Source organism: Mauremys mutica, chromosome 25, assembly GCF_020497125.1.
Source record: "Mauremys mutica isolate MM-2020 ecotype Southern chromosome 25, ASM2049712v1, whole genome shotgun sequence".
Taxonomy (NCBI): Eukaryota; Metazoa; Chordata; order Testudines; family Geoemydidae; genus Mauremys; species Mauremys mutica.
In genome coordinates, this window is record NC_059096.1 from 16,056,331 (window position 1) to 16,263,870 (window position 207,540).

General features: G+C 50.4%; 1 protein-coding gene across 1 annotated transcript; it reads right to left on the reverse strand.

Moving 5' to 3' along the window:
- Positions 1-3,772: 3,772 nt before the first annotated feature.
- LOC123356399 (sodium channel protein type 4 subunit alpha-like) lies at positions 3,773-142,057 on the reverse strand. The gene is made up of 25 exons (XM_044999638.1): positions 141,794-142,057; positions 130,054-130,172; positions 113,116-113,205; positions 112,201-112,329; positions 110,057-110,148; positions 100,261-100,545; positions 98,620-98,683; positions 82,021-82,162; positions 80,570-80,782; positions 76,632-76,796; positions 73,689-73,812; positions 71,381-71,619; positions 64,575-64,748; positions 63,564-63,920; positions 49,490-49,918; positions 32,928-33,057; positions 30,711-30,865; positions 27,649-27,822; positions 24,043-24,165; positions 22,478-22,756; positions 21,280-21,333; positions 19,252-19,389; positions 17,548-17,652; positions 6,633-6,903; positions 3,773-4,968 (listed from the first exon to the last, which is right to left on the reverse strand). Exons 1-25 carry the CDS (start codon positions 142,055-142,057, stop codon positions 3,773-3,775), a joined length of 5,511 nt encoding a protein of 1,836 aa, XP_044855573.1.
- Between the last annotated feature and the right edge of the window lie 65,483 nt (positions 142,058-207,540).

A 207,540-nucleotide genomic window follows, 5' to 3' on the forward strand; every position in this document is an offset into this window, starting at 1 on the left:
CAGTGCTTGTTTCCCGGGCCCAAAATCGGCGTTCGATGGATAGAATCTGCCCCATTACCATCAGGATCTCCAAAGTGCAGGGGCCCGCGGTTTGAGAGAATTCTGTGTCCACGTCCTCATCACTGTCATCGCCGCGCTGCCGTATCCGCCTCCACCTCGCCTCGGTTTGAAGGTCCTGGATCACCATATACTGCACGAGAGTGCGCAAGGTGTTTAAAACATCCACGATTGCAGTATTGAGCTGAGCAGGGTCCATGCTTGCTGTGTTATGGCGTCTGCACAGTTCACCCAGGAAAAAAGGCGCGAAACGGTTGTCTGCTGCTTTCAGGGAGGGAGGGGTGAGGCTGTACCCAGAACCACCCGTGGCAATGATTTTTTCCCCATCAGCCACTGGGAACTCAACCCAGAATTCCAAGGGGCGGGGGAGGCTGCGGGAACTATGGGATAGCTACGGAATAGCTACCCACAGTGCAACGCTCCAGAAATCGACGCTAGCCTCGGACCGTGGACGCACACCACCGAATTAATGTGCTTAGTGTGGCCGCGTGCACTTGATTTTATACAATCTGTTTTACTAAACCGGTTTCTGTAAATTCGGAATAATCCCGTAGTGTAGACGTACCCTCAGAGGAAGAGCCCACAGGGCCAGGGCAGCAAATTATATGGGTCCGTGGTGCCCGTGCTCCAAGAATATTCAGAGCCCGGGACCCAGCTCTACCAATGTTTGGGGCTGGGTCTCTCCTCCATCCCCAGCTGCCTTCTCCTAGAGCATCTCCCGGCCCCACCTGCTGCCCCCAGGTGATTTAAAAGGATCCTGGGGCCCCTGCCACCACCACCGGCAGTGCAGCAGGGCTAAAGCGGCCTCCTGCCCGCCCTCGCTCCGCATGGCACGCCACTCCCGGAAGCAGCTGGCACGTCCCTGCAGCCCCTGGGGGTGGGGTGTCTCCGCACGCCGCCCCCGCCCCAATTCTGCCATTGGAACTGCAGCCAATGGGAGTTGTGGGGGCGGTGCCTGCGGGCAGTGACTCATGCAGACCCCTGTCCCCGTCTAGAAGCCGCTGCCAGAGTGGTGTGTGGGTCCCTTTCGGGAGCTGCACCCCCTCATCCCCTGCTGCACCCCAACCCCCTGCCCCAGCCCAGAGCCTGCACCCAAACTCCCTCCCAGAGCCTTAGGCATGGGGGGGGGAGGGGGGACTTGGAGCGTTCTGGCACCACCAAAAATGACACAAACCTGCCGCTCCTGCGCAGGACCCTGCCTTAGGAGAAATCACCCTTTTTCTCCTGGAAGAGCCCTTGGGGAAGTCACTGGGGACAATGACCCAGACAAGGCTGGTCAGGAAGAACAACGACTGTTCATTAACAGCAGGTCTCTCCGTGGGCAGCTGCCTCCCAGCCTAGTTGCTGCTGTCTGTGGGTGGAATTGCAGCCCAGGTTAACACTGATTGGCTCCAACAGGCCGGGATTTCCCCCTGCTTGGTTCCTGAATTGCAGTCACAACATCCAGCAGGAAGGAGACTCGAGGGGAAGGAAGAACAGTTCTATCAGCACAGAAATCATGCAGGGCCAAATCCCTGCCAGCCTCCAGAGGGGCTTTCTGCTTCTGCCTGGGGGGACCGAGGGACGCAGGTCTGCCTCGTTCCATGCCACGATGCCCTGGCAGAGTCACTCGACAGCTGCTGCACCAGCAGCCACACAGCCCTGTGCAGGGGACCTGTGTGCAGGGCCCTTGTGCTCAGGGAATCTTCAGGCTATGTCCCTGGCTCCCCCCGACCTCCCCCAGTCCACCCACCCTGGTGCTCCAGAGGGGCTGGCTCTCCACCACCTTCCACCCTCGGCAGCAGCACCATTCCCTTTGCTCTCAGGCTGTGCGCGCCCACGCTGGCGGGGAGGGGAGGGCAGGAGTCACGGCTTGAGCCTGCACCAATGGAAGCTTTTGCCATTGGCTTCAGTAAGGGCAAGTTCAAGTGAAACAGCTCCAGCCCAACGCGTGCGTAACCTTGAGCCTGCGAGCAGTCCCATTGGAACCCACTGGGCGACTCCCAGGCTTAAAGCTAAGCACGGGCTGGGGCGTGTTTTGTGGGAGCAGGGGAATGCACCGAGACCCATGCTGAGTGTGCCATGCTGCCCCCATGCTCACTGCCTGCCAGGGAGTTGCTAGGAGCTTGGCCTGAGCTGGGGCTGCAAGATCAGGCCCCCACTTTCACAGGAATCTGGAAAACAAATCTCTAGAGAGGGGCCCAGCTGCCCAGGGCTGGCTAGACCCAAGGCCCTTCGTGATGGCCACTGGTGATGCTCAGTGACCCTTTGGCACCTCTAACACTTCATCTGAAAAGGAAACTGAACAGAAGAGCGTGACTCCATTAGCCAAAGCTGAGCAGGTTACAGCTTACATTACGCAGCGCGACTATTGCTCTAGTTCATAGCTCGACACTGGACGGTGCGGCTCTGAGCAAATCCACAGACTGCTCAAGACAAAGGATTCAGAGTCAAAACTAATCAGTTAGGAAGGCCTGTTTTGAAACTCTGCCCCATCTGTTTCCACAGCAGAAAGTCCAACTCCACACTAAAGAGACGTGATAGAAAAGTCTCCCCGCCCAGTCAGAGGACACTGTGTATGGGAGGAGGAGTTGGCAATAAGATTTAGAAACGGGAAACAGTATTCCTAAAGTGACTTTTTGCTTTCCTGTTTTAGGCTTTGCACATACGTTTTGCCCTGATATGTACTATCCTCCCAGAGGACTGTTAATTCATAAGGTGGGAGGAAGGTATTAATCACCAAGAAAGCACAAGGTTTTCCACGAGTAGATATCAATTCTGTAAATGTACCTGATCAAGCAATTCATTATAAATATTCCAGTGCAACCAAACGGTTTTATCACCTGATCTGGCTCCACATGGCAGCCCGTGACCTGATGGGAACAAAGATTTCCTGCTCCAGGAGATGGGCAGTAGTTAAGATTTGGTGAAGCTGGACTAGAGATATTTCTGTAGAGAGAAGTGGGACTATTTGGGAACTAGTCCCCAGATGCCATATTTTGGTAGCTATTTTCCTTTCACATAATCTAGTTCCTAGACTAAATGGGAACCCAGAAAAGCAGCGTGGCAATAACTAGTTGACGTTCCTACTGTTCCGAGCTGAATGCTTTCTGCTGTAGATGAGTGTTCTGAAAAACTTTACAAGCTGCATTTAACCCTGAGAATATAGCTGCAGATTTTTTTACTATGCAAACAAATCTTTAAGACATAATTGCACATTTACTGTATATAACAAAAATCCATAACGCCTATTCAAATATTCAAAAGAAAGGTGCTACTTTTAAGACATTGGAGATTTTTGTTCACAAAACCTTATCTTTTCTGCAATTATTTTTAATATTATTTCACTTGGCTCGTCTCTCTCCTCTAATTCATTGCACTTCGGGAACAATAACTGGGCAAACACCTCAAGTGTGAAATAATATTAAGAAATAATTTTGAAAATAAAAGGAGAGCCATACCCAGTCGTTAACTTCTGAAACACATCGCTACCATGGTTATATCATTTTAAAACCTACAATGTTTCTCTTTCACCAGCAATAGAGAGATTTCACATTTACCTCAGAAGAAAAATACTCAACGCTGTAATGAATATGAGGTTCTGTTAAAAAGTTAAGATGGGTCTGAAATACAGTAATATGGCGTTAGCTGTCTATAGAGAGGGATATGGGTGCGTTCTTGCAGAAGAGATACAAATGGAGTCTTTGCAGGATAGGAAGATGAAACGTGCTTTCTGTTATACTAATGACTCTTTCACCTCTCGCTCCCCATCCTGTTTTTTCGCCTCACTAGGGGCAGCTTGAGTCTCTGGGCTTGGAACTGGTGCTGCAAGAGCCAGGCCTGGGGCCGTTTCCAGGTGTGTATCACTGTTCCCATAAATCTCGTTCATTTTGTCTGCAATTAGTCCTTCTTTTTCCGGTGTTCCCTCTGCAAAGACGCCCTCCTCCTGACTATGCCTGTACAGATAAGACGCTTGTTTCATCGACCGCTTTAGTAAATACCTTCGGAAGGCTCTTTGGATTTTTATGGCACAGACTTCTTCGTGCTTCCTTTTCAAAGTCGTAATGATGGGTTCATAGGAAACTTTGGATGGGTTGGCAGCCATGAATTTCTCCTCCATTGTGGCTTTCAAGCCGTCCATTTCTCCTGAGTCACCCAGCACTTCTTTAGTCAGCGCAAAGAGAATATCCAGACAGTGGATTTTATCTCCAACAACCATCGGTAAATCCATGGTGATTAATTTAATCTTGTTTGGTTTGGCAATCTTGAGTGGCTCTTGCAAGGTGTCTACAAAATCTGACATCACGCTGTACGCGATAAACTGGGTGGCATCTGGATCAAACTTCTCCCATGTTTCATAGAACATTTCAAAGTCATCTTCGCAGAGTGGTTCGCTGCTCTCCTCTGTAGCCACGTTGAAGTTCTCCAAGATGATGGCGATGTACATGTTCACAACGACCAGAAAGGAGATGATGATGTAGGTGCAGAAAAAGCAGATGCCAATAGACGGGTTGCCGCAGTCTCCTTTTACTGAACTTCCGGGATTTTCCAAGTCAGGGTCGCAGTCCGGTGGGCCACTGTTCAGGATAGGGTTGAGGAGACCATTCCACCCAGCAGATGTCGTGATCTGAAACAAACAGATGATGCTGTTCCCAAACGTCTCGAAATTGAAGATGTCATCGATCCCAGACTCCTTCTTGACATAGGCAAAGTTGGACATCCCGAAGATGGAGTAGATGAACATCACCAAGAACAGCAGGAGGCCGATGTTGAACAAAGCAGGGAGAGACATCATTAAAGCAAACAAGAGAGTCCGGATTCCTTTTGCTCCTCGGATCAGCCGCAGAACACGCCCAATTCTTGCCAACCTGATCACCCTGAAGAGGGTGGGGGACACAAAGTACTGCTCTATGATGTCGGCAAGGCCAATACCTGAAAAGGGGTGCAAAGAAAGTATGCATGGCTCACTCCATGAACTGAAATAGTGAAGCAATGGGTAACCTGCTCTGCGTCTACGTGCACCCTCTGTGCTGGAGAGCTGAGGAGGTGAATGCATGATTAGCAGAGGACCATAACCTCACATGGGCTGGAAAAGGCCTCAGGAAAGTTCCCTAGCCAGTGCTGCTGCATAATGCTGTGTTCCCTGCGATTTGCCATCCAGCCACCATCTAAGAATCCACCATGTCCCATTGCTACTTGCCCCATTGCCTGATGTGTTTCATGGTTGAAAGGTTTTGCTCACTGCTCAGTCTAACCCTTGCTCTTTGCTGTTGCCCTCTGGCACGTCTCTCTTGCTAAATGTGACAATCATGCTTTAGACCCTATTCTTCCACACAGGGAGAACAGGGACAGGCTGGAGAGCAAAGACAGTGCAGCAGTTAGCGCAGTAGCACTGAATTTGAGGCATTCTGGCTTCGAATCCCAGCTGTGCCACAGACGTCCTGTGTGATCTTGGCCTCATCTGCCTGTCTGTAACAGGGAGAATTGCCCTGTGCCCCAGGGGTGTTCTGAGGATACAGTGGGAACAGGTGGCCCTTATTATTTTGAATGTATGAGTTTATCTAAAACAGCCTTGTAGTGCACATGCAAAGCTTAAAATGTACCAACTCGTCACTAATGAGACACGCCCTCCCAGAAACAACGAGCCCCCCTGAGCCCTTGCTGCACCCCAGTCCATGCTAGAGGGGTGTGCTGTACACTTCCTCCTGCAGGCTGAAAGCGGGGAGCAAGGGAGCCCTCTGCGAGGTGCCTGGGGTTGCAGACAGACCTGAGCCCCTTGGAGAAGGGGAGGTCTGCCCATGTAGGATCCCTTTATGCGTGGAACCTGGGGAGTTGCTTTCGGTGAGAACGTGGGGTAGGATTTGTGGGAAGCACTTTAGGGTGCACGCTCAGGGAAGGTTTTAGTGAGCACACAGGAAGGAGTTTTTTAGGGTGAGCACCTGGGGAGCAGGACCAGGTTAAGGCGTAAGCACAATGGGCCCCTGCACTTGGAGTCATGTGAATCTCAGCTTTAATATATATAAATAATCATGTTTCTAGCTCTCCTGGTTGTGAAGAAAGTCTTGAAAACAGGCGCTGAGCATGACAATGCAGAGACAGCTGTCTGAGTCTGCAGACAGCCTGAGACAGTTGCTCTAAAAGGGGTGAAATGTCCCATGCATCCCTATGGGCTGTTAACTCTGAAACCCACTGCCACCCTCCCACCTCTTCTGGGGTGACTGATGTTGGTAGGGTCCCCCCACACCGAGTCCTCTATCTGAGGAGGGAGGCAGGGTGGAGATGTGTCCTCCCTCCTATGGGGTGGATTTCTGCCCATCTGAACAGTGCTCAGGAGAGGCCCAGTCTGTCCAAAGAGGAATGGTGATGGGTTTCTCAAAGTGGCTCATAGAGGGTGTCCACTCCTACCACCACTCCAGCAGGCACAGGAACAGTGGCAGAGCTCGGGCTCCAAGGCAGGGCCATGGGTCTCCCAGGTAGGGAGGTGCCACCATATCCATATTTCCCATCTAGACATTTCTTCTCTATCTTGGTTGCTACAGAACCCACTTGGCGGCTTGCCTGAGTCAATGGAAATGCAGCTGGCGGCCAGCGCTTACCTCCGATGGAGAGGATGACCACCACAAAGTCGAAGATATTCCAGCCAATGGTGAAGTAGTAATAGCGCAAGGCGAACATTTTGAGCAAGCACTCGCCCGTGAAGATGATGATGAAAATCATGTTGATATTGTAAAGGATGTTGATTTTGGTTGGGCTTTGGTCATCTGTTTCAGCCATCATGGTCACCATGTTAAGACAAATCAGGACCATGATGATGATGTCAAAAGCTTGCTTTGTCACACAGTCAAACACCAGCCCCTGACATTTGTTCTTTAATACATGGAACGAGGGTGAAGATGAAGGCAGAAGGACAAGCCAGGAGGTGGAATGGACAGACAGGGCACAGCAGAGAATGAAGACAAAAACGGAAAGAGAAAGAGAGAAACAGTGTTTAGAAGAGGACAGAGACCCATCTGTCTTATCCCTTGTGCAGTGTGGGCCCAGAGCCTCCCATGAGAGTTAGGCACCTAAATATCTTTGAGGATCTGGGCCGTGCTGCCTGGAATGCTGTGGGCCCCTCACCTGCTGCTGAGGTCAGTGGGTGTTGCAAGATGGAGCCTAGCTGGCACATGTCTCATATGTTACGATGTAATAATGACATGTCTCCCAAGCACCAGGCTCAATGACTGGGCCTCCCCGCGATGGATCATTATTGAACCCTAATTAATGCCAGCTGCATATCATGGCAAAAATGGGAAAGGTCATTACTGAGTTTTGGGGAGGGAATGTCTTTTATTGGACCAAGTTGTGTGGTGAAAGAGAGAAGCTTTCGAGCTACAGAGCTGGGACACTCTCCGGACCTTTCCCAGGCTCTGTGTGGCTCCGAAAGCTTGTTACAAGCTGGTCCACTAAAAGACAATCCCTCCCCTACCTTGTCTCTCTAATATCCTGGGACTGACATGGCTACAGCAGCACTGCAAACAGCATTTGAGTTGTACTTGTTCAAAAAAGTCAAAGTCACAATCGTCTAATTATTAACCACCCCCATTTTCTATTCTAGGACCGTTAACAGCTGCCAGGAATAGGGAAAAGCTGAGGATTTTCATAAGAGCTGGGTCAGACCTACGGTCCATCTAGCCCAGTATCCTGTCTTCAAGAGCAACCACTAAAGAGCTTCAGGGGGAGTGCACAGAACAGGCCAATTTTTGAGAGATCCACTCCTTGTCTTCCCCTCCTAGCTTCTGCCACTCAGAGGTTTAGGGAGACCCAGGGCATGGGGTTGCATCCCTGGCCATCTTGGCTAATAGCCATTGATGTACCTATCCTCCATGAACTAATTAATTCTTGTTTGAAACCAGTTATACTCTTGGCCTTCACAACATCGCCTGGCAATGAGTTCCACAGGTTAATTGTACAATGTGGTGAAAAAGTACTTCCTCTTGTTTGTATTAAACCTGCTGCTTATTAATTTTATCGGGAGACCCCTGGTGTTTGTATTGTGGGAAAAGTAATTAACACTTCTCTCTTCCTTTTTGCTACACCAGTCATCATTTTATAGACCTCTGTCATATCCCCCCTTAATTGTCTCTTTTCTAAGCTGAATAGCCCAAATCTTTTTAATCTCTCCTCGTATGGTAGCTAGGCCAGACCCTTGATTACCTTTGTTGCCCTTCTCTGAACTTTTTCCAGTTCCATTATATCCTTTTTGAAATGGGGCGACCAGCACCGCACGCAGTATTCAAGGGCTGGATTTAGATAGTGGCATTGTGATATTTTTGTCTTGGTTTCTATTCCTTTCCTAACGGTTCCTAACATTCTGGTAGCTTTTTTAACTGCTGCTGCACACTGAGCAGATCTTTTCAGAGAACTCTGCAGTGACTCCAAGATCTCTTTCTTGAGTGGTAACAGCTAATTTAGACCAGTGGTTCTCAATGAGGGGCCCGGGGCCAGGTTTCAGGGGGTCCACCAAGCAGGGCTGGCATTAGACTTGCTGGGGTCTAGGGCAGAAAGCTGAAGCCCCACCTCCTGGGGCTGAAGCCAAAGCCTGAGCAATTAAGCTCTGCAGGGCCCTCTATGGCACGGGGCCCCAGGCAATTGCCCTGCTTGCTGCCCCCTGTCGGAGAAAATGGGGTTGTTATACAGTTTTGGTCACAAAGCACAATACATCATACTTAGTACATAAGTGGTGGTTTTAACATATACACAGCTATCATTAACTTGAAAAAGTAGGTGTCCTGTCAGGATAGTTCCTTGTCCTCTACCCTTCCAGCAAACGTTATCATGAACAGTGACAACTTCCCCTGGCTTCAGTTTATAGATACACTGAGCTGTGGTGGTTCTAACGGCCAAAATGTCCATTGACTCCCTATTCTTATCCAAAATGTCAGGTGTTATTCTAGGGACACTGACTATAAATCAGTTAGGTATATCAGGTGGTCTAATTTCCCAGATGTCTCGGTAAATAATTCAGTCCCACATTCATCCTCCGCATGGACCCATCAGGATTCGGTATATGGGAGCCCACACACCCCTAACCGGTCCAAATGCTTGGAAGGAGCACTGTAAATGTTCACACTTCCACCCAGAAAGTGTCCAAGTATGTCTCCCTGACCACAGATCAGATGGTTCCTGATGTGTCTGTAAGGGCAGTGGGCCAAGTCTGGTCTAGATCCCACTGCAATGCCTTCCCAGCCTCAGTGATATTCAATACCATCTCTGTCAGTAACTTCTTGGTCATAGAACTAAGGGTGGAAATGACATGTAACTCACCAACTCCAGCCTGTACTTGGGTTAGTTGAGCTCCAGAAATAAGGCTAGTTGCCTTTTCTAGTTGGCCCAATTTCTCATCATGTTCTTGGCTTTTAAGAATACTCCAAATGGCTGCTGCACTATTGGCCCCAGCCCACAGGGATCTGGTTAATTCCCCCTTCTTCCAGAGGAAATAACCCAAGCTCTCTGTGTTGTGCTAATCTAATGGCAGCCCCTTGTGAGCAATTTTGGTATGTAAAAGTGATCTGGAAACTGGATAAGGGCCATGTCATTTAAAATCCAATTAGGGAGGGCAATACATGCTGAAGGATTTATCCAAAACACAGGGCGCAGCCTGTAGAATAAACCCCAAAATCCAATCAATACCACATTCCCAAGCAGGGGTCCCACAGATTTCTTCCTGCCAGTGTATAATTCTTTGTTTCTTCACCAGGGTCAGTTCTTAATGTCCTTTTTGGTCAGGAATTCCTGGACTTTGGCAATGTCAGTGGAGTGAGTGTTTCTTCTTCTTTCCCAAAACAGTTGTGGTTCAGCATTCTACAGGGGAGAGGTTGCCAGCACATCACCCTGTAATGGTTTTGCTTTTTCTAGAAAAGTTTAAAGGCACAGTAGATCTGTCAGTGGACAAGGGAGAGGTTAACGAGCACTTCACCTTGTCCTTTTTCCCTGCTGTCCAGAAAGCACAGTAGAACTAGAAGAAGGAATACGCTGATCATCAGTAGAAGTGTCCTCCCGAGGTGGAGGGGTCTTTTTTCAGTGAGATGCATGGGTCCAGGCAGGTAGTCCTTGACACTTCACAGGAGTGTTGGTGGTTAACAGGACTTGGAAAGGGCCTTTCCAGCGTGGAGCCAAAGCAGTCTTTCGTTGATGGATCTTTATGTAGACCCAGTCTCCTGGTTCCAACGAGTGGCAAGGTTGCACAGGATCCTTCGGTAATGCTTCCTTCACCTGTGTATAAAAAGACTTAACACATTTCATTAGTGCCTGACAATACTTAAGCATTATGTCATCTATCAAATGAATGTCCATCTGAGCTAGGGTTAGTGGGGGTGCAGCTGGTAGTCGCACTGGGCGTCCTGTCAACATTTCATGAGGGCTGAGTCCAGTCTTTCGATTGGGAATGGCTCTCATACCCATCAGTGCCAAAGAAAGGGCATCTGGCCACTTTAAGTTTGTCTCAGCACAAATCTTGGCCAGTTTATTTTTTAAAATCCCGTTCTGGCGTTCCACTGTCCCAGCAGACTGTGGGTGGTGAGGGCAGTGAAGGTTGTGCTGGATCTGCAAAGCTGCACATAACTCCTTTACAATCTGTCCAGTAAAATGAGTTCCACAATCACTGTTGATACTCACAGGGATGCCAAAACGTGGTACAAAATCTTTAAGCAGAAGTTTCACAACAGTCCTGGCATCTGCTTTCCTGCAGGGAAAAGCTTCAACCCAATTGGTAAATACATCAACTAAAACTAATACATATTCATAACCACAACATTTAGACATTTGAATACAATCAATCTGAATATTTACAAAAGGTCCCCAAGGAGGAGGGTGGGCTGCCCACTTAGCTTTAACAGCTTTACCAATGTTGTGCTGTTGACAAATCACACAGTGTTGACAGTAGGAATGTGCTACAGAAGGGAAACTGGGTACACACCAATCTCGGTTAACTGCAGCAACCATCCCCCCTTTTCCTGGTTGTCAGCCAAGTCTTAGCTGTGAGCGGTGTCCTTGACTGGGGCCAGCGCCTTATCCTTAGACTGAGCATGTTAGCTATTCTTTTTTCTTCAGTTAATTCATTTTGTTCTTTTTTCTTCCCTTCTTGGCTTCTTTTAACCTACAAAGGAAACTTCCACTCTTCACTCATACACCTTTTTCCATACCATGAACACATAAATATTGCTGTTATACAGTACTTTAGTCTTATTATTCAATGTATGCCACATATACCCTTTTACTAAAATAACTTTATTACAGAGCTTCGGAGCAACAAGCCAGGACAAGCACACCCACTTTGAGGAGTTCACTCAATATAACCTCTAGTCCAATAGCTTCCCACCATCCCCAGCCCTCTGGCTAGAAATCTGAGGTAGCCAGAAGGATCCCATGTACGATATGGGGAGTGGGTTAACTTTTCATGTCCTTGCTTCCAAAGACTGTTAATATGCAAATTTTAACAACAATTTTCAATTAACAATCTGGCCAATGAAGTTTCTTTTTCCTATTTAAGGAAATGTATTAGACTTTAGTATATCACATTTTCCTGATGTATCCAAACACTTTGTATTCTAAGTGGAACAAAACAAGTATCTGCATTCCAATCCAACCCTTCCGCTTGATTTCAAACCAGACCATCCCATGAAAATATTAAACACAACAATTCTGGCCACGAGACAAACACCACAAGACAGGACATAGAACACAAAACATAATTCCTATTGTGCCAGTAAATGCATGGTACATTAAATGCTGTTCAGCTGGCATCAGTTTTCTTTGATTATCTGAAAGACAAAAAAACAGATGTCTACTCCTTCTGGGCAGTCAATCATTGCTTAAAATATACAAATACCCTTGTTGATTTCAGGCAAAACAGAGGAATTACCCCATATTTTCTTGTATTTGTTTCATAGGCAGCCCAGGTTTCAGTGGCTTCTACCTTATCAGTTAGATAATTTGCATTAATACAGTTGCTTTCTGGCTTGCTTCTGGATCCAAAGCTATTCACAACTTAAAGATTCTTACCTTAAAAGGGACATAATTAACTTTACCAGAATTTTGATGACTTTTTTTCTTCTAACTCCTGCTTTCAAACACTGAAAGAAAAGCACTTCTTATAGTGCCCCTTAGAGCCTCATAGGGTTTCAGTTACGTAGCACTGTGTACATTCTTTAGCTAATTTAATGAAATTGTTTATAGCCAAATGATTGCAATCTAAGAATTCCTTTGCCTGAATCTATTTACAAACATTTCAAAGACACCAAGAACCTTCCTCTTTAGCATTTTTACAAAGCTCAGCTGCTGTTCCCTGCAGCAACTACAGAGTTAACGCTTCACTCTCCCTTAAATCACTTGCTTAAATCACTTATCAATTCAAATCACCATTCCAAATATTCTCTTGGGTATTTGAAATCCCCATGCTTATACTTACTTACTTCTTCCTTCCACTACATCCTCAAAATTTTCCAACCTGTTTTCCAATCTCTCTGTCTGTTGCCTGCCCGCTTGGGCCCGATCCTGCTTTTCTGGCTGAACCGTCCCTTCCATGGGCACTGGTTTGTTCCACTACCAGTTTAGCTAGGAGGGTGGGCTTCTCAACTAGCCCCCACCCTTCCTGGTCTCTTCTCTTAAACATTCTTACTCACAAGGCTATTCGAATCCTACCTCATGAGGCTTGCCACCTGGGCAAAACGCATGGCCCATTGGCGTTTAACTATTCAATTTCCTCTTGTGGCAAACACACTGCTGTTACGGCATATGCTGAGCACAAATGGTTAAATTTTAACAAGTCCCTGAAGGACCGATACTTGCTTAGCCAGGGCTTCCTTTTCTAACTGGAAGTCCTGTCTCAAGGCCTGCAACTTGCCCTGGGCACAGGTTTGAGTTACTGCCTGGTTCATGATCTATGCTCTTAATTGCTCAATTCCAGTTATCAAGTACACATCTTTTCCCTTTTCTCCAACTACTCTATTGCCCAGTCCTGCTATGACTGGGGGTAGATCCACCTGCCACCCTTCCCGGTCAACCAGGGTGGAGAGAGGAATGCTAAACCCCTCTCCAGTTCTCAGACTTACTGCGGCTGAGAGTGGGCACACCTTTAATCATGTAATCCTCAACATATAACACCAACAGTACCAAACAAAGCAAACATAAAATAACAAGGGTAAAATAAATAGATGGTGTAAATTCTGCAGGGCTTCCCCATTCTCAATTGCTCACCAAACTGTGACAAATTTCTGTTACTAATCTCTCTCATGTCAGGTGATCAGGCTGACACTGCAGGACATTGGGGGAAGATAAAGAAAATACACCATATAACCGAATTTTAAAGCTTAATTAAAAATAATAAAACAACAATGGAGAGTGTTGGGAACGCTCCCACATCACTCAGGAAAAACATGAATGCCCCAAGCCCTAAGCCACTTTAATACTCACACATGTCCAGACTGGCCACGTCTGTGTATAATGTTCAGAGAAGGGGAATAGGTGGACGGGAGATTATCCTGTATACAGCTTGTCCAGAATTTCCAACATGCTTCCGCTCTTGGGAGGGCTGTTCTTTTACACCGTGTAATCTCCTGCGGTGTCTCTTTCAGAGATTCCAGTCCAGGTCAGCTGCCTGTGGCTTCTCCAGTGTCACCAAGCCACACCAGCTCCAGGGTCACAAAGGCACTGTTGGATCTCACTGGACAGTTAAGCTTTGCAAATGTAATCTCAGTTCTGTAACTTGTATTGCCTTTGGTTTGCCTCTGTCTATATTTTTCCCACAGCCAGCTAGGGCCGAAAGCAGTTTTTCTTTGCACTTAGCATAGTCTGCGTTGATTCTTGACCTTGAACGCAGAGCAACTTTCTCTTTATCTCTAAGCCAAGCTGAATTTCAAATTAACCCGTTCCTAGACAAATTGCTCACACTGTGTCAAAGGCTTTTTGGTGATTAAAAGCTCCTCTGAGATGTATGATCTTATCTAGATTGAAGGTACCTTCTAGTGGGCATTGTTTAGATGGATTTTCACGCGTGTAAAGATTCCAATTCTCTAAATACCTGCAGGGTTTAGGACCATAATGTACGTACATGTAATATGCTGGGGTACCCTTAGGGGGTGAGGTGGAATGTTTAGACTGTCCCTCCCCCATTTTCCACTTACACACACAGGGAGGGTGCCCTGTCCGCGCTAGCGGCTCATAAACTAAGGATCTCTCCCTACAGGGTACTCAAACGGGAGAGACTAACGAGGATGACCACGACTCTCCTACACCTCCCTTCAGCAAAGAGCGTCGGCTAGTCTCTGGGAGACGGCGCCGCTTACTCTGATTGCGTCCAGTGAGATGATCAGACTGTCAGTAGCCCACACAGAAAGGAAAGGGGAGGGAAGATGGGTTCACATGCTCCTAGACCCAGGTAGCTTCCTTGCCGGACGATGCCAGGCCGAGTCAGCCCACCGTGGGTCGGATCTCCTAAAGATCCCCTAGTTACCGGGCTTGCGTTAGAGTAGTCCTGGTCACGAGCTTTCGCTTCACAGGGTACTCTGGGCATCTTCTGGTAACAGTCACTCACACTGGTATACACACACACACACCAAGGCCATTATTTCCTATTACCACGATACATCTTTACCTGGTCCGGACCCAATACCATGAGGAGGTATGACAACCCCTCTTGAGGCGGTTAAAAACCCCTCAGCACCGGTGCATACCTAATGCATTTACCTATGCATTACCTTATGCATTTACCTTATTGGCCAACTCAGCAGTTCCCAGTACTGCTACAAACTAACCTTGTTGGGGCCTTTCCCCAATACCAATCTGCATCTGATCTTGCTGCACAGTCAGTAAGTACAGATGGCGTGAGCCCAACAGAGACAGACGTCCTCACGGACAGTCCTCCTCCGATACCCCAATAGAGAGTTCAAAAGGTCTCATACCTCTCATGTGGCGCCATGGGGTTCGAAGGGGAACGATCCGTAGTAGCCGTCTGTGGGTCCGTGGGCGTTGCCATCCCAGACGAGCCCCCAAATTGTCGGAGAAAAACTCAGTTCTCGCTTTTTCTTTTGGGTACAGCAAAATCAAATACTTTATTATTTCTCTAGTAATTACAATGGAGGGAGAGAGTGCCATAGGACACAGGGTCGCCCCAGTCCCGGACAGGTCCCTCAACTGGTAAACAATTACAGCAAGCCTTTATACCTTTATTACAGACAATAACTAGCAATAATACAGACAAAGAAAAAGCAACAACTGCATTTTGTTTATACATAAGCCATCCTGCTATCTTATTTTTCTCACTCCTAGAAGACACCAGTCTGCATATTTGGTTATCAGTTGCAAGGTCGTAATAACTTTTTACACAGTTTCTTTCCCTCTTGCCTCACACCATCCTCGCTTCTGCAAGTCTCACGTCATTAGGGTTACAGTGTGGCCTGACTCTTGCTAACTGACTGACATGCATTAAGATCCCCTTCAAATCCTTGTTAATTCTTTCCCTACTTCCACACCCCTAAGGCCGACCCTGGCTTTTATATGCAGAAAAAACAGTTGTTGTGGCCCAGGTGGGCTGTGGAGTTCTTATAGCACGTTGGGGGCGCCTCAAAAAGAAAAAGCTTGAGAACCCCTGATTTACACCCCATCATTAGAAGCACTTGACTATCCTCGGCACCTTTGAAAACCTGAACCTGAATGCTTGGCAGAGCCAAATGTGCAGCAATTGCTGGGGAGGTAAAAGACCAGAGGTGAAATGCTGCTCCCAGGGAAATCAATGGGAGTTTTGCCTTTGGCTTCAATGTGGCCAGGATTTCACCCCAGGCCCATGTCTGAGCAAACCCTGAGCATCATGGAGTTTGCCACAAAACTCATTGGCCATTATGAACATCGAGCTGTAACACTGACACATTTCTGGGAGTGTGACATGAGGCTCAGCAGAAAGGAAAATAGATGCACTACGAGAAACAGCAGTTCGAAGATGGAGCAGTGACAGAATTGTGTTTGCTACAGAACAGCTGCGTGCCATTTAGAAGTTTTAAGGAAAGGAAAACTTAAAGAAATCCAAATGAGCAAGTGATTTATAAAGCTGAAGTAGAAACAGCTAACAGGAAAAGGGGACTTGGGAGGTGGTGTCACAGGAATAACAATCTCTCACACTGCCCTTTTCATCAAGAGATCTCAGCGAGCTTTCCAAAGCACATCAGTATTATTATCCCTATTTTACCACTGGGGAAACTGAGGCACAAGCAGGTGAAGTGACTTGTCCAAGATCACCCAGCAGGTCAGGGTCAGAAATGGAATGAGAACTGGGTCTCCTGAGCCCTGGTGTCTGCTCTAGCCACTAGGCCACGCTGCCTCTTCCCCTCACAGAGCTGATGGGCTCAGCCAGATTCAAAATTCAAAGGTGGTGGCATTTTTAAAACCGCTGCCCCTCTCACCATTCCAACCACCAAGGGGCTGTGCTCGTGGTCCCATCAGGGGCCTTCTGTCCTAGCTGCATTTGAAATGGTTGGGAACAGCTAACGTGCTCAGCACGCGCTCTCAGCACGTCCTGGCTCGGCCTCCAGAACAGCATGGACTAAACTGGCTTTATCTGCTTTGCGGGTTTTGAGCCTTCTGGGGGGAAGCTGCCTGCTCCCCAACAAGTGCTCCCCTTGGCTGCCCAGAGAGGTCACCACATGCCTTCCCCTGTCTCCTGGGCTGGGGGAGCTGCCTCTCCCCCACTAGCCATTGCCCTCCATTATCACTGTCCTGCCTCCCCTCCATACCTTTCTTCCTCCCTTTTGCCTAGGAACCGCGGGCAGGGGGATGGAATCACCTGGGCTGGACGGTAATCAGGACACGGGGCGAACACTCGGTGCTTGTGAAAAGGGCGATGGGACAAGAGGTGGGCAGGATGTTGGGGCATGTCTCAGCCAAGAGACAGCAGCAGAAGGACTCTAGTACCATGGGGGGCCATGGAGGAATCCCCCACCTAGTTTCCTGGGAGGTTTCCTCTCCACAGGGCTGATTCTGGGAGATGCTAAGTGCCTCCCCCCCACACACACAATGCACTGAGCACACTCAGCTCCCAGCGAGGAAGTCAGTCCTCTGCGCTTCTCAGGGTCAGGCACTCGGCAAGTGCTCAAGCAAGTACTCAGGGGTACCTGGGCAAGTACTCAGGGTCAGGTCCTGGCCCCTTGGGGGTGAGCCCTCAGTTAGAGGCAGTTCTTCTGAAGTCGGAGCAGGAGTCCATAACAAAAAGAAACCAGTCTATGGTTCATTAAATCCTCCACTAGTACTGTATGGCTGAAGGGCTTGGTTTCTCAGGGCTGCCTCTCTGAAACTCCATCCTGGCTGCTTGTTGCCAGATGTAAAAGCATAGGAGCTCTTTGTGGAGCGGAAACAGTGATCCGAGGTGCATCACAAAACCTGATTCCCCCACTGGACACCTGGCCCTGGCTCATGCTTGTTGGCACCCTTTGTGTTTCTAAACACCCCTCCCACTAGCCCTCAAATGCTTTTAACATGCCATACGTGGGGCCTGGGGATTGGCTTCTGGGGCTTCTTTGATCCAAGCTTTTTCATGGCGTTGTAGTATTTCTTCTGCTCCTCCGTCATGAAGATGTCCTTCCCTCCAAAGTATAAAAGGAATCGCCATTATTAGACTTGGATACATTTTGGTTTTTAACAAGCATCTGCACCAGCTTCCAGTAACACTGGGAGGAATTTGCTGCTCCTGGCAAGTCTTGGGGCTTGGCTACACTACAAAATTAAGTCGACTTAAGTTGAAGTACAGCCACCGCAGTAATTAAAGCAGCGGTTTATGTCCACACTATGCTCCTTCTGTCAGCGATGCATGTCCTCCCCAGAAGTGCTTTTACTGACTGAAGGGAGGCATTGCGGGGCACTGACAGCTGGAGTCTCCCTGCCTCAGCTGTCAGCCAGGCACATGACTCACAGTTGCCCCCACCCTGGTGCTGACAGCCAACAGGCGATGTAAGTAACGCAGTCTCTACACGGACACTGCATTGCCCTGACCACATTAATCTAAGCACTACACCTCTCACAGGGGTGGAGTTATTAGGCTGGGGTAATGGGTGACATATCTCTGGAAGTACCGTTGTAGTGTAGACACTGACACAGTGAGGTCCATGTTAGCTGCCTTATACCAACCTAACTCTGTAGTGTAGACCAGGCCTTGCTCTGCTGGGGGCAGCTTCTCCTCGGGCTCAGACTCCCTGTCCTCTGGCTTTTAGAGTCTTTTCTGCCCTGCTTTTCTTTACTCCACCCAGGAATGGAGCCTGATTTAACTGCAGCCATGCTTTAGCCAGAGCTACCCACAGTGGCTCATGTCTCTTTCCTTGGAGGATCCCACCAGCTTAACAAACACTGCTGGCTCCTGAATCCCAGCTGCCCTGGTGCTTCCCAGCCCATCTGGAGTTCCCCGTAATCCTCTAGGTCTTTTCCTAATGGAAGCAGCTCAGTGTCATCACCCGACCCCTACCTCCCCACCCCACATTTCCCCAAGGGGGGCAGGGGTTGCCCATGGGTCCCACCCCTGGAATCTGGGGTTCACTCTGAGACCAACTGGAGTGCAGGCGATCCCTGGGTGCTATGGCACTGTCCTCCTAGGGGCTCTGTGCCTCCACAACACCCCTGAGTGCCCAGTCCCAGGCCCCTGGCCCCCAGCGACCCCAGAAGAGCACGGAGGGCCAGGCCTGGCAATGCTGATGCTTCTGGGGTCCAAATCGCATAGAAAAGACCCTCCCTCCCTGCACCTTCTTTGGTTTTTCTGACTACTTTCCAGGCCCCCTTTACACACCGTAAATGAGAAACCCCCAGGCACAAAGCCCAGGATGTGACTTCTCAGGTTCCCATAGGGAGCTCATTTAGCATCCCCAGTGATGGGGAAGAGTGGGCGCTGGCACGACAGGGAACTGCCCAGGGGATTCTCCGCTCATGCACAGCAGCGCCTCTGCTCCTAGGCTGGGTCTGCTCCTGCGTCTGACCTCCCACTGTGACCCACGCCCCCGGTCTGCGCCCTCGCCCAGGAGCTGCAATTCACCGCCCGCACAGAGCGCTCCTTCCTGGCCTGCTCCTGAAGCTCTGTGCTAGGAATGACTGCGGGGCAGTGCTCTGGGTTGTGCAGGAGGCCAGACTAACTGATCCCAATGGCCCCGTCCGGATCTCCAGGGTTACGGGAATGCCAGGAGCCCAGGCGGGCCAGGAGAAACTTATCTTTTTCTTTTGCTGGTTGAAGTTGTCGATAATGACGCCAATGAAGAGGTTGAGGGTGAAGAAGGCGCCGAAGATGATGAAGATGACGAAGTAGATGTACATGTAGAGGTTGGTCTCATACAGCGGCTGTTCTTCGATCTGAGTGAGGAGAAGGGGACGCGTGAGTGGCAGGGCACAGCCCACTCCCTCCCCCCGGGCATGGGGTCACTGCTGCACTGCAGGGGACTGGGAATGCTGACAACCCAGCCTCCCCCCCGCCGACACTGGGGCCCTGGCACAAAGAACAAAGAACGCACCCTGCTCTCCTCTTCCCCCAAGGCCCTGCCCCCTGGCCAAGCTGGAAGCTGCAGCCGGCCTGTGGTAAGAGCTGCCCAGGAGCCTGGGCCGCTCTGGGGAGCTCCGGTCCCTCCACCTGCCCTGGAGACGCTCTGAAAAGCTCTGTGCCGCAGAACGTCAGTCTGCCCCCGGCTGCAGATGTCATGAGGGAAGGTCAAGAGCAGCTCCCGGGACGGGGGGACTGGAGGGCTTGGCTATGGGAAAGAAGTGGGGGCATAGGGTGGGGGGACAAAGCTTCTGTCATAAACATATGGCTAAGGGTAGCATAAAATCCCTCCGTTACCTGTAAAGGGTTAAGAAGCTCAAATAACCTGGTTGGCACCTGACCAGAAGGACCAATGAGGGGAGAAGATACTTTCAAATTGGTGGGGGAAGGATTTGTTTTGTCTCTCTGTGTGTTCTCTCCATGTGAACGAGGAACCAGGGCAGGGAAAATACATCTCCTAAAGCCACACCTGAACTAAGCATCTAAGGCTATGTCTACACTACCTGCCGATCCGGATCGGCGGGTAGCGATCAATCTATCGGGAACTGATTTATCACATGTAGTGTAGACCCGATAAATCGATCCCCGATCGCTCTCCCGTCGACTGCTGAACTCCAGCTCAGTGAGAGGTGGAAGCCGATGGGGGAGTCGACGGGGGAGTCGACGGGGGAGCCGCGGCAATTGACCCCGTGCCGTGAGGACGCGAGGTAAGTTGAACTAAGATACGTCAACCCCAGTGTAGACCAGGCCTAAGATTACAAATTGTAAGTAATAGGAAGGAAATGCGTTAGATTATCTTTTGTTTTAGCTTGTGAATTTTCCCTAGGCTAAGAGGGAAGTTTATTCCTGTTTTTTTTGTAATTTTAAAGTTTTGCCTAGAGGGGAATCCTCTGTGTTTTGAATCTGATTACCCTGTAAAATTACCTTCCATCCTGATTTTACAGAAGTGCTTCTTTTACTTTTTCTTTATAATAAAGTTCTGCTTTTAAGAACCTGATTGGTTTTTAGTGTCCTAAAAACCCAAGGGCTGGTCTGTGCCCACTTTTTTAACCTATTTGGTTGGTATATTATTCTCAAGCCTCCCCAGGAAAGGGGGTGAAGGAGTTTGGGGGGCTATATTGGGGAAACAGAAACTCCAAGTGGTTCTTTTCCTAAATCTTTGTCTAACTCACTTGGTGGTGATAGTGATACTGTTCCAAGGACAAAGACGAATTTGTGCCTTGGGGAAGTTTTTAACCTAAGCTGGTAGAGATAAGCTTAGGGGGTCTTTCATGGGGGTCCCCACATCTGTACCCTAGAGTTCAGAGTGGGGAGGGAACCCTGACAGCTTCTGTCTCAGAAAAGATGGGGAGATCTGATAGTTTGGGGTCAGCTTGGAGCACTTTGGAGGGGGCTGGTTTCTGGGGGGCACTGGCAAGACAAAGGGGGAGGGTGGCGCCTGCAGAATGTGTGATCAATGAAACATCAGGCTGTGTCCTGTTCCCACGGTTCACTGCTCAGCTATGGGACAGGGTGAGAGCTCCACCCCTCCCTTCCCAGCTCCTCTGCCCCTCACCAGCCTGCCAGTGCCAGGGGGCAGAGCACAAAGTGCCCCTCAAAGCCCTAAGCCAGCCCCAGGGCCATGCTGAAGCATGCAGGGCAGGGCTCCTTGTCCCAGCATGCCCTGTGAAACCGGGTGTGTCGCTTCTCGCTCTGTGTCACCTCACCTCGCGGGAGTCCACGGCCGCATACATGATGTCCATCCAGCCTTTGAAGGTGGCCTGCCGGGACAGCACAGAGCAGTGGAGTCAGGCCCCAGGGGAGCTCAGCACTTTGGCTGCTGAACATCTGGCCCCTGGGCTGTGGAATAACCAGGCTTAAATTCCTGCCCTAACTCAGGCAGAGCAAAGGGCTCCCGCATCCCTCAGAAGTGCGCTAGGGTCTATCACAGCCTCTACCGCTTGGACCCAAGATTCCAGCCGAGATGCGAGGAGCCTCCCCAATGAATGGGTCGCTGAAACCGAGACATGTCCAGGGGAAGTTCCCCCTTCGACAAATCGGCATTTGGACAAAAAAACCTCATGTCAAAAAATTCCCAACCAAACCCCCCACCCACACTCCATTCGGGGGGAGAAGCTACACTGATCCCTGGAGATGGCGCTTTACGTGTGTCTGGGGAGCCCGGAAAACTGCAGTGTCAGGCAATGAGGCAGGCTGGTGTCAACCACTGAGCTGGGCCAGGAGCTGCCTCAAGCTCCAGCTTTGCTAACCAGAAGTCTAGCTGACTCCTCGGCTTCCCAGTTAGCTTCCAGGCTGCATTTGTACAACACACAGCTAACTGATCACTGCCTAGCTGTTAACCTGTAGCACCTGATCCTGAGTCTCTGGCAATCAGGTGGTTGGACCATTCACTGCACCAGGAGCTGGAGCGGGCTTGGTGTTTGTGACTGAACAAAAGAGGGTGCATGTCTCGTTTCCTGCATTAGGTGGCATGACACCGCTGCAGGGGAAGCTGAGCACCAGACTGGTGATCAGCTAGGGCTGCACTGACCTGCACTGATCAGCTAGGTGCCAATCTGACCTGGAGAGGGTGACCTTGGGCAAGTCCCTTCCCCTTTCTGTGCCTCAGTTTCCCCCACCCCCTTCTGTAAAATGGGGCTAATCATTGGGTCCTGTCTATTTTTCCTGTAAGCTCTTTGGGACAGGGACGGTCACTCACTCTGCACTAGCACAGCAGAGCCCTGGTCTTGGTCAAAACTCTAGATGCTCCTGTCAGGTACATCATGATAAAATAGAGCCCAGCAACCTGATGCCTAGGGACTGCAGGGGAGCCTCTCACTCGGCATCTGACAGCTGCTCTGGCTGGGGGCTGTGCTAGCCTGGGGTTACCCCAGGCCAAGAGCTGCCGCGCGGCGGAGTACTTACCACCTGCAGCAGGGACAGGTAGCCCAAGCCCACGTTGTCGAAGTTGACCTTGACGTTTACCCAGCGCACCTGGTTGGTGTGGAGCAGCGCCAGGCAGTCGCTTTTGTTGTTCACCTCGCTGATGTCAAAGAGCTCGTCCGTAGTGGTGTTGATGCACCGGTAGTATTTCCCCGCAAACAGGTTCACCCCCATGATGCTGAATATCAGCCAGAAGATCAAGCAGACCAGCAGGACATTCATAATGGAGGGGATGGCACCCAGCAGGGCGTTGACCACCACCTGCAATGGGAGGGGAGAGAGGGGCTGGGCTGGCCTGCGGGAAACAACTCGGGACCTGGCGAGTGGCAGTTCTGTGGCTGGATGCTAGCTCTGCTGTTCGGATGGAATTACAGGTACCCCACACCTGGGAGCAGATGCGTCTCCTCAAAGCCACCTGGACAGGTTATTGTGCTGCAGGTACAGTTACCTGGAGTTCCTGTGTGAGGCACACCCCCCCACGGCCAGATTTGAGTCTCCCCACTCCACATAGCCGAGGAGCACACGGGATGCACCGCCCGGGAGAGATGGGACCTCGTCTAGCTAGAATGGGATTGTCAGGGACTGTCTACACTGCAGTCAGAGGTGTGATTGCAGCATGTGTAGACATACCCACGCTGGCTCTGATGTAGCTAGATCACTGAGTGCCAATACCAGGAAAGTCAAAGTAGCACGGGCGGTGGCACAGGTTAGTACCTTGGCCTCCTGGGCCTGCCGCTCCTCTTCCATTTCGAAGCTCTAGGCCGGCACTGTGGAGGAGAGAGGAGCGGGCAGCGGGCCAGGCACGGGCCAGATGTGGTGCAATCAAGGGCTGCACTTTGAGGGCATTAAAGTCCCTCATTGGAGCAACTGGGCTTCAAAGAGTGAGGCCCAGAGGAGAACATCTACCCAGCGGGCTGTGTTACCTCCAGGCACCACCAACGCCAGCGGGAGAGCGAGTCCGAGTCTACTGAATACAATTTGGGGGCCTGGCCTCTCTGTGCCCACCCCGTCCTTCCCTCAGCTCTGTGCAGGCAGCCACAAGCCAGGCAGGAAGTCCTGTCCCCTGCCCTCTGTGAGCACTTCGCACTCCCCATTGCTGGGTCTGTAAGGGAGCCAGTGTTGCCCACTCATTGCGAGTCTCAGGATAGTTGAGGATCTTGTTAAAGTCCCAGCTCCTGGAATCTGGTGATTTCATGAGCATTCTCGGCGTTCAGTAAAGAAGCAATGAGTCTGGCCCTTGTGATTGCAGAGAAAAGCTTCAACACGTGACCCCAAAAGACCAGCAAAGGAACTTGCCAAAGTTACTAGTTTTAGAATCTCATGATTTTAGGCCGATCTCCAATTTCCGAAGGCTGCGCTTTGGCAATGCGGGGCAGCCATTTCCTCTGCAAAGCCCTTTCTAGAAGCACCAGGGCACAGCTGGCTCTGTGTCCAACACATTGGTTCCCTCGGCCCTCACACCAAGAAGTACCTAGCGGTTCTCGGTCTACCAGGTGCCAACGACTCAGTCAGTCACACCTAGCCAGGAGACCTGGCGAAGGACCTACCCTCATGCCTTCGAATCTTGACAGAGCCCGCAGTGGTCGCAAAGCCCTCAGAGTCCTCAGCGATTTGATGGCGCCCAGTTCGGAATAGCCCAGCCAGTTTGCTGTCAAGCTGATAATGGAAACCTTGGGAGAAACCCAGAGCCGTTAGCAGCGGCGCTGATAGACCACAGGCAGCTCCAGAGGGGATGGCAACCTGCATAGGCGCCGACGTCCTCTGTTCCCAGGGGGGTGCTCGACCCCTGCTCTGCCCCAGGCCCCGCCCCCACTCCACCCTTCTCCCAAATCCCCACCCCGCCTCTTCCCACCCCTGCTTTTCCCCAGGCCCCGCCCCCACTCCACTCCTCCCCCCAAGCTCCCACCCCACGTCTTCTGCTCCCTCCCCCGCCTCTTCCTGCCCCTGCTCCTTCCCTACCCCCCCGCACCTCCTGCATGCCACTGAACAGCTGATTGGGGGGGCGGAGGTGCTGGCAGGGAGGGGGAGGAGCTGATCGGCGGGGCCGCTGGCAGGTGGGAGGTGCTGGGGCGGGGAGGAAGGGCTTTTTTTCCATGGGTGTTCCTGTGCCTGCAGGGCCTGTGCCTCATTGCCCATCCCTGATGGACATTCCCCAGCAGGAGGGTTGGCGCTCAGAGGCTCAGCCCACTGATTACGGTGTGAACTGGGGTTCAGGGGACCCTGCTTCTTTGCACATGTCCTGGGTGACCGTGGGCCAGTCCCTTGGGGGCGAGCTGCACAGCCTGGGCCCCATAGGTGGTGCATGACTCCTGTGTTGGGGGAGGCTGGGTGTGAGCGCTGGAAGCTCCCAAGAAGTGGGGGAGGCCACTGGCACCTGGACCATGGCCCCAGCTCCTGCTCCGCCCTGAGCCCCTCCCACCCCACCTCTTCCCCTGAGGCCCCGTCCCCACCCCGCCTCTTCCCCCAGGCCACTCCCACTCCGCCTCTTCCCCGGGGCCCTGCCCCCACTCCGCCTCTTCCCCCAGGCCCCGCCCCCACCCTGCCTCTTCCCCTGAGGCTCTGCCCCCACCCCGCCTCTTCCCCCAGGCCCCTCCCCCACTCCGCCTCTTCCCCGGGGCCCCGTCCCCACCCCGCCTCTTCCCCGGGGCCCCTCCCCCACTCAGCCTCTTCCCCGGGGCCCCGTCCCCACTCCGCCTCTTCCCCCAGGCCCTGCCCCCACTCCGCCTCTTCCCCTGAGGCCCCGTCCCCACTCCGCCTCTTCCCCCCGGCCCTGCCCCCACTCTGCCTCTTCCCCTGAGGCCCCGTCCCCACTCCGCCTCTTCCCCCAGGCCCCTCCCCCACCCCGCCTCTTCCCCTGAGTCCCCGTCCCCACCCTGCCTCTTCCCCAGGGCCCCGTCCCCACCCCGCCTCTTCCCCGGGGCCCCGTCCCCACTCCGCCTCTTCCCCTAGGCCCCTCCCCCACTCCGCCTCTTCCCCTGAGGCCCTGCCCCACTCAGCCTCTTCCCCGGGGCCCCTCCCACTCCACCTCTTCCCCCAGGCCCCGTCCCCACTCAGCCTCTTCCCCGGGGCCCCGTCCCCACTCCGCCTCTTCCCCTGAGGCCCTGCCCCACTCAGCCTCTTCCCCAGGGCCCCGTCCCCACCCCGCCTCTTCTCCAGGGCCCCGTCCCCACCCCGCCTCTTCCCCGGGGCCCCGTCCCCACTCAGCCTCTTCCCCGGGGCCCCGTCCCCACCCCGCCTCTTCTCCAGGGCCCCGTCCCCACCCCGCCTCTTCTCCAGGGCCCCGTCCCCACTCAGCCTCTTCCCCGGGGCCCCGTCCCCACCCCGCCTCTTCTCCAGGGCCCCGTCCCCACCCCGCCTCTTCCCCCAGGCCCCTCCCACTCCGCCTCTTCCCCCAGGCCCCTCCCACCCCGCCTCTTCCCCTGAGGCCCCTCCCACTCCACCTCTTCCCCTGAGGCTCCCCCACGTGCTGCTTGCTCCTCTCCTTTCCTGAGCTCCCCCCTCCCCCACTGCTCGCTCTCTCCTCTCTGCCCCCACCCACTGCTCATGTCTCACTGCCCCCTCCCCAAGGCCCTGCCCCTCGTGTCTCTCTGCCTCCTCCCCTAGAGAGGCATAAGCGGTGGGCAGGGGGTGTAGGGGGAGAGGCAGAGCAGGGGCCGGAAGAGGGGCGAGGCCTCGGGCAGAGTGCAGGCAGGGCCACGGTCCGGGCACCAGTGGTGCCCCCATGTCTCGGGAGCTTCACAGGCGGTGGGCCCACAGCTGCCATTTCTTGCCCCATTTGGGGAGACCGAGCCCCTCCTACCCACTGCCCATGCCAGGCAACGAGCCTCTGAGCTGGGGCCGACAGACCCAGGCTTGCTCTGCCGTGCTACAAGCTCTGTAGATGCCACGGCCCAGGGTCTGGCACCTCGGGAGGGCTTCACACTCCAAGCCCTGGCCTCAGCTGCAGCTTCAGTGCTGGGCTTTGTGGGGAAGAAAGGGGGCCAGTGCTAGGTTTGGGGGGAGAAGGGGGGCCAGGGCTGGGGAGGGGGAGAAGGGGGGTCAGTGCTGGCGATGCAAGGGGGGGTCAGTTCTGGGTTTGGGGGAAAGGGGGTCAGTGCTGGGGTAGGGAGGAGAAGGGGGGTCAGTGCTGGGGTTGGGGATAGAAGGGGGTCAGTGCTGGGTTTGGGGGAGCAGGGGGGTCAGTGCTGGATTTGGGGGGAGAAGAGGGGTCAGTGCTGGGGTTGGGGATAGAAGGGGGTCAGTTCTGGGTTTTGGGGGAGAAGGGGGGTCAGTGCTGAGGTAGGGAGAAGGGGGTCAGTGCTGGGGTTAGTGGGGAGAAGGGGGGTCAGTGCTGGGGTTTGGGGGGAGAAGAGGTGGTCAGTGCTGGGATTTGGGGGAGAAGGGGGGTCAGTGCTGGGGTTGGGGATAGAAGGGGGTCAGTGCTGGGTTTGGGGGAGAAGGGGGGTCAGTGCTGGATTTGGGGGGAGAAGAGGGGTCAGTGCTGGGGTTGGGGATAGAAGGGGGTCAGTTCTGGGTTTGGGGGAGAAGGGGGGTCAGTGCTGAGGTAGGGAGGAGAAGGGGGTCAGTGCTGGGGTTTGGGGGGAGAAGAGGGGGTCAGTGCTGGGGTTTGGGGGAGAAGGGGGGTCAGTGCTGGGGTTTGGGGGGAGAAGGGGGGTCAGTGCTGGGGTTTGGGGGTTCAAGAGGATCAGTGTTGAGGTAAAAAGGGGTTCAGTGTTGTGAGTGTCACTCTTAGAGTGGAAAGGCCTTTTCGAATGGGATGGTTTTCAGTGCTCACTCTGCATTTGCCTGCTCTCTGGACGCCTGTCCCACAGCCAGGTCCCCAAACACGGATCTGGGCCATGTCAGAGCACTATGTGCTGGAGCCACATTGGAACACTGCACCCTGGAACGCTGCTGGGAGCACCCCATCAAGCCCAGTCCCCCATCCCACTCAGCGTGGGAGCAGCCTGGGCTGTGGCCTCTTTTAGAGCCTGCATGGAGCAGAGATTCTGCATTCTCAGACTCAAATGGCCCTTGACCCAGAGATGCTACATTTCCCGTGCCCCAGAGCTACCCCTTTGCCCTTTGCTGCAGAAATATCTGCTGATTGCTAATGTAAAGCTCCAAAGCATGGAGATGCTCTTTCCTGCTCCATTGCTCGAGCAGCAACTTACATCCACGATGAGAAAATCGAGCCAGCACCAGGCGTTGGTGAAATACACCTTGAAACCATAGGCCACCCACTTGAGTAGCATCTCGAGGACAAACACGTAGGAGAAGATCTTGTCAGCGTGCTCCAGGATCGTGCGGATCACCTTCCGCTGCTCAATGTAGATGTCTTCAAAAGCCTAGAAGAGGCGCAGAGCTAGATGAGTTGGGCTTCCGTGAGATGGGCTCCCAGCAGAGGAATTCACGGCTACAGTGGGACAGGAGAGCAGCAGCCGGACTGAGGCCTTTCTCCTTTTGCTACATTTAAAGGGCTCTGATGGTTTTAAAGGGCAAAAATTTCTAAAGCACTTCAGTGACTTAGGAGCCAAAAGCCCATTTTAAAAAGTACAGACACTTAGTGCCAGATTTTGAAAGGTAGTTGGGCACCCAAAGATGCCAATGAAATCAATGGGAGATAGGCACAGAGGGCATTTGAAAATCCCACTGTGTGCCTAGTTGCATCTTTAGGCACCTAAATACCTCTGAAATTCTGAGCCCTTGGAGCCTATGTCCATTGACAGTGGCACTCCTAAGTGCCTAAATCACTTCTGAAAATTGGACATGGGCCCCTAAGTCACTTAGACACATAAGAAAATGTTACCCCCAGAGTTGCAGGGAGGAAAGTCTCAGGAATGCAAACAAGGACTGATTTTTGTAGCCCAGGTGTATTCACTCCAAATATTTAAAGGGAACCAAAACCAAGCTGATCCATGACTTATTGTCTGACCAACTTCAAAACCAGCACTCAAGCACTAGGATAGCAAAGCAACCAGCTGCTAATGCTAAACCAATCAATACAATAATCTTTTCTGATGGGTGTCCCCTGACAGCCAGGGCCACAGAGCTGATGAAAAGTGATAAAACCATCCCTGTAAAATCAAGCCACCATTACGAAAAAGTTCTTCGGCAATGTTGAAGAGTGGGTGGTATTTGCCAAGGGAGAATGGGCTATATGCCCTGCAGCCCAGCCACCCGAGCAGACCCACAGTCATCTAAGACATGCTAGGGGGACGGAGCTGCAAAAGCTGTGATTTGTCTCTGACACCATCTTTCAAAGAGCAGAGCCCTGGGGCAGTGGAGAGGAAGGGTGTCTCCTGGAGCTTTGGGAGTCCCTAGGAATGGCCAATTTTGGGGCCATTCGAGGCTTTTATAATCTAGGTTGCAAATCTTTGGGGATTACAGAAATCCCTTCCAAATAGGAACAAATTAAATGAAGTTTCCCGGAGTGTGCGGGAGTTGTGAGCAATCTCATTTATTCATCTAAATGAATCATTAATATTGAACATAAGAATGGCCACATTGGGTCAGACCAAAGGTCCATCTAGCCCAGTGTCCTGTCTTCCAACAGCGGCCAATGCCAGGTGCCCCAGAGGGAATGAACAGAACAGGTCATCATCAAGTAATCCATCCCCTGTCGCCCATTCCCAGCTTCTGGCAAACAGAGGCTAGGGACACTCCCTGCCCATCCTGGCTAATAGCTATTGATGGACCTGTCCTCCATTAACTTCTCTAGTTCTTTTTTGAACCCTGTTATAGTCTTTGCCTTCACAACATCCTCTGGCAAAGAGTTCCACAGGTTGACTGTGCATTGTGTGAAAAAATACTTCCTTTTGTTTGTTTTAAACCTGCTGCTTATTCATTTCATTTGGTGACCCCTAGTTCTTGTGTTATGAGAAGGAGTAAATGACACTTTCTTATTTACTTTCTCCACATCAGTCATGATTTTATAGACCTCAATCATATCTCCCCTTAGTATCCTCTTTTCGAAGCTGAAAAGTCCCAGTCTTATTAATCTCTCCTCATACAACAGCCGTTCCATACCCTTAATAATTTTTGTTGCCCTTTTCTGAACCTTTTCCAAGTCCAATATATCTTTTTTTGAGATGGGGCAACCACATCTGCACGCAGTATTCAAGATGTGGACATACCATGGATTTATATAAAGGCAATATGATATTTTCTGTCTTATTATCTATCCCTTTCTTAATGATTCCCAACATTCTGTTCACTTTTTTGACTGCCGCTGCGCATTGAGTGGAGGTTTTCAGAGAACTATCCACAATGACTCTAAGATCTCTCTCTTGAGTGGTAACAATTAATTTAGACCCCATCATTGTATATGTATAGTTGGAATTATGTTTTCCAATGTGCATCACTTTTTGCATTTATTAACATTGAATTTCATCTGCCATTTTGTTGCCCAGTTACCCAGTTTTGTGAGATCCTTTTGTAGCTATTCACAGTCTGCTTGGGACTTAACTATCTAGAATAAATTTTTATCATCTGCAAATTTTGCCACCTCACTGTTTACCCCTTTTTCCAGATCATTTATGAATATGTTGAATAGGACTGGGCCCAGTATAGACCGCTGGGGGACACCACTATTTACCTCTCTGCATTCTAAAAACTGACCTACCCTTTGTTCCCTACCTTTTAACCAGTTACTGCTCTATGAGAGAACCTTCCCTCTTATCCTATGACAGCTTACTTTGCTTGGGAGCCTTTGGTGAGGGACCTTGTCAAAGGCTTTCTGAAAATCTAAGTACACTATATCTACTGGATCCTCTTTGTCCACATGCTTGTTGACTCCCTCAAATAATTCTAGTAGATTGGTGAGGCATGATTTCCCTTTACAAAAACCATGTTGACTCTTCCCCAACAGGTTGTGTTCATCTGTGTGTCTGATAATTTTGTTCTTTACTATAGTTTCAACCAGTTTGCCCATTACTGAAGTCAGTCTTACTGGCCTGATGGCATTTTACTGTTCAACATTAAGTATTTTGCCACTGATCAAAGCAAAACATCTCCAGTTGTGGTGCTTAGCCCACAGCCCCAAACTGCCTCCCCGACCTGGCCAGGTGCCCAAAGCACTGGATGCTGATCCTTTAGCTTCATATCCAATTCACCTCCTTTTAGGGAGTATCTGGTGCTGCCACAAAGCCTGCACCAGACTTTCGGTCCCACAATCCAGGGGGCTCGGTGCAGGGCACATGGGGGATTTGGCGCGGGACCGAAACCTGTGACTCACCAGCGCTCCACTACTGAGGAGGATCATGAAGATGATAAAGGTCTCGAACCAGTTGTGCTCGACAATCTTGAAACAGGTTTTCCGAAGGTTCCACCAGATCTTCCCCTTGTTGGTTGTGATGTCGACGTAGAGGAAAGGAAAGCGCCGCACGCAGGCTGGGACGGGGGGGAGCAGAGAGGCACCTGTTAGCTCCTGAGCCACGGCATGGCACACGCAGACGCAGGGCCAGCACCCTCTCTGGGGAGCTGCAGGTGGCAGAGTCGTCTTCCGGTGCAGCGAGCCAGCCAGGTGCTGCTCTGCCAGACTGCCAGGCCTGGGTGGCCACACACCAGGGCAAGCTGGGCCTGGCAGGGCAGAGCCGGTCCAGCCTGGAGACAGGTGAATTTGACACATCTGCCAGGAACCTGCCCAGCGGGATGGACTAGGCCAGGGTGTAAAGCTGCTCACCTGGGTCAGGATGCTGTGGCATTGCCGCCTGCCCTCGCCTGGGGGCGCACCTCCTCTGGGGCATACGGCCCAAAACCATACATCCCATCACCCCCCTGCTGCCCCCCTACCCCGGCCCTCTTGGCTGCTCCTCTGACCTCTGCCCTACACCAGCCCCCACCCTCCACCCCTCATCTGCACCAGCCCCCTTGACCCCTCCCCTGCACTAGCCCCCCCGCCCCTCCCCTACACCGGTCCCCACCCCCACCCCTCCCCTGCATCAGCCCCTCTGACCCCCTCCCCTGCACTAGCCCCCTGCCCCTCCCCTACACCGGTCCCCACCCCCACCCCTCCCCTGCATCAGCCCCTCTGACCCCTCCCCTGCAGTAGCGCCCCGCCCCTCCCCTACACCGGTCCCCACCCCCACCCCTCCCCTGCATCAGCCCCTCTGACCCCTCCCCTGCACTAGCCCCCCGCCCCTCCCCTACACCGGTCCCCACCCCCACCCCTCCCCTGCATCAGCCCCTCTGACCCCCTCCCCTGCACTAGCCCCCCGCCCCTCCCCTACACCAGTCCCTACCCCCACCCCTCCCCTGCATCAGCCCCTCTGACCCCTCCCCTGCACTAGCCCCCCGCCCCTCCCCTACACCGGTCCCCACCCCCACCCCTCCCCTGCATCAGCCCCTCTGACCCCCTCCCCTGCACTAGCCCCCCGCCCCTCCCCTACACCGGTCCCCACCCCCACCCCTCCCCTGCATCAGCCCCTCTGACCCCCTCCCCTGCACTAGCGCCCCGCCCCTCCCCTACACCAGTCTCCACCCCCACCCCTCCCCTGCATCAGCCCCTCTGACCCCCTCCCCTGCACTAGCCCCCCGCCCCTCCCCTACACCGGTCCCCACCCCCACCCCTCCCCTGCATCAGCCCCTCTGACCCCTCCTCTACCTGCCCCCGCCCCTCCCTAGCACCAGTTCTTTCCTCACTCCACTCCCTCTCCTGCCTCTCCTTTCTGCTCCTTAACACCAGCCCCTCCTTTTCTTCCCTCTTTCTTTCTCTGTCCCCAACAACAGCCCCTCTCCCCCTCCTCCCCCGCTTCCCCTTTGCCTTTCCCCCTCCAGGCCTTGCCTGCCCAAACCTGGTCCATGTACAATTCCTGACCTGCTGCAGGGCCCCTGCCTCCCACCACCAGCCCTGGCTAGCGCTGGCCATGCTGCACCCTCCACCCCTGGGAAAACTCTCAATGGAGGGGGCTGGCACCCTTTGCGCCGGCGCCTGTCTCAGCCTGGGAAGCATTGTGCTTGTGAGTTCTGGGGTGGGATCTGGTGTGGTGCTGCCATGAGTTTGGGGTGGGATTCCTTGAGGGGGGGTGGGATCTCAGGGGGGGTGGGATCCCTGGGGGGCTGTGTGAATTTGGGATGGGATCCCATGGGTGTTGGGACCCCAGGGCATTGAGAGCCCATGGAGCTCTGTGAGTTTGGGGTGGGAGCTGACCATGCTGGACCTTTCTCTGCTACGCCCATGATGAACGATTTGTTCCCCAGGTAGGTGCTTATCGACAGGGATCGAGTGACCCCTGACCTGTCCCTTTGTTAAGCTAACTAGACTGAGCTCCTGGAGTCTGTCACTGCCGAGCTAGTTCTCTACCCATGGCCCATTCTCTGTTGGTTTCAGGGCAGCTGTGCTGCGTTTTGCAGGCACACCTGGTGCTCTGGGATCATACCAGGACGGGGTAACCCTCCACCCTCCTGCTCCCCCGGTGCCTCTCTCCACAGGGTCACTGCGTGGCTCCCTTACCCTCAGTGAAGCACTCCTCAGGCCCCTGGCCCTCAGCAGCCTCGTCTGCAGCCTCCTCCGCCTCCACCTCTAGCGCCTTGTAATCCACAGTGCTGCACATGGATGATGTGCTGCCGCTGGACAGCGGCTTCTGTGGAGAGCAGGGACGGAGACAGACTCAGCCCAGGGCTCCAGCAGGCACCAGGGACAGAGTCACAAATAGGAGACACCCCAAATGCTGGGAGTGGCTAATGCACCAGTAACAAACGGCTTCACACTTTGGAGACCAAATGCTTCCAGGGAGCAATAGAGGCCTCATCTTGGGCATGGATGGGTGTGGTTACAGCACAGGTTGGGCAGGGCTGGATTAGTGCAATTCTGAGAGACGTAGTTAAAGCCAACCTAAGCCCTTAGGTTGACAATGGAAGAACTCCTCCCTTGACCTTGCTACTGTCTCTCAAGGAGGTGGATAACTACAGCGATGGCCAAACCCCTTCTGTCTCCATAGCAAGTGGCTACACTATAGTAGCGAAGCTGCCGCAGCGCTGCTGTAGCACTTGTAGTCTAGACATACCACAATTCTATGCCCAGGCATGGCAGGTGGGCGGTGAGAAGCCCTGGCAGGGTGCACCCTGGGGTCTTGCCTCCCCAAGGCAGGGCTTGGGGAGTGGATCTGGGTGAGTGGGCTGCACCAGTGGCTCTCCATCTTTCCAGACTATTGCACCTCTTTCAGGAGTCTGATCTGTATGGTGTACCCCCAAGTTTCACCTCACTTCAAAACTATCTGCTTACAAAATGAGACATAAAAATACAAGTGTCGCAGCACACTATTACTGAAATATTGCTGACTTTCTCCTTTTTACCATGCAATTATAAAAGCGATTGGAATATAAATATTGCACTTACATGTCAGTGTATAGTATATAGAGCGGTATAAATACATCATTGTCTGTATGAATTTTAGTTTGTACTGATTTTGCTAGTGCTTTTCATGTTGTAAAACTAGGCAAATATATAGATAAGTTAATGTACCCTCTGGAAGACCTCTGTGTACCCCCAGGGATAAATGTACCCCTGGTTGAGAACCACTGAGCTGCACTACGCCCAGGGGGATCAGGGAGTGGGGGTGATTGAAACTTTTGGAAACAGGAGTTTGTTAGTCCAAAAATGGCAATTTTGAAAATGAATATTTTCACCAAAAATTGCCATCTTAAATAAAAAGTTCTTGGTGAATTTTCTCAGGATGTTTTTATTCACTTTTGTTTTTAATCAACAACATGATGGATGTGGATACTGATGTCTGCAAATGATTTTTATGTTTTGGATAAAAATTGCAATACAAATTTCTTGCAAAAAATGTGGAAACCCACAAAACTGCTGGGAACTCTGCAAAACAAAAACCACCATGAAAGACCCTCTCTGTTGCCCCCGCAGGCAGCTACAGGATCAGACTTTTTCAGTTTAAATCAAAGTGGCCATCCACTTCTGCTTCAGGTGAGATGTTACAAGTAAGAATCAGGAAGCCAGAAGCTGCAGAATCAAAGGAAGGAAGCAGCACAATTCCTGGTGTGGCTTGCATCAGAGAGCTTGTCCCAGCAATGGTGGTGCAGGGGGAGAGCCGTGTCACAGCCTATGGGTGTGCTGATCATATGGAGAGAGCTCACCCCTGCAAAGGCGTTGCCACTTTTGATGAGCTGTGTTTCTCGAGCATTTCCCAAGTTCCCAAACGCTAGCTGGTTGGGAATTTTCTAGAGAAACATTATTTTCATTGGAAAAATGGTGATTTGACAAAAGCTAAACTGTTGGTGAGAAAGGGCCAGTTTGGCTGAATCTCCCATTTAAAATTTTTTTTTTGAAAAAACAAACAAATGTTTGGAAGTGTCAAAATGTCATGTTTTGATAATTTCGAGTCAAAAACCTTGGTTTCCCAGTTTTAAAAAGTTGTCTGCTTGCAATTTTAGTTAATTTACACTAAAAAAAGGTGAAAAAAGTAAAAAAAATGGAAACATTCGAAATGAGCGAATGACACATTTCATTTGACCTTGTCCAGATTCTTTTTGGGATGATCCATGTGCAAAATTTGTCAAGATTCTGCTTTTTGTTCCAATTCAGAACAGAAACACTTCCAAAAGCTCACAAGATCTTGCAAGACGGAAAAGCCATTTCCCACCCAGCTCTATCCAAAATCTCTGAATGCTTCTCATTGCCCTGGTCCTGTCCCTGGGCTACCAACCCCACTGAAATCCCCGACAAATGCCCTTTGTTATAATTAGACCAGCAGAAACCTGGGCTCCCGGAATCCTGTTTATCTCAAATATTTCTGGCTCCACTTACTCTGAAGAGCTTTTAGGACAAAGTTCACTCCAGTGCAAAACCTGGATTCCAAATAGTTTTCACCCAGTAGAACTGACTCTGAATCTTGCCTTGGCTGGGCTCCCAGAAAGCACTCTGCAACCTCCAGTGGGTTAGCTAAGAAGAGAAAAATCTTAGCAAATCTCCAGGGATCCTCCTATTTTTATCTGTCTTTCCTGCTTCAATAGCCAGTTTTATCCAATGTGCTGAGCGGCCATGTGGTAGGTAGAGACACATCTACAGACCTGTACATTCTACACAGCAACAAGTGACCCCATGATAAGGACCTGATATGAAGGGGTATCTTGTGTGCAATTGGCATGTGCACGGTAGGGCTAATCTCCCCCAAGGTCACTAGCAAGTGTCAGGGCATTCAATCAATCACAGATGAGACAGAGATTCTGGAGCCAAGGGGCGCAGGTGGCAACTTATGGCCCCAAAAGTTTCAGCCATCGCTCATACTGGGCATTGTATCCACCGGGGGTGAGATACGCCAGCTGCTCTGCGTTGATTCACTGGACACTGCAGCCGACAAGGTAGCCAGTAGCCAGCCGATTTGGCCATGTTGCCCTGTGGAGCTAACATGTCCCAGTTTCTCACTGGAGTTCAGAAAGTGTGGGAAAGGAAGGAAGCAGAGGAGGATCAGAAGCGCTAGAACAGAGCTAAGCTCACCCATGCTCCCACATATGAGGGCCACACATGAGCCATTTGCCACAGGAGCTAGCCCGGCCAAGGTACACGGTAAGGTAAACAAATTGTTCCAAATGCCTGTGAAGGGATCCAGAAAGGCAAAGGAGACGCATGAGCCAGGCTGGTGAGACTGACAACAGATGCCTCCATCCCAGCCATTGCTCCAGCCAATGCTTGGAACAGCTTCTGAATGTGGGTCACTGGAATACCCCAGCTGCTCCAAACACAAGTAGAAAAAATTCCCTTCCAGCAGCCCCCAGCGCTTCCCACTCTCCGCACTTTGCCGCCAGTAGGCAGAACCCCACATGGAGAGCTGTGGTTGGCATCACATACATGGCTTCAGAGAACGCTCGGTATTGTTCTGTTCTTCCCTTCCCTATCCCCGTCGCTGGAATTCATTTTGGCTATGACCATGTCCTCTGAACTCCCCCAGTGCCTCCTGGGAGGTGTAGTACCTATGCAGACTAGCACAGAACGGAATGCTTCTTGCCCCTGTTCACTTAGGTGAGCCAGGCTCCCTGGCTCGACTTTATCTCCCTTGATGCACTACAGTCATGTGACTCCCAAGAGGCACTGCGACCATTCAAACAAATGGAAGGCTGTAGTGCATCATGGGTGGTGTAGCCTTCCCCATAGAGGAGAATGGGAGCATGAGGTATCTGAACTATACCTCCCATGAGTCACCTGCATATTTTGTTACCTTGTTGTTTATTTCCTCTCTAGACTGCTAAAGAAAATGCTACAAAGACCCCATGGGAGAGCTGCCCCAGCACACTGACCCTTTCTTTAGGACCTTCTGGTCAGCTTTCAGTCCCCTGTTTGAATGGATTTTTCAAGGCAGATCCTGTGGACGCAGTATCCAATGCTTCTCCTATACTCATGTATACTTACATCACAGTTACTATCAAAAGTGTAATCAATGTATAATGCAGAATTGATGATAAGAGAGGCAACAGCCACTCCATAACTAAGGCTCCTGCAAGGTTCCCCTGTTTAGTCCCTATGATAACTTTGCCTTGGAACATGAATTTGCCTTGGAAAGTACCATATTTACTGTGAAGGCAAAGAAGAATGTTTCTGCAAAGTTTGAGAAGAATCTGTCAAGCATTTTTGAGTAACAGCCCATTTTTGAGTAACAGCCCGCCACTGAATTACCGCCGAAGCGGGACCCGCCGCCGAAGTGCAGCTGGGTCTTTGGCGGTAATTCGGCAGCAGGGGGCCCTTCCGCTCCGGGACCCGCTGCCAAAGTGCCCCGAAGACCCGCTGCAGGGGCCCCCTGCTGCCAAATTACCGCCAAAGACCCGGCTGCACTTTGGCGGCGGGTCCCGCTTCGGTGGTAATTCGGCGGTGGGGGGCCCCCACCGCGGTCTTCGGGGGACTTTGGCAGCGGGTCCCGGAGCAGAAGGACCCCCCACTGCCGAATTACCGCCGAAGCGGGGGTCCCCCGCCGCCGAAGAACCCAGACCCCCGGAATCCTCTGGGCGGCCCTGATTTCAAGGGTGAATAACCTCCAGCTTTAGGAGGGAAGTAGCCATCCAGGGCACAGCCAGAGAAATAATGACTCAAACTGGGCGACTGAGTTTCTTAGAAGCAGTAGGAGAATCTGTTCCTTGTGTGGAGAAACAGGGAGAAAAGCTTAGTAGCGGATCACACCCATTCCTCGTAATTCCGCCACAGGGAGTTCCCAGCAGCTACCCAAGGCTGGGGCAGAGTGAGCAGCCCAGAGAGCATGCAGGCCTGGTGCACAAGTCAAAGCTAGGTCAGTGTAACCAGGGAAAAATCCACACTCCTGAGCGCAGTAGCTATGGTGACCGAACCCCAGTGGAGACGCAGCTATGGAAGAACACTTCCGGCTCCCTTCCTACCATCACTCGGGGAGGTGGAGGGGAAACCAGTGATGGAAAAACCCCTTCTATGCTACTGAGCCTTTAGGTCACATGTGGGTCATGTGAAGTCCAGCTTTTCTGTGCAATCACAAGGGCTAGAAACATACTTCTTTAAAAACGTGAAAGCAGAGACTCTCACCTAACCACCTGACTCCAGGAGCTGGCACTTTAAGACATAAAATATTATGGGACTCCTGATAAAAATTGTGACGGTTGGCAACACTGAGTGCTGGAGGCAGAATGCCTCTTGGCGTTCCCATGTGCACACTGCTACGTCCCTTGTAGAGGCGCGTATGCCCCTCTCCTGCTTGGCTGCTCAGCTCCGCTGCTCTGTCCCACCTCTGGGGCTCCGTGTCCGCCTAAAGCAGCCTCAGTGCGGGGTCTGCAGTTCTCCCCAGCCCTTACACAAGCCACAGAAGGTGGGACAGATGTTCCCTTGCTCCTGCCCTCTTCTGCTCTCCAGACCCTGCTCCCACAGATGCACTCGGCAGACTCTAGTGGCAGTGATGAAATCCATGATGCGTCTGCCCCTGAGAACGCCTGCAGGAGAAGCAGGTGTGCACCATGGGTGTGGGCACCATGGGTGTTGTGAACTGTCTCCAATCAATTTCTCCTGCTGTCACAAGTACTATTTGAAACAGGTCATGAAGAGCCGGCTGGGGGCAGGAACCTGGCACTGGGGTTGGGGTGGGGAGGCAGGAGCAGAGAAGCAGCCCAAGGCACCTGCTCGGTGTCCCAGGCACAGGGCCTGGCAGTGAGCACTGGTCTGACAAGAGAGAAAGGAGGAGCCAGCGGTTAAGGTGTCTGCCTGGGGCTAAATCCCTGCTCCACAACAGAGCCTGGGGCAGATCACTGAGACTCTGTGTACAATAACGGCCTGCCCCACCTGGCAGGGGGTGGGGGGGTAAAGGCATTAGAAGGCTGTGGGGTGCTAAGACCCCCTTGGCAAAGACGGGGCTGTAGACATACTGGGCACAGGGCCTGGGGAGAGCTTTCTGGAGGGTCCTGTGCAGTGGGTGTGAAGTGCTGCTCATTTCTGTGGTGGAGGCAGATTGAGTGCAGGTGGGAAGTTATTTCTGTGCATGACATTCCTCCCTTCCCCAACCAGCCACACCCGCAGCGGATTAAAGTCCACGTGCGCTAGGCAGGGGCCCTGGGCCTGGTGTCCCAGGATGGGGTCAGAATCTCAGTTTTCATTTCAAAGGAAAACTTGAACCTCAGCCCCAAGTGGAACTGCTCTGGGGACGGCTTCCTGAGTCTGCAGACAGCCTGAAGCAGTAGCTCTGAGAGGGGGGAACAGCCCTGTGCATCTCCATGGCGTGTTACACTCAGGCCCCCTGCTTATACCAGCCCAGTGTGTGTGTGTTTTGGGGGGAGGGAACCCACTGCCTCTCCACAATGGCCCTGCTGGGATAGTATCAGCAGGGCCTCATCCGCTTGGGTGGGTGAGGGCTGAGTCCTCCCTCCTCTGGGACAGCTCCCAGTCCGCCTGAGATCCGGGACACTGGGAATGGTGGGAGGTCTTGGCTGGCCCAAAGAGGAGTAGCGGTGAGACCCATGCTGGCCTATGGCTCTTCTCTGTGTGTGTTTGGGGTGAGACCGTCACTTTCCACCCCCGCCCCAAGCAAGGAAGAGACCATGAAGTGTGGGTGAGGGGCACAGAGCTTCTATCGGAGCTGCTGCCTCGTGCAGTGCCCCAGACTCCGCTCCACTCCCCCCCACACATTTGCCCATCCATCCTGCACATGGGGGGGTGGGGGGCCCTGTGTCTGTCAGGAAGCAGAGCCTGGGCTGGGATTTGCGGTGGCCCAGGGAGCAGCAGAGGAGACACTCTGGGGTGGTGTGTCTGGGGAGGGGCTAGGAGAAGCCACAGGGGGCATGGATCCTCCAGCACTGGTTGCAGAGTCCCTCGTAGGGACAGGCTCAGAGCGGCTCTGACAGAGCCAGGCCAGTGGGAAGGGATGTGTGGGGGCAATATGGGAAGTAGTGGGGATGGGAGGGCAGGGGCAGCACCAGGGGCATGGGCTGCAGGGACTCAGACTTCCCCAGCCCCAGAGTCACTCCCAAACCTACTGACTCCCACTGCACCTCCAGCCCCCCAGCCCCAGAGAGCTCCCCAAATCACAGAGACCCTAAGCCCCAGAGAGCCCCCAAACCTCACTGCTATTTCACCCCCAGAGAGACCTCCAAACCCACTGAATCTCACTGCACCTGTATCCCCAGAGACCCCCCAGCCCCACTGAATCTCACTGCACCTGTATCCCCAGAGACCCCCCAGCCCCACTGAATCTCACTGCACCTGTATCCCCAGAGACCCCCCAGCCCCACTGAATCTCACTGCACCTGTATCCCCAGAGACCCCCCAGCCCCACTGAATCTCACTGCAGCTGTATCCCCAGAGACCCCCCCCAGCCCCACTGAATCTCACTGCAGCTGTATCCCCGGAGACCCCCCCCCAGCCCCACTGAATCTCACTGCAGCTGTATCCCCAGAGACCCCCCAGCCCCACTGAATCTCACTGCAGCTGTATCCCCAGAGACCCCCCCAACCCCACTGAATCTCACTGTAGCTGTATCCCCAGAGACCCCCCCCAACCCCACTGAATCTCACTGCAGCTGTATCCCCAGAGACCCCCCCAACCCCACTGAATCTCACTGTAGCTGTATCCCCAGAGACCCCCCCAGCCCCACTGAATCTCACTGTAGCTGTATCCCCAGAGACCCCCCCAGCCCCACTGAATCTCACTGCAGCTGTATCCCCAGAGACCCCCCCAGCCCCACTGAATTTCACTGCACCTGTATCCCCAGAGACCCCCCAGCCCCACTGAATCTCACTGCACCCCCATTTCCACATCCCCCTCAACTCACAGGATGTATTTTATTGCAATGATTGGAATGAGGCCTGCAGCCTCTGTTAAAACACACATGTGCCAATGGCTTCCTGAGTGGAAGGTTGAAGGTGCTGATGTGATGTGACGTGTTTATCAAAGAACTTGTGAATTGTCTGTATCAAGTGTGTGAAAATGTAAATTGGCCGGGTTATGACGGACATTAAGCACTAGAGCCGGAGCAAGGGGGATAGTGATCCCCTGAAGAGGATTCCTTACAGAAATGGCCAGTGACTGCCACTGCCCAGCTCCTGTGGGCGGAACTTAGCCCCATCCTTTACCCTACTCCTGCCCCAGCTTGACATGTTCAAGGGGGGAGCAGCTCTGTGTGGCCCTTCCTGCCTCCATCCCCCCCAGGTTCATTCGCTTGGCATCAGACGCTGGAAGGAAACAAGCCCCAGCGTCCAGCCAGTTACAAGAGATTCCAATTCTCCAGGTGAAATCCTGGCCTCAGTGAAGTCAATGGCAAAGCTACCAGTGACTTCAGGGGGGGCTTCATCTCTGGGCCGGTGTCTGTAGGACTCTTGGCACGGCCCAAGCGTCTCAGAAAGGCTAGCAGGAATATGGGGATCTCCCTGCTGGGTATGGCGTGTGGCTGCCAATGACAGAATCACCCAGTGGAGCATCCCTCTTTCATGGGTCTCACACGTGCCAGGGACACGCGGCAACAGCTGCACACCTGGAGCATGTCATTGCCCAGAGACTCGCCTCCCAACTCTGCAGCAGCGAACAGTCGAGGAGCAGGCTGCAAGTGAGAGACTCAGAGGAAGCGTCTCTGGTATCTGCTCCTGGGGAGCTCTTTGCACCCAGCTCCTGGCTGTGCCTACAGGATCAGCACCATGTGTAGTGCTGGCTGCAGAAACTTCATCGGAACTACAGTCCATGCAGGGGCTGTGCAAGGATATTTTGCCCCCTAGGCGAAACTTCCAGCCACTGGACCAGTAAGTGCCAAGACTGATCCAAGGGCTTGTCTACACAGCACGTTACAGCCCAGGGTGTGAATCTACAGCACACCAGTTTGCTATGCAGTGATGTCCCACGTGGATATTGCTACATGGCAGTGAATGTCCCAGAAGCCGGAGCGGCTGCAGCAGTTGCCAGGGGACGTTACTGAGCAGCAAGCTGGTGTGCTGTCGATTCCGACCCTGGCTTGCTGCACTGGACCTTCCCGAGGAGCCAAGCCCCATGTGGGATGTGGATAATGCTACAGAGAAGCAACAACTGCACACAAACAAATGAGCACAGCCAAGGAACTGGACAGTGATTTCGAACGTGAGCTGAAATCAAACAAAACATTTTGCTCAACCTGAAGCAATTTTTTTCAGACATTTCAGAATTGCCAGTGAACTGGAAAATCCATGATTCACTCACCTGCACATCTCACAGCTCCGGCATAGCCAATGGAAGCCCTTCAGAGGTCTGATACAGGTGTGAAAATTCGATTGACCTAGCTATATTGCTCAGGGCTATGAATTGTGGTTAGGCTGACATTGGCATCCGATGAAGTGAGTTTTAGCCCACGAAAGCTTATGCTCAAATACATTTGTTAGTCTCTAAGGTGCCACAAGTACTCCTCATTCTTTATAACCACCACTGTAGATGCAGCTAGATGGGCAGAAGAATTCTTCTGTCAACCTAGCTACTGCCTCTCGGAGGTGGATTACCAACCCCTCCTGTCAACGTAGGAAGCAGCTGCACTGTGGCATGGCAGCACTGCAGCAGTGTCTCTGTAGTGTAGCCATACCCTGAGTCCAGGGCCGGCTCCAGACCCCAGCGCGCCAAGCAGGCGCGTGGGGCGGCATTTCGTGGCAGGGCGGCATTTGGCTCCGGCGGACCTTCCGCAGTCATGCCTGCGGGAGGTCCATCGGAGCCCCGGGACCAGCGGACCTGCCGCAGACATGACTGCGGAGGGTCCCCTCTTCCTGCGGCTCCGCTTGAGCTCCCGCAGGCATGACTGCGGCGGATGCGCTGGTCCCGTGGCTCGGACGGAGCTCCCGCAGGCACGCCTGCGGATGCTCTATCGGAGCCGCGGGACCACGGGACCGTCCGCAGGCACTTCTGCCCCGGCCACGGGACCGGAGAAGGGCAGTGCGGCGCGCTGCCCTGCTTGGGGCGGCGTAATTTCTAGAGCCACCCCTGCCTGAGTCTCCAGACTGCATATGTTGTAGCTGTTCACTGTCTTGACTGGCAAACCGCTCCATAACACTGATCAGTCCAGTAGCTTTTCTCCCTGCACTACAGATATGGTGGCCCAAATTCAGTGCTCCATGAAAGCAGTCCTTGTTATGATCTGACAGACTGGTATTTTTTGTTCAGCCAATCAAGTTTGTTTACATTTCCAGGAGATAATGCTGCCCACTTCTTGTTTACCATGTCACCTGAAAGTGAGAACAGGCATTCGCATGGCACTTTTGTAGACGATGTCACAAGATATTCACGTGCCAGATGCGCTAAAGATTCACATGTACCTTCATATTTCAACCATCATTCCAGAGGACATGCATCCATGCTGATGATGGGTTCTGCTCGATAACAATCCAAAGCAGTGCAAATCAATGCATGTTCATTTTCATCATCTGAGTCAGATGGCACCAGCAGAGGGTTGATTTTCTTATTTGGTGGTTTGGGTTCTGTAGTTTTTGCATCAGAGTGTTGCTCGTTTAAGACTTTTGAAAGCGTGCTCCACATCTCGTCCCTCTCAGTTTTTGGAAGGCACTTCAGATTCTTAAACCTTGGTTCAAGTGCTGTAGCTATCTTTAGAAATCTCACATTGGTACCTTCCTTGTGTTTTGTCAAATCTGCCATGGAAGTGTTCTTACAACGAACAACATGTCTTGGGTCATCATCCGAGACTGCTATAAAATGAAATATATGGCAGAATACAGGTAAAACAGCAGGAGACATACAATTCTCCCCCAAGGACTTGAGTCACAAATTTAATTGATGCATTATTTTTTAACGAGCATCATCAGCATGGAAGCATATCCTCTGGAATGGTGGTTGAAGCATAAAGGGGCATACGAATGTTTAGCATATTTGGTATGTAAATACCTTGCAATACTGGCTATAAAAGTGCCATGTGAACGCCTGTTCTCACTTTCAAGTGACATTGTGAATAAGAGGCGGGCAGCATTATCTCCCATAAATGTAAACAAATTCATTTGTCTTAGTGATTGGCAGAACAAGAAGAAGAACTGAGTGGACTTTTAGGCTCTAAAGTTTTACATTGTTTTGTTTTTGAGTGCAGTTATGTAACAAAAAAAATCTACATTTGTAAGTTGCACTTTCACGATAAAGAGATTGCACTACAGTACTTGTATGAGGTGAATTGAAAAATATCATTTCTTTTGTTTATCATGTTTACAGTGAAAATATTTGTAATCAGTAATAATAATATAAAGTGAGCACTGTACACTTTGTATTCTGTGTTTTAACTGAAATCAATAGTTTTGAAAATGTAGAAAAACATCCAACAATATTTAATACATTTCAGTTGTAGTCTATTGTTTAACAGTGTGATTAAAACTGCGATGAATTGTGATTAATTATTTTAATCACAATTAATTTTTTGAGTGAATTGCATGAGTTAACTGTGATTAATCAACAGCCCTAATAATTTCCCCTGGGCTTGTTTATTAGACTCATTTTCATGCAGGCTCAAATCTTATAGGGTTTTTTCCTTTCGTGTCTCTCCATTGTTATATTACTGCAGCCCACGTGATTCCCAACGTCTTACTCGCTGTCAGTGCCTTCTACGGCATTAGCCAGCAACACAGACATCAGAAACCTTGTGAGTTTTAGCTCTAAGATGCTTCGTCTCAGGCCCCCGCTGCCCCCATGCCATGGGAGCCTGGCTGCAGCTGATCCTTTCTAAGGTATTAACAGTGGATCCAATTTTAGTGGCGTCAGCAAATTTCATCACCTTCCCCCAAGTCATTTATAATCGAATTGGAAAGCTACAGCCCTGGCACTGACTCTGTGGCTGCCCACTGGTATCTGCTGATATCAACAACGACCTGATGTCCTTTCAACCAGGTAGTTTTGGGGTTTATATCCCTGTACTCCACAGCAGCAGGGGTTCTCTGTGTATTAGTTAAATCACACTGTTTACAGGGTGCCATAAGTATTAACATGAGGAACAAATATTTAATAACAGGCTCTTCAGTCTAGCAGAGGAAGGTCTAACACGACCGCATGGCTGAAAGTTGAGGCTAGACAGATTCAGACTGGAGATAAAGTGTATGTTTTTAACAGGGAGGGTAATTAACCATTGGAGCTATTTACCAAGGGTCATGGTGGATTCTCCATCACTGACAATATTTAAATCAAGATGGGACGTTTTTACTAAAAGACCTTCTCTAGTTCAAAGAACAGTTATTTCAGGGAAGTTCTCCAGCTGTGTCGTACAGGAGGCCAGACTGTATAATCACCATGGCCCCTTCTATGAATTTCCATTTGTAACTCATCTCCTCAGCAAGTCCCACTGGGCTGCAGTTCATAAGAGATCCAGAGTCTGACTTGGGCGATGGGGGTTCCTGGGTTTGTGTGAGCCAGGAGCTCACATAGGAAAAAGGTTTGAAGTCTAAGAGGGTGTAAGTGTCAAGGAGTCCAGGAGGAATGACCCAGCATGTGAAAGGGGCCCAGAAGGGATTAGGATGAGAAGTGATGGGGAAAGGAAAGAAGGGAACATGTGGATCATCCCCAAGGGGTGGAAGCCCCCCGTACTGCAACATTAAAAAGAAGCCGGCACGAAGCCAGGGGGAACTGACTGTGCCCTTGGTTCTCACAGCTCCTGTAGGAGCCATGTTGCCAGGGGGTCCATGCAGCCCCACATCGCAGAGAGGCGAGTAGCACAAAGGGCTGGGGAGGGCAGGGCAAGAAATTGTTGGAGGCTGGATGAGCACTGAATGAGGCAGGGTCTAGTGGAAAAACCAGTCTGTGATCATGTAATTAACGAGTGTCTCATGGTGTCTTCACACAAGAGGGATGAATGAAAGTAGCACAAGCAGCCTTAATTCTGCCATTTACTAATTTCTGAGAGCTTGACACTGCAACCTGAATTGCATTGTTAACATAGGGTGTTTGTGTTTTAATGTCATTTCCTACGTTTTTAAAAAAGTCAATGGAATAAACAGAAATTCCACCATGCAGAACCAGGCTGTCGCCAGTACAAGTAGCCATCCAGCACTCAAGCTAATGGGCTGACCGGTAGCAGCAGGCGGCTTGCAGGGGGATGAGACACATGCTTTGTCAGTGGGTTTCACAACTACTGGCTGACACCAGAGGACTGTTGGGACTCAGGAATGTTGGGTTTGAGTCCAGGTTCTGGAGAGGAGTGCGCTCTAGTGGTTACAGACCTTTCCACCCTTGCTCCCTGCCCTTGCCTCCTCATCTGCTCCTAGTCCTGCTCCTAGCCCCCATTCCTTATCCCTCTGCCTTAAAGAAAAGCGACTTCTTCCTTCACCTCCATGATGCCGAGGCACCAGCTGGAGCAGTAACTTGAAGAGCACTGAGAGATGGTCTGCCTTCCTTCTCTCAGTTTCAGTGGATCAGCAGCTTCCAGCAGCCTGGAGGATCAATTGCACATAAAGTCCTGCTAAGCCCCTGCAGCTCTAGAATGGAGCATGGTCAGTCACTTGGGGGTGGGGGGTGGCACATGTGCAGTTAGGGTGACCAGATGTCCCAATTTTAGTGCAATCCCGTTCATACCAAGGAGGCGTGGGGGCTGGAGCATGCTCAATGTGGACGGAATATTTAGAAAATGTAGCTGCCAAACTCTAAGAAACCATTGGTGAATATGTGCTTACTGTATTTGCCAGGGGCTTATCATTTGGCTGATTTTCATCGGGATGGCAAAAGGTACCTCACTGACCTTAGGGCAACTTCCCTGACCAAATTTCAAGTCCTTGCTTCAAAGCACAGGGGCCCTGGACCTTCTCAATGAAACAGTTGTAAGGATTTTTTAACATGGACAAACCAATCTATTAGTCCCTAATCTTATTCTTGGAAATGGCTGAACAGTTTTTTGCTGAACTGTTCCAGAATAACTCCTCCTGAGGCATATGACCAGCATGGAAAACTTTAGCCAGAAAGGTCACATTTTGGAGCAGTTAGAAGCAACTGAAAATAGGGTCTTACGGAGAGTGTCAAGCAACTTCAACTGTAGGTGGCACTACCAACTTCTCTTCTAATGAGAGTCATGTGGCCAAATCCCAGTTCATTGCCTATCACATGGACAACTTCTCCCTTGGTGTTTTAGGGCTGAGAAAAGAGGAAATTATCCCTATGAACAGCAATTGGGGGAAAAATAAGGCCAAAAGTTTTGAGTCTGGTGCTTAAAGTTAAGCACCTAAAGAAGTGGCCAGGTTCTCAGAGGAGGAGCCCCAGCAGTGGCCACTGACTCCAACGAGGCCAAGAGTGGAAGGTGGTGAGTAAAAGCCACAGTCAGTGAGCTCTCTTCCTTGTCACATCCCACGGAGCCATCCAGAGGCAGCATTGCCTTTGTGGTGAATGGAGTTAAGAGGTAGATGGGTACGGAGGAGTGTGCCCCTAGAGAGGACAATAGCTGAGAGCTGTCATATCCCAGCAGTTCTCTGCTGCTGCTGCTGTAGAGTGTGCAACCTCTACAGGACATTTTTTTCCACCTGATTGTACCTAAAAAGGGGAACGACCTGCTAAACTGGCCCCATCCCAAAACAGGATGTCGGGATAAACCTTCCTTCCACTCACCACTGTCTCTCATCCTTCCGACTTCTACTGCCGTGGGTTTGACCCAAGTACCAGTGGACTCCCAGTTGCAGACACACTGGCATAAACAGATGATCTAATCAGACATGCAGAATACTGTTCAATTGTATTGCTATGTTCCTATGCTGCACTCATCCCTGCGGGATCTGGGATCATGCAACACTAGAGCCGTGGCTTTCATAGCTCAGCTCATTTTCCCACAGGGAGATGGAACAAATGAAAGAAGAAGGAGACAACAAGGGAGCAGATGTTTCCATGTGGTTTTAGTTCAGGACTTTAACCACTGCAGAGACATATCCTCTCTGCTCCAATCCCCACCCCAGACAGTAGAACTGGAGGCAGCCAGCTGTTACCATCACAAAGAATGTTCCTTTGGCCAGAAATGGCTCATACTCAGGGCTGCACAGCGCTGTCAGTTAGAGGTGAGATTTTTTGCTGATATGATTGTGCTGGTAAAAGCTCTCTTGTAGATGCAGTTATCCGGGGATAATGGTGCTTATACCAGGATAGCTTAGGACAGATCAATACTACACAGTTTTGGTGTCATAGCTATGTTGGTTAGAAGTGTGAAAAAATCACCCCCAACAGACAGGGCAAACCCCCACATTTAGATGCAACTTACCCCTACAAAGCAGAGTTGTTTGCCAGTGCAGTGCCTGGCATTCAGGGGAGAGGTTTAACTAGATCCACGGTTAGAGCTCAACTGACAACGCCACTGTCGAGCAGACTAGCCCCCACTCCAGTTCCTCAGCTTCCATCCATACCCCGGCCTGAGCACTTCTACACCAGTATCACGGCATCTACACGAGAGGTGGGGCTTTGCTGCTTTCTCTAGGCTGGTATAGTTAAAGCAGCAACATTTGTAAGTGTAGCCGAGGCCACAGATTCACATACCAAGTGACTTTGATAGAGAGAGTTTCAGCCAAATGGTGACTAGCCATTGTTGAGTATACCAGTGGGACAAAGGTCCTGGCCAAATGCTCCTCTTCCATCTGCTTATCTGAGTGGAGGAGGGGGCCCAGTTGGGGGCTGGCGAGTGCGGGGGAGGCAGGGCGGGTGCACGGATGTTTCGCGCCCTAGGCAAAACTCCCTCCTTGCACACACACCCCGAGCCCTGTGGCAGCTCTCGGCCCCCCCTCAGCCCTAAGGCACCCCACCTGCGGCAGATCACTCCCCCCTCCACCCTGAGGCACACCCCCCCATGGCAGCTCCCCCCCTCCGCCCTGAGGAGCCCCCCTGCGGCAGCTCCCCCCAGCCCGGGGAGCCGTGTGGCAGCTCCCCGCCCCAGCTCACCTCTGCTCCACCTCCTCCCCGAGCACGCCGTCGCCGCTCCACTTCTCCCGCCTCCCAGGCTTTTGGCGCCAATCAGCCGTTTGGCGCCGCAAGCCTGGGAGGGAGAGAAGCAGAGCGGGGTGGGGTGCTCAGGGGAGGAGGTGGAGCAGAGGTGAGCTGGAGCGGGGAGCGGTTCCCCTGCGTGCCGCGCCCCCCCTTGCTTGCTGCAGGCAACCCTCCCCGCGCCCCCCTGCCCCAGGTCCCTCCACCTAAATGACAACGACGACCGGGGCGGCCGAAGATCCAGCCGCCGCGGTCGCCACCGAAGGACCCGAAATGCCGCCCCCCAAATGCTAGTGCCAGTCGCCTAATGGGTTGCACCAGCCCTGGGGGAGGTTTGCTTTGAAGTCTGCAGCATGATTCCTCCCTCCCCCACCTCCCCATGGTTGCCACTTTATGCTCAAAATGCAGGAAGAGTGAAGAGTTGCCTGGGGCAACTGCAATGATCTAGCAAACCTAGTGCATCTGCCCCATTGTCTGCAGCACAGACCAGCCGATTCCACTGACATCCCAGGTTGGGCAGCTAAATGTGCCTGCAATTCCCACCGGGCTTGTCGCTGCAGCCCCAGAAACCAGTCCTGTGACATGCAATGCAAATCCCACCCCAGTCCCCTCTCTGCCTTGAATGGGAGTGCTGGCCCATTACCATTCATGAGGTGGCTGGCTACAGCAAAGACTGATATGCCTACCTTGGTGTCTTCTGTGTCTGACTGAGTGCTCGTTTCTTCATCGTAGAGGTCGGACTCCTCAGAGGCAATTGGCACTTGGACAGTCAGGCTGGGGTTGTTAATGAAATTCATGTGGTCCAGCTCATCCACAAACAACTGCTCTTTCCCAGACACTCCATCTATATACTCCGACTTGGAATCCTGGCCTGAATCCATGTGGTTCAGCACATAGTTGTCTTTCTTATTGTCCTCTTCTTCCTCGGCTGGCTCTCTCTTCTCCTTCCACCGCAAGTGAAGTAGCATGAGGACAGTTCTCTTTACAAAGTCAATCGCCCTGGTGATCCTGCCAATAGCAATCTGCAAATTGTTCATCTCGCCATCATCCTCAGAAGCCGCAAGGCTATCGGCGCTGAAGGAGCTCAGCAGCAAAGCTAAGAAAAGGTTCAGGACCTGGAGGGAGCAAAAGCAAACACCAGGTTGAGTGTCAGACATGAGCACAGTCCTAGGATCTAGGTCAGGCGGGGATCTCAATATTTGCTATGGGGTGGACCACGCCTTACTAAGACAAAATCTCATCTGGACACCACCCTCCCGTTTGTGACTGTGTGTACCTGACCCTCCCATCCCTCTGACAGCAATTGCTTCCCTCTGGAGGAGTCGCAGGAGGAAAGTGCGGATCCATTTGTAAGGGAAGGTCTTCACTGCTTGGTTGACCCAGGTGATCAACACCCAGGTCTGAGCACCCGGTGAGCCTTGCCCAGGAGTGAGCGTCTCTGCTGCAAAGTGAGGTGCCTTTCCTTGGCTGAGGCACCCTGGAGTCTTTCCCATGCAGGTGTGCTCATTGTGGGAGAACTTGTCCATCCTGGGGGAGGGGGGAATTGTGAGAAGATAGCGCACTGGTTTCCCCTGTGTCCTCACCGCAAAGCGGGTGGGTTCCAGCTTGAGTTAAAGCAGAGCCCAGGTTAACTGCGCTGTGCAGATATAGCTTCAGTGTCTTTAATGCAACACAGTGTGGTGTTGCTTCTGTAAAAAGGTCTGTCACCCCATTGCCTCCTGGTGTTCTGTGCTGCTATTTCGTCTCCATCCCCGTCTTTTCTGCCCCCAATATCCTCTGCCTGGTCTGTTCCCAGAGCTGGCCCACTAGGCTTGGTGCCCTTCTTCCCATATTCCCCTGGAGATGCTGCCCAGCTGCCTCATCCCTTCCTCCCCTGCTGGTGGCCCCCTTTTCTCCATCTCAGTTCCATCTGCCCTTCCAGCCCCACAGGCTCTTCTCTGCAGTGAAGAGCCTGGAGAGCTGTAGAAGCAACTGGAGATGAAGGGAGAAGAACCAGCCCCATGTGACCAGACAGCTCTCCACAGACCACTGGCTCCATGTGTAACACCAACAGACCCCGGTCATCATTGGGCAGGACTGAACTGGGGGCCCCTGGAGCTTAGTGCATGAGCCTCTACAGCATGAGCTAAAAGGCAACTGCCTCTTAGCTAAGGCTGCAGAGCAAACTCATTAATCTCTCTAAGTCAGGGGTCCCCAACGCGGTGCCCGCGGGCGCCATAGCACCCACAGGGGCATCTTAATGCGCCTGCGTCCTGGCCCCCGGGAGAGCACTTGCCGAAATGCTGCAGCGGCATTTCGGCGGGGATGCCTCTCGATGATGACGCTTGTCGCCGACAAGTGACATCATCGAGAGGCGTCCCCACCGAATTTCAGCAGCGACGCCTCTCGATGATGCCGCTTGCCATCGACAAGTGATGTCATAGAGAGGCGTTGCTCCCGAATTTCGGTGGGGACGCCTCTCGATGACGTCTCTTGTCGACGGCAAGTGACATCATCGAGAGGTGTCGCCGCCGAAATGCCGCATTTCGAAATTCGGCGGCATTTCGGCAGTTGCTCCACCGCTGCAGTGGTCCTTCAGCTGGCACCCGCCAGCCAAAAAGTTTGGGGACCACTGCTCTAAGTGATCTTGGTGCCACCAGATGGGATAGAACACCACACCCAGGAGATGTGTGGGTTACACTGGCACCACACTTTGGCTCCCTCCTTAGCCAGCAGAAGTAACATAGGCCCTGAGTCAACCAGGCACCTAAGCATGTGTCTGACATTCAGTATGTGAATGGTTCGCTACTTTACTAGAACTATTCACAGAGTTGTAGCAGGGTCACCAACTCTCAAGATTTTATTGTGATTCTTATGGTATTTGGTGGTTTTTTTGTAAATCCCCAGCTCCTGGATTACGTGATTACATGGGAATCTTGGTTTTTATTTCAATGAAAGTGAGCTTCTAGCCCTCATAGCTACAGAGAAAAGCTTCAAAATGTGGCCTGGGTGCCTCCACTGAGCATTTTTCACCCCATCAATGAGGACTAACAACTTACTTTTCATTTTTTGTTTGCAATGTTGTTGTAGCTGTGTTGGCCCCAGGATATGAGAGAGACAAGTTGGGCCAGGCAATACCTCTTATTGGACCAGCTTCTGTTGGTGAAAGAGACAAGCTTTTGAGCTGCACAGAGCTCTTTGCTGTCTCTTTCATCAACAGAAGTTGATCCAATTAAAGATATTACAGCACTCACCTTGTATCTCTTTTAATTTTTTGTAATACAAGCTGAGATTCTTGTGGACTCACGTGACTCCAGAAGCTGGAGCTTACAAAACCAAACCAATAGCGTGAGACTCGTGATAACTCAACTCGGGAGAGTTGGTAATGCTGCAGTGCTCAAGGACCGTCCTTAGTCATCCATGGGAGACTGAAAGTGTGAGAGTTTTCAAAACAGGCGAGTGTTGCATGAACCTTTTGGTGCAAAGAGGCTTTTCTTTGCACTGGGCACAGAACCATCCAATTCATGCATTCATCTGTTTCTTTATGGATCTGCACTACTATCAACCCCTAGCATCCAAAAGTCCTGAGTTAACCTAATGGGAGCACACTCCCTGACTTCCCAGCATCCCTGTCTTGACTCATCCCCTTGGGTGGAGCTTTGGGGGCAGAGGAGCTGTGCCTCAGGCCCTAATCTACTGGTGATTGCTCCCCTTTGCACTGTGCAGTAGTGAAGAGCGCACGGACCCGCTCAAAGGATGCCCTGCCTCAGTCCCATAGTGCACTGCCTGCATTCCCACCATTATCTTTGCTGCAGAGGAGGCCCCATTGCACAAAGAGCTAATTGGTCCAGCCACAGCTCTTGCACCAGTATCGTGCATGGGGCCGAATCCAGTGACTCTGCCCCTCCCCAGCCTCGCTGCGCAATGGGAGCCGCTGGTACTTTACAGGGGACAGCAGCATCGCCCAGAACGTGAAATGCATTTGCTGTGAAAAACTGACCCCTCCAGCCCAGCCCCCACAGCTGTTGATATTTGTGCCTCCCGGTGCCAGGAGCACATTTGAGAAGGGAATTAGCTGCTATTCAAGGTCACTGCTGTTTTCACATGGCTCATGCCATATGACTCAAACAGAGTCTTTAAATAAATCCCTGGGACCACACCAGTTTAATACTCACGTTAAGTACCAATTACAGCTAATCATTTCTGTTGCCGTTGTCTCCGGAGTGTTTCGGCAGGAGTTGATTACCTTGTCACCCGAGTGACTTCCTCCCTTCCCCCCTTTATTAATGCCAAAGGAAATGCCCAAAGTGTCATTACTAGTAAAGGGCAACCGGCCATGGCATTATCTGGGGGGAGGGCTCCATAAATATACATTACTGTAGCCAGAATGCTTAGGCCATCACCTGGTTTATGCTCCAGGAAACTGAAACACAGCACTGGTCTGGTCTCCCTGCGCACAGAGGAGGCAAAGCAGCTGGACCCAGTCGGGGGCATGGAAGCGGGCCCAGGCTGCTCCCCTTTACCTGGGACTCTGCAGAAGTGTCTGCTGGAGCTCTGTGGGCTGGCGTTGTCCTTAAGCGCGGAGCAGCCACCCTCTGAGGTTTGGTCTCCCACAGGCAATCGGGTGGGTTGCTAGTGGGGCTTAGGGTAATCAGATGTCCCAATTTTATAGGGACAGTCCCAATTTGGGGGCTTTTTCTCATCCTCATCCCACTTTTTTACACTTGCTATTTGGTCACCTTATGGGGCTTCAGAGTGAGCACTCTGCAACCCTGGGGCAGGGGCACCGTGCCCCTCTCCATGCAGTAATAAGTCACAAACTCAGTGAATCGAAATTCAGGATTCAGGAAAATTCAGGAAAAGCCATGACATTGCAGCCCCTCCCCTGCCTCCAGCACTGCCCTCTGCAGTGTCAGCACCCAGGCCTGATGGCGCTCGTTATGCATCTCACACCCTGTCTCGCACTGATCCGCCGCCAGCTCTGGGGCTGTGCCTGGCATGGAACCTGAGCTGTGACTTTCCATCCTCGAGGTGAGCTCAGCCACACTGAGAGAGCCGAGAGCTGCCTAGCCCCACTGACCTCCAGGGCCTTCTTCCCTCTTGTACCAGGGCTGAATTTGGCCCCTGAGGAGCCGTGGAGGCCCCAGGATGGCAGGAACATGCCCACAAGGTGTCGTGATGCAGAAGGAGATGCAGTCAGCTCTCCCCTAGAGAGTTTTCAAAGTGAATTCCAACAGGCTTACACAACTCTGAGAAGTAAAAGAAGCAATTAGACAAGCCACTAGGATGCCTGCTGCTGCCGCCTTGCTCCTTTGGAGGAGAGAACAGCACCCATGCAGCCAGGAAAATAACTTTCAAAGCCAGCGGGTAGAAGGGGACCAAGGTTAGAAAGGATTTCACACTTCCCTGGAATGTGCAATTCAGGAGTGGTATCAGGGCAGCGAGCAGCTCGGTCATCGAGGGAGGTAAACAGGGGGGCGGAGGAGATGCAGCCTCTGGCTGCACGGCTCCCGTGTGGAAATCCAACAGAAGGGGGTGCTGCGGAGAGGAGGAGAATGAGGGGAAATACAGGGCGTATTGGGGAGGTGTCAGGATTTGTCATGTGGCTGAGTGTAGGGAGGAGAGCAGGTGACATTTCTGTTCTAATTGTTTTTTACCAAAAAATGCAATTTTAGGTCGAATTCAGTGACTAGTTTCAGCCAAAACAAAATGGAAAAACCTGTAAATGTCCAAACAAAACATTTCAACATGTCACTTCGGAAAGCCGTTTCGTTTCAGTGCTGACCTACATTTCGTTTAAAAGACATCGCAAAGATTTCAAATCCTTTGAAAATTAAATGAAATGGTTCATTTGACCCCAGAGTAAATCATTTGGGGGTTTTGTTTCAGCCTGAAAAACCAAAAATGTATCATTTTGGTTTGATCCAGAACAAAAAGAACCATTTCAGTTCACCCAGTGAGCGAGAAAAGCTGGAACTCGCCCAGCTCAAGAGCGGAGGTTTCATTGCAGAACTGGCACAGAAGGACCTGCTCATTGCAAAGGTATCTAGTGCCTCAGGGGGGATGGTGATGCTGTATGGAATATGGGCGACCATTTATAATTTATCAATACCAAATTTCAATGACTCTTATATCAGATATGCCACATAAGGTAACCGTGGAAAAGGTATGATTTCCTAAACATGATAAGCTTGTTTATATGTAAGAGAGCAGTATGATTGCTCAGAGCTCCAGTATGAAACTGGAGAAAAGCCTGTTGAGAGTCTTTGGGTTAAGTTTAGAAGTGAGAGCAACAAGGGTGATGTTGTGGTGGGCATCTGCTATAGACCACCGGACCAGGAGGATGAGATAGATGAGGCTTTCTTCGAACAACTGACAGAAGTTTCCAGATCACAGGCCCTGGTTCTCATGGGGGACTTCAATCACCCTGACATCTGCTGGGAGAGCAATACAGCAGTGCATAGACAATCGAGGGAGCTTTTGGAGAGTGTTGGGGACAATTTCCTGGTGCAAATGCTGGAGGAACCAACTAGGGCCGTGCTCCTCTTGACCTGCTGCTCACAAACAGGGAAGAATTGGTAGGTGAAGTAGAAGTGGGTGGCAACCCGGGCAGCAGTGACCATGAGGTGGTCGAGTTCAGGATCCTGACACAAGGAAGAAAGGAGAGCAGCAGAATATGGACTTCAGAAAGCAGACTTTGGCTCCCTCAGGGATAGGGTGACCAAACAGCACGTGTGAAAAATCAGGATAGGGATGGGGGGTAATAGAAGCCTATATAAGAAAAAGACCCAAAAATCGAAATTGTCCCTATAAACTCGGGACATCTGGTCACCCTACTCAGGGAACTGATGGGCAGGAACCCATGGGAGGCTAATATGAGGGGGAAAGGAGTCCAGGAGAACTGGCTGTATTTTGAAGAAGCCTTATTGAGGGAACAGGAACAAAGCATCCCAATGTGCAGGAAGAATAGCAAATATGGCAGGCGACCAGCTTGGCTTAACAGTGAAATCTTCAGTGAGCCTAAACACAAAAAGGAAGCTTACAAGAAGTGGAAACTTGGACACATGACTAGGGAGGAGGATAAAAATATTGCTCAGGCTGCAGGGGTGTAGTCAGGAAGGCCAAAGCACAACTGGAGTTGCAGCTAGCAAGGGATGTGAAGGGTAACGAGAAGGGTTTCTACAGGTATGTTAGCAACAAGAAGGTGGTCAAGGAAAGTGTGGGACCCTTACTGAATGGGTGACAGGTGATGTGGAAAAGCTGACGTACTCAATGCTTTTTTTTGCCTCGGTCTTCACAGACAAGGTCAGCTCCCAGACTGCGGCACTGGGCAGCACAGTATGGGGAGGAGGTGAGCAGCCCTCAGTGGTGAAAGAACAGGTTAAGGACTATTTAGAAAAGCTGGACATGCTCAAGTCCATGGGTCCAAATCTAATGCATCCGAGGGTGCTGAGGGAGTTGGCTGATGTGATTGCAGAGTCCTTTACCATTATCTCTGAAAACTCGTGGCAATTGGGGGAGGTCCTGGATGCCTGAAAAAAGCAAATATAGTGTCCATCCTTAAAAAAAGGAAGGAGGAGAATCCAGGGAAATACAGGCCAGTCAGCCTCACCTCAGTCCCTGGAAATATCATGGAGCAGGTCCTCAAGGAATCCATTTTGAAGCACTTGGAGAAGAGGAAGGTGATCAGGAACAGTCACCATGGATTCACCAAGGTCAGGTCATGCCTGACCAACCTGACAGCCTTCTTTGATGAGATAACTGGCTCTGTGGATGAGGGGAAAGCAGTGGACGTGTTATTTCTTGGCTTTAGCAAAGCTTTTGTTATGGTCTCCTGAGGAGGCGGGAGGCAGGGCATTCCCTGGGCTGTGGAATCCACTGCTGCTCCTGAGCAGCTGAGCCAGAGTCCAGCCCCCAAGGGGTGATGCCCCAAACTCCTGCCCTTAGATTCCAAAGCCAGAAGGGACTCTTGTGATCACCCTGTATAGCCCACACCAGGGGACTGCTCCAGAATACATTCCTGGAGCAGATCTTCTCGAAAAGCATCCAGTCTTGAGATTGCCATGCCCTTTCGCCCACAAGCCAATGCTGCAACATGGCCCCAGTTAAGTGCTGCTAGAAATAAACAGCCTGGAGCACAGGGCAGGAGTTAGGTGGTGTGGTCCAGTGGGGTGGGCGTGGGATGGAGGCCTAAGCTCTAGTCCTGGTTCTTTCTGTGGGACGTTGGCAAGTCCTGTCTCCCTGCGCCTTAGCTTTCCGTATCTTAGCTCTTCAAAGTAGGGACTGCGTTTGTACAGCAGCTAGCGCAATGGGCCTAAACCTCAGCTGGCGCCTGTATGGGCTTGTCATAGGTTTGTTCCCCACTTTGAACTTTAGCGTCCAAAAGGTGGGGACCAAACCTATGACATGGTTGACAGCAGTTGGGATTTTTTAAGAACCAAAAGCCAGTGAGATATTTTTCTCTAGCTGTTTGGAAAAGCAGCCTGAGGGCAGAGGTGTTAAGTTTTCTAACAAGGCTTTGTTAGAAGGGGATTCCAGCTGGGCTTAGCTGAAGGGTAATTACCGTTTGCAAAAGACAAGTCACAAACCAGTTTTTCTGGTCTCTTCTCAGTCAGAGAAGTCCAGTTAAAAGCTGTGAGTCAGCAAACACCAGCAAAGGACATTTGCAAGTGAAGTGTTTTTTCTAATTCATTCGGGCATAGAAAGGTTAGGAAATCTCTGTAACAAGCAGCCCTGAGCTGAAGCATCCCAGTTCAATGAACTGCAGAGGGGTGTGGCCAGCACCAGAAAGCAGAAAAAATGAGTGCCAAGGAAACATCTAAACAGGAGCTGATAAGGCTGGAGGCAAAACAAAAAGAAATGGAGTTAAAAGAAAAGGAGCTGGATATAAAACTAAAGGAGATGGAGATAAACCAAAAGGAGATGGAGATGAAAGAAAAAGAGAGAGAGGCTGACCGCAGGAGAGAGATGGAGAAGCAGGAGGCTGACCACAGGAGAGAGATGAAGAGGCAACAAAAACAGCTAGAAATGAAAGAAAAAGAGTTGGAGCTCCAGAGGGAGGCCAACCAGGAGGCTCTGGAATTAGAAAAGGCTAAACCAGATGTTCCAGCTAATCCTAACAACCCTTCTCCAGGTACTGTTTCCCATCCCAGGAAATTTCCCACCTACAAGGCAGGTGATGACACCGAGGCCTTCTTAGAAAATTTTGAAAGGACCTGCCATGGGTACAACATCCCTACAGACCAGTACATGATAGAGCTGAGGCCACAGCTCAGTGGACCCTTAGCAGAGGTGGCGGCTGAAATGCCTAAGGAAAACATGAATGATTATAAACTGTTTCAAACAAAGGCCAGAATCAGAATGGGGCTAACACCTGAGCATGCCCGTCGGCAGTTCAGAGCCCTAAGGTGAAACCAGATGTGTCATTCCCCAGACATGCCTACTACATTGGAAAGAATTGGGATGCCTGGATATCAGGAACAAAGGTTCAAACTCTAGAAGAGCTGTCCCTCCTGATGCAAATGGAGCAGTTCTTAGAGGGGGTTCCTGAGGAAATAGAAAGGCACATCCTAGATGGGAAGCCCAAAACTGTAACCAAGGCGGGGGAGATCGGAGCCAAATGGGTGGAAGTAGCAGAAAAGAAAAAAGCTACTAACAAGGGGAGCGAATATAACAAGGGGCAAACCGAAAATAAACCCTACCACCGGGAGCCACCCAAGACCCCACCTACAACCCAAGGAAAGCCCCAGACTACCCATGGTCCCACCTCACTAGTCTCCAGCAACCCACCTCGGCCCAGTGACCCGTCAGCTGGGCGATGTTTTAAATGTAATGAACTGGGACATATAAAGGCCAACTGCCCCAAGAACCCCAATCGAGTGCAGTTCATTACACCACCATCACGCCAAGGATCCCCAGGCCCAGATACCTCTCAAATACCCCTGGAGCAAAGGGAAACCTTGAGAGTGGGCGGGAAGAAGGTTATCGTGTGGAGAGACACCGGGGCACAAGTGTCAGTTATCCACCAGTCCTTAGTGGACCCCAGATTCATCAACCCAGAGGCCCAAGTAACAATTTATCCAATCATGTCAAAATCTGTAACCTTGCCTACAGCTGAACTGCCTGTCCAGTACAAGGGCTGGTCAGGAATGTGGACTTTTGCCGTCTATGACAATTATTCCATCCCCATGCTAGTGGGGGAAGACTTGGCCAACCATGTGGAGCTGGCCAAGAGGGTGGGAGTGGTCACCCGCAGCCAGGCCAAGCAAGCTTCCACTCCCATCCCTGTTCCTGAGCCATCCACCAGGGCCCCGTCTGTGTTACCAGAGACCCAGACAGAGGTGGTGGAACCGGATCCCATGCCAACAACTGAAACAGCCATAGTGCATCCAGTCCCAAAACCGGAACTGAAAAAGCAACCAGCACCAGAACCGTTGCCAGCACTGACGCCAGCGCTTGCAAACCCGTCTCCAACCCCAACGCCAGAGGGTGCCAGCGGGCCTGAACTGGCAGAAGCAGCAGATAAGCCTACCCAAGAGGCTCAGCCAGAGCCTGAAATATCACCTAGTACACCAGCGGAGAGCAGTTCACAGTCAACGGAAACAACCTCATCACCTACATCGCTTCCAGAGGGACCAAGCCCAAGTCCCCAGTCTAAGGAGGAACTGGCGTCTCCAGCCTCAAGGGAACAGTTCCAGACTGAACAGGAAGCAGATAGCCTTCAGAAAGCTTGGGCGGCGGCACGGAGCACCCCACCGCCTCTCAGCTCTTCTAACCAATCCCGGTTTGTTGTAGAACAAGGACTTCTATACCAGGAGACTCTTTCTGGTGGACACCAGGAAGACTGGCATCCTCAAAAGCAGTTGGTAGTTCCAGCTAAGTACCAGGGAAAGCTCTTAAGCTTGGCCTATGATCATCCCAGTGGCCATTCTGGGGTGAATAGAACCAAAGACAGGTTGGGGAAGTCCTTCCACTCGGAGGGGATGGGCAAGGACATTGCTAATTATGTCCGGTCTTGTGAAGTGTGCCAAAGAGTGGGAAAGCCCCAAGACCAGGTCAAGGCCCCTCTCCAGCCACTCCCCATAATTGAGGTCCCATTTCAGCGAGTAGCTGTGGATATTATGGGTCCTTTCCCAAAAAAGACCCCCAGAGGAAAGCAGTACCTACTGACTTTTGTGGACTTTGCTACCAGATGGCCGGAAGCAGTAGCTCTAAGCAACACCAGGTCTAACACTGTGTGGCGGGCCTTAACAGACATTTTTGCCAGGGTAGGTTGGCCCTCCGACATCCTTACGATTCGAGAACTAATTTCCTGTCAGGGACCATGAAAAACTTGTGGGAAGCTCATGGGGTGAATCATTTGGTTGCCACCCCATACCACCACCAAACAATGGCCTGGTGGAGAGGTTTAATGGAACTTTGGGGGCCATGATCCGTAAATTTGTGAATGAACACTCCAATGATTGGGATCTAGTGTTGCAGCAGTTGCTTTTTGCCTACAGGGCTGTACCACATCCCAGTTTAGGGTTCTCACCATTCGAGCTTGTGTATGGCCACGAGGTTAAGGGGCCATTACAGTTGGTGAAGCAGCAATGGGAGGGGTTTATGCCTTCTCCAGGAACTAACATTCTGGACATTGTAAGCAACCTACAAAGCACCCTCCGACACCCTTTAGCCCTTGCTAAAGAAAACCTAAAGGATGCTCAAAAAAGAGCAAAAGGCCTGGTATGATAGACATACCAGAGAGCGTTCCTTCAAGGTAGGAGACCAGGTTATGGTCTTGAAGGCGCAACAGGCCCATAAGATGGAAGCATTATGGGAAGGGCCATTCACGGTCCAAGAGCGCCTGGGAGCTGTTAACTACCTCATAGCATTTCCTAATTCCTCCCTAAAGCCTAAAGTGTACCATGTTAACTCTCTAAAGCCCTTTTATTCCAGAGAATTACAGGTTTGTCAGTTTACATCCCAGGGAGGAGATGACGCCGAGTGGCCTGAAGGTGTCTACTATGAAGGAAAAAGTGACGGTGGCGTGGAAGAGGTGAACCTCTCCACAACCCTGGAACATCTGCAGCAGCAACAGATCAAGGAGCTGTGCACTCACTTCACCCCCTTGTTCTCAGCCACCCCATGATGGACTGAATGAGCATACCACTCCATTGACACAGGTAATGCTCACCCAATTAGAACCCCACCCTACCGGGTATCTCCTCATGCCCAAGTTGCTATAGGACAGGAGATCCAAAACATGCTACAGATGGGTATAATCCACCCCTCTGCCGGTGCATGGGCATCTCAAGTGGTTCTAGTTCCCAAACCAGATGGGGAAATATGCTTTTGCGTGGACTACCGTAAGCTAAATGCTGTAACTCGTCCTGACAACTATCCAATGCCACGCACCGATGAGTTATTGGAGAAATTGGGACGTGCCCAGTTCATCTCTACATTAGATTTAACCAAGGGGTACTGGCAAGTACCGCTAGATGAACCTGCCAAAGAAAAGTCAGCCTTCATCACCCATGCAGGGGTGTATGAATTTAATGTGCTTCCTTTCGGACTGCGAAATGCACCCGCCACCTTCCAAAGGCTGGTAGATGGTCTACTAGCAGGATTGGGAGAATATGCAGTTGCCTACCTCGATGATGTGGCCATTTTTTCTGATTCATTGCCCGAACACCTGGAACACCTGGAAAAGGTCTTTGAGCACATCAAGCAGGCAGGACTAACTGTTAAGGCTAAAAAGTGTCAAGTAGGCCAAAACAGAGTGACTTACCTAGGGCACCAGGTGGGTCAAGAAACAATAAACCCCCTACAGGCCAAGGTGGAGGCTATCCAAAAGTGGCCTGTCCCAAGATCAAAGAAACAGGTCCAATCCTTCTTAGGCTTGGCCGGGTATTACAGGCAATTTGTACCACACTACAGCCAAATCGCTGCCCCACTAACAGACCTGACCAAAAAAACACAGCCAAATGCAGTTACGTGGACTGATGAGTGTCAGAAGGCCTTTAACCAGCTTAAGGCAACACTCATGTCTGACCCTGTGCTAAGGGCCCCAGACTTTGATAAACCATTCCTAGTAACCACAGATGCATCTGAGCGTGGTGTGGGAGCAGTTCTAATGCGGGAAGGACCGGATCACAACTTCCATCCTGTCATGTTTCTCAGCAAGAAACTGTCTGAGAGGGAAAGTCACTGCTCAGTCAGTGAAAAGGAATGCTACGCCATTGTGTATGCCCTAGAAAAGCTACGCCCATATGTTTGGGGACAGCGGTTCCAGCTACAAACCAACCATGCTGCACTAGAGTGGCTTCATACTGCCAAGGGAAACAACAAAAAACTTCTCCGATGGAGTTTAGCTCTCCAAGATTTTGATTTCGAAATTCAACACATTTCAGGAGCTTCTAACAAAGTAGCTGATGCACTCTTCCGTGAAAGTTTCCCAGAATCAAATGGTTAAGAAGTGTTCTTGAAATGTGGAAAATCTTGTAGTTTTACATTATTAGTAGTATATGTAATGGTGCATATGTTTTATTAATCTGTTTATTTTAAAGTTCTAGAAAGAAATCATCACCAGTGTGGTTCCCCACTGTCTGCGATTTGGGGGGTGTGTGTCATAAACAGATAGTTAAGGGTTAATGTCTCTTTTACCTGTAAAGGGTTAACAAGCTCAGTAAACCTGGCTGACACCTGACCAGAGGACCAATAAGGGGACAAGATACTTTCAAATCTCGGTGGAGGGAAGTCTTTGTTTGTGTTTTTTGTTTTGTTGTTGTTCTCTCTTGGATCTAAGAGGGGCCAGACGTACATCCAGGCTCTCCAAGCTTCCTAAAATAGTCTCCTCTATTCAATATAGTGAGTATTAATTAAAAAGGCGGATTAGTCTTTTGTTTGTTTTCTGTATTTGCAAATGTGTATTTTGCTGGAAGGATATTTTTCCTCTGGTTGCTGTACTTGTACTAATGCTAGAGGGGAGGGAGTCCCTCTAGTTCTATAAGCTGCACACCCTGTAAGCATTTCCAGCCTGATTTTACAGAGAGCGTTTTTATTTTTTTCTTTCTTTAATTAAAAGCTTTTCTTTTTAAGAACCTGAGTGATTTTTTCCCCTTGAGACCCCAGGGGATTAGTCTGACTCACCAGGGATAGGTGGGGGTGGGGGGAAAAGAGGAGGGGGAAGGTGAATCTCTCTTTGTTTTAGATTCAAGGAGTTTGAGTCAGTGGAGTCTCTCCAGATGACCAAGGGAGGGGAAAGGTGGGGGATGGTTTATTTCCCTTTGCGTTAAGACTCAAGGGGTTTGAGTCTTGGGTTCCCCAGGGAAGGTTTGGGGGGAATGGAAAGTGACCAAACCACTATATTTTTGGTTGGTGGCAGCGCTATCAGATCTAAGCTAGGATTTAAGCTTAGAAGAGCACATGCAGGTCCCCACCTTTTGGACGCTAAAGTTCAAAGTGGGGAACAAACCTATGACAGGGCTACTGTAAGATAAGTAATGCAGGACTGATGTTCTTCTGTACGTTTGCAATGGGGCACAGATCCTGTGGGGATGGCGCCTTGGATATGTTTATCCCAATAACAATACTGACTGGTGGCTGGGCAGCTAGAGGGTGAGGAGCTGAGAGCGAGTATTTGATGGCTCAGGTGTCTTTCTTACATGGATTTCAGATAAGAACATAGGAACATAAGAATGGCCATACTGGGTCAGACCAAAGGTCCATCTAACCCAGTATTCATTGCTCTCCCTTTGGGCCCATTTTATCAACAGGCACTACTGTGAGCCAGCAACTCACCACAAGGTTTCCGATGACCATGACCATCAAGAAGACAATGAGGCACATGGGCTGGCCAGCCACCTGCATACAGTCCCACATGGTCTCGATCCACTCCCCGCACAGGATGCGGAAGATAATGAGGAAGGCGTGGAAGAAGTCATGCATGTGCCAGCGGGGCAGCGTGCAGTCCTGAGAGATCTTGCACACACACTCCTTATAGCTCTTCCCAAACAGCTGCATGCCCACCACGGCAAAGATGAAGACGATGATGGCCAGTACCAGGGTGAGATTTCCTAGAGCCCCAATGGAGTTGCCGATGATCTTTATGAGCATGTTGAGGGTCGGCCAGGACTTGGCAAGCTTGAAAACTCTCAGCTGCAAGGAGGTGGAAACAGAAACGTTGATTGGCCCGTGGAACTCATTGTCACAAGATATCACTGATACCAAGAGGATGCAGGATTCTGAGTGAAAGCATTCAGATAGTATCCAGAGTGAGAGTGGCAAATACTAAAAACACAAGTGTTTTGGAAGGGGTACGAAGCCTCCAGCTTCCACACCTAACCCAACCTCTAACCACTGTGGTTAGGAGGAAATTGTCATGGGGCAGATAGCTAACTACCTCCTGCATGGCTTCCTGCATCTTTCTCTGTAGCATCTGGTGCTGGCCTCTGACAGAGACTGGACACGGGTTTGGACGGACCTCGGGCCTGATCCAGCCTGGCTGTTCCTATATTAGCTCAGAGGGAATGCAGATGCCCCTGTGAGTTTAGCTACTGGCCCAGTAAGACTAGGGGAGCTGCTGTTGCCATTTCATCTAAAATGGACCGTACAGACATGCCTTCCTCGCACCCACCATGCTAACAGCTCCGCCAGGGCACGCGGAACGTTCAACCCGGGCTGCATCAGCCTGATCTTTGAACCCAAGGTGAGTCAGTGACCGTCACCACCCAGGAGTTAGAAATGACCCTTCTCTGGGTATGGCACTTGCCATGAAGCCCCTCAGCACAGCAGAGCCACAGGGCAACCTACCAGGCGGAAGGATCGGAGCACAGAGAGCCCCTGCACATTGGCCAGGCCCAGCTCCACCAAGCTCAGGGTGACAATGATGCTGTCAAATATGTTCCACCCCTGCTGGAAGTAGTCGTAGGGATCCAGGGCTATGAGCTTTAGCACCATCTCCGCGGTGAAGATCCCAGTGAAGACCTTTGAAAACAGACCCTGTTAGTGCTCACCACACAATCAGCACATCACAGTGCCCCGAGGGAGGGGAGGGGCCCCAGGGGGATCTCGCGCCAGAGCCCACCCAGGCGTAGGAAGCAGTAGTGGGCAGCCGACTGAGATCATGCCATGGCACCAGAGGGCCTGATTCACAGCCAATTGAGCCTGTGCTGCTGCCAATGGACCCTGGCTTGGGACCATAATGCAGTGCGCCCTGGGCCCCGGTGCTGACCACTGACCATTCAGTGCCTTTCCTTTCAGGCATGTGATCGAAGCTACAGGTGCTGCTGCAGCTCCCCCTGACTTGGTTTGTGTCAAAGGACGGGTTCAGGACCATCTCCTGCATCGCCTCCAGGCTGGTTTCGGGGTGTGCTGGACAACCCAGCCCTCGCCCACCCCGTCCCCAGTTACGATAGGGATCACAGGGCTCACCATAGAGCTCGGCCTCACACATAGGTGGGAAAGCAGGTTTACTTTTTAGCACGTCTGAGGGCATAGAAACAGCACAGATCCAGAGGACGGAAGCTCCGTCCTGAGACAGTCCCTCGGCCCTTACCCGACCTGGGAAGAATTCCCCCCCTACGGACACTGTGTAAGACTGCCGTCGGTCCCTGGCAGTGAGGGGGGCCAGTGGCCGGCCCAGAGCACACAGCACTGTGGGGATTCTGAGCAATGGCAGAGCTCTTCAGAGGCAGCCCAGGCAGGGCAGAGGTAACTTACAGCCGACCTCCGGGGGCTAGTTACACTGGGAGCTGGTCACTCCCAGAGCAGCCCAGGGGTAAAGAGCTGCAAGTTTGATGTGTGCCTCTGAGAGTCTGTTTGCCCTGCCGCTGGGAGGTGCGATGGCAGCAGGCGTCGACATCCCCGAGCCAGCTCCGATCTAGCTTTGCCAGGGGCTCTTGTGAAGGCACAAAGTGTAACTGAGTTTAAAAAAGAACTAGGCAAGTTCCTGGAGGATAGGCCCAACAATGGCTATTAGCCAGGCTGGGCAGGGATGCAAAGCCACGCTCTGGGGTCCCTAACCGCTGACTGCCAGACGCTGGGAGTGCACGACAGCAGATGGATCACTTATAATTGCCCTGTTCTGTTCACTCCCTCTGAAGCATCTGCCTCTGCCTACTGTCGGCAGAGAGGATCCTGAGCTAGATGGACTATAGGCCTCAGCCAGTGTGGCCATTTGTCTCTTCTCTAGCGAGATGAAAGCTCCTCAGGGAATCACAGCAGTGAAGCTGTGGCAGCATGGAGGGTGGCGTGGGCTACCCCTGCTCACCCAGGACCCTGGGTACAGAGTGGAGCAGCCACTGCCCATGCTGCTGCAGCCACTGCCCATGCTGCTGCAGCCACTGCCCATGCTGCTGCAGCCACTGCCCATGCTGCTGCAGCCACTGCCCATGCTGCTGCAGCTGCACTGCTATTGGCACTCAGCCAAAGCTAGCTCGGCTATGTCTCCACACTGTGCATCACACCCCGAGGGCAGTGTAGACGTGCCCTAACGGCAGAGCATAAAATGTCATGCACCAGGCATGTCAGACAAAACGGCACAGGAAAAGTAAAACTAAAGCAGATAGTCCAAGAGCCTGAGAAGACGCAGAGCCCTGGAATTCTCTTCCTGGAAGCCCAGAGAGACCGAGTGCACTGGAGTTCTTTCGCTGGAAGCCATGTGGGAGTGTGACGGGCTCCAGGAGACCCCAAACGAAGGTAGTGTTGCTGCTATGCGGCAGCTCTGGGCTGACTGGGAGTGGGAGAAAGAGCACTATTGTGTGTGAGCCCCGGGTAAACGCTTTCGCCACCAATTGCCTTCAGAAATACTTGGCATGGGGGATGTTGTCACAACAAAATAAAATCCAGTTGACTAAGTAGCACCCTCAAGTTACTTTCAACTCAGGAGGAAACCCAGGGGGCCCGTCTAGCTCTCTGCCTCTGTCACTCCCCCTGAGGTCGGCTGCTGGGTAAAGCGATCTGGCTTTTACACATTACTGTCTTATTGGGACTATAACGATGCTCTGCATTATCACATTACCTCAGTACAGTAGCAATTATGTGACAATTAGCCACCTACTACAAGTGTTTGCATTTCAAGGCCCCGAGTTCTGAGTGTGCAGAGCTGGGCTGACGGTAGGTTGCACACACGACACATGTTCAGCTCAGCAATGCTCATTTTGCTGACTTTAGTTTCCATTTGTATTTGACTCATGCTGGGCTTCATCTCCTCACCGGCCAGACTGATTATAATCATATTGTCTCGTCCAGCCACAGGGGGCTGAGCCAGATGCAGGAATTCCTGGGTGAAATCCTCTGGTCTGTGCTAGGCAGGAGGTCAGACAAGATGATCAAGCGAGCCCAAGGAAAAGGTCTCTTCATTCTAACTCCCTTACCTCTCTCCCCCACAAGGTTTTCTTCAGAGATTCTGCCTGGGCTCAGTCCAAACGGGAGTTCGCTGGGAAGGGGAGGGAGAATGGGTTTGTGGAATCCATTCGGCTGCTTTCTGAGCAGGAGACGAACACTTTCCCTTACAGTTCTGACTGAGCAGGGGCGGCTCTAGGTATTTTGGCGGCTTGCCTGCAGGAGGTCCCGGTCCCGCGGATTCGGTGGCAGCCTGCAGGAGGTCCCGGTCCCGCGGATTCGGCGGCGCGCCTGCAGGAGGTCCCGGTCCCGCGGATTCGGTGGCAGCCTGCAGGAGGTCCCGGTCCCGCGGATTCGGCGGCACGCCTGCAGGAGGTCCCGGTCCCGCGGATTCGGCGGCAGCCTGCAGGAGGTCCCGGTCCCGCGGATTCGGCGGCAGCCTGCAGGAGGTCCCGGTCCGCGGATTCGGTGGCAGCCTGCAGGAGGTCCGCCGAAGCCGCAGGACCAGCGGACCCTCCGCAGGCATGGCGCCGAAGGCAACCTGCCTGCCGCCCTCGCGGCGACTGGCAGAGCGCCCCTCCATTGCTTGCCGCCCCAGGCATGCGCTTGGCGTGCTGGTGCCTGGAGCCGCTCCTGTGACTGAGTTTGGCACTCAAATGGCAGCAAACGTTACCATCACCATGGGCCAGATTTTCAAAAGAGTTCTGTGCCCCAGTGTGCTGAGCTCTGGCAAATCTGGCCACCGATTTTGGTGCCCTAAGTGTAAGTGAGCTCTGAGAACCCGACTGTTGGGTCTCAGGGAGAAGCTCTCTCTGATACGCTTAAATCGGCAAACCCATCTCCGAAGGGCTAGTGGCCTTTCCGCTCACGCTCAGTGCCCAGGTTCCCCCTCATGATGGGAGCTGCTCCTCCTCATCCCAAGAGGCTACAGCAGGAAGAGGTTTTATTCTAACTCTCCGACTTTCAGTCATGACCCACAAAGTCACGTCTGTGCCCTGAGTCTAGGCACACGGTGTATGTAACTCCCGAGGGCAATCCACCAGCGGGCGGGAGCGCTGGCTTCATGCCATGCTCCCCACCTCGGAATCCATGGACCCTCCTTCACTGGGGTTCCATAAGGTCTGGGGGGAGCAGGATGGGAGGGGAGAGTGTGAGGAGCAGCTGGGGTCCCTGGCAGCCTTCTTGTCTGACCCTGCTTCAGTCTGTAGCAGGGTCACATCCTGCTCTGCTGCTGCAGGCAAGCGGTTTGCAAATGTGCTGAGGTCTTATCCTTGGGAGAATGGTTTGACTCGCTGGGCTCCCACGGCACGAACGACATGCACGAGGCGGCAGGCAGGGGGCAAGGCTGAGTGGGTGCTTGGCAGCAGCAATAGGGATGCTTAGGCCATTGGGAAGCATGCTCACTCTCTCTGCATGCACAGCCCTGCCTGGGGAAGGCATTGGCAGGGCTCTCTGACTCCCCCACCCTCCACTGTCCTCCTGGATTTAAACTCTGCGGGAGGATTGTAAATAGACTAAAGGAAAAGCCAGAGCTGGTTTTGTGGATAGACTGTGCTAAACCCAATAGTCTATTAATCCCCTTGTATTTCCTGAATGAAATCAGATACAAAGCTGGTATGTGACTAGTGTCATTCTGCCTAGGGCCGCTGGCCCCCGCTCCGTGTCCATTCAGCAGCTATGCACAGCGGCTCTGGGAGTGGGACTAGCCGAGCCATGTGAGGGAAGGCAGAGACGGTTGGGGCATGCTTTATGTTCAAATGCAAAGGGAACTGGAGTGAAGTCATGAAATACTGGGTCCCCTGCATGGAGGTAGAGCCAGGGACAGAAAGTACCTGGACATGCACAGTCTGCTCTGCAGGGGAGATGGCAAGGGTTGTGCACACAAAGGGAAACAGGTAGATATTGACCCCAGTTCCCTTCGGCTTCCCCCCGCCTTACGGCAAGGTGACAAGAAGAATTGCTGGGTGCTTGCCTCTTTGCCATGTAGCACCTAACGCAGGCCTGCTCTGCTCACGCTGAAAGCAACGGGGCAGGGAGGGGGAGCTAATGCCGGTTTTGCAGTGACACGTGTACAGGATATGGCAAAGGGGGTGGGGGGGTGGCTGCAGCATGCATAGCCCAATAGCAGTGAAGCCGCGGCAGCACAGGCCTCAGTGCGGGTAAGCTGCCCAGGGTCCGGGCTGGGCTCGTACAGCCAGAGCTGCCGCAGCTTCACCTGATATAGCTCAGGCCTGTCTGCCTGTCCTACCCTCCTGCCCCAAATGCCGTGTAGCCAGAGCCAGCGTTGCACTCACACAGCGCGGGCTTCTCATTTCTTTGCCGTGTTGGGAGGGTCTCTTCCTCACTCTCGACACCCAGATGATGTTTCCTTTGGCCCAGGGATCAGAGCCCCCTGGCTGTGCCACTCCGCTGTGCCCCATTCTCTCAGGCGCCTGGCCCTCTCTCGCCTTCGGCATCAAGCTCACAACCTTCTTGGCCAGCACAGCTCGGTCTTCTTCCATCTCTGCTACACCCGCTTCTGCTCCCCTCTCTCCAACGCCAGCCTCCTGTCTCACCACTCCTTCCTCCTCCTGCCTGGTGCTCCCTTCCCCTCCTGTTGCCTGGACCTGGCAGTTCCCAGGGAGTCTGCCCTTACAGTCACACTTGGACGCTGTTCTCGCCGCCCTTCCCCTCAGTTCTGAATCGATTTCCGGGGCTGCTGACTTGAGCCCTGCATGAGCTGGGGCCTGCGCTCTGCTGCGCCCTGCCCAGAGAGCCAGGGGTCCAGCTTCCAGGCTGCAGCGTTTCCAAAAGTGGCCTCCAATCTGGCTGCCTAGAACCTGATTCTCCGAAGAACGGCCCACACGCAGACCCCAGGGCATTTGTGGGGCTGCAGGCACTCAGCGCCTCCGAGCATCACACCAGTTGGTCTCAAGGCGAGCTCCCAGAAACAGTGGTGTGTGCCTGACAGCTCCCCTCTGTGCCTGATCCACAGGGGAAATGAGCCTGTTACACCCCAGCTCTCTAGCGCCAGCTGGGACAGGTCTTGAGGTCCCCAGTTTGTCTGGGTTTGCAAAGACAAACAAAGGCTGTAACAGACTGACCTGCTCTGTAGATCGGGTGCAGAGGGGCACCGGTACCACACCCTCAGGAGTGGGCTGCAGGTCCACCAGGATCAGTAACCCCCTTTAAAATGACAGGCCTTCACTGGCCTCTTGAGGAGTTTGTGAGAACATGGGTGGGTGAAACATGCATCCTCCACTGTATGGAAACATTTTAGCCTGGGGTGTTCAGGAGAGCCAAGGGGAGTTAGCAGTTTGATGGGGCTGGGGCCATGCCCCAGTGAAATTCCCAGGCAGGATGGTAATTGTGTGGCACATTCCCATGGTCTGTGAAGAGCTACGTTTGCCCCTCAGCAGGGCCCCCCCATACCCAGCAAAGTGCCCTTGGAGTCTCCTGCTTCTGCTGACAGCTAAGAAGGTCCCATGTCCAGATACAAGAGTTCAAATGGCCTTGTGCAGCCCAGCGAGGAGAAAAGATCCGATTCAGAAGACACAAAGGAATGAAATCATCATTTTGCCGCCCTGGGCCACGGGGACACCTCGCAACATGGAAACAGAAGCTGCTTGGGCTGAGACTCTGGCTTTGCTGGGGAGGAGATCACAGCTAGGAGACAAATACGGAGTCTTCCCAGCCTAGGGTTTTCCAGGGAGCCAACAGGAGTTAGGTGCTTACTTCACAGATTCCAGTGGGATTTGGGTGCCTATCTCCTTTCGACTCCTTGGAAAATCCCACCTGCACAGCCACGTGAACACTCAGCCGGGTAACGAGCAAGGCCGGTGTCTGACATCCCAGGATTTGCCAGGGCAGAGAACAGGCTGGCAGGACCAGTCTTCGGGGCTGTGCCTTGATGGACAGCCTGGCTGGCTGGAGCTCATCTTCACTTGGAATTGCCCATGCTGGCAGTGGCCTTTTTGACCAGGCTCCCCACAGAGGGCTGGGACCCATCCACAGGGCTGTGATGCACAGTTGCATCAGGGCTGACAAGGAGGTGTCAGGCCTGTGAGCTTCTCCAGGGAAGCTCCAGCAGAAGAAACAGGGGCGGCCCCTGGTCCCCTTCTGCCTCTCATGGTAGCTTTCCTTGAGTTGGTGCAGTCACGCTGCGATCCAACCCTGCAGTACGGCAGGGAGTTGTCCACATGCCCGCAATCAATGCTCATAGGTCCCCCGCCGAGCTCTGGAGCAGAGCTGTAAAGGGTGATCAATGGAAAAATCAAAGCCAGGCAATTTCCTACCAGGTTCCCCACAGTTAGCACGTTCTCAAACTCTTCGGTCATTGGGTAGTGCTCCATGGCCATGAACATCGTGTTGAGAACAATGCAGATTGTGATCCCTAGGTCGACAAACGGGTCCATCACGATCAGCCGTACAAATGCCTTCAGCTTCAGCCAGAGAGGGCAGCAGTCCCAGACCAGGAACATATGGGCAAATTTATACCACCAGGGCGGACATTTCTGGTGAGCTTCCTCTAGCTCTGAAAACAAGAGACAAAGACCCCGTGTCATTGCCCAGGCACCTCCAGAGAAGAGTCACATGCTTAGTCAACAGATGGGAGCTTGGCTGAGGATTCTAGATCCAGCCTAGCGCTGGCAACAAGACTAGTGCACTGGGACACTGGGCATAGAGTGGGTGCAAAAGGGTGCCCAAATCTTTGTTATGGCTGTGCAAAGGGCTGTTTGGGGCACACAGATGTGGTCGGCATCATGAAGGTGTAACAGGAACACAGGCATCTGTGGGACACAGGCATTATCTTCGTCCTTGAGAATGTGTTCATTAGGCTTGTATGCAAACCCACTGGCAGACATCTGTCTGCTCCTGTCCAGGATGTGACGTTTCCCTCCTCAGCACAGGAAAACAACTTGGTGGAGAAAAGTGTCTGAACCTAGCTTGGCTGGGCTGACATTCAAAAATGCAGCTGATCTAAGCTAGGGCTTTCAAATGAGCCAGGAGGTCAGTACCCGAATCCCACTGAAATGGTTATTTATATATTTATTCGTATTACCATAGCAACCAGGAGCTCCACTCCTGGCCCTGAACCCTATTGTGCTATGTGCTGAACAAACAGATGGTCCCTGCCCTAAGTGGCTTACAATCTGAGACAGCCACTGCGATTGAGTGCCTAACTCCCTTGGGCCTCTGAATATCCCAGCCCCAATTATTGTAGAACAGCTGCATCTCTGATGGAACAGATCCAGGGGAAATGCAGCTGATCCACTAAATCAAAGAGGACTGGAAAGGGTAAGGAGTCAATGAATAAACTATTCCTGGTCTATCAAACCTTTTGTGAGCTTTGGATCTTGGCTATCTTAATGGGGGCCTGTCCCCCAGTGCAGCTGGGGTCAGCTGGAATGCCCGAATTGACAGTCCCTATGCTGGATCAGCTTGCAGCTTTTGTATTTGTGTTCACAGATGGGATTGGCTAAGGGCTGGCGTCGAAGAGACATGTTATAGCCAGGAGGATAAATCAGTGAATGAATAGAGTGTGCTTTTATTTAGGAAGTCACAGAATCACTCCTGGCTGCACTTGCTATAAAGACTGAATAGCAGCTCTGGCTGGGTCCATAACACAAACCGTTGCCAAGGAGTCTATGGGACATCTTACTCGAGTTAAGAAAAGCATCCCATGTGGACCCGGCCGTGGAACCAGGCAGCCAGGAGCTAAGAGATGAATCTGGGGTTTGAAGTGACATTATGACTGTTTGCCGTCTCGCTCTGCTCATTTTATCCTCTCTTTGGAATCCTGCAGTGTGCCCACAACCTGATGAGCTCTGAAATACACAGCCTCTGCCTCAAAGGGCTTGGGCAATAAGCACTGTTATCAGCAGGGACTGAAAGCACTTTTCATGTGCAGAGCATGCACTACTGTCACCTGAGCTAAAGGAGCAACTCCTTGAGCAGCTAGTTTGGCAGACCAGGCACTAGAGGAGACTGGACCTACACTAAGCAGTCTTACAGTCTAAGACAAGCAGCAGACGAAGGATGGGGAAGAGGGGAACAGCATAGCATAGCTAGCCTGGAGCTGGGATAGCACTGAATTGTGTTGATAGCAAACCTTGGGGGGAGGGGTAAACCCCAGAGAGGGAGAATGTTGGCACAAGAACTAAAGGGGAGAAAACTGTCTGGGAATAAATTTAGGCTAGAAATTAGAAGAAGGTTTCTAATCATCCAAGGTGGGAGGGTCTGGCACAGCCCCCCGCAGTGGGCACAGTGGGGGAAGCCATCCTCACTAGTTTTAAGATGGAGTTTGCTAAGTTTATGAACAGAACAATATGACGGGTTGCGTGCAATAGCGAGGGCCCACACTCACTGACCCGACAGGTCCCTTCCAATCCTATGCTCCTATTCTCTGGTTTATATTAAGCAACATTTGTCCTGAAAATCCTTTTTGCTTCTCAGAGCCTTTATGGATTTGACACTGATTGTCAGCGTTACAGTCAATCCATACAGAGCTCTCTGTGGTACATGGGAGTGTGTCCTCGGCTTGGCATTTTCCAGCTGAACAGTACCCAGCACAGCCCCTGCTTGATCAGGGCGGGAATCTACCTTCCATGGTGTTCGAGATCATGCTGACGGCGCTCTCTGCTCTCTGCTGGAGACCAGGCCTGTCTTGGCTGCCTGCTAGCAGGTGATCAGGATCGGCCTTGCCTTGCTCGTCCACAGGACTTGGCTATAAAAAGGAGAGCAGGTCATAGTATGAGGACATGGGTCACAGCAGTCCGTTAAACACACTTAGAGGGAGGGCAGCATAACAATCACATGGGTCCTCATGGCACAGCCTGGGCTGGACTAAAAGGAAGAGCTAGGCAGGTAATAACCAGATGGGTCTGGAGCTACTGTGGGAAGCTCCTTAAATAGTAGAGGAAGCAATAGTGGATGGGAACCTGGGAGGCAGTGACCATGAGATGGTCGAGTTCAGGATCCTGACACAAGGAAAAAGGGAAAGCAGTAGAACAGAGACCCTGGACTTCAGAAAAGCAGACTTCGACTCCCTCAGGGAACTGATGGGCAAGGTCCCCTGGGAGAATAACATGACGGGGAAAGGAGTCGAGGAAAGCTGGCTGTATTTCAAAGAAACCTTATTGAGGTTGCAGGAACAAACCATCCCGATGTGTAGGAAGAAAAGTAAATATGGCAGGCGACCAGCTTGGCTTAACAGTGAAATCCTTGCTCGTCTTAAACACAAAAGAACAGCTTACAAGAAGTGGAAGATTGGACAAATAACCAGGGAGGAGTATAAAAGTATTGTTCAGGCATGCAGGTGTGAAATCAGGAAGGCCAAATCACACTTGGAGTTGCAGCTAGCCAGAGATGTTAGGAGTAACAAGAAGGGTTTCTTTAGGTATGTTAGCAACAGGAAGAAAGTCAAGGAAAGTGTGGGCCCCTTGCTGAATGAGGGAGGGAACCTTGTGACGGAGGATGTGGAGAAAGCTAGTGTACTCAATGCTTTTTTTGCCTCTGTCTTCACAGACAAGGTCAGCTCCCAGACAGCTGCACTCTGCAGCACGGTATGGGGAGGAGGTGACCAGCTCTCTGTGGAGAAAGTAGTAGTTCGGGGCTATTTAGGAAAGCTGGACGAGCACAAGTCCATGGGGCCGGATGCACTGCATCCGAGGGTGCTAAAGGAGTTGGCCGATGAGATTGCAGAGCCATTGGCCATTATCTTTGAAAAATCATGGCGATCGGGGGAGGTCCCGGATGACTCGAAAAAAGCTAATGTAGTGCCCATCTTTAAAAAAGGGAAGAAGGAAGATCCAGGGAACTACAGGCCAGTCAGTCTCACCTCAGTCCCTGGAAAAATCATGGAACAGGTCCTCAAGGAATCAATCCTGAACCACTTAAAGGAGGGGAAAGTGATCAGGAACAGTCAGCATGGATTCACCAAGGGCAAGTCATGCCTGACTAACCTAATTGCCTTCTATGACGAGATAACCGGCTCTGTGGATGAGGGGAAAGCAGTGGATGTACTATTTCTGGACTTTAGCAAAGCTTTTGATACAGTCTCCCACAGTATTCTTGCCAGCAAGTTAAAGAAGTCTGGGCTGGATGAATGGACGGTAAGGTGGATAGAAAACTGGCTAGATGGTCGGGCTCAACGGGTAGTGATCAATGGTTCCATGTCTAGTTGGCAGCCGGTATCAAGTGGAGTGCCCCAAGGGTCGGTGCTGGGGCCGGTTTTATTCAATATCTTCATTAACGATCTGGAGGATGGTGTGGACTGCACCCTTAGCAAGTTTGCAGATGACACTAAACTGGGAGGAGTGGTTGATACGCTGGAGGGTAGGGATAGGATACAGAGGGACCTAGACAAATTAGAGGATTGGGCCAAAAGAAATATGATGAGGTTCAACAAGGACAAGTGCAGAGTCCTGCACTTAGGACGGAAGAATCCCATGCACGGCTACAGACTAGGAACCGAATGGCTGGGCAGCAGTTCTGCAGAAAAGGACCTAGGGGTTACAGTGGACGAAAAGCTGAATATGAGTCAACAGTGTGCCCTTGTTGCCAAGAAGGCTAATGGCATTTTGGGTTGTATAAGTAGGGGCACTTCCAGCAGATCGAGGGATGTGATCATTCCCCTCTATTCAGCACTGGTGAGGCCTCATTTGGAGTACTGTGTCCAGTTTTGGGCCCCACACTACAAGAAGGATGTGGATAAATTGGAGAGAGTCCAGCGGAGGGCAACAAAAATGATTAGGGGGCTGGAGCACATGACTTATGAGGAGAGGCTGAGGGAACTGGGATTGTTTAGTCTGCAGAAGAGAAGAATGAGGGGGGATTTGATAGCTGCTTTCAACTACCTGAAAGGGGGTTCCAAAGAGGATGGATCTAGACTGTTCTCAGTGGTAGAATATGACAGAACAAGGAGTAATGGTCTCAAGTTGCAGAGGGGGAGGTTTAGGTTGGATATTAGGAAAAACTTTTTCACTAGTAGGGTGGTGAAGAACTGGAATGGGTTCCCTAGGGAGGTAGTGGAATCTCCTTCCTTAGAGGTTTTTAAGGTCAGGCTTGACAAAGCCCTGGCTGGGATGATTTAGTTGGGTTTGGTCCTGCTTTGAGCAGGGGGTTGGACTAGATGACCTCCTGAGGTCCCTTCCAACCCTGAGATTCTATGATTCTATGATATGATTCTATGAAACCATCAGATGACTCTATGGCTGCAGTAAAGGCAGGTCGTTAGTCCCCTGAGGGATGTCCTAGGCTGAAAGCTGTAAAAAAGGGAAGTGATTGGAGCTGGGGACAGGACCGGGTCTTGGCTGGAGTGTTAGCCCCAGATGTTCTGCTGGGCTGTAACAGTCCATCACAGCCATTGCAGCAAGCAGAACAAGTTGGGGCAGCCCTCAGACTGTGGCTCCCATCAGCCCCAGGACAGACAAGTTCAACCTCTCCCCACTTGGTCCCTCTGCTGGGCTCTGTAGCAGTGCAGAGACGAATCCAGCCTGCCATGCACAGACAGCCCCAGAGAGAGGAAACATAACCAGAATATACTTCCTCAACCATCGCCGAGCGCTCCAGCATGACCCTGGGTATGACTCGCCCGTTGCAGTCTTTGGATTTGCCTTCGTTGTTAGCCGCAGCTGTGGCAGAGTCCCCTGTCTTCTTCTCCACTGCGCTGCTGCTCTGGGAGCTGCCGCTTGATTTACGGTCTCGTAACTGCAAAGACACCAGAGACTTTTGCGGTGGGAGCTTCCTCAGTGGGATGCAGTGCGTGTGTTGGGGGGAGGGGAGGGAATCTTTCTGCGGAGACTAAGGCAATGCTTTGATGACACATTTCCCTTTGCTTAATGCTTAGTCTTTCCTCATGAAAATGGTCAAGATGCACCTTGGAAATGACACAGCTCGTGCTGCCTCCCTGTCAGCTCCACACAGGAAGGGACATGAGTAACAGCTGCCAGAGTTATCTCCTTGAGGAATGGAAATGGTGCAACCTCTCCCACTGCTGATGTGTCTTTTCTCCTCAGGGCCCCAGAGCTACCGCTGTGTGCAAACAGTTCTCCCTTCTCAGCTAGGGTGACCAGATAGGAAGTGTGAAAAATCATGACGGGGGTGGGGGGTAATAGGCACCTATAAAAGACAAAGCCCTGAATATCAGAACTGTCCCTATAAAATCGGGACATCTGGTCACCCTACTCTCAGCACATTCTCAGTTCAAAGTAAACCAAACTCAAAGCCGAGTGACTTAGACAAATTGGAGGATTGAGCCAAAATAAATCTGATGAGGTTCAACAAGGACAAGTGCAGAGTCCTACACTTAGGACGGAAGAATCCCATACACTGCTACAGACTAGGGACCGAATGGCTAGGCAGCAGTTCTGCAGAAAAGGACCCGGGGATTACAGTGGATGAGAAGCTGGATATGAGTCAGCAGTGTGCCCTTGTTGCCAAGAAGGCTAATGGCTGTATTAGTATGAGCATTGCCAGCAGATCAAGGGAAGTGATTATTCCCCTCTATTCAGCAATGGTGAGGCCACATCTGGAGTATTACATCCAGTTTTGGGCCCCACACTACAGAAAGGATGTGGACAAATTGGAGACAGTCCAGCAGAGGGAAACGAAAATGATCAGGGGACTGGGGCACATGACTTACGAGGAGAGGTTGAGGGAACTGGGCTTGTTTAGGCTTCAGAAGAGAAGAGTGAGGGGGGATTTGATAGCAGCCTTCAACTACCTGAAGCAGGGTTCCAAAGAGGATGGAGCTCAGCTGTTTTCAGTGGTGGCAGATGACAGAACAAGGAGCAATGGTCTCAAGTTGCAATGGGGGAGGTCTAGGTTGGATATTAGGAAACACTATTTCACTAGAAGGGTGGTGAAGCACATCTCCTCTGGTAGGAAGAGAAGCTGGATATGACCCTTTGGCAGGGCATGGATTAGCCACTTCCTTATCTGAATGAATGTGGAGGGGAAGCAAGTTGGGGGTGTATTTAATGACAGCACACTCGGTTTGTATGAAGTTCTCTTGCCAAAGGTGGGTGAGCATTAGCATTGGACACCATTTTTTCATCAAAGTGGTTTTTTGATGAAACAAACCATTTTTGTTCAAATGGACACATTTAGAGAAACTTATTGATTCTGATGAAATTTTAATTCCCCCCTCCCATGCCACCACCACGACGCAAAGCACTTTGATCATGTTGAAATGGCCCGTTTTGACATTTTTTGGAGCAGCATGTTTCCATTTTTATTTCAATATGACTCTTTGGCAGAAAATTCATGGTGTTTAAATCATTTTTAAAAAAAGTTTTAAAAGCCTAACAAAGCGTTTTTATTTTATCAAAACAAAACGTTTCAATCAACCCCAAACCATTTTTTTCTGAATTTAGTTCACAGGAAATGTCAGTGTTTTGGTGTTCATTCCATTTCGGAATGGAACAAAATCACAGCATTTCGGGTTCACACTCAGCTGCGCTGAGCGTCATTATCCCAGTTTTATAGTCTCCCCCCATCTACAGGCTGGGGTAATAATAAATAAAACCGCACTGAGGTGTCTGGAGGGTTCATTAATTAACGTAGGGCTTTGAAAATGAAAAGCAGGAAATGGGATTAGTATTATCATTGCAAAGATCTAGGCATGGCCCCATCCTAACCCTGCACACTCCCTGCACCCTTGACCCTTTGGCAGGGCATGGGTTAGCCACTTCCTTAGCTGGTTGCGGGGGGGAAAGCAAGTTGGGGGTGTATTTAATGACAGCACATTGGGCCCTTATGAAGGTCTCTTGCCAAAGGTGGGTGAGCATTAGAGGTCAGCTATGAACTTTGCACCTTAGGTCGTCCCTGCAGAGAACAGTGATGGGCAGACACCAAGGTCTCCAAGGGAAAGCGAACCATCTCCACGTAGGACACGGTAGCGAAACATGGGCTGGAAACAGAGATCCTAGTTCAACTGCTGGGGGATCAGAGGCAGATGACTGAGACAGCAAATCACAATTTTGCATTTTTCTTGATCAGTGAGGAAGCTGGTCATTTGCCCAACCAAAAATTAGATTTGCAGGGATGGGTCATGGGGAAAAATCGGGAAGAAGCCAGCAAGGGCCAAAATGGTGATTAGAGGATATTAAAAATGACAAGTACCTGGAGCAGACACTGGCAAGGCAGCTGTGTCAGATGCTGGAGAAGCTTTTGCCCATATTTTACAGGCTTGCTATGTGTAGGGAGTGCACGTAGTGATGGGCTCGCTGAGGGGAAGGGAAGATGAGGAAGAGGGGAGGGAGAGAGGCCCACTGGGCAGAAGAGTGAACCGAGCCAGTGGTAGGGGGAGGTGGGAACTAACAGCCAACAGCAACACAGCAAATGAGACAAGAGATTCTAGGCTGCAGCTAAGGAGCCCTTGTCACAATAGATGACAGGGGGTTCAAACGTGGCCTTAAGCCACCTCCCGCCCCCAGGTCCTGGGCCATTCCTTCAGTGTAAGATAGACCTGCCTGAGGGTCACTCTAACGTGCACCTGCTGCAATGCCTGACAGCACCAGGATGCGGGGATGCCTACGCCACACCCCTATTGCTCTGGCCACACCCCCTAGGCAAGCTTCACGGAGCAGGGGCTGAGAAGCTGCTCAGGGCAGAGCAGCTACAGTGCAACCAGTAAGGTTGCCAACCCTCCAGGATTGTCCTGGAGTCTCCAGGAATTAAAGATGAATCTTTAATGAACGATTATGTCATGTGATGAAACCTCCAGGAACACATCCAACCAAAACTGGCAACCTTACAGCCCAGGATCGGAGCCCCAGAGGCTGCATTTCAGAGCGGAGTGAAGGATGGTGCCAGAAGACTGTGAAGGCCCTTCCCATCTGCTGCTCACAATGTGGGCAGGACCCCTGAGGCTGCTGGGTGTGGTGCCTAGGGGTGAGTCCAATGGGGAGGTGGGAGGAGTTGGGACTGGACATCCCTAATTTACCTACTTCAGGTCTGCCTGGCACAGGCTGCTTTGAGAAAGGAGCCAAGAGGATTTGGGGACTTCAGCCCAGCCCTGCAAGCTCCTCCCAGCTCTGGCAGGGAATGGCCACACAGAACTGCCAGGCTTCTGAGCCACATTTGCACCCCGTCCTCTGTCGGGCTGGGGGCTCCTTAGCTTCAGTGGAGGACCCCGTAGCCTGGATTTCTCATCCCATCTTTGGGGATGACATTGGCTGTTAGTTCTCTGTAATCCCACCCCTCCCTACCACTGCCACTGGCTGAGCTCACTCTTCCGCCCAGTGCCTCCCCTTTTCCTCATCTTCCCTTCCCCTTGGTGTCCCCTTCCTTTGATCCTTCCCACCCAACCCCCTACACTTGGCAGCCCGAGCTGTAGAGTCCACTCTGGCACTAGTTCCAGCTCTGCCCTGTCAACTGGTCCGGGTGGCTTGCTCCCAGCTGCAGTACAGAACTAGACTCTGGCCCCACATTCTTAGTGCGCCCAATCCCCATGACAGCCAGGCCCCCGTAGCACTGACCAGTTTCTCTTGTTCCTCCTGGTGCTTCTTCAGCTGCTCCAGGAGCTGCTGAAACTCCTTCTCTCTCTGCTGCTCCTCCAGCATGGTAGCATCGTTTTGCTCAGCATAGGCCATCGCTACAACAGCCAGGATCAGGTTGATGAGGTAGAAGGAACCAAGGAATATGACCACCACAAAGAAGATCATGTACGTTTTCCCAGCGGCGCGGAGGGTCTGTGGGAAGAAGAGGCATGTTCCATCGCAGAAGGTCAGACCACTAGCCTCTTAACTCTCTAATTGCTAGGCTACCTTAGTGCCTCCTCCCAGTGATGGGTGTGGCTTTGATTCACCTTCTCCTCACATGACTGAGAGGCCCTTACTTCCAGCTAACCCTCACCTCATCACTTATGCTGCAGTGAGTGTCAGTGGGTTGTGAGTTATGCTACAGTCCCCAGAAACCTCAGCACATCTGGGCTCTCCTCTGACATGCGCTCTGGGATGGCATGCCTGGTGCTTCCACCAGAATTACAGCAGTGGCGTCTGAGGGATGACCGTGAATGAAAACAACAGATCCTCACACTCCTGAGGGGCTGAGAAGCCGAACCTGGATATGGAGGGCAGACTCTGATCATCACAACAGGCTCATCCAAACGCCCCTGGCCCCGGGAGGTCTCAGACTCTGGGTACAGACACAAACTGGCGGGCTCAGTAGAACATGAGTATACCTGTGTGATCTTGCCCTCTAGTGATGCCCCAACAGAGAAGATAGAGGACCTGCTATTCCCACCAGCTGTAAGTTCTCCTTCAGCCCCTGTCCTTGCAACTAAGGGCAAAGGTTGCAATCCCAGCTCCAAGTCTGCCTGGGTGAGACTTATTTAGTGGATTGTGATTATGTCTGTTGTCAACTGTAGCATGTGGACTGGTTACATCAGGCCCAGCTCCATGGAAAATATGCCCCATTGCACTTAGCCAGGTGCTCCCTTCCAGCCCAGATGCTTTTGGATGAATATCTATAAGCAACAAGCTCCCACGTGCTTTACACTGTGTGACCAGAGGCATGTTTTAGATCTCCCAGCCCACAGATGGGCTGGACCCTCCATCACCACACACAAAACAAGAGTCAGAGGGGTAGCCGTGTTAGTCTGGATCTGTAAAAGCAGCAAAGAGTCCTGTGGCACCTTATAGACTAACAGACGTATTGGAGCATGAGCTTTCATGGGCGAATACATGCATCCGACGAAGTGGGTATTCACCCACGAAAGCTCATGCTCCGGTACGTCTGTTAGTCTATAAGGTGCCACAGGACTCTTTGCTGCTTTTACAAAACAAGAGGAAAATTAAAAAAAAAACAAAAAACCACAATGACCTTTAATTCAAAGGACCCCTGCCATGTGTGTGGGGACATGCAATCGAATGCAAGCTATTGCCTCTGCCAGTGGGAAAACCCGAATAAAAGGAAAGAAAGGGCTCACCAGCTGGAAGAGATCCTCCCAAAAGTCCTGAGTCATGAGGCGGAAGAGAGAAAGGAAAGCCCAGCTAAAAGTGTCATAGCTGGTGTAGCCATAGTTCGGATTCCTTCCTGCTTTCATACACATGTATCCTTCAGGGCACTTCCTGCCAGCGGGAGCAGAGAGGAGAGGGTATGTTAGTGCTGGGTCCAGCCCCTGCCTGGCCAGTGCAAAAGTGAATCTAGTTTTATGTTCAGAAACTTGAGGAGGGTGCAAGGTGCAAAGGGCCCAGTTTTAGCTGCACAACCCCAGTGAAGCAAGTGGGCTTGCATAGGGGTGACTCAAGGCCAGATGGAGAAGCATTCAGTTCAGAGTCAGATTCCCTCTCACACACACACACACACACACACACACACACACACACACACACACAGCTTGCACCAACCCAGCATGCACCAACAGCTATACACATTTGCAGACAATTAAGCCAAGGCTTCCAAAACTGTGTGCTAGGGAAATGGGATCAGGGTGTGGGGGCTTGCCCCCCCCCAACTGGCACGCCTGGGGTTGAGGTGCGGGGGCAGCAGGAGTGTTGGGCAGGTGGATCAGACGCAGGGGAGCCCATTTTTCTGGGGCCCCCCCAATTGGCCGGGGCCCCTGGGCACGGACCCTGTTAGCCCAGTGGCTAATTGACCACTGACCCACACTCCCGAAAGGTGGCTGCTCTAGCTCTGTCTTCGTGGTGCTGTGTGGAAAAACTTGACTGTCCACCCCGGGCTGTCACAGGAAGTTTGAACAGCCACTGACACATCCTACTGACTCGGCATTTCGATCTGCACAGTCCCAGCAACCGGAGCCAGCAACATGAGGAGGTGTCATTTGAAGAACTTGCACTGTCACTCCTGTTTCAGGAAACGGGCAGAACTTCCATGAGACTCCAGTGGATGTCCCGGCAGCATTTTCTGGCCCACCAAAGAGCTAATGATGGAGCAGGAGGAGGACACAGACATGGCTGATGCTGCTCATGACTCTTGGCATAGCTGCTGCTGAAGCAGGGCCACAAACATGGACTGGTGGGATCACATCACCATGCAGCTTGCGCCACCCCTCCAGCATAAAGACATGCATGAGGCAGGCCACTCCGGCCCAGAGTGTTATACCTGTCTGGAAGCTGGCTACACCAGACTGCTATAGGGCCATTACTACCCAGCTTGGTGTTGGAAGTCTGGCTGGGGGTAAAGTGGTGGCAGAGGTTTCTGAGGCAGTCAGGCATGTGAGTTACTCCCAATGTGGAGCTATTGCAGACTTTGAGAGAATGGGGTTTCCAGACTGCACTGGGGCCATTGATGGGACTCATGGGCCCATAGTTTGTCTTCCTCAAGAAGCACATGAGGACATGAACCGCAAAGGGCACTGCTCCATTGGTATGCAGGCCCAGGTGGGCCACAGACTCCAATGGATGGATGCCAGCGTGGGCTGCACTGGACAGATCGTGGTGCCGGGGTTTTCTGCCTATTGGGGGGCTACATTCAAGGACAGGCGGGGACACTATTCCCACCAAATTACATCGTCATAAGTGGAGCTACTGTCTCCCCTGTTTACTTGAGGACCTTATGTGCACCCTTTTGCCTTGGCTAATCAAACTGTCCCCTGATCTCAGAGACCTTGGCAAGAGGAGGTTGAATGCCATGCTCAGCCGGCGTCAAATGTGCATTTGGCAGATTGACGTGTTTACAGACCAGCCAGAAAGTGCTGGTGCTGGATGTACCTGGGCACCAGAAGTCAGGGATGCTGCGTGCTCCAGCATGATGGGCTTGCCTGGCCCAAAGGGAAGAGGGAGAACAGCACTGGTATGAATGTGCTTGTGGTGAGGTTGGGGTGGATTGCCTTGGGGGGTCATTTTTGGGGGGAGGGGTTCATTGCCATGCATTGTACTTATGATGTGATCGCTTGTGAACAGGGCTACTAACAGGGAGTTTCGCAAGGGAGTTCAGAAAGGGAGTGGGGGTCCCTTGTCGGTCCTATCTGTGCCCCTTTAGTCCCCTTAAAACCTATAAACCAAACTACATTCAAAGCTTCTTGCTTTAAACAACCCTTTAAACAACCCTTCCATTAACTAGGAGACAATGCAGGCAGAAGCCCAGCAGCAGAGTGGGGGCTATCCAGTTTATTGCACTGAGTGTACCATGTATGATTACCTGCCCTGTGGGTGGGTGGCGTATGTGTGCAGTCGGTGCAAGGAGCTTCTGGCCCTCAGAGACCACGTACAGACTTTGGAGGCCAGGGTGGCGGAACTGGAGGAGCTAAGAGAGGCAGAGAGGTACCGGTATGTTGATGAGGCTTTCTGGGACACTGTAGAATTGTCCCACCTCCAATCAGACAGCCCCTGCGCTGTTGAGGAGGATGAAAGGCCCAGGGAAGCAGAGCAGTCAATGGGAGCAGAGGGAAACCTTCCCATAGTTGAGACCCTCCTTCCAGATGGTGCTGGGGTTGCCTCTCGCACTGAGGTTACCTCTCCGGGGAAGCGAACTCCATTTGCTAGGAAAAGGCAGGTGTTAGTAATGGGAAATTCGATCATTAGAAATGTAGATAGCTGGGTTTGTGATGACCGGGAGAACCGTATGGTGACTTGCCTGCCTGGTGTGAAGGTTGCGGATCTCTCAAGGCATCTAGACAGACTTATGTGTAGTGCTGGGGAGGAGCCGGTGGTCGTGGTACATGTAGGTACCAATGACATAGGGAAGGGTAGGAGAGATGTCCCAGAAGCCAAATTTAGGCTGCTAGAGAAGAGACTGAAATCCAGGATCTCTATGGTGGCATTCTCAGAAATGCTCCCAGTTCCACGCACAGGGCCAGGTAGGCAAGCAGAGCTTCAATGTCTCAATGTGTGGATGAGACGATGGTGTAGAGAGGAGGGGTTTACGTTCATTAGGAACTGGGGAAACTTTTGGGATGGGGGGAGCCTATACAGGAGAGATGGGCTCCACCTAAACCAAAGTGGATCCAGACTGCTGGCACTAAACATTAAAAAGGTTGCAGAGCAGTTTTTAAACTAGGAGATGGGGGAAAGCCAATTGCTGCAGAGGAGCATGTGGATCGGACACAGACTTCTCTTAGGGAAGAGTCTAATGATAGAGAATCTCCAGGTTATAGTCAGGAGCAGAGGATGGAAGAGGATAATGTAAGGGCCAGATCAGATGAGAAACAGTCACATAAAAAAGAATCTGACACATCAGAAAATGGCAGACAAATAAACAGAGGCAAGTTTTTAAAGTGCTTGTACACAAATGCTAGAAGTCTAAATAATAAGATGGGTGAACTAGAATGCCTTGTGATAAAGGAGGATATTGATATAATAGGCATCACAGAAACCTAGTGGACTGAGAGCAATCAATGGGACACAATCATTCCAGGGTACAAAATATATCAGAAGGACAGAACAGGTTGTGAAACGGGGGGAGAGTGGCACTATATAATAAGAGGAGACATACCAATCTCCTAGAACTGGAAGAGACCCTGAAAGGTCATCAAATCCAGCCCCCTGTCTTCACTAGGCAGGACCAATTTTTGGCCCAGATCCCTGAGTGGCCTCCTCAAGGATTGAACTCACAACCCTGGGTTTAACAAGCCAATGCTCAAACCACTGAGCTATCCCTTCTCCCTAAATATGCAAAAGAAAATGTAGATTCAAATGAAGTAAAAATCTTAAGCGAATCCACATGTTCCATAGTGTCTCTATGGATAGAAATTTCATGCGCTAATAAAAATATAACATTAGGGATCTATTATTGACCACCTGACCAGGACAGTAATAGTGATGATGAAATGCTAAGAGAAATTAAAGAGGCTATCAAAATTAAGAACCCAATAATAGTGGGGGATTTCAATTATCCCCATATTGACTGGGAACATTTCACTTCAGGATGAAATGCAGAGATAAAATTTCTCGATACTTTAAATGACTGCTTCATGGAGCAGCTGGTACGGGAACCCACAAGGGGAGAGGCAACTCTAGTTTTAATCCTGAGTGGAACGCAGGAGCTGGTCCAAGAGGTAACTATAGCAGGACTGCTTGGAAATAGTGACCATAATACAATAGCATTCAACATCCCTGTGGTGGGAAGAACATCTCAACAGCCCAACACTGTGGCATTTAATTTCAAAAGGGAGAACTATGCAAAACTGAAGGGGTTAGTTAAACAGAAGTTAAAAGGTACAGTGACTAAAGTGAAATCCCTGCAAGTTGCATGGGCGCTTTTTAAAGACACCATAATAGTATACTCCAAATTAAGAAACACAGTAAAAGAACTAAAAAAGAGCCACCGTGGCTTAACAAGCATGTAAAAGAAGCAGTGAGTGATAAAAAGGCTTCCTTTAAAAAGTGGAAGTCAAATCCTAGTGAGGCAAATAGAAAGGAGCATAAACACTGCAAACTTAAGTACAAGAGTGTAATAAGAAAAGCCAAAGAGGAGTTTGAAGAACGGCTAGCCAAAAACTCCAAAGGTAATAACAAAATGTTTTTAAGTACATCAGAAGCAGGAAGCCTCCTAAACAACCAGTGGGGCCCCTTGATGATCGAGATACAAAAAGAGCGTTTAAAGATGATAAAGTCATTGCGGAGAAACTAAATGGATTCTTTGCTTCAGTCTACACGGCTGAGGACGTTAGGGAGATTCCCAAACCTGAGCTGGCTTTTGTAGGTGACAATCTGAGGAACTGTCACAGATTAAAATGTCACTAGAGGACATTTTGGAATTAATTGACAAACTCAATATTAACAAGTCATAGAATCATAGAATCTCAGGGTTGGAAGGGACCTCAGGAGGTCATCTAGTCCAACCCCCTGCTCAAAGCAGGACCAAACCCAACTAAATCATCCCAGCCAGGGCTTTGTCAAGCCTGACCTTAAAAACCTCTAAGAAAGGAGATTCCACCACCTCCCTAGGTAACCCATTCCAGTTTTTCACCACCCTACTAGTGAAAAAGTTTTTCCTAATGTCCAACCTAAACCTCCCCCTCTGCAACTTGAGACCATTACTCCTTGTTCTGTCATCTTCTACCACTGAGAACAGTCTAGATCCATGCTCTTTGGAACCCCCTTTCGGGTAGTTGAAAGCAACTATCAAATCCCCCCTCATTCTTCTCTTCTGCAGACTAAACAATCCCAGTTCCCTCAGCCTCTCCTCATAAGTCATGGGCTCCAGCCCCCTAATCATTTTTGTTGCCCTCCGCTGGACTCTCTCCAATTTATCCACATCCTTCTTGTAGTGTGGGGCCCAAAACTGGACACAGTACTCCAAATGAGGCCTCACCAGTGCTGAGTAGAGGGGAATGATCACATCCCTCGATCTGCTGGAAATGCCCCTACTTATACAACCCAAAATGCCATTAGCCTTCTTGGCAACAAGGGCACACTGTTGACTCATATTCAGCTTTTCGTCCACCGTAACCCCTAGGTCCTTTTCTGCAGAACTGCTGCCCAGCCATTCGGTCCCTAGTCTGTAGCAGTGCATGGGATTCTTCCGTCCTAAGTGCAGGACTCTGCACTTGTCCTTGTTGAACCTCATCATATTTCTTTTGGTCCAATCCTCTAATTTGTCTAGGACCAGATGGCATTCACCCAAGAGTTCTGAAAGAACTCAAATGTGAAGTTGCGGAACTATTAACTAAGATTTGTAACCTGTCCTTTAAATCAGCTTCGGTACCCAATGACTGGAAGTTAGCTAATGTAACGCCAATATTTAAAAAGGGCTCTAGAGGTGACCCCGGCAATTACAGACCGGTAAGTCTAACATCAGTACCGGGCAAATTAGTCGAAACAATAGTTAAGAATAAAATTGTCAGACACATAGAAAAACATAAACTCTTGAGCAATAGTCAACATGGTTTCTGTAAAGGGAAATCGTGTCTCACTAATCTATTAGAGTTCTTTGAAGGGGTCAACAAACATGAGGACAAGGGGGATCCAGTGGACATAGTATACTTAGATTTCCAGAAAGCCTTGGAGAAGGTCCCTCACCAAAGGCTATTACGTAAATTAAGCTGTCATGGGATAAAAGAGAAGGTCCTTTCATGGATTGAGAACTGGTTAAAAGACAGGGAACAAAGGGTAGTAATTAATGGTAAATTCTCAGACTGGAGAGGGGTAACTAGTGGTGTTCCCCAAGGGTCAGTCCTAGGACCAATCCTATTCAATTTATTCATAAATGATCTGGAGAAAGGGGTAAACAGTGAGGTGGCAAAGTTTGCAGATGATACTAAACGGCTCAAGATAGTTAAGACCAAAGCAGACTGTGAAGAACTTCAAAAAGATCTCACAAAACTAAGTGATTGGGCAACAAAATGGCAAATGAAATTTAATGTGGATGAATGTAAAGTAATGCACATTGGAGAAAATAACCCCACTATACATACAATATGATGGGGGCTAATTTAGCTACAACGAGTCAGGAAAAAGATCTTGGAGTCATCGTGGACAGTTCTCTGAAGATGTCCACGCAGTGTGCAGAGGCGGTCAAAAAAGCAAACAGGATGTTAGGAATCATTAAAAAGCGGATAGAGAATAAGACTGAGAATATATTATTGCCCTTATATAAATCCATGGTACGCCCACATCTCGAATACTGTGTACAGATGTAGTCTCCTCACCTCAAAAAAGATATACTGGCACTAGAAAAGGTTCAGAAAAGGGCAACTAAAATGATTAGCGGTTTGGAGAGGGTCCCATATGAGGAAAGATTAAAGAGGCTAGGACTCTTCAGCTTGGAAAAGAGGAGAGTAAGGGGGGATATGATAGAGGTATATAAAATCATGAGTGATGTGGAGAAAGTGGATAAGGAAAAGTTATTTACTTATTCCCATAATACAAGAACTAGGGGTCACCAAATGAAATTAATAGGCAGCAGGTTTAAAACAAATAAAAGGAAATTCTTCACACAGTGCACAGTCAACTTGTGGAACTCCTTACCTGAGGAGGTTGTGAAGGCTAGGACTATAACAGCGTTTAAAAGAGAACTGGATAAATTCATGGTGGTTAAGTCCATAGATGGCTATTAGCCAGGATGGGTGAGGAATGGTGTCCCTAGCCTCTGTTTGTCAGAGGATGGAGATGGATGGCAGGAGAGAGATCACTTGATCATTGCCTGTTAGGTTCACTCCCTCTGGGGCACCTGGCATTGGCCACTGGCGGTAGACAAATACTGGGCTAGATGGACCTTTGGTCTGACCCGGTACGGCCGTTCTTATGTTCTTATGACAGAGGAAGGTGGGGGGTGGATTCCCAGTCTGGATTGATGTACATAGCTGATCGATGTACAGATTGATGTAGATAACTGTGTTGTGAAATAGCTTTTGCATACAAGTGTCCAGCTGTCCCCTGATCATGTGCTTACCTTCATTATTTGCAATACACATTATGGGATGGGATGCAGGGATGGTCAGAACATTTCTTAACAAAATAAAACCCTTTATTGTTAAACATTTATTAGAAAAGAACAGCTGCCATGAGGACTCCAAAACACCAGTAACACCAAAACCTTTGAAAAAACCAGGAACAAAGTGCAGACAGTGAAACCACCCTCCAGACAGACAGCCCCAACCTGGGCTCCTGCTCTCCTTTCCCGTCCTTCCTCATTTGCTGCAAACTTGGTGCCGGGGCAGCATCTGCAGGGAGGAGTTCAGCCTGGAGGGCTGCATGGGGCACACCTGCCCTGTCCAGCAGTGATAGCGTCCGATTGCATGGACCACCCAGCCATGGAGCTGTCCCAGCTGTTTCTGGATTGCAGCACGGGGTACCAAGGTGGGGCGCAGATCGGGGGGTGGGCAATGCAAGGGAAGCTGGGACTCTTGTGTCCATTAGTGATAGCAGCTGCTCAGACAGCTCTTTCTGCTGAGCTCGGTCCTTCTCCCTTAGCCACCGGGCCTGTTCCAGGAACCGCAAAGCAAATGCTCCCATGCTGCAGCCCTGTCCTCAAGCTGTGCCAGCCTGAACCTTTCCTCTTGCCTCATGCTGCCTTCCTCTAGCTGCAGGTCCCTGTCTTTGGTCCTGGGCCTGCATGTTGGCCCTGTCCAGAATGTGAACTAGGCTTCTGCTGCAGTGCGGGCGAGCTCGGGAGTCCTGCAGCCAGTAGAGGTCGAGGGGCCTGGAACAGGACAGGTCACAGCGGATTGTTGTCTCAAACAGCTCAGCGCAGGAGCACAGAAAAAAATCCTCTTGGAATGTCAAAGACATTAAATGTTACTGAACTTCAGCTCATTGGGAGATGGATGCTTCGGGAAGCTGGCACCGCCCTGGACACAACCGGGTTAATCGCAGCAAAAGATGTGCACTGAGAATGGGGAGTTAAAACACAGCTGGGTTTCTAAAAACTGCAGCCCACCTGGGGCTCTGGGGGAGCTGAGTGGCCACATCATCGCTATCATTTCCGGCGTGCCTCATTTTGGAGAACACAGTAGTGCCTGTGGTGGCCAAGAGATTTTGTTCCAAGCTGCCAGTGGGAAAGCAGCCACATATGCTACCAAAGTATTCAAATGGATGGCGACTGAACAGCACACCTATGAGCGGAGTGGGCTGCTCAGCTACCAAGGTGGCCCTGGGAAATACGCCTTTCTCAAAATGGGACTGTCTATCTGGAGTTCCTGCTATGGGAAAAGTTAGCAGCTATCAGCACCCAGGATTGGGTCAAAAGTAATGAGGGAATGAACAGGATGCTGCATTAGCATACGCATGGTTCGGTGCTTCCTCAAGGCTTCCAACATAGCCTGTTATGACTGGATGCAAACACACAGACCTGCACTGCCATCCGCCTTACATCCCCCCCACCGGCACATTTCTGGACTGAATTCAACCCCCTCCCCAGTTGTATTTGGGAGAAATGATTTCATCATCCATGGATGGCATGGACTGCATTTAACAGAAATGGGTGAAATTTGAAAATGGATTACATTTCAACCACCCCTGAGCCCCAGTTCACTCTTTGGGTGGCTTGTCAAGCTGGTGGGGTTGAGTGGAGCAGTGTGCATACATGGAAGGCAATTTCATAGAATCATAGAATATCAGTGCATGGGATTCTTCCATCCTAGGTGGAAGGGCCCTCAGGAGGTCATCTAATCCAACCCCCTGCTCAAAGACAAATTAGAGGATTGGGCCAAAAGAAACCTGATGAGGTTCAGCAAGGACAAGTGCAGAGTCCTGCACCTAGGATGGAAGAATCCCATTCACTGTTACAGACTAGGGACCGAATGGCTAGGAAGCAGTTCTGCAGAAAAGGACCTAGGGGTTACAGTGGATGAGAAGCTGGATATGAGTCAACAGTGTGCCCTTGTTGCCAAGAAGGCTAATGGCATTTTGGGCTGTATAAGTAGGGGCATTGCCAGCAGATCGAGGGACGTGATCATTCCCCTCTATTCGACATTGGTAACGCCTCATCTGGAGTACTGTGTCCAGCTTTGGGCCCCACACTACAAGAAGGATGTGGAAAAATTGGAAAGAGTCCAGCAGAGGGCAACAAAAATGATTAGGGGGCTGGAGCACATGACTTATGAGGAGAGGCTGAGGGAACTGGGATTGTTTAGTCTGCAGAAGAGAAAAATGAGGAGGGATTTGATAGCTGCTTTCAACTACCTGAAAGGGGTTCCAAAGAGGATGGATCTGTTCTCAGTGGTAGCAGATGACAGAACAAGGAGCAATGGTCTCAAGTTGCAGTGGGGGAGATTTAGGTTGGATATTAGGAAAAACACTTTTTCACTAGGAGGCTGGTGAAGAACTGGAATGGGTTACCTAGGGAGGTGGTGGAAACTCCTTCCTTAGGAGTTTTTTAAGGTCAGGCTTGACAAAGCCCTGTCTGGGATGATTTAAGTGGGAATTGAATCATAGAATATTAGGGTTGGAAGAGACCTCAGGAGGTCACCTCTTCTAAACCCCCTGCTCAAAGCAGGACCAATCTCCAGATTTTCACCCCAGTTCCTCAAATGGCCCCCTCAAGGATTGAACTCAAAACCCTGGGTTTTGCAGACCAATGCTCAAACCACTGAGCGATCCCTCCCCCTGCTTTGAGTGGAGGGTTGGACTAGATGACCTCCTGAGGTCCCTTCCAACCCTGATATTCTATGATTCTATGGCCAACCCCAACTAAATCATTATCTCCAGACTGATTCTGGCCTGCATATTTATACCTGCCTCTGGAAATTTCCATAACATGCATCTGACGAGGTGGGTATTCACTCACGAAAGCTTATGCTCCAATACATCTATTAGTCTGTAAGGTGCCACAGGACTCTTTCTTGCTTTTTACAGATTCAGACTAACACGTCTACCCCTCTGATACTTCTTTTTTGTGTTTAAGATCAGCAAGGATTTCACTGTTCAGCCAAGCTGGTCGCCTGCCATATTTACTATTCTTTCTACTCACCGGGATGGTTTGTTCCTGCAACCTCAATAAGGCAGGGCCGCCCAGAGGATTCAGGGGGCCTGGGGTCTTTGGCAGCGGGGGGCCCCACTTCAGCGGTAATTCAGCGGCAGGAGGTTCTTCCACTCTGGGACCCACCGCAGAAGTGCCCTGAAGACCCGCGGCGGGGGCCCCCCACCGCTGAATTACCGCCGAAGACCCGGAGCAGAAGAAGCTCCGGGGGCCCGAGCCCCGTGAGAGTTTTTCAGGGCCCCCGGAGCAAGTGAAGGACCCTGCTCCAGGGCCCCCGAAAAACTCTCATGGGGGCCCCTGCGGGGCCGGGGCCTGGGGCAAATTGCCCCACTTGCCCCCCCTCTGGGCGGCCCTGCAATAAGGATTCTTTAAAATACAGCCAGCTCTCCTGGACTCCTTTGCCCCTCATGTTATTCTTCCAGCAGATCCTGCCCATCAGTTCCCTGAGGGAGTCACAGTCTGCTTTCCTGAAGTCCAGGGTCTCTGTTCTGCTGCTCTCCTTTCTTCCTTTTGTCAGGATCCTGAACTCGACCATCTCCTGGTCACTACCTCCCAGGTTCCCATCCACTTTTGCTTCCCCTACTAACTCTTCCTGGTTTGTGAGCAGCAGGTCAAGAAGAGCTCTGCCCCTAGTTGGTTCCTCCAGGACTTGCGCCAGGAAATTGTCCCCTACGCTTTCCAAAAACTTCCTGGATTGTCTCTGCACCGCTGTATTGCTCTCCCAGCAGATATTGGGGTGATTGAAGTCCCCCATGAGAACCAGGGCCTGCAATCTAGTAACTTCTGCTAGTTGCTGGAAGAAAGCCTCATCCACCTCATCCCCCTGGTCTGGTGGTCTATAGCAGACTCCCACCACGACATCACCCTTGTTGCTCACACTTCTAAACTTAATCCAGAGACTCTCAGGTTTTTCTTCAGTTTCATACTGGAGCTCTGAGCAGTCATACTGCTCTCTTACATACAATGCAATTCCCCCACCTTTTCTGCCCTGCCTGTCCGTCCTGAACAGTTTATATCCATCCATGACAGGGATGGGAGGAGCCGATACAGGAGAGATGGGCTCCACCTAAACCAAAGTGGAACCAGACTGCTGGCACTAAACATTAAAAAGGTTGTAGAGCAGTTTTTAAACTAGGAGATGGGGGAAAGCCGACTGCTGCAGAGGAGCGTGTGGATCGGACACTGACTTCTCTTAGGGGAGAGTCTGATGATAGAGAATCTCCAGGTTATAGTCAGGAGCAGAGGACTGAAAAGTATAATGTAAGGGCCGGATCAGATGATAAACAGTCACAAAAAAGAATCTGGCACATCAGAAAAGGGCAGGCTAATAAACAGGGACAAGTTTCTAAAGTGCTTGTACACAAATGCCAGAAGTCTAAATAATAAGATGGGTGAACTAGAATGCCTTGTGATAAAGGAGGATATAGATATAATAGGCATCACAGAAACCTGGTGGACTGAGAGCAATCAATGGGACACAATCATTCCGGGGTACAAAATATATCGGAAGGACAGAACAGGCCGTGCAGGGGGAGAGTGGCACTATATGTGAAAGAAAGTGTAGATTCAAATGAAGTAAAAATCTTAAGGGAATCCACATGTTCCATAGAGTCTCTATGGATAGAAATTTCATGCTCTAGTAAAAATATAACATTAGGGATCTATTATCGACCACCTGACCAGGACAGCAATAGTGATGATGAAATGCTAAGGGAAATTAGAGAGGCTATCAAAATTAAGAACCCGATAATAGTGGGGGATTTCAATTATCCCCATATTGACTGGGAACATTTCACTTCAGGATGAAATGCAGAGATAAAATTTCTCGATACTTTAAATGACTGCTTCATGGAGCAGCTGGTATGGGAACCCACAAGGGGAGAGGCAACTCTAGATTTAATCCTGAGTGGAGCGCAGGAGCTGGTCCAAGAGGTAACTATAGCAGGACCGCTTTTAAATAGTGACCATAATACAATAGCATTCAACATCCCTGTGGTGGGAAGAACACCTCAACAGCCCAACACTGTGGCATTTAATTTCAAAAGGGGGAACTATACAAAAATGAGGGGGTTAGTTAGACAAAAGTTAAAAGGTACAGTGACTAAAGTGAAATCCCTGCAAGTTGCATGGGCCCTTTTTAAAGACACCATAATAGAGGCCCAACTTCAATGTATACCCCAAATTAAGAAAAACAGTAAAAGAACTAAAAAAGAGTCACCGTGGCTTAACAACCATGTAAAGAAGCAGTGAGAGATAAAAAGACTTCCTTTAAAAAGTGGAAGTCAAATCCTAGTGAGGCAAATAGAAAGGAGCACAAACACTGCCAACTTAAGTGCAAGAGTGTAATAAGAAAAGCCAAAGAGGAGTTTGAAGAACGGCTAGCCAAAAACTCCAAAGGTAATAACAAAATGTTTTTTAAGTACATCAGAAGCAGGAAGCCTGTTAAACAACCAGTGGGGCCCCTTGATGATCAAAATACAAAAGGAGTGCTTAAAGGCGATAAAATCATTGCGGAGAAACTAAATGGATTCTTTGCTTCAGTCTTCACGGCTGAGGATGTTAGGGAGATTCCCAAACCTGAGCTGGCTTTTGTAGGTGACAAATCTGAGGAACTGTCACAGATTGAAGTGTCACTAGAGGAGGTTTTGGAATTAATTGATAAACTCAACATTAACAAGTCACTGGGACCAGATGGCATTCACCCAAGAGTTCTGAAAGAACTCAAATGTGAAGTTGCGGAACTATTAACTAAGGTTTGTAACCTGTCCTTTAAATCGGCTTCGGTACCCAATGACTGGAAGTTAGCTAATGTAACGCCAATATTTAAAAAGGGCTCTAGGGGTGATCCCGGCAATTACAGACCGGTAAGTCTAACGTCAGTACCGGGCAAATTAGTTGAATAAAGAATAAAATTGTCAGACACATAGAAAAACAAACTCTTGAGCAATAGTCAACATGGTTTCTGTAAAGGGAAATCGTGTCTTACTAATCTATTAGAGTTCTTTGAAGGGGTCAACAAACATGGGGACAAGGGGGACCCGGTGGACATAGTGTACTTAGATTTCCAGAAAACCTTTGACAAGGTCCCTCACCAAAGGCTCTTACGTAAATTAAGCTGTCATGGGATAAAAGGGAAGGTCCTTTCATGGACTGAGAACTGGTTAAAGGACAGGGAACAAAGGGTAGGAATTAATGGTAAATTCTCCGAATGGAGAGGGGTAACTAGTGGTGTTCCCCAAGGGTCAGTCCTAGGACCAATCCTATTGAATTTATTCATAAATGATCTGGAGAAAGGGGTAAACAGTGGGGTGGCAAAGTTTGCAGATGATACTAAACTACTCAAGATAGTTAAGACCAAAGCAGATTGTGAAGAACTTCAAAAAGATCTCACAAAACTAAGTGATTGGGCAACAAAATGGCAAATGAAATTTAATGTGGATAAATGTAAAGTAATGCACATTGGAAAAAATAACCCCAACTATACATACAACATGATGGGGGCTAATTTAGCTACAACGAGTCAGGAAAAAGATCTTGGCGTCATCGTGGATAGTTCTCTGAAGATGTCCACGCAGTGTGCAGAGGCGGTCAAAAAAGCAAACAGGATGTTAGGAATCATTAAAAAGGGGATAGAGAATAAGACTGAGAATATATTATTGCCCTTATATAAATCCATGGTACGCCCACATCTCGAATACTGTGTACAGATGTGGTCTCCTCACCTCAAAAAAGACATTCTAGCACTAGAAAAGGTTCAGAAAAGGGCAACTAAAATGATTAGGGGTTTAGAGAGAGTCCCATACGAGGAAAGATTAAAGAGGCTAGGACTCTTCAGAGAAAGTGAATAAGGAAAAGTTATTTACTTATTCCCATAATACAAGAACTAGGGGTCACCAAATGAAATTAATAGGCAGCATGTTTAAAACAAATAAAAGGAAGTTCTTCTTCACGCAGCGCACAGTCGACTTGTGGAACTCCTTACCTGAGGAGGTTGTGCAGGCTAGGACTATAACAATGTTTAAAAGGGGACTGGATAAATTAATGGTGGCTAAGTCCATAAATGGCTATTAGCCAGGACGGGTAAGAATGGTGTCCCTAGCCTCTGTTCGTCAGAGGATGGAGACGGATGGCAGGAGAGAGATCACTTGATCATTGCCTGTTAGGTTCACTCCCTCTGGGGCACCTGGCATTGGCCACTGTCGGTAGACAGATACTGGGCTAGATGGACCTTTGGTCTGACCCGGTACGGCCTCTCTTATGTTCTTATGCTCCATCCATGTGAGTTATCCCACCAAGTCTCTGTTATTCCAATCACATCATAGTTCCTTGACTATGCCAGGACTTCCAGTTCTCTCTGCTTGTTTCCCAGGCTTCTTGCATTTGTGTATAAGCACCTAAGATAACTCGCTGATTGTCCTGCTTTCTCAGTATGAGACAGGAGTCCTCCCCTCTTGCACTCTCCTGCTCATGCTTCCTCCCGGTAACCCATTTCCCCACTTACCTCAGGGCTTTGGTCTCCTTCCCCCGGTGAATCTAGTTTAAAGCCCTCCTCACTAGGTTAGCCAACCTGCTTGCGAAGATGCTCTTCCCTCTCTTCATTAGGTGGAGCCTGTCTCTGCCTAGCACTCCTCCTTCTTGGAATATCATCCCATGGTCAAAGAATCCAAAGCCTTCTCTCCGACACCACCTGGACACCACCTGCATAGCCATTCGTTGACTTCCACGATTCGAGGGTCTCTAACCAGGCCTTTTCTTTGCACAGGGAGGGTGGACGAGGTTTAAGGTTGTTATTTTTAACAAACCAGAATGTCCTAAGAAAATGTGTGCCTTTCTAGTAAAACTTCACTTTTCATTGCTTGCTTTCCTGTTTGTGTTTCCTGAGCTCCATGTTGAATTCCATGTGGTGGGAGGGAGGTGCCATTAGCGGATACAGGATGCTACCCAGGGCTTGCATTGGTTCATGGACTGGAAATCCCCCCATTTCTAATTCCTAATTTAATAAACACAAAAATGGAGCCAGAAACTTACCAGCGGCTTCTGCCTCTTCACTTTCTGCGGCCAGTTCTACAGCGGCCATTTCTCCGGGGTGGAAGGGGGCATCAAAAAACTCCTCTGGGGCCGGTTTTGTCAGCAGACTCACTTTGTTTTCCTTCTTTGGTAACTGCTGCTGGCTCCCCTCAGTTCCCATGTTGGATTCATCCTCCACTGCCAGGGGCTCCGTGCTGGGTGCAGTACCTCCCAGAGCCCGGGCTCCAGTCAACACCCAATGTACCCCACAGTCTCCTAGCCTGCAACCCGAGCCAGACTCAGCTGGCCCGGCCAGCCGCGGGTGGTTTATTGAAGTGTAGACATACTCTGAGTGGCCAGATGTTCAAGTGTTGAGCACTTAGCAATTCCCACTGACTGCTGGGTGGACAGGATGTTTGAAAATGTGGCCACATACTTAGGTATCTAGTCGAGATTTATGATCGAGATTTTCGCAAGTGACTAGTGATTTGGTGTGCATCAGTCAGCACTTCTACCAGCACGAAAACTCTTCATCCCTGTGAGGAGTGCTGGGATTCAGCAACCAAGCCCGCACTGGTTATTGTCTAGCCAATGAGGCTCCAAAGGAGGGCCTCATTAAGGAGAGGAGCTCCTGATTACCAGATCAGATTGGGGCTAGGTAGCTAATGAGCTAATTAGCTTGTTAACTAGGAGACTGGAATCGCAAGGGGGTGGGGAATCAGAAGAGGGAGAGATGAAAGGGCAACTTCTCCAAACACACGCAGGGCCGGCTCCAGACCCCAGCACGCCAAGCGCACGCTTGGGGCGGTGTCCTGCGGGGAGGGTGGCAGGCGGCTCCAGTGGACCTCCTGCAGGCATGCCTGCGGAAGGTCTGCTGGTCCTGCGGTTCCGGTGAACCTCCCGCAGACGTGCCTGTGGAGGGGTCGCTGGTCCCGCGGCTCCGGTGGAGCATCCGCAGGCATGCCTGCGGGAGGTCCACCTGAGCCTCAGGACTGGCGACCGGCAGAGCGCCCCCCGCGGCATGCCACCGTGCTTGGGGAGGCCAGATTCCTAGAGCCGCCCCTGCTCACACCAGTCACTTCTCGTTGGCTGGTCCGGCTGGGTGCTATCCCCAGACTAAGCCACATCTGGCCTCTTTGTTTCCCTCCCCAGGGGCCGCCCAGCTCTGTTTGTGCCAGTCCGAACAGACCCCACTTACCCGGCATCGCTGCTGTTCCCGCAGAGCAGAGCATCCAGCGAGCCCTCCAGAAAGTAGAAATTCCCTTTGCAATTCAGGAAAAAAGCAAGAAGTGAGAATTGCAGACATTGATTTGCACATGTTTGTTTATCATTTGCAATTCTTCAACAAATGGCTAATTGGATTGTGTCCCAGCATAAAGCATTCACCACAGCTATTGCGTCCTAGATTTGCTATTTATATTGTGCTAATTTGCACAGGTGACCTTAGTCACATGGTTTAGTTTCACTTGCCTGACTGGCTGATGCCCAAACCCAGCGACAGCTCTAGAGACAGCCAGCAATTGTGGTCAGCGCGAATGCTTGTGTGAATACAGGTTAACATTGTCTCTCATGCAAACCAAGGCTCGCTGGTGTGAACGTTCACAGAAGGGGACTAAAAAGACTGGAGAAAGGCCAGAGTCATGGCTCTGCAGGTTTTCAGCTGAGTGAATTTTTGCACATGCCCTGCTGGGAAACTGTGGAAAATAACAAGCACTCTCAGGCCAGCACCAAACTGAGCCCACTACGAGACCGGGAATGCATCAAGCTCATTCCTCTTTGATGTTGCCAGTGATCCACCCAGCCGAGAACCACAGCAGCTGCTGAGACACAGCAAAGAGGGAATTTAATTTCATTTACTGACATGGAGAACATGCCCCTGGGGTCAGGCCCTTCTGGCGGGTGCGGATCAGCAGCCTGAGCCACCTGCATGGAGAAGCAATGAGTCCCCCGCCTTGGGTGTTACCTGATTTGGACTTTGCCCTCTGAATAGCCTGGAGGGACCTATCTGGAGCCTGTTCTGTGCATCCCAATCCATGATTCCTTCCCAGCCCCCATGCCTCTATTAACTAACCAGTGGAGTGTTGAAAAGCCACCCCACATATGGCATTTCAGGCCAGGATGTGTTGCTCTGGTGTGAGCATCTGTTAACCTGAATGCATGGCCAGAATGTGTCACTGCTGTTTGCATAGGTTTCAGTCATTCATGGATATTGACTTTAACTCCCCTGCTAAGGAGCCTTCTTGTGGAATAAAGCACCTCAGTCAGCATGTAATGTGACCTGCTGCTGAGTTCTGCTGAGTGCTCTAAACAAGATGTGAAAGACTCCAGCCAATACCTATCACACTGCAGCTGTTACTTGGCAGCAACAAGCTGACTAGCAGCTGGTTCTGCCTCTTGTATAAATGTGCCTGCACTGTGGAAGGACCCTGGATATGAAAGCAGTTTCAGAATTCTCTCTCCACCCTTGGTGTGTGGCTCCATATTCAATAAAGGGTTCCGCCCTTTTGTTTTAAACACTTTCTTTTTTGCCAAAACATTTTGATTTTCTCAACATTTTCTGGTTTTGGACAAAAATATTCATTTATCGTTTCTGGAGTTCACCTCCAGCTTTTGATGTTTGTGGCTAATTTTGATTCGTCATTGGCTTAATCACATGGTGCAAAATTTTCCAAGGATGGTGGATAGTCCTGGATGTTGATTGGCTTAGGAGTGGGGCTGTGAATGGCAGCCAATCCTGGACGTTGATTGGCTGAGGAGAGGGGCTCTGAATGGTGGCGAGGAGTCAGATTGTTTACTTGGTCACATTTTGACAGCAGAGAGAAGACACACAAGTATTTACCTTCATCGTTGATGTAAGAATCCCAGTCAAAAGTCCCATTACTCAACCCAGTTCTGTTGCCATAGAGAGTTGAGTTAGCGAATGTTTCGTTGTCCATTCCAAAGAAGTCCTCTTGCAAAGTGTCATTTATAGGGGGTGGCCACCTGACGCATTTTTGCCGAAGGTTCCCCATGAACAACTGAAGTCCAACCAGTGCAAAAACACTCAGACAGAAGACGGTGAGAATCATGACGTCAGAGAGCTTCTTCACGGACTGTATCAAAGCTCCAACAATTGTCTTCAGCCCTGAGGAGGGAGACATTATTATTGGTGTAGTTATTAATTTGTTAATCATCGATAATGTTCTAATGTTGCTATGGAGCTCATGCATCCCATAAGAGTTGCCCACTGCCCTAACTCCAGACCAACCTGGATTTCAGTGTAAGGCAAGTCCCCTTCCCATAAAAGTTCACCTGCCTGTGGTACAATGCTATTATCCAAAGGGTTGGAAATAAAGCGGGGTGAAATTTTTCTGCCAACATGTTTTTTTTCTGGCACAAAATGCAGATTTGGCAACACTAAAGTGTTTTGCAAATTGTTTCAGATAAAACCTGCCCCCAAAATAAAAAAAATAGAAACATTTTGTTTCAACATTTTTAAAATGAAACATTTCAATTTTTCAGTTCAAAACTTTTTGTTTACAAATTTCCGTAGGTTTATATAACAAACATTTAAAACATTTTAAAATGGTCAAAATCAAAACATTTAAATTTTGCTAAAAAAAATCAGAAATGATTTTTTTGACTATTCAGTTCACCAAAATTTTCAATAATGTCATTTTCTATTAGTCCTCAAATGTTTTTTTCCTGAGTTTTTGGAATTGCCAGTGAACTGAAAAATCTCTTATTCACAGAGCTCTGTCAGTTCTTTCCTGACCCCACCAGACACCAGCACATGCCCTGACATATTAATTATGCCGTGTAATGAGGCCTGCTGCCCCTGAGGTTTTGAATCACTCTGTGCCCGCAAATGGTCCTTTTGATGTGCTAGATCACACAAAAGAACAGGTTTCAGAGTGGTGGCCATGTTAGTCTGTATCAGCAATAAACAACAAGGAGTACTTGTGCCACCTTAGAGACTAACACATTTATTTGGGCATAAGCTTTTGTGGGCTAAAACCCACTTCATCAGATGCATGGAGAGGAAAATACAGTAGGAAGATCTATATACACAGTACATGAAAAGATGGGAGTTGCCTTACCAAGTGGGGGGTCAGTTCTAACGAGACAATTCAATTAAAGTGGCCATACCGGACGGTCTCTACGCAAAAGAATAAATGGACACAAATCAGACGTCAAGAACTATAACATTCCAAAGCCAGTCGGAGAACACTTCAGTCTCCCTGGACACTCAATAACAGAACTCAAAGTCACAATACTCCAACAAAAAAACTTCAAAAACAGACTCCAATGAGAAACTGCAGAACTGGAATTAATTTGCAAACTGGACACCATCAAATTAGGCCTGAATAAAGACTGAGAGTGGATGGGTCACTACAAAAACTAAAACTAATTTCCCCATGCTAATTTCCCCCTATTGTTACTCACACCTTCTCATCAACTGTTTGATATGGGCCACTTTGATTACCACTACTAAAGTTATTTTCCTCCTGTTGATAAGAGCCCACTTTAATTGAATTGTCTCATTAGAACTGACCCCCCACTTGGTAAGGCAACTCCCATCTTTTCATGTACTGTGTATATATATATCTTCTTACTGTATTTTCCACTCCATGCATCTGATGAAGTGGGTTCTAGCCCACGAAAGCTTATGCGCTAATAAATTTGTTAGTCTCTAAGGTGCCACAAGTCCTCCTTGTTGTTTTTACAAAAGAACAGGTTTCACAGACACATTTAAATGGATACTGTAAGCGGGCGGCACTCACCCCTGCGGCGCCTCCTACTGGTTACTCCTGGCATCTAGCTCAATCCAGCTGCGGAGCGCCCTCTGCAGGCCGGTGATCCACCTGCTTTACTATCGGGCCCGCGTCCCTCCCTGGACCGGGTGCCCTTTTAACTATAATTGGGGTCTCCTCCTCCCAGGGGAACCCCCACTCTACTATCCCCACTTTGCCTCAGTAGTGGCCACTGACAGTCATGGTCTAGCCCCACACCCTGGGGCAGACTGCAGCATCGGCCCACTCATCACAGGCAATAGGGGTTTGGACCTGCTGCTTTGTCCTACCACTGGGCTGCCCTCTGCAACTCCTAGTACCTTTGGCCCTTTGCTAGGCCGCAGCCTGGGGCTTTCCAGGCTGGAGCTTCCCTAGCTCCTCAGCCTGTTCCCAGCCCTGCTTCACCCAGGTACTTTACCTCTGCTCATAAGCAGCCAGGCCCATCCCTCTCTGAAGGCAGAGAGAGACTGACTGGGCTCTGGCTTCCCTGCCTCTTATAAGCCCCAGGGCTTCAGTTTGGGGCGTGGCCTCCAGCTGCAGCCACTTCCCCAATCAGCCCAGCTCAAAGCCCCTTCCCAGAGCTGTTTTAAAGCCCCACCAAGTGGGAGCAGATAGCCACTCCGCTACAGATACTATGGAAACATCCCTAGACTGGCCCTAAAATCTTTCCATCACAGAAGCTGTTACTATTTTCCCCTGATGGTTTCTAACTCCCTTTCATTGTGTGTTTTTCCTCGCATTTGAAACTTGCCAAATAAAATCACAGTTGGTTAAAATGAACAGGAGGAGGTTCTGTGCTGTTGCACCTGGGATGAATTATTTGCTAATCCTGATCTCAGGGCAGAGAATTCTGCTGCGTCCAAAGGAGAGTCTCTCTTCCTGTAACCACTGGGAGAACTTTGAGCTCTCTGCTCTGAACCCTTTGAGCCAGAGAAGTCTTTGTGCTTCTGAGTGACAGTTCGCATTGGGGCTAGGTTACCTCATCTTTTGCTCTGAAAACACAATGGTAGCTTCCTGTCCCAAGCGGGAGCAGGCTATTGAACGGATCCTGAGAGGCCCTTGGGATGTGAAGATATTTATTCCCCTCGTGTGACGCCCAAATTAGTGATAGGACCAAGCCTCAGAATTCATCTCTGGAGCTCAAAACAGTCCCCAAGCACAGGAGTGCTCAGATCCGCCATTTGCTTTGGACCCATTTCATGTCCAAATATATATTGGAGATCAGTTTGTCCCAGTCGCTGTGCCAATATTTCCACCTGTTGAGGTAAAACTCCGATTCGCTAAGGACCCATGTACGTGGGAAAACTGACTGGAATAATGAGAGGAGAATAAACCACTCCTGAATAACTGCCAGTGTAGTGCAGACTCTAGACCAGATAAAGAGATGACATTCCAGATTAATTACTCCGCTTGGGAAGTACATTGATTATCCTGGAATAAAAGTGACTTTCATTGCCTCCGCAGATCCCTCACCAGCAAGCCAGCTGGCCCTGCCGTTGGCCTTGGCACCCATTCAAAGCTGTTAGCTATTGAGGGAGTGGGCACAGGCCCATTTGACTCCTACATTGTGCAACTGAGGGAAGATGCAAACCCCAATAATCCTATCCCTGTCCCAGGGGCTTAGGGGAGTCATTGTTTGGTTTTGCTTTTAACCCTTTGACTGGTAGGGAGTTCATAGGGGGATCCCCCGTATTATTGTATTTTGGCTGAGGAAGGACTAATCCTGTGGGTAAAACAAGCAGGCTATAGCTGGCATTGGGTCCCCTCTGCCTTGGCAGGCGGTGAAAGAAGCCAGGGCACAAGACTTCTTGTCCTGATGAAATATCTCCAGAGCGTCTTCGACTTGGCCACTCCTGTGATGCCAGGACACTTTCCTGGGTCTTTGCCTGAGGAATGTTAGGATCCATTGGACAAGGTTGGCAGCCATCCTTGCCAGACACCCTGCTTGCCCAAAGGGTTCTGCACTGTGCCAGCAAGGTAGCCTCCCCCATTGACCCTGAGCTATTGGTGTGCTTCTACCTTATCAAAGCATAGAGCTATGTGTGCTCAGGGTGAGGGTCCAACATCTGGCTCATATTTGGGCACATAGCCAGGTAGTTTGAATTTACACATAACCCAGCGCCATCTGGAGGCTGGGATAAGGTGACCATCAGGAGTCCCAGACTGCATATATTTGCAAAAGTGGCCTCTAAGGGTACGTTTACACTGCAATTAGACACCCACGGCTGGCCCGTGCCAGCTGACTCTGGCTCGCGGGGCTCAGGCTAGGGGGCTGTTTAATTATGATGTTGATGTTTGGGCTCAGGCTGGAGCCTGGGCTCTAAGACACTACGAGATAGTAGGGTCCCAGAGCTTGGGCTGCAGCCTGAGCCCGAATGTCTACACTGCAGTTAAACAGCCCCTGAGCCCTGTGAGCCCGAGTCAGCTGGCACAGGCCAGCCGTGGGTGTCTAATTGCACTGCAGACATACCCAACACTGCCAGCCAAATGGTGGGCCTAGAATTACAGGCTCACCTCTTTGTGCTCACAGCTACACACTTTCCCTTCCCTAGCTTTCTTCCTGCACCTAGTTTTGGAGGCCAGGTTGAGACCTAGCTAAAATCAAGGCCAAAACGGCTAAGCACAACTCTGCGGTCAATTAGGGTCATGATTACGCATGTCACAAACCTGTCCCCCTACCCCCCAAACATGGAGATTAGCTTGAGGTCTTTTCCATAATTAAGTCCTTATAGTTCAGTCATTTTGGACTTATCTGAGTGCAGTAAAAATGCTAAATCCTGCTTCTCTTGTTCAAATGAGTTGACCATACTCAGCTGGGTAAGAACAGAAGAACATCATCACATAAGAAGGGCCATGCTGGGTCAGAACAATGGCTCAGCTAGGCCATCCTGTCTCTGACAGAGGCCAATGCCAGATGTTTCAGAGGGAATGAACAGAACAGGGCAATTTATCAAGTGATCCATCCCCTGTCACCTACTCCCAGCTTCTGGCAGTCAGAAGTTTAGGGACAACCAGAGTATGGGGTTCTGCTCATGACCATTTTGGCTAAGAGCCATGGATGGACATATCCTCCATGAACTGACATTTTTTAAACTCAGTTATACTTTGGGCCTTCACAACATCTCCTGGCAAGGAGTTACACAGGTTGGCTTTGTATTAGTAGGATTTTATGTTTGTATTTTGTATAATCTAGAATGAAGGATAAAGAATAAGATAATAATGTAGCATGTATTAAATCTATTGATGTATGATTTTACATATCCAGCCAGCCACCCTTTTTGAGTAGCAGAAAGGAATGGCCTAATGTGTCATTGGTAGAGATGCATCAGCCAGAATTTTTTTGTGTTTGGATTTCAAGGCAGAAACAGATCTTTGAGTATCAGAGGGGTAGCCATGTTAGTCTGGATCTGTAAAAGCAGCAAAGAATCTTGTGGCACCTTATAGACTAACAGACGTTTGGGAGCATGAGCTTTCGTGGGTGAATACCCACTTCGTCGGATGCATGTAGTGGAAATTTCCAGGGGCAGGTATATATAAGCAAGCAAGAAGCAGGCTAGAGATAACGAGGTTAGTTCAATCAGGGAGGATGAGGCCCTGTTCTAGCAGTTGAGGTGTGAAAACCAAGGGAGGAGAAACTGGTTCTGTAGTTGGCAAGCCATTCACAGTCTTTGTTTAATCCTGAGCTGATAGTGTCAAATTTGCAGATGAACTGAAGCTCAGCAGTTTCTCTTTGAAGTCTGGTCCTGAAGTTTTTTTGCTGCAGGATGGCCACCTTAAGATCTGCTATCGTGTGGCCAGGGAGGTTGAAGTGTTCTCCTACAGGTTTTTGTATATTGCCATTCCTAATGTCTGATTTATGTCCATTTAACCTTTTCCGTAGAGACTGTCCAGTTTGGCCAATGTACATAGCAGAGGGGCATTGCTGGCATATGATGGCGTATATTACATTGGTGGATGTGCAGGTGAATGAGCCGGTGATGGTGTGGCTGATCTGGTTAGGTCCTGTGATGGTGTCTCTGGTGTAGATATATGGGCAGAGTTGGCATCGAGGTTTGTTGCATGGATTGGTTCCTGAGCTAGAGTTACTATGGTGCCGTGTGCAGTTACTGGCGAGAATATGCTTCAGGTTGTCAGGTTGTCTGTGGGCGAGGACTGGCCTGCTCCCAAGGCAAAGTGTGGGAAAGTGAGGGATCATTGTCCAGGATGGGTTGTAGATCCCTGATGATGCGTTGGAGGGGTTTTAGCTGGGGACTGTATGTGATGGCCAATGGAGTCCTGTTGGTTTCTTTCTTGGGTTTGTCTTGCAGTAGGAGGCTTCTGGGTACACGTCTGGCTCTGTTGATCTGTTTCCTTATTTCCTCATGCGGGTATTGTAGTTTTGAGAATGCTTGATGGAGATTTTGTAGGTGTTGGTCTCTGTCTGAGGGGTTAGAGCAGATATGGTTGTACCTCAAGTATCAGAGGGGTAGCCGTGTTAGTCTGGATCTGTAAAAGCAGCAAAGAATCCTGTGGCACTTTATAGGCTAACAGACGTTTTACAGCATGAGTTTTCGTGGGTGAATACATCCGACGAAGTGGATATTCACCCACGAAAGCTCATGCTGTAAAACGTCTGTTAGTCTATAAGGTGCCACAGGATTCTTTGCTGGTTGTACCTCAGTGCTTGGCTGTAGACAATGGATTGTGTTGTGTGCCCAGGATGGAAGCTGGAAGCATGAAGGCAGGCATAGCGGTCGGTAGGTTTTCAGTATAAGGTGGTGTTAATGTGACCATCACTTATTTGCACCGTGGTGTCTAGGAAGTAGACCTCCCGTGTAGATTGGTCCAGGCTGAGGTTGATGGTGGGGTGGAAGCTGTTGAAATTGTGGTGGAATTTTTCCAGAGTCTCCTTCCCATGGGTCCAGATGATGAAGATGTCATCAATGTAGCGTAGGTAGAGAAGGGGCATGAGTGGACGAGAGCTGAGGAAGTGTTCCAGGTCAGCTATAAAAATGTTGGCATATTGTGGGGCCATGTGGGTGCCCATAGTGGTGCCACTGATCTGGAATTAGTTGTGTGTGAGGATAAAGGCACAGAGCTCAGCAACCAGTTGTGCTGTGGCATCATCAGGGATACTGTTCCTGACAGCTTGTATTCCATCAGTGTGTGGGATGTTTGTGTAGAGAGCCTCTACATCCATGGTGGCTAGGCTGGTGTTTTCTGGAAGGTCACCAATGCATTGTACTTCCCTCAGAAAATCAGTGGTGTCACGGAGATAGCTGGGAGTGCTGGTGGCATAGTGTCTGAGTAGAGAGTCCACATATCCAGACAGTCCTTCAGTGAGAGTGCCAATGCCCGAGATGATGGGGCGCCCAGGATTTCCGGGTTTGTGGATCTTGGGTAGTAGATAGAATAACCCTGGTCGGGGCTCTAAGGGTATGTTGATTTGTTCCGGTGTTAGTGTAGGGAGTGTCCTGAGTAGATGGTACAGTTTCTTAGTGTATTCCTCAGTGGGATCTGAGGGAAGTGGCCTGTAGAATTTGGTATTGGAGAGTTGTCTGGTGGCCTCCTTTTGGTAGTCAGACCGGTTCATGACTTCAAAGAGAAACTGCTGATTTGCATCCGACGAAGTGAGTATTCACCCACGAAAGCTCATGCTCTAAAACGTCTGTTAGTCTATAAGGTGCCACAGGATTCTTTGCTGCTTTTGCTGAGCTTCAGTTCATCTGCAAATTTGACACCATCAGCTCAGGATTAAACAAAGACTGTGAATGGCTTGCCAACTACAAAACCAGTTTCTCCTCTCTTGGTTTTCACACCTCAGCTGCTAGAAGAGGGCCTCATCCTCCCTGATTGAACAAACCTCGTTATCTCTAGCCTGCTTCTTGCTTGCTTATATATACCTGCCCCTGGAAATTTCCACTACATGCATCCAACGAAGTGGGTATTCACCCACGAAAGCTCATGCTCCCAAACGTCTGTTAGTTTATAAGGTGCCACAAGACTATTTGCTGCTTTTACAGATCTTTGAAGGCCACCATTTTGTTGTAGGTTTAGCATTTTAAAATAAGTAAAAGAATGTGGTGATTGTTTTTCTTTTGCATTGCAATTTGATGTTCCTGTTCAAAATGTTCTGTGTAAATTAATTCTGTTTTGTGTGTGAATGAGGAATGGGTGTTAAGAGATAAGTGTGAAGGCCATCACTGAACCAGATGTTCTAGGGAGGAACCGGAGACAGACGCAAGGGCCCCAGGAGGCTGGAACACGCCCCTATTGAAATGCCAGAGGAGGGCAGATTGACGACTCTAAAGATGAGACAGGCACCTATCAGTGGGGACAAGATAGCGCTGATCAAAACCAGCCTGGGGTAACTCCCTGAGAGACTTAATAAAAGAACAAGATAAAGAATGAAAAGGACAATTTAAGAAAACAAGCACTCTTCAAACAACAATTGATTACAGCATGACAGTGCAATGAAGGAAAATCACTATATAAACAGGGTGCCTTGCCATGAAATTTTGGGTTCATCCTGCCAAGACTTCCCTGGAGCATCATATCGCGACCGACAGAACCAGGCTCTTACCTACACGTGATCAGCCTAGCTGGCCACTAGATTGATCCGGACTCTGGACTGGTAACTATAACATTGACTGGCGGGGCAGTGTGTGTGTGTGGTGTGATTGAATGCATATGCTAATTGTTGTATCTTCAATGAACGTGGCATGTTGCCTTCTCCCCTGAAAAAGATCCCGTGTGCTTCTTATAAGCAGAACATTTTTGGCAGAGAATGTGTTGTGTGGAGTAGTACTTCCTTTTGGTTTTTTTTAAAACCTGCTGCCTGTTAATTTCATTGGGTGACCCTTGGTCCTTGTGCTATGTGAGATGGTAAATAACAGTCCCCTATTCACTTTCTTCACACCAGTCATGATTTTATAGACCTCTATCCTATCCCCCTTAGTCAGCTCTTTTCCAAGCGGAACAGTCCCAGTCTGATTAATCTCTGCTCATGAATAGCCCCACTGAATGAATGGGACTCACCCACATTTATAAAAATCAGCAGGATTTGACCCTAAAGGCTACATCTACACTTGGAGCTAGGTGTGTGATTCCCAGCTCATGCAGACACCCTTGTGCTAGATCTTATCAAGCTAGTGTGCTAAAAATAGTAGTGTAGCCACACTAGCACAGTCAACGGCAAGTGGTGGCCTAGCTTAGCTCCCGCCAATACACGCCTACAGGGTCCAGACAGGTTTGTGCACTGGGCAGCTAGCCTCACCACTGCCTGTGCTACCGCAGCTACTCTACTGTTTTTAGCCCAATGAGAGTGAATGCGAGTATGTCTACATGAGCTGGGAACACACCTGAGCTCCAAGCATAGACAGTCAAAGTCTGAAATGTATTCCTTTCTTTTAAAGACACAAAATAATGCAAAACAATTAAATGCATTTTTCTCAAAGTTTTCAAAGGCAAAAAAACTACTTTGGGACATGGAAATTGTCAGCTCAAAAGGACTTTTTTTGCAAAGTTATGCACAAGCAAAAGCAGGGTGTTATAACTGGGCTGGCAATGCTACTGGAGCTTTTAGCACTACCAATGACATAATGCCCCAAACTCAAAGAAAAATGCCTTCGCCTCTCAACAGGCAAGGGGCCATTTTCTCCACTATTCTCCAACCTGTATAGTCAGTTATGCCAGTGACAGTGAGTGCAAAGTGGGTATAAAACAGTGTCACATAGGAACAGGAGTGTTCCACACTCACTTTGCACTGGTGGGACAATCCAAGGTGCAGGGCAAAGATCTGCAAGCCGGCTGGTTTTTCAAGGTAAAGCTTAAACTATGGAAAGGAACGGAGATGGTTTGGAAGGCAAATGCTCCTTGACCTACCTGGAATCACGGTGATTGTTTTCAGTGCACGGAGGACACGGAACGTTCGTAGAGCTGAGACATTTCCCAAATCCACAAACTCTGTGGTGTAACTGGGGGAGGTGAGGAGAAAGGAGGATTCAGAAGGATTCAAACTTTGCTCTGCTGCGGTGGCTGAAGGTGAGGAGTGTTTTCACAGCACTCTAGGTCATGGTCACTTTCAGAGACAAAAGCAGTAGATGTGCCAACCTGCAGCGTTACCACCGAGGGAGCCTACAGGCTGTGTGCTGCTGTGAGTGCCTGAAGAGGACTCATTAGCACTTCACAGCTACTTGCAAAGACTAAGGGGGGAAGGTCTGGAGCTGTGTTGCCTTGAGAAGGCTGGAGAAAGCTCCCAGGAGCAAGGTGCCTGTGGTTTTGTCTACACTGGGAAGTTTTACAGCAGGTGAGCTATATTGATTGATTCCTGATGATGATGATGATGATAGCATCCTTGAGCTCCAGTCTTGGACATGGCCCCACTGCGCTAGGTACAAACACAACACAGAGATGCCCCCTGCATTCACTGGAGGTTTTTAAGAGCAGGTTAGACAAACACCTGTCAGGCATGGTCTAGATAATCTTTAGTTCTGCCTTGAGTGCAGGGGGCTGGACTAGATGACCTCTTAAGGTCCCTTCCAATCCTATGATTCAATGAAATTCCTCATGTCCACATGCTGCACTGGTGCAGCTTACTCTGGTTTCAAGCCAAGGAAGATCAAGTCCCTTATTATATTGGTGCATAAGGTGGCCGCTCCACCTTCCCACAACACCAGACATTCCTGTACTTCTGGGAATGGTGTGACCCTGCCCCCGCCGGTGATAACTCTGCCCTCGCTGGCATGGTGGTGGGTGCGAGGTCATGCCACATGCGGAGGGGGCACCATCTTTCAGAGTGCGCCACCTCACCCCCACCAGTGTGACTTTGCACACACGGTGCATTCGAGGTCACCCTGCATTCCAGAGGTGCCATTTTTAAGAGTGGGCTGGGGCAGAGCAGTGTCACCCATCTGACATGGGACAAAACCATGTCCAGTTGTGTCCAAGTACCAGGCGTGGCAAACCTCTCAAAAAGAGGGCCATCCAGTTTAATCCTGGACTAGTGGCCTCCCTACTGTGCACTAGCCGGTGCGGACAAATCTTAGGATGTGGTAGTCACACTGTCATGAGGCCACTGTGGATGATGCCTTTGGGATCTGGGGTAGGGTTGCCAGGTGTCCGGTTTTCCACCGGAATGCCCGTTCGAAAAGGGACCCTGGCGACTCCAGTCAGCACTGCTGACTGGGCCGTTAAAAGTCTGGTCAGCAGTGCTGCAGGTCTAAGGCAGGCTCCCTACCTGCCCTGGCACCGCACTGTGCCCTGGAAGTGGCCAGCATGTCCGGCTCCTAGGCGGGGGGGCCACGGGGCTCTACATGCTGCCCCCGCCCCGAGCACCGGCTCCGCGGCCAGTGGGAGCTGATGGGAGGGCAGTGCCTGTGGAAGAGAGCAGCGCACGGAGCCTCCTGGCCCCCCCATCAAATTTGTTAAATTTAACATCTTCACTGCCCACCTGGAAGAGGAAGTAGCCAGCACATTAACTGGGCCCAGTGGATATTGAAGGGGTGTGGTGTGAACACTAATGAGGACAGTGAAATAATAGGAAGAGAGTCACTGCAGAAAGACTAGAAATATGGGTAGGAAGTAGCACAGTTTGATTCTTTCTGGGCAAAGCGAGGTAACAAGCCAGACCTGACTGAGAGGGACAGGCAAGGTGACCTAGGTGGGCTTTGTCTGCTTTGGAGATGTGCTCCAATCCTGGCCATAGGGGGCCAACAACCAGAGCAAAGCCCCAAGTATAGACAAGGAAAGTCACAATATACCCCAGTGAAGTTTAACCCTGCTTGGCACTGGGGTTAGCTCCACCGATGCAATCACATCTCTCCTTGTCTACATTTGGGGTGTGGCTACTGCAGTGACTGGCCATCAAGTGCAGGAATTGGGGCATAACCCCAGTGTAGACGATACCAGCTCTAACATCTCTGGCAATTTTCCAGACATTTGTTTCCAATTCATCCTATACCAACAATGTTACAACTTGGTTAGCTAGGCTTCCTGCTTGTGCCATGTCCCTTACTGAGTATACTTACGCCATAATGATAACACTGAAATCCAGCCAGTTCCACGGGTCACGTAGGAATGTAAATTGGTCAATGCAAAATCCTCTGGCTGCTATCTTTATCATGGACTCAAAGGTGTATATCCCAGTGAAGGTGTATCTGAAAGCAGAAACAGTGACTTATGATAAGTAGACAAGACAAGCAGCTCAAAGGGAAAACTATCCAAGACACTTGCAAAAATGTTGTGTGTATGTGGGAAAAATGGGTCCTGAGACCTTCATGGGAAAAGGGTTGGAAAATATGTCTTATCAATCATTTCCGATGGCTGCTGACAGCAGTTGAGCTCTGCTAGCATTAGCAAAATTGGGAGCCTTAATACAGATGGCCACTCCCTACCAACACTGCTTTCAGCACCATGAGCTGCATTTCCAAATGAGCTCAGCATGGTGAGGGCACGCGGGTCCAGGCCATTAGTGTCACCACTGGGGCTGCTGGGTGTTTTGAAAACTTCAGCCCCTGTTTAGGCACCTAAATGGGAGGCTCTTTGGAAAATCTGGCACTGATAGTGGGTGCTGAGCCATGGTAATCTGGCCCCAAATTGTGGGTGCTGAGCCCTCAAAAACCTGCTGCCTTCTCGGAGCCCTGTCTGTCCTGTAGCTGAGCTGCGGTGAGTAGTGGGGGGAGGCTGTTCAGAAATGTGCCTGTGGTTGCAAAGTCTAGAGCTGGACACAAACTTGGGTTCTGAGATCGCAAACATGGCGACAGCTCAGTCCGGTGGTCTCCAAACTACACATGCCCATTTCCCAAGGCCCCTCCACACCTTCCCCTCAGACCCCTGTCTGATAAGCAGGACAGATTTCTGTAAGGAGCAGCCACGCAGTGAAGGGGGCCACCCTCTCCAGTGCCATCAGGAGGCCAAGCAGCGATGGGAGGAAAGGAACTTACTCCACGTTCTTGGCCCACGGTGGCGGGTCGCTCATTGTCATGAACACACAGTTGGTCAAAATGGTGATCATGATAAACATGCTGAATAATTTACAACCAGGTCAAGGAAAATCTCTCTGGCGTGTCACAGGCTCCCCTCCTCCCCCGAGTCCTTGCCAAGGCCGGGCGCAGCACATGCAGCATTTCCCTCCACCCCAGCCCTGGAGTGCGGCTCCCAGAAAAGATGCCTGGCGCTTGTTATTCCTTTCAGAACGACGCAGAGATGGAGAAAGCTTAAACTATTCCACCAATGTCCCCTTTCACTATGGTCACTTCTCTGCCTCCAGCCACAGCCTGGAAACTGAGCACAGCACAGCCGGCGCTGGGCCCCAGTCCTTCCCTGCATCCCTCAGTCCTCCTCTCCCGCCTCTCCCCCAACCTCTAGCCACTTTACAAACAGGATCTTCCCTTTCGCCTCCCACCTCTCTCCCTAGCAACCTGACCCCACCTATGTCTCCACTGGCCCAGAGCCCTGCATGCCTCTGATTCTCCTCACTTCTGGGTACTGGGCCCTTCACGCAGCTGAGACGGGCCCTCACCACAGGCACGAATGGGCCCCTTAAAGAGATGCTCAGGTTCAGCTACAGCTATTTGACTCGAAGCAGGAATGAATTCCTACTGCTGGCTTGCCTGGGAGGTCAGACTGGGTGATCATGGTGGTCCCTTCTGGCCTTAAAACTCTCTGACTCTCCTGGCCAGAGCAGGTGAACACTTCTCTGTTCATATTCTCCTTACGCTCCCTGCTGCCCTCTCTGCCTTAACCTCCCTCGTCCTAGCTCCTCCTTCCCATGACCCTTCAGCTCTTAGTACACGCTGCACCCCCGGCAGCTGGGCTCCCTCCTAGGCAAGGCCAGATTTATACCTTGTGTGCCCCTAGGCAGGGTCCCCACGCCGCTCCCGGGGGCTGGGCAGCTGCGGGGCCCCTGGCTACAAGTTCCCCTGCACCACTTGCAGGGGCTCAGAGCTCCAGCGTCCCCTGCCGCCTGCGTCTCGCCGTTCCAAGCCCCCTGTCCCCTGCCGACCCTGGTGGCCGGGAACTGTGGGGTGGACCCCAGCGCTCGCAGCGGCTTGGAGCTCCAAACCGCCACTTTTAACTTTTAGGCACCCCAGCGCCCCTCGGCCCACAGACCCCCACTGCCAAACACCCTGAAACACACAAACCTCCTCCACTGCCCACTGCCCAGCGCCCCTCTGCCCACAGACCCCCCACTGCCAAACACCCTGAAACACACAAACCTCCTCCACTGCCCACTGCCCAGCGCCCCTCGGCCCACAGACCCCCCACTGCCGAACACCCTGAAACAAACAAACCTCCTCCACTGCCCACGGCCCAGCGCCCCTCGGCCCACAGACCCCCACTGCCAAACACCCTGAAACACACAAACCTCCTCCACTGCCCACTGCCCAGCGCCCCACTGCCCACAGACCCCCCACTGCCGAACACCCCGAAACACACAAACCTCCTCCACTGCCCACTGCCCAGCGCCCCTCTGCCCACAGACCCCCCACTGCCAAACACCCTGAAACAAACAAACCTCCTCCACTGCCCACGACCCAGCGCCCCTCGGCCCACAGACCCCCACTGCCGAACACCCTGAAACAAACAAACCTCCTCCACTGCCCACTGCCCAACACCCCTCTGCCCACAGACCCCCCACTGCCGAACACCCTGAAACACACAAACCTCCTCCACTGCCCACTGCCCAGCGCCCCTCGGCCCACAGACCCCCACTGCCAAACACCCTGAAACACACAAACCTCCTCCACTGCCCACTGCCCAGCGCCCCTCGGCCCACAGACCCCCACCGCCGAACACCCTGAAACAAACAAACCTCCTCCACTGCCCACTGCCCAGCGCCCCTCGGCCCACAGACCCCCACCGCCGAACACCCTGAAACAAACAAACCTCCTCCACTGCCCACTGCCCAACACCCCTCTGCCCACAGACCCCCCACTGCCGAACACCCTGAAACACACAAACCTCCTCCACTGCCCACTGCCCAGCGCCCCTCTGCCCACAGACCCCCCACTGCCAAACACCCTGAAACACACAAGCCTCCTCCACTGCCCACTGCCCAGCGCCCCTCGGCCCACAGACCCCCCACTGCCGAACACCCTGAAACACACAAACCTCCTCCACTCCCCACTGCCCAACACCCCTCTGCCCACAGACCCCCCACTGCCGAACACCCTGAAACACACAAACCTCCTCCACTGCCCACTGCCCAGCGCCCCTCTGCCCACAGACCCCCACTGCCTAACACCCTGAAACACACAAACCTCCTCCACTGCCCACTGCCCAGCGCCCCACTGCCCAAAGACCCCCCACTGCCAAACACCCTGAAACACACAAACCTCCTACACTCCCCACTGCCCAGCGCCCCTCTGCCCACAGACCCCCACTGCCAAACACCCTGAAACACACAAACCTCCTCCACTGCCCACCGCCAAGCGCTCCACTGCCCACAAACCCCCCACTGCCAAACACCCTGAAACACACAAACCTCCTCCACTGCCCACCGCCAGGTGCCCCACTGCCCACAAACCCCCCACTGCCAAACACCCTGAAACACACAAACCTCCTCCACTGCCCACTGCCCAGCGCCCCTCTGCCCACAGACCCCCCCACTGCCAAACACCCTGAAACACACAAACCTCCTCCACTCCCCACTGCCCAGCGCCCCTCTGCGCACAGACCCCCCACTGCCAAACACCCTGAAACACACAAACCTCCTCCACTGCCCACTGCCCAGCGCCCCTCTGCCCACAGACCCCCCACTGCCAAACACCCTGAAACACACAAACCTCCTCCACTCCCCACGGCCCAGCGCCCCTCTGCCCACAGACCCCCACTGCCAAACACCCTGAAACACACAAACCTCCTCCACTGCCCACTGCCCAGCGCCCCTCTGCCCACAGACCCCCCACTGCCAAACACCCTGAAACACACAAACCTCCTCCACTGCCCACTGCCCAGCGCCCCTCGGCCCACAGACCCTCCACTGCCAAACACCCTGAAACACACAAACCTCCTCCACTGCCCACTGCCCAGCGCCCCTCTGCCCACAGACCCCCCACTGCCGAACACCCTGAAACACACAAACCTCCTCCACTCCCCACGGCCCAGCGCCCCTCTGCCCACAGACCCCCACTGCCAAACACCCTGAAACACACAAACCTCCTCCACTGCCCACTGCCAAGCGCCTCACTGCCCACAAACCCCCCACTGCCAAACACCCTGAAACACACAAACCTCCTCCACTGCCCACTGCCCAGCGCCCCTCTGCGCACAGACCCCCCACTTCCAAACACCCTGAAACACACAAACCTCCTCCACTCCCCACTGCCCAGCACCCCTCTGCGCACAGACCCCCCACTGCCAAACACCCTGAAACACACAAACCTTCTCCACTGCCCAGCGCCCCACTGCCCACAGACCCCCACTTCCAAACACCCTGAAACACACAAACCTCCTCCACTGCCCACCGCCAAGTGCCCCACTGCCCACTGTCCTCCATCCCCTCACTGCCCAGAGCCCCCCCACAAGCCCCTCCAGAGACCCACTCTCCTGTGTCCTGCCCAGGCACCAGCTGAGCAAGCTCGTGCTTGGGGCAGCAGAGTCGCTTTTTTTTCTTTTTCTTTTTCTTATTTTTTTTGTTGGCTGCTCTGGCTGCCCTGTCGGGTTTTTTGTTTTGTTTTCCCCTGCTTTGCCGGCCACGCCGTTGTTTCTCCCCCCGCCCGCCCCCCTTTGTCGCTCCAGCCGCGCCGTGTTCCCCCTCCCTTTGCCACTCTAGCCGCGCCGTGTTTCCCCCTCCCTTTGCCGCTCCAGCCGCGCCGTGTTCCCCCCCAGCTTTGGTGCTCCAGTGGCGCCGTTTTTGTGTTGTTCCCCCCCCCCGCTTTGCTACTCCAACCGCGCCGTTTCTTCCCTCTCCCGCCCCCCGCCCCCGCTTTCCTGCTCCGGTGGCCCTGCCAATTTTTTTTTTTTGCTGGGAGGTGACCGGATCCACGGGGTTAAGCGAGGAGCGCTCCAGCAGGGCTGTGTGGCGCCGTCTTCCTCTCAGCCGGCCCAGCCCCCTGCCAGGACCCAGGAGCGGCAAAAATTGAATTTTTAGGCACCCTTAGAATGCCGGCGGCCCTAGGCACTGTGCCTAATGGGAAATCTGGCCTTGCTCCTAGATCCCCTGCAGTCTGACTTTTGTCTCCCTCCCCACCACCTGCACCATCTCTGCTCCCCTTCCTGGCTCGGCCTCGTGGCCTGTTCCCCATCTCTCAGTGTCTCTGTGGCTTCTGATGCTCTCTCCTTCCTTGGCCTCTCCTGGTTCTCTTCCAAAGCTCCTTTCACATCCCAGGCCTGGGCTCCCCCTAAAGCTTAGGTCTCTCCAGCTATGTTGCTCAGGGGTATGAAATGTAGTTAAGCCATCCTAGATCCAAGTGCGGACAACACTTGGCCGATGGAAGAATTCTTCCGTTGCCCTAGCTACCACTTCTCAGGGAGGTGGATGAACTACAGTGACAGGCGAACGCCTCCCGTCGGCATAGTGTCTATGCTACAGCGCTATCTAGTATAGACATGCCCTTGGTATCTCCTTCCATTGGTCCTTGTCCTTTCCCCTCTGCCCGTCTGCTGGCGACCCTCTCCCTGTTCCTTCTCCTTGCTTGGGTGACCTAATTCCCCCAGCTATCCCTCTGTAGCAGGGATTCCAAATCCACCACTCCACCCAGCTCCTCCTCTTCTGTCCAGTCCTGCATCTGGAACCGACACCTCCTGTTAGATGTCCCACCATCTGCTCACACTCACTCTTTGCAAACCTGAGCTCTGTATCTTCTCTCCTGGCTCCCTCCCACCACCTGCCTTCTCCATCCTCTACATCTCTTGGACCTAAGAGATGGTGTTATCTCTGACTCTGACCCAAGTGACTCCTGCCACTTCCTCCTCTCTCACATCGCCTCCCCTCACCCTCCACACTGCTAACATCCCTCTCTGGCAGCTCATCATCTCTTGCCCCAATCAGTATAATTCTCCTACTCACATCCTGCCCTTACTGCCCTGGACAATCTAAATCATTGCTTGTGGCTCTGGCCGAATTACTCCCCACTCCCCAGCCCTACCTCACACTCCTGGGACTCTGGCTTCCTGTCTCTTACTCCTCCATCTTCAAAGCTGCAACCCCAACAACAGCTCTATTCTCAGTTTCTCCTGCTCCCCAGCCCCCTCCAACCCTTGAGCACCCCTCGATCTTTCCTCCTCTTGCTTCTCCAGTGGTTTCTGTCTCTCTCTCAGTTTAGTTCCCTGGTTCACACCGTCCCATGTTTGGAGCAGTGCCTCTTGTCCCACAAGCAACCTCTCTCTCTTTCAAAACCCACCCTAAAGCACTCCCTGAAAAGGCTTCCTGCCCAGGGCTTCACTCCAAGAATCTCTCCTCACTCCACTTTAGCTGGACTATAGTGACCACGGACATTGGGGGCCTCACCACTAGATGCCCCCCCAGGAGCTGACTAGGTGCCTGAAGCTGGGCTACCAAGAATAGAGACAGCCAATGTCAATGGGTGCCTCAATTTGTGAAAACTGGGTGGCCTGTGCTTAGCCACAAGTAAATAAACATCATAAGAACATAAGAACATAAGAAAGGCCGTACCGGGTCAGACCAAAGGTCCATCTAGCCCAGTATCTGTCTACCGACAGTGGCCAATGCCAGGTGCCCCTGAGGGAGTGAACCTAACAGGCAATGATCAAGTGATCTCTCTCCTGCCATCCATCTCCATCCTCTGACGAACAGAGGCAAGGGATAACATTCTTACCCATCCTGGCTAATAGCCAGTTATGGACTTAGCCACCATGAATTTATCCAGTCCCCTTTTAAACATTGTTATAGTCCTAGCCTGCACAACCTCCTCAGGTAAGGAGTTCCACAAGTTGACTGTGCGCTGCATGAAGAAGAACTTCCTTTTATTTGTTTTAAACCTGCTGCCTATTAATTTCATTTGGTGACCCCTAGTTCTTGTATTATGGGAATAAGTAAATAACTTTTCCTTATCCACTTTCTCAACATCACTCATGATTTTATATACCTCTATCATGTCCCCCTTTAGTCTTCTCTTTTCCAAACTGAAGAGTCCTAGCCTCTTTAATCTTTCCTCATATGGGACCCTCTCTAAACCCCTAATCATTTTAGTTGCTCTTTTCTGAACCTTTTCTAGTGCTAGAATATCTTTATTGAGGTGAGGAGACCACATCTGTACACAGGATTCGAGATGTGGGCGTACCATGGATTTATATAAGGGCAATAATATATTCTCAGTCTTATTCTCTATCCCCTTTTTAATGATTCCTAACATCCTGTTTGCTTTTTTGACTGCCTCTGCACACTGCGTGGACATCTTCAGAGAACTATCCACGATAACCCCAAGATCTTTTTCCTGACTCGTTGTAGCTAAATTAGCCCCCATCATGTTGTATGTATAGTTGGGGTTATTTTTTCCAATGTGCATTACTTTACATTTATCCACATTAAATTTCATTTGCCATTTTGTTGCCCAATCATTTAGTTTTGTGAGATCTTTTTGAAGTTCTTCACAATCTGCTTTGGTCTTAACTATCTTGAGTAGTTTAGTATCATCTGCAAACTTTGCCACCTCACTGTTTACCCCTTTCTACAGATCATTTATGAATACATTGAATAGGATTGGTCCTAGGACTGACCCTTGGGGAACACCACTAGTTACCCCTCTCCATTCTGAGAATTTACCATTAATTCCTACCCTTTGTTCCCTGTCCTTTAACCAGTTCTCAATCCATGAAAGGACCTTCCCTTTTATCCCATGACAGCTTAATTTACGTAAAAGCCTTTGGTGAGGGACCTTGTCAAAGGCTTTCTGGAAATCTAAGTACACTATGTCCACCGGATCCCCCTTGTCCACATGTTTGTTGACCCGTTCAAAGAACTCTAATAGATTAGTAAGACACGATTTCCCTTTACAGAAACCATGTTGACTATTGCTCAAGAGTTTATGTTTTTCTATGTGTCTGACAATTTTATTCTTTACTATTGTTTCAACTAATTTGCCCGGTACCGACGTTAGACTTACCGGTCTGTAATTGCCGGGATCACCCCTAGAGCCCTTTTTAAATATTGGCGTTACATTAGCTAACTTCCAGTCATTGGGTACCGAAGCTGATTTAAAGGACAGGTTACAAACCTTAGTTAATAGTTCCACAACTTCACATTTGAGTTCTTTCAGAACTCTTGGGTGAATTCCATCTGGTCCCGGTGACTTGTTAATGTTGAGTTTATCAATTAATTCCAAAACCTCCTCTAGTGACACTTCAATCTGTGCCAGTTCCTCAGATTTGTCACCTACAAAGGCCAGCTCAGGTTTGGGAATCTCCCTAACATCCTCAGCCGTGAAGACTGAAGCAAAGAACCCATTTAGTTTCTCCGCAATGACTTTATCATCTTTAAGCGCTCCTTTTGTATTTTCATCGTCAAGGGGCCCCACTGGTTGTTTAACAGGCTTCCTGCTTCTGATGTACTTAAAAAACATTTTGTTATTACCTTTGGAGTTTTTGGCTAGCCGTTCTTCAAACTCCTCTTTGGCTTTTCTTATTACACTCTTGCACTTAAGTTGGCAGTGTTTGTGCTCCTTTCTATTTGCCTCACTAGGATTTGACTTCCACTTTTTAAAGGAAGTCTTTTTATCTCTCACTGCTTCTTTTACATGGTTGTTAATCCACGGTGGCTCTTTTTTAGTTCTTTTACTGTTTTTCTTAATTTGGGGTATACATTGAAGTTGGGCCTCTATTATGGTGTCTTTAAAAAGGGCCCACGCAACTTGCAGGGATTTCACTTTAGTCACTGTACCTTTTAACTTTTGTCTAACTAACCCCCTCATTTTTGTATAGTTCCCCCTTTTGAAATTAAAAGCCACAGTGTTGGGCAGTTGAGATGTTCTTCCCACCACAGGGATGTTGAATGCTATTGTATTATGGTCACTATTTCCAAGCGGTCCTGCTATAGTTACCTCTTGGACCAGCTCCTGCGCTCCACTCAGGATTAAATCTAGAGTCGCCTCTCCCCTTGTGGGTTCCCGTACCAGCTGCTCCATGAAGCAGTCATTTAAAGTATCGAGAAATTTTATCTCTGCATTTTGTCCTGAAGTGAAATGTTCCCAGTCAATATGGGGATAATTGAAATCCCCCACTATTATTGGGTTCTTAATTTTGAGAGCCTCTCTAATTTCCCTTAGCATTTCATCATCACTATTACTGTCCTGGTCAGGTGGTCGATAATAGATCCCTACTGTTATATTTTTACTAGAGCATGAAATTTCTATCCATAGAGACTCTGTGGAACCTGTGGATTCGCTTAAGATTTTTACTTCATTTGAATCTACACTTTCTTTAACATATAGTGCCACTCCTCCCCCTGCACGGCCTGTTCTGTCCTTCCGATATATTTTGTACCCCGGAATGATTGTGTCCCATTGATTGCTCTCAGTCCACCAGGTTTCTGTGATGCCTATTATATCTATATCCTCCTTTATCACAAGGCACTCTAGTTCACCCATCTTATTATTTAGACTTCTGGCATTTGTGTACAAGCACTTTAAAAACTTGTCCCTGTTTATTAGCCTGCCTTTTTCTGATGTGCCAGATTCTTTTTTATGTGACTGTTTATCATCTGATCTGGCCCTTACATTATACTTCTCATTCCTCTGCTCCTGACTATAACCTGGAGATTCTCTATCATTAGACTCTCCCCTAAGAGAAGTCTGTGTCCGATCCACACGCTCCTCTGCAGCAGTCGGCTTTCCCCCATCTCCTAGTTTAAAAACTGCTCTACAACCTTTTTAATGTTTAGTGCCAGCAGTCTGGTTCCACTTTGGTTTAGGTGGAGCCCATCTCCCCTGTATAGGCTCCTCCCATCCCAGAAGTTTCCCCAGTTCCTAGTGAACATGAACCCCTCCTCTCTACACCATCGTCTCATCCACGCATTGAGACTCTGAAGCTCTGCCTGCCTACCTGGCCCTGCGCGTGGAACTGGGAGCATTTCTGAAAATGCCACCATAGAGGTCCTGAATTTCAGTCTCTTCCCTAGCAGCCTAAATTTGGCTTCTGGGACATCTCTCCTACCCTTCCCTATGTCATTGGTACCTACATGTACCACGACCACCGGCTCCTCCCCAGCACTACACATAAGTCTATCTAGATGCCTCGAGAGGTCCGCAACCTTTGCACCAGGCAGGCAAGTCACCATACGGTTCTCCCGGTCATCACAGACCCAGCTATCTACATTTCTAATAATCGAATCTCCCATTACTAACACCTGCCTTTTCCTAGAAACTGGAGTTCCCTCCCCCGGAGAGGCAACCTCAGTGCGAGAGGCAACCCCAGCACCATCTGGAAGGAGGGTCCCAACTACGGGAAGGTTTCCCTCTGCTCCCATTGACTGCTCTACTTCCCTGGGCCCTTCTTCCTCCTCAACAGCAAAGGAGCTGTCTGAGCGGAGGTGGGACAATTCTACAGTGTCCCGGAAAGCCTCATCAACATACCTCTCTGCCTCTCTCAGCTCTTCCAGTTCCGCCACCCTGGCCTCCAAAGTCCGTATATGGTCTCTGAGGGCCAGGAGCTCCTTGCACCGACTGCACACATACGCCACCCGCCCACAGGGCAGGTAATCATACGTGCGACAGTCAGCGCAATAAACTGGATAGCCCCCACTCTGCTGCTGGGCTTCTGCCTGCATTGTCTCCTAGTTAGTGAAAGGGTGGTTTATGGAAAGTAGTTTTGGAATGTGGTTCGGTTTATAGGTTTTGGGGGGGGCCACGGGGAAGGGGTTAGGGCTGGCGAGGGCCTCCCACTCCCTTCCCACTCCCCTTCTAAACTCCCTTGCGAAACTCCCTGTTAGCAGACCCTGTTCGCAAAAAAAACCCTCAGGCTGGCTGTGCTGTGGGTCCTTGCCACTCCTTGAACTCAGGAAATGTAGCATTAGCAATGGTATCAAAGGCCACACTAGGATAAGCCTGGGCTGATGAGATGTGACCAGTGACCCAACCCCTCCCAGTGCAATTCTCTCTTGAGACTCCAAATTCTTGACCTTGTAAAGGAGAAACATAGAATCATAGAATCATAGAATCTCAGGGTTGGAAGGGACCTCAGGAGGTCACCTAGTCCAACCCCCTGCTCAAAGCAGGACCAAACCCAACTAAATCATCCCAGCCAGGGCTTTGTCAAGCCTGACCTTAAAAACCTCTAAGGAAGGAGATTCCACCACCTCCCTAGGTAACCCATTCCAGTGCTTCACCACCCTACTAGTAAAAAAGTTTTTCCTAATATCCAACCTAAACCTCCCCCTCTGCAACTTGAGACCATTACTCCTTGTTCTGTCATCTTCTACCACTGAGAACAGTCTAGATCCATCCTCTTTGGAACCCCTTTTGGGTAGTTGAAAGCAGCTATCAAATCCCCCCTCATTCTTCTCTTCTGCAGACTAAACAATCCCAGTTCCCTCAGCCTCTCCTCATAAGTCATGTGTTCCAGCCCCCTAACCATTTTTGTTGCCCTCCGCTGGACTCTCTCCAATTTATCCACATCCTTCTTGTAGTGTGGGGCCCAAAACTGGACACAGTACTCCAAATGAGGCCTCACCAGTGCTGAGTAGAGGGGAATGATCACATCCCTCGATCTGCTGGAAATGCCCCTACTTATACAACCCAAAATGCCATTAGCCTTCTTGGCAACAAGGGCACACTGTTGACTCATATTCAGCTTTTCGTCCACCGTAACCCCTAGGTCCTTTTCTGCAGAACTGCTGCCCAGCCATTCGGTCCCTAGTCTGTAGCAGTGCATGGGATTCTTCCGTCCTAAGTGCAGGACTCTGCACTTGTCCTTGTTGAACCTCATCATATTTCTTTTGGCCCAATCCTCTAATTTGTCTAGGTCCCTCTGTATCCTATCCCTACCCTCCAGCGTATCAACCACTCCTCCCAGTTTAGTGTCATCTGCAAACTTGCTAAGGGTGCAGTCCACACCATCCTCCAGATCGTTAATGAAGATATTGAACAAAACCGTCCCCAGCACCGACCCTTGGGGCACTCCACTTGATACCGGCTGCCAACTAGACATGGAACCATTGATCACTACCCGTTGAGCCCGATCATCTAGCCAGTTTTCTATCCACCTTATCGTCCATTCATGCAGCCGAGACTTCTTTAACTTGCTGGCAAGAATACTGTGGGAGACTGTATCAAAAGCTTTGCTAAAGTCCAGAAATAGCACATCCACTGCTTTCCCCTCATCCACAGAGCCGGTTATCTCATCATAGAAGGCAATTAGGTTAGTCAGGCATGACTTGCCCTTGGTGAATCCATGCTGACTGTTCCTGATCACTTTCCCCTCCTTTAAGTGGTTCAGAATTGATTCCTTGAGGACCTGTTCCATGATTTTTCCAGGGACTGAGGTGAGACTGACTGGCCTGTAGTTCTCTGGATCTTCCTTCTTCCCTTTTTTAAAGATGGGCACTACATTAGCCTTTTTCCAGTCATCAAGGACCTTCCCCGATCGCCATGATTTTTCAAAGATAATGGCCAATGGCTCTGCAATCTCATCGGCCAATTCCTTTAGCACCCTCGGATGCAGTGCATCCGGCCCCATGGACTTGTGCTCGTTCAGCTTTTCTAAATAGTCCCGAACTACTTCTTTCTCCACAGAGAGCTGGTCACCTCCTCCCCATACCGTGCTGCAGAGTGCATCTGTCTGGGAGCTGACCTTGTCTGTGAAGACAGAGGCAAAAAAAGCATTGAGTACACTAGCTTTCTCCACATCCTCTGTCACTAGGTTCCCTCCCTCATTTAGCAAGGGGCCCACATTTTCTTTGACTTTCTTCTTGTTGCTAACATATCTGAAGAAACTCCTAACATCTCCAGGTAGCTGCAACTCCAAGTGTGATTTGGCCTTCCTAATTTCACTCCTGCATGCCTGAGCAATACTTGTATACTCCTCCCTGGTTATTTGTCCAATCTTCCACTTCTTGTAAGCTGTTCTTTTGTGTTTAAGACGAGCAAGGATTTCACTGTTAAGCCAAGCTGGTCGCCTGCCATATTTACTTTTCTTCCTATACATCGGGATGGTTTGTTCCTGCAACCTCAATAAGGTTTCTTTAAAATACAGCCAGCTTCCCTCAACTCCTTTCCCCGTCATGTTATTCTCCCAGGGGACCTTGCCCATCAGTTCCCTGAGGGAGTCGAAGTCTGCTTTTCTGAAGTCCAGGGTCTCTGTTCTACTGCTCTCCTTTCTTCCTTGTGTCAGGATCCTGAACTCGACCATCTCATGATCACTGCCTCCCAGGTTCCCATCCACTATTGCTTCCTCTACTATTTCTTCCTTGTTTGTGAGCAACAGGTCAAGAAGAGCTTTTCCCCTAGTTGGTTCCTCCAGCACTTGCACCAGGAAATTGTCCCCTACACTTTCCAGAAACTTCCTGGATTGCTTGTGCACTGCTGTATTGCTCTCCCAGCAGATATCGGTGTGATTAAAGTCACCCATGAGAACAAGGGCCTGTGATCTAGCAACTTCTGTTAGTTGCTGGAAGAAAGCCTCGTCCACCTCATCCTCCTGGTCCGGTGGTCTGTAGCAGACTCCCACCACGACATCACCCGTGTTGTTCATACTTCTAAATTTAATCCAGAGACTCTCAGGTTTTTCTGCAGTTTCATACTGGAGCTCTGAGCAGTCATACTGCTCTCTTACCTACAACGCAACTCCCCCACCTTTTCTGCCCTGCCTGTCCTTCCTGAACAGTTTATATCCATCCATGACAGTACTCCAATCATGTGAGTTATCCCACCAAGTCTCTGTTATTCCAATTACATCATAATTCCTTGACTGTGCCAGGACTTCTAGTTCTCCCTGCTTGTTCCCCAGGCTTCTTGCATTTGTGTATAGGCACTTAAGATAACTCGCTGATTGTCCCGCTTTCTCGGTCTGAGACAGGAGTCCTCCCCTCTTGCAGTCTCCTGCTTGTGCTTCCTCCCGAAATCCCACTTCCCCACTTACACTTTCTGCCAGGCTGGGAGTTGTTCTAGGGAACATAAGAAGGGCCATACTGGGTCATACCAATATTCCATCTAGCCCAGTATTCTGTCTTCCGACAGTGGCCAATGATAGGTGCTTCGGAGGGAATGAACAGAACAGGCAATCATTAAGTGATACAACCCCTCTCGCCCATTCCCATTTCTGACAGTCAGAGGCTAGGGACACCCCAAGCATGGGGTTGTCTCCCTGGCCATCTTAAGAACATAAGAACGGCCATACTGGGTCAGACCAAAGGTTCATCTAGCCCAGTATCCTGTCTTCCAACAGTGGCCAATGCCAGATGAACAGAACAGGTAATCATAGAATCATAGAATATTCGGGTTGGAAGAGACCTCAGGAGGTCATCTAGTCCAACCCCTGCTCATAGCAGGACCAACACCAACTAAATCATCCCAGACAGGCCTTTGTCAAGCCGGGCCTTAAAAACCTCTAAGGATGGAGATTCCACCACCTCCCCAGGTAACCCATTCCAGTGCTTTACCACCCTCCTAGAGAAATAGTGTTTCCTAATATCCAACCTAGACCTCCCTGTAGCGAGGTGGTGTGGTGCCCCACCAGCCCGCCAGGGGAAGAACCCCCCCAGACAGCAAAGTGGGCAGAGCCAATGGATCCTGTGCCCGCCCATGACAGTGTGTTGCAGCCAGGATCCCCAGTGACACAGGAGCGGGTCTTGTGCTGCTGCTAGGGCCCTGGGCTGGGACGCAGGGGAGTGGGTGGGCCTGCCTCACGGGTGGCAGTCTCCTCCTTCCCCAGGTTGCTCTAAGCCAGGGCCTGGGTTTATATTGAACTATTTGCTCAGTCCCTGCCTGAGGGCCTGAGCTCCTGACTGTTTGTTTGCTGCCCGCCCTGACCCAGGGCCTGGACTTATCTTGTACTGCTTGCCAGGCCCTGCCTGAAGGTCTGGGCGATAGACTGGGTATTCCCCAACCCAGCAAAGAGGATGTAGTGAGGCAGTGTGGTGCCCCACCACCCCGCAGGAGGTTGAGTCCCCTACACTCCCCCACTGCAATTTGAGACCATTGTTCCTTGTTCTGTCATTTGCCACCACTGGGAACAGCCAAGCTCCATCCTCTTTGGAACCCCCCTTCAGGTAGTTGAAGGCTGCTATCAAATCCCGCTTCACTCTTCTCTTCTGCAGTCTAAACAATCCCAGTTCCCTCAGCCTCTCCTCATAAGTCATGTGCCCCAGCCCCCGATCATCAAGTGATCCATGCCCTGTCGTTCATTCGCAGCTTCTGGCAAACGGAGGCTAAGGACACCATCCCTGCCCATCCTGGCTAATAGCCATTGATGGACCTACCATCCAGGAACTTCGCTAGTTCTTTTTTGAACCTTGTCATAGTCTTGGCCTTCACAACATTCTCTGGCAAGGAGTTCCACAGGCTGACTGTGTGTTGTGTGAAGAAATACTTCCTTTTTTTTGTGTTAAACCTGCTGCCTATTCATTTCATTTGGTGACCCCTAGATCTTGTGTTATGACAAGGAGTAAATAACAATTCCTTATTTACTTTCTCCACACCAGTCATGATTTTATAGACCTCTATCATATCCCTCCTTAGTCGTCTCTTTTCCTAGCTGAAAAGTCCCAGTCTTTTTAATCTCTCTTCATATGGAAGCTGTTCTATAGTTGAGTAGTTTTGTATCATCTGCAAATTTTGCCACCTCACTGTTTACCCCTTTTTCTAGATCATTTATGAATATACTGAATAGGACTGTGTAGTGGGCTGGCTGCCCCACTCCAAAGTACAAGGATTAAGAGCAGCTGAGGGAGGCTGGCGAGGTAGTTGGCCCAAGTGTGGCTGGCTTAATCAGGCCTCAGCTGGCCTGGATAAAAGGGCTGTGGGGCCAGTAGACAGGAGTCCCATTCTAGCCCTGGAGTGGGAAGGGCCTGGCTGCCTGGGAGCAAGGTACCTGAAGTGGAGCAGTGCTGGGGAAGGGCAAAGGGAGCTGGGAGATCCAGCTTGGTAAACCCCCAGGCTGCAGACCTTGTTAAAGGCCCAAGGCAGGTACTGGGGCTAAAGAGGTGTAGCCTGGGATTAGGCAGAGACAGCTGGTCCAACCCCCTTGCCAATGATGAGTGGCCATTACAGACTGCAGTCTGTCCCAGTGAACGGAGGCTAGATGATGACTGGCAGTAGCCACTGAGGCAAGGTGGGCTTAGAGGATCGGGGGTTCCCCTGGGAGGGGAGACCCAGAGCGTGGGGGTACTGCTGGGGCAGAACCCAGAGGTAAAGGGGCACTGGGGTCCGGGAGGGACACGGGGCCTGAGACAGGCGAGTCACCAGCCAGCACAGAGAGCTCTGGAGCTGGAGTTGAGCTAATTCCCAAGACGACCAGCAGGAGGCGCCTCACCGATGAGTCTCGCTGTGCTACAGACTAGTCCCAGTACAGACCTCTGGGGGACAGCGCTATTTACCTCTCTCCATTCTGAAAACTGACCATGTATTTGTTTCCTATCTTTTAACCAGTTACTAATGCATGAGAGGACCTTCCCTCTTATCCCATGACAGCTTCCTTTGCTTAAGAGCCTTTGGTGAGGGACCTTGTCAAAGGCTTTCTGAAAATCTAAGTACACTATATCTACTGGATCCTCCTTTCCCACATGATTGTTGACCCCCCTGAAGGGTTAAAATCCATGTGCATTTTATATAACAACCTGGTCTATGGATTGCGCCAGCTCTTTCTCAGACCCAAAGTCCAGAGTTTGGTCAAGAGACCAGAGGCCTAGCAAATAGTGATTAGCTAAGAGAAAGCTGGGTAAACAGATAATCTTGTTTTGCTAAAATAGGCCTGGTCAGCAAATTGCCAGGTGTTGGAGCTAAGAACTAAATAATTGTTTCTTATTCAGAGTTGCAAATTGAACAAAGGATCCCTGTTCCTATTGTGTCAGTCTCTTCTGTAGGGAACGTTCTTCCCACAGATCCAACCTTGAGTTTATGAAAAGTTGGTACATGTCAGTATAAGATATGGCAGCCTTCCACCTCCCTTCCCAGGGACCAATGCCTCCCTTAAGACATAAAGGGGACAATCTTTATTGCCATATACTTTCACTGTTTCTTTGCTTTAACCCCTAGGAATGTACCTGTTGGACAACCGGAGGAGTTGTTCCATTCCTATGGACCTCAAATCAGAATTCAACATATATATTTTGTACTAATAACATTTTATCAAAGTATTAATTAAATGTTAACTTGACTCCATGGGCGAAGACATTATGTAACCTTTTAACCATTGGCTAATGTGCTATCTTGTCTTGCTGCAAAACCTATTCCGGGGTGTGGAACTGCCTACCCCGTCACTTTCCCCCAACCATGGAAAATCTATATATTCTATTGTAATCAATTGATTGACAGTGTCTCTGAACCTAATAAGCCAGGTGACACTCCACCAGTGCTGTGTGTAATAAACTCCTATGCTTGACCTCTACACAGTGTGGATTTATGTCCTTCACCCCTCAAAGAATTCTAGTAGATTGGTGAGGCATGATTTCCCTTTACAAAAACCATGTTGACTTTTCCCAACAAATTACGTTAATCTATGTGTCTGACAATTTTGTTCTTTACTATAGTTTCAACCAGTTTGCCTGGTACTGAAGTCTAGGCTTACCGGCCTGTAATTGCCAGGATCGAGGCAATCCTGGATGGATGGTGTCACATTAGCTACTCTCCAGTCATCTGGTACAGGAGCTGATTTAAGTGATAGGTTACATACCACAGTTAGTAGTTCTGCCATTTCATATTTGAGTTCCTTCAGAACTCTTGGGTGAATCCCATCTGGGCCTAGTGACTGTTTAATTTATGAAAGGATATGAATGTATAAGCACTTTGATGGCACCTCTCCTGAGGGGATTGAAGGGTCCCAGCATGTATAGGGCCGGCGTTGTGCTGAACCGGAAGATTGCTTTTCCTTTGTTTAGGACGATGAACGTCTGAAAAACAAAGAGAGAAGGAAGATTCATTATTCCCTTCTCACAACACACACACAAGCCAATCAAACAAAAACATAAGGCTACCCCAAGCAGAGCTTTTATGTCTAAAATTAAATCAACAGCTCCATGAATCTCACTATGGACTATGCTATTGCTAATACATTTCACTGGATGGTGCTCAGATCCTAGGTGATAGGCAGAAGGATAAAACCTTAAGATAGAATGCTAGATGTTGGTGGATATCTGAATGGTCGGCGTATAGCTTTAGCTTCAACTGATTATTAACATGGATGCTAGTGGTATCATCTATAGGTCATGTAAAAATCAAGTTTCCACAATATCTTCATGTTTTATGGCAGGGGTAGGCAACCTATGGCACGGGTGCCGAAGGCGGCACGCGAGCTGACTTTTAGTGGCACTCACACTGCCTGGGTCCTGGCCACCGGTCTGGGGGGGCTCTGCATTTTAATTTAATTTTAAATTAAGCTTCTTAAACATTTTAAAAGCCTTATTTACTTTACAAACAACAGTAGTTTAGTTATATATTATAGACTTATAGAAAGAGACCTTCTAAAAATGTTAACATGTATTACCGGCACGCGAAACCTTAAATTAGAGTGAATAAATGAAGATTCGGCACGCCACTTCTGAAAGGTTGCCAACCCCTGTTTTAGGATGTTCATAATTTTTGAGATCTCCAGAGATGAAATTTTCCATACTTGGTCTCTTTTCAAACAAGAATATTGGCTCATGCTAATGAGAAACAGTGGCAATGCCTGTTGCTTAAGCAGGGCTATATTAGCATAATTTAGCTGGTATTGAGTAGTTCAAATGTTAAACTGCTTCTACTGTGAAAAATGTCTTTATATAAAAAATATTGAGGAAGTTTCCACGTTTATTATGTCTCAATGATGCCAGTTCAAATGTGCTGTATACATATTAAAAGTTGTTGTTTTTTCTAGCTGCCGGCCTTGCAAATTCAGCCTGGGATCTGAGAGTCAAGCTGGGTTCTTCAGGGGCCACTCTAGCTTTAGGCAAACTAAGCAGTTGCCCAGGGTGGCAGATATTTGGAAGAAGTGATTTTTTGAGCAGCGTTCGAGCAGTGTGCTCCTGGCCACAACACTCTCTCAAATTTGGCCCAGATGTTCCTCTGTAATGGTGGCAGGGAAGGTTTAGAGGCCAAGGGCAGCACTTATTTCCCCCCTTCCCACCTTCTTCAGGTTCTCAAAAGGGGGGGGGGGCAGTGGCCCTTGGTGCCCCCTGACTCCAGTGCCTATGAAGAGTGGGGTGGCACACCGAAGTTTTGCCTAGGGTGGCAGATTGTCTTGAGTGGTCTCTAGGGTTCCTTCCATCTTGCTCATCACCCCCAGTAATAAAGAATGTGTGCATCTAATTCCACTGTCAGTGACATCTGTGCACCTTGTTAGCCTCCCGGGCATCTATTTCCCACGAAGGACAATATAATAGCATGTCAGTTTTCCTACAACCTCAGATGCAGGGGGGTAGCGCCTTCCTGTGCTGGAGGCTACTCAGTGTGTGCCAGGCAAGGAGAGCCCGTGAAAATCATTCACAGAGCTGATCAAATATCAGAAAAAACTAGTCATAGATTTTAAGGCCAGACGGGATCATTATGACCCTCTAGTCTGACCTCCTGCTGGACACAGGCCAGAGAACCCCGCCCAGTAATTTTTTCAGCAAGCCCATAACTTCTGTCTGAGCTATTCATGGAAGTCTGGCATGTAAATAGGGAAGTTTATGGAAGATGACACCAGCCGTGATAGAATCTGGAGTGGCAGCAGCAGAATAAGGGGTAAAGTCATAGCCTCAGGAGCCTGCTCCAGGTCTCAGGTCTTCACTGTTAATTTTTGGTGGAGCAGAACATTGTGTGGAGGTGAAGGGCAGGAGCTGGTTACTGGGAGAGCCATTAAGATCCTGCTGGGCGTTAGGAGCAGAGGTGGATTAAGGTCTCCTGGGGCCCTGTGCCAGAGCAAGTGGGTGGGCCCCGGTGCTGAAACCTTTGCCCTGCCCCACCCCTTCCACCTGCGCAGGGCCGCCCAGAGGATTCCGGGGGCCCGGGGTCTTTGGCGGCGGGGGGCCCTTCCGTTCCGGGACCCGCCGCCAAAGTGCCCCGAAGACCCGCGGCGGGAGCCCCCCACCGCCGAATTACTGCGGTAATTATCAGCGGTAATTCGGTGGCGGGGGGGGTCCCCGCCGCGGGCCTTCCGGGCCCTTAGGCGGCGGGTCCCGGAACAGAAGGGGCCCCCCGCCGCCGAAGACCGGGCTGCGCTTCGGCGGCGGGTCCCGCTTCCCCCCCCCAGCCCCGGCCCCGGCCCCGCCCCCGGCGGGTCCCGCTCCCCCCCCGCCCCCGCCCCCGGTCCCGCCCCCGGTGGGTCCCGCTCCGCCCCCCCCGCCCCCGGTCCCGCCCCCGCCCCGGCGGGTCCCGCTCCCCCCGCCCCCGGTCCCGGCCCCGCCCCCGGCCCCGCCCCCGGTCCCGGCCCCGCCCCCGGCGGGTCCCGCTCCCCCCCCGCCCCCGGTCCCGCCCCCGGCCCCGCCGGGTCCCGCTCCCCCCCGACCCCGCTCCCCCCCCGGTCCCGGCCCCGCCCCCGGTGGGTCCCGCTCCTCCCCCCCGCCACCGGTCCCGCCCCGGTCCCGGCCCTGGCCTCTTACCGAGCGCGTCTCCGGCGGGGCCTGAGCTCCGTCCCGCTCAGAGCCGCGTGGTGAGGGGGCGGGGCTGTGAGCTCCACGCCGAGCGGAGGCAGCTGCCCCGCCCCCTCCCCACGCCGCTTTGAGCGGGGCGGGGCTCAGGCCCCGTTGGAGCTCCCAGCCCCGCCCCACTCACCACGCGTCGCGGGGCGGGGCTCAGGGGCCCCGCCGGAGACGCTGAGGCTCCAGGAGAGGGGCGGAGGCGGGAGCCTCCGCTCTTCTCTTGGGGGCCCCTGCGGAGCCCGGGGCCCGGGGCAAATTGCCCCCTTTGCCCCCCCCCTCTGGGCGGCCCTGCACCTGCGGCCCCACCCCCGTTCCTCCCCTTCCACTGATGGCCCTGCCCACAGCCCCACCCCTTTCTGCCCCTTCCCCCGGGGCCTGGCCCTGTTCCACCCATGGCCCCATCCCATTCTGCCCCTTCTCCCACAGCCCTGTCCCCACTCTACCCCCTTCCTCTGTGGCCCCACCCCCGTTTTGCCCATAGTCCCTCCTCATTCTGCCCCCCTCGCAGCCCCACCACCCATTCACTCCTTTCTGCCCCCCTGCACTGCGGGTCCTGAGACTGGAGAAGCTCTGTCCCCCCACCAGGGCCCCGAGGCTACAGCAGGGAGTGAGAGCTCCTCCAATCCCGGGGCCGCAGCTGGGGTCCGGGTGCTGGGGCTTCCCCTGCCCACCCCATGGCTTCTGCAAGGGCTCCGGGCTTCTGCCGTCCCATGGCGTATTTCTGCTGGAGTGCCCATTTTTTCGAGGCCCCTGGGCACAGACCCCGTGGACCCATTGGATAATCCACCACTGGACTGGAGGGCCTGTGATGCTGGCAGGCCAGGCACCAGCTCTTGCCAAAGCTTTAGGCCTTAGCTGAGCACTGACAAATTCGTCGGTGGAAACCAGTCTGTTTCCCCTGTGTGTTAGGGCTTGTCTACACTGGCACTTTCCAGCGCTGCAACTTTCTCGCTCGGGGCTGTGAAAAAACACACCCTGAGCGCAGCAAGTTTTAGCGCTGGAAGTGCCAGTGTAAACAGTGCCCCAGTGCTGGTAGCTACACCCCCATGGAGGTGGTTCTTTTAGAGAGCTGGGAGAGCTCTGCCGCAACTGCACAAGCCATGTTACAGCGCTGCAGCGGCAACACGTTAACATTGCCGTGTAGACGAGCCCTTTGTGTGGTTGAGATGGGTATTGTTGGACTTATAACCACGTGTTCAGTGTTTAGACTTTCTGAAATGCTTGTAAGCTGCTGCATGCATTAGTCGCACTTATAATTTCTTCACCACATGCTCAGGGATGGCTCCAGGCACCAGCAAACCAAGGCAGTTGCGCTCCCGGAGGTTGTTTTTTTTGTTGCTTGGGGTGGCAAAAAACCTAGAGCTGGCCCTGCACATGCTATGCAGTAATATTGAACATTTTGCTTTGCCACTGTAAAGAATGTTTGCTCTGAAACTGTGACCTCAGCGATGAGAGATCATCTCCTCCTCATCAAGAAGGCTGATCAAAACTAGATGGGCCATTATGGGACATCACATTACAAAGACTTTGTGTATTGCCCCCTTACATCCAGGAAGAGGCTGTGTAAAAAAGGGCTCATCCCATCAGCTTGAATTTTGGAAGAAGGGAAATAAAAATAGCTGACCAAGAAAATGTGTCATTTCTTTTGCTCCTTGGAGTCTCCCAGGGCTGGAGCTACACACCAGAAGCAGAGATCCTCAGGGTCAGTCTGGGTTAGCCCCAAAAGACATTCCCTGCTGACAGGTTTCGGAGTGGTGGCCGGGTTAGTCTGTATCCGCAAAAAGAATGAGCAGCACTTGTGGCACCTTAGAGACTAACACATTTATTTGAGCCAGGGCCGCCCGGGGGTGGGGGGGCAAGTGGGGCAACTTGTCCCAGGCCTCGGGCCCCAAGAGCGGCTCTGGGTTTTCGGCGGCACTTCAGCAGCGGGCCCGTCACTCACTCCAGGTCTTCGGCGGTGGGTCCTTCAGTGCAGCCAAAGACTCAGAGCGAGTGAGGGACCCGACGCTGAAGTGCTGCCGAAGCCCCAGAGCGCGGCCCGGTGAGTACAAGCGCCACAAGCGGCAGGAAAAAAAGAAGGAAGAAAAAGGGGGAAAAAGCCGCTATCGGCAGCACTTAGGCTGCTCTACTGCCGCTGCTTCATTCGTCGGCGGGTCCTTCCCTCCGAAAGAGACCCGCCGCTGAATTGCTGCTGAAGACCCAGCCCTGCCCCAGGCCCCCTGAATCCTCTTGGTGGCCCTGATTTGAGCATAAGCTTTCGTGGGCTAAAACCCACTTCATCAGATGCATACAGTGGAAAATACAGTAGGAAGATATATATATACACAGAGGACATGAAAAAATGGGTGTTGCCATACCAACTATAATGAGAGTAATCAGTTAAGGTGGGCTATTATCAGCAGGAGAAAAAAACCTTTTGTAGTGTTGATTAGGATGGTCCATTTCCAACAGTTGACAAGAAGGTGTGAGTAACAGTAGGTGAAAAAATTAACATGGGGAAATAGGTTTTACTTTGTGTAATGACCCATCCAATCCCAGTCTTTATTAAAGCCTAATTTAATGGTGCAAATTAATTCCAATTATGCAGTTTCTTGTTGGAGTCCGTTTTTGAAGTTTTTTTGTTGGAGTATTGTGACTTTGAGTTCTGTAATCGAGTGACCAGGGAGACTGAAGTGTTCTCCGACTGGCTTTTGAATGTTATAATTCTTGACGTCTGATTTGTGTCCATTTATTCTTTTGCATAGAGATGGCATGATGGCATATATCACATTGGTAGATGTGTAGGTGAATGAGCCCCTAATGTTGCGGCTGATGTGATTAGGTCCTATTATGGTGTCCCCTGAATAGATATGTGAACAGAGTTGACAATGGGCTTTGTTGCAAGGATAGGTTCCTGAGTTAGTGTTTTTGTTGTGAGTATTTGCTTCAGGTTGCGGGGCTGTCTGTAACCAAGGACTGGCCTGTCTCCCAAGATCTGTGAGAGTGAGGGATCATCCTTCAGGATAGGTTGTAGATCCTTGATGATGCGCTGCAGAGTTTTTAGTTGGGGTCTGAAGGTGACAGCTAGTGGCGTTCTGTTACTTTTTCAGGACCAGCTCTACAGTTTTCGCCGCCCCAAGCAGCGTACCAAATTGCCGCCGCGGAGGGCAGGGGCAATCCCTGTGCCCTTAGGACGGCAGGCACATTTCCGCGGCTGCGGCAATTCAGCGGCAGCCTCTATGTTTAGCTGAAGCCGCCGCGGACAGCTAAACATAGAAGCTGCTGCCGAATTGCCGCCACCGCGGAAAGGTGCCTGCCGCCCTAAGGGCACACAGACTGCCCCCGCTGTCCGCGGCGGCAATTCAGTGCACTGCTTGGGGGCAAAACAACAGGGACTGCTGCCCCTTGCAGGTTGCCGCCCCAAGAACCAGCTTGGAATGCTGGTGCTGGAGCCGGCCCTGCTTTCTTTGTTGGCCCTGTCCTGTAGTAGATGACTTTGGGGTACTCTTCTGGCTCTGTCAATCTGTTTCTTCACTTCAGCAGGTGGGTACTGTAGTTGTAAGAATTCTTGATAGAGATCTCGTAAGTGTTTGTCTCTGTCTGAGGGGTTGGAGCAAATGCGGTTGTATCTTAGAGCTTGGCTGTAGACAATGGATCATGCGGTGTGGTCTGGATGAAAGCTGGAGGCATGTAGGGAAGTATAGTGGTCAGTAGGTTTCTGGTATAGGGTGGTGTTTATGTGACCATTGCTAGTTAGCACTGTAGTGTTCAGGAAGTGGATCTCTTGTGTGGACTGGTCCAGGCTGAGGTTGATGGTGGGATGGAAATTGTTGAAATCCTGGTGGAATTCCTCAAGGGCTTCTTTCCCATGGGTCCAGATGATGAAGATGTTATCAATGTAGCGCAAGTAGAATAGGGACGTTAGGGGACTAGACCTGAGGAAGCGTTGTTCTAAGTCAGCCATGACAATGTTGGCATATTGTGGGGCCATGCGGGTACCCATAGCTGTGCTGCTGACTTGAAGGTATAAATTGTCCCCAAATGTGAAATAATGTTGGGTGAGGACAAAGTCACAAAGTTCTGTCACCAGGTTTGCTGTGACTTTATCAGGGATACTGTTCTTGATGGCTTGTAGTCCATCTTTGTGTGGAATGTTGGTGCAGAGGGCTTCTGCCTCCATAGTGGCCAGGATGGTGGTTTCTGGAAGATCACCAAAGGATTGTAGTTTCCTCAGGAAGTCAGTGGTGTCTTGAGGATAGCTAGGAGTGCTGGTAGCATAGGGCCTGAGGAGAGAGTCTACATAGCCAGACAATCCTGCTGTCAGGGTGCCAGTGCCTCAGATGATGGGGCGTCCAGGATTTCCAGGTTTATGGATTTTGGGTAGCAGATAGAATACCCTTGGTCGGTTTTCTAGGGGTGTGTTTGTGCAGATTTGTTCTTATGCTTTTTCAGGGAGTTTCTTGAGCAGCTGGTGTAGTTGCTTTTGCAGCTCTGTCACCTTTTGGGACCACAGAGTGTAACTCATCAGTGTACATATGTTTGCTTGCTTTAACCATGTAATAACTCTCTCATTTCTTTTCTTTGTTAGTAAGCCCTTTGATAGCTTATGATAGGATTGGCTACAAGCGTTGTCTTTGGTATGAAATGGGAGGTACAAATTGACCTGGAGTAAGTGACTGAGTATTTTGTGAGCTTTGGTGTATAGCACCCAATTATCACTAAGCCCAACTTGCCTGAGTGGCAAGATAGACTGGATCACCCAAGGGGACAGGTAAGACTGTAATAGTACTTTGGGAGGTCACACTTGTTACTGGGTTGGTGAACTCTAATTATAGAACACAAAACCAGTTTGGGCTGTCTGCCCTGCTTCTTGACAGGTTGGCACTCACAGTGGTCAACCACTCCCAACAGCGTGACAGGGTCATAGCATGGAGGGGCTGAGTGGACCATTAAGAGGGTTGGGAGAAAATCATACAAAATGGAAGGGGCAAAAATACCTTGTGCCCAGTTGTCTTCCCACCAGTATCTTTTGTCTGTGTGGTGCAATGTTGTTACACTTGCGAACTCCCTGGGAACAGGTGCCCTGACATACTATAGATCTGTAAAGTGCCTAGCACACTGAGAGCTCTAAATTAAAACTAGGGCTGGTCAGACATTTTCCATCTAAACTGCTTCTAGATGGAAAATTGGGTCTTCAACAAAATGATTTTTTTTTTCATAAAAAGTGTCCACTTCAGTGGAAAATTTTGACGTTTTTCTGAAAAAACAGACATACAGAAACTGAAAAGTTAATGTCCGAAATTTGCCACAACGCTTCATGAGAGTTGTCGTCCAGGTGCTTCATACCCCCATTCTGCCCTATAAGCCAGGCTCCCTAGTTGGATTTCATCTCCCATAATGCATTGCACCCATGGGACTCCCATGATGCACTGCAGTCACTCAGCAAGACGGGAGTCAAATCACTGACAAAATCTCTATATAAGAACAATTCTGCCTTATTTTCAGGAGATGGTGTAAATATTGCACCATTCACTGTTAGCTGCTATTTCCTGTCACAGTTTAGAGGATCCATTTGGAGATGCGGCTAAAAGTGTGGTTGCTTCTTCAAAGCAGATCTAAATTCCTTTGCTGTGGAGATCCAGTCGGATATTTCAGGAGGTCTCCCATAAACTTTTCCAGGGTTTCCTGATTTTATCCTGGGTCAGACACATAACAAATCAGCCTCACTCCTGCTGTTTCTTCCCTTCTGGTCATAAAACCAAGAAATGCAAAGAAACTTGCCACACCATATGCCACACAAATCAGCTAAGGGGACTTACTAAAACAAGATGCCATGGCTTAAGAGATGGCTCAGAGAACATGCTGTGATGGGTGCTGGAGAATGTGCCACAGAACATAGAGAACGTACCAAGCCATGCCAAACTAAGGGAATTAATTAAAAATTCCTTGGACTCTTCAGAAGATATTCTGAATACAAGGATCCGTGTCCAGAAAGTCCAGTTCACTCAGCATCACTAAGAACACCCACAAGCAAACAGCAGAACTATCCTACAGCTCTATGAGAAACTCAGAAACTACACCAGCCCTATGGATTCGATCGCATGTGGAACAGACCTTTATGCAAGATGTAGTGTTGAGCAAGTGATGGACAAATGGGCAGTTTCCTTTAGGTGGGGAAAAGCTGATGATATTCACCATGATTTTATCGTGACTCTCACAATATTTGATGTTTTACTTCAAGCCTCAGCTCCTGAAGACATTCATGGGAGAATCTAGCCCTCATGGCTGCAGAGAAAAGCTTGAAAATGTGACGCAAATGCACCCCAAAATGCTCAAAAACCAGAAGACAAAAAAAAAAGACCCCAGATTTATTATTATTTTTTTAATCTCATGATTTTTTCAGTCCTGAATCACATATTTTGAAAGTCTAGCAACTTAGGACTTCAAATATTTTCAGGCTGTCTAGGGACCTGCCTGGACTTTGGCATAAGTTAGAGCCTCAAAACATCTCTATCTCATGTTCTGGCTGAAATGGCTGAGAAAAATTGGGAGTGCGGCACACAGCACACACCCCATGCCAGGAGTGGGACTTGGGAAGGAGTCGGGGGAACGGTTTGGGGGTTTTGTTGCATTCTGCAGTGTTCTGCAAAAGAGTCTTGATGATATAAATAGCCACGGCTCTGCCTTGTATGCCAGAATAGTCTGCAGCCAAACAATGGAGAAAACTGATAACATTATTTATTTCCAGTTGTGCCCACGATGTGCTTTCTAATCCAAAAAGAAGGTAGATCCCTGCCCAAGTTGGCTATCTAAAGACAGACACTGTCAAGGGAAGGAGGACAATGTTAAGATATGCCCAAGACAAGGTCAAGAGAAGCATTAGATACAGTGTTTCAGTGGCGTGAAGTCTGTGGGAACCATTTTGTGGGAGAGACGCTCAAGACAACAGCTGGCATGTCTATTGAGTTTAAAGTTGAAGAGAATTACAGAGATGGGGCAGTAGTCGAAGAGTTCAAGCTGACAGCAGAGCAGAGACTCTTTGAGAACAGGGAATCTGGAGAAGGCTTGCATTGCAAAGGAAAGGAGCCGGAGGTCAGCATAAAAGATCTGGAACCAGCAGAAATGGGAGAGGAGGAGTCCAATGTCTCACCTGCTCCCTTGGGAATGATTGGAGGTGTGAGATGTGTAATAATGAAAAACACCATGATTGTGCACAGCTGACAGGGCTGTGTCAGCCAGGGGGATGCCATGTTTCTGTGAGTGCGAGGACATGGGGAAAGAGTTGAAAGTGCTGTGAGGGTGGTGGTTCTTTTCAAGATAGCATGGGCAGAGCAGGGGTAGCAGGAAAAGCAGAATGGCCCTGACTCATGATCTTTGAAAGTCTTTGCCTGGCAATACTGGAGAATGGAGGAGTTACCCAGCCTGCACCTTCTCCATGGTGGGATGAGATGTTATGTGGGGGGCAAAAGTTCCATTCTAGAGGTGCCATATGATAATCTAGAGCTGATGAAAAGTATTATGTGCTGGCACAGATGGATGTTTATAGTTAAATTAGCTCGTGCAGTGACCCTATCACTGTTAACGGTGTTACATGGACGGATGGTTGGTGAAGCCTTGGAGAGGCAGCCAGACGTACAAGGGCTCATCCAAACCTAGAGCGAGTTGAAAACATGTTGACGTAACAGTTTTCCACTGAAAAATGCAGTTTTGTCAAAATTCGAATGTGTTGTGGGAATATGTTGGTTTTGACAAAAATTTTGATGTGAAAAAGTCAATATTTTGTTTCAAAGGTGTCCTATTTATTTATTTCATTTAGATTATTTATACAATAGTAAAATAATAATTGTAATATTATATTTACATATATTTAATGTTGTGTTTATATAATATAAATCAAAATGAAATGAAAAGTTTCAACACCATTGAACTGGAATGTTTTGGTGGTCCTGAATCAAATTGTTTTTGCAATTTTTGATTCATGGAAAACTTTCAAGTTTTGGCTTTTTGTTCTGATCCAGAACAACATTTTTGGTAAATGTCTTGATTTCCTGCAGAAGGGAAATTCCAGTTTGTGACCAGCTCTTTCCAAAGCCTTGTCATTATTCAGACTCTTACCCCATCCATGGCATCAGCTCGTGCCCCCGCTCACATTTTTGAGGCATCTACAATCCAATGGGCAGCTTCAAAACAAACTTGTAGGAGCTCAGTGGTGAGATGCGTGCAGCAGGCTCAGAACATGCGGTGGGGGAGCTCCCAGCAGCTAGATTTCCAATGCCAGGCACTGATTCCGTGAGAGCCCCTGAAGATTATGTGGAGTGACCTAGAGCAAATGCCTATCAACTTCGCCTGCTCCAGAAGGTGGAAATGTGGCAGAAAAGGCACAAATCAGATTCTGCCGTTTAGAGATGGGGCTACGGTGCAAACTTTGGATTTGGACCCGGGTTTGGATTCTGGATGTCCCAAAGCTCTGTGGTTTTGGGAGCAGGGCCGGCTCTAGGCACCAGGAAACCAAGCACCTGGTTGGAGCAGCACAATTTCAGGGGTGGCATTCTGGCCGCTTTTTTTTCGCTTCGGCAGTTGCACTCCCGGAGAATTTTTTTTTTTTTTGCTTGGGGAGGCAGAAAACCTAGAGCCAGCCCTGTTTGGGAGCTGGGATTTTGGGATAATCCACAGCAAAGAGCCATTGGCAGGATTTGGCTCCATTCTGGGTTTGGGGGAGAGCTGGGCAAATAATGAAGTTTTTGGGTCCCTGGCAATTCACAAAAGTAATTTTTTTTAAAAGTTTCATTTCAGGCTGTTCCATCTTTTACAGATAAACGGTTACCAGGGCTTGGCAGCCCCTGGCCTGAGCAGTTTGGGTAGGACCCATCTCTCTGAGAAGGTGGCTGTCTGTCCCACAGCCCTTTCTCAGCAGGGCCTGGCTCCTACTTTCGTACCTTTTTATCACTGTAGAAGGGGTCTAGGTCTTCCAAGGGCACCCCGATGAGTTCTGGAGGCAGGTCCCCGTAAATGCGTGGGAGGGGCTTCCCAGCTTCCAAATCGCTGCTGGCCTTCAGCTCTTCTTCCTCAAGCACTTCCACATGCTGCCGTTTGATCTTGAGTGCTTCCGCCTCAGCAATCCGCTGCTCTATGGCAGCGAGGGACTCGCGGGTGAATGGGCGGAGACTATTGGGACCGGGTACATGTGGCGGGATTGCCATCTTCTCATTCTGCTCTCAGAAACCCTCTGCCTGGCCTCTTGGGAAGGGGAAAACCTGAAACGACAGAAAGGAATAGGTCTGTTTCACACCACATCAATTTCACGTGCAGCTGAGTTTCCTCCTTCTGGGATGTGATCCAGAATGTGACGTTCTTGTTTCCTTGAGGCGCGTGACTGCCGCTGAGTGCTGATTTCGAATCCTACCAGAGCGTGTAACTGACAGCAGAATCCAGCTGCTAGTTCTGCACTATCATAGAGCTATGGTCAGTAACATGATGTACTATGCACTCTTACATCCGCGTAACTGGTTAGTGTACGTTCTGTGTCCCTCTCTGTGCCCAATCCGCAGAGGATAAGAGTCTGTTACCACTCCAATTAGTGAGCATGGCTTTTTTGCTCCACCTGTAGCACCTCAGGCTTTAGTTCTAGAGATTCCCAGTTCAATCCCTGGTCTGTCAGCCTAGCTGGCAACCATCACACATGCATTTCCTCAAGGTGCTCTAGGAATTGATCTGCTAATGATGTCTGGCATCAGCTGGGACATTTACAAATAAATCTTTAAAACTGAGATCAATATGTTAAATAAACCACTCCCGACATCTGTCCCTGCCTTGTCCCCTCCCCTCACTCAATACACTGCCAGCTGCCATGACCCTTGGGCTTAGCTTTCAGTCCTTGTGGCAGTGTTCAGATCCAAGGTATTGTTGTTTAGGGAACTAGACCCCAATCAAGGATCAGCACCCCACAATACCAGGCACTGCACAGACATGTAACAAAGACAGACCCTGCTTCAGGCTGGATCCCGCAGGCACATAGGTGGAGATGCACAGATTCATAGATCCCAAGGAGCACTGTGATCAGCTTGTCTGACTTCCTGTATAACACAGGCCTCAGAACTTCGCGAGAATAATTCCCAGAGCAGATCTTTCAGAAAAACATCCAGTCTTGACTTTAAAATTGCCAGTGATGGCGAATCCACCACAGCCCTTGGGAAATTGTTCCAATGGTTAATTACCCTCCCTGTTAAACATTTACACCTTATTTCCAGTCTGAATCCATCTAGCTCCAACTTCCAGCCATTGGATTGTGTTAGACCTTCCTCTGCTACATTGAAGAGTCCCTTATTAAATATTTGTTTCCCATGTAGATATTTACAAACTGTACTCAAGCCACCTGGTAGCCTGCTCTTTGTTAAGCTAAATAGATTGAGTTCTTCGGGTAAATAAAAGGCCTGCGGCATGGCTGCGGCTGGCCTGAGCCAGTTGGCTCGGGCTGTGGGGCTAAACATTGCAGTGTAGGTATGCAGGCTCAGGCTGGAGCCCTGGCACTGGGCCCCTCCTCCCTTGCGGCGTCTCAAAGTTCAGGCTCTGGTCCAAGCCCAAACATCTACATCGCAATTAAACAGCCCCATAACCTAAGCCCCGTGAGTCCAAGTTAGCCGACCCAGGCCAGCCGAGGGTGTTTAATCAATGTGTAGATGTACCCCTTGAGTCTCTTACTACAAGGCAGGTTTTCTAATCCTTCAATCATTCTCGTGGCTCTTCTCTGAACCCCTTCCAATTTATCAACATCCCTCTTGAACTGTGAGTTAACAATATAATCCAGATGATGAACAATGAAATGAACAGGCTTTAGCATGAGAGTAGAAGTCCCAGCTGGTCAATGAACAAACATGGCCGGAAAGATCTTGTCTGAGATCATCAAGCTAAAGATCTATGGTGTTTGTTTTATGACACCCTGCCCGTCCTGTGCTTTCTGCACACGTGGTTAGAAATAAATGACAACAATTAGCAGCAATATCCCGCTTTACCAAACACTTCCAAATCTCTGCATGGCTGTATGGTCCAGCCCCACCCAACTAGCCCTTCCCCACGCCCGCTGGGAGGCTGGGATCTGCAACACGTGAATCGAAGGTCAATGGGTTCAGACTCTGATGATCAATGAGAAAAGACCCCTCATGGGGCCCACATACATCCTCCTTCCAGCCTCTTCACACTATTACCTCATGTGTGTCTGCCACTATAACTGCGTCCCGAATCATTTATTTTGACCTCCTTCCCTTCAGTCAGCTGTTCTATAGTATTCACTTAAAAAAGCTGAGCAAGTTCTCCTGACGTGGTGTCTTCTTTACAAGCCATCAGCCTCTTGGTGTTTGCTGCCCCCCACCCCCATCTGCTCCATTATTTCATTAGTGATGTTAGATGACACAGCCCGTATGCTGCTTCGGAGTGCTCTGCTCCAAGGACAGCAGGATATGCAGCCCCCTGCTCTGGGGGCTAGGAGACCAGATCCCAGGGATCCTGCAAAAGCCAGAGAATTTCAAAGGTGGCCTTATGGATTCATGTCTTGAAGACTAAAGCACAAGTGCAAACTGGGAACTAGGAAACACCCACTGCTCCACTTTGACCTCAGCAGGCAACTGTAAAATGACCTTCTGCTTAGCAAGAGGGTGTTTACCATCCTGTAGCTTCCCCTGGAGGGAGAAGGCAATCTGAGACCACTTCATCCGCCTGCAGCCCACTTGTCTGGTGAAGCAGAGAGAGGCCAGGTTTCAAGGCATATTTTGAAAGGGGAACAGAGCTGTTTACTCCTTCCCCAGTGCTGCCTCTGATATGTTAAATCAGGTCCCTGAATTCTGCCCTGGGATGGGAGTGCTGTGGTCTGCCCATTTCAGCTGAAATGCTTCCATTTTATGCTCTGCAAATTGTGCATAGAAACAACGAAGTACCATACAGGAGGGGAGTTTTAACAAGGAGGGTAACTGACCATTGGAACAGCTCACCTAGAGATGTGGTGGATCCTCCATCACTTGTACCTAGCCTGATGTGATGGTGCAAGACCAGAAGTACTAACTCTTAAACTGCCACCTAGGCTTCGGAGTAGGACAGCGTTAAGCTACTGCTATTTTTGGCGCAGTTCTCAGCACTTTGTTTCAAAGACTGCACTCTTGATAAGGTTTATTGAATTGGTTCTTGACAAATTAATTCAAAGTAAAGGATCTGCAGACCCTTCGCTCTGGCACTGCCTGGATCCACTGTTCTGTTCTTTATGGGCCAGGCCCTCAGCTGGTACAACTTGGCACATCTCACATCTAATTCCATTCTATTGTGGTTGTTTAGATGATGATGAGTAAATTAGATGAGTGACTTAGGCATCTAAGTGCTATTGAAAGTCAATGGAACACAGCCTCCTAAATTATGGAGGTGGCTTTGAAAATTTTGTCCCAAGCCACATACGGATGCACCAGGATAACTGGAGGGCACTGGAGGACATAAGGTGTAGTTTTGCAGTAAAGCATCCATGGATCAAGCTTGTATCAATCCTGTAGCCCCTGTACACTAGAACCAGACAAATAATGGAATTTTCAGCTCACTGGAAACTCCAAAATCGAAGAAATTAACTCTGGTGCCAGGTTGAACCAAATTTTTTTTTTTTTAAATTTTCAGCAAATCAAGAAGTTGAAAAAATATCACGATGGGTCAAAATGAAACATTTTGGTTTGACCCAACTCGAGATAGTTCATTTAGATTTTGGACATTTTGACAAAAGCAATGGCAGTCTAAATTCTCGAGCTGGAAGTGGCAGCCCCCCTTATAACCATTAGCCCGGTGGTTAGGGCAGAGCCGAATTACCCCATCTCCGGGACTCCAGGCAAGCATTCATTGCTAGGTCCCTACCTTACCCTATGTATAACAACAAACAAAATCCCATGCTCTGCTACAGACTAGGGACCGAATGGCTAGGCAGCAGTTCTGCAGAAAAGGACCCGGGGATTACAGTGGACGAGAAGCTGGATATGAGTCAACAGTGTGCCCTTATTGCCAAGAAGGCTAACGGCATTTTAGGCTGTATAAGTAGGAGTATTGCCAGCAGATCAAGGGACGTGATCATTTCCCTCTATTCGACATTGTTGAGGCCTCATCTGGAGTACTGTGTCCAGTTTTGGGCCCCACACTACAAGAAGGATGTGGAAAATTTGGAAAGAGTCCAGCAGAGGGCAACAAAAATGATTAGGGGGCTGGAGCTGTTTTATGAGGAGAGGCTGAGGGAACTGGGATTGTTTAGTCTGCAGAAGAAAAGAATGAGGAGGGATTTGAGAGCTGCTTTCAACTACCTGAAAGGGAGTTCCAAAGAGGATGGATCTAGACTGTTCTCAGTGGTAGAAGATGACAGAACAAGGAGTAATGGTCTCAAATTGCAGTGGGGGAGGTCTAGGTTGCATATTAGGAAAAACTTTTTCACGAAGAGGGTGGTGAAGCACTGGAATGGGTTACCTAGGGAGGTGGTGGAATCTTCTTCCTTAGAGGTTTTTAAGGTCAGGCTTGACAAAGCCCTGGCTGGGATGATTTAGTTGGGTTTGGTCCTGCTCTGAGCAGGAGGTTGGACTAGATACCTCCTGAGGTCCCTTCCAACCCTGAGATTCTACGATTCTATGAACAAACCTGAGCAGTGCTGCCACTCCGCACACCAGGTCACCGTGCCACTCACTCACGTTTGGCCCAGTCACTACCCCATCACGATGGCAGGGCAGCTGGGCCAAACCTAAGCAGTGCTGTGACCTGGCGCTTAAAAGGGGCTGGAGCATGGCTTGGGTGCCCCCCGGCCTGTGACTGAAATTGTTGGAATGTCAGTGAGTGATGGTCTTGCATTTTGCATGCAGACCTGCATGGGTTAGAAAAGCCAAACCAGGACACGTGCCATGTTTGTGTCGGTGTTAATCTGGCTTTGAGTGAGGGACCTCAGTTCTCCCCTTGGTGTGATAAGGGGAAGGGGTTTGAACACAGCTCTCCCCCATTGCTGGTGGGTGTCCTGGGCATGGCAGAGGCTGCCCTGCGTTTATCTCAATCTCCCCTTTGAAGCTGTTTCACTTTTTATAAATAATTAGCCACTGGCGCAGGGACTTGAACTTGGATCTGCCCCCTGCTAGGTCAGTGTGTGACCCCCCAGGGAAAAGTCACCCCTCCCCCCCACCTGGCTCCAGTGACTGTCCATTGTCTTCACAAATGGCTATGAATTGTGGGGTCTAAATTAGCTGTTAACACTCAAGAAAGAGATCTTGGAGTCATTGTGGATAGTTCTCTGAAAACATCCACTCAATGCGCAGCGGCAGTCAAAAAAGCGAACAGAATGCTGGGAATAATTAAGAAGGGAATAGAAAATAGGACAGAAAATATCATGTTGCCTCTATATAAATCCATGGTACGCCCACATCTTGAATACTGCACGCAGATGTGGTCACCCCATCCAGGGGCGGCTCTACGTTTTTGGCCACCCCAAGCAGTCATGCCCGGGAGGCGCCCCGGAGCCGCGGGAGCAGCAGACCTCCCGTGGGCATGACTGCGGAGGGTCCGCTGGTCGCGCGGCTCGGCTGGACCTCCCGCAGCTGCGGACAGTTGGCTGGTCCGGCGGCTCTGGTTGAGCTGCCGCAGTCATGCCTGCGGGAGGTCCAGCCGAGCCGCGGGACCAGCGAACCGTCCGCAGTCATGACTGCGGCAGGTCCGCCGGCCCAGCCTGCCGCCCCCCCGAGAAAGGGCCGCCCCACGCGCGTGCTTGCCGCGCTGGGGTCTAGAGCCGGCCCTGACCCCATCTCAAAAAATATATATCAGAATTGGAAAAGGTTCAGAAAAGGGCAACAAAAATTACTAGGGGTATGGAATGGCTGCTGTATGAGGAGAGATTAATAAAACATTCAGCTTGGAAAAGAGACAGCTAAGGAGAGATATGATTGAGGGCTATAAAATCATGACTGGTGTAGAGAAAGTAGTTAAGGAAATGTTGTTTACTACTTCTCATAACACAAGAACTAGGTTTCAGAGTAGCAGCCGTGTTAGTCTGTATCCGCAAAAAAAAACAAAACAGGAGTACTTGTGGCACCTTAAAGACTAACAAATTTATTGTAGCATGAGCTTTCGTGAGCTAAAGCTCACTTCTTCGGATGCATAGAATGGAACACACAGACAGGAGATATTTATACATACAGAGAACATGAAAAGGTGGAAGTATGCATACCAACAGGCAGAGTCTAATCAATTGAGATGAGCTATCGTTAGCAGGAGGAAAAAAAACATCTTAATTATCACTTCAAAAAGTTTTTTTTCCTCCTGCTAACGATAGCTCATCTCAATTGATTAGACTCTGCCTGTTGGTATGCATACTTCCACCTTTTCATGTTCTCTGTATGTATAAATATCTCCTGTCTGTGTGTTCCATTCTATGCATCCGAAGAAGTGAGCTTTAGCTCACGAAAGCTCATGCTACAATAAATTTGTTAGTCTTTAAGGTGCCACAAGTACTCCTGTTTTGTTTTTTTACAAGAACTAGGGGTCACCAAATGAAATTAATAGGCAGCAAGTTTAAAACAAATAAAAGGAAGTATTTCTTGATACAACACACAGTCAACCTGTGGAACTCCTTGCCAGAGGATGTTGTGAAGGCCAAGACCATAACTGGGTTAAAAAAAGAACTAGATAAATCCATGGAGGATAGGTCCATCAATGGCTATTAGCCAGGATGGGCAGGAATGGTGTCCCTAGCCTCTGTTTGCCAGAAGCTGGGAAAGAGCGACAGGAGATGGATCACTTGATGATTACCTGTTCTGTTCATTCCCTCTGGGGCACCTGGCACTGGCCACTGCTGGAAGACAGAATACTGGGCTAGATGGACCTTTGGTCTGACCCAGTATGTTCTTATGAATTGCTACCACATTTCCATTTTAGCTTTGGTTTCACAGAATCAGAGAAATGTGGGGCTGGAAGGGACCTTGAGAGGGCAGCTAGTCCAGCCCCCTGAGCTGAGGCAGGACCAACTAAACCTAGACCATCCCTGACAGCCTGTTCTTAAAAACCACCAGTGATGGGGACACCACAACCTCCAGAGCCTGTTCCAGAGCTTAGCTACCCTGAGAGTCACAAAGTTGTTTCTAATATCTCACCTGAATCTCCCTTCCTGCAGATTAAACCAGTTGCTGCTTGTGCTGCCTTCAGTGGAGATGGAGAACAATTGATCACCCTCCTCTTTATAACAGCCCTTAACACACTTGAAGACTGTTCTCAGGTCCCTTTCCCAAACATGCCAAATTTTTCCCTCCTAGGTCAGACTAGGTCAGATCTAAAACTTTGATCATTTTTGTTGCTCTCTGGACTCTTTCCAGTTTATCCACATTTTTTGTTAAGTGTGGCACCCAGAACTGGACACAGTACTCCAGCTGCAGCAACACCAGTGCTGAGCAGAGCAGGAAAATTACCTCCCGGGTCTTACATATAACACTTCTGTTAAGACACCACAGAATGATATTAGCCTTTTTTGCAAGTGCATCACACTGTTGACTTGTATTCAATTTGTGACCACTGTAACCCCCAGATCCTTTCCAGCACTACAGCCATGGAGCCAGTTGTAGTTGTGCATTTGATTTTTCCATCCTAAGTGTAGTACTTTGCACTTGTCTTTATTGACTTCAGACCAGTTCTCCAGTTTGGCAAGGTCATTTTGAATTCTAATCCTGTCTCCAAAGGGCTCACCACCCCTGCCAGCTTCAAACCTAAAAAATAAATACAGTGGGGTAGATCCACTGGGCTACAACAATTTACACCAGCCTGGGGATCTGCCCCAGCATGAACAATACAAAAGCACTGCTTCTTGCTTGCTTATATATACCTGCCCATGGAAATTTCCACTACATGCATCCGATGAGGTGGGTATTCACCCACGAAAGCTCATGCTCCCAAACGTCTGTTAGTCTATAAGGTGCCACAAGACTCTTTGCTGCTTTTACAGATCCAGACTAACACGGCTACCCCTCTGATACAATACAAAAGCAGTTTCTCCTCCCTTGGTGTTCACACCTCAACTGATAGAAGAGGGCCTCATCATCCCTGATTGAACTAACCTTTTTATCTCTAGACTGATTCTTGCCTGCATATTTATGGCTGCCTCTGGAAACTTCCACCACATGCATCTGATGAAGTGGGTATTCACCCACGAAAGCTTATGCTCATGGACTATCAGGGTTGGAAGGGACCTCAGGAGGTCATCTAGTCCAACCCCCTGCTCAAAGCAGGACCAATCCCAACTAAATTATCCCAGCCAGGGCTTTTCAGCTGAGATGTGGATACCGACTGCCCTTTACAGTTAATTAGGTCTGGGCATTCAGATTCCCTAGGTGGATTGAAAATCACCATTTGGATGTATAATTCAGATCCACCCTACATTCCTGAATTGATTATAAAAACCTGGTGATTAAAAACAATGAGAGGTATTGATTTCAAACATCACCAGAGAATTCCACTGAAAGAAACCAGAATCCTTTAATAACACCATTGAACTGACTCACAACAAGCAAGATGTATTTTCCTTAATCTCTATAATCATGCTACGAGGCAATGTTCTCCCCTGTGCAAATTGTAGCACAAGGATTATACCCACTTAAACCCCGTTGTGAAGATATAAATGGTGCCTAAGCCGTGTGCTTAGATTGTAAGATCTTTGGGGCAGGGACTGTTGTTTTGTTCTGTGTTTGTACAGTGCCTAGTGCAATGAGATCCTGGACCATGAGTGGGGCTCTTAGGTGCCACCACAATACAAATAATAAATAATAACAGTCATATGCTGGCCTTCTGCACTGGGCAAATCTAATCCACGGTACATAAAAATCAAGCTGAGAGATTGCAGAGTTCATCACACAAAGGAGAAGATGTTTCTGAGGAGGGAGAATTCTGCCCTCACTTAACAGCTTTACCTTGTAGGTGACACTGGACCAGTTCAATATGACTGGTGTTTTTTCTTGGTCATTGTGATCTAAGTAAGTCTCTTGTCCTTACAGTTGCAAAGAAAACCTTCAAAATCTAAACCATGTGATGCAGTGATGTCTGCCTGAGTCAATATCTTTGAGAGATGTGAACTGCCCCATTCATCTCCATGAGGCTGTTGACTCTGAACCCTAATGGCAATCATTTATAGACCAGCTGATCAAAATAAAGATGATGATTGTATGAATTGCTACACAAGTGGGTGGAGCTTGGGAGAGAACCAATACTAGGTTCCCCCCTCCCTCTCAATCTGGCCCTTGCTTAGGAAATCTGAAAGATGAACAGGATCATTAGACATTTGGGGTGTGATTCACTTCACAATTGTACTCCTGATTCACATCAGTATAAGTAGGCCCAGAACCAAGCCTATACAGCCTGCGTTCCAGCTATGCTTGACAAGGACTGGAAAACAGAAGTTTAAATTCACTTTGAGCAAAATTTTCAGCGGTGACAGGTGATTCTAGGGGCTTCCTTTTCTGGGTGTCTGTGGTGGGGCGGCTGCCCCACACCGGGCAGAAGGGTTAAGGCAGCCTTAGAGAGGCTGTGCAGAACCCTGCCAATCAGAAAAGGCTCATTGGGAGAGCCAATCAAGAGAAGGCTTGCTGGAGCAGCCCATATATAAAGGGCTGTGAGCAGAGCAAAGGGTGTCTCTCCCTGGAGAGCAAAGGGGAAGAACTGTCTGCTGAGGAGCACTGGAGATCCTGCAGTGCTGGGCACGATAGTGGAGCAATAGGGGAGCTCTTGGCTGACCACGGCCAAACTGAGGCCCTGAAGCAAGGGCAGGGAAGGTGCTAGGACTATGGGGGAAGTGGCCCAGGGAAAGTAGGCAGTGGGAATAGGTGTAGGGGGCAGCGAGAATAGGAGTAAGTGGCTGCCAGCTATAGAGTCCCTGGGCTGGGACCTAGATAGTAATAGTAATAAATGGAGATATACCAATCTCCTAGAACTGGAAGGGACCTTGAAAGATCATCAAGTCCAGCCCCCTGCCTTCACTAGCAGGACCAATTTTTGCCCCAGATCCCTAAGTGGCCCCCTCAAGGATTGAACTCACAACCCTGGGTTTAGCAGGCCAATGCTCAAACCACTGAGCTACCCCTCCCCTTGCCCCCTTTCATCCTACTTGCCAATGAGGACAGTGGCCTAAATCCAGACAGCAGTTTGGCCCTTAAGCCAGGGGCTAGGCTAGAGACTGCGGTTGGCTGCTGAGGCAAGCAGAAGAAGCTGAGGACAGATAGTGGGGAGACAGCAGGCTGGGGCACAGCTGGAGGGCCGTGTCCCAAAGAGGACGCTGCAGTCTGGGAGCAACGTGGGTCCAGCTAGTGGAGACAGTGGAAGGAGTGGAAGTAATGGTGAATGGGACACTGCTAGTAAAAGGCGCCCTGGTGGTCCAAGAGAGCTAATTCCCAGCACAACCAGCAGGAGGCGCTGCAGCGGTGGGTCTGCACCACTACATTGTGGTGGAGAATGCAGTCACGCCTCATACAAGGGGCAAGGCAAGGACTGTAGGACTATTGCCCAGATCCGAGACTTGAGAACTGGAGGGTGGAGAAAATGGTGGACTGCTACTGGAGAGCCTGTGTGGTCTGGCTAGCCGAGCCGCAATGGGCCTTGGTTAAGCTGCTGCGAGTGAGGGCCCATAGACGATACAAGCCAGGCACCAGGGGCGGGAGGCCGGTGTCATGACCTGGACAATGTTTTGCCTGTGGGCGACAGGGACACTTCAGGAGGGAGTGCCCCTACTGGGATGGGGAATGGAGATCCCACCCAGAGAATGGACAAGATGAACCTAAGAACCCACCCCAGTGAAGAGAGCAGGGAGGTGGCGGACTTCTTGGGCCTGTGGGGAACTGGGGCACGAGAAGAAGGAGTGCCCAAACGGGACTTGCAAGGCCCAGGCTAGCTCGGAGGGAAGGACTAAGCCAGAAATAGACTGCGGGAGGGCTGTGGCCAAGGGAAGCCACAGGAGGTGCTTCTGGTGCCACAAAGAGGGCCATATAAGGTGGCATTGCCCCCAGAGATGGAGAGGGAAGCCGGATAGTTGGGGTCGGTCAGAGACTGCTCAGAGAGAGGGGGCAGTGAAGATTGAGGCCCTAGCAAAGGCAGTGTCTGGGGCAGAGGGGCCCCAGATCAAGAGAGGAACCCATACGAGAGCGAGACGAGCTATGGTGGGGACCCAAATGGAAAAGGGACCCCACGTGTGAGCCAAGCAGACTATGGTGGGTACCCAAACCCTTGAGGAGGGAGACCAGTTGCTCCTCATGCCGGAGAGCCTGCAGCAGGAAAGGGATGTCCTGAGGGCCCAGCTGAGGGAGAAACTGGGGAGATATAACCCCGCTCCTCCCCCAGTGTGTGGTCTTAAGGGGGAGGGTGTGGGGTGAGGCAGCTGCCCCACACTGGGGAGCAGAGTTATAGCAGCCTTAGAGAGGCTGAGCAGAACCCCACCAATCAGGAAAGGGCTTATTGGGAGAGCCAATCAAGAGAAGGCTTGCTGGAGCAGCCCATATATAAAGGGCTGTTCAGCAGAGTAAGAGGCAGTCTCTCCTTGGAGGGAAAGGGGGAAGGACCATCTGCCGAGGAGCACTCGAGATCCTGCAGTGCTGGGCAGGGTAACAGAGCAATAGGGCAGTTCTTGGCTGACCATGGCCAGACTGAGGCCCTGCAGCAAGGGCAGGGAAGGTGCTAGGACTATGGGGGAAGTGGCCTGTTGCGTTGCAAGCGGGCCGGATAAAGCACAACAACCAATATGATTGCAAGCTGAATCGTTTATTGTGTACAATGCATCATATTATATAGGCTTCTCCATATTAGCAAACGTCAGACACACCAACATTACATTGCTGCTGATTGGTTCTTTGTCCGATACACACGCTTTTCACATGCATGACCCTTTGCTCACTGATTCCCCATTTCCCATGCAATCCATCTGATTTATGGTCTTGTTTATCACCTTGAAACCGATCCCAGCCAGGCCACCTGGCGTCTGCCTCCCCCGGGCTAGCTCCTACCTTTCTCATAACAACTTTATCTAACCCCTCTATTCTTGATGTGCTGCTGCTGTAACTTTCCACCAAGGCAGCATAGGGATGATGTAACCCCACATCTCCCCCTCTTTTCTTAAAGAGACTTTCAATAAACCTCTCCAAACTTCATTGCAAAAGGCGTACAAAACAGGGCAAGCAAATAAAAAAACAAAAAACAACTCCCAACGCACTTATTCCCATATGGAGAAGAAAAATAACCCAAGTGGGCCAGCCAAAGCCATTAAGCCAGTCCCCCAAAGGATTATAAGCATGCATAAGCTTATACATATTATCCTGCAATTGCTAAAGCAACGCATACATAAAATGCAAATAATCAAATAAATTCATACAACACATTCCTTCAAAATTCTTACAACCATGTCCCTGCTTTCCAAGACTATTGGTATGCAAATTTTAATAACCATTCCAAATTAAAAAATTTGGCCAATAAAATTTCTCTCTTACTTAAAAAAAAATATTAAACTTTAGTGTATCACATTTTTCTTATATAACCAAACACTTTGTATTCTAAATTAAATAGAACCATAATCTGCATTTCAATTTAACCCTTCAGCTTAATTTCAAATCAAACTATCTCATAAAAATATTAAACACAACAATTCTGGCCACAAGACAAACACCACAAAACAAAACATAAAACACAAAACATAATTATTACTCTGTTAGTAAATGCATAATATATTAAATACTATGCAGCTGGCATTAATTTTCTTTGATTATCCAAAAGACAAAAACAGGTCTACCCCTTCTGGGCAGTCAATCATTACTTAAAATATACAAATACCCTTGTTAATTTTAGGCAAAACAGGGGAACATTAATACAGATGCTTTTTGGCTTGCTCTTTACTTTTAACTTCTGCTTTTAAACACTAAAAAAAAACATTACCACTTACAGTGCCCTTAAAGCCTAATACAATTTTAATTATATAGCACTGTATACATTCTTTAAAAGGTAATAATTGGAAATATACCAATCTCCTAGAACTGGAAGGGACCTTGGAAGGTCATCAAGTCCAGCCCCCTGCCTTCACTAGCAGGACCAATTTTTGCCCCAGATCCCTAAGTGGCCCCCTCAAGGATTGAACTCACAATCCTGGGTTTAGCAGGCCAATGCTCAAACCACTGAGCTATCCCTCCCCCCCAAATTAATTTGTTAATTGTTAATTAATTTAACAAAATTATTCATTGCCAAACAATTGCAAACTAATTTCTTTGCCTAAATTATTTACAAACATTTCAAAAACACCAAAAACTTTTCTCTTTAGCATTTTTACAAAATTCAACTGCTGTTCCCTCCAGCAACTACAAAGTTAACTTTTTACTCTGCCTTAAATCACTCGCTTGTTCTCCAACAACCACTTACCAATCCAAATCACCATTCCAAATATCCTCCTGGATATTTGAAATTCCCATGCTTATGCTTAATTACTTCTTTCTCCCGCTACACCCTCAAAAGTTTCCAACCTGTTTTCCAATCTCTCAGTCTGTTGCCTGCCCGCCTGAGCCCGATCCTTTTTTTTTCTCGCTGAAACGTCCCTATTTCCCACCATGGGGGCTACATTCTCATGCATATAACTTTAATTACAACATCTGCTTTCCGCCTATCTTATTTAATATAGGCTACATCTAGTAACAAGCAGCCTTGCAACTGCCAATAATCAGCACATAACACAAAAAATTACAAAAATCAGGTAAGGCTAACAAAAGCACTTTACATAAAAATACTTTGGGTCACATAGGCCCAAAGCCATTCTCCCAAATTACCTAAATTTATGCCTAGTAACACCAACAACTCCCCCCTTTGAGAATACTCAACAAACTTTTGGCTGAGTTTTCTCAAACTTTGAGGACAAAAAGCAATTAAGCTCTAGGGAGCTGGGATTAGTAATGAGGGGGTAATTAGTTCCACATTCATCCTCCCCATGGACCCGGCAGGATTCGGTATGTGGGAGCCCACACCCACCCTAACCGGTCCACATGTTTGGCCTCCCTAGATCAGATGGTACTCCTGATGTATCTGTAAGGGCAGTGGGCCATCCTGGTGCTCAAGATCACTCCGAATGGCCATCCGCTGGTCATTCAGGATTTTAAACGTACTAGCTCCCACTGCAATGCCTTCCCAGCCTCAGTAATAGCCCATACCATCTCTGCCAGTAGCTTCTGGGTCATAAAACTAATGGCGGAAATGACATGTAACTCACCAACTCCAGCCTGTACTTGGATTAGCGAAGCTCCAACAATAAAAAACTAAATAAGGGCAATATCATTTACAATCCAATTAGGGAGGGCAATACATACTGAAGGATTTCTCCAGAACACAGGGCGCAGCCTGTAAAACAATCCCCAAGATCCAATTAATACCATATTCCTCAGCAGGAGTCCCACAAATTTCTTCCTGCCAGTGTACAATTCTTTGTTTCTTCACCAGGGTCAGTTCTCAATGTCCTTTTAGTCAGGAATTCCTGGACTTTGGCAATGTCAAAAGTTTAGCTTCTACGGCGGAGATTACCCGGACATCATCCTGTAGTGGTTTTGCTTCTTTCAAAAAAAAATCCAATAACACAATGGGCTGCTAATGGACAAGGGAGAGATTAACCAGCACGTCACCTTGTCCTTTTTTCCTGCTATTTAGAAGCACAGTAGAGCTAGGAAAGGAAATAGGCTAATCATCAGTAGGAAAATTCTTCTGATATGAAGGGGTCTTTTTGCAGTGAAAATCTTGGGTCCAAGCAGTCAGTCTCCTGGTTCCAAGGAGTGGCAGGGCTGCTAGGATCTTTGGGCAGCTCTTCCATACCTGTGAGAAGAGACAGCTAACACATTCCGTTAGTGCCTGGTAGGGTTTTGCAGCTCTCATAGCTTTTTGGGCCCAGTCAAGCCCCCGTTTTTCTTGGCTGTCCGCCAAGTCTTAGCTGTGAGCGGTGTGTCCTTGACTGGGGCCAGAAAGAATGAGCTTTCTTCGGTTAACTCATTCTGTTCTTTTTCCTTCCCTGCTTGGTTTCTTTTAATCTGTGCATCCTGTGTCAGAACACCCAGCTGTTGCAGCTCATACCAGAGAAGCATAACGGTTTTCCCGGCATTGTCCCAGGCTCAGACCAGCCAGCGTAGGACGCCTTCTCCAGGCTCCTGCCAAAACAACTTACTTGCTTGTAGGTCCAAACGACCTCCGGGGCCACGGCACGAGCCTCTGCCTGCGCCGTGCACTCCAACGTCTTCCCGTCCAGGGCTCACTTCCAGCGGAGCACCTCCTCGTCCTGGTCCCAAAGGGTGGTCAGGAGGAGCCTCCCTAGCTCCCCCTCTTTTCTTAATAAGTGAGTCAGTGCATCAGGGGAGATCCTTTCCCCCTGTCGGTCCATGATGTGCAAATAAAACTTCTGTGTTATCTTTTCTTCAGCTGATGCAGCGGTACTCATACTTAGCCAGCCGTTTCCCTGTGAGCTCAAACGCGCCTCTCTCGGACGCCCAGGAGCCGCTATTCCATGGTACCTCCTGCCGGCTGCAATCCCCGCTTTTCCACTCTCGACGAACAATCCGACTTATTCGAATCGCATCACGTCGGGGTCACCATTTGTTGCATTGCAAGCAGGCCGGATAAAGCACAACAACCAATATGATTGCAAGCTGAATCGTTTATTGTGTACAATGCATCATATTATATAGGCTTCTCCATATTAGCAAACGTCAGACACACCAACATTACATTGCTGCTGATTGGTTCTTTGTCCGATACACACACTTTTCACATGCATGGCCCTTTGCTCACTGATTCCCCATTTCCCATGCAATCCATCTGATTTATGGTCTTGTTTATCACCTTGAAACCGATCCCAGCCAGGCCACCTGGCGTCTGCCTCCCCCGGGCTAGCTCCCAACTTTCTCATAACAACTTTATCTAACCCCTCTATTCTTGATGTGCTGCTGCTGTAACTTTCCACTAAGGCAGCATAAGGATTATGTAACCCCACAGTGGCCAAGGGAAAGTAGGCAGTGGGAATAGGAGGCAGGGCAGTAAGTGGCTGCCAGCTATAGGGTCTCTGGGCCGCGACCCAGAGTAGCGAGTGGGCCTGGATCTCCCCCTACACTCTACAGCGACTTCCCAATGAGGAAAGTGCCTAAATCCACACTGCAGTTTGCCCCTGAAGCCAGGGGCTAGACTTGAGACTGCAGTTGGAAAGTGGAAGAAGCTGAGGACAGCCTGTCCCCAGAAAGGACGGAGACAGCAGGCTGCGGCAAAGAAGACACCGCGGTCTGGGAGTGACGTGGGTCCAGCTGGTGGAGACGGTGGAGGAAGTGGCAGTAACGGCGAGTGAGACATGGTAGTAAAAGGCACCCTGGTGGTCCAAGAGAGCTAATTCCCAGCATGACCAGCAGGATGCGCCGCGGTGGTGAGTCTTGCATTGCTAGTGTCCAACTGATCTTCAGAAGGTGCCAAGTACCCACCCTCTGAAAATCAAGCCCCTTAGAAGTGCCATGGAGTGAGCACCCAAAACCCTCTTGTGAACCCTCACACAGGCTTTTCTCAAGCTGGCTCCGTATTCACCAAACCAGATACAATGCCAGGGCGTGGTCTGGTTGAGCTATTGACTTGGGAGCCATCTGGTTCAATAGCAAGTGGTCTTCTCCCAGAAAACACATGTGCCTGAGAAGGTGGAGGACACACAGAGGCCCACTGGCAGAAGGGGGCAGTATCTGGTGGTCACTGAGTCCTGTGTCCAGTCTGGCTCTTTGTAGGAAGAGAGCATGTCATGACTTGAGGACCTTACCTTCTGGCAGCAGGTTGGTTGGGTTTCTCTGGCACCCTGAAAAGAGTTGGATACTCTCCTCCCAGCTGATGCTCTGTGATGCCCTGGGTCCATCTTCTCTCCCTCTCTGGGGCTTTTCCAGTCCCATGAACTAGCCTCAAATGGGGAAGCTCATAGACCCCAATTCAGCACATGTGTAACTGCAATGACTGCACTGAGAATTATGCACATGCTTAGGTTACTTTGGGCCACGGAAATATCCCTGGAAGAAGCACAAGTCCCCATCCTTCCTCCCCTGTGGCACTACCCCTGCTGGGAAGAGCGGTGGATGGCTCTTGAAGGTGGGCTGCAAAGGAAAAAACGGGGGCTGTTCCCTTTCAGGCCTTTATAGTTCTGTAAAAGGCTAACAAGAGGGTTCTTTATACCCATGGCTTCCTTATGCAGAGCAGGAGTGTCAAGCATTGTTGTCCCTTTTCTTTGCTGGAGAACTTTTGGGATGGCTCAGAGGTGTGGATTGGGAGCTCTCTCATATCTTCACTGAAGGAGCAGAGCCAACCCCTTACCCAGGAGCTCTCTCCCCATCCACTGGAGTCAACAATAATGTCACATCCCGTCTTGGCTCATCGCGTTCTACATCTCTGATGTCACAAACTCTAGTCCTCCGTAAGTTCCCCCAGGCCAGACCAGACCTCTCTCTCCATGGGACTTCTCCACATCCCATCACTGTAGAACTTGAGCACCTCCCAATCTTTAATGTATTTATTCTCAGAAAAGCCCTGTGAAATGCAGACACATGATTCCATGGTACAAGGGGGGAACTAAGGCATGGAGAGACCACATGACATCCCAGGTCACACAGTCTATGGTGGAGCACGGGACTGAAGCCCAGTCTCTCAAGTCCCTGACTAGCATCACTGGGCCAGCCAGCCAATGTCCAGTGTAACACACCACAAGGAAAGAATCATCTCAGGCTCCCGTTAACCACTCTAATGGGGCACAAAGGGCATGTGATCCCTTCACTTCCCTTTGCAGGTCCCCCTCCCAGTCAGATGCATGCTGGCAGCCAGCCAGACTCCATCTAGTTGCACTTCCCTGGCACAGTTCTGGGGCAGACAGGTGGGAAGGCGAGGCCGGGGGGAAGTCCTGGGCAGCATGCTCTCCACAACAAGCCCTCAGCCCCTTTTTTGCTTCCTCAGCCTCTCCAGCGGTAGGGATCCATCTCAGCCAGGGCCGGCTCCAGACCCCAGCACGCCAAGCGCGCGCTTGGGGCAGCCTTTTGCTGACAGGGGGGCAGGCGGCTCCGGCGGACCTTCCGCAGTCATGCCTGTGGGAGGTCCACCGGAGCCGCGGGACAGGTGGACCTGCTGCAGGCATGACTGCGGAGGGTCTGCTGGTACCGCGGCTCGGGTGGACCTCCCGCAGGCACTCCTGCGGATGCTCCACCGGAGCCGCGGAACCAGCGGAACCTCCGCAGGCACGTCTGCAGGAGGTCCCGCGAGCCGCGGAACCGGCGACCGCCAGAGCGCGCCCCGTGGCGCTCCGCCCTGCTTGGGGCAGCGGGATTGCTAGAGCCGCCCCTGATCTCAGCTGAGGCCAAGAACTCTGGCAGGAGGCTGGGTGGATGTGAATGATCTGTATCCCTCACCCCCCTGTGACAACAGTCAGCTTGGTGGACACCAGTGCACCCTAGAGCTTGGCACGTGAGTCTCTGCAGCTGAAGGGCCCAGGCTGCTATGGTGGGGCAGTCACAGACTCACACCTGCGCACTCATCTGTGGGCTACAGAAGAAAACAGGGCCATGTCTCCCTGTTCTAGGCTGGGGAACACAATAATGAGAGGGGAGCAGCAGTGCAGTGATTCCACCACTCCCCCTGGGGCTTCAGACTGGACTAGTTCCCATCACAATTCCCTAGAAGACCCCGGATTCATCCCTATACTGCAACTTGCGCCTCCCTTCTTCAGGCATTGCTGGGGGGCCGGCTCAACCCCCAGCACCAGGCTAACTTGCTTCCCTGATGCATCATGTAATTAACGGATGTCCCATGACACACACACACAAGGTTGCATGGGCCACTGTCAAATATACGTTGGGTGTTTCCTAACTTACAAGCACTAGACACAAGAGCCATTTCACCTTGAATAATGAACGTTTAACATAGATTTTTTTTTGTACGTAACTTTTTCCTTTGGGGGGAAAGAATTCAAGATCTATTCTGGGATGTGCAAGTGAGAACTGACCCCTAGTGCTTCGTGAAGAGGGTCTGAACCCTGAACTCACAGCATCACCGCTCAGAATGCTACTACACAGCATCAGCTGGAAGTGGGAGACGGTTGATGCTGGTTCCAGGACTGTGGCATTTACTGAAGGGAGTCTGGCAAAGTTCCTGCCCCATGTCTGCAGTATGGGCCACTGAAGCAATGTACCAGGCCTCAGGGAGCAGCCTGATTCTCTCCCTCCTGCACAGCACTATGGCTAGGTTGGCAGCTTCCAACTGCTTCCAGGACAGTGGCTGCTGCTGCCCAGGACATCCGAATGTTCAAGTTTCCTTATCATTTCGTCAGGCTGCCAACATTTTCCAAGTAACCCCAGTGAGAGAAGGGAAGTGATGATTGTTAACTGTTTAGATCTTAGCAAAACTCAAATGGAATTTCCTGGGACAAAGAAAAGACACATTCCTAGCCCCAGGGCATTCCCGTTGCCAAATATCAAAGTCCTACTGTTAACAATGGAGGTAGGAAAGCGTCTCAAAGAAAAAGGTGCAAGAATCCTTTATGCTGGGAAGTGTTAAGCAGCCCAGGTACCAGCTACCCCTGTAATAATAACCACATGGACTGCAGGACCAATGTGAGACAGCCAGAGCAGCAGGCTTCACCAGCTCAACAGCCACGGGAGCAATGCAGCCTCAAGCAGAGCAGGGGCGGCTCTAGGTTTTTGGCCGCCCCAAGCAGTCATGCCCGGGAGGTGCCCCTGAGCCGCGGGAGCAGCGGACCTCCCGCGGGCATGACTGCAGAGGGTCCACTGGTCGCGCGGCTCAGCTGGACCTCCCGCAGCTGCGGGCGGTTCGCAGGTCCGGCGGCTCCGGTTGAGCTGCCGCAGTCATGCCTGCGGGAGGTCCAGCCGAGCCGCGGGACCAGCGAACCGTCCGCAGTCATGCCTGCGGGAGGTCCACTGGAGCCGCCGGCCGAGCGTCCCCTCCGCAGTCATGCCTGCGGCAGGTCCGCTGCTCCCGGGACTCCGGTGGACCTCCCGCAGGCATGACTGCGGCAGGTCCGCCGGCCCAGCCTGCCGCCCCCCCGGGAAAGGGCCGCCCCAGGCGGGTGCTTGCCCCGCTGGGCTCTGGAGCCGGCCCTGAAGCAGAGCAAGCGGCAGCTTGTTTTTCTCACAGAGGCACGTAGCGCTTGCCCTGTTGCACTGTTGAATAAAGACTTTGTCTTTATTCAAATATACAGCAACAAGAACCTGCTGTGAGCTCCCCCAGCCGGCTCTGCCCCCTGCAGCCCAGAGCCCTGCCCTCCAAACTGGTGGACGACCTTTGGCCAACAACAGCAACTAGCCCCCCGCCCTTGGATAATTCATCACTGGACACCCTGGAAAGAGTTAAACACGGCTCACGATGCAAGGGGGGGAGCTTACCCCCCCCTCCACAAACTCTATTTTACCTCTGTCACTGCTTGAGGCAGGACTTCCCTGAACCTTCTCACTGGCACACGCCCTCCCCGCCCCCCGACCTGCCCAGCTTAGGATTCTCTAGCGCTGAGCACGTCTGTTCTCAGCCATACATTCCGCAGAAGCAGTTAGGAGGGTAGAAGCGCGCCGTGGATCGTGACTGGCAGGTTGCTGGCCCTGAGAGAAGATTCCCCTGTTAGACCAGCCTACACAAAGCTATTTCTGGGAGGGCTTTGGACAGGAGGTTTAACTGGCCAGCGCGGGGCCCACTCATGTCCTCCTGCTCATCCTTATCAATGCATTCTCCCCCTCCAGAACCAGCCTGAAATGCCGTCTGGGCTCCAGGCTGCCTTCTGGAGCAGCGGCTCATTGACACTTGAAAGTTAATTCGGAGTAAGGTTGGGTGTGAAAGTCAAGAGCAGTGGCTATACTGAAATAACTCCAGGTGTAAACAAGCTCTAGCATCACTCCTTCTTTGTTCTGTTCCATCCCCTTATAGAGCTGTGGCACAAGGTCTCTCTGGGTCCCCACCCCTCCTTCTAAATGGAAAAGCCCCAGGTTAAGATGGATTCCAATACCAAGTGACATGGTCACGTTCTGTGAGACCCCAAGCCTTCATTCTTTCTGGCCTGACTCACAGGAAGGCTTGCAAATAAACAGAGCCCTCTACAGTCAATTATCCTGGTTAATGGGAACCATCAAGATTCCAAACCACCATTAGGACCTCAGAGTTATATTTTATATTTTTAGTTTGAGATACAAGAATGATACATTTATACAAATAGGATGAGCACACTCAGTAGATTATACGCTTTGTAATGATACCTTACCGGAGACCTTTTGCATGAAGCATATTCCAGTTACATTATAGTCACACTTATTAGCAGGTTTTCATAAAATCATATGGAGAGCAAGGTCACACCCAGAGGCAGCAGCAGCACAGCCCCATCCCAGGCCTGTGCGGAATCCTGCCATATGGGGAATTCACGCCCAGGCATCGGTGTGAATTCCTGCAGGGATAATAAAAGAGCCATTTCAGCCGGCTGCGGCTGTGGAGCCCACCCAGGGCGTAGACCGGTTGTGGGAAGCTGGGATGCTTCCCTCTGTAACGTGATGGTTTCATGCAGTTGAATTCCTGCGATTCCGTCCCCAGGGCATTGAAAGCAGGTGCTAGAAGAAAGATGCCAACAGATTGCAGGGGGTTTCAGAGAAGAGGCTGAGAATAATAATAGCAACGCTCCTGGAGGGACCGCTTCACGGGGAACGATAGAAAGAAGAAAACAGACCTAGCATGGCTCCGTGACAGCTAGCAGCAGGCACCATGGGACTGACTCAGCTTCTGAGATTGCCCCACCTGCCCTTTCATTTCCCTGATGGTGGGTCTGGAGGTGGCTGGGTGGCTGGAGACACTGTTCCTTTTAACGTACCAGTGACCGTGCTGGGGATTTGCCTTTGTGGCTATGAAGACGCCGGTTTGAAAAGCCCAAACAAGCTGTGGTAATCAGTCAGAGGGAAGAAAGTGCCCTGGTCTAGCAGCTGCAGAGTATGTAAGGATCGCCCCACACTGGCTCGGGCTGCTCCTCTATAAACCAGGGCCTCCGTGAAATCCACAACAGCTGCACCTGGGCACACAATGAGGTGGAGAGGGACTGGCATTTCTCTGCTGGCCCCAGCCGTGCTGGGGGATCTGTGCTGTGGTGGGGCATCACCGAAACTAGAGGGGGACAAGCCGGTTAACTCTGCTAGTCCATCCCTGGAGACCAGGGCAAGGACCCTTCCCACCAGCGGTGGCCAGTGCCTTGCTCAGCCCAAGTGATATGGATTCCACTCAGGTGGGGCCTGACCACAGACCCCTCCCAAACTGTGGGGAAGTCTGGGTCTGGATCAGTGTGCTGTGATTCAGGCCGATACCCAGGCCGAGATCTCCTCATGTCCCGCCCATGTCCCTGGGGAGCCACTCCACTGTCCCAGAGCTCTCACCACTGGAGCTCCCCGGGTCTTTCCAACCTCCACGTTCTTAGTTTCATCTCATTTACCCCTAGAGGAACTAGAGATGGGGAGCCAGTGAAAGGGAAAGAGGGCCCAGGAACCCCCAAGGCAGGGGCATGGGAAGTAGAGGATGAGTACACAGACATCCCTTCCCAGGTGGCATCAGGAACACAGCACCCCAGAGAGCCACTATGCGTCTGCAGCCTGCACAGTGCAGGCCTGTCTCTAGGATTTGCTGCACAATTCTCACCAAGGCCAGACAGTGATGTCCTTCTTACTTCTGACACCTGCTGATACTGTACTCTCCAGCCTGTGTATATGCCATACGCTATAACCCATGCAGATGCAATCAAACACTTGCATTGAACAGAGTTGTTATTAAACCTCATGTCCTGGCTAAATTCCAACATGAGAGGTCACATCCAGCTACCTGAATTCCCCTGTCACTTTAACTGCTGTTCTATTCTCCTCCACATCCTGTCCTTAAGATATGTTCTGTGGGGTTACTTGTACCATTATGCTGCTGCATCCCTCCCCAGAGGTGGCTGCATTGTAGAGCAGGGTGAGGTGACCCGGGTAGGAATGGAGCCCGTAATTTGGTGAGCTTGCAGACAGCCTTTCATAGATACTGTAATAACAATCAATGGCCTTTCTTTCTTGCAAGGAGCCTTTGGAGCCCTGCTCACTGCATCTTGGCCACTCCTATGGCTGATTGCAGACATCCCTACAGTCAGATGTATCCAGCCGCCCTTAATCCTGAGATTGGGGCTAGAATGGAAACTGCTTTCAGCCTCTCTCTGAATGCACCCCTTGTGTCATCACCCAGCCTCCCTCTCCTCAGGGCAGTGCACATCACAGGCTCTTTGTAATCATCAGACAAGCAAAGAGCATTTCACATTTTGAGAACTCGCCTCTTTGTGTCCCATTTTCATTCCCTGCTGCTGTTGGCACCAATCCTGATGCAGCCTGGAGAAACCAACCCTACCCGCCGCTGTACCTGCCGTGCTTTGATCCTGCTACATGCCTCTTGCTCTCTCCCTTTGACCCAGAGGCAGAGTTATCTCCTCCATCTGTTCCTGACCTGGTCCCCATCCCCATTCCATTCTCCTTTGTAATCACCTCTCACAGGTTCCCCGGTCATCTCCTCTCTTCTCTACTCCCTGACCTTTGCCTGGTGTGTGTGATGTATGACCTGGAAGATGCTCTGCTTGGAACCTGCCCTGTGTGTATGTGTGGGGCTGGGACAGGGTAGGGCAGCATGTATTGTGTCCCCTGCTTTTATCAATCAGACAGTGCTAGGGGGCTGCACTGGCAGTGCTGTCCCCTCAGCAGTACATGGCAGCATGGGGATTAACAATCAGAAGGTCTAAGGCTGAAATGTACATTCCTCCCAGGGCAGAACATGCCCTGCCCATGCACAGGCTCAACATGTCCTGCACAGAGCAGACAGAGAGAGCACCCCCAAGAAAGTGCCTGGTCAATGGATGAAGGAAAGCCAGGATAAGCCCCAGGGCAGGCGCAGAGGGGGAAAGGGTTGACTTCTCCAGGCTGCGTTGCAGGTTCCTGCATTAGGACCAGTCCAAACAGCAGCAGGGAATGAAACGGGACCCAAACAGGTGGCCTCTCAGAATGCTAAATGCTCTTTGCTTGTCTGATGGATGCCTACAAAATCAGTCACAGAACATACCTGCCTCGGACCCAGCTCACACCTGGCTACACGGGTGTGTGTGGTGTATTTCCCCAGGGAAGCTCAGCCCAGAGAATCATAGAATCATAGAATATCAGGCTTGGAAGGGACCTCAGGAGGTCATCTAGTCCAACCCCCTGCTCAAAGCAGGACCAATCCCCAACTAAATTTTCCCAGCCAAGGCTCTGTCAAGCCTGACCTTAAAAACCTCTAAGGAAGGAGATTCCACCACCTCCCTAAGGAACCCATTCCAGTGCTTCACCACCCTCCTAGTGAAAAAGTTTTTCCTAATATCCAACCTAAACCTCCCCCACTGCAACTTGAGACCATTACTCCTTGTTCTGTCATCTGGTACCACTGAGAACAGTCTAGATCCATCCTCTTTGGAACCCCCTTTCAGGTAGTTGAAAGCAGCTATCAAATCCCCCCTCATTCTTCTCTTCTGCAGACTAAACGATCCCAGTTCCCTCAGCCTCTCCTCATAAAACATATGCTCCAGCCCCCTAATAATTTTTGTTGCCCTCCACTGGACTCGTTCCAATTTTTCCACATCCTTCTTGTAGTGTGGGGCCCAAAACTGGACACAGTACTCCAAATGAGGCCTCACCAATATCCAATAGAGGAGAATGATCACGTCCCTCGATCTGCTGGCAATACCCCTACTTATACAGCCTAAAATGCCGTTAGCCTTCTTGCCAACAAGGGCACACTGTTGACTCATATCCAGCTTCTCGTCCACTGTAACCCCTAGGTGATTTTCTGCAGAACTGCTGCCTAGTCATTCGGTCCCTAGTCTGTAGCAGTGCATGGGATTCTTCCGTCCTAAGTGCAGGACTCTGCACTTGTCCTTGTTGAACCTCATCATATTTCTTTTGGCCCAATCCTCTAATTTGTCTAGGTCCCTCTGTATCCTATCCCTATCCTCCAATGTATCAACCACTCCTCCCAGTTTAGTGTCATCTGCAAACTTGCTGAGGGTGCAGTCCACACCATCCTCCAGATCGTTAATGAAGATATTGAACAAAACCGGCCCCAGCACCGATCCTTGGGGCACTCCACTTGATACCGGTTGCCAACTAGACATGGAGCCATTGATCACTACCCGTTGAGCCCGATGATCTAGCCAGCTTTCTATCCACCTTATAGTCCATTAATCCAGCCCATACTTCTTTAATTTGCTGGCAAGAATACTGTGGGAGACCGTATCAAAAGCTTTGCTAAAGTCAAGGAATAACACATCCACTGCTTTCCCCTCATCCACAGACCCAGTTATCTCGTCATAGAAGGCAATTAGGTTAGTCAGGCATGATTTGCCCTTGGTGGAGCCATGCTGACTGTTCCTGATCACTTTCCTCTCCTCTAAGTGCTTCAGAATTGATTCCTTGAGGACCTGCTCCATGATTTTTCCAGGGACTGAGGTGAGGCTGACTGGCCTGTAGTTCCCTGGATCCTCCTCCTTCCCTTTTTTAAAGATGGGCACTACATTAGCCTTTCTCCAGTCATCCAGGACCTCCCCCAATCACCATGAGTTTTCAAAGATAATGACCAATGGCTCTGCAGTCACATCTGCCAACTCCTTTAGCATCCTCGGATGCAGTGCATCCATCTCCATGGACTTGTGCTTGTCCAGCTTTTCTAAATAGTCCTGAACAACTTCTTTCTCCACAGAGGGCTGCTGTGGAGCCTCCCCATGCTGTGCTGCCCAGTGCAGCAGTCTGGGAGCTGATCTTGTTTGTGAAAACAGAGGCAAAAAAAGCATTGAGTACATTAGCTTTTTCCACATCCTCTGTCACTAGGTTGCCTCCCCTGTTCACTTTCCTTGACTTTCTTCTTGTTGCTAACATGCCTGAAGAAATCCTTCTTGTTACTCTTAACATCCTTGCTAGCTGGAACTCCGAGTGTGATCTGGCCTTCCTGATTTCACTGCTGCCTGAGCAATATTTTTATACTCCAGCTTTTCAGGGAGCCACACAGGGACTGCCAGGCTGGTTTACACCAGGGACCATGGAGTCCAGCGCCCCACTTCTGAGAGTGGCCAGCACCAGATGCTGCAGAGGAAGGTGTGGGATAACTTGCCCCTAGGAAAAGTTATTCCTAACCCCAGTAACTAGAGGTTGGCTGATGCCCATTTAGCTCCCTCACTCAGGTTCCTGCATCGTCTCCCTGACTGAGTGGCACAAGGGAACCGTGCAGTCTCACAGGGACTCAGAAGAGAGCCCAGGCTCTCCATGGCTGCAGTAACCCATGGGCTGCATGGCCTCCCCAGGAGAGAGGCTCTAGGAGCCAGTCAGAGGGATCATTTTCACTCTTCTTTTGCTTCATTATTGGCTGTGCCATATTTCCTGGCAATCCTGATCCCCCAGCCCCAGAGCTCTGGCCTCCCGCCAGAAATGGGGAGTTCTGCCAGGGAGGAGGCAGCTGCTGTCCTTGCACAGATGCCTTGGTGACCAGCCATGGGCTTTGGCCATGACACAGATTTTGCCCTCACACTCAGAGATGGCCTCCATTTTGAACAGCAACAGCAATTGCCCCCTCAGTGAACAGCAGGTGCAGATGGTAGAGGACAGACCTCCAGCTACCTCTTGTGCTCACTGAGCAGAGAGCCAGGCATTTAACGATGGTGCTAGTATCTGTGCCTGCAATGAGTGGCAGGGGCAGAAATTGCAGCTGCAAGAAGAGAGGCTGCTTGAGGCCTGAAGCCCGAAGCCTCTCCAAGTCGGCAGACATGCAGCTGGGGCATTTCTACAAGCTAAGCTAACCCAAGAGCGCCTCCCGCTGACAGCACCAGGCATTTCAGCACCGCATCTGCTCCCCAGGGGCAAGTCTGCAGCTGAGGCAGCACAGGGCTGCGCATCCCACACCCGGCTGCATCTCCCCATGGCACTGCAGCCCACTGAGGGGAGACACTGAGAACGTTGCCCGACGGGCTGGCTCAGACCAGCGGATTCGAACCCTGGCCCAACCCCTCAGTATTTCCAAGCAGCTCCTATTATTCTGTCCCAAGGATGGGCTGGACTTAGGGCTTTGGCTCAGGTCCTTGTGTCAGAAGGAGCACGTGGCTGCTAGGTTACGTTCCCTCCTGTGTCTGTCCCTCCTGAGAGACTCTGCTTCTCCTCCCCCTCCTTCCTTGGCACCTCTCTGGGCCCTTCCCTTTCCAGCCTGCCTGCTCAGAGGGCGTCCTGGCCCTACCTCCTGCTGTGGGACAAGGGGATGGTTTCCCTGGCAATCACACACCACGGAACAGTTCCCAATAGATTCAATGGCTGGCCAAGGCAGCCGCTCTCCTGCCACTGGGCTGGCGGGCACAGAAGGGCTTTCCTGGAGACCAACTGCCTGCTGATCTCACTCAGAAACGTCTGCAGAGCCAGCAGCTCCCTGGGCTGATACCCCACAGCCAGCCCCATTCCACTCCATCCTGCAGGCTTGGGATGGCTCTGTTTCTTCCCTGAGAGCCTGCAGGTGGGAGCTGCCCCTGGGCACCATGGCTGTGCCTCCTGGGACGGGCTGTAACTTTAGAGAGGGGCTCTGATCCGCTTCCAGGCAGAGCGGCCCTCCCGCCCTGCTGGAGATTGGCTGCTCCTCCAGCTGCCGCCAGGGATCACTGAAGGAGTCAGGTTTCGGCAGTGTGATGACTCGGCTCATTCCTTCCGAGAAAGGGGCGAGAGCAAGCGGCATGGAGAGAAGACAGAACTCAGGGTGCCTCGCTATGGGGGGCTTCTCCATCCATCCATACCACCGCCTCCTCCCTCCCCATACTGCTGCTCCATGCAGGCAGAAATCTGCTCACTTCTGCTTTCTAGGCAGAATCCATCGGGCCAGTTAATCTCTCCCCTCTTAGCTGCCAACAGATCACTTCCCACTGACATCGGAAACCGGCTGGTGCTTTTCACACCCTGAGTCCCGGCGCCTCTCACTCGGGTCTAAGCAGGCTCCAGATCTGTTGTGTATTTGGTTGTCATGGGTTTTGTTACTATGGCAACTGAGTTAGACTATTAAGGGATAGCTCAGCCGGTTTCAACCGGCTGAGTGAGCTCTCTGTGTCTGTAAATAAAATGGAGGTTTTGGTTAGCTGTCTGCTCTCTGGCCTCAAGTGATTGCTTCCTACACCGGCTGCCCCAAGGATATAACACTGGGATCCTGGTGCTGCTCCAGTAACAGAAGGAAGTAGAAGTCAAGGTAAAGACCAAACAAAGAAAAAAAGCTGCTTGTTTGCACTGACTGTGAAAGTGAAACTAAAAATCATGGCTACTCTGACCAGGCCCCTGGAGCCTTTTGATGAGAATACAGAGCAGTGGCATGTGTATACTGAGCGTTTTGAGCTTTTTGGTATTGCAAATGACATTACAGAAGCAAAGAAGGTGCCAATATTCTTAACTGTTGTAGGGGCTAAAACCTACTCTCTGCTACGCAGCTTACTGCACCCTGTTAAGCCTAAGACTAAATCTTACAGTGACATTGTGGAAATCCTGGGGTCTCATTTCTCCCCAAAACCACTGGTAATTGCTGAAAGATATAGGTTCCACAAAAGAGACCAAAAGGAAGATGAAACAGTTGTACAATTTGTAGCCATTTTAAAAAAGCTAGCAGAACACTGTGAATTTAAAGAGGTGTTACATGATGCCCTGCGTGACAGGTTAGTGTGTGGCCTGTACAGTGAAGCTATACGGAAGCGCCTACTGACAGAGGCTCAGCTTACCTTACAGAAGGCTGTTGATATTGCTGTCTCCATGGAACTGGCTACAAGGGAGGCACAATACATCGGTGCACCCCCTAGGGTGCAAAAAGTGTCACAAGAACCGACCCACAAAACTGTGCAGAGTCAAGAATGTTACCGCTGTGGTAAGCCAGGACACCAGGCATCAGAATGCTGGTGTAAGGACCTGGTGTGTCGACACTGTGGCAAAAAGGGACACATTGAGTGTGCCTGTAAACAAAAGAAAAAGAGGCCTGTGGTCTGGCCGACAAAAAGAGGAACCTTGCATACCCTAGAGCAGACCCAGGATGATCAAGGTGACACCGCCTCACAAGAGGAAGTGCCACTGCATGTTTTGTCTTTGGCAGCGGGCTCACATGAATACTGGGTAACCCCCTTATTGGAGGGCAAACCTATACGCATGGAACTAGACACCGGTGCAGCTGTCTCGCTGGTTCCTGAGACTGTGTATAAGGAAAAGCTACAGCATCTTCCGCTTAAGGCAACAAAAACTGTTCTGAAGACGTATACAGGTGAAGCTGTGCCCATGTTGGGCACTATTGATGTTAAGGTGGAGCTCAATGGACGGGCGGCTAAATTGCCACTGTTTGTGGTGAGAGGTAACTACCCAGCCTTAATGGGTAGGTCTTGGCTTGGGAAGATTCAGCTGAACTGGGCAGAAGTGCACCGGATGACTAAAGAAGAAACCAGTCTAACCCCTATACTAAGGAAACATGCTGCTGTTTTTGGAGATGATTTGGGAAGTATGAAGGGAATCACTGTGACATTGAACATTAAACCTGGCAGTCCACCAAAATATCTGAAAGCCCGAACTGTGCCATATGCCATCAGGCCAAAAGTTGAAGCAGACCTGGAGCGCCTGGTCACCAATGGAGTCCTAATACCAGTTACCCATAGCTCATGGGCCACTCCTATCGTTCCAATAGTGAAGAAAGATGGCTCTCTCTGGATTTGCGGTGATTTTAAAGTCACTGTCAACCCAGTGTTGTGTGCAGAGCAATACCCGCTTCCCCACATCGATGACCTCTTCGCAGGCTTGGCTGGGGGACAAAAGTTCAGTAAGATTGATCTGAGTCAAGCATATTTACAGATGCACGTCGATGAAAAGTCCCAAGAGCTGTTGACTATTGTGACTCATAAGGGGCTTTATCGATACTGTCGCCTACCCTTCGGAATCACATCGGCTCCCGCCCTGTTCCAGAGGGCTATGGACCAGATCTTGTGTGGCTTGTCAGGAGTTCAGTGCTATCTGGATGATATCCTGGTCACTGGAAGAAATGAAGAGGATCACTTAAAGAATTTAGAGGCTACCCTACAAAGACTGGAAGAGTATGGCCTACGAGTTCGCAAAGACAAGTGTGAATTCTTCAAGCCTTCTGTTGAATATTTGGGACACATCATCGATTCTGCAAGTCTTCATAAGGCCCCTGCAAAAGTGAAAGCTATTGTGGAGGCTCCCCCACCTCGAAATGTAAGCCAGCTACGCTCATTTCTAGGACTACTGAACTATTATGGAAAGTTCATCTCACAGTTAGCCACACTGCTAAAACCACTTCATGAGCTCCTTGGGCAGAACAAGGCCTGGAAGTGGACTGAAGCCTATGATGTTGCATTTAACAAAGCTAAGGATGCATTGTTAAATTCTGAAGTTCTAACGCACTTTGATCCATCCTTACCCCTGCAATTGGCCTGCAATGCTTCCCCTTATGGAGTGGGAGCGGTCGTGTCACACATTATGCCTTCAGGAGAAGAAAGACCTATTGCTTTTGCTTCACGCACTCTAAGCAAAGCAGAAACTAACTACGCCCAAATCGAACGTGAGGCATTAGGAATTGTTTTTGGAATTAGGAAGTTTCATCAGTACCTGTTTGGGCGAAAGTTTACTCTTCTTACAGACCATCGACCTCTGACATCAATTTTTGGACCCTACACAGGCATTCCCCCATTAGCTGCTAGTCGTATGCAACGTTGGGCATTGATACTTTCTGCACACACATATGAAATCAAATATTGGAAATCCACTCTGCACGGCAATGCAGATGGCCTCTCAAGGTTGCCTTTACCGGTCAAACATCAAGATAGTGCCCAAAAGGAAATCTTCTACTTTGAACAGGTAGAGAATACACCCATCACTGCTACTCAGATAAAGAAGGCAACGCGGCGTTGACCCAGTATTATCCCAAGTTATGGACCTGGTGATGCATGGAAAATCTCGACAAACCTCTCCGGTCTCACCCGACCTTGTTCCCTACATGTCCAGGCGGACGGAGTTATCGGTCCAATCTGGTTGTTTGTTGTGGGGGAGGCGTGTCATTATTCCACCACCCCTGAGATCACAGATGTTAGAACAGCTACATTCCGGTCACTGTGGAATAGTGTGCATGAAGGAAATTGCACGAAGCTATTTTTGGTGACCTAGATTGGACAGTGCTATTGAAGAGAAGGCAAAAGCTTGTATGTCATGTCAGGGTGTAAGAAATGCACCCCAGTTGGCACCCCTACACCCATGGGACTGGCCTGAAAACCCGTGGCAACGTATTCACGTTGACTTTGCTGGCCCCCTTGAAGGAAGCATGTTCTTGGTGGCAGTAGATGCCCATTCTAAATGGCCAGAAGTCTCTATAATGCAGTCCACTACTGCAGAGAGTACTATTCAAAAACTACGAGGACTCTTTAGTCGTTTTGGTCTGCCAGAACAACTTGTGAGCGACAACGGACCGCAGTTCGTCTCTCAGGAGTTTCAAAATTTTATGAAGGCAAATGGGATACACCACATCACGTCAGCACCATATCATCCGTCCACCAACGGATTAGCTGAAAGATTTGTGCAGACAATGAAAAACGCTTTGAAATCAGCAAAGGGACAACACTCCATTCAAAAGCGTCTGGATACCTTCTTACTTTCCTATAGAAACACACCTCATGCTACGACCCAGGCTTCCCCAGCCTTTCTAATGATGGGACGACAGCTGCGCACTTGCTTTGATCTGCTGAAACCTTCTGAACCCAGACAAACTGTGCAACATCAGCAGCAATATCAAGTCATCAGACGGGCACCCAGAGCAAAAGACTGAACCTTTAGCCCAGGACAGCCAGTTTTGGCTCGGAATTATACTTCCAGAGCTAAATGGGTCCCGGCCACAGTCATCACTCAAACAGGACCTGTTTCCTATACAGTCCGGACTGCAGAGAATCTTACCTGGCGGCGACATGTAGATCAGCTGTTGCCAGGTCATGCCAGTCTTCAGGACGCATCTGCAGTTGAGGGGTCTGACTTCACCCCTCCTGGTGAGACACCGAATCATGAGTCACCTGTTCCTGACTGTTCTCCTCCATTACCGCCGGCAGCTGAGATACCCCTTTGCCCAGCACGAGCTGATACCACCTCCTCACCTATTCGTGCTGCGGACCCTGAGCCCCTAGTACTTTCGGGTGCAACAACACCAGAAGTTCGCCGTAATCCACCTAGAGACAGAAGGCCTCCTCATCGGCTGGATCTTTAGTTAGGGCGAACCCACGGTTATGGGGCAAAATTATCCCCAGAGTTTAGCCGGGAATGGAGGCAGCCTACCCTCCTTCTCTAGTTTAGTGTGTGTTTTATTTTGGGGATGTTCTTATTAGGTGGGGAGGAATATGTTGTGTATTTGGTTGTCATGGGTTTTGTTACTATGGCAACTGAGTTAGACTATTAAGGGATAGCTCAGCTGGTTTCAACCGGCTGAGTGAGCTCTCTGTGTCTGTAAATAAAATGGAGGTTTTGGTTAGCTGTCTGCTCTCTGGCCTCAAGTGATTGCTTCCTACACCGGCTGCCCCAAGGATATAACAAGATCCCATCGCTGCCAGAATTGGGGGCTAGACTCAGAGCCCCAGGGGCAGGGCAAAGTCAGCCCAGTAGCACTGCACCCCCCAAAAAGGGGGGTGCTCTGGTGGCTGGCCGTGCCCGCCCTGCACAGCAGCCCAAGAAGGCAGCTGTGAGGGAGGGAGCATTACATCTGCAGCATGGGCCTGGTTCTGCTCTCAGCTCCCCTGGCATGGATGGAATTACACCATTGGGAGCAAGAGCAGAATCAGGCCCATAACCCAGCTCTCTGCCCCACCCAGGAGCTTGCTGGCCTCCTGCGCGCCGCAGACCCCCAGAACCAGCAGGATTCCCAGATCAGATGGGAGTGGATGGACACTGTGGAGCCTGCCACCCACAGGCTGGGGGCTTTGTGGCTGGATCCTGTCTCGCCTTGCCTGGCCAGGCATCCTGCTTGGCCCCAGGAGCAGTTCAGTGCCAAGCCCAGTGTCTCTGACAGCTCTGAGCAAAGTGCTCTCCAGGTGAGGGTAGGAATTGCCACCCCCCCATTACCACCCTCACCTCGCGGTGTAGCTGCTGTGCTGAGCCGGGACATCACCGGCCTGCAGCCCGTCTCCCCCACGCTGTGCCGTCTCCAAACAGGAAACTAATCCGGCTCTCCGTGAAATGTTACGTCGGGGGCTGCCAGCAGAGACTAACAAACAAACAAACAGCCTCTTGCCCCTAGTACAAGTTCAAAGCAGATGGCCTTCCACCTCTCCCCCCGCCCCCTCCCCCGCAGATCCGAGCATGAAACCATCTCCTATAAATAACCCCCGGCGCAAAGGGTTTGATCTGGGATAGGTGAGAGCAGTTAGGCTGCAGCAACAGGTGCAACTGGAGTCACAAATGTGCCCTCTCCAGCTCTCCCCCAGTGCCACAGGGAAATCAGCAGCAGAGGAGGCCTGCGCTCCTCCAGCATTCGGCCACCAGCTGAGCAGGGTCAAATCTCCCCTCGTGCTCTCCTGCTGGCTGTGCCATGGCTCCCTAGCCAGGCTGTTGCCTCCTGGCCGTCAGTCCCAGAGGCAGGGCCCCATGTGTTCTGACACTGTGATGTTCTCTGCTGGGCGGGTAGGTGGACTCCAGCCCAGCAGGGTCGGTGTATTCAGAGTTCCCAGTTGGAGCCAGGGGCCCAAAGTGCCCACCGTGCAGAGCAGTGTGCTTGCAAAATACTGGCCAGCTGATTTTCTTGCCTAGGATAACCGAGCTGGTTTGAAAATGCTGGGCTCCAGGTAGGGTGATCAGATGTCCTGATTTTATAGGGACAGTCCCGATTTTTGGGTCTTTTTCTTATATAGAGGCCTATTACCCCCCACCCCCTGTCCCAATTTGTAAATGTTGCTGTCTGGTCACCCTAGCTCCAGATGTGCAGGACACCAGCCCAGAGCGTCTTTGTTCACAGGAGTATGGCCCCACAGTTCACCTGCCTACCTGCTAACTTAACCCCCAAGTAGTGTAACCAGTGCAGCTGGGCCCCAACTGAGCTGCTTGACTGGCCAACCTCCCCTCACCCCTCCACACCCCATAGGCTGAGGGGGTCAGGAGCCCTGCGCCTTTAGACCAGCAGCAGGGGGCTGGCTGCTCAAAGCATTTGCCTGTGGCTGTAATAGCAGCATTGTATGCTTGGCCCCGGTCCCGCCTCATTCTATATCTGGCTCTGATTCCTGAGCTTCGACCCTTGGCTCGGGCAGCTGGCCAGTGATGCTGCACCTACACCGCAATGAAACCCCCCCTAGCAGTCTCAGGGCCCAGCTGACGGGCTCACAGGGCTCAGGCTGTGGGGCTAAATCCTGCAGTGTAGACATTTGGGCTCAGGATGGAGTTGGGGCTCTGAGACCCTCCCCCTCGCAGGGTCTCAGAACCCCAGCTCCAGCCCAAGCCCCAACATCTACACTGTAATTTCATGGTCCCGCAGCATCAGCTCTGTGAGCCTGAGTCAGCTGACCTGCGCCAGCTGTGGCCGTGCCGTGGGTCTTTTACTGGAGTGTAGATGAACCCTGACTCCAGCGCTGCGCCTGGGCTCTGATTTCTGGCTTTCAACTCCTGCTTTGACCATTAGGCCTGACTCTTGCTCCAGTCGCTAGGCACGACTGCCCTTGGCCTGGACACCGACACAGGCTTGGGAGGATTTCATTTTTCTCTAGACAGTATCGATGATCATTGCCAAATGTTGCTTTTAAAATGGAATTAGTTTTGCACTGTAAGGAAATTAAATAATCTCAGCTAGGCACTAATTGCTGTTTAGTCTAAATGTGGTGACTGTAAAAGCGGGGATTCAAAAGAGGGCAAAATCCGAGTGTTTCCCTGTTTTCCTTTCTTACTATTTCATGTTTAAGTTGTATGGGACACTGGATTATTTTGCTACAGCCACTCACACGCATTGCCAGGAGCAGAGACGACACTTGGCACTACCCATGCCTGCTGATAGTGGGGGGGCACAAGCCCAGAACAGCTTGAGTCACCCCCCCCGGGCAGCGCACCCCCCCATCCTAGAAAGCAGTGGCCCCTCCCTGCAGCTTTCAGCTGTTCCTCCTGCCTCTGCCTCTCCCTGCCCAGTGCAGCTCACAGCTCCATGGCTCAGCTGCCAAGCAGGGAGGGGGCCTGACCACATCATGTGACTGAGCAATCCAGTGGGGCACATTCCCCCACATTCCCCCCACACATGTCGCCTCTGCCCATGAGTGACCAGACCGGAGCTGGGTCATAGATGGGGCTAGGGTTGGGTCAGAGTTGGGGTGGAGGTTAGGTCCTCAAGGAAACCATTGGAAGCACTTGGAGGAGAGGAAGGTGATCAGGAACAGTCAGCATGGATTCACCAAGGGCAAGTCATGCCTGACTAACCTGATTGACTTCTATGAGGAGATAACCGGCTCTGTGAATATGGGGAAAGAGGTGGACGTGATATATCTTGACTTCAGCAAAGCTTTTGATACAGTCTCCCCCAGTATTCTTGCCAGCAAGTTAAAAAAGTATGGTCTGGATGAATGGACTATAACAGACATGGGCAAACTATGGCCCGTGGGCCACATCCGGCCCTCGGGACCGTCCTGTCCAGCCCTTGAGATCCCAGCCAGGGAGGCTAGCCCCCGGCCCCTCCTCTGCTGTCCCCTCCATCCCTGCAGCCTCAGCTCGTCATGCCGCCAGCTCGACATGCCACACTTGCAGTCCTGGTGCTCTGAGCAGCATGGTAAGGGAGCGGGGAGTGCGGGGGGAGGGGAGGGCGGCGGTTGGATGGGGCGGAGGTTCTGTGGGGGGCATGGTCAGGGGATGGGGAACAAGGGGGGTTGGATAGGCGTGGGAGTCCTGGTGGGCCTGTCGGGGGTGAGGCGTGGGAGTCCTGGTGGGCCTGTCGGGGGTGAGGCGTGGGAGTCCTGGTGGGCCTGTCGGGGGTGAGGCGTGGGAGTCCGGGTGGGCCTGTCGGGGGTGAGGCGTGGGAGTCCTGGTGGACCTGTCGGGGGTGAGGCGTGGGAGTCCTGGTGGACCTGTCGGGGGTGAGGCGTGGGAGTCCTGGTGGGCCTGTCGGGGGGGTGTGTGGATAGGGGTTGGGGCAGTCAGGGGACAGGGAGCTTGGGGGGTTGGATAGGGCGTGGGGTCCCGGGGGGGCGGTTAGGGGCAGGGGGTCCCAGGAGGGGGCGGTCAGGGAACAAGGAGTGGGGGGGTGTTGGGTGGGGGGGTATTCTGAGGGGGGCAGTCAGGGAGTGGGAAGTGGGAGGGGGCGGGGGCCAGCTGTTTGGAGAGGCACAGCCTTCCCTACCCAGCCCCCCATACAGTTTCGGAACCCTGATGTGGCCCTCAGGCCAAAACGTTTGCCCACCCCTGGAGTATAAGGTGGATAGAAAGCTGGCTAGATGGTCGGGCTCAACGGGTAGTGATCAATGGCTCCATGTCTAGTTGGCAGCCGGTATCAAGCAAAGTGCCCAGGGGTCGGTCCTGGGGCCGGCTTTGTTCCACATCTGGATGATGGGATGCATTGCACCATCAGCATGTTCGCAGCTGACACTAGGCTGGGGGAGAGATACCGTATATACTCGTTCATAAGACGAATTTTTTTAGTAAAAAAGGGAAGCACCAGAGAAGGGGGTCGGCTTATGAACGGGTACATAGCGGGAGAGGTGGGACACAGCCCCTCCCCACAACAGAGGCAGCACAGAGTCTCTCCGCTTCTGGCCACGCTGCTCTCCCCCAAGCCTCGAAGCAGCTGCAGCTCCGGGGCTGGCAGGCTGCAGCCGTGCCACTCGCCCCCCCCCCACCCCCAGAGCAGGCTGCGGCCGCGCTGCCCGGCCCAGCCCCTGGCCCTCCCCAGATAAGGTGGGAAGGGATGGGATGGGGAGAGTGGGGGGGTCCCAGGCTAGCGGTGGGGTCTTGTAGGGGGTGGTCACAGAGGTTACACCCCTGACTCCCACCTTCTCCCCCCCAAAAAATTTCCCCACCAGTTGCTGTCCCGGCCCATCAGGGTAAGCCGCTGGCGCGGGGACACTTTGTTTACTTAAGTTTACCTCCGTGCCTGCGGACGCTCGAGGTAAACAAACCATCTTGGCCCACCAGCGGCTTATCCTGATGGCCAGGGAGCCAAAGTTTGCTGACCCGTGAATTATAGGGTCGGCTTATGAATGGGTTATAAAATTTTCAATTTTTACTTATCCATCTTGGGGAGGGGTTGTCTTATATACGAACCAGCTTATGATTGAGTATATACGGTAAATATGCTGGAGGGTAGGGATGGGATACAGAGGGACCTAGACAAATTGGAGGATTGGGCCAAAAGAAACCTGATGAGGTTCAGCAAGGACAAGTGCAGAGTCCTGCATTTAGGATGGAAGAATCCCATTCACTGTTACAGGCTCAGGACTGGCTGGCTAAGCAGCAGTTCTGCAAAAAGGACCTGGGGGTTACAGTGGACGAGAAGCTGGATATGAGTCAGCAGTGTGCCCTTGTTGCCAAGAAGGCTAATGGCATATTGGGCTGCATTACAGAAGCATTGCCAGCAGATTGAGGGAAGTGATCATTCCCCTCTATTCGGCATTGGTGAGGCCTCATCTGGAGTATTGAGTCCAGTTTTGGGCCCCACACTACAGAAAGGATGTGGACAAATTGGAGAGAGTCCACCGGAGGGCAATGAAAATGATGAGGGGGAGGAGAGGCTGAGGGAACTGCAGAAGAGAAGAGTGTGATGAAGTGGGGGGGTTTCTTGGGTTTTCTGTGTTTTCCAGGGGGTTGCATGCAGAGGGAGGGGGACTCAGTGTCCCCGGGTGTTACTGGTTTAACGAGGTGAGGGGAGAGGGAGTTTGTTGTTACAGAGGATTGAAGAGGGAACTTGGGACCCCGGCCGATGGCCTGGAGGATGGAGACCCCAGCGATCGGTGACCTGGTAACCCGGAGACCCAGCTCAGGAGTCAAAGCCGGTTCTGGCCAGTGGGAGGACAATGGGCTGCGGAGAGAGGACCCAGTGACCTGACCAGCCGGTTCCAGCCAGAGGGGGCCAGAGGAGGGCTGAGAGGAGAGGAGAGGAGACCCAGGCCTTCCTGTTTACCACCCTGTTTACCTGGAGAGAAGACAATGGACAGAGGGGGCTTGGGGCTGGGGATATCAGAGGCCCAGCTGGGAAGCAGGGGGGCTCGGGGCTGGAGAGGGGGAGCAGGCAGAGCCCACCTGGCTGCAGGGGAGACTAGGCAGGCCTGAGGCCCTGAGAGTTTCCTGTGCTGGGTTCAACTCTCAATGAACCCTCCTGTTTTACGCTGGCTGAGAGTCACTCCGGTCTAGAGAACAGGGTTGCATCAACCCCTTCAGGGGTGAGGAGGCCCGGGGGGTCCAGAGCGCGTGGACTCCCTGAGGGGGCCCAAGGCTCAGAGAGGTGCGGCTCCAGGAGGTGGAGGGGCCTGACCCTAAGAGAGAGTGGACCCCCGAGAAGGGCCGTTGCACTGAAAGGGGCACCCCCCCCCATGCACTGCACGGGGCCATGAGTGGGCACGATCTGTGAGTCTGTGACAAAGAGTGAGGGGGGATCTGATAGCTGCTTTCAACTACCTGAAAGGGGGTTCCAAAGAGGATGGATCTAGACTGTTCTCAGTGGTGGCAGATGACAGAACAAGGAGTAATGGTCTCAAGTTGCAGAGGGGGAGGTTTAGGTTGGATATTAGGAAAAACATTTTCACTAGTAGGGTGGTGAAGCACTGGAATGGGTTCCCTAGGGAGGTGCTGGAATCTCCTTCCTTAGAGGTTTTTAAGGCCCAGCTTGACAAAGCCCTGGCTGGGATGATTTAGTTGGGGATTGGTCCTGCTTTGAGCAGGGGGTGGGACTAGATACCTCCTGAGGTCCCTTCCAACCCTGATATTCTATGATTCTGTCCACAATGCAGAGCTCTGGGGAACTTCTCTCTTTAGATTCTGGCCCCAAAGGATGGAAATCTGATGAGACTGGCTGGTCCCATGAAATCCTACCATTGTGAGCCACATCCAGTTTTGGATTCAACTTGGACTCAAAAGTACAGGGATACAGGGATCAATTTGGATGCAAGCCAGGGGAGCAAGGGCTGGATTTGAGTGTCCAGTTCAGCCCCTTTCTACTAACAACATGGACCCTGAATGATGAAAAGCACATCAGCTGGGAACTATAAACTCAAACTGCCCACACATCAGGGGGCAGCGGGGTTGGTCTGTATAACTCTCCTGGGGTTTTAACACAAGCAAGTCCTGTTTATACAACAAGGTGTAACCACGCTTGTAAACAGCTAGTGCCCCAGTTGTCTCTAAATGTTACTGACTGTTTGCATTGTGGTAGCACCTGGGTTCTCCACTCATGGCCCAGGAACCCTTGTGCTAGGCACTGCACAAACACAGAACAAAGACACAACCCCTGACCCTAAGAGTTTACATTCTGCTTTATGGCAAATATTGGGTTGGTGGTCACAGCAGCTAACAGTATCTTGCCCTCATCAGGTGCTTAAGCTGGTACCTGATGGTCTGCCTGTAGCTTGTCGCTAGGCCCATGTAACCATAGTGTATTGTATGATTATAACATGGCTTGATCCGTCTTCACCCAGGCTAACCCAAACTGAGCTATAACGCTCAGAGCGCTCTCATATTGTAATATAGACCCTGAGGGGTTTGGCCCATGCCCTGACAAGCATCAAGCCTTCCCCAGCGTTTTGTGCCACACAGTGTCACAGGGAGGGGAACATTCAGTGCCTGAGAAGCACAGGGTTCCTGCGCCTGTGCTACGCAGAGAGTGGGCGCCAACTACTGGCACAACATCGCTATCATTAAAGTGCGGGTCCACGCGCAAGTGAGACCTCACAGACAGCGACCATCTCTCCAGAACTCCTGACCAGACCGGCGCTGTTCATGATTCAGATGGGCGGGGGGAGGAAGGGGTGTTGTTGTATCCCACTGTGCTTTACCATCCACAAGGAGCTAACCCCCAACCGCCGAACCCAGATTACTCCTGAGTCCAAGGTTCATCTGGAAACAAGGGCCAGATTGGGAGTGGGGGGAGGAGGTGGGAACTCCAACCTCTACCCACAAAATAAGCTCCACTCACATGCATTTGTTGAAATAAGACACCGCTCACAGGCATTGCATGGATGTGACGGCGTACGCCACTTGGCTGCATGGGGCTCCTTGCCCTGAACTCTCTCTCGCTGCGGCTTGAACATGCCCATGGGCTCTGCCAGCCTCCTGGAGATTGGCTCCCTCCTGACTAGGGAAACAAGTAAGTGGTGCTGTATACCAAATGCCAGCCAGCTGTGGCGCCAGAATGTGACATCACTGACAGTGCATGGTACAGAGCTGTGCCCTGGCCTGCTCCCTTCTCACATGGGGGTAAAAGAATTAACACCAGTTACATTTACCTCACATCCCCAGGCACCTGACTGAACGGGGCCATTCGCACCCCTCAGAGCTCTCTGGGCTTCCTCTCTGCATCACAGAACCACAGAAATGGAGGGGGCCGCAGGAGGTCAGCTAGTACATCCTCCCATGCTGAGAACCATAGAGTTTCAGGCCAAAAGGGACCACCAGATCATAGAGCCTGACCTCCTATACATGACAAACCCTAAACACAACCCAGCACCTGCACACTAAACCGCAACAACAAAAATTAAACCAAAGCATCGCAGTCCCCAGGAGACTAGACTACTGTGTGCCACAGGCAGGCGATCGGAGGGACCGAGGTGTGCCAGTGCTCGAGGCCTCCACAATGGCAGGGAATTGATTAAGTGAGATATACCCAGAGGCAGCATTAACTATACCTATGACAGGGGTTTGGCTAATCTCTTCTTAAAAACCTCCAGTGATGGGGGTTCCACAGCTTCCCTGGATAACCCGATCCCGGGATTAACTATCCGAGCGTTACACAGTGAGGGAGGGAATATCTTTTATTGGACCAACTTCTGTTGGTGAGAGAACCAAGCTCGAGCCCCACTGAGCTCTTCTTCAGGCCTGGGAAAGGTACTCTCAGCGTCACAGCTACATGCAAGGTGGATCAGATTGTTTAGCATAAACAACGAGGAGTCCTTGTGGCACCTTAGAGACTAACACATTTATTTGGGCATAAGCTTTCGTGGGCTAGAACCCACTTCATCAGATGCATGGAGTGGGAAATACCGGAGCAGGTATAAATGCATGAAAGGATGGGAGTTGCCTTACCAAGTGTGAGTTCAGTCTAACGAGAAAATTCAATTTACAGCAGGATACCAAGGGAGGAAAAATAACTTTTGAAGTGGTAATGAGATTGGCCCGTTTCAGACAGTTGACAAGAAGGGGGAAATTAGTATTGGGGAAATTAGGTTTAGGTTTTGTAATGACCCAACCACTCCCACTCTTTATTCAGGCCTAATCTGAAGGTGTACAGTTTGCAAATTAATTCCAGTTCTGCAGTTTCACGTTGGAGTTTGTTTTTCAAGTTTTTTGTTGAAGATTTGCCACTTTTAGGTCTGTTATTGAGTGACCAGAGAGACTGAAGTGTTCTCCTACTGGTTTTTGAATGTTATGATTCCTGATGTCAGATTTGTGTCCATTTATTCTTTTGCTTAGAGACTGTCCGGTTTGGCCAATGCCCCATGGCAGAGGGGCACTGCTGGCACATGATGGTATATATCACATTGATAGATGTGCAGGTGAACGAGCCCCTGATTGTGTGGCTGATGTGGTTAGGTCCTATGATGGTGTCCCTTGAATAGATATGTGGACAGAGTTAGCACCGGGATTTGTTGCTGGGTTGGTGTTTTTGTTGTGTAGTTGCTGGTGTGTAGTTGCTGATTAGTATTTGCTTCAGGTTGGGGGGCTGTCTGTAAGCAAGGACTGTCCTGTCTCCCAAGGTCTGTGAGAGTGAGGGATCATCCTTCAGGATAGGTTGCAGATCCTTGATGATGCGCTGAAGAGGTTTTAGTTGGGGGCTGTAGGTGACAGCTAGTGGCTTTCTGTTTACTTTCTTTGTTGGGCCTGCCTTGTAGTAGGTGACTTCTGGGTACCCTTCTGGCTCTGTTAATCTGTTTCTTCACTTCCCCAGTGGGTATGTGTAGTCTTGAGGACCCCCACCCCTCCCCCGCTGTGATAGTGAATGCTAATGAAATGGGGAGCAAGTGACCGCTTTGCCAGTTACACAATGGCAGTAAGGGAGATCCTCTGACATGGTAAAGTCGGAGACCCGTGTTTGGACTATTGCAGCAGGACCAGTTAAAGTGGCCTGAAAAGCTAATTGTAAAAATAGCATCTTTGTGTGCCCAGACCTGCCCTGGGGGATCCCTGAGTCTGCCCCACTCACCAAGAAACCTCTCCCCTAACAGTAGAGCTGGGTGGAATTTTTCAGCTGAAACTTTTTTTTTTAATGAATTTGTGCTGAATTCACCAAATTGTTTCGGTAGAAAGAAAAGCTCTTTACAATTATTTTCTGAAAAAAATCAAAATTTTCATTTTGACATGTTTTGATTTTTCAGTTCAAAATGCCTTTTTGTTTTGAAATTTACTTCAGTCTTATTTTAAAAATATATTAACAAGGTTAAAAGACTTGAAAATTAAACATTTAGTTCAACTCCAAATGAATGTTTTTCTCCATTTTTTGGTTAGCTGGAAAACATTCATTTCAGGTCTACCCAAAATTAAAGTGTTTTCTCATTTTTTGGAATGGTCACCAACCCCCCCCTCCCCCCCATTCCTTTGCACAGTTCTGTGTACAAGCCCAAAGAGGAACATTTGCAGTGGCCTAGCACCTGCAGGGACTGACCAGACCGAGGGGAAATGAGATACTAAAGAAGGGGTAACTCAGCAGACCTTGACTGGTATCAATGTGGCTGGGCCAATTTGTGCCAGCTGGGAATACAGCGAAGTATTTGAGCGTAGGTGCAGCAGTGAGTGCACGGTGAGCTCCCGTCAGTGGGAATGAATGCAACCTCTGATCCTCCACATACACACTGGTGTAAAGCAGAAATAACCCTACTGGAGTCAATGGAGTGACCCTGGTGTAAGGGAGCTCAGAATCTGGCCCATACGCTACTTTTTACCCAAGTACGTTTGTACTACCTGCAACAGCACCATGAGTCAATCTAAGCTAATTAAGCCCCACTAGCAGTAGGGCTGCAGCTCATAGTGAGTGCCGGGTTACAGCTCCTAGGCCAATGTAGGTCCAGGCAGGGAAGCATGGTCCACAGCATCTCAAGGTCTAGCCTGTTTCTTATTCCTCTATGATCAGTGGCAGCCTGTAGCTGCAGTGAGAGCCCCGGCTGGGTGGAGGAGACAGCAGCCCACAAACCAGCACAGCCAGGCCTGAAGTTGAACCTGTCACATTCCCTGCACATTGTATCGGCCCCGCTTATTGCTGAGCTGTTGCTGGATTACTTACAGCTCCTCCGGGGTGAATTAGCGCCTCTCAGGGATATAATCAGGGGGCTAATTTGAAAGGCCAGGCACCCTAGAGAAGGAGACATGGCAGCAGCTGGAGAAAAGGTCAACAAAAGCCAACTGTGTGTGAAACAGAAACTCTGTTCTATTGTACGCACATTCTGCAGCCTCCCTGCACATCCTCCCAAATGCCCTATGATACACACATTGCATCCTCTTTACACACCCACTCCATGGCCCTACAATACACACACTAACTGCACCTCCTAGCACACCCGCCGGCCTGCTCTACGACACACGCACTTACTGCACCTCCTTGCGCACCCGCCAGGCTGCTCTACGACACACACACTTACTGCACCTCCTAGCACACCCGCCGGCCTGCTCTGCGACACACACACTTACTGCACCTCCTAGCACACCCGCCGGCCTGCTCTGCGACACACACACTAACTGCACCTCCTTGCACACCCGCCAGGCTGCTCTACGACACACGCACTTACTGCACCTCCTTGCACACCTGCCGGCCTGCTCTGCGACACACACACTTACTGCACCTCCTTGCACACCCGCCGGCCTGCTCTATGACACACACACTTACTGCGGCTCCTCTCACACCTGACCAGACACCTATTATGATACACACACTTGCGCTGCCATCCCCACACACCTGCTCCACTGCCTTACAACACACAGAGAGACACACACACTTATTGGGGCTGGCTCACAGAAGGCAGTTCATGGGCTCCTGAGCCCCTCTGCCTCGCTCCAGCTCTGTGCTCCTAGGCCATTCAGTCACTTGCTGGCTGCTCTCCACTGGGATCATAGAATCATAGAATCTCAGGGTTGGAAGGGACCTCAGGAGGTCATCTAGTCCAACCCCCTGCTCAGAGCAGGATCAAACCCAACTAAATCATCCCAGCCAGGGCTTTGTCAAGCCTGACTTTAAAAACCTCTAAGGAAGGAGATTCCACCAGTTGACCCCAAATTGGTGCAATGAGGGGGCCTGGATGGTGGGATTTCAGGATGCCGGGTCCATGAGTAATAAATCAGGTGCATTCAAAGCACAGCTGCTGCTCTCTGGGCAGGTTAGAAACGGCCCCTGCCGGGGAGGGCGCAGGGCAGTTGTGGCCAGTGGGAGCAGGCTTCAAATGGTTTAGGATCTGTCTCTACCTTGCCCTGGGCATAACTAAAACATCACTGGGGAAGTGGGAGCAGGGCGGGCTGGGGTGGGCAGGATCTGGCATCTGTGGATGCAGGGGAGGGACCAATCTGAGCACGGAGACAGCTCTTTTCTATCTGCAACGTCTGCTCCACAAGGAAAAATCCTGGATAGTTCGTTTTATTTGAAAAATCCACCCAGACGGAGATCAGCAGACCAAAAAAGGGGAAATGTCCAGGAAACCCCACATGTCTGGTAACCCTAGCTCCAACAGAGATCAGGGCCCCACTGTGCCAGGTGCAGAGAGCAAGAAATCGCTGCTGCCCCGAAGAACTGTTCAATAGATAACACAAGTAAAGAGTAGGAGGTCAGAGAAAGGATTAGAACCCATGTCTCCTATGGAGTAGTCTAGCACCCTGGTCACTACACCTCACTACTGCTCATGGGGAGGGCTGGTTCCAGGCACCAGCGTAGCAAGCAGGTGCTTGGGGCGACTAGTTCAAAGGGGCAGCACTCCATCTGGTCTCAGGGCAGAACGTCTGGGTCTTTGGCAGCAATTCGGTGGCAGGTCCCTCATTTCCTCTCTTCCTCTTTGAGCTGCCACCGAATTGCCGCTGGAGAGGGAGGACCCACCGCCGAACTGCTACAGAAGAAGCAGCGCGGTTGAGCTGCCACTGAAGTGTCGCCGCTTGTCTTTTTTTTTTTTTTTTTTTTGCCACTTGAGGTGGCAGAAAAGCTGGAGCCGGCCCTGCTCGTGGGGAAGTAAAAGGCAATCCTTGTAGTCTAATGCTAATAGTGTCAAGACAGCCATGGCTGATGGGTGAGCAGGACCCTCATGTGGTCTCCGTGGTTTGTTTGCATTCTGTTTCCTGCACTGACTACAGATTTTGCACATGGATAGAAGGCAATGTTCCTGTCTGGTCGGACCAGGTCCCCTGGGCTCTGTTCTTAGCCTTCGCCATACCTGTTGGGGCCCTGCTGATCACGCTTAGCATCTCTAACCCGATGCTGTGCAATATTGTGATACAATGTCCTCTGCACACAAATCCCAGCACATGCAGCAATTTCAGCTCGACAATCCTAACAGACATGGTGTTTGGCCTCTTCCTAGGGCCTTTTCTCTGGAGTAAACATCTCAAGCTGGTGTAAACACTCTGTTTCATGTTGGAGAGTGTGGTCAGATTTTGTTTCAGGAATGGTTAGTACTTGAACCGTGCTTATGTCAAACTCCTTTTCCTGCTGCCCCCGCGCTTTGCTATTTATAGATACTCCTGACAGCTACCAGAAGCTCCATGCTGGGCCTGCATTTCCCATTTAACAAGTACTTGTGCAATTTATAGATCATTCTCTGATGTCTGAGTGATGCTTTGCACAATGCTTCCTGTGACATGGCTTCAAATGGTTTAGGGTCTGTCTCTACCTTGGCCAATATGTCCTGGGCATAACTAAAACATCACTGGGGTTGCTGTTGCTTGCACCGAGACTAAAATTGGCCCCATAACTCTGGCCACATTCCAGCTGGCTAACGACACTAAATCCCCCCTGCCGTTTCAATTGGGTATAGTATTCTTCACTTCCTGTCCTAAAATCTGTTCTAAGAACCTAAGATTTCTAGGATTACCATAGGATGAGGAAGGAGGTGACCTTATTGCTGGCCACTGGGAATTTTATCCTGGGAGATTAAAAAAAGATCCTATGTCTAGTGCTCATCCAGAACCCAGGGTGAAAGAGCATATGGGCTAAGACAATCATTGCCCATGTCTCACACTCGTAGTACAAGAGCAGCACACAGTTCTGGGGGCAGCAGGCTGGCAGAAGGAAACACAGCACCAAAGTAATCATCAGCTGTTCTGGATTTCAGACCATTACAGGCTGTGCTCACTCTGGCTCTGCCGCTGTCCTGCTTTGTAACCTGGGGCAAAGCTCTGTGCCCCGGTTTCCCCACCTGCCCTTTGTCTGTGTGGTCTGTTCAGATGGCAAGCTCTTTGAGGACGGGGCTGTGGCCTGGGCGCAATAGAAAATTAGGTCAGTTTAATTACATCACTGAGGGGTGTGAAAAATCCTCATAGCTGAGTGACGCAGTTAAACCAATCTAATCCCCAGTGTAGACAAGCAGTAGGTCAAGGGAAGAATTCTTCTGTCATCCCAGCTACCACCTCTCAGGGAGGGGGATTAACTGCAGCGATGGGAGAACCCCTCCCGTCAGCATAGGTAGCATCTACACTGAAGCAGCAATGTAGGATTTCAAGTGTAGACAAGTCCCATGTCCCTTATTGTGCATTCCTGCTGCGTCTTCTACAGCAGGGCCCTGATCTCGGCTGAGGACTCCAGGAGCTAATGTTAACAGATAGGATGCTAATGATAATAGTTCACCTACTGACAACGTGTATCAGCATCCTGCAAACACTTTGGATGATCGGGGCAAGAGGAGCAGATGCCATGCAGGCGGCACTACCTGCTACATCACATCTGAGACCTCTTCACCCTTCAAAGCAATGTCTCCGGACGCCCTCCCAGCTGTCTGCGCTGGTGTAACTCCAGACTCCTGGATCCATCAGCAATACATTCTGAAACTCCCACACAAGCTAAAAGAGCCCCGAATGCTTTCAATGTCTAGGCTGCAAATAGAAATAATTCTCATTTCAAAAGCCACAAAATAAAGCTGATTAACATGGGACAAGATCAAAAATCACATGAAACTAAAGTGACAGCAGCGTTGCCAACTCTCATGATTTTATAATTAGTCTTGTGATATTTGGGGTTTTACTTAAAGCCCCAGTTCCTGGAGTCATGTGAATCTCAACTTTCTTTCTTTTTTAAAAAAAATAAGTTTCTAGCTCTGGTGGCTGCGTAGAAAAGCTTGAAATTGACCTAGAGGCTTAGAGACCTGAAGTTAAAGGAAAAGAACTCAACATTTGTTATTATTATTTATCCTGCAATGACACTTAACGCAGAACTCAGATTCTGCCACCGGGATGATTTTTATCTTGTCGGTCCCATCAGAATATTTCAGTTCTTTATCTGAAGCCTGGCTGAGACCAAGGTGCACAGTGAGGAATGCAGGATGCTTCCAGGCAGCATCAGTCACGCTGTGGAGCTGAGTTAAACTATGTCACATGCACTTTTCTGCTGCCCAATGTGAAAGTAGAATGAATTATATTGTAAAAATAAGAATGGATTAAAGAAATGTTGTATGTACCTTTAAGCAGAATTAAGAAATGTTGAAATACAGGTGCCAGGAAAAGAAACATTAGGCATAAACAATGGTGCTAATGGCGAAACATTAACAGAAGATGGGTAATAGTTAGTAAGGAAATAAGATATGCATGCCTAGCCCAGGTAAACGTATCTGATTCTGCTTCCTTTGTTATCTTGTTAAGTTCTCACCCTTTATCTGTATAAATAAGATAGTTTGTGTCTTGCATGGTGCTCACATTATCTGGGTGTTATTAGCAGAGCACTGTGCTAATAAAACAGAGTGGTCTGACAAACTGTGAATCCTGAGTCTAACTTTGACACCAACAAAAGACCTAGTCTGCTAACTGCTGCCCTTGAGAGCAGTACTGGACAGAGCCTGTGCTTCTGAGCCAGCAAATACCTTTCCACGGCCAGAACAGGTAGGTTCACGCTATGGGTTCACTCTCATCAGGTGTCATTATGGTATGGGGGGAAATCCAGACTATATAAGGTCACTCTCATTAGGCCAAGAGCATGACATTGTACATATTACAAGAGGCTTCATGGTCCCGAGGCAGGAAAACATTGATGTGCACACTTAACTTTATACGTAAGTTAAGTGCTCAGTTGAATCGGAGCATCCCAGGTTACAGAAAACGCTGCAGCTCCTTTGCATTACGTTCTGGTGTGTTATTTGCCAAAAGGTCTGTCTCATCATGCAGTGGTGTGTGATCATGTCAAGAAAGCCCCAATCATGGTGCATACACATAAGGGGCCAGAGTTCTGGTTGTTATGGGGCATGTAACTCTGAATTTCCTGACTGATGTTTAAAATCTCCAGCTCCCTTCTGCATTTGCTTAGCTCCTGCATTCCTTTTTAGGAAGGTAGCTTAACGCCAGTTAAGCCAATCTCTCTTCTGCTCTGAGGTCACTCATTGCCACCTTGATCTTCTGAGCAAATTCTAACTCTAAGCATCTGGTGCCTGCCAGCAAAGGGGACAGTTGTGATGGTGTATTTGGGGTCACCTGTCCGCTAAGCTCTGTGTTGAGGCCTGGGTTAGCTTCTTCAAAAAGACGATTGTTATTATTTATTTGTGTTGCCATAGCGCCAGGACCCCATTGTACCGCATAAACACAGACCAAAAAGATGGTCCCTGTCCCAAGTCCCCTCACAAACATAGAATTTAGCCCGAGTTTTAACACTCCTGTGGTGGGAAGAACACAGGAACAGCCCAACACTGCGGCATTTACCTTCAGAAAGGGAAACTATGCAAAAATGAGGGGGTTAGTTAAACAGAAATTAAAAGGTACAGTGACTAGAGTGAAATCCCTGCAAGCTGCATGGACACTTTTCAAAGACACCAGAATAGAGGCCCAACTTCAATGTATACCCCAAATTAAGAAACACAGTAAAAGAACTAAGAAAGAGCCACCGTGGCTTAACAAGCATGTAAAAGAAGCAGTGGGAGATAAAAAGTGGAAATCAAATCCTAGTGAGGTAAATAGAAAGGAGCATAAACACTTCCAAATTAAGAGTAAAAATGTAATAAGAAAAGCCAAAAAGGAGTTTGAAGAACAGCTAGCCAAAAACTCCAAAGGTAATAACAAAATGTTTTTAAGTACATTAGAAGCAGGAAGTGGGGCCCCTGGACGATCGAGATACAAAAGGAGCGCTTAAAGATGATAAAGTCATTGCGGAGAAACGAAATGGATTCTTTGCTTCAGTCTTCACAGCTGAGGATGTTAGCGAGATTCCCAAACCTGAGCCATCCTTTGTAGGTGACAAATCTGAGGAATTGTCCCAGATTGAGGTGTCATTAGAGGAGGTTTTACAATTAATTGATAAACTCAACAGTAACAAGTCACGGGGACCAGATGGCATTCACCCAAGAGTTCTGAAAGAACTCAAATGTGAAATTGCGGAACTACTAACTATGGTTTGTAATTTGTCCTTTAAATCAGCTTCGGTACCCAACGACTGGAAGATAGCTAATGTAACGCCAATATTTAAAAAGGGCTCTAGAGGTGACCCCGGCAATTACAGACCGGTAAGTCTAACATCAGTACCGGGCAAATTACTTGAAACGATCATAAAGAATAAAATTGTCAGACACATAGAACATAAACTGTTGGGCAACAGTCATCATGGTTTCTCTAAAGGGAAATCATGTTTTACTAATCTATTAGAGTTCTTTGAAGGAGTCAACAAACATGTGGACAAGGGGGATCCAGTGAACATAGTGTACTTAGATTTCCAGAAAACCTTTGACAAGGTCCCTCACCAAAGGCTCTTACATAAATTAAGTTGTCATGGGATAAAAGGGAAGATACTTTCATGGATTGAGAACTGGTTAAAAGACAGGGAACAAAGGGTAGGAATAAATGGTCAATTTTCAGAATGTAGAGGGGTAACTAGTGGTGTTCCCAAAGGGTCAGTCCTAGGACCAATCCTATTCAATTTATTCATAAATGATCTGGAGAAAGGGGTAAAAATTGAGGTGGCAAAGCTTGCAGATGATACTAAACTGCTCAAGATAGTTAAGACCAAAGCAGACTGTGAAGAACTTCAAAAAGATCTCACAAAACTAAGTGATTGGGCAACAAAATGGCAAATGAAATTTAATGTAGATAAATGTAAAGTAATGCACATTGGGAAAAATAACCCCAACTATACACACAATATGATGGGGGCTAATTTAGCTACAACTAATCAGGAAAAATTGGAGTCATCGTGGATAGTTCTTTGAAGATGTCCACGCAATGTGCAGCAGCAGGCAAAAAAGCAAACAGGATGTTAGGAATCATTAAAAATAGGATAGAGAATAAGACAGAGAATATCTTATTGCCCTTATATTAATCCATGGTACGCTCACATCGTGAATGCTGCATACAGATGTGGTCTCCTCATCTCAAAAAAGATATACTGGCACTAGAAAAGGTTCAGAGAAGGGCAACTAAAATGATTAGGGGTTTGGAATGGGTCCTATATGAGGAGAGATTAAAGAGGCTAGGACATTTTTTAGCTTGGAAAAGAGGAGACTAAGGGGGAATATGATAGAGGTATATAAAATCATGAATGATGTGGAGAAAGTGAATAAGGAAAAGTTATTTACTTGTTCCCATAATGTAAGAACTAGGGGCCACTAAATGAAATTAATGGGTGGCAGGTTTAAAACAAATAAAAGGAAGTTCTTCTTCACACAGCGCACAGTCAGCTTGTGGAACTCCTTACCTGAGGAGGTTGTGAAGGCTAGGACTATAACAGGGTTTAAAAGAGAAATAGATAAATTCATGGAGGTTAAGTCTATCAGTGGCTATTAGCCAGGATGGGTTTTACGAAAGGTAGATCATGCCAAACCAACCTGATCTCCTTCTTTGAGAAAGTAACAGACTTTTTAGACAAGGGAAATGCGGTGGATCTAATATATCTTGATTTCAGTAAGGCGTTTGATACGGTACCGCATGAAGAATTACTGGTTAAATTGGAAAAGATGGGGATTGAAATGAAAATCCAGAGGTGGATAAGGAACTGGTTAAAGGGGAGACTGCAGCGGGTCGTATTGAAAGGTGATCTGTCGGGTTGGAGGGAGGTTACCAGTGGAGTTCCTCAAGGTTCGGTTTTGGGTCCAATCTTATTCAATCTATTTATCACTGACCTCGGAACCAAAAGTAGGAGTGGGCTGATAAAGTTTGCGGATGACACGAAGTTGGGAGGTATTGCCAATTTGGAGAAGGATCGGGATATCCTCCAGGGAGATTTGGATGACCTTGTAAACTGGAGTATTAGTAATAGGATGAAATTCAATAGTGAGAAGTGTAAGGTTATGCATTTAGGGATGACTAACAGGAATTTTAGTTATAAGCTGGGGACGCACCAGTTGGAAGTAACGGAAGAGGAGAAGGACCTCGGAGTCCTGGTTGATCGCAGGATGACTATGAGTCGGCAATGTGATGTGGCCGTTAAAAAAGCTAATGCGGTCTTGGGATGCATTAGGTGAGGTATTTCTAGTAGAGATAAGGAGGTGCTAGTCCCGTTATACAAGGCGTTGGTGAGACCTCATTTGGAGTACTGTGTGCAGTTTTGGTCTCCCATGTTTAAGAAGGATGAATTCAAACTGGAATGGGTACAAAGAAGGGCCACTAGAATGATCCGAGGAATGGAAGGCCTGTCGTATGAAAAGAGACTTGAGGAGCTCGGTTTGTTTTCCTTAACCAAAAGAAGGTTGAGAGGAGATATGATTGCTCTCTTTAAATATATCAGAGGGATATACCAGGGAGGGAGAGGAATTATTTCAGCTCAGTACTAATGTGGACACGAGAACAAATGGATATAAATTGGCAGTCGGGAAGTTTAGGCTTGAAATTAGACGAAGGTTTCTAACCATCAGGGGAGTGAAATTCTGGAACAGCCTACCGAGGGAAACAGTGGGGGCGAAGGACCTCTCTGGCTTTAAGTTTAAGCTTGATAAGTTTATGGAGGGAATGGTTTGATAGGATAACACTATTTAGTCAATAGGTCAATAACGTGCCGCCACTGGTAATTAGTACCGAGGGTCAATGTTGGGATATTGAAAGTCTTTTTCCCGAGTGTCTGGCTGGAGAGTCTTGCCCGCATGCTCGGGGTTCAGCTGATCGCCATATTTGGGGTCGGGAAGGAATTTTCCTCCAGGGTAGATTGGCAGTGGCCCTGGAGGTTTTTCGCCTTCCTCCGCAGCATGGGGCAGGGGTCGCTTGCTGGAGGATTACCTGCTACTTGAAGTCTTTAATCCAGGATTTGGGGACTGCAACAGCTGAGTCAAGGGAGAGAATTATTCCAGGAGTGGGTGGGTCAGCTTTTGTGGCCTGCATTTTGCGGGAGGTCAGACTAGATGATCATAATGGTCCCTTCTGATCTTAAGTTCTATGATTCTATGATTCTATGAATGGTGTCCCTAGCCTCTTGTCAGAGGGTGGAGATGGATGGCAGGAGTGAGGATCACTTGATCATTACCTGTTAGGGTCACTCCCTCTGGGGCACCTGGCATTGGCCACTGTTGGAAGACAGATACTGGGCTAGATGGACCTTTGGTCTGACCCAGTATGGCCATTCTGATGTTCTTATGAGTTCTCATCAGAATTTCCAATTCTCCTTTAAGTGGCCCAAAGCACAAACGTCATGCTCCCAGGGCTCTTGACTGTAGCTAAAATAGCTGCTGGGTCCTACAGCAGGGCTGCAGCGGCCCCAGGGTGAGGTCTTTTAATCTGTGGTTCCCTGTCTCCCTATTTAGTCCAGAGTGCCTTCCCAAGTGCCTTCCCTTCACAAGACACTGTGTGCAGACGGGATTCCAGATGCAGCCAATTGTTGCCCACAACATGGCAACACAGTGCTGTTTGCTCCAGACTCAGTAACAGACAACTTGTGTCTTGGACTCAGAAATTCACCATCCTGAATCCGTCTATTGATGGACAGTCAACACAAGGCCTCCGTGGTTGGGCTGGGGGCTCCAGGAGCAAGACCATTTGGCTTGTTTATTAGCTCAGACTTTGAAAAGAACTCACTGCGGAGTGTGGGTCAGACCCTCTCTGTTAAAAGGACATCACAGGCCTGATTTGAAGCTGTGCCCATTGTCCACTGCGTGCAACTCCCTGGGCTACTCTAAAGCACAGTGGCTAGCTACAGCCCCTATGTAGGGTTACCATCTTTGAAATGCAAAAAAAACCGGCAGCCCCCCGCTCCACAAGACAAGCCCGCTGCAACCCTAACCACAAGGCAATTCCGCAACCTCACCACAACAGCCACTTACGGTATCTAGAGAGATAACACATATAGATAAGATTGATGATGTGACGTTATTGATATAATCTGGGACCATATAGAACATGGTTGCAACCAAGGTCCTGTAGTGGCACCAAATCTTATGGAAATGGGGGTCATATAAGGTGTCTAAGACCAGGTTATGGGTTGCTGGTTAGGATTATGCTGTCTGTATGTATGTGTCATTTTGTAATTGAAGTTATGAGTATTGGCTCTATACTGTCTGTATTTCAAACTTATGCTGTGCTTCTGGGAGACATCCCAGACAAGTTGGTGTGAGATCTGCCTAGCCTGCTTGATGGCCCATTAAGGACCATCAGCTACACAACTGACCCATGGAGAGAAGGCAGATACGCCTTGTAACTCAGCGAAGTATGCAGGGACTTGCCAATGTGACTCCAGACTCCATTTTGCTGTAATTTTCCACAGTAAGAACAAAGACGTGTTCTTACACCTGGGAAAAGCCTATAAAAGACTGATGCCTCATCTCCATCTGGTCTTCAGTCCTGCTTCTTACCTCTGGAGGAACTTTGCTACAAACTGAAGCTCTGAACAAAGGACTGAATGACCCATCTCAGCGGGGGATGTACTCCAGAGACTTGATTTGAACCTGCAGTTTACTCCATCACTGCTACAAGCCTGAACTAAGAACTTTGCCATTACTGTATGTAATTGATTCCATTTAACCAATTCTAACTCTCATCTCTGTCTTTTTTCCTTTTATGAATAAACCTTTAGATTTTAGATTCTAAAGGATTGGCAACAGCGTGATTTGTGGGTAAGATCTGATCTGTATATTGACGTGGGTCTGGGGCTTGATTCTTTGGGATCGAGAGAAGCTTTTTCTTTTATTGGGGTGTTGGTTTTCATAACCATTCATCCCCAGGACGAGTGGCACTAGTGGTGATACTGGGAGACTGGAGTGTCTAAGGGAATTGCTTGTGTAACTTGTGGTTAGCCAGTGGGGTGAAACCAAAGTCCTCTTTGTCTGGCTGGTTTGGTTTGCCTTAGAGGTGGAAAACCCCCAGCCTTTGGCTGTAACTGCCCTGTTTAAGCAATTGGTCCTGAATTGGCACTCTCATTTGGGTCCCGCCAGAACGGCATCGTCACAGATGATATCCCATGTCTCCTTACTCTTGTGTGACTCAACCCCTCTCTCACACACCCATGCAGTGCGCTTGCATATTGGTGTGCAGACAGGTGCTGTATTTCAACGGTTTTTCTCTGTTATCAGACAGAAAATATCATATTGCCTCTATATCCATGGTACACCCACATCTTGAATACTGCGTGCAGATGTGGTCGCCCCATCTCAAAAAATATATATTGGAATTAGAAAATGTTCAGAAAAGGACAACAAAAATGATTAGGGGTATGGAACGGCTGCTGTATGAGGAGAGATTAATAAGACTGGGACTTTTCAGCTAGGAAAAGATACGACTAAGGGGGGATATTATAGAGGTCTATAAAATCATGACTGGTGTGGAGAAAGTAAATAAGTAAGTGTTATTTACTCCTTCTCATAACACAAGAACTAGGGGGTCACCAAATGAAATGAATAGGCAGCAGTTTTAAAACAAACAAAAGGAAGTATTTCTTCACACAATGCACAGTCAACCTGTGGAACTGTTTGCCAGAGGATGTTGTGAAGGCCAAGACTATAACAGGGTTCAAAAAAGAACTAGAGAAGTTCATGGAGGCTAGGTCCATCAGTAGCTATTAGCCAGGATGGGCAGGGATGGTGTCTCTAGCCTCTGTTTGCCAGAAGCTGGGAATGGGCGACAGGGGATAGATCACTTGCTGATTCCCTGTTCTGTTCATTCCCTCTGGGGCACCTGGCACTGGCCACTGTCGGAAGACAGGACACTGGGCTAGATGGACCTTTGTTCTGACCCAGTAGGGCCGTTCTTATGTTCTTAACTGGCAAATCCACAAAACACCTGCCCAAGCCAGTTAAATACCAGCCGGGTAGTAACGCTGACCCTATGGGACCATCTGCCAGCACAGTCTACCTTTCTCCACCCCCAACATAGCCCCTACGCTAGCGCTACACCAGCCAGGCTCCTTAGTACAAAGGGAATGAGAGCTGGAGGGTGACAATGTCTAGCTTGACTAAGGGACTACAGGGGTGGGGAGGAAGAGACCTATGCTGGCACCTCCCAGTACTGGCTGGGTGCTCGCCCCCGGGAGGAGAGGAATTACTTAGGATGCTGCAGGGGAAATATCTCGGACAAATGGGATGAGCCTGAAAAGGGTGGATTTAACCAGAAAAGCAGGACAGGCTTCCTGGGAGCCAGCAGCCTGGGCTGCAGAACTGTGGTGTGGGGCGTGTCGTATGAGTCCCAGGAGGTGGGGCGCTGAATCCGACCAACCAGTGCACTAGGAAACATGCTGCAGAGTGATGGCCTACCAGGCCCTCAACGGTGATCTAGAGGCCTAACAGGTCTTTCCCATCTTTCTTTTCCATGGGGCTTCCTCCAAGTCTGAGCTCTGAAGATTTGCCTGAGATAAAACCTCAATTTTCCTGCTGTAGCTCAAGGGCATTCCTCACCCGTGCCAGCCCCCTGCCTGGGTCACTGAACAGTAGGCCACAGGGACAGGGTGAACTACCCTCCTGCATCCCCAAAACTGCAGGGCTCCCCTCAGGCTGCTCCTCCATGTGCCAGAGCCAGCCTCCTTCTGGGCAGCAATCGGGTGACTCCCCCTGTGCCTCAGGGTCCCCTCTGGGCCGTTCACTACTGAGGCCCCACACAGCTTCCACCACAAGAGGCGGGAAGCTGGGGGATGTGGGTGTGGAGTTCCCTCTATTAAAATGCCTGCCTTCACGTTGGATCCAGAGTAGAGAGATCTAGGGCTGACAGGGAGAACAGCCTCAGGGGGTTAGCCAGGCAAAGGACAGAGGTGTGGGTGGCCATTTTGCTGATCATTGGGTTATGCTCTCAGAGTTGCCGTTTGTTTGGTTTGGCAGGACAATTTTTGAGCTCTGCTATTAGATACCGGCTCAGGATTATTTCTGGACCGCGCTTTGAGCTGGGCTTTTAGGCAGCTTTCAGTTTTCTTGCTTGTTTCTACAGAATCACAGAAGTGTCAGGCTGGAAGGAACCTCAGGAGGTCAGTGAGTCCAACCCTTGTGGTGAGGCAGAACCAAGTAAATCTAGACCAGGGGTCAGCAACCTTTCAGAAGTGCTGTGCCGAGTCTTCATTGATTCACTCAAATTTAAGGTTTTGCCTGCCAGTCATACATTTTAATGTTTTTAGAAGGTCTCTTTCTATAAGTCTATAATATATAACTAAACTATTGTTGTATGTAAAGTAAATAAGGATTTTAAAATGTTTAAGAAGCGTCATTTAAAATTAAATTAGAATGCAGAGCCCCCCAGACCAGTGGCCAGGACCCAGGCAGTGTGAGTGCCACTGAAAATCAGCTCGCGTGCCGCCTTCGGCACCTATGCCCTAGGTTGCCTACCCCGATCTAGACCATCCCTGACAGGTGTTTGTCCAACCTGTTCTTAAACACCTCCAGGGATGGGGATTGCACAGCCTCCCTTGGAAGTCTGTTCCAGAGCTTAACTACCCTGAGAGCCACAAAGTTTCTCCTAACATCTAAATCTCCCTTGCAGCAGATTAAGCCCATTACTCCTTGTCCTACCTTCAGTGGCGATGGAGAACAATTGATCAATGTCATCTTTGCAACAACCCTTAACTGAGGACTGTTCTCAGCTCCCCCTTTGTCATCTTTTCTCAAGACTAAACATGCCCAGTTGTTTTAATCTTTCCTCGTAGGGCAGGTTTTCTAAACCAATGAAGTGGGTTCTAGCCCACAAAAGCTTATGCCCAAATAAATGTGTTAGTCTCTAAGGTGCTACAAGGAATCCTCATTGTTTTGCTGATACAGACTAACACAACTGACCCTCTGAAACGTTTAACATTTCTGTTGCTCTTCTCTGGACTCTCTCCAATTTGTCCACATCTTTCCTAAAGCGTGGCACCCAGCACTAGATGCAGTATCCAGCTGAGGCCTCACTAGGGCTGACTAGAGCGGATCAATTAGCTCCTGTGTCTTTCATACAACATTCCTGTTAATACATCCCAGAATGATATTAGTCTTTTCACAACTGCATCACACTGTTGACTCATATTCACTCTGGGATCCACTATAACCCCCAGATCCTTTTCAACGGTACGACCACTTAGCCAGTTATTCCCTAGTTTGTAGTTGTGCATCTGATGTTTCCTTCCTAAGTGCAGTACTTTGCACTTGTCTTTACTGAATTTCATCTTCTTGATTTCAGACCAATTCTCCACTGTGTCACAGGCGTCCTGAATTCTAATCCTGTCCTCCAAAGTGCTTGCAACCCTTTCCTTTTATAAGCATGCTCTTCACTCCGTTGTCCAAGTTATTAATGAAAATATTGAGCAGCACTGGACCCAGAACTGATTCCGGTGGGACCTCACTAGATGCGCCCTCCCAGTTTGACAGCAAACCACTAACTACTCTCTGAGTACAGTCTTTCAACCAGTTGTGCACCCACCTTATAGAAATTTCATCTAGACCACATCTCCCTGGTTTGTTTATGAGAATGTCATGTGGGATGGTGTCAAAAGCCTGACTAAAATCAAGGTATATCACATCTCCACTTTATTCAGGTTTGATGGTTTCGTCCCCACCAGACACCAGCAGATGCAGAGACGCCCTCCACTCCATCCAAATGGCCACCAAGCTGCAATTGACCTAAGACAATTTTTGTCCCCAGATGTTGGGATGAAGAAAGCCACCCCCTTGTTCTTTGCAGGAGCTGGCACCTTTGGGGGAGGTTCCTGAATGTTCTCTAATGATTTTGCCCCAAGCAAGGAAGCTCCAGAGATGAGATTCTGAGGGGCCATGAAAGCATCCACCTCAAGGTGCACAGTTGAGCTCAGCATGTTGAGCCTACCCCCAAGCACCACAACAGCACTGACAGACACCTCTGCACTCGTTCCCTGCCTCAGAACCACAAGACCTGAATCCTGGGTTACGCTCAGGTTCCTTTTCACTGTTCTGGCCTTGGTGTAATTCCAGACCAAGGCTTGAGGGCATCTCAGCCTCCCTGACCTCATTAGCTCTTGTCACCAGCTCTCCAGAGAGTGACCTCAGTTCTTTGTTTTGCAGAAGTAATGGCTCGTGTCTCTGGTTGGTTTTCATCCCAGCTGGGATTGGATTGGCTCAGACCGAGGTCGTGTCTACACTACACAAGGAAGCCGACCTAACTTACATCGGCATGCCATCGCCGCAGTAATTACATCGGTTGTGCGTGTCTACACTTTGCTTCTCATGTCAGCATGTGAGTCCTCACCAGGAGCCATTTTATCAATTGCACTGACAGTGGCCTAACTACATTGACTGTGACTCTACACCACTCATGGAGGTGGCGTTATTAAGTTGGTGTTGCAGCGCAGTTATGTCAGGGGATCGAAATCTAAGTGCACATTTCCATAGTTAGGATGGCATAAGCGGCTGTGCATTGAAGGGAGAAGTCGTAATTCCATCAGCCTTTTGCTTCCCAAGCATCACTTGCCTCTTTGCAGTGCTAATATCGCCCGGGGCTCCAGCCCCTTCCATCCACACAGTCCCCAAGTGCTTTGCAAACTTCATAGGCAGAAACCACTCGACCCAGAAATGCAGCCACCTCTGGGTGACCCAATGGCCCAGCAATGCTCTGAGAAAGCACCGAGTGCCACACCCAGCTGTAACCACAGGAGGGAGGTGGAGGATGTTGTGCCCGCAGCCAGGGGCGCTGGAGCAAGGGAGACCAGGGGGCCTGACCTGTCCACTTTTTGCCACAAGACCCCACCTCTTCCCCTCCCTTCCCCCCGAGGTCCACCCCCAGCCAGGCCAGCAGCTGGTGGAGCTGCCTGGGCAGTTGTGAGGAGCTGTGCGGACCCTCCACCTGCCCAGAGTGCAGGGAGGCCTGTGAGCAGCTCCTGGCCCGTGTCCTCACCTCCCAGGCCCCCCGCCCAAGGCAGGTGGAGGGTCTGCACCAGCTCCCCACAGCTGTCTGTGCGGCTCTTACCATGGCCAGGCTGTGGCTCCAAGGTGCTGCCCCCTGGCTGGAGCCGCGTCAGGGTAAGAGCCGCATGGGCAGCTATGGGGAGCCTGGGTCCCTCCACTTGCCCTGGGCAGGGAGTCCAAGAGGCGGGGACACGGTCCGGGGGCTGCTTTTGCCCCCCCACACACACACACACTCTGGGGGGGGGGGTTCGGGCTCCCTGGCTCTGCTCTCGCTTCCGTCTTCACCGGGGGTGGGGCCTCTGGGGGAAGAGGAGGGGCTTCAGGGGCAGGGGGGCCTGTCCCCCCACTTTTGGGAAGGCTCCGCTGCCCCTGCCTGCAGCACACTCCCAGGATCTCCAGTGCCCGGGTTCAATGCTCATGTCAGGAAGTGCTAATCAGTTAGTCTCCCATCACTTATGGGGAGCCTGGATCCCTCCACCTGGCCACTATCCCCACCTAATTTTCAACGAGGCGCCACAGACCCGCCCTGAACATGCTCTGCACACTGCCCTAGAGGCTGGGAAGCCACCTGCCAAGAGATGGGAGTCTATGCCCACAGCACCCTCCCCATCCACCCCCCACTGCCCCCATTTGTTTTCCAAATACTGCCCATGCAGCAGGCTGCTCCAGGCCCTGGCTAGACAACACGTTGCTCCATTGCTGACCTGAGCCTAGCAGCTGCCTAGCCCCCTAAACCCCCACACCCTCCCCAGTGGGCTCGAGGCCCGCTCTGTATTAGCTAGCTCAGAAGGGTGAGGGCAGGTAGGATCTTCCTACAACAAATCACCCGCTGTTGTGAGCTGCTCCCGCTGCAGTGTAGCCCCTGGCATAAGACAGAGCAGCCCCCTGGGCCGCTCTAACATACTGCAACTGCCCCACATGGGCTGCATGATAGCTTAGAACTGCCAGGGCACGGAGTGCTCCAGCCCCTCTTCCTCACCCCCCCAATTCACACCGCGTATGCTCAGCCACATCCGCAGCCACATGCCCTGGGGCTACTGGGCAGGGGGCAGCACAAGAGCTGCTGCTGCTGCTCCTGCTCGGGGAATCCCCCCAAGGGCTGGTGCATGCCCTGCCCAGTCCCAATGGGCAACACAAGTATTTGGGTGCCTAACAAGATGTTTAAAACCTGGCTGGAGAAATCCCTGGAGGAGACAACCCTGCACTGGTGCCCAGAAAATGAACTGGATCATCTTCTCCATCTCTGCTGTATACTGTGAACGGGGAGAGGAAGCAGTGAAACCAGTGTGATCTGTTCCCAAACATACTCCGTCTCCATCAGGGTCAGGCCCAGGGCACAGACAGAACTGCACTTCGTTCATGCATTTAGTGTATTTATTTGCAGACCTTTTTCTGGTTCTCAATCCCACCGGGTGGGGGTTAAAACAACTGCCACTGAGGGAATTGACCAAGAGGCCACAACTGAAGTTAAAGGCTGGCTTCCAAAGGAGAGTGGAGAAAAGTCTTATGGAACAGGGCAATGGCCTGAGGGATGCAGCAGGTTCCAGGTACACAGGAGTTTCCTGGTCTCTTGGATACACAGCAGGTGTCTGGCCCATTGTGTATAAAGCCAGTGCATCACCCCTTGCATACACAGCAGGTGTCTGGCCCGTCATGTATAAAGCCAGTGCATCACCCCTTGCATACACAGCAGGTGTCTGGCCTGTTGTGTATAAAGCCAGTGCATCACCCCTTGCATACACAGCAGGTGCATGGCCCCTGCTGCATAAAACAGGTGTCCAACCCTTTGCAACAAGTGTCCAGCACCTGTTGTGTAGGGCCTCTTGTGTATACAACAGGTGCAGCAACCCTTGCATCTGAGGCGGATTCATAGCCCCGTGCATATACCGTATGTGCATTACTGCTTGCACAGTCAGTAGCTGCATGGCCCCTTGTGTATGCAGCAGGCACGTGAAAATTGTTGTTAGGTGTGAGTGAGTCCCATGCAGAATCTATCCAATCTGTGATTTGTTCCCGGTCCCCCTCCCCGCTGGGTTTCCCTCTTTCATCCCCTTCCTTCTTGCCTTTCTCAGTCACCCTCTCTCTTTTTCCCCTTCCCCCTCCTCACTCCAGTCCTTTATTTCCCTTCTCCCCGTCTCCTAATTCTGCCTCTCTTTACCCTCCGCCCTCTCTCTGTTATCCCGGCACCAGGACCCATGGCCCTGGGAGGGATCAGCTGCCTGTGTACACACCACACACTGCAGGCTCAGGGAATCTTTGGCTGGGAAATAGGAGAGGATTCGCAATAGCTTCAAATGGCGTCTTCTCCTGGCACGTCACCTCATGCCATTTCGCAACAGCGCAGAAATTGTTCTCTCCTCACGACCTTCCCCACGAGGGGCTCTTTGCACTTTCCCACGGGGCCCGACTTCAGCGCAGAAGGGGGCCAAGGGATCTCTTCCACAAAAGGAGATGCAGCAAACGCTCCCTACCCAGGGCAGCCTGAAGACCTTTCATGCAACCTCCGGCTTGGACTGGCCAAAGTTTATATTTAGAACCCGAGGAGGAGAAGCCAGGAGCCAGGGGATTTCTGACTTTAAAGCTGTGTTTTGAGCTGTGTGCTTCAGCAGACGGAAGATGGAATAGAAGTGTAGTTTCTGCCCCCACCCCTTAATTGGACCAGCCAGTTTGCAGTCACTAGGGTCTGTGTCCTAGTGGGACAACTGGGATTGCTTAGTCCACGTAACTCTGTATTTACTGTATTTACTTTCTGTTTATTGCCGCTCTCTGCGGGGACTTTCTCCTCTTTTCCTAACATGACTGACCAAGACTGGAGCGAGGGTCACCTGATGGCAGAAAAAGCACAACCAAGCAGTCTTTCTCCAGACACTGTCGGCTCCTAACAAGACCCCCGGGGCCGTCACAGTGCTAAGTTACCAAGAGCAGGGTAGCGAGAGCCCTCAGGCTGCGCTGTCATTTAGGCAAAGCACAGGGAGAGTGTTAGTTAGTATCTGTGCTACTCTAGGGAGCAAAAGCTCCGAGACACTGACCGGCTGCCTGGCAGCAACCCAGGTCTTAATCAGTTACTTACTTTTTGATGGAAAAAGCAGTGTCCCAAGGAAAGAGCTTTTAGGGTCAGATTTTCACTCTCCTTCGACTCCGAGAGTGTGAGTGGCTTTGGCTCAGCTGGTGCCTGCTGGCAGGACAGCTGCTGCTGTCAGATGGTCACGAGTGAAACCTGAGGACCTGAGGGGTTCTTCAGGTAGCATCGGTCTCTCTCAGCTTCGGCATTCGTCCTCCGGGCAGCCAATCAAGTGGGAGGCAGTTCCTCTGAATGCAGCCCCATCGTAGGGTGCTGGAGAGAGGGGACAGGCTCCCTGGGACATACACACAAGGGGGACCCCTCAGCCCAAGCAGCTCCTAAGTGATCCATGGTGAGCAGAGTTGGGAGCAGCTCACTAACTGCATCACAGCGAAAGGCCGATCCAGCCAGGCAGCCCCTTGGCTCAGGTTAGAACGGGGTAGGCAACCTATGGCACGCGTGTCGAAGACGGCACACGAGCTGATTTTCAGTGGCACTCACACTGCCTGGGTCCTGGCCACCGGTCCGGGGGGCTCTGCATTTTAATTTAATTTTAAATGAAGCTTCTTAAACATTTTGAAACCTTATTTACTTTACAATAGTTATTTACTAAGCAATAGTTTAGTTATATATTATAGACATAGAAAGAGACCTTCTAAAAACATTAAAATGGATTACTGGCACGTGAGACCTTAAATTAGAGCGAATAAATGAAGACTCGGCGCAGCACTTGTGAAAGGTTGCCGACCCCTGGGTTAGAACAAGGGGCAGGATCTGCTGGCTGGTGAGGCTGCTTCAGACTAGAGCTGGGCAGCACCTGGTTCTTTGGTGCAGGAGCCATGCCAAACCATAGAAAATAAATCCAGTCTCGCTGAGCCACAATGAAATTTCCTTTTCATTTTCCAGTGAAAAGAGACAACAGAATTCACTTCAGCCCAAACCGAAAGGCTCGTTCTGGGTTTGCGTTTGGTACCGTCTTCTTTTTAAAAAATAAAATAAAATGGAAGTCAAATTTCGAAATGAAAGGTAGTTTCAAATCGAAGACTAGAAATGTTGCATTTTGATTGTTTCTTCTTTCTTTTTGCGGGGGGGGAGGAACATTAATTTGGCATAAACTATTGCAAATGATTACAGTTGACCTAAATATGTGTTTTTTGGGGGGGGGGAAGTTTTCTTCCCCAAAAAGTGTGGCCCAGTTCCCCTCCCGACTGAGTCTGGCACCTCAGGGATCCCACAAATTGCTACCAAACAGGAGTGGGGTAAGCCAAGGCCATCAGACCCCCTCCAGCTGTTCTAACGTGAAGAGAAATGTCGTGCAAACAGGCAGGGCAGTGTGACGAGACAACTGTTAGGTAGGGGGTGTTCTGAAGCCACTGCCCTTCATGCCGACAATACTGTTTCATTGCCTCCTTGTCCTGCCCTGTCTGTCCGTGTGTGTCCGCCTGCCCTCTCTTGTTGTACACACCGACTGTCAGCTCTTTGGGGCAGGAACCAACTTTTTGTTGTGTGTTTGGACAGCACCTGGCACAATGCGGGGCTGGACCCTGGGTTCCTAGCTGCTACCTGTATAGAAAAAATACACACTAATGGCTGAAGGGTCAGGCTGTAGATTGAGAATGTACCAGCTCTGCTCAGATCCAGGTCAGGCACTGAATGGCCCCCAGGGGCAGTTCTCCTCTCATTGCTCCTGAAAGAAGCTGTCTGTTCTCAAGGACAGTCATGCCGCAGCACCCAGCCGTCTGAGGAAACCAGGAATCCCGGCCCAGAACAAACTCAGGTCTTATGTTGCAAGCCCCATAAATGGATGTGCCTCGGTAAGTGCCCCTGGAAGCAATGAAACCCTACAAGGAAAGGGGAAGGCACCGAGAGTGTTCTATAGAATAAAGAGGCTGCTCATAATACCGAGCTCTCCTATAGAACTTGTCATCAGTTGATCTCAAAGCACTTTACTGAGGAGGTGAGACCTCTCTGGCTTTAAGATTAAGCTTGATAAGTTATGGAGGGAATGGTTTGATAGGAGAACGTGATTTAGTCAATAAGTCAATAACGTGTGACCACTGGTAATTAGTACCGAGGGTCAATGTTGGGATATTGAAAGTCTTTTTCCAGAGGGTCTGGCTGGAGAGTCTTGCCCGCATGCTCGGGGTTCAGCTGATCGCCATATTTGGGGTCGGGAAGGAATTTTCCTCCAGGGTAGATTGGCAGCGGCCCTGGAGGTTTTTCACCTTCCTCCGCAGCATGGGGCAGGGGTCGCTTGCTGGAGGATTATCTGCTACTTGAAGTCTTTAAATCAGGATTTGGGGACTTCAACAGCTGAGTCAAGGGAGAGAATTATTTCAGGAGTGGGTGGGTCAGCTTTTGAGGCCTGCATCTTGCAGGAGGTCAGACTAGATGATCATAATGGTCCCTTCTGATCTTAAGTTCTATGATTCTATGATTCATTAGTCCCATTTTAGAGAGGGGGAAACTGAGGCATAGATCAGCGACATGACCTGCCCCAGGCCACCCAGCAGGGACAGGCACAGAACCCAGATCTCCTGAGACCCAGTCCACTGCTCGATTCACTAGGCCACACTGCTCTGAAGAGAAACTACGGTAGACACCTGCTTTATCCAGTCAGACTCCTGCTAAAACTGTTAAGGTGGCAAAATCCAACCTGTCTTACTACACACTAGAGAAACCTGGACCCCAGCTCCGTGTGCCCCCCTGAGCAGCCTCATCCCCCCACACCAGACTGCCCGAGAGTAGCACAAGCTGAACTCTGCACAAAGCCTCCTTGCCTCCCAGCAGCCTCCAGCCACACACAACCCCCCTGAAAAAGAGTGCAAACAGCCAACCCCTCCCGCACCACAGGACAAAATCCTCTGAAGACAAAGTCACAAACCATGCCAGCCTGGATGGCTACAGGGCCCCAAGCAGAACCGTCACCTGGGCAGCTCCCCCTCCAGGGTTAAGTGTGCAAAGCAAGAGCAGAGCCTCAGAGTGCAAAT

Bases quoted from the DNA above. Each gene is read 5' to 3' on its own strand.
- LOC123356399 (XM_044999638.1), bottom strand. From the start codon at position 142,057: ATGGCAATCCCGCCACATGTACCCGGTCCCAATAGTCTCCGCCCATTC. The intron at 64,749-71,380 runs GTAGGAAATTGC...CTGTTTTCAAAG, and splicing joins TGCTAACTGTGGGGAACCTG to GTCTTCACTGGGATCTTCAC. The intron at 6,904-17,547 runs GTATGGCATGTT...CATGTATTAAAG, and splicing joins AGCCAATCCCCAGGCCCCAC to AACAAATGTCAGGGGCTGGT.